At 43.9% G+C, this 224,976-nt stretch overlaps 6 protein-coding genes and 1 long non-coding RNA gene across 19 annotated transcripts; 4 read left to right on the plus strand and 3 right to left on the minus strand.

Annotated features, from left to right (window-relative positions):
* Positions 1 to 6,157: 6,157 nt before the first annotated feature.
* On the minus strand, positions 6,158 to 32,402 carry CRLF3 (cytokine receptor like factor 3). Its single transcript, XM_075014480.1, has 8 exons — positions 32,222 to 32,402; positions 24,144 to 24,351; positions 20,618 to 20,705; positions 19,925 to 20,102; positions 18,639 to 18,861; positions 17,519 to 17,651; positions 10,307 to 10,419; positions 6,158 to 9,093 (listed from the first exon to the last, which is right to left on the minus strand). Exons 1-8 carry the CDS (start codon positions 32,339 to 32,341, stop codon positions 8,840 to 8,842), a joined length of 1,317 nt encoding a protein of 438 aa, XP_074870581.1. The 5' UTR covers positions 32,342 to 32,402; the 3' UTR covers positions 6,158 to 8,839.
* A 3,317-nt stretch (positions 32,403 to 35,719) lies between these two features.
* On the plus strand, positions 35,720 to 72,308 carry ATAD5 (ATPase family AAA domain containing 5). Its single transcript, XM_075014809.1, has 23 exons — positions 35,720 to 35,798; positions 37,664 to 39,480; positions 40,550 to 40,637; positions 42,704 to 42,868; positions 43,652 to 43,796; positions 44,414 to 44,498; positions 45,815 to 45,996; positions 46,875 to 47,029; positions 47,346 to 47,499; positions 47,767 to 47,982; positions 49,810 to 49,906; positions 60,616 to 60,701; positions 60,901 to 61,046; positions 61,147 to 61,297; positions 62,116 to 62,286; positions 63,700 to 63,818; positions 65,028 to 65,121; positions 65,423 to 65,487; positions 66,590 to 66,770; positions 68,501 to 68,676; positions 69,680 to 70,512; positions 71,406 to 71,573; positions 71,773 to 72,308. Exons 1-23 carry the CDS (start codon positions 35,736 to 35,738, stop codon positions 71,849 to 71,851), a joined length of 5,436 nt encoding a protein of 1,811 aa, XP_074870910.1. The 5' UTR covers positions 35,720 to 35,735; the 3' UTR covers positions 71,852 to 72,308.
* Positions 72,309 to 73,762: 1,454 nt separating this feature from the next.
* Positions 73,763 to 79,815, minus strand: TEFM (transcription elongation factor, mitochondrial). 4 transcript variants are annotated; one of them, XM_075014808.1, is made up of 4 exons: positions 79,747 to 79,815; positions 77,220 to 77,686; positions 76,870 to 77,019; positions 73,763 to 74,189 (listed from the first exon to the last, which is right to left on the minus strand). In XM_075014808.1, exons 1-4 carry the CDS (start codon positions 79,781 to 79,783, stop codon positions 73,920 to 73,922), a joined length of 924 nt encoding a protein of 307 aa, XP_074870909.1. In that variant the 5' UTR covers positions 79,784 to 79,815; the 3' UTR covers positions 73,763 to 73,919. The 4 variants fall into 4 exon arrangements, with proteins under 4 accessions (XP_074870909.1, XP_074870907.1, XP_074870906.1 ...); XM_075014806.1 differs by lacking the exon at positions 73,763 to 74,189 and adding an exon at positions 74,220 to 75,585 and having other exon boundaries at positions 79,722 to 79,800; XM_075014805.1 differs by lacking the exon at positions 73,763 to 74,189 and adding an exon at positions 74,221 to 75,585.
* On the plus strand, positions 79,764 to 102,685 carry ADAP2 (ArfGAP with dual PH domains 2). 5 transcript variants are annotated; one of them, XM_075014801.1, is made up of 11 exons: positions 79,764 to 79,863; positions 80,895 to 81,095; positions 85,496 to 85,626; positions 86,305 to 86,396; positions 88,174 to 88,259; positions 91,022 to 91,131; positions 92,066 to 92,212; positions 93,346 to 93,429; positions 96,273 to 96,335; positions 97,990 to 98,067; positions 100,571 to 100,819. In XM_075014801.1, the coding sequence occupies exons 2-11, from the start codon at positions 81,005 to 81,007 to the stop codon at positions 100,817 to 100,819; spliced, it is 1,131 nt and encodes a 376-aa protein (XP_074870902.1). In that variant the 5' UTR covers positions 79,764 to 79,863; positions 80,895 to 81,004. The 5 variants fall into 5 exon arrangements, with proteins under 5 accessions (XP_074870902.1, XP_074870903.1, XP_074870904.1 ...); XM_075014802.1 differs by lacking the exon at positions 79,764 to 79,863 and adding an exon at positions 102,549 to 102,685 and having other exon boundaries at positions 79,962 to 81,095; positions 100,571 to 100,787; XM_075014803.1 differs by lacking the exon at positions 79,764 to 79,863 and adding an exon at positions 102,552 to 102,685 and having other exon boundaries at positions 79,962 to 81,095; positions 100,571 to 100,787.
* A 772-nt stretch (positions 102,686 to 103,457) lies between these two features.
* LOC142023647 (uncharacterized) lies at positions 103,458 to 107,372 on the minus strand. Of its 2 annotated transcripts, none has more exons than XR_012648275.1 (3): positions 107,313 to 107,372; positions 106,368 to 106,479; positions 103,458 to 103,591 (listed from the first exon to the last, which is right to left on the minus strand). It is a non-coding gene; the product is annotated as an uncharacterized LOC142023647 (long non-coding RNA). The 2 variants fall into 2 exon arrangements; XR_012648274.1 differs by having other exon boundaries at positions 103,463 to 103,591; positions 106,386 to 106,479.
* Positions 106,524 to 124,353, plus strand: RNF135 (ring finger protein 135). Its single transcript, XM_075014799.1, has 6 exons — positions 106,524 to 107,592; positions 113,602 to 113,691; positions 114,275 to 114,505; positions 119,279 to 119,435; positions 122,047 to 122,145; positions 122,928 to 124,353. Exons 1-6 carry the CDS (start codon positions 107,095 to 107,097, stop codon positions 123,458 to 123,460), a joined length of 1,608 nt encoding a protein of 535 aa, XP_074870900.1. The 5' UTR covers positions 106,524 to 107,094; the 3' UTR covers positions 123,461 to 124,353.
* A 3,995-nt stretch (positions 124,354 to 128,348) lies between these two features.
* On the plus strand, positions 128,349 to 191,972 carry RHOT1 (ras homolog family member T1). 5 transcript variants are annotated; one of them, XM_075014230.1, is made up of 21 exons: positions 128,349 to 128,524; positions 141,371 to 141,429; positions 152,303 to 152,384; positions 154,285 to 154,328; positions 155,643 to 155,696; positions 156,190 to 156,242; positions 158,472 to 158,580; positions 158,917 to 159,018; positions 161,982 to 162,080; positions 164,359 to 164,467; positions 166,266 to 166,386; positions 168,223 to 168,307; positions 173,134 to 173,279; positions 175,132 to 175,232; positions 176,362 to 176,492; positions 177,658 to 177,741; positions 178,970 to 179,089; positions 179,439 to 179,641; positions 181,578 to 181,700; positions 188,670 to 188,813; positions 191,016 to 191,972. In XM_075014230.1, exons 1-21 carry the CDS (start codon positions 128,488 to 128,490, stop codon positions 191,131 to 191,133), a joined length of 2,124 nt encoding a protein of 707 aa, XP_074870331.1. In that variant the 5' UTR covers positions 128,349 to 128,487; the 3' UTR covers positions 191,134 to 191,972. The 5 variants fall into 5 exon arrangements, with proteins under 5 accessions (XP_074870331.1, XP_074870332.1, XP_074870336.1 ...); XM_075014231.1 differs by lacking the exon at positions 188,670 to 188,813 and having other exon boundaries at positions 181,578 to 181,721; XM_075014233.1 differs by lacking the exon at positions 188,670 to 188,813 and having other exon boundaries at positions 128,350 to 128,524.
* Positions 191,973 to 224,976: the final 33,004 nt, after the last annotated feature.

A 224,976-nucleotide genomic window follows, 5' to 3' on the forward strand; every position in this document is an offset into this window, starting at 1 on the left:
GAGCTTGGGATGAGGAGGTGGGGTGAATGCAGGGGGCATGGGAGGTTGAGTGAAGGGAAAAGGTTGTGATCTGGGGCACGCGGCTTGGTTGCGGGAGAGGGGAGTTGCAGGGGTTTGGGTTGTGACCTAGGACAGTAGGGGGTTGTAACCTGGTTCAGGGGTTGGTGTGCAGGGCCTAGGAGAGGATACGAATGTGGAGGAAGGGGAGAGAGAGTTGGGAATGAGAGAGGCTGGAGTGCCAGAGGCAGTCTCTGATCAGGAGGCGCACATCTGGGTGGCTCCCTGCCATTAGGTTCCTCAACCAGGTTCCCTGCTTTCCATGCCCTATCCCCCCCAACAGCAAGCTGCTCAGAGCAGCTGACTGGGGCACTGTGCTGCTCTGAACACTAAATCTGAGGGGGGTGTTGGGAGGGGTACTTCACAAGCTGACTGTTCTTCAAACTCAAGCTCCCATTGTGCTGGAGGGTGGGGACAGCAGGCAAGTTCTCCTCCCTTCTCAAGCTTGCAGCTGCTTTTCTGAGCAGTGTGTGGTTGTGGGGCAGGCAGGAAGCCTGGCTGGGACTCCTGCTGGGCCATGGGCTGAATTCGACAGCTTCACGGGCCAGATATGGGTTGTATTTTGCCAGCCCCAATCTGCAGTCTCCATTGTGGTGTTAAAACTCTCCTGTCTACATTAGAGTTTTACTGTCACGCATCATTGTAGTACTTAAGTGCTTTCCCTGTGAAATCAGCAATGAAATCCCTAATGTACTTCACAGAATCTTTCTTTTGAAGGTTTTTTTTTTTTGTTTTTTTTTTTTTAAAAAAAAGGCTTGTTTACAAATTTTTAGTCATTTTTTTCAGGGTGGGTGTTTGGGGAGAAGGTGTCAGTGTTGTCTGATAAGGTGATGATGGTGATTTGAGACAAACTGACATCTGAGTCAGATACAATTGTTCAGTCATATCTGAAGCATATTGTTGTGTATTGATCTGTGTATTGTTAGTTGCCACGTTCCAGTTCTGACCATATTACATACTGACTTCTGGTCCTTAGTTATGACTTAGCTCTTCCTTTGTCTGAAAACAGTGTTTACATGGAGTGAGCTCTATGAGACTGAAGTATTTTGGTTGCACCTGAACTAAAACGATTGGAATTAGGACTGTAAATGTACCTTAACTCCCCCCAGGAAGCGTGTACATAATAGACTTATTGTTTCTGAAAACCAGTTTGGCTGCCTGTTTTAATGGACAGAATGCTGGAGTTGAACTGTGCTTATTGAAATGGACATAAGGCTCATCAGTCTAATGCAGTGGTTCCCAACCTTTTTGAGACAGGGACCCATTTTGGCAATTCAGGAAGCCTTTGTAACCCAAGGGAATTCAAAACGGGTGGGGTGGGGGGGGCCAGAGGAGGTTCTCCTCTTGTAAAAATGCACCGCCACTCTCTGGCTTAAATCCTTGTCAGTCCCCATCAATCCACTGGTTTATACCCCTCAGCTAGCGTTGCCAGAGTTTTGGAAAACTTATGAGGGACAGGAAGCCCCACCCACAGAATCCCCATCAAGGGCTGCCTGTCCCTCATAAGATTTCCAAAAACCTGGGCAGGGACCCTGGCAGCCCTATGGCTGGCTCTGAACCCCACCCTGTCCTCTGCCCTTCTTCCCCAGGCTTAAACCCTTCTCAGCACCCTCCCACCTGCTGCTGATCCCCCACTGCTCCTTTGCTGGGCTGCTGCCACTGCCTTTGCCTGGTTTCCCCCAGCCCTCCTACTCTCTTCCCCCACCTGTAGCAGAGCAGTTCCCTGCCCTGCCATGTGAAATGTGACTCAATTTAATTGGTTTAAGGGCAGGAGCCCTCCTGCCTGCTGCTAAATCAAGTACATTGAGTTCCATTTCAGCATGGCAGGGAAAGGACAGAGCCAGAGGAGGAGGCAGCAGGCAGCAGCATCAGGAGCGGCAAATGGCTCTTCTAACAGCCACATGTGGCTCAGAGCCACCCAGCTGGAGACCCTAATCAAATCAAATCATGACCTACGTTAGGGTTGTGACCCATAGGTTGGGAATCCCTGGTCTAATGGTTGTTGAAAGTGAACAATGAGAAGAATAACCCGTTCTTCCCATTCAGAATAATTGAGATGAAACATGTTAACACTTTTTGGGTTGGCTTAGACTTAAGCATCTGGTTTAAGAGAGACTGTAGAACCATAATTTCTTATTGGAGTTGTCATATGTCCATTTAGTTTAATAAGAATGCACTTAAACTGCCCTTGTTCTGTATGTGTGGGTTTGAAAGATGCTAATGAGGCACTGCAATGAATGTTAGCTGTGGTGATTTGAAAGTGTGGCTTTTTGAATTGCGCACCACCTGTGGAGACGGAACCTTACAAAAGGACACACACACCCCTGGTTTTCGACAGCCCTTCCTCCTATCTGATGATGGGAAGAAGGGCTTTTGAAAACTGCAGGGGCCGGGGGTGTCCTTTCGGAAGGTCCCATCTCCACAGGCAGCGCATGATTTGAAAAGCCGCACTTTTGAAGCACCGCGGCTGCCATTATGCTAATAAGGTGCTGCATATTCATATTAGCATCTTTCGAACTGTTCATTAACACGCCACTTTTGAAAGGAAGGGGCACATGTAGACATGGTGTATGTATTAGATCTCAGAGTCCTAGGATTAGGGATTGGCACTTGATGGACATCTCCTGCCCTGAGGATGTCATTGTCGAGGACTACCACAATCCCAAGATACCATCACTACATTCATGTATGTGTGTCTGGAAGTTTTCTTTGAGTCCATGCATTGAGGAGATGTTAGAAATTCTCCCCTCAAAATTGAACATGAAGTTGTACTAATCATCTATGTGCTTTTGTCTAAATTAGGAGTAAATTTCTTCTGGGAGTTATTGGTCAGTGCTCCAAATCTTGTTCCAATAGTAGCGATGATGGAAATGCACAGGCTGGTGCAACAGGATATCTTATTGTAGATATTGTTTGGTTAAGAAAGGTCATTTGTGGTGTTTTGATAGTGGAAGTAAACCTGCCATTGTGTCCATTAATGTAATAAACAGCTTGCTTACACCAGTGGACTACATTACTACGAGTGAAATCAGGATCTCAGGATGTAAGTGTCTAAAGGCTGCCTGCAGGAGTCTTATGTACTTCTAGCTCATTTGCATTTGAATTACCAATCCCATATTAACATGTCATAAAGCCGCCTGCTTTTTCAGGAGCACACCAAGTTTAGAAGGCTCCAGCTGTACAGTGGTGGTGGTGGAGAGGTATCCTTAGTGCGTGACCTTTACAGGTTTGGGACAAGCAAACATTTATTTTGGGGAGTTTCTACCAGAAACTGAGTGACCTAGCATTGGAACTTCCTCTTGGCACTGGTGGAACAAGAGAAGAAAACATTTCAATCTGGTTTGAAAACGTGTGTCCGTGTAGATGGCAGTCAGAAGGTAATTGGTTTTGTCCTGATGACTGAGTGTTTTCTTTGAGGAGTTTGTTTACAGTCTTCCCCAGCCTTACAAGGGTGATTCGTTCCTGAAAAAACCCTCTTAAGGCGAATTCTCGTAAGTTGAAAATGTAATTACCATTAATTTCAATGGGAAAAAATTTGATGCATTCCTGAGCCCCAAAATGTACACCCATTTATGCTGAAAGGCCAAATCCCATTAAAGCCGGTGCAAGGGGCAGGCAGGGCAGAGCAGGGCATGGAGAGGCAGCCCGGCCTGAGCGCAGCTTAGGTTAAGTGGGGAGGCGGCGCTGCCAGGGCTGGCTGCGTGGGGAGCTAGGCAGGCACAGGGGACCCCCAGCTGGTGAGAGCTGATACCTCTCTCATGTGGGGCTGTGTAGTGCAGAGGCCCCACCGGCGGCAGTGGTGGGCAAGCCAGGGGCTAAATGGGAGGGAGTGTCACAAATGGCGAGCAGTGCCCAAGGCACAGCTTTGCAGGGCGGGCAGTGGTGGCCCCCTAGCGGTCTGGGGGGTGAGCGGCAGCAACGGGGCTGGGATGGGCTGCATGCCCAGCATCCACGTCTTGAAGGGTGGTGTGATCTACTGCCGGGACTCGGACGAGTCTACCTCCCCGCACCAGACTGCTGCCCTCTTGCCGGGCGCCATCACCCCCCTGCCCAGCCTCTTCATCAAGACCAATGCAGCTGACACCATCCCCTCCGTGCTTGCCTATGAGAGCCACCAGCCTCCAAATTGGTCCTTGTAAATGTGGAGAAATGCCTCATCAGCTGAAGTAGGGGTATTAAATGAAACTCCTCGTAAAGTCGAATTCTTGTAACTCGAATGGGTGTATCTCAGGGTATGACTATTTCAGATAGAGGCTGGATGTGGTGTGAGGCCTGGACACAGTCCTGGGCATGTAATGTGATATAGTACCAAACAGCAAGAATGCTTGACAGACTAGATTTGCCTCCCATTCTTAAGACTGTTGACAAATGGCTGAGTTAAGGAAAGGGCAGTGTGAGGAGCCCTAAGGCTAATGTAGGCAACCAAATTTGAGGGAAACATTCAGAATATTTTCCAACTTAGTGCTGGTTGGATGATATGGTGTAGTCCACTCTTTAATCTTCAGTGACTCCTGTTTAGCAACTAGTGATTATCAGATCAGCAAGTATACTTGGGGTGACTGCTGTAGGGAAGGCTTTCAAGAAAGGGTTGTATTCTTCTATAGAAGATGTGGAAACTGTCTCTAAAAGAATTATGAAGGGGGCATAAGTGGAAAAACAGACTGCAAAAAAATTGTTACTCCATAATAAGGCAGTGAAGAAAGGATGCATGTTAATCAACATGCCATCAAAGAGAGTTGGACTTGTATTCCTAAATTAAGCAAAGCCACTTAACAGCTGGAGTAGGCATGTAACAGTAATGTCCAGATGGAGTCAATCTGAAAGGAGTTTTCAGAAGAGATGAGGCAGATGCTGCAGGGAAGGCTTGGTGCTTCACTAACAGTGATTTTGTGGGAAGGAAGAGTTTGATAGTGATAGGCAACCTCAAGTGGTGAGTGGGTGGTGTGAATGGCCTGCCTTCACCTCAGTGGGCCACAGCAGCCCACAGCCACTGCAGCTCCATCTGAAATCCCACGCACCTCTAGCGCACCAGGTCACTGGAGCCCAGCACTTACCTGCTCCCAATACTTTTATCACCTGATTCACACACCATCCCTGCTCCTCCACCACCTCCTCAGAGCTGGAACAGTCACAAACCTGATTTAGTCTGCAGGCTGCATGTGGAGCCCCTCAGGCCGAAAGCTGCCCATGAGAGTTTGCCACCACTGGCTTATGGGCAACAGTAGGTGAACAAAAGGCATGAGTGTAGTGAGGCAATGTCCAAAATAGGTTGCATTAAGTGTACAGAATGCTTAAATGAACAGAAAGGAAGGGGGAGCCAGTGCAGCTGTAAACATATATTCTCACACTTTATGAAAGGAAGCGCCAGCATATCCTAATCTGAGTGGGACGCAATAGGGAGGAGTAAGCGAGAGTAAATTATGTCACAGGTATGTTACCAAGGTACATGAATAATTACGGTGGTTGTAGCAAGGTTTGCAGACCTTTATCATGAAGAAAGCAAGTTTCAAGTATATCACCACCTTTTGGTCTAATGGCAAATAAACTAGAAGGATAAATGGTGCTTGACTTGTTATTCACAACGGTAGCACTTACAAAGTTAGAAGGCAGAATGGCCAAAAATGTCAAAGTACACTTTCAATAGCAAGTCCTGTGAACCTAAGTAGTGAAGAACAAAGATGAGCTCATTTAACTCCATACAGAAAAGAGAAGAATAAAGCTACGATTGGTCTGAGTGGACATGCTTATACTCAGGTATCCTGGTCATCTGTTCTACAAATTTACTACTTCGGGGCTTATCTCTCTCAGCAGTCACTCGATAATATGTCACCCTCCTGTTTGTGTGTTAATCATTGATCAACCCAATTATGGAGCTGCAGGTCTTGTCTTATCATAGAAGGGGCAGGTATTGGTAGCTGTTGCAGGGCCATTGAGCAGTGTTTGCCACTCTTCTCTGCCTCTCCTTGTCTGCGCTGTGGCTGGACCTCTCAAACTGTGCCATCCCCTCACAGATTAATGGCTCATCTATACCGAGTTTGGACATGCCAAGGTATATTTGGGAAAGCAGTGCTAATAATTACTAGACATGCAGAGTTCAGGGATCAACTTTTATTTTTAAAAAATTTCACAAGACAAACATTTGTCATTGAGGTAAGTGAGTATTATGGCTTCAGAGAACATAATTTCAGAGTTCATAAGCAGTTTTATATTTATAACAAGCTGTTCGCATGGCTCTAGTACTTAGATGAGGAACATGTGTTGAAGCAGTTTCAAGTGTCAAATCTTCAATCCATTGAAACTCCTGCTACAAAAAGATTCTTTAGAAATAATACAGGTGAGCACTTTGTTCAAAAGTACCTGTTGTAGTAGTTGTAGTTCATGCTGCTAGTCTTTGTCAATGCTTACAACAAATTTGTCTTTACACACAGCTGGAAGCTGACATTTTGGATAATGGCAAAAGAAGGGCTTTAACTTAAGTGACTTATCTGCTTTGTGATGTAAGGTAAGACTGACTTGATCCAAGAGCTAGAGAGTGAGTGCTTGCAGTAGTGCAGGGGCTATTTATCATGTCAGGACTTTCTCAAATGTAGAAACGCACCAGCCCTTACTACAGATGAAAATTTTAAGCTGGTACGCAGTATACACTGGATAAGCTGACAGAACAACCTCGTGCAGGAGTATACTCAACTGTGTGAACAAAGTCCTGTATAAAGTATCTCCACTTGTTTCGATACCTCTTCTTATGAGTCCATTCACAAAGTGGGAGGCATGCATTTGCCTCTCAGTATCATTTTTTCTATGTTTGCTTGAAGTAAAGTTCTATGAAAGTTAATCATCCATACCTAGTACCTAACATCTGGATGCACAGGGAAAGGGGTCAGTAATACCCAGTGGATAAAGCATGGGCTTATAAAAAGAGACTTGTTCTGCTGCCAGCTTCAATGCTGACTTGACTATTGGCAAGTTGTATTCCCTGTTCTACCGTAAATAGGGATGCTCCTGGAATACTCTGCAAAAACATCTTTCTACATATAGATGAACGATAACTGTTAAAAAAATAATTGCATCACTTCAGTGATCCATCTAATCAGTACACAAAATGTCTATCAGATGCTTCAAAGAAATAATCCTTCACCTGTTAAGTTTCCTTCTAATCACCAGTGAACATTTTGTACAACGAAGCTTGATGTTCCAAAAGTATTGTTACCTACAGCTAATCATATTCTTAGTTTCACAGTAAATCTTACTTTGGTTTCTAAGGACATACCTTATCTACTTGAAATGTCTACTTTTCACTTTAAATAGATGTCTTGTGTAACAAGAAGGGGAATGAATAAAAGTTTTCTTTAATTTCTTCCCAATTTTAACAAGTTCTCTAAGGCTACATCTACACAACACCCTAAACTTGAAATAAGATACGCAAATTGCATATCTTATTTCAAATGTATTTCGGAATAGGCTATTTTGAAGTCTCTCTTACTCCTCCAACGAGGACTACAGGGATTCTGAAATAGCATGCCTGTTATTTCAAAAAATATTTTGAAAACAGGCACATTTCATAGATATGGAGTAGCTATTTCAGGACATGGAATAGCTCTGTCATGTAGACATACCCTAAATGAATAATCCCTCCACTCTGAATTTTTTCCATGCCCCTTATTGTTACTGGTCTTAAAATGTCTTGCTTTTCTTGTATCCTTTTGGGTGAAGACAAGAAAAGTGCACACAGTCCCAAAGAGTAACTTAATTTGACGTATCTGTAACTACCACAGCCATAGGTCTATTTAAAGGGACATAACAGAGCAAGGTCTTATGAATGTATGGTCTATTAATAAAAAAAACCAAATCCACCAAATATTGCCTTTTAAAAAACAATTTTTATATATACAATACTTGCTTTTGAGGTAAGCAAAGTTTTTTTTTATATGTGCATGGTATGGAATTTAAACACTTTGTGTTGGTGTGCTCATGTAAACCAAGTAACACTTCTAGTCTCTGTACTAGCAATAGGTTTACTTTAATACTAGTACCCAGTCATTTTGAGCTACCCTGTGCAAATGCATAGTAAATCTCTATGCTACTCTTTATTATAATAGAGCAAGAAAATTTACTGTTCTTTGCTTTATGATTTCACTTAAGCTTCATAGTTCATGGTACTACAGTGGGATCTTAAACATAGTCCATGTGATTATCAAATGTATGCCAAAAGACAAAGTAACTATTCAGTATTTGAAGGTAAAGCACTAAAGAAATGAGATACTTAACGGCCTGACTGTACATTTCAAGATATTAGGCTCAGACAGCCTTGGTTTTGGGGAATGATGACAAACCGTACCACTCCTTGAAGAAAATGTATTAGGCAGAATCACAACCATTCTGACTTTTACATATTTAAGTTGTAGCATTCTGTAATTGTCTTTGAAATTCACAACTACAGTAGTTTGTTCTTCTTGTGGGTGGAATAGAAAACTTTGGGCCATAAACCTTAAGCCAAACATGCTACAGGCTTGTTTCGCAGAACTGCAGCAGTAAGCAAAGTTCATTTCATTCAGTACATCTACCCTGAGCTTTTTCCAGTTTTTATTCCAAAGGTGTATGAAATTCATTGCTGATTGAGCTTCGTACAGAGTAACAGATAATGGAAAACAGCATTTTGAAATGAATGTAAGTACAACATAGGAGATGTTCAAGTGGGTGTTAAGGTAAGTTTTGTTAAACCATAATTAGATACCAAATCTGGAAAAATTACTTCAATTTTAATATGTACACCCAACGAGAGAGGCTAGAACACTAACACCTTCCAGCCTGGGTAAGAGAACGAACATCCAAAATACAAAGATCCACAGGAGTGATCAAGTACCCAATCAAACACAACTTCCCTGTTGTTAGAACTGATGGTTACTCTGAGCTTGCAGTTTCCTCCCTCCTTGTTGTTGGGACCTAAATGCACAACTTCCATATCAAAGGTCACAGTTGATCCACAAGTAACGGCAGGCAACTGGTTTGTCATCTCTTTGCCATTTACAAATACTGCCCCTGAAACAATCAAGGTATGTAAATGTTATTTCTTACAGTACATAATGATTAAGAGCAGAAGTGGGCTGCAGCACTGCTGAATCCCCTTATTGCACAAAAACATTATCTTGCCTGACTTGTTTACTAGTTAAATGCCCAGGAAACAGACAGGCAAAATCATGCTGAAACTTTGTAAAAGCTGTACTAATTCTTTACAACTTTTAGTTCTTCTGAAAAACAGAATAGATGGCATTGACAAAACATTTTAACCTGTTCCTATGATACTCTATAGTGGCAAATACAATAAGCTAATGTCCTAGCGGAAGGTTAAGAGCATTAGAGCGCCACTATTACATTCCTTTTACACATCATTGAGGAAACAGTCAACTTAAAACATTTTTCAGATACCCATTAACTTTTCAGAGCTAAAATAGGAACTAAGCTTCAAAACAACTCTTAAACATTCTATTTAAGTTAAAAACAGAATTACACAAGGATTAATTACCAAAGTAGGAAATATACTGACCCGCTATTAAAAAAAAATTAAGGCTATGAGGACTACCAATAAAGCACAGATCCCTTTCCCTGGCTCAAGTGCATTTGCTTATAATGGACTGACAGACACAATGTAGGAATTTTGTCAGTACCATTAATGTTTTCATTCTACATGTCTCAAGGCAGGGACTCTTTAAATGTCTCAATGGTGCTCAGCAAGCTTTTGGGCACTTGGTGAATAACTGTTCTTTAATCAACGTCAGGTTAAAAAAAGTACAAATGATTTTTACTTTGGAACACAAGAACGGTCATAGTGCTTCTGACAATGATCCACTGAGCCTAGTATTCTGTCTTCTACGAGTGGCCGTTGCCAGCTGCTTCAAAGGGAATGAACAGAACAAGGCCAGTTATTGAATGACCCCTCCCTTGTCACCTAGTCCCAGCTTCTGGTAGCCACAGGTTTAGGAACACTCAGAACATGGGGTTGCCCTCTTGGATAATAGGCATTGATGGATCTATCCTCCATTAACTTATCTAATACGAGACATGGCAGGCTTCAGTTGTAACAGTCATTCAGGAAAGCCAAGCTCCAACTACAGTCTCCTGAACAGACACAAGTCTCGGGAATTTAAATTTTTGTTTTTGAAGTTTAAGAACAACACATACAAATTATTTTAGCATACTCTATATTGAGCAACCTTGTGAAGGTTGAAGATGTGCCATTAATAAATATGCTCACCATTTGTACTAATGCATACTGCTTTATCTCGCTGTAGAGAATCATAGCCATTCTGCTGTTCCACACAGACTCCAATACTGTCTCGTTTGTCTGGCTGACCAACCGTTTCGATTCTATGAAGAAAGCTGAAGTAAAAAAATGTACTGCAGCTCATCCGTACTCAGCACTACCCTGTCCTAAAAGACCTCTTTACAAGGCCCTCAAGCCGTCCTTCACAATTTCATCTACACCTTCATTAATTGATTGTATAGATCCTTAAGCTTCACCACTTCCCTGAGCAGCAGATATACACTTGTACCTTTTCATAAAATACTAAAATTTTAACTCTAAGTAAAATGTTCCCCCTCATGGTGTAGCTTGTGACCCATTGCTTTCAACAGCTGTGGGACACGGCCTTCAATCAGCTGTCCTCACCTATTAGCATGTGTACCAATCGAGGCAGAATTAGATTAGCTTCCAAATTGTCATCCTCCCATTTTCAGGACAAAATGCTCCACCTCTGGAGCTACAGAAAGCTCCTTGTGCCACAGAAATTCATTAAAATGGACTCAGACCGGAACCCTCATTTCAATTGCTAATAGTGGAGGTGAAACTGGGTGTAATGCAAATTAATCCATGACAAAATGAGGAAGAAATCATTCAGGAGAACAAAATGCAATCTCTATCAGATTAACATTAACAGGTACCATTTATCTGTTTGAATGGAAAAGTAGCATCAGTGGTGCAAGTCAACTGTAAAAGGGTTAGGTCACTGAAGAGAGGTAAGAATAAAATTGGTTAATATGAATACTCATATTTGATATTTGTAAGTTTCCATTGTGTAATGAAAATAAACTGTTTATGGGTAGCAAGGTGCTCAGAGACAGCCCCCTGCTGCTACATGATTTTGGAGTTTGCATGGTTACACTTTTCTATTCAACTCTTTCACTAAGGAACTGATAGTGTTTTTAAGACTAACCTATGGAAGACCAACATTGGATCATGGATAGATTCCTGTGGGTGAGAAGGTACTGACAGTTGCAGGCTGTTTCTCTACCTTTTACTAGAGCAATTAGCAGGCGTCTTTAACAAGCATGGGACCCTAAGCCCTAACACAGTCTGCTCACTTTCTTTGACGAGAGGGACCAGGCATTTGACAGGGAAACTGGGAGAACAAGTAACTGAAGAAAAGTGATTTACAAGCCTGACTTCTACCAAGATGGATTTATGATTCTGATGCAGAACTGACTTGTCCCATAAACAACCCAACAGATTTGCATGTACAGACTAACCATTGAAATTTAATGCCCATAATCGGGCCTATAATGAGGAGGGAAACCACATAATCCACATATTTAAAGATACTATTATCCATTGGTCTGGGGTTTTTTTCTGCCCTGTGAATTATGCATTTACCTCGGACTACTGTTGCTTAAAGATACTGGGTAAAGTTTTCAAGAAAACCCAAGTGGTTTAGAATACTACATTATGTTAACTTTCCAAAAAACTGACTATGCCCTTTAAAAACAATTGGATTTACAATCATAATCCCTAAGCACTCTTGAAAACATAACGTGTCCTGTTTTGATGGTGATTAGTTTTCACTGCAGCTGAGTCAGCTAATAATTTATATCAAGGTGGCATAACGCCCACTTTGCTTGAATCTTCATTAAAATGTTTAAAAGGTGACCAGATATATATCTCAGCTAATATTAACACTAAGAGGAAAGGAATACAAACCAAAATGGAGTAAGAATAGGTTAAATAAAAAGGACCTGAGGAATTATAGACCAGTCAGTCTAACTTTGACACCTGAAAAGATACAAATTGATTAATAATCTGTTGCAGTAAGCACCAGCAGGATAATAAGGTTATAAGGAATAGCCATCAGAGATTTTCCAAGAACTAATCAAGCCAAACCAACCTAATTTAATCCTTTGACAGGTTTATTTCCTTATTGGAGGGTGGGAAAGAGACATGTAAAATCTTAGTAAAGCTTGTGACACAATCCCACTTTACATTCTCAAAAGCAAACTAGAAATAATGTGGTGTAAATGCTTGGAGAATATAATAGAGAACGTGCATATAAAATCTGCAGATGACAATCTGGGTGGCATGACAAGCAATTTGGAGAACAAGATTAGAATTCAAAGGAAGCAAGACCAACAAGATGAAAGACAAGAGCAAAGTACTACATTTAAGAAAAATCAAATCCACATCTACAAAATGGTTAATATCTAGATATACCTGGGGCTTTCAACCTTTTTTCCATTTGCAGACCACTAAAAATTTCCAAATAGATGGGTGGACCTCTTTGGAAATGATAGGCATAATCTGTTGACACCACACTTCAAAATGTGGAAAAGCTAGTGGGAATCCAGAGAAGAGCAATAACACAGATAAAAGTTTAGAAAATTTGATCTAAGAGGAAAGAAAAAAAAAACCCTGGATGATCAGTCTCAAAAAAAAAAACAAAAAAACAAAAACAAAAGAAAACACCACAACAACAACCTGAAGAGGGGCTGTGGGACTCATGGGCTTCGTTGTCCGTGTCCCCTGAAGGCAGGGCAAGAAGAGAAGATTCAGGTTAAATACTAGGAAAACTTTCTAATTATAAGGGTAGTTAAGTACTGCAACAGGCTTTGAAAAGAGGTCATAGAATCCCCATTGCTGGTTCTTGGACAAACACCTCTCAGGGATGGTCTAACTATACTTGATCTTTTTTCAACGTAGCAAGCTTCGTTCGATAATCTCTTGAGATCCCTTCCAGACTTACATGTCTATGATCTGTCAAACTTTACAAAGATAAAATAGCAGCTTCAAAACTGGAAATTAAGTTAATAAATCCCTTTTCCGCTATGTTTGATGACTGACAGTCATCTATCAAATTCCTTCAAGATGTACAGAACTCCAAATTGAAAACACTCATACCCCAGAGAACTGAAAATCCTGCTGGAAAACATGACTGAGATAGCAGAATGCTACGTTATAAAGCAAACAAACAAGCGTTTTGAACTGAGAACTGTTTGTACAAAAGAACCTTAGATACAGTTTACGATTCTCACCTGCCACATTTTTAATTTTTGTTATATCTAGCCATTACTGTTTTAGAAGTACTAACTTAGAAATGTTCAGGTATCATTAGTGTCTTCGTTCATCAGAGAACAGCAAATCTAGACCCTTCCACTTAGTGCGGCAGCTCTTGATTTTATTTATTTATTTATTTTTGCAGGAGGTGGAAGTGGGGGTGAAGTGGAAATATATATGTCTTCACAACACAAAGCTGATCAAGTACAGGTTGAACCTCTCTAGGCTGGCACCTTTGGGACCTGCTAAGTGGCAAATAAGAGACTTTGCTGGACCACAGGAGTAGTCAATCAATATTGTCTAGTGGCATTAACAACTCTTCCACTCTTACTGCGCTCTCAAAAGACATTTAGGGAAAATTAGAGCTAAATAACAGCATAGAACAGAGACCCAGGACTGGAGGCTGTAAACAAACTTTATGGAGCCGTGGGAGACTTGGCCACACCCATGATAAGTGATTTTCTGGCTAACTAAAATTGTGCTGAATTATGGGTGTTGCCAGATGAGAGAGTGACAGGCTAATGTGCAGACTGAACCTCTCTAGTCTATCTGTAAATTTAAAACCCATTTTCATTGGTGCAGGTGACTGAACAGGTCACAAGTTAGATTAGTAGTTTCGAAGGAAGAGACAGACATAGCTCAATTACCAAGATAGAACAACTGGATTCAAGGGTAACAGTGAGGAAGTCCTTTAAAAACATAATATTCCAACACACACAGAGTCAGGCATGCCACTATAGTGGTAGGCTTAAATTAACAAGCCCATAGGTTTGGTGCAGAACACCATTTCTTAGCTCATATTTTTGACAGTTCTAGCTACAAACCTCTACAGGAAGTCCAACCCTACCTGGGAAGAGTCACGTGTAAGGGAACTTTTAGAAAGAAACAACTAGAATGAATCAGTATTTAGGATGATCTTTCTTCGCAGTTTTCGAGAACTTGTGACCTGCAGTTGTTAAGAATATGCAGTAGAAATCCTATTCATGGGACAATGTTTTAAATCCTATATCATCACTTTGTTGGAAGGCGTCATACAGTCCACAGATGTCCCACCTCTGTAACTGCAGGCAGCAGACAGATATACAAGATCAACCGTAGGATTTTGTGGTTAGTGAAATCAAACATTTCACAGTTTCCATTAATCTCAAAGCAGAGAGATGTACGAGACACTATCCGCCATATGCACTTATTTATGAATTAACCATATGTAGGTGAGGCTAAGCCTGCCTGAATCAGCCTGGCACACAGCCTCCTTTATTCTGTTGTATCATTTCAAATTGTTAGCACAGCTGGGTTGAGCAAGTACAAACAACCACAATCTGAAGAGCTGAGAGCGGCCACCCTGGAGAATCTCTCACCACCCTTCCAGGCATAGCTCCATGGGGTGGCAGCAGAGAACTGGGAATAATATTGGCCTTGGCCAGTTATATCATACTCCCAATTATAGCCTCATTTAAATGTCTTGATTAGAGCATCACCCACTAGAGGGTTCTATTTCTGACAAGGGGACAAACAAAATACTATTTTCATTATGATTTTACTAGTCACAGAAGAGGCTATTATGCCTCCCGAATATATGACATGATTACAAATCTGCCTCACAATTATCTGTAACATGAGTCTTTCCCATTTCTACCCAGGAGGCTGGTTTTCCCTTTGTGAATGCACTGTTGAAACAGATGGGAAAAGCCAACTGCTAAGGATAGCATCTCATAAATTAGCAGAATCTAATATATGGTTTTAAATGGGATGCTCTTATGGGGATTGGGTAAAGTAGCATGACATTTTCCAGTTCTGAGACTCTCTTTAACACACGTGTTCAAGCATATCTCTTAAGCTGCGTCTACACGTGCACGCTACTTCGAAGTAGCGGCACCAACTTCGAAATAGCGCCCGTCGTGTCTACACGCGTCGGGCGCTATTTCGAAGTTAACTTCGACGTTAGGCGGCGAGACGTCGAAGTCACTAACCTCATGAGGAGATAGGAATAGCGCCCTACTTCAACATTCAACGTCGAAGTAGGGACCGTGTAGACGATCCGCGTCCCGCAACGTCGAAATTGCCGGGTCCTCCATGGCGGCCATCAGCTGGGGGGTTGAGAGATGCTCTCTCTCCAGCCCCTGCGGGGCTCTATGGTCACCGTGGGCAGCAGCCCTTAGCCCAGGGCTTCTGGCTGCTTCTGCGGCAGCTGGGGATCCATGCTGCAGGCACAGGGTCTGCAACCAGTTGTCAGCTCTGTGTATCTTGTGTTGTTTAGTGCAACTGTGTCTGGGAGGGGCCCTTTAAGGGAGCGGCTGGCTGTTGAGTCCGCCCTGTGACCCTGTCTGCAGCTGTGCCTGGCATCCCTATTTCGATGTGTGCTACTTTGACGTGTAGACGTTCCCTCGCTGCGCCTATTTCGATGTTGGGCTGAGCAACGTTGAAGTTGAACATCGACCTTGCCGGCCCTGGAGGACGTGTAGACGTTATTCATCGAAATAGACTATTTCGATGTCGCAACATCGAAATAAGCTATTTCGATGTTGGCTGCACGTGTAGACGTAGCCTTAGAGACACGTGGGCTAGTGTTCTCTGATACAGAAAGATGATCTTTTCTCAGATGCAAGGAGCAAAACCCACACTACCTAGAAGCTGCTCATCAAAAGGATTTTCACATCTTTTACCAATATGAACAGGTAAGAAAGACACTAGTTTGAAATGGAACCTGTGGGAGTCTCAAAGCGCTGCATTTAATAACTCAGATGCCTCTGTGCCCACCAATAAAGTCCAAGTGTTTCATTTGAGATGGTAGCTGTGGCGCGGTTTATATCCACGGCAGACAATGGACAGTTGACTATGCTCTTGCTCCATGACCATCCAAAGCCAACAGAATCCAAGTTTCAGGAAAGGGAAAATGTAACATCACGTAAATGGCCACATGGGAAAACACCGTGATCATACCCACTAAACCATCAGTGGAATTGCAGCAGGATTGTCAAGCCTGTTCCAAAAAACTGTTCTTCTGAGTAATCAGAGAAAACTGAGGAAAAGCTATGGCTGTCTCTCTTTGACCTACGGAATCACAGCTGATGCCACCTGGCAGATGAGACATCTCTCCTCTTCCGCCAACAGCCTCATCTCCAGAGATGGGCTCAACATTGCCAAGGTTTCTAAACTTACAGTTGTGCCAAATTAGAAGCTTAACCCTGAAAGTGAGTTTCCCAAGCTACTTTGTGCCCTTAGGAGTTTCTACAGATGGCAACCAACATTCATCTAACCAGAGCTATAATTAAAGAGAAGGTGGTGCCTGTCTGAGAACTTACTCTACTGCCAATCAGCCATTCTTACACTGTCACATGAAAAACAAAGCCTCAGCAGTCCCAGAGGAATTGGGAGGTGGTGAGGAGGAAAGAAACTACTGTTTAGGGAGCTGAATCCAAAGCCTACTGGAGTCTGCAGCAGAATACAAACAGGCTTTAGATGAGGCCCTGTTGATGAGATGTACCACAAAAATGTTCTAAACATCCCCAGGTCCACTCAGTCTAGACTAACTTGGGAACTTCACTAAGGAAGGAACAGAGCACTTCAGCTCCTATTCTAGGTTAGGATGGATCCTACAAGAATATCTTGGGCTTTGTCTGGAAGAACTAGTAAGTAGAAGCAAAAAAGGTTCAGGCTTCACACACAAATGGGACTGCGTGCAGGTAGAACCTCTCTAACCGAGCACTAAGGACCTGACCGATGCTGAACCAGAGAATTTGCCGGACTATTGTCTAGCTGCATTACCAACATTTCCATTGCTTACTGGGCTTTTAGAAGACAGTTAGAGGTAAATTACAGACAGATAACAGCACAGAACACTGAGAGTCAGGACTGGTGGCTGTAAACAAACTTGATGGGACTGCGGGAAACTTGGCCACACCCTGAAGTGGCTGTCCAGCTAATTAAAATAATTCTGGATTACAGATTTTGCCAACGAGAGCTATCTGGATCAGAGAGATTCAACCTGTACTACGTACACACCACTAGGTTCGATTTCGGAGTTTATGGCTCCGATACACAGTGAGGCTTGAGTTCCCTGTACACCATAGAGATAGCAAAAAGAGACAAACAGGAAATTCCCTTTGCGCAAGTGCTTAATGCAATGGCAATACAGCAGGTACTTGCCTGAACGTTAACGTCTGCCCACAGAAGTAAGTAGGAGCTTTGGAGTAGAGCACGCCACATGACTGAGAATCATTTCGAAGTGCTATGTTTCTTCGACTGCTCAGGCTGTAACCCTCCAAACCTGCCGTCCACTCTTCAACAAAAACAAAACCATGAATGACTTAAATGGCTATCAGGTGGGCAAAAAGCTTCACTCGACTGCTTCCAGTCTTTTTACTTCATGTGCCAGCAAGAATCGTGTTGCTGATGCTCTGGGTCTAACCTCTCCTTGATATGCAAAAGGCGTGAGAGAGAAATGAGGCCTTTTTTGCAATATCATGATTGTTGCCAAAAAGATTAACTTGCATTTGACTCTTGACTATGATTACTTACACATAAGTAACAAAAATGTATATTACACAGTTTCCTTATGAAATTAATTGGGACTAACGATAAACTGCTGTCGCTCTCATTTTTCAGCCAGTTTTAGAGCTAGCTTTATAGACATTCAGAAACAGAAGTAAATCTTCCAGAATGAGAAAAAAATAGGAAATATTTTTGCCATCCAGTGACTGGCTAACCCCTCAGCTACTGTCTAAACAACATTACAATGGGATAGGAGCTAATTTCTCAATGCCAAGTCTAACCTTCCTCCCTCAAAGAAAGCAAAGCTCCTCACTATTACAGAAACCAGAAATCCCTGAGGAAAGCCAGAACAATAGTTAATGCTCCATTTTTCTTTATGACTAATACAAAAGGGAAGTAGTGAAAAACCCCTGCAAACAGTCTCTGACATAGCAGCAACAGGCATAACAGACGGGAATTTCGAATTCTTCAGGAAACATAGAACAGAATTCCACACAAGCATTTTCCAAGGGCAGGCACTGTTCCAGCCACGCATAAAGTTAATAGCTACCATGTGCGCTACAGAACTAGCTGCCGTTAAAATTAAGCAAGGAATCCAGCTGTAGAAAGGTATTTATCTAATTACCCTGTAGTGGACACACACTTAATTACATACATTGCAAGGCAGGGAACTCCATTCTCTTCAGAGAGCAAACAGCTCCGCAAAACCTAGAGCACGCTATGGTTTTTGCATACACACTATAAGGTTCAGAAGACTAACAACAACAGTTTATACCATGAGGAACTAATGTAGAACGGCCAGTTTGCGGAATACTCCAGGGACTCCATTCCTGCCGTCCATCCCCTCGGGCACAGACTCTGAACTGGTAATCAACATTGGGGTCGATATGTAGAACTATGAATTCCATCTCGGAGCCAACGTACACATCTTCAAAGTGACTGGCAGTACTCTTGCGATACTGAAGCCTGTAGTCTTGAGGTAAAAAGTCATCATCCACCTAAAGACATTTATTCCATTAACAAGGGATCACGACCCTGGATTTCTTTGAACTACAATGTATCTGAGCAGCACTGCAAGTTAGCCAACCGTTGGTCTTTACCAAAAAGGCTCCAGAACACACAGCTTTCTTGTGTTCATACTTCTGGGAAGGAATGGCAAGGAAGATAGAGCCATCCAGCAGCAACTTAAATACATATGGTCCTAGCAACCATACCTTTGATTTATTGACAAAAAAAAGGAATACCTTTGGAATACTGAAGATAGCAATTAGTCGAGTGTCTGATACAAAATCTGAGGTTCTTTACTCACCCACTGTGCCCACTAGAGTACCCAAATATTTAACAGCCCATCAGTTTAATGGGGTAGGGACTGCTAAGCCTTATGAGTGAAATCCTGGCCCCACTGAAATCAATGGGAGTTTTGTTCTGATTTGTTCACCACCTGGCACAATGCTTCCCGACCTGCAATTATCTACTGTAATGCATATCACCCTCAAGTATGAATTTTACAAGATGTTCACTTCTATGTCAATTTGTTCTGACAAATGCATGGCCCTAAGACTTCTTTCTGCACTGGCTAGTTATGTTCTACTTTCACAGAATTAATATTTCTGTATCACTCATCTCAATAGTGGGAAGTGCTGTGGGCTGGTTTTGGTTTACTGAGGAGAGGGCTGGGTGTAATTAACTCCTGCCTCTTCTATTTCTGAAAGTTTGCCCAAGAAGGGAGGAGGAGTGGACAATTTTTTCAACTACAGATCTGGAAAAATGCTTGGAAACAGCAGGTGCTGTCAAGCAGTGAACAGGAAACCCACTGCCAGACTGAGCAGACTAAGGGCTGGTTTCTCCTGTGAAAGTCTTCCACCACACACGTGTCTCCAAGTCTACTATTATGTGCACCTGGATTGAACCGTACCATTAAATTTTTTCCAACAAGTTTCTCTTGACAGAGGAAGAAATATAGAGGGAAACTGACCATCAGCCATTTGAGAAAGTACCTTCTTTTTCTGGAACAGGCTCTAAGAGAATCTGAGCTACATTGAGTCAAGAGATTTTACTCACCTTACACCATCGGACGAGGATGCCGCCGGGCTTCTCAGTAAGTTCATCTATCTGTACAGGCGGCCGAGATGCTACAGTCCCATGGTTGAAGATCTGATTTTTCACTATAGTCAGAAGACAGTCATCCAGCTGGGCAGATAAACAAGGCACATCAACCAAGGCAGGCACTTCTGGCAAGCTAAGGAAAGAGAAATTGCTAACATGTAAGGGAGCAGCTTGTACACAATTCTATTTCAGCCACAGACTCAAAAGACAACATGTGGTTTTGATTATTTTTTTAACTCTACACTTCAAGGGACTGGCTTTAAAAGCAAGAACATTAAAGGAATTCCAGATTTCAGACTTAAAAGACCTTAGAAAGTAGCTACTATTTTAGGCCTAATGCTGTCCATGTCTCAGTAATCTCCTCTCTTTCATCAGGATTGGTGAAAATAATTGCAAACAGACTGTTTATATTTCCAAGAGGGACTGTCAGAGCACTGAACACTACTTGAATTATCAAACCCAATCCCCCACCAGAATCTATGGCAAAGTCTAAAATAAACCTTTGAAATAAAACCCCCTAATTCCATTTCCTTAAATGGGGAAAAAGAACCCTGTGTAGAGACACACGAATCAAGATTCTTATTTCATCCTCAAATTCCACCCCTCCTTCCGCCCCCCCCCACGCCCTTCAAGATCAATGGCTCTTACCTATCCAGCTGAATGTGCAAAGCCTTTTTTGTAAAACTGCACAGTTTTTCATTCTGCTCCTCCATGGCCCCATGGATGACACTCTCTCCTGGAATGAAAGAGTGAAAAAAAGGTTCCTAATATGAAAAATGCCCAAGAAAAGCATTCTTCACACCCAAGTTAACTTTTTTTTCTTTCAGTGCTCTCAATGCAGCACGGCACTTAGAATTTCAACACTTGTAAGTTCTAGCTCAATGGCTCTCAACCTGGGGTCCGTGGACCCCTGGAAGTCCATGAGGGCATTGCAGGGGGTCCGTGAAAAACAAAAGATAAATAAAAATGATCATAGAAAATAAACTTTAAATAAATTGCTAAGTTACAATCAATTGTTATTTTTAAAATAAATCTCTTCCAATAATATTATAAATGGCTGTCTGAAAAATTTATGCTGTGGTCTCCTTTTTCATTTAATGAAGTGTGCATAGTGGCTAGAATTGGCTCTGGTGGGGTCTATGAATGTTTTTTTTGGGGTGGTGGTTGAGGGTCAGCAAATGGTTTGGGGCGTGACTAGGGCTCCACAGCATCGAAAAGGTTGGGAATGATTATTCTTGCTAATAGTTAATTAAATATGTCTGTACATTCTTCTCTGATGACAAGTTCAGATAGCTTTGTGGGAACTCCAATGAGAAAGTTAGGTATTTGACCAAGGTCTCTGAGGCTATGTCTACATGGCACCTGAAACCCGAAAAAAGTACGCATAAGCAAATCGCGTATCTTATTTCAAGTTTATTTCAAAATAGGCTATTTTGACATTTGGCGCTGTCTAAACAGTGCCTAATGTCAAAATAATGCTATTTCAAAGCATCCCTTATTCCTCCTGCAATGAGAGGCACAGGGATTAGCGTGTTATTTCTAAATAACGGGTATGTCTCAAAGACTCAAAGTAGCTATTTTGGGATACTGACGTATCTGGAAATAGATCTGCCGAGCAGTCATAGCCTGACAGAACAGAACTGGGGCCAGATTACAGAAATCAAGTCTCCTAATCCCTCTGGCTCCACCTACTTGTCAGCCCAATTACTTTAAGAGGGGAAACACCATCAGAGAAAGTGCATGGCACCTTTACCAATTAGAACCTCAAAAAGCTAAAACTGGCAAAGAAATTAGAACTGATTTAAAAATGCATAGAATCAGGGCCCTGCTCCTCATCAGTCACGGAATCCAATTTCCCACCCTTCCAACCCTCCCCAAAAAAGTCTGTGATGTTCAGCGGCGTGTATGCTACGAATACATGAAAAAAAAGCTTTTCAAACACACCAGCTCTGTTCCCCCTACACTTACGTACCCCACCCCTGAAATTGTAGCAAGATCTACAGACACTTCTGTTTAAATCCAGCTTGGATTCTTCTCTGTTTATCATCTGATGGCTGTATGGAGATACATGAGCTTAGTCCAATTCCAAGTGGACAGGTGCCAACATTTTTAAAAGAAAAGAAAAATGCACACCATGTTTGGCAGCAAAAGGCTTAATGTGCATGAAGAATGAATTCCCTTCTTGCTCAGAGGTGGCCCCTCTAGTTCAGGATCGATCCACTGTATAGCAAAATTTTTACTGACACTGTCCATATCGGGTGCTGGGGTCAGTGGAATAGGAGCCAGAAATCCAGGAGCTCTGATATTAGGTCCTTTCAGACTTAAGCCATGTCTATAATTACCGGGGATAAACACTACTGCAATGAATGCAGTGGGGGTCAATTTTGTGGGCCTAATGAAGACCCATTAAATCAAATTGCAGCATGATCTCCAGTCGATTCTGGTATGCCACCAGAACAGAAGGAGTATGGTAAATTGACAAAACAGTACCTCTCATTGACACAGCATGGTGTAGGCTGCGCAGCAAACCAACCTAAGCTGTGGTGATTTTGCTAACTTAGGTCAACTTATCCTAGTAATATAGACTGAGGCCTTAGGCAAGTTATGTCACCTTCTCTGATCAAATGGAGATGATGATATACCAGTTTCGCTGGAGTAGGTGAAACTATTTGGATAGTGAGAACATACTACTAAATTATGACCATTCTGGTGGTACAGGACTTCATTCACACAAGCAAGCAAGCAATTTCCTTAAGCATAAAACTCACATCCTACTGCAAGTAGCTGACTGTGCGACACACTGAGATTTTCAAACCATAGAGCACAGTGGTACAAAGTTAAAGTTGAGACAGACAAAACAATCCAATGAAAGTATCAGCACATGCCACAGACTAAGTTCTCAAGGGCAGGGATGTAGTCAATAGAGACATTCCTTTGCGACTAAATATTTGGTAATGATATGGACTAGTTCGCCCTTAATGGTACACTTCCACACTTTTATTGTTTTCTGTCCCAGTCACAAATCTTCTGGAGAAAAGCATGACCCTCCCTTCCTTGCATCCAATCTGTATCAGCAAGAATAGGTCAGTAATAGGCAATATAATCCTTGAACTTCTGTACAGTATATTTTTACTCCACAAACTCAAAATAACTTCCTTTCTGTCCCATATGCTGGAGCAAACATTCCCTCTAGTTTGGCAGGAACTCATTTTCCAATTTAAAATAAACTCAAATCCAAAAAATTGTTTTCTCCTGAAACAAAACCAATTCAACCACACTAGACGAAATTTACCCCCTATGCAAAGGACCAGCATAAGACCTATGCACCACTGAAGTTCCACTTAGTCTATGTCTACACTAGCCTAAAACTTCGACATGGCCATGCAAATGGCCATGTCGAAGTTTACTAACGAAATACAGATTCAGTGCCTCATTAGCATGCCGGCAGCCACGGCACTTCAAAATTGCCGCAGCTCACCGCCATGTGGCTCGTCCAGACGGGGCTACTTTTTGAAAGGACCACAGCAACTTCGAAATCCCCTTATTCCTATCTGCTGTTAGGAATAAGGGGATTTTGAAGTTGCTGGGGTCCTTTTGAAAAGGAGCCCTGTCTGGAAGAGCCGCATGGCAGCGAGCCGCGTCAATTTCAAAGTGCCGCGGCTGCCAGCATTCTAATGAGGTGCTGAATCTGTATTTCATTAGTAAACTTCAAAATGGCCATTTGCATGGCCATTTCAAAGTTTTGAGCTAGTGCAGACACGGCCTTAGAGTTAAAACAAACTACCAACATTACCAAACCCAACACACATTTTGTTATTTATCAGGGCATTTGAGATGCATTTTATTTTAAGAGGACAAATACAATCCCTGGCTTCTACTTTTGGTGGCCTGGAAGTTTGTCTTCAGAGGTACCTATTACCACAAAGTAGGTACTGTCACCCTTTAACATTCCAGACTTCAGCCCATTTATACTTAATGTTAGAGTTCTATAAAGAGATGCTAAAATGTGGCTTCTCCCAACACCACCCCCAGTTCTGCAAAGAGATTTATAAACTGTTACTAGTGTTGGTTTAGGATCGGCCTATTTCAGCCAAAATATGCTATTTGTCACTTGCACTAACATTAATCTTTAAGAGACGACTTGTAGGCAAATATATTTTAAATAGCCTCCTACCTTCCTGGAGGAGGTCATCAGCAGTACTGACTCCATGTTCTATTAGTTTCTGGCATTCATCCAATGGCTTGATGCTCTCTTGTTCTATGGCATCCACTTCCTGCAGCAATAACACCAGCCGTTCATCCAGTAGTTTCCTCAGGGTCCCTTTTAAATCATTAAAATGCTGCTCAAGTACATCCCTTGTGAGAGCTGCACTCTCTTTGATCTGACTCAGAACAACAGAAAAGAGAAGGATTCAGGGTAAGCAGCTGAAAAGAAATATTGCTTTTATCATTGTAAATTACATTGCCTGCATTGGGTAGCACCAAGCTCTATGCTAGGTCAATTTTTACAAGGGCTCTCAGACATTAACAAACCTACTAGGGTGCTGTCATTGTAGGATACTCATTTCAGTAAGGGTACAAAGCAGGAGAGGGAAGGAGGAGTGAGGCTACCCAAGCAAAAAGACAAGTGAGGAAAGCAGAGCAAGACTTGTAATCTTTGCAGAGGACTATAAATAATGAGGAAAGTCACTGAAAGTGGAAGAGAGGAGAGTGCAGGCTCGCAGCCGGTCGGGGGCAAACATTAAATTTCTCATTTAAAAATAATAGTTAAAATTAAATCTCATCATAAACCAGCTATGCCTACACTTACTGTCTCATCAAAATGAATTAATGGCTCTAGTCCACAAAGCCTAGCTATTAGCTCTTTTTTCTTGAAAGTTTTGGGCATTCAATTTCTGTTTCTCAGCAGACTAAAAAGGAACATGGGCGAAGAAAGACAAAAGCTGGACAGGACTGTTTTTGTTCTGTGCTTAGGTGGTGGGAAACCTGTGCCAAGCACAGCAGAGAAGTTAGTTAAGGCTGTCTTAAAGACAGAGTCACAAGATATAGGAAAGAACGGAGACAACATAGAAAGGAACAGTGGAATGGACTGGAAAGGACAAGAGATGACATTCAGCACACACAGCTTCCTTTTCTCTCCACCTCCCCGCCCCCGCTGAAAAACTGTCATAGCTGCTGGGTGCAAGAGAGACCTCAGCTGAGAATATTTTTGAAGGAATTTGCTCCCTGGGTGAAAAAGGAAAATGTGTCAAGTGCAAGCAGCGCAAGAAGATGATTCGGGGCCTAGTTGCAAGAATGAGTCATCATAAGAAAAAACAACGAGAAGCCCTGTAGCACCTTATAGACTAACAGATATATTGGAACATAAGGTTTCATGGACAAAGACGAAGTGGGTCTTTGCCCATGAAAGCTTATGCTCCAATAAATCTGTTAGTCTATAAGATGCCACAGGACTCCTTATTGTTTTTCCAGATACAGATTAAACACTGCTACCCTTCTGGTACTTTTTGTAAGGAAAACTGCTTCTTTGGAGAAAATGATGTGGATGAAGATGTGAATATGGCCAAGTGCATCAACTGGTTAGTAATTTAAACAATTCACTTTGAAATGCATCACTCTTCAAGACTCCCTCTCTCTGCCTTTTGGTGTAAGTGTGATTTGAGAAGCAAATTCCCAAACTATCTTCTGTGCTGGATGTTGCTAGGAAAAAAAGTTTAGCTTAGCTAATGCTTATGTCTTTTTTAATTAGTTAAACAGTGTGACCGCCCTCCACAATGCTTTATGGAAAACGGGTTATGAATATAAATATGAATCTCAGAGATGCTTTGGACAAAATGTCTCTTGTAACAGCAATACTTGATTGACAAAAGGCCTTAATGAATGCCAAGCCACATCTGAAGAACTTATACATTCAGATCTGCAAAGAGGCAATGGCGGATTGTCACATGAGCAAGTCACCTGTCCATGTCCTTATTAGGTAGTCTCCATCTTGGAGTATACTTTTACATAAAGAGAAGGCATTCTCTTTATCCCCATAGTACAGCTGAGGAACTGAGACACAGGAAGGCTAAGTGACATTCCTGACATAACAGAGGAAGTTTGTAGTACAGCGTGGACTTGAACCCACATCTCACACGTCCTTGGCTAGTGGCCTGACTACCAGACAACCCTTCTTTTACTTTAGTCAACGGATTTCCTTTCCAGTATCTATAAACTATTTAAGTCTCCTGAAGAAAGGAAATACATTTGCAGCTTATTTGTTCTCCAGTTGGGGAAATATCTCCCCTCAGCAGAATTTGTGCTCTTCCTCAGTAAGAGCACCCAGAGGCAGTGCTGTAATTTACACATCGCTCCTTAGAGCTGCAAGTTGTAAACAGGCACATTAGCAAAGGAGAGTAGATTCACAAGAAGTCTTAGAATGGAGTTACAACCAATGATATTACGGCTGTATATTGAAAGTTATGGAGAGTGTCTTATGATGCATCTACTCTATGATATAAATTTGATTTTTCTTACATTCGATTTTATAACACTGGGTTTATAAATTTGAATTTGAGTATCCTCACCTCCCCACCAGATCCCCACAAAGTCAAGTTAGTGCTACCACACTAAATCACCAAACATCAACTGTTGCAGCAGTGCATTGTGGGAATCTATACTGCAGTCCCCTCAGCCCCATAGCATTCTGGGGTTTTTCTGCTGGTGCAGAATGGGAAAAAAGACAGACAGTCCTTTTTGTGGAGAGAGAGAGAGACCTTTCCCCGGCAACAGCCAGCCCCCAAAAATCCTTCCCAGCTTTGGAGCCTTCACTGCACACAAGCCAGGACATGGTGTTTTCTGGCAGCATGGTCTGCACCACACCGCAGACCCGTGCTTTTATTGGGTTGGAGGCTAGTCACATGATGTGGTTGGGTTGGGGATAGACCCCAAGTGCATGGCACCTGTGGGTGGGGGGAGGGTTGTCCCTGTACAAATATGAACCACAGAAAAGAAGTTTCTCAGACTCTCATACAAGCATGACCTCCACAGCCTAACCATCACATGGCACAGTGGGTTGGGGGCTGGTGCCCCCAGCACCAACAAAAAAACATCTCAGCCTTTCCTGCCATATCCTGTGTAGGGAACAAGTTACCATCCCATGCTGGGGCTATTATTTCATAGGTAGAGGTGATCACCACATTGATAATAAAGAATGCATTAAAAATGGGCCCAGATAGGTTTCAATTTCCCGGGCTTCTTGGTGCCGAAATTAAATTTGTGGGCTTCCTGTTCCCTACTTCCTGTGCACCTAGAGAGGGAAGCAGCCAGAGAGGACATCCGTGGGGCATTGTGGAATACATACGGGACACCTCTGGAGGCCAACAAAATCAATGTAAATTCAGGCCATTTCCACACTAGCATTAATCTGACCTTTTAAATTTGAACTTGGCACTACCCCAACTCACTTTGGCTGCGTCTACACTTGCATTCCTCTTTCAAAGGAGGCATGCAAAATAGGGAAATCAAAAATGCAAATGAGATACAGATTTACGTATCTGGTGACTCATTTGCATATGCTTTCAGAAGAGCTTCTTTCGAAAGAAGAAAAGCAGTGTAGATACTGCTCTTTCGACAGTAAACCCCATCTTCGAGAGAATCCTTCTTCCCATAAAAAAAGGAAAGAAGTGTTTTTTTGAAGATGGGGTTTACTTTTGAAAGAGCAGTGTCTACACTGCTTTTCTTCTTTCGAAAGAATATGGAAATGAAGTGCCAGATATGTAAATTTGCACCTCATTTGCATTTTCAATTTCCATCATTTGCATGTCTCTTTCAAAAGAGGAATGCAAGTGTAACACAGCCTTGATGGGAGTAATAATATCGACCTTGATGCTCCCTAAAATCAACCTAATGGCGTTCATAGTGAAGACAGTGACATTGTGAAATCAAGCTAACTGCCTTAAAATCGACTTTATGATGTAGTGTAGCAAAGCTTTAGGCAACTGCACAGGTCCAGTCACATCACTAACACATCAAGCAGCAGTGCGATATTCCTCATCCAGCCAGCCAGTATTTGGAGACACCTACAACAATTCAGCTCCACAGAGTGGAAGGAGAATGGTTTCAGTTTTTACTGTCATGTCTGTACTTCTGTGTACTTGAGTCACTAACCTGAACAGGCAATTTGTCAGTTGCAAAATAGACTATCGCCTAGTTTCAAATCAGATCAGGCAAGAATCCTGTCATGGTCAGTACCTGATGCTCCAGAAGACAGTAAAAGACCCTACATTCAGTAGTAACAAAATATGCTACCCCACTGAAACATCTCTTCTCTCCTTCTATATCGAGAAGCTTAACCCACAAAGCACACTAGTTTGAAACTCTTCCAAAACTATTCTTTTTTTTGTATTTATTATTACAACTCTGAATAATCATCCACATAAGTGATCATCGGGGAGCTGACAGTCACTGTGGGCTGCAGGGGCAGGAGGGTGGGGGGCCAGTGTCGTGCCCCAGAAGGGGCATGGCCTAGAGCAGAAGGGGTAGGGTCAAGGGCATTCAGCTCTAAGTGCTGCTCAGACCATGGCTCTGCTTCCCCTCTCCCCTCACCTTAGCCATGTGCAATGGCACAGTAGCGCTGCCGGGGCATTTCAAAGGGGCCCGGAGCTCCAGTTGCCGCCACTGCCAAAGTAGCAGCAGCCAAAGCTCCAGGCCCCTTTGAAACACCAGGCCCAAGGGCAACTAACCCTTCCCCCGCACTCCATCACCAGGTCTGGGGACAATCAATCATTTGCTTGAATCTTACCAATTTCCCCCCCTCAGTCTTGGTGCAAGAAGTTCCATAGGTCAACTGCACACTGTGTGAAAGAGTCTTGTTTTTAAACCAGCTGGAAATGGGTCACCTTTCAGTTTCATTGACTGTTTTCCTTGTTCTTTTATTAGGAATCAGGGTGAATAGTAAATATGCCACCATATCCATTCTGTGGATATTGTAAGAGTCTTTATTACGAAAAAGTTGCTTATTACAAAAGGCTTCATTCACAGTCTGTTGAGAACTCCCAGCATCTGACTTTTTCGGAAGGAAAGACCTGAATACATGAAAAATTAATCACAAGGTAAAAGTCAGAGTTAAACACTCCTTGCTGCAGTGCTCTTATGATTTACGCACACAAGGAAATGCTGCAATATAAGCCAAGCCCGAGATGTAATTTCTAGATCTTTAAAGTACTGACAACCTACACAGGAAGCTCTTTGGTTAGGTAAAATAAATTTCCTCTTCAAGTAATCTTCATGAGCCTCTGCGGCTGCCACATAGCTTGGCTTCCCCTCACTTGTTATTTCAGAAAAAAAAAAAAAAAAAAGGAAGTGTTTGGCAGCAAGTATACGATGCAGGAGTGGAGGATGACAGAAGAGAATGGTTATTCCCCCAAACCCATTACTATTTCGGATCTCTATAAGAGCCAAAGCACAATGCTATACCTAGCGTAGTGCAAACAGAAGAGAGGGCGAAAATAGCAGAAAGCAAAAATACACACAGGCTTGAGAATGGATTTGAATACGGTAGTAAAATCATCTAAAAATGGAAGCTGATGTCACATTGCTAAGTGATCCATAGAGCTTATGTTTCCTGCTAGATGCAGCAAAGTCTATGACTCTTGAGACTTCCAAAGGTGATTGTCCCCATGTGCACCCTGCCTAGTTGTCATGCCCTCCTTTGTCAGATATCTCTTTAATGTGAACTTAATTGTGACCGACTCAGCAGGTGAACGACCTGACCCCACAGTGGGAAAGTGGGTCCAAGGGAACGGAAACAAATGCATATAAGTACAGAGCCATACAGAAAAGAGATTGACTGAAGATGCAGGAGCAAGGAAAGATTCAGTATTAATGAATGCAAAGTCCTGCACCCAGGGAGAGGAAACAAACAGCACAAATAAAAGTGAAGGTAACAAAGCAGTTGCACCCAAGGAATGGAGCAGTTATATTCACTATGCAAACACAAACTTACTGCCATTTGTCCCATGATATTTGTCAGTAAGCAGAACTACCATTGCTGCGGAGATGACAAAGTTTGATTGAGACTAGTGGCCCCCAAACTTTTCAGAGTCACACCTCCTTATCTTGTCTGTCCCCAACGTCCAAACCAAGGCCAAGCGTGAGGATGTGGATCTGCGGTGGGGATGGGATGCAAACAGGGGTAAGGTGGTTAATGCCACAGCTGGGAGCAGGCATGGGGCTGGGAGCTGGGGCCCAAGGACAAGAACGGAACTAATGGAGCGGATCCCAAGTGCAGGGCTGGCAGTCAGGGACACAAGCACAGAGCAAGGAGGAGCAAAGCAGTGTTACCTGTAAGCTGAGTGCTTGGGCAGCCACCCAGGAGAGAATCAGACACCACCCAGCTGATTAGCAGCGCGCTCACAGTGGGCAGCCTGTGTTTCTCCTGGTGGTGCACATCCACACATGCCTTGATGCACATAAAATTTATTTTGACCATGGATGGAAAAAAAAATAGAAGGAACCCTGAAGCAGAGCTGAGTGATTCCGTCCTCACCCCCTGGGGGGAGCTGGCCCTGGCTCCAGTTGCACGTTTAGTCCTCTGTGCCTCACTTGCAGGGGGTGGAGGGCAGGAGGAACACTTCAGTTTGTGGACCTTTGGACTAGAGTTTACAACAATTTTGAAAAACTCTGTAATTAACTAACACTAATCCTCCACTTGGTCCAAACACCTGCACATATGCTTATAAGAGATTTCTGTAGTGATGGGAATCAGTTTCAAGGAAATTATCTGATTACAACAGAAAAATTCATTAAGACTTAAAATAAACAAAAGATCACTTCACAAAATGAACTAACGCCAAAGGTGTATCTCACATTTACAAAAAGCAAAGACATTCAGGGTATGTCTACACTGAAGAATTGACTCAGATAAATGGGTACCTGACTCTAAATGCATGGGTATGGAGTCAGGCAATTATATGAGAATTTCAGCTTTGATTTTTTTCTTTTTTGTCTTAAAAGCAGGGCTTTGTCTACGCTAGCCCCAGAACTTTGAAAGGGGCATGATAATGAACCTCATCAAAAGATGCTAATGAGGTGCTCCATGACTATGCAGCACCTCATTAGCATAATGGTGGCTGCAGCACTTTGAAAGTGCCGCTTTCGATGGCACATGGCTTGTCTGCACAGGGTCCTTTTCGAAAGGACCCTGCACACTTCGAAATCCTCTTGTTCCTATAAGCAAACATTCATGGCAGCGCCTCACTAGCATCTTTCAATTAGATTCATTATCATGCCACTTTCAAAGTTCTGGGACTAGTGTAGACATAGCCCAGATGTTTAGCTTTCAAGGTTGTGGAGGAAGAATTTTGAAAGGGGATCCTGAAAAGCCCCCAAACTGAAAGGTTAATTAAAATCTCCAAAAATTTAACATCTCATTATTTTTCAGACAGACAATCTCATGATGAAAGCTGGCAAATTCTGGGAGCTGGCAAAACAGCAGAAGTCTTCATGCATCTGAGGAAGTGAGTTGCAACTCACAAAAGTTTATGTCAGAATACATTTGTTAGTCCTTGAGGTGCCATCAGATGCTTTGCTGTTATTGCTGAAACCGACCAACACTGTTACCTCACTGAACCATCTCAGAGCTCCGCATTCTCTCAGAAAGGCAACTACCTGCATCAGTTACATTCAGGTCATGTTCAGATGACTTTTTCGGCCCCCAAAAGTGCAAGAGGCATCTTGTTTCAATGGAAACCACATAATCTGAATCCACAAAAGGGGAATGGTATGTTTTAGCCCATGGCCTAGTTTAGTGGTTCCCAAAATTTTCACTAATGTATTTGCCCAATCACCTCCCCAAAGAGTTTTCAGGCCCCCATCAAAACCAATTCTAGCAACTACATACACTTCATTAAATGAAAATGGAAACCATAACATAGAGATTTTCCGCCAGCAATTAACAACATTAGTGGAAGATATTTAATTTCAACTAACGGTTGTAACTTTGCAATTTATTTAAAACTTATTTTCTGCGATCATTTGGATTTATCATTTTTTCCACGAAGCCTGCTGCAATGCCCTAGTGGAACCCCAGGGGTCTGCAGAGCCCAGGTTGGGATCTACTGACCTGGATGTTTCCCTGCCTTCCCGCTCCACTTCCAGCGTCACCACAACCCCTCTCCCAGCGCAGGCCCACCCCCACCAGCACAGCTCTGCGCCCACCTCCCCTTGCTCTCGTGCCCCGCCCCGGTCCCAGCCGAAGCCCCCGTGCCCCACCTGCTTGCGCGCCTGCTGCAGCCCCCGCAGCCTCTGCAGCAGCTCCCGCCGGTAGCTCCGCGCCGCCTCGATGCTCTCCCGAGCCTCTTGCAGCAGCAGCGCCTCACCCTCCGGATCCATCCCACTCCCCGCCCGGGCTGTGGGGAGCCGCTGCTGGCAACAGCCGCCCGGGCTGGCCTCACACGCGGAAGCGACCCAGATCCGGGCAATGAGCCAACCAGGGGGCGGGGCAGAAGTCTGCTTGGGCTTTTGGCTGCTTTTTTAATCAAGAAAAACTTTATTGATACCCCAAAAACGTACATTTAATTGGCACACAAGCTAGCACTCTAGGAAAGGACAGTCACCAAACTCAAGCCCTGATTGCCAAAAGCCCATTCACAATTCAAGGCTCTCTTTTATATTCATTCACACCCATCATCACTGCGAGTAAAGCCGTATATGACAGTGCTTGTATGTGCAGTGAACTACCAGTGACTTTATTGCTGAATTTTACATGTATACACCTTAATAATAAACGAATAATTCATTAGAGCAACCAAAATACAGTCATCACCATACAACACTTTTGTAATTTCAAATGTAAAAAGTCACTCTGCAACACAGCAGAAAGGATGAGCTACCAACGTTAGAATGCTAGTCAGGGGCTTGGGAGAACTATGTTGTTTCCTGAAGGGCCTCAGACAAGTAAGTCAACAGTGTGATGCTGTTGCAAAAAAAGCAAACATGATTCTGGGATGCATTAACAGGTGTGTTGTGAACAAGATGTGAAAGGTCATTCTTCCGCTCTACTCTGTGCTGGTTAGGCCTCAGCTGGAGTATTGTGTCCAGTTCTGGGCACCGCAGTTCAAGAAAGATGTGGAGAAATCAGAGAGGGTTCAGAAAAAAGCAACAAGGACGATTAAAGGTCTAGAGAATGTGACCTATGAAGAACGGCTGAAAGAAGTGGGCTTGTTTAGTTTGGAAAAGAGAAGATTGAGGGGCGTACATGATAGTAGTTTTCAGGTACCTAAAATGTTGTCAAAAGGAGGAGGGAGAAAACTTGTTCTTTTTGGCCTCTGAGGACAGAACAAGAGGCAATGGACTTAAACTGCAGCAAGGGAGGTGTAGGTTGGACATTAGGAAAAAGTTTCTAACTGTCAGGGTGGTCAAACAGTGGAATAAATTACCAAGGGAGGTTGTGGAATCTCCATTGCTGGAGATATTTAAGAACAGGTTAGATAGATGTCTGTCAGGGATGGTTTAGATAGTACTTGGTCCTGCCATTAGGGCAGGGGGCTGTACTTGATGGCCTCTTGAGGTCCCTTCCAGTCCTAGTATTCTGTGATTCTATGATTTAGCTTTCAGGGAGACCTCTCTGTTACTAGTTTTCAGGGGAAGTTTAAACCCTAACTACCTTTGTGGATTAGCTGCCCTGTGCCTCACATCCCCAACTACAAAATGGAGATGATGCTCACACAAAAGACTGTGAAGCACTACAAATGCTAAAGTAATGGGTAATAGATACACCATATATGTATTCTGGGTACCTGCCCTTGCAAAAATCAACATGTACAAACATTAAGGACAAGCAAATTTTTTCGTATGTGCTTAATCCAGGATACTGCAAGTAACTCCATTTGCACCTCTACACTCTTACAGAGCCAGGCCCTACCATACTGTATTATCGTAAGTTCCATTATACTAGTCTATGTAAAAATACATAATAAAAGGCAGGCATTGTTTCTATGAAATTGCATTCTAACTGAAAAAGCTAACAAAGCATGGGACAAAGTGAGGCACAGAAAGGTGAACTGATTTGCCCAGTGTCACAAAGCAGGTTAGTGGCAGACTAGAGAACAGAACAAGGCCTCCCAAATCTCAGTCCAGTGCATTAGCCACTAATTCATGCTACCTTTATTCTCACATGTAATTTAGGATCCACTCTTGCAAACTTATGCATGCTTGATTTTAAATGCACAAAGAGTAGTCCACTGAAGTCTCACACTACATTAAGCAAACACATATGTCTTTGCAGAATAACAGTCTCACATTGCAGTAATCTCAGAGGGATAGTTGTGTTAGTAGCTTCGCAAAAAACAAACAAGAAATAAAACAAAACAAAACAAACAAGCTGTCCTGCAGCACCTTAACTACTACTTAATACATTTGTTAATGAGCTTTTGTGGGTAAGATCCATTCTTACCCATGAAAGCTCATTACCTAACAAATAAATGTGTTAGTCTTTAGAGTGCTACAGGCCTGCTTGTTTTTTTTTTTAAATATTGCAATAGTGGCAGTGCCCTAAAGCACTAATCAGAACTGAGGCCTTACAGTCTCAAGCAGATGACAAACTGCTTCAAAGGCCACAGCTAATCAAAAGGTTCAAAGCATATTTTAAAGTTTATTAAATGCAGTTCATGACTTTGGAAAGACAGCAGGCACATGGCACTAATGGAAACTCTTACCAGGCACACCTCTTCCTCCCCAGTCTTTTGTGACCTCATCTTGCGCTCAGCTGTTAACTCTCCTAGACTTCAGTAAGTCCCTTGTCAGCTTTTATTATTGATCCCTGCCTCTTAAATCTCTGGGCTGCAGGGCAGAGACTCCATCCTACCTCCTCTTTCTTTCCTGGTGTCTTTTTCAACATATTTAACTCAGCCACTGGCCCTTTCCTGGCAGCCTAGCCAGCCTCTCCCTCTTGAACAGAGGATGCACTCTTAGGTTGCCACTCAGAGGTTGCCACTCATACCACAGGCCTGGCTCTCGGACAAGGGCTCTTCCAGCATGTCACCTAGACACCCTTAATTACTGTCCCTCAACCTGGCACAGGTGAGCCAACCCAGCCCTCACCTGCCCAGCTGGCTATGACACTGATGGCAGGGGGCACCCCATGGTGATTTCAGGGCCCAAGAGGCAGCCATAGCACAGTGCATGTCCCAGCCAGGGCAGCTTGGCTACCTCACTTTCAGATAAAACTGCCTCCTCTGTGACCCCCACTGATAACAACACAAACTCAGCCCCACCGCTGAGGCAGCTTTACATTTACACAAAGTTTGTCCTCCCTTGCCTCCCGTTGCTACCTCTCTTGTTACGTCAGGACGCTGCAGCGGCCCCGCCCCTTTTATTTTCCCGCGGAGGAAGTGCGAAAATCCAACTGACAGCGACAGGTCGCTGCCATCCGCGATACCACGTGACCCCCGAAGGGCGGAGGCGCGAGCAGGTTAGCCTTGGAATCACGTGACTTCAGAGAGGCCGGTTGCCTGGGAAGGCGGGACGGCTCGCGCCGTGCTAGCATCACGTGATGGTGGAGCCTCTGGATGTGTGCCGTTTCGCTTGGGTCACGTGGGCCTATAGGCTTTGCTCCCTAGCGCGCCGGGCTCCGAACGTGTCTTGCGCGCGCTTTTCTGCTTGGCTGCTTCCGTTGCACGTTAAGTCCTGTCAGGCGGCTCCGGCCGGGCCGGGCGCTCTCGCCCAATGGCTCTGGGGCAAGAGTCTCCCTGGGCCTGAGGGACCCTGCTCCCCCGGACAGGGGGAGATGGGGGGGAGAGTGACTATGGCGGCGGCTACTTCTGCCCTGGGGAAGGACAACGACGCCCCGGTGAGACGCGCCCCTCCCGCACCCCAGGACTCGGAACTGGGGCCATGCTGTGGGGCTGAGCCCTGGCGTCGAAATCCGGGGGGGCGAGAGGGCTCTGGGGTCGGGGGTTTGGTCCATTGGTGAGGTCCGTTTTTAGGTCAGGGACGGGGGGCTCATCCCGGGCTTGTGGGACATGAGACTGGAGTTGGGGTGCAGCGAGCTGAGGGCCGTCTGACGCAGGGGGGTAATGTGGTGGAACAAAGCACTGATAGGCTTGGTACAGGAATCGGGCCCCTGGGCTCTCTGGTAAGACTCGTGCTGATAAGCGATGGCTTGGTGCACTATTGGGTCAGGGGCCCTGATGGGGAGAGGTGGAGCCGCTTCATGGTGCAACTCTGTGTGTTTCCCGTGGTATGCTGCTGCCCTGGTTTTGTGGGATGTACGTTTCAGGGTGGTGGTGTATTAGCAACTTGGGGTTGTTTGTTTGTTTGTTGTTGTGTGTAAAACATCACCTAATGCAGAATGTTGTTATTGAGCTAACATATGAACACGTAACAGAAATATTGCCCTGTTGTATCCCACTAAGCCAACATCTCCATGTTGAATGTAAAAACAAATGTTAACATTGATTTTATACACCACTAATGCTACCAAAGTTATGGCTCAGTGTCATTTTAATCATAACGTTTTTGCATTCCGCCAAAGCAAACAAAGGAGTCACGCAGTATGTGTCTTACAACAAAAACTATAGCATAGTAGAGTCTGTTGGTGATGGTCAATGTCTGGTCTACATACAATGTTTTTACTGGTTTTAGCTGTTTTGGTTATGGGTGTGTTTGATATTTCTTACTGAAATAGATAATTTGTACTCTGAAACAGTTATACTGCTATAAAGATGGTTCTTTACTCTAGTATAGCTTATTCCTCTAATTTTATGATGATAATCTGTACCAGCGTAAAGACCTTTACGACTGCATTCACTGTAAGGGGCTGTACAGCTTTAATTATACTGGATTAGAAACCAGCATGGTTAAAGTAGTACAAAAACTTTGTATAGTTCAGTCTATTTGACTTACAGGCAAAAGCATTACAAAAAAATGACATTTGTACATTGTGAAGTTAGTTCAGTGGTAGTATGAAGAATAAGTAGTTGCTGTTCATATATTGAAAAAAGAAGTAACGGATTCCAAATTTTTTCAAGAAGTAGAAAATAATGTTTCTCTTTTTGTATTGATATTTTAATATCAATATTTACATTTCAATAGTGCATTTAGGAGCCAGTCAATATCATGGTTAGGGATGTTAAAGGTTAACCAGTATGGACTAAAGCAGCCCACCATGGGCAGGGTATTGCTCTCGCCCTGCAGGGTTCACCATGGGCAGCTGAGCCCCATCTACATTGGCCCCGAGAAGTAGGGTGGATGGTTGGAGAGGCTGCTCCTCCCTCCCTTCCCCCAGCTTTCTGCAATAGTGTAAATTTAGCCTCAGTCATTGATAATATGTCCTGAAGATAGATTTCCTTAACTTAGCTCTGAAAGGATTCTGGACTACCTATTTTAGGCTCTGATCCTGCAAAGTTCATGCAGGCAGACCTGTGAAGTCATTGTGGCTTTGCAGAGGTTCAAGGGCCTACCCTACAGAGTGAATTTTAGCGTGAGTTCCCCTACTCAGGTTGCTGGACAGCTTTAGCTAAAGTTGAAACATCTGTTGGAAAGAGGGTGGTAATGTTGACGTGCACCACCATATGAGTTTTTCTTAGCTAAAGGCTTGACTTTTTCATTCATCCTGTCAAATAGTTTGTCAATGCACTGTTCATTGTTGCCCCCTTACATACCTCATTAGTCTAACTAGTCATTGTTAAAATAAGTTTTAAATTTTTCTTGTAGCCATGCAAGAAACGAAGAGAGGAAGATTCCCCTATAGAAACAATTACAAAATATTTTTCACCATTAGCAAGAACAGTGGATAAAGTGTTGTCACCACCAAAATCTAACAATATCCTGGATTATTTTAAAAAAACTTCTGCAAATGAGAAGACCACTTTACCAATTGGAGTTGGAGAAAATAAAATAAACCAGTCTTGCCACTTATGTGTTGATGATGGCAAAGATTGCAAATCACCTTTGAGACCTTCTTCAACATCCTTTTCAAAGCTGAAAAGGAGAGGGAAGAGAGTTAATTTAAATAATGAATTGAGAGAGATTAAAACGCTTGAGAATGAATATGTGATAGACATTAACAGCGATGATAGTACAGATATGATTAAATCAAAGGAAGAGTGTTTAAATACTAGTTTTATTAATGACAGTGCATCTGCTTTACTTGCACAAAAATGTGTGGAGGAATTAGCAGTAGATAATCAACACAGCCAAAACACTTCAAACGCTGTCACCTGCAGAAAAGAGACTAAGAAAACTGGATCAGCACTAAATGTATCAATAAATTGTCCAAAAAAATCAAGGAAGAGGAAGCACAAAGATGATACTAATTTGTCTGAAAGCTCCTCATCAGAAAACCAGCTGAATGAAAAGGAGCTGAAAGGTAAAAAACAAATATCTGCTAAAATAATTGAAAGTAAGAGTACTGTAAGCAATTCAAGTTTTGACATTGATGTGGATAAGACATCACAGTTAAATGATAGCACAGTCACAGTGTCATTTGAGGACTTTTTGAAAAGTCAAGGAGAAAATAAAGTGGAACAAATTCCAGAACCTAGAATGCCAACACCAAAAAATTTTATTATAGAAAATGAAGTGGACAAAAGTGATAGTATCAGTGACCCTGAAAATGACAACGAGTCTCAGCAACTACCACTTAGGACAGTAACTGTTCTTGCACAGATTCATCCCATTCCCCCAAAATCGCCCTCTCTACTAAAGGAGCAAAAGGTCACTAGAAGAATAGCTGCTATCTTTTTGAAACAAAAAGAATATGAAATAGAAAGAGAAAGCAGTACATCTCTTTTAGAGATTGAACAGACTGAACAAATGACTCAAAAAAGAAAATCTAATGTAGTTATAGAAGAGGAAGAATTGGAATTAGCTGTACTAGAAGCTATAGGCCCTGAAGCTGTGAAACCAAAATGTACTGTAGAAGAAAGACATCAGTTTATGAAAGCTTTTAGACAGCCAGCATCTGATACAGTAAAAAGTGGAATTAAAAAAGTATCTGGAAAACTGAAGGAAGTCAGTGAAAAACCTTCAAAACAAAATGAGGGAATGAAAGAAGGTGAAGCAGCTTCAAATATAACACACAAAAGTGAAATATTAAAGGATTATATTGATGACCATTCACCTGGTAATATCAAAACAAATCGTACTACTAAGCAGAGAACTGCTGTGTTTAAAAAGAAAGGAAAGAAGATTTTGGAGACTAAAGAAACAAATGTTCCAGATAGGAGTGAAAATAATGAAAATACCAGGGCTAATGCTCATACCAAGGAAAAAACCTTAAATGATATAAAAATCCTATCGTATCCAAAACAGAATGAATTAAGGAGGAGCCTAAGGCAAAAGAAAATGGAAAACTTCAAAAATGTTACACCTGAAAAAATTAGGATTAATAATACATTTTCAGAAAATGCACTGGGAGATTGTCCCCTGCATGCTTCTACACCAAAATCAAGTAATAGATCCTTGAAGAAAAATATCCTGTATAAGTCTGAGGTGATTATGGTACCTTTTGATGCAAAGAGCCCAATAAGGTAAAAGTTTGGATTTTTAGAATATTTATAATTCTTGGATATTTTGCTTTGATTTAAAAAAAAAAAAAGCACCCATTCTAGTTGGGGAAAATTTTATAAATTTCAGCATTAAAGGCAGGGGATATTAGATGGTGAATGGATTGAGAACCAGGATTCATGGAGTTGAATAGTAAAGAGGAAGAACTGAGCTTTTGATTGGCCTTAAAACTAATAGAACCCTGTGTTGCAGCTGCTGTTGATAGCTAGAACTTTTCAGCATAAGGGCCTTATTTCAAGACTGAAGATGGCAGGCTGAACCTCTCTGATCTGGAACTCTTTCATATGGCAGTATTCATAATCTGGCATGATTTTAGGTAGCCAGATGATGACTTGTCATGGGTGTGGCCAAGTTTCCAGTGGTTCCACAAAGTTTGTTTACAGCCACCAATCCTGGTTCTCAGTGTTCTGTGTGCTGCTATTTAGCTGTAATTTACCCCTAAATGTCTTCTGAGAGCCCAGTAAGCAGTGGAAGTGTTGGTAACATGCTAGACAATATTGACCTCCTGTGGTCCAACAAATTCTCTTGTTTGGCACCAATCAGGTCCTGAGGATGCCAGATGACAGAGGTTCAGTCTGTAGTTTCTTGCATGAAAAAAGAATATTTATTACATTGTGTAGCATGTTTGCAGTTATGTGGCTTCTGCTACGCATATCACAGTAACGGGGAGGGAAATGGTATGTAAGTTAAGTATCTTCAGACAGCTAAGAATTCTTTCCTATCTTTACTCAAGTCAAAATTCTGAATATTTTTCAGGTTTTGTTTTAATATCACTGGAATGGGTTACAGAAGCAAAAGTTTATATTCTATGTGTGAGAGTTTTAAAATAAGTGAACTACAGCAACTTGACAGATTCAGAAATATTCCCTCTAATATTAACAGTATCATTTGTGTTTAGGAAAAATACGCTTTGCTCCTATATTCATTAGGATTTTTATATTTGTTGACAGCATTCTTAAATTCTAAAGAATCTGACAGGAACACTTAAATTCTCCTTTAAAAATTAATTTCCTCATATTTTTCTTTGTTCAGAATGAGGTTTACTCGAATTAATGCATCTAAAAGACCTGACAAAGCTGAAGGAACGGAAAATGAAGAATTTACCCCAAGAAATAAAAAGGTAGTTTTAATCAAATGTTAAGTATTTGTGCTTCAGAAGTCACTTGTAGAATATTAGTCATTTAGTGCAGTACCTTTTTGTTCCCAGTTGTGTATGGTGTAAAGTTAACCAGCTAAGATTTGAAAAATCCATTCACCTGAGGTGCATTGGTAAATGAGGGGATCTCCATTTTGAATTATTACAGAACTTAAGAGGATGAGTGTAATCGGAAGCAATGTCTGTTGGCAGCAAGGTGGGTCCAGTGACATTAACTTTACTAAGGTACACCTGAGTGAAATGGGACTTCCCAGTTTTGCTGCTGTTACTTAGGTACTGTGGGCAGCAGTAAAACTCAGTGTCAGTTTCCTGCTATAGCTTGGGAAGGTCATTAAGCAGAAGCTGAGGTATGGGTTGAAAGTTGTAATTAGAAGAAAGACCTAGATACCAGAGACTTTCTGGAGGAGGGAAGGATAGAGTTGTTGATATCTCTATCTGGTAGACAGCACTCAGGAAGTCATGCAGGGATGTCAAAGGCAGAGAATTCCTTCTCTATCTGCTCTGAGGAAGCAAGTGAAACTTCAGTTATAAGAAGCACTTCGGCCAGAGGCTGTTGCAAAATACAGAGTCTCTGATCAGACTCCCAGTGACGGTATCCTGTTAAAAACTCAGCCTCTTGTTCCAAAAGGCACAGCTGGGCATTTTGTCACCAACCAGACCTTGCTGGTGGAGTCTCCCAGGCTCATTCATCTCTATTTTGAGTCATAGGTTTCCACCTCCAGCATGGGTGCGCTTAATCTAGTTTCAGATGGACAGTTTGAATTACAATTGTGATAATACAGTACATTAGTCTTAAACATATTTCAGTAGGTATGAAGCTGAGAAATCTTCAACTTGAGAAATCTTCATCATGGTGATGTTGTAGTACAGTTATATGGCAGAAACAAGCCACCATAGGCCTTGTTTACACTACATGGTGGATGGATGCTGCAGCAATCGATCCGCTGGCTGTTGATTTTATTGCATCTGCTGTAGACATGCTAAATTGATCTCCAAGCTTGCTCCAGTTGACACTGGTACTGCACCAAGATGAGAAGAGTAGCCGGTGTTGATGGGAGAGCAGCCCCCCGTCTAGCTTACTGCACATGAGATGCTGTGGTATGTGGATATCAGCTATGCTGTTTGCATACACTGAAGTAGATCGATGGTGCCAGTAAATGTAGACAAGGCTTCAGATTTGGCACTACCTGCATTGTAGTTGGCATTTGTAGGAGAAAAGATTGTTCATAGAGACCTAAGTGCCTGCAGAATCAGGCTGATCATATTAGGAGCAGTACAAGAAAGCTTAAATTATCACTGCCTGTGCACCACTTGTTTGTTTCATTGATTAAATTATAAAATTTTTTTGGAGGGCCATTAGGCACCTTTTAGTGGTGGTATATTATTTTTAATTGAATGTTTATTTCTTGTCTGCTCCACAGTCTCTGCTGATGCTGTACATTTAATTTTCTCTTTCTTAAAAAAAAAAAATCTTGTGTGGGAGTCTCTTCTCTTCTGCCCTAATAATTTGTGCAGTGTCTTTGTGAAAGTGGTATCCAGTAGTAGCAATAAATTTGTAAAAGTGATGATCCTGATGATGATTGTAGTATAGCCAATTTTCTCTATTTTGGGGACATCCTGTAATTCAAAAGGTCAGATTAGAGTATAACAGTGCTCCTTTCTGGCACGGAAATTTATTAATTTCCTGATTGTGTGCTTCTGTAAAATGACACCAAGTAAGATTTCACCTTAGAATAAACTGAATACCACAGCCATTTTATTTCCTTTTAAACTGTATGCAGTGTGTGTTAGGATGGTGTAATTTATGTAGACTGATTTTAATTTTAGCCTGGAATATATGGCTGTTAATGGTCAGGCGAGATTGGAGAGACTGAGGTGCCACGCAGCTGATTAGCAGACTGCCCACAGCCACTCACAGTGGGCAGCACACATGCCTTAGTGTGCATAACAAAATTCATTCTGTCTATGGATAGAAAAAATTAGAGGGAATGCTGGTCAGGCATTTTCAATGTTTTTTACTTTCTTTATAGATGAGCTCTACTTCTAAAAATATATCCAAAGCTAAACAATTGATTGAAAAAGCAAAGACCGTACAACATAATAGATCAAAGGTTAATGAAGATATCCCAATGCCTATAAGACGCTCTTCTCGACAGCAAGCTCTTGCTGAAAAGAAAAAATTACAAGAAAATGAAGTAAGTGTGCAGATTTTGATTAGTGTAGAATCCATATTTCTTTTAGCATCTTTAAATCAATAATTTGGTTTTCATTTCTTACCCTATGTACATATTTCTGCTATGAGATCATGTGACATGACTGGGGATGATATGGTAGCATAGTTTTGATTTTACGTTGTTAATGAGTGTGAGTTGGGTTTGAAGATTGAGATCATTTCTGCAACCATTTGGACTGCAGAACCAGACTCTAACAGGTTATATAGGGCTTGTCTACACTACCTCCTTCCTTTGAAGGAAGGTGGTAGTGTAAACACAGCCATTGTGTTTGGATTGAGGTTTTTACATTAAGTAAAAATGTCAGTTTAACAGGAAGCTGGTCCTTGACCCAGAAGAGACAAGATCTTGGGTTTTTTAATGTCTCTGATAGTTCAAATCAAAAGGGATAGGGCTTATGTGACCTATAAGCCTATCTGTTCCTGAACAGAATGATATTTCATGGACCATTTTTTTGAAGTTATAAAATCAGATCAACTTTTCCATATTCCTTCCTTTTTGTACAAAAAGGCTCACTCATTTGTATTTGCTGCTTTAGCAGATTTCTTCCATGTATCTTACTCAGTATATACCTTTTTGGAAACACAGAACTATTAGAGCAATTTTTGAGTTATTGCAACAATGTCTAATTTGAGCTCCATCGGGATCTATAATTAATTGGTAGTGTACGCAATTGGAAACAGTGTTTGGTGAAGGATGATGTTGCATTTCATTTTTAACTAATTTTTTTTTAAATTTCTTGTCCAGGATTCAGTGATAATTTTAGACTCAAGCCCAAGGAGTACCACGGTTTCTGCACAGAATTTGGAGAAAAAGCAAAAGAAACTTCGAAGTTTAAATGAAGTATTAGGGAAAAAGTCTAGAAATTTGAAGGTTATGAAGAGCTCATGTGGTAATTGGATTTAAATAAACACACAATTTTTATTTCAATATATAAATGTACCAGTATTGAACACCAAAACCTGCTTTGATTTTTAATTAGTGTGCTACACTAATATCTAATTTTGTTCTTGTTATACGTTTTCGCAAAAGGAAACTATATGTACATGCTGTCTTGACGCTGTCCTTTAAATAGAATAGAATCATTTGGAAATCTGACTGATTCTATTATTTAAAATAACAAAATAACAAATTTCTGGCATTCTGCCATTTTTCTTGGTCCTGATTATTTAGATGTCTTATAACCACACTCTTATATGCTTGTGGAGAAGCTGGCTATGCAGAGTACTGTCTGAGTGCAAGATAAAAGTGAAATGACAGAAAAATATTTAACTATATTAAGTAAAATACTTTTAGACATTTTCACGTTGACAGTGTCTGTAGGGTAAGAAAGCTTTAAAGAGATTACATTATAAATTAAGCCTTTCATGAATTAAAGTATACTAAATTTTATGAATATTGCTCAATATAACAAGAAAAATCTAATAAGGAGATGAAATTAGGATGAAAACATAACTGTAACAATTATTTGGATGTTCATGCTAATCAAGATCTGCTTTCTTTTTGAAGGAAAAGTGAGAGTCCTGCCTTTATTTATGGGCAAAAAAGCTCAAAATGTTGCAGATGAACCAATTATAATTTTTGATGAAAGCAGGTCAGTCTAGTACAAATTATGTATAGTTTATAAGGAATTCATTGAATTTGCTCATGATCATGTTGCAATATCCAGGTTTCTTTGTGCTCCAGTCATTTTACATAATATTTAAAGTACATCTCAAACTGCAATATCAGTGGTTGGTGTAGCAGTATCAGTGTGTTACGTTTTAATATTAATTGGTATGTAAAATGTTAGATTGAACTTTTTATTTTTTTTTGGTACTGTTGATGGGTCCTTTTTATGTTGCTCAAAATCTAAACCTGCATTTAGTTCATAATGACTGTAATGGGAAATATCTCTTTAAAAATATGCTTTAGAGTGTACGTTCCATCTTCAGGTTCCTTACTCTTAAATAAACCTCAGTGTTCAGCAAATATGGTAATATCTAAATTGTGGCACTGTTCAAGGCAGTTATCCCTCTATTTGCCCTCAGAGGACTACCACTCTTGAGGGTTTTGGCTCCCTTGTCTGCTTAGTTCCTTGGGAGGAGAAATGCATGCTTCTCTGCCATCAACATGAACACACCCCTCTCAGAACAGTTTCCTGCATTCAGTGTATTATTCCCAGCAATAGACAGTTTGTCGTAGAACTGTTTTGTCTTCTTTTCAGAGACTAACAACATTGTAATTGCCCACAGTTAAGTCACCTCATAGGTTCTTACTAGCAAATATGTTTTATTCTTAAGGTAAAAGCAGGGTATAGAAAATATATATTAAATAATAATAAGCATGCTAATAAGCTTACCAGAGTTCAACCCACCCTAGGAGTTCTCTTTATCGCATTTCTGTTTCTCCCCAGAACAAGCACCCAGTCTTAGGGGCTGGATCTCATCAGGCCAAAATCTTTTCAACCTGTCCCTGAGGACTGAGGGTCATGTTCTTTAGTTGCAGCTGAACAAATGCCTTAAGTCAGTTGATCAAATTTATTTATGCGTATGCCCTTTCTTTGCTGGTCTCTGGAGAATGTACATTAAACCTTTGAAGAGATCAGGAATTGGGTACTAGCCAGATAATGGGTCCTCTCATTGGGGCAAAGCTTCAAAGATTTGATAACTGGAAGAATCATGTGAGCATAGCCCCTTCTCCTTGGAAAGTTGTATACAATTTCACAATAACACAAACAATTCCCGTTTTAATACAAGGGACCCCACAGGTATTAAAATTAATTTAGTAAATTTCATCTAGAATTGTGTATCTGTCACAGTCTGAAATGAGTCAACTTACTGGTAGGGATAGATAAACTTTATTCATATTAAATACTTTTATGAACTCTAGATGCTTGATTGCCTTTGTTGTCACTTATTTTATGTAAAGCCAAGATGCGTCTGAAAATTCTCAAGATGATGAGCAGTTCAAGGCAAAACGTGAATTTTTGATGAGTGGTTTGCCAGAGTCCTTAAAAAGACACATTGCAAAGAAAGCAGCAGTATTAGAAGCATATTCTGTGGCAAGTTGCTGTTTTCAGACAGTTGTCCATGTACAGCAGAAGGATGATCGTAAGTTTTTATTTGTCCTGAGCCTGAATTGGAAATTAAAGTAACTCTTTAGGAGATTTATGTTGAAAATTAAAGGTTTAAAGACAAAGCATCATAGTATTTGCAGCTCCTACTTTTTCTTTGGAATATGGTAACAAATCTAAGTGTATTGGCATAAAAATAGTCTTGTCAAAAATTTTAAAACAATTCAGATATTTCAGTAATATGTAATAATATACATTCATAAATAGACAAATAGCACATTTAAAAATAGAACTGGAAAAAACTGCTTATTTGGGGAGAGTAAAAATCTTGGATCGGCCAGGTAGGGCATGGAAGCAGCTGATTGCTTACTCAAAAGGAAGGGGATAAGGAAAACCAGAACAGCCCAGATGCTGTTGCTACTTTAACATTAAAAGAAACTTGGAGCATTGTGAATCCCAGAGCTTCATGCTCTTTCCTCAAGAGATGAGGAATTGTGCTCCTATGCTTTTTCTTTTTAAGAGGATGAGTAGGGAAGCAAGATAGCTGCTGCTTGTCTTGAAGGGGAAGGAGTGTGATTGAATTGCTTGTAGAGGTACTAGGATTGGGGCATTGATGGATTGACAATCCTGCAAAGAGCTAAAGGAGGCCAAAATTTAATAACAGGAGTGGGGAAAGCCTATGATCACTAGGTGGAGAAGGGTATAGGGAAGGGTGTGCAGAATTCTTTAGTTTGTAGGTGGGGGAGGGTGGAGTTGATAGGAATGTGAAGATGTTGCAATATAAATTATATAGATTTGATTTTGAGGGCATACCCAGGCTGGGGATTGCAGAGCAGTTGTTTTTTCACTTAATCTAGGAGACTGAGTTTATGGATTAAGTACTTTTTTCTTATCTCTATGTCTATTCTTATATAGGTTGTATGATGTGGAGGTTGATGTCACCATCGTGTCCTTTTCTATCCAAAATGAGAGAACCGAACACTGAAATAACTGATGTCACGCAATTCAGTATTTCACTTGGTGAATTCTCAGTTATAAATTCTAAACCTAGTGGCAACAATTCAATTGTGGTTAGTATTTTTAGTCTTTTATTGCTAAAATAAATAAGGGTCAATCAAAAATGGGTTACATTTTTCAGGACTTTTATTTCACAAAATCCTGTGGCCTTAATTAAGACGTGTTGCAACTTCAGTTCAGAGTTGGTTAATGTAGCTTGCTCTTTCCTGTTACAGCACGTCAAAGGGTATGTAGCTTCAGATACTTCATAGTGGTGGTTGTGCTTAACAAACTATTTAAATAATTCTGCACTTAATAGGTGAATTTCTCCATATGGATTTATTTGGAGTCGTGTTTTGGGTATTTTGAATGGCTTTTTATATATTTCAGTTGTCTGGACAGAGACCAGTTATTTCCAAAGTACTAAGGAAGTACTTGCTGGAAGAGATCAGATCTTCTAACTTGCAGTTTCCTGTGAGAAAAGTTTTTAACCAATTTCTGAAAAAACAAACGGAACATATACTTTCCAAAAATAAAAATCAAGGTTAGTAATGTATATAATTAAAACTGCTGATAACATAGAAACAGTAAATTTTGGACTATTTAAATGTTTAAACATTTTAAAAATAGAAACACTATGTTTTGAATAAAACTGCAGTAATCTTATTTTGTGTCATTGTTACTGAAGAATTTCTAAAATTTTAGAAAACAAATGTACTGTCAGTACATTTGAAATTTTGATATGTAATGCATTTTATTCTTTGCTGACTAGTATGCATGAACGAATGTGAAATTATAAATTCTGAACTAGATCACATAAGTTCTGAAAATCAGAAAGAAATCAAGAAGAAAAGAAAAACTGAAGACTGCAAATCAAAAAGAAGGAAACAAATGGATAATGCAGAGACTGAGCTAAAATCCAAAACTCCCAAGAGCACAGACACCCAAGTAGCCTGCATAAAGCAAGCAGAGGCAGAAAACGTAATACACATGGAAACAAAGAAACCACAAGAATCTGATGTTTCTGGTAACTTTTTACATTTGCTACTTAAATTTTTAGAACATTCTTTCATTCTATTAAGTGAATGGACCTAGATGGGGCTCATGGATTCCCTGCAGTGTGCTGTAGAGCACAGTTTCAAATGGCCTCTTTGGCAGATCTACAGTGGGGAATGGAATAGAGTTGGGCGTGTTGTCAAATGGGTAAGCAATTCTGGAAATAGTGGCTGAACCCCAGAATGTAGCAATTTAAATCAAGGCAATATAAACCATGATTTAAATTACTTGCTTTATTTGTTAAATATTGACTTCCATCCAGATGAGATTTTATATAAACTAACTTGAAAACTTGAACTATTGCAGTGTTAAATCAAAAATTGTAATAAATGAAACTATTAAAGAATGAACAAACAGGATTTATAACTGCTACTACTGGTAGTGTGTCCTACTTGAATTTTACAAAACTGCTAGGCTATGACTAGTAGTAGTAGGCATCCTTCAGTCTGCATAGACTATGGATCACAGCCTTTAAAGTTTCAACTGAGGACTACATTTACAGCGTGTGTTGCGACTATGAAGACCCACACGAGAGTGACAGTCCTTGCTGCATCTCTTGCAGATGTAGTGGGTGTCTGGCAAGTCTATGGCAAGGCTATGACTACAAAAGAGGCTTTTCCTGGCAAAATGGGACTTGAATTGGGAAAGTTTGTGGAGCGTCTGCATGCAAAGGAGCTTTGTCAACAGTTTGTCGGCACATCCATCAGTAGCATTATATCTCTGCCCATTCAGATATAATGCCCTCTTGACAGTGTTCTGTTGACAGAACAGCCATGGAGACCTCCAGGGGCACTACTGTTGACTGACAGGGCTTCTGGTTCACTGGTCATCCCTGTTTGCAGAGCTTCCCGTCAGCCATTCTGTCGAGAGAGAGCTGAGTAGTCTGGCTGCTCTCTGTTGACAGAGCAGATTGCTCTTACAATCTGCTTTTATGTGTAGATGCAATCTGTTGCCAGAAGTTTTGCCGGGAAATCCCTTCTGACTGTGACTTCTGTTGTCAGAGGCTTCTCATGTAGATGTAGCCCTACAGTCAAAAACGAAACTGCTGAAAATTAAGACCCTCATCCTGCAAATAGGTTTTTAACTTTACTCACATGAATAGTCCCATTTAACTTACTTGCAAACTGTAATGGAGTTGTTGTCTTTATATGTGGAAGTTCATTATGTCAAAAGATGCTGTTGGTTGCAGATGTAGCAGAAGCTATTTGCTTATCAATTTTGTGTTAATTTTGGCTGTTACCACAGCATAGGTGTTAATGAGGTCCTAAGTGTGTTTTGTTTGGTTTTTTTGCTTTTTTTAAACTACTTTCATCTTGCTTAACCCCATATGTAAGGTACAACTTATTAGGCCAAATATAGAAACAAGTAGGTGTAATTTAATGGTTTGTGATGTAGTGGAAGTTAGACCAATGTCCCTTCTGTGCTTAAACTCTAATTCTGTGCCCAGAGTCTGTCGTGAACTTGGATGTGTCTGTGTGACCCTCTAGCAGGGTGAATTGTGCTTTTTCTTTGCCTTTAACCCCTTCCAACCCACTCCCTATCCCCCAGCTTTCATGTAGTTCCCTTCACACAGCCAACTTATTCAGGCTGTGGCAATGACCAGGGTTTGGCTCTAAGCACTTGAGAGCTATCTTTCCTCTTTGTGTGAGTTGATCCATTTTCCCCTTCTTATTCTCTTAATTTCAGTGTTCCTCCAAAAAGTCTGCTATAAAACAATCATAATGTTTGCACAACTTGCTCAGCTTTTTCAATGCAGAAATGTTTAAAATGGACAATTTCTATTTTTTCTTTGCTGTAGATGGTGAAAAGGAAGATGTGCTCTGGACAGAGAAATATCAGCCTCAGGATTCCAGTGAACTTATAGGGAACTCAACAGAAATAAAAAAGTTACACAAGTAAGATACGAGACATTTACAATAGAATACAATTTATCATTGATTTTAATAAGGATTTTTGATACTGCCCTATATGGGATTCATAGAGTCATAGGGCTGGAAGGGACCTCAGGAGGTCACCTAGTCCAGCCCTCTGCTTCAAGCAGGTTCAACCCCATCTAAGTCTTCCCAGCCAGGACCTTGTCAAGCCAGGACTTGAAAACCTCTAGGGATGGAGGATCCACCACCTTTCTAGGTAACGCATTCCATTGCTTCACCACCTTCCTTGTGAAGCTGTTTTTCCTAAATAGCCAACCTACTCCTCTCATTCTGTAATTTCAGACCATTGTTCCTTGTTCTTTTATCTCTCACCACTGAGAACAATTTTTCTCTATCCTCTTTAGAGCTCCCCTTCAGGAAATTGAAAGCTGCTATTAAATCACTCCTCAGTCTTCTCTTCTGTAAACCAAACAAGCCCAAATCCCTCAGCCTCTCCTATAGGTCATGTGCTCCAGTCCCTTAATCATTTTCGTTACCCTCCGCTGAGCCTGCTCCAGCACATCTGCATCCTTTTTATACTTGGCGGGGGGGGTCCAAAACTGGACACAGTATTCCAGATGTGGGCTCACTGTGCCGAATAGAGGAGAATAACCACTTCGCTAGATCTGCTTGCAGTGCTCCTCCTAATGCACCCTAATATGCCGTTAGCCTTCTTGGCTACAAGGGCGCACTGTTTTCTCATACCCAGGCTTTCTTCCACCATAATCCCTACATCCCTTTCTGCTATACTGCTGCTTAGGCAGTCAGTCCCCAGCCTATAACAGTGCTTGGGATTCTTCTGTCCCAGGTGTAGGACTCTACACTTCTCCTTGTTGAACCGCATCAGATTTCTTTTGGCCCAATCCTCGAATCTATCCAGGTCACTCTGGATCCTATCTCTACCCTCCAATATATCTTGTAAGCAAGCTAGGGAAATATGGCCTATAGTAAATTACTTTTTAAAATGGTTGCAAAACTAGTTGAAAAACCATACTCAGAGTAATTATCCATGGTCTACTGTCATACTCTACTGGAGTGGGGTCAAATAGTAATTCAGGGATCACCATACTTGTGATTGTGTTCCTTCTGTATTTGCCACAGTCCTTCTCCCTACTCTAAACAAATGCCTCCCCCTCCCCCCAGCCCTTTTCCTCCTCCTGCACCCTGCTTTAAATAAATCCCTCACCCAGAGCCAGGCACTCCCATCCCACCTCCCCACGCAAACTAAATCCCCTTCCCTGAGCCAGACTCCCCCCTGCTGAATGCTGGAGACTTGCCGGAGCTGTGCCAGGGCCGCCACTGCTGCCACGCACTTGTCCCACTAAGCAGCAGGGTGCCTGCATGGAGCTGGTGGACGGCACTCCATGTGTGCAGCACTGAGGAGCTGCATTTGAAGGCTCGAGGAGTGGCATGCAGCTCCAGAGCCTGGAATTGCCACACCGCAGTGCCCTGTTTGCACATATGGCAAATGTATTGGACACCGCAGCTCTAGTGGCATCCCACAAGGGTATGTCCTGGGTCCAGTACAATTCAATCTTTTCGTTAAGGGTTTATTACATCACTCAAGGATGTGGAAAAATGCACAACTTTGAGTGACTTTATTATATCCGCCTAACCACTTTCACCCTCCTTTAAGATAGTTCTATGTGGACAGGAGAGAGTCTCCCTTTGACATAGGTACTTCTTCTCAGGGAGGTGGATATATTATTCTTACAGAAGCCCTTCTGATGGCACAATAATGTCTTCACTGAAACAGTGTAGCTGCATTGCTGTAGTGCTGTACATGAGGACAGGCTTCGAGTCAACAATGCCGATGCAGGTGCAAAAAAATGCTCTTATTCTTTTGTATGTTAGCAGGAGTGTTCCATGTAAGACACAGTGGATGATTGTTCTTCTCTGTTGGGTGCTAGTAAGGCTTCAGCTAGAGTCTGTGTTCAGTTTTGAGCTTCATTTAAGAAAGATCTGGACAGTTTGGAGGGAGTGCAGAGGACAGCAAGAAAAATGGTAAAAGGTTTAGAGAAGGCGATTTTAGATTACATTTTAGGGAAAGATTTCTTAACTACATTAGTCCCTCAAGTTATGCGAGGGTTGCTTCCCCACGCACTCTCGCACAACTCCCAATTTTGCATAAGTGGGGGTGGGGGCAGCTTTCTTCACCCATGGAATATCTGGGGTTAGGCAGGGGCAGTTGGGGAGAGTTAAGCCTGGGGTGAGTTAGGGCTGCAGGGGGAGCGGGAGGGGTGGAGTTGAGCCAGAGCCACTGGGGGGTGAGGAGGGTTGAACTGGGGACATGTGGGGCCAAGGGGGTTGAGCCAGGGCCGGGGAGCAGGATTTTGAGTTGCGCTTAACTCACATTAATGCAAGTTAAATGCAGCTCGAAATTGTGCATTTCGAGGGATTACACTCATCCTTCATTAGACAAGTACTTTACTTATGAGTACTCGCTTAAACAAGGGACACGCATACTTACCTTTGTTCACTAGACGAGTGAACTCCCTGCACTAATATGAGCTTTACCCCCTCCCTGTGGCTCCAACTCACCAGTCTGACCCCCTGCTGGCTCCATGGCCCCAACCCGCCGCAGCCTGAACCTCCCGCCAGCCCGCAGCCCGCCCCCCCCCCCAACCGCACAACCTGGCCCACTCCCAACACCCACCCGGTCCAGTGCCCTAGCCCACCCACCCTAGGTAAGTTAAGGACTGACTTAGTGCTGATGCAGCCTGGAGGAGCCACCAGTACCTCTAGCTGTGCACGTCAAAGCGGCTCTTACCGCGTGCCCGCAGCCATGCAGTTAGGTGCCTCCAGCCAAGCTCCGTAGCTCCTCCCACATCCTCCAGCTTGGCTCGGCCAGCTCTCAACACCCTCCTCCTGGGTCGCAGCTCCCCATGCATCCTCCTGCCCAGCCCAGACCACTCCCAATGCTCCCCCCACACCTTCCATCCCTCTCCCAGCGCTCCCCCGGCCTGCAGCATAGCCTGGCCCAGCCCAGTCCCTGAACTTCTGGCCAGCCACACACACGCCCTGCCCCGCCCCGCCCCGCCCCGCCCCGCCAGGTAACACTGTTGCAGCCCCAAGGAACAAGCCACCACTTCCTCCACCAGAGCTGCCACCAGGGTTTAAACTCTTCCTCCCACTCATGGCCCCAAACTGACCCCCAGGCTTTAACTCTCCCCAGCCTCTGCCTCCCCAGCCCCAAACCCAAGGTTCATTCTACCTTTCAAAAGTAGCACCACATGCTGCCACTCCTTTGCTGAGTTAGGAGCACTAGGAACCAATCAGAGACTTGAGTATGTATTTACTGGTAATTTAGTGTCCCTCTTACAAATTTTCACCTACAAGCAGAAAATTGGGAACCCATTGTGCTCATACAGCAAGGGATGAGTATACTGTATACAAATAGTTAAACACTGGAATAGGCTTCCAATTATTAATTATTATTAATAATTCCCATTATTGGATTTTTTTAACAAGTTAGATAAATGGCTTAAGTATACTGTGTGCAGCCTCAGTGCAGGTGGCTGGACTGGTTGATCTCCTGAGTCCCTTTCCAGCCCTATATTACTATATGTTGTCTCAACAAATAACACTGAACATCACAATTCTCAGAATTTTTTTAAGGTCTGCAGTATTTGGTATTGTGTTGCAATAAGATTTTTCCAGTACTGTGGAAACAAGTTTATTGCCAATTAGAAACTGGGGATAGAAGATCCTTTTATATTATAGTAGTGTATTGGAGTCTCAGTCAGGATTGGGGCCCTCTGGCTCTAAATATAATTATAACAGATACTGAATTTCTACATCTGATTCTGGGATGAGTAAAATGTTTTCAGTATTCAACTTTGCTAGTGTTTTTAATAAACTTGATTTTTGTCAGATTTGTAGAAGTGGAAATAGAAATATTTTATTTATATACAATGGGCATAACATGCAACAGGAGCCAGAGCTTTCCCATTGTTTTCTACATATAAATCTCAGCCTGATAGATTATAAAATGGAAATTATTTTCAGGATGGAGAATAGTTTAGTCCTTTTTTGAAACTGCCTTGATGGGTGCTAATTATTGTGGTGGCTCTTCTGATAGAGACACCTAATTTTTTTGGTTCTACCTATCAATATATGGGTTGAACCTCTCTCATCCAGAAATGTCTGTAATCAGGCATGATTTTAGTCAGCTGGGCAACCATTTACCGTGGGTATGGCCAAGTTTCCTGTGGTCACATCAAGTTTGTTTACAGCCACCAGTCCTGGCTCTCAGTGTTCTGTGCTGGTGTTTAGCTGTAACTTTATCCCTAAATGTCTTGTAAGAGCCCGAATAAATCATTTTGTTAGTCTTTAAAGTGCTACATTTCTGCTGCTTTGTTTTGTTGGAGTGCAGACTAACACGGCTCCCTCTCTGTTACCTTGTAAGAGCCCAATAAGCAGTGGGTTTTAGACATACACTCAGGGATATACTATCCCTCTACTCTCTATTCCTCCAGCATCCCTCTTCAGGGACCCCTCCCACGAAACCTTATTCGAAGTACAACACCTCTTTCAAATTGGAGCCATAGAACAAGTTCCGAAACAAAATCAAGAGAGAGGATTTTTTTCACACTACTTCCTAATAGAGGAGAAAACAGGATGTTGGAGACCCATCCTAGACCAAGGCCATTGACCAATTATATTCACAAGTAGCGTTTCAAAATGACTACACTATCTTCTATAATCCCTATACTGGACAAAGGGAACTGATTCGCAGCCCTCAACCTTCAAGATACCATTCTCCCTGCTCACAGGCATTTCCTATACTTTGTCCTGATGTCGAAGCAGCATCAATAGAGAGTCCTCTCCTTTGGGCTTTCAGCTGACCCCAGGGTATTCACCAAGGTTCTGGCACCAGCGGCTGCGCATCTCAGATGGGAAGCTAGCACCATATTCCCGTATCTCGATGACTGTCTCCTTAAAGACCCTTCCTAAGACTCCATAGGAACCATGGTTCAATCCACGAGACAGCTCCTACAGTCTCTAAATTTCCTCATCAATGTTGCCAAATCAACCCTAGAATCATAGAATGCTAAGACTGGAAGGGACCTTGAGCGGTCATTGAGTCTAGCCCCCTGCCCTCATGGCAGGACCATGTACTGTCTAGACCATTCCTAATAGACATTTATCTAACCTGTTCTTAAATATCTCCAGAGATGGAGATTCCACAACCTCTCTAGGCAATTTATTCCACTGTTTGATCACCCTGACAGTTAGGAACTTTTTCCTAATATCCAACCTAAACCTCCCTTGCTGCAGTTTAAGCCTATTGCTTCTTGCTCTATCCTCAGAGGCCAAGAAGAACAAGTTTTTCTCCCTCCTCCTTATGACACCCTTTTAGATACTTGAAAACCGCTATCACGTCCACCCCACACCCCCCCAATCTTCTTTTTTCCAAACTAAACAAGCCCAGTTCTTTCAGCTGTTCTTCACAGGTCATGTTCTCTAGACCTTTGATCATTCTTGTTGCTCTTTTCTGGATCCTTTCCAATTTCTCCATCTTTCTTGAAATACGGCACCCAGAACTGGACACAATACTCCAACTGAGGCCTAACCAGCACAGAGTAGAGAGGAAGAATGACTTCTCGTGTCTTGTTCACAACACACCTGTTAATGCATCCCAGAATCGTGTTTTGCTTTTTTTGCAATAGCATCACACTGTTGACTCGTGTAAATAGTGGTCCATTTATAACCCCTAGATCCCTTTCTGCCGTACTCCTTTCTAGACAGCCGCTTCCCATTCTGTATGTGTGAAACTGGTTGTTTCTTCCTAAGTGGAGCACTTTGCATTTGTCTTTATTAAACTTCATCCCATTTACTTCAGACCATTTCTCCCATTTGTCCAGATCATTTTGAATTTTGACGCTATCCTCCAAAGCAATTGCAACCCCTCCCAGCTTGGTATCATCTGCAAACTTAATAAGCGTACTGTCTATGCCAATATCTAAATCGTTGATGAAGATATTGAACAGAACCGGTCCCAATACAGACCCCTGCAAAACTCCACTTGTTATACCTTTCAAGCAGGATTGAGAACCATTAAGAACTACTCTCTGAGTGTGGTTATCCAGCCAGTTTTACACTCACCTTATAGTAGCCCCATCTAAGTTGTATTTGCGTAGTTTATTGATAAGAATATCATGCGAGGCCATATCAAATGCCTTACTAAAATCTAGGTATACCACATCCGCCACTTCTCCCTTATCCACAATGCTTGTTATCCTATCAAAGAAAGCTATCAGATTGGTTTGACATGATTTGTTCTTTGCAAATCCATGCTGACTGTTTCCTATCAGCTTACCACCTTCCAAGTGTTTGCAGATGATTTCCTTAATTACTTGTTCCATTATCTTTCCTGGCACAGAAGTTAAACTGACTGGTCTGTAGTTTCCTGCGTTGTTCTCATTCCCTTTTTTAATAGGTGGGCACTATATTTGCCCTTTTCCGGTCTTCTGGAATCTCTCCTGTCTCCCATGATTTTCCAAAGATGATAGCTAATGGCTCAGATACCACCTCCATCAGCTCCTTGAAGTATTCTAGGATGCATTTCATCAGGTCCTGGTGACTTGCAGACATCTAACTTTCCTAAGTGATTTTTGACTTGTTCCTTTTTTATTTTATCTTCTAAGCCTACCCCTTTCCCACTAGCGTTCACTATGTTAGGCATTCCTTCTTCAGACTTCTCAGTGAAGACTGAAACAAAGAAGTCATTAAGCATCTCTGCCATTTCCAAGTTTCCCGTTACTGTTTCTCCCTCCTCACTGAGCAATGGGCCTACCCTATCCTTGGTCTTCCCCTTGCTTTTAATGTATTTATAAAAAGTCTTCGTTTCCCTTTATGCCCGTAGCTAATTTGAGCTCATTTTGTAACTTTGCCTTTCTAATCTTGCCCCTGCATTCCTGTGTTGTTTGCCTATATTGATCCTTCGTAATTTGTCTTAGTTTCCATTTTTTGTATGATTCCTTTTTTATTTTGAGATCATGCAAGATCTCCTGGTTAAGCCAAGGCAGTCTTTTGCCATATTTTCTATATTTCCTAAGCAGAGGAATAGCTTGCTTTTCGGACCTTAATGTCCCTTTGAAAAACTGCCAACCTCTCCTCCATTGTTTTTCCCCTCAGTCTTGCTTCCCATGGGACCCTACCTACCAGCTCTCTGAGTTTACCAAAATCCGCCTTCCTGAAATCCATTGTTTCTATTTTGTTGCTCTACCTTCTATCCTTCCTTAAAATTGTGAACTCTGATTTCATGATCGCTTTCACCCAAGCTGCCTTCCACTTTCAGGTTCACAATCAGTTCCTCTATTTGTTAAAATCAAATCTAGGACAGCTTTCCCCCAGTAGGTTTTTCAACCTTCTGAAATAAAAAGTTGTCTCCAATGCAGTCCAGGAACTTACTGGATAGTCTGTGTGTCACCGTGTTAGTTTCCCAGCATACATCCAGATAGTTGAAGTCCACCATCATCACCAAATCCGGGGCCCTGGATGATTTTGTTAATGGCTTAAAAAAAGCCTCATCCACCTTTTTTCCATCTGGGTAGGTGGCCTGTAGTAGGCTCCTAGCAGGACATCACCCTTGTTTTTTACCCCTTTTAGCTTAATCCAGAGGCTCTCAACACATCTGTTTCCTATGTCCATCTCCACCTCAGTCCCAGTGAATACATTTTTAATATACAAGGCAACACCTCCTCCCTTTTCCCCCGTCCATCCTTCCTGAGCAAGTTGTACCCTTCCATACCAACATGCCAGTCGTGTATTATCCCACCAAGTTTCTGTGATGCCAACAATGTCATAGTTGTATATTTATTAGCACTTCCAGTTCTTTCTGCTTATTACCCACACTTCTTGCATTTGTATGTGGGCATCTAAGATATTGATTTGATCTTGTCTTCCAGTTTTGCCCTGACCCTCCTTTCTTCTCTGCTATTATAGCCTGTGCTCCCTCCCATCTCCAGGTCTCCATCATCTCTACTTACCTGTAGGCTTTGCTCCCCTGTTCCCGTCGAACCTAGTTTAAAGCTCTCCTCACTAAGTTAGCCAGCCTGTCCAAATAGGGCCTTCCCTCTCCTCGAAAGGTGAACGCCATCTCTACCTAGCAGTCCTTCGTGGAATAGCATCCTGTGGTCACGGAAGCCAAAGCCCTCCTGGTGACACCATTTACACAGCCAGGCATTCACCTCTAGGATGCACCTGTCTCTGCCTATCATGCAGAGGAGCTTGACTTGACTCCACAACCCACGAACTGCATATTCTGGTAGGGGTTCTGTTTTGCCATTCTCAACCAGCTCACCAAATTACAACAGAAGGGCTGCCACTTGGCTAGGGTGTGCATTGCCAACAATATCATATCCAAGGTCTATGGACCAAGGACAAACAGAGACTACACACAAATCTTCTCGAGCTACATGCTGTCTTCAATGCCTGCAAGCACTTTCTTCTGCATATCCAAGACAAGACTGTCCAAATCCTTATGGACAATACCATGACGATGTTTTATATCAATCACCAGGGAGGGGCCCAGTCACAATCACTTTATGCAGAGGCCATAAAATTATGGAATGGTGTATTCCGCACGACATTGTCCTCATGGGATCATAGCTGCCAGGCATGAACAATACACTTTCAGACTCCCTCAGTCGCCATCTCTCCCTAGACCACGAATGGGAGCTTCATCATGAAGTGACCCAACACCTCTTGCAGATAGGGGGTCACCCAGATATAGATCTCTTCACAACACCAGAAAGCTCCAAATGCAGTCAGTATTGTTCGAGAGCAGGCAGAGGCCACAGATCTCAAGGGGGTGCCGTTCTCCGCTCTTGGAATACTTCCCTCCTGTATGCCTTTCCATCCATTCCTCTGATGCCCAAGTCCTCAGGAAAATCCAGACAGTTGGAGCATGAATTATCCTCACTGCTCCAGCGTGGCCCAGACAGATCTGGTTTCCTTTACTTTCTCACCTATCTCATCGTCCAGACCTGGTCTCCTAGAACAATGGCTCCATGTTTCACCCAAGGCCACATACCCTTCATCTGATGGCTTGGTTCCTCTGTGGATTCCAGAGCACGCTTGCTAGTACACCCAGCAAGGGAGAGTTGTGCTCCTGCAGAGCAGACGAGAAACAACTTGAAAACTGCTTCGCATCCTGGTGCTCTGAAAGAGGCATACAACCCACAAAAGCCCTGCCGCATATGATCCTCAACTACATCCTTTACCTAAAAGATGCTCATCTATCTCTGTCTTCTCTCCGAATCCACCTTTTGGCAATCACCACCTTCCATCCCCCTGCAGAAGGCTTCTTGGCATTTGCTCTCCTGATTGTAAAGAGGGTCTGGAAAGGCCTGCAAAACATCATGCCTCCTCACAGACCTACACACCCAGCTTTAGACTTCGAACTAGTCCTTCATTCACTCATCGAACCACCATTCCAGTCAATGGCCACATGTTCTCTGGTCATGTTAACAGTAAAAACTTTGTTTCTAGAGGCGACAACATCAGCTCAAAAGGAGAGCAAGATAGCAGCCCTGATTGAGTCTCCACCAGATACAACATTCCACAAAAAGAAAGTAATGTTATGGCCACATCCAGCATTTCTTCTGAAAGTGTGCTCCCAATTCCATATTAATGAACCTGTAATCCTACCCACCTTCTGCCCTAAACTGTATGCTTCCAATGTGGAGGGTGGGAGGATTGGCCTGCTATACCCAGGGTTGTGAGCTCAATCCTTGAGAAGGCCATTTAGGGTCTGGGGCAATTAGATTTAAAAAAAAAACAACACTGTCCAGGATGGTGCTCTGTCCTGCCAAGGGGACAGGGGACTGGACTCAATGACCACTTGCGGTCCTTTCCAGTTCTATGAGATATGTATCTCCATATATTTAAACTGCACATTCTGGATATCCAAAGGACCTTATTCTTCTACATAGATAGAACATGATCATTCACGAAATCAAAGATTTATTCTTATCCGTTGCCAAAATATCAATGAGATTGCCTCTGTCAGCTCAACACATGTTGAGATGTGCATACTGCACTGCTATTCTTTCCAAAACAAACCATTGCCAGCTTTTCTGTTGGCACATTCCATGAGATTGGTAGCAACATCCACGGCCTTTCTAAAGGGAGTGGCCTTACAAGACATTTGTCGTGTAGCCATGTGGTCCTCTAAACACAGGTTCATGACACACTGCTCTTTACAGTCCCATACGAGAGAGAGAGAGAGAACAGTAGGTCAGGTAGTACTGCATATAGATGCACCAAATCAAAACCCATCATCCAACTACAGTCACCATGGGGCACCCACGGGAACAGCACTCGAAGAAAGGGAAGTTACTGACCTCGTGCAATAATGATGGTTCTTCAAGATGTGTTCCCGTGTGGGTGTTCCACACCCCGCCCACTTCCCCTCTACTCGCTACAACAGACAGAGTGTCAATAAAGCAACTAAGGAGAGAGCAGGGCTGCGTGCCCTCTCCCTGGTGGTATGGACAGCATGCACTGCATTAGGACATGTGCAGCCCCACTCAATACTGCTCAGAAAAAGCCTCCATGCTGCGGTGCTGGGCAAGCCCAATACCTACCATAGGGCATCCACAGGGGGACATATCTCGAAGAACCATCGTTACTGCACAAGTTCAGTAACTTCTCAATCTCTTTTTTTGTATTTTTTTCTACAGTTGGCTGAAAGAATGGAAAAAAAGAGCTGATTGGGAAGAAAAAAGAAATCAGAAGAATGAAAAAGATGATAGAGACAATAAGCAAGGTGCTGGAATTATTTCTATATTTTGCAAAATAATGACTTTAAAAACAAACTTTTTTGTTTTGAAAAAATATTTCAAATTACTATTTTTTCTAAATATGAAAAGTATTCTTTGTTTACGTTGCCATGCATCCCTCTGTGAAATGGCTAGAATTGATAATGGTTAAAATGATTGTTTCCTTTGGCTGAAATAATTGTATAGATTCTATGGACTTCATGGATTTTAAAGATGACAAATCTGAGAGTGAAGAAGAGAATACACTCTGCAATACTGTGCTGATTACTGGCCCATCAGGCGTGGGAAAGACTGCTGCAGTGTATGCTTGTGCTCAGGAGCTTGGTTTTAAGGTTCGTTTTAGGCTGCTTTTCTAATTTGCAAATAACAGTATAAAAATAATGTTTTGAATACCAAGCATCTGAACTTCCTTTTCATAAATCATTCTTGCAGATATTTGAAGTTAATGCTTCTTGCCAGCGAAGCGGTAGACAGATTCTAACTCAGCTAAAGGAGGCTACTCAGTCTCATCAAGTGGACAAACAAAGTGTAAATGCACATAAGCCTTGCTTTTTCAATAGTTGTAGCAGCTCTAAGTCCCCAAGTAAGTGTGGCATTTATTTCATCTCTTCCATTGAGAGGCCAGCAGAAGGAAGCTAAAAGACATTAACATAAAAAGTAATAAATTCAGTTTGTCATATTCTGAATGGATTTTTTTCAATTTTAAAGGGGAAAAAATAACACGTTTATTGGGTGTCCTTGTTTTTAGAGTGACTTTCAATTTGATTATCCCTAATAATTATTTCTGCATAGTAGAAGAAGTTTTGCCGCACTTTTATGGGATATTAACCATAGGTGAAAACAAAGAGAAAAGTAACTATGCATGCTCCTGCTTTTGTTAGACTATATGGTATTTCAGGTTCCTCCTCCCTGGTCTAGCATAGTCAGGACCAGACTTCTCGCAAATGAGAAAATTTGAGGGAACAGGGGAGGTTCCCTGCCGTAGGCCCTCAAGCATCTGCTTTGGCTCCCCACTCCCACTTCCTTGCCCCCTGTTGTGTCCTCAGTGGCTAATGCCTACTGTGGGGCTCCCTGCTGTCCCAGTCCATGCTACCACAGGGCTCTGGCCCTGTGTTGCTGGAGGGTCTCCAGTCCTGGCCTCAGGGCTGTAGCAGGCTCCTTGCTGCTGTGAGCTGTCCTAGCCCCAGGCTGCCCACCTCCTTGTAGTTGGCAGCCTGCCCTTCTGCTCCTGACCTCTCTGGTTCAGGAGCATCTGTGGTCATGTTGGAATGGAGTGTACTGATTTTCAGGGGTGCAACCTATGCGTACAAAACAGATGAATTAATCCCTATTGTCAGTTGACCTGAGAAGTGTTTGAAAATACATTCCAAACTGAAGGCTAATATAAACCTTGTCTTTCAGAAAAAATAAATTCTCCCAGGAAATCTGTTTCACCAAGAAAACCTCCACTTTCACCCAAAGGAACAGGATTAAGACAAAGTTTTTCTCCTAAAACATTAGCAAATTATTTCAAACTATCTTCTAAGACTGAGAGTAATGAAGAAATAGTGAAATGTCAAGAAAAAAACAAAGGTAAGCATTACTATTTTATAATGGGGTTATTCTTTTGGGGGTTGGAAAAATAAATTCTTTTAAGAGATGCCAGGGTACAAAACGAATTATCTGGGGGGAAATGTATCATCTGTGGTGTTATACAGGAGGCCAGATGAAAGGATCACAGTGGTCCCATCTCTCCTTGGAATTGATGAATCATACTGTTTAAACAACTTCAGAAGCAGTATAGTGCAAAAGAGCATAAGCAAATAGGTATCTATGTATTAAACTGGGTAGGCCTTCTAATATCCCAACTGTAGGCTAGCATCAATGGAAATAGGTTTCATAAAATACTGAGGAATAATAATCAGCTACAACAGACCAACAAAGCATTAGAAAATACACTCTTTGTATTACTTTAGTTCCTAGCACCCACATCCAAAACTGGGGCTTCTTTTTGTTAGGTGCTGTGTAAGGCACAACAGGAAAGGGTCCTTTCCCTGGAAATGACCAGTTACTCCAAACACAGAGTATGGTTACACTAGAGAGTTTACAGGGGCACAGCAGTATCAATGCATCTGTGCTGCTGTAAGCACACTAATCTAGCCACTCTAAAGCTGCGTCTACACGTGCACGCTACTTCGAAGTAGCGGCACCAACTTCGACGTTAGGCGGCGAGACGTCGAAGTCGCTAACCTCATGAGGAGATAGGAATAGCGCCCTACTTCGATGTTCAACGTCGAAGTAGGGACCGTGTAGACGATCCGCGTCCCGCAACGTCGAAATTGCCGGGTCCTCCATGGCGGCCATCAGCTGGGGGGTTGAGAGATGCTCTCTCTCCAGCCCCTGCGGGGCTCTATGGTCACCGTGGGCAGCAGCCCTTAGCCCAGGGCTTCTGGCTGCTTCTGCGGCAGCTGGGGATCTATGCTGCAGGCACAGGGTCTGCAACCAGTTGTCAGCTCTGTGTATCTTGTGGTGTTTAGTGCAACTGTGTCTGGGAGGGGCCCTTTAAGGGAGCGGCTTGCTGTTGAGTCTGCCCTGTGACCCTGTCTGCAGCTGTGCCTGGCATCCCTATTTCGATGTGTGCTACTTTGACGTGTAGACGTTCCCTCGCTGCGCCTATTTCGATGTTGGGCTGAGCAACATCGAAGTTGAACATCGACGTTGCTGGCCCTGGAGGACATGTAGACGTTATTCATCGAAATAGACTATTTCGATGTTGGCTGCACGTGTAGACGTAGCCTAAGAGAGAGCAGAAGCTCTCCTGCTGACATAGCACTGTCCACACTAGTGCTTACGTTGATATAATTTGTGATGCTCAGAGAGCCAGGTGGATTGATTTTTAAATCAAGGTGGTTTTAACTAATGCATTGTACAATTGCTTGTTAAACTGCTTGAATTATCTTTTAACTTTACATTAATCTTAATGGCCTGTTCTTTGTCTATATACAGCAGATACTCAGAATTCATCTAAAGAAAAAGTGGATCTTCAGAATAAGTTATCAAACAAGGAAGTGGGAGGAGAGGAACCCAACAGAAAAAATGCAACATCTCTTATACTCTTTGAAGAGGTAGAACTTAAATGTGTCACTGATGTGAAAAATTAATATTTTGTTTATAAATATTTAAGTACTAAAAGAGTTTCCATGCGTTGCTTTGGTCCTTAACTCAATTTTTGTTTTTCTTGATTTAAATGTTCCCTATGGGAGGGGGCTGTGGAAGAGGGGTTCAGTATGCAGGCTATCCCACGGAGAAGAGACTACCTCAGCCCTCTCTCAGTGCAGTAGCTTTGGGTCAGGTGAGAAGTACCTCTCCATGGGAGCTGCAGCTGGCACAGCCAGGGAGGGGGTGCATGCTTCCTGGCTTGAGGACAGACACACAATCAGACAAAATCTCAGATATATTGTAGAGAGCTGTCTTTCTCTACCCTTATGCCCTGCTGCCCCAGTGGGTTTATACCTGTCTCTGTCCCCCATCTTTGGCTCCTTGCTGCTCCCCTGGAGCCTTACAGTGTAACTCTTCCTGTTTTTCATCCCGTATCTCGGCAGCAGGGCATAAGGGTAGAGAAAGAGACAGCTCTATCTTTATACACTCCTCCTGCTAACTTATTCATCTAATAGTCATATCACCCAAGTTGGTATTTCTGACCAATACTTGCATAAATGATCCCAGAGGAAAAATCTGTTTGTTTTCTATCATCATGATGAGCCAAGTAAATTGCCCACCCATCAAAAAGTTACTCAGAGTATACAAATTGACAAATAAAATTTTGCTGGACAGTTCTAAACTAAATCTCTTTTTCTGGCAAAGGTATTAGTTTCTTATTTAGGATTGTGTAAAGGCCATATTTGAAGTTTTTAAGTGTTTTAAATTATCCAAGTACCCAAAAATATTTTAAAACATTTTGAAGTAGGCATTAAGATTTCCCTTTTTTTCCACTCTTTAACATAAATAGCTGAATGGCTTGCATGACACCTCCTCCCCCCTAATAAAAATAAAAATGCATTTTGGTTTAGATAGAGCCTAAAATGAAATTTAGAGAAGGTGCTATTTTGCCCTTAACAAGAACATTGGTTAATATTGCCAAACTTGAACATATAAGACTTTGTCTTAAAAGCTAGTGGGCTTTATTTTGTGGCAAGAATATTTTCTTAGCTTCTCTGTGTTTAGGTGAAAATTACATTAATGGTAAAAGCTGAACACTGTAGTTAAAATAGACTATATGATTTTCTATAATGAAACTGTTACTTCATTTTACACTTCATTTGTACTTTCTGTAGGTTGATATAATATTTGATGAAGATTCTGGGTTTCTGAATGCAATAAAGACATTCATGGCTACTGCAAAGAGGCCTGTAATTCTTACTACGAATGGTGAGTAATGCTTGTTTCAGTAATGGGACTATGTAGATGTAAGGGTCCATCTGGAAAAATATGATTACAGTGTCATCGCCAGAGAGAATAGGATACAACACATTAATGCAAAGTTAACATATCTTTCATTTGCTCTTTAAGCAGCAGGTGTCTATATTTACAAAGGATTGTTTTAAAAATGGTATATTTGAATATCAAGATTAAGATACTGCAGTTTTTTGATGGCACCTTTAGGAAATAAGGAAGAAAATAATTCTGAATACAAAATTTCACAAGGTTTTATTTTGTATCTTTTGTGTAGATCCAACTTTTAGTTTAATGTTTGATGGTTATTTTGAAGAAATCAACTTTAGAACACCTTCTTTGGTAAGTCCCTCCCGCCATGCTCCCACCAACACTGCTCAGTAGGGTGCCTTCACCTGCCCCTTTGGATGGCCCTCCCTGCACTCTTCCTGCCATAAGTACCGGTCACCACTGTCTGCCCCTCCTGCCACAGGCACCATTTGCCCCTGCTCCTGCAGGCCGTGTCAGGCAACGGGTGGGCAGCCAGTCAGCTCCCGGCTTTGTAATGTGGTAAGTCTGGTCCCCACAGTGCGCTAGCAGCAGAGGGATCTCCCTGGAGGTAGGGGGAAAACTAGCACTGAGTGCATGGGCTGGGCAAAACTTACCTGGGGTGGCTCTGTGGGCAGGCACAGAGTGAGTGCTGCAGTGGGCTGGGCACCATTACCACTGGTCACCATGCTCTCTTGGCAACAGTGGCAGTGGAGGGCATGGTAGGGGAGCAACAGAGGCTGTGAGTGGGAGGCTGGGGGAACCAGCGTAGGCCACAGAGATGGCAGCGGAAGCTGGCGGGGTGGGGGCGTGATTACATTCTGGACTCTTCCAGAACATATTCATGACTACAGTCGGATGGATGGACCTCCTTCTATAATAGTATATATAGAAGCCCCATATGATTATATGGTATATTGGCAAATAGTTAAGGTTGAATATAAATTAAAAATGTACTTAGAAAAAATCAGACCTGAAGCTAATTTTTAAGAATAAAATATTTTTGTGTTTTCCCTTCACTTTCCAGTTTTTGGATTTTAAATCTGCTGATTAAGGTTAATGGAGAAAAAAATCCTCTAGGGCAAACGTTGCTCTGTAAATATTGCTGATCATGGGACCTTCCATTGTCATGAAAGGTCACAGTATGGGTTTGAGGGAATTCAGGAAGAAGGATTTATACTCCCATTTAAAGCTCAGTATGGTGATGTTTCCTTTTGTGTACACAGAGTAGGAATTATACGTGGGTTTGGGGAATCCCCATTCCAGCATTTTAGTCATCTTTGCTAGAGAAAACACTAATTTCTTGGCGTGCTACAGTATGCAAAAGTAATTTTTGCTTCTTTTGAGTGACTAGCCATGGTCTGAATAGATAATTGTATTTTCTTTCAACGTGTTTTTCTCATATGTTTTCTTCTAGGTAAACGTTGCATGCTATTTACAAGTGCTCTGTTTGGCCGAGAATCTACGAATGGATTTAAAAGACTTTGCCACTTTGTTAAACACAAATAACTGTGACATCAGACAAAGTGTTCTTTACCTACAGTTTTGGGCTAGGAGTGGAGGTGGATACTTGAAAGAAAAAAGTTTAGCACTTCATGGTAAATTGATTTGATTTTAAAGAATAGACATCATACAACAAATTTATTCTTCTAAGATGAAGAATCTTCTGTTTTTATGAAAAAGTTCATAAATACCATTGAATTACGTGATTAGATTTCTGTCAAAAATTTACAATATAACCTTAGGCTTTTTCCTAACAATATACAGGCTGAACCCCTCTAATCTGGCATACACTCATCCAGCAACCTCCATAATCTGACATGACTTTAGTTAGCAGGATGACCACTTATCATGGATATGGGCAAGTTTCCCGTGACCCCATGAAGTTTATTTACAGCCACCAGACCTGGTTCCCAGTATTCTGTGCTATTATTTAGATGTAATTTACCCTGCCTTCTAAGAGCCATGTAAGCAGTAAAAGTGTTGGTAATGCTTCTAGACCAGCAGTCAGCAACCAAAATGGCAATAAGAGCCATTTTTTTCAAATTCGGTTTAAAAAAAAAAAACTCAATTCAAGAGTGACAATGCATGTAAATGCGAGATAGTTCTCAATAAATAACATCAAACCATACTTTTTGTAATCCCTATTTTAAGAACAGTGTGTACACAATGATTTGTAATGTGATACACCAGTACTGCAGGACTTTCACAAACTTTTTTCATAGTCTGTTCCCTCACACTTTATGGGCATGTTTGTACCACTGTCTTCCTGACTTTCCCTCCTGAGCCAACTTTAATTTCGCCAATTTTACTTCATGTTTAATTTGTGTTTTCTTAAAATGCTTGTTGCCCTTCACAGCAGGAATGCCACAATCTTCCTTTTCAAAATTCAGACTTTTCTCAGCAACATGATCAAAACACAGACACAGTATCATCTGCAATGCACCGCATATAGTGAAGGGGGAGTTATCCAATGTTTTGAGATCACATCGTTTGCTATTTAGCTATGAGTTGTTCATTATTGGGCTTTTAGATGTTCACTGTTTGTTGAAAATAATCAGGAGGGTTTTTGTTTACTTTGCAAGTATAGCGTTGGGAGCCACAAAGAAGTCCTTAAAGAGTCGCATGTTGTAGACCCCCTGTGTTGGACAACGTTGACCTCCCAATATCCAGCAAATTCTCTCATTCAGCACCTGTCAGGTCCCACGGATGCTGGATTAGAGAGATTCATCCTCTGTTTACGATAAGGGACTGGAAGTTTGACTTCCACTTTGACTGCACTGTTTTTTGTCCTTCACCACTTTGTCTCAGATCAAGGCTTTTCATGGTTGTTGCCCCTTCTCATGTTTCTTAGAGCAAAAAGAATGGGCAGAGTAGAGAGCCAATTTAGTTCTCCTTCAGCATAGGGAGCTACAAAGCCATGATTCTAAGCACCTCAGTCTGCAGTTAGCTGAGCACACAAATGCTGCTTGGGCTGTTTGAGTTTGAAAGCAGAACTGAAGGAGGAGGGAAGAAAAAATTAAGGATGTGATCTGGAGAGGTAAGTAAGGATAACATACTGGGAGAAGGCAGAGATTGTTTGATCGCTACCTCTCCATTGTAAGTAAACAGAAGGGAGATATTTGGAAGAGTGAATAAACATGGGTAAGTTAACATTGGTAATTGGAAAATCACTATTATTCAGAATTACAGTAAAGTCAAGATAAGAACAGGATTTATTTTTAGCATGCAAAAGAATGACTTGAGATAACAAAGGGATAATTCAAGGATTAGATTTTCATGCACAACTTGTTTATTTTATGAGTAAAACCTAATATCTTTTGTGTAGTAGGAGAAGAGGAACCAGAAAGAACAGATCAGATAACTTGCACTGAAAATACTTGTTCTGAAAATGATCTTGCTCAAACTGAGGTGGCACTTCCAAAATGTGATACTGGTTTCACTGAGACTTTGCTTGGCCTTAAGAACATTTTGCCTTCCGAAGATTTGCTTTCATTTCTTAAGGTATCTTCATTAGCTCCAGTTAAGATTCATTCAAAATATTATCTGAAATATAAGTGGGTTTGCTATCTCATTATTAAGCCTCTGATTTAATCACAAGTATCTTTAGTAAAAGTCATAGGTCACAGCCAGGGACCATGGCTGCTCTGGTCACCCATCTGGGAACTATAGTTACTGGGGATTGTGGCCCAGGGCCCTTGGTAAAATGGATGATGTGACTGTCCAAGGGCCACTTAAACAGCTGGCCCTGGGGTCAGCTGCACTGCCCCCTGCAGAAGTCAGAAGTCCCAGCTTCCTTGACTGAAACACAGAGCTGCACTCTTTACATGTTCTTATAATCTTTTGTAGCATGTATAGTAAACACAATTATTTTACAGAAATATTTAGCCACAAACTTTAAGAGGTCTGTTTCAGGGATTAAGTAAAACCCAAATTGGGAAATCTTCAAACCCTATAATACACAATCCCTTGTTGACTACTGAGGTGTACCTGAATAGGCAGCTCTGTGTAATAATGGCTACGTCTACACTAGCCCCAAACTTCGAAATGGCCACACAAATGGCCATTTCGAAGTTTACTAATGAAGCGCTGAAATGCATATTCAGCGCTTTATTAGCATGCAGGCGGCCGCGGCGCTTTGAAATTGATGCGGCTCGCTGCCGCGCGGCTCATCCCAACGGGGCTCCTTTTCGAAAGGACCCCTCCTACTTTGAAGTCCCCTCATGGGAATAAGAGGACTTTGAAGTAGGCGGGGTCCTTTCGAAAAGGAGCCCCGTTGGGACGAGCCGCGTGGCAGTGAGCCGCATCAATTTCAAAGCGCCACGGCCGCCTGCATGCTAATGAAGCGCTGAATATGCATTTCAACGCTTCATTAGTAAACTTCGAAATGGCCATTTGTGTGGCCATTTCGAAGTTTGGGGCTAGTGTAGACACGGCCAATATGATACAGATCCTATTTCCTGTATTAAAACAGTTATGGTAATTAATACATTTGTTTGTTTTACAGCATAAAATCACAACATTAGAAGAATGGAGTAAACTAATACAGCTCCTCACAGAATTCCAGATGAAGAATGTGGATTTTATATATAGTAACCTTGAATTTCTTCTACCTTTGCCAATTCATGTTCTTCCAGAGCTAACACAGAATTCTAATCCTCCTTTTAAAAGGACTACAGCAAATTCTTCAAATGACATACCTCTGGATAGTGATTTCTCTGAAATAGCTACCCCTGTCAAAAAGCCTAAAAGGATGAAGCAACAGAAAAAGATTGCTTTGTTGGATGATAGTGATTTATTTGATACTGAATTGAACTACTCTGCTGGATTTATAACTTTGCCATCAGACGCTCCTGAATCATGCTTGGAAGAAAACAAAGATGAATTAAAATTTATGATGAATGAAAAGGAAAAACAATTGAACAGTGAAATCTTGGCAAGAAAAAAAAGCTCTGTTCTTGCTTCCTATTGTCTAAATTCATTAACTGAATTTGTAGAGAGTATGTCTTTCTTAGATTGCTGCCTAAACTCTAATGTAATGAAACCCAAAGAGTTTTGTGGAAATGAAGGGTTTAATTGGACAAATGGCAAGATTAAAAATGGTCTTTCTGATGAATTTAGTACAGAAGACTTTGATTGGTGGAGTTGTCAAAAGTATAGTGAAGTAAAGGCAGCTGTAGAAGCACTCAGTTTTAATAAGTGCGTTGCTAGTATTTCACAAAGTATGGAGACCTCTTTGAATTCCTGTAAAACACTAAGAAGAGATCAAATTGAGGAAATTACTCTGCATATTTCAAAAGACAAAAATGACGTATTCTTTAGTCAATCAGCTGATTTAAGGTAAGACTAAAATCTCCCTAAGATACACTACAATGCAGTACAAATATCAGATGAGGAAGGGAAGGATTCACAAACCTTCAGCCACTTTTTTAGCCAGGGGAAAAAATTCTTAAATATTCCCAGATAGGGTGTCTCTCTTGCACCCAGAACCTAGGACAATTTTCCTCTGGCAAATGTATGGGGAAATACTGGAAGCTGTATGTGTGCTGAATGTCTTCCTTTTTTTCTTTCTAGTCCACTCCATTATTCCTTTCTGTGCTGCCTCTGTCCTTTCTTATATATTGTGTCTGTCTTTAATCACCTATTATACCAACTCCTCTCACAATGGCAAAGAATACTTCACTAACTACTGTGAAAATAGATATGCAGAATACATCTTCTAGCTGCAATTCCAAATTGTTTTAAAACAAGTCACTGCCAAATCTTAGATGATATCAAAATGACCTAGAGGCCTAAAATAGGCACAAACTGTGACATGAAAAATGTGTGTGATAGAGCATGAAGATTGTGTTCTAGCTAGCCCCAAACACAGGGCACTTCGCTGCCAAGAACAGATATATTGGAGTGTGATCTGTGTGCTAAATACTTAAAGAACACACCTAGAAAGGCCTCTGTCACAGCTGAACTTGGAGAATCTGCAGAGCAAACAGCCTCTGTCTTGTGGTCCCTCTCTGGCTGTAGCTTTTTTGGGCATCTGCATACAACATACAAGTCAGATTTTGGTCCTAAGATTCCTGGAGTCATACAATGATTTAGTACTGTATAATAGTCATAGTTTGGTGTATTTGGGGATAGTTGCACCTTCTGTGGAGTTTTAAATCAGTGGTTTTGATCTGCAAGGAGTTACATTGTGTTCTTGAATAAGAAAGCAAGGATTAATTCTCCTTTTTCAGCATTCACAGAAAAGGACAGAAGAGGTTGGAAATCATCAAAACTGTATTTTCCACGAGAACTCCTTTAAGCCTGGTTAACAAGCAAGCTAGCATAACTGAATACCTGCCCACTCTCCGCAATATTTGTAGATCAGAGAAACGTAAAGAACAAGGGAAGACTAAAAGAAGGTAGGTTTAATTTACCCTAATATCTGCTACATTTCAGCATGAGATAGCGTTTAGTAAATTTCAGGAGCATTTATCAACTAACTTCATCAAACGAATTCATAAACAGTTTTAGTCTTATGTGCTGGTTTCAAAATCATTGCCTAATTATTGAAAATGGACATTATCAATCCTTTTCTGTTCACTTTGATTCTTTTCACAGGTTTATGCATTATCTTGAAGGAATTCATCTTGAAATTCCCAAGGAAACTGTTTACAGTCTGGCAGCTGACTTCCCTTAAAATACTTTATACCAGTAGCGTCTTGTACAGATCAGTCTATGTGGTACTTTGTTTTTTCCCCTGATCATTTAGTTTTTATTTTATGCTCAAGAGCCATTTGTATATTAGAGTATTTAAAAATGCAAACTGTATATTTCTGCTGTGAAAATCTTTTTTTCCACAACCCCAGGTGGGGGGGGGGGTTCTTTTGGTGCTTATATCTACTCCAAATTAGTTCAAAAACATATAGTATTATCTGCATCTCTCAGGACCACTTTATAATTCTTCTGATTTCTGCCCTAAAGGTACACTTTCCATTATGGAGAATTAATCCATATATTGGGTAGCAAATGGTGCTTGAGTAATGAAGTATTGCCATAATTTCCACCCAAAACAAAGTTTTTCCATTAGAAGACCACTTCATTGCTGTAGGCAGTAGTTCTACTTCAAACGAGTTGCCAGATAATCTGCCTGATTCAAGACTTTTTGGAAAAAAATGTAAGCCCCTAAATCTCAATAATAAAAGTACCATTCCTCATAATGTACATTTATATATATGTGTTCATTATATTCCATGCATTTTATTTACATTTGTTAGGCCACTATGTTATCTTAAATGGGGAGAAAATGTTTACTGTAGTCCTAGATGGGCCCAAACAGATCAGACAAAATTTGTAAATAACACTTATATTTTTATTGCTTCTGAATTATCTAATAACATGGAACTTCTGGTAATTTTGTATATTGTGTTCTACTTTTTATATTGTATTTTATATTTGAATGACGTCATCCCAGTTTTATTTTATATGTGAAAGGATATTTGTAAGTGAGACCTTGATACAACTGTTAATATTGTGGCAGTATGAAAGATAAGATTTTAAAATTTGATGATCTAAATCCTCTGCCTTTTATTGCATGAAAATCTTTTTTCCTAAATGACACATTTATTTAAATACACTGTCTTTTCAAAACCAATATCACCTTTGGACTGTTGCTCTAAAGACTAACATTTAAGGTTTAGTATATGAACACAAAATTGCACATCAATTCATTAGACATTGCTGTAATTTGAGACCAGTTGTTTTAACACACTTTATAACTGCTTTCTCACCCTACATTTCCCTGGTTTCATTCCATTATATCTTACTCCTAAACATGCTTATGATAAAGTAAATTGTTACCTTCAGGTGGCTGCGTGTGGCTCAGTCTTCATTAATGGAGGATTTCAAGGAATAGATGTAGTGTTTATTTATTAAATGGTATTGAAACAAATCTTAATGAGTTGTATCAAGGGTCTAAGTGCACTAGCTATTTTATGTATTGATTCTGTACAGTTTTTTGTAAAGAATAAAATACTTGCTATTTGTAATTGTGTACTTATCTTCAGTGTCTACTGTATACAGTTCTTTATGTAGCTATGACTTATTTGAAGTCTTTAACACTGCACCAATCCTAACCTAGATTTTTTTTTGGGGGGGGGGGGTGTTAGGAAATACGATTATTTTTCCTAACATGAACAAAGCCAGAAAAAGCCTGAGAATGCCAGCCTGCCAAAACTATCTGGTGCTATAGCTCTGGATGCACATTTTAGCCACTTTAGCACATTTTTTACTCAAGGGAATCCTGTACATGTGCATAATTCATACCCAGTGCAGAATTTTTTCCACTGAAAATAGGTTCTCCTTCCACCCAGAAGGGCAACCTCCCCCGCCACACACATGCATATTGATGGTGCACATAATGCTCCCGGGGGAATTCTGTGCCACTGCACAATGTAGAATTTTGTAGAAAATAACCGTGTGCATGTGCAGAATTTTCCTTTTGCCCTACAGAAATGGGTTGCAGTGCTGTACTAGGGGCCACAGACTCAGTGGAGCCCAGCTTGCACATAGAGGGCACTGCTGAAGAAGTAGTGAAAGCAGTGGTTCTTAAACTTTGTGGAACACGGGTGTGCTGTGAACAACTCGCAGTTCTGCTGTGAGCATTTTAAAAAATACATATTTTGTTGTTGAAAACCAGATAGTTAGTTCACTAGTATGATACCTGATTAAATTACTTCGTTTTTGTTTTGTGTATGTTGCTTGTTTAGTTATTTTTGGCTTGACAATTTTTTAAAGAAAATTTTCATAGGTGTTTTTAAAAAAGTTTGTTCTATGGTCTCAAAATTAAGAAACACTGCGGTGGGAATTGCAGCTGCCAGGAATTCTCTAGCTTGCCCTGAGGGAATGAAAGGGTGTTGTACAGGTAACTCACCACAAGCCTGGGACTGAGCATCAGCTGTTTCCACGCTGAGGGAAGGGAACAGTTGTTTGAGCAATGATGGGCCCTGTAGCTGGTGTCTGTGGATGGAGGGGAGTATCTGCAGGTAGGGAAAAGAGCAGAGGAGGAGGAGCTGCATTGTCACAGGGGTCTCTTAACTTTCTGCGCCCAGAGGAATTTGTGTGTCTATTGTTAGATGTATTAGCTACAAGGCATTTTGAAATACATTATATACATATAATTAAAACTGATGTGATCATGTAGTGGCATTTTGACAACTTGCAGAATTTTAAAATAGCATGCAGAATATTTAATTTTTTTTCCAAAGAATGCCCCCAGAAGCAACAAAGTTGAAATATGCTCGCTTGATGAGGTGCACTAGCCGGTGGCTGCTCAGTGTTGATGTGTGGCCTGCTTGGGTGCATTATTCCTCAGCTACTCCAGAAGCATGTTCTTTGGAACATGTCACTCAAGTACACAGCATTCATGAGTCCCAGTAGAGCAGTACTCATCAAAAGGGGAAAAAAAGCAGTAGCTAGAGGACAAGTAGAGTCAAGGGTGGGTTTAAGGCAGGAGAGGCTAAAACATGTTTGTATCCTGGCAGGAAAGAGTCAGAGGTTGAGAGAGAGAGAGGAGTGGGCACAAAGGCAATGGGATGGAATGACTGGGGTAAGTGAGGTGAGAGACAAAGTTAAATGGATATTTCTGCAGCAATAACTAGAGGGACGGGGAAGGTTACCTTATTTTACAGTCATACAGCCTGCTGTCTTCCAGTATCTCACTTGATTGTACAAAACTAATCCAAAACAACTGTGTGTGGAAAGTGACAATCAGCAGCTGTTCAGCTGGAGACTGAGCTGCCCCAGCTGAGATTATACAACCCTGTGACATACATAGCAAAGATATTTTGAATGCACAAGAATCAGAGTTTGAGATTGCCTGTATGGCACTGAACAGCACGTCTAAACTCGGTTTCTGCTCATCAGCAAAACATTTAATGTATTAATCAAATCTAATGGTTTGAACAAAAGTTTTTGGTTCTGTTAATTATAGCAAACGGCTTTAGTTTTATTCCGTATTAGAAGTTCATAGAAGGCTAGAGCCTGTAGTAATGAATCACACAGCTCCTCAGATCTGTTTTGAGTAACTGAAGAAAACAGGTTTCTGTAGCGTACCACCTTGTCCTGGGGAAAAGACAATCGAGGCTGTTCTTGGGTAACAGACTGTAAGAGAAACTGCTTCACAAGCTCCATTCCACTAGTCCGAGAGTCTCCTACCATCAATCCAAAGTGTTTTCCTACAGTGCTTCGGCCCATGCTTAGTACTTTGTGCTGGCCATCTTGTATAAATGTCTTTTGTAATAGGGTGTACAGCATGGCTTCCACAGTGCGAAAATGTAATGTTACAGGAAAGAGATTGGCATTTTGAACAGAGAGTCCATTTTTTTCCAGAATATAAAAATCAGCTTCAGGAATTTTAGAAACTACTGAAGAAATCTAGGAGAGGTAAACAAATAAGCATGAATGTGAACACCAAGAATTCATTTAAAGCAGATTTTATAGCTACTCTCTCAAATCTGAAGGTGCTTTCTATTGGAAGGGTCAGCAGCCTTTCCAAGGCAGAGTGCCAAAATTTGACCTAATAGTCCTACTTACAACAGTTTCATTAATAAAGATGCAGAGCTTTACCAGTTAGGTGGTGGTTGGTAACATTAGCTGGTCTCTTGCTAATGCACAGGCAGCATGGCTTTGAGCAAGCTCCCAGATGCATGTGGGAGGAGGAGAAGGGCTGAGCTCCCACCTTGCATGCCAATGAAAAATCAGCTCAGGTGCCACTCCTGGCACCCATTCTGGGCATTGTTGACCCTTGTTCAGTTAGGTGGTTATTATAAGATGCGATGTAGTTACTGTATGGTTGAAAGTGAAATGCAGTCTTCACGAGAACTTTACAGAAATGCTAGTGAGAAGTCTCCAAACTACATTTGACAAGCTCTGCTCCGGTACTACTTTGAAGAGCATTTGTCTAATTAAAGAAATTGCAATTACAGTGACTATGGGGAAAAAGCAATTAACCCTCAACCAGTTTTGATGCACAAATTGTACTAGGAAGATGTATGAGATTGTAACCGTCATTCTGCCTCAATATTTATAAACAGCTCAGCCTCGGTGTCTGTTAACTACTTTAAGGGTATGTCTACAATGCAGTTAAAAACCCATGTCTGGCTCATGCGGTTAGAATTGCACATCTATTTAATTGCCTACACTCTAGGACCCTGTGGGGTAGGAGGCTCCCAAAGCTGGGGCTGCACCCTGACCAAGAATATCTGTACTACAATTAAATAGCCCTACAAACCCAAGTCAGCTGGCATAGGCCAGCCACAGATAGCTAACTGAAATGGGGGAGTGGATGCATCTCTCCTTCAGAACCACCTATGTGCAGATATCCAAAAAGAGAAACCAGCTTTCCCATTTCTTTCTGTCACTCAAGTCCTACATACACTAGATTGATTTAATTCTTTATCAAATGTGACTGAAGTAATTATAGTTGTATTTTACCATTATTATAGAAGTCCCTTTCAACTCTGAAAAACTTCTAGATCCAGATCAAAGAGCAAAATAAATAATTTAGAAGAATTGCTAAAAAGAAAGCCCTGCCTTGGAAAATTAAGTCCATTTTAATGTACTGTATTATGACAGCACTAAGAATAAGCAATTTAAGATGAACTGAAATACAAGGGAAGGAATTGAAGTGTATTTAAGTCTTAAGTACATACTACTTACTTCTTCCAAATACACTGCTGGCAGATATGTTCCTTTCATGAATCTAACACACTCTTCTTGTTGCCAGTCACGAACTGTTAGATTTCTATCAACATGAGCCCATGCAATTTTACGGGTGCCAATAACGAAAGACACAATGCTATCTAAAGTCTGGAAAGGGGAAAAAAATAATTATTTTGCATTCTGAAGGTATAACATTTAGTAGTAGTTGATGGTAAAAAAATAGTGCTTCTTTACAATAAATGTATTACACTCTAAAGAATTATTAAATGTTTAATTGAGTTATAGGAGTAACAGAAGTTTATGGTGAAAATAAGTTTCTTGTTAAAATAAAATTTAAGATGTTATACCTCCAATCTGTCCCGCTCTATTTCGGGTTTAACCAACTTCAGTGGAGACCTGCTGTCTTGTGTTTTTCTCTCTTTTCGCTCTAGTTTCTCGGATGGATTGAGGATAAAGTTACATACTTTAATAACAGTTTTATATTGAAAGAGAGGGACTTTTAATAAATTATGCAAGTTCCGAAATGGTCCATATTTTTCCCTATGCTGAATTATATTGACAGACTTTCTTCCTCTCAACAGTTTAATGGCAGAAAGCTCGTTCTCGGATGCTGTGTTAAGCACTTGTAGGATAGCAGATTGTTGTTCAGGGGAGTACAAATTATAAAGTGCATCATCTGATGTGGAGTTTTGATTCATTGTTGAGGAATTGACACCATTGTGTTGTACATAAGATGTTGATTTTTTCTCACGTGAGGAATAGTGCAGGGCCTGAAGCTGACGTGAACCCAACGGGACATGAAAGAAATACCTTCCTGAAGAAAAATAAGTTGAAAGACTATTCGTTAACTTACTGAGCAGATACATTCATATCACAGTGTGAAGTACTCCTTTCATAAATCCACTTTCATGCCATATAAAGGGGAAAAAAATGTTTGCTAACTTTTTAATGCCCTTTAATTAAAATTGGGATCACATATGTAAAATTTTAAGCAGGGTATAGAACAACTGAGACGAAAGAGGCCACCCATCATTTTAAACATTCTCTGCTATTTGTGTTTTAAATGAAATTGGTTGCCACCCATTCACAGGCAAGTATTCTATGACACATTCTCAAGTCTAGTGCTTGTAATTACCCAAACCCATTGGCTTAGAGCAGGGGGTCAGCAACCAAAAGAGCAAGAGCCATTTTTTCCAAATCTGGTAAAAAACTGAATAATTCAAGATGCCATGCATGTGACTATGAGACAGTCCTCAATAACATCAAACCATATTTTATAACCCCTATTTTAAGGAGAGTACACACACATATCCCACATTGCACATATTAAGTTATCCAATGTTTCGAGATCACATCATTTGCTATTTACATACAAGTTGTTCATTGCTTGGCTTTTAAACATGGATAGTCAGGAGAGGTTTTGTTTTTCCTTTTTTTTTTTTTTTTTTTTGCTTTGCAGTGGGAGCCACAGGTTGCAGACTCCAGGGTTTGAGGTTCAGTGACCTGTGAAATGAGTTGATTGTTCCAATCTGTTTCTGAGAGGGAAGGTAGTACTTTCACAAAAAACACCACTATCACATTCACAACTGCTACTAGCTGTTCCCCAGATAACAAAAGAGCAGTCCCCTAGCACTTTACAGACTAACAAAATAATTTATGTGATAATTTGTTAGTCTTTAAAGTGCTACAAGACTGCTCTTTTGTTTTGTGAAGATACAGACTAACATGGCTACCTCTTTGTGACTCTTCCCCAGATGCTAGCTTCAGCAGAGGCAAAAGAGCACAGAAATTTAATTACCCTCTCAGCCAGAGGTTGCTCCTCTGAACCAAGGTTGGTCACAGGCCCGTTGGTGAAAAAGTGGGGGTTGTACTGCCAATACCCAAGCCACGTAAAGGGAACCCTTTGGTTGCCAAAGTAAATCATCAAGGTATAATAAGAGCAACAGAAGGGCAGTGCCTTGAAGGGCAAATTCCCTACCAATCACAGAGGCCTCCTTTAGCCTAGAAAGTTGCCCATTAATTAGCTAAGGCAGTGGGGAGGGGCAAGGAAGGTTTAACTATGTGTGTTAGTTTTATTGTTGGACTGGGTCTTGAAAGATCACCAGAAGGTGTTTGAAGTGTAGTTGTAACCTGCTGGTCCCAGGCTTTCAGCGGCACACGGTGAGAGAGGCAGTAGCTGGTACCCAGCTGAAAGAGATGAGCTCCCAGCTAAAAGCTCGGCCTTTGGGCCCAGAGAGCTTGTCTCATCAACCCACTCTGAGCCCCAAACCGACGCCGCGCTTTGACGGGCTGCGAAAACGGAGTCGGGGGCGCTGGGCACAGGGCAGCCCAGGGTACAAAGGCGGCTCCGGGCAACTCCCAAGCAGCGGGTTTCTGCTGCGGCCGCTGCCCCCGCCCGCCAAACAAGGCACACGCCGCTCAGCACAGGGGGGCAAGAGACTCCTTCCCAGCGACACCTCCCTCAGGAGCCGTCCACCGAGTCCCTCCCTCCACCCACCGGACAAACCGACCCCCCAATCCCTTCCTCCACCCCCGGACGGACAGACCGACCCCCCAATCCCTCCTTCCACCCACCGGACAGACCGACCCCCCAATCCTTCCCTCCACCCCCGGACGGACAGACCGACCCCCCAATCCCTCCCTCCACCCACCGGACAGACCGACCCCCCAATCCCTCCCTCCACCCCCGGACGGACAGACCGACCCCCAATCCCTCCCTCCACCCACCGGACAGACCGACCCCCCAATCCTTCCCTCCACCCCCGGACGGACAGACCGACCCCCCAATCCCTCCCTCCATCCACCGGACAGACCGACCCCCCACTCCCTCCCTCCACCCCTGGACGGACCGACTCCCCTCCCCCACATCGGTACCGCTCCGGAGGAGGCTCGGGAGCCCTCGGAAGCTCATCCTGCCCTCCCCGGGGGGGCTGCCCTTCTCCGTGCGCAGGTGATCGGGCCGAAAGAGGCCCCCCCCTACCCGCAGGGCTGGTAAGAAACGTTCCGACCTCCGATTGGGCCGGGCCGCAGGGCGGTTGCGCCTGGCTCCGCATAGCGGCCTTCCGCTGGAACTTCCGGCCAAGCGCGGCGCTGCTCTGTGCGTGAGACACCCCGAGCGCCTAACGCCCTTCGGCTGGGTAGTGTGAGCCACAGCTCCCAACGCCCCTCGGCTGTGCAGTGTGAACCACAGCTCCCACGAGCTCCCAATGCCCCTGGGCGGTGTAGTGTCAGATACGGCCCCCCTGAGCTCCCAATTCCCCTCGGCTGTGCAGTGTCAGCCAGAGCCTTCTCGAGTTCCTAATGCCCCTATGTTGTGTAGTGTCAGCCAGAGCCCCCGCCCCCGAGCTCCCAACGCTCCTCGGCTGTGTAGTGTCAGCCACAGCCCCCACAAGCTCCTAACGCCCACTGGTTGTGTACTGTCAGACAGAGCCTCCCCGAGCTCCTAACGCCCCTATGCTGTGTAGTGTCAGCCACAGCCTCCCCGAGTTCCCAACACCCCTAGGCTGTGTTGTGTCAGCCACAATTCCCAGTGCCCCCAATAGCTCTAAGCTGTATAAGTGTGAGCTACAGCCCTAGAGCTCCCAACCCCCGTGGGGTCTGATCTGCGTGAGCCACAGCCCCACAGGTCCCAGTACCACGAGGTTTTCTCTGCCATGGCTGCCCGCAGTACTGCCCCGATCCTAGAGCTCTCCTCTGGCTGGGCATTGCCATGAGGAGGAGGAATGATCGAGGTTCTATTCTTCACCTGCAGTAACCAGGAGGGCAGGACAAAGCTGGCAGGCCAGGTGGCATCTGTTCTTCCCCCCAGATAATTTGCCCTGGCAAGCCTTGCTCCTCCACCACCACAAGGATTTTCCTGCACTGGCTGGGGGGGCTCCCTTGTGGGTCCCTGCACTTAGAAACCTGGTCATTTGCTATCTGGAGGACTGAGCTGGTGGCAGGGGGCAGTTCCCTGATGGCAGTGACGGAGCCTCCGATTCTCCCATGGGGCTGGAAGAGGAGTCTCGTTTCCTCATTTCTAGGCTAGCGCAGCTGAACTGCAACAGGCAGAGCGGGTGCAGGGCTAGGCTGGAGAATTGCCACCAGCAGTCCCGTGGGACCTTCGCCAGGTGGAGCAGCCAGGAGCAGGATAATGGCTCAAGACCACAACAAGACTCTGCTGCTGGAGCTGCTGACAGCAGCCGGGACTGGGAACTCCCAGTGTGCAGACTGCGGGGCACCTGGTAAGAGCAAATGTTCCTGTGGCAGATTTCGCCCTACTGCTACCGCTACGACCTCTCCCTCCTGCCTCTGACCTTCTCCCCATCCCTCCCCATGTGTATCAATCCCACCCCCTGAATCTCCCTGCCCAGGACTCCTTTTCTCCCCAGATCTATTATCCACCCCCGCCAGGACACCTCTCCCTCCCTTGCCCATATCCTTATCCTCTGCTCTGGACTTCTCTCTCCAGCCCCTGTACCTCTCTCTCATCCTGAATGGTTTCTAGTCCCTAGTCCTTTTTCATCTCTGGCCCTTCTTAAACTCTCTAACTCTCCCTCTCCAGTGGGTCACGCCGAAAAGGGGCCTGCAGCCCCCAACTCCACTTTCTCTCTTGCTATTCCAGGCAGCATCCAAGCACTACGTTTGATTTGAATCAAAAGCCAGAGTCTCAGCTGCCCTTAAACAGTAGATCCTCCTTACTCTGAGCTGTGAAAAATGTCCTCATGCCCTTAACACTGTGGGGTGGTCTCCCTAGCCCCTTCCCCAGGCAAGGGAAAGAATCACTATCTCTCAGAGCCACAGCTTTACTACAGCAGAAGAAATACCCCTTCTGGGCCGTGTCTACAGGTGCACGTTACTTCGAAGTAGCGGCGCCAACTTCGAAATAGCGCCCGTCATGGCTACACGTGTTGGGCGCTATTTCGAAGTTGAAATCGACGTTAGGCAGCGAGATGTCGAAGTCGCTAACCCCATGAGGGGATGGGAATAGTGCCCTACTTCAAAGTTGAACGTCGAAGTAGGGCACATGTAGCCGATCCGCGTCCCGCACCATCGAAATAGCGGGGTCCGCCATGGCAGCCATCAGCTGAGGGGTTGAGAGACGCTATCTCTCCAGCCCCTGCGGGGCTCTATGATCACCGTGTGCAGCAGCCCTTAGCCCAGGGCTTCTGGCTGCTGCTGCTGCAGCTGGGGATCCATGCTGCATGCACAGGGTCTGCAACCAGTTGTTGGCTCTGTGGATCTTGTGTTGTTTAATGCAACTGTGTCTGGGAGGGGCCCTTTAAGGGCGCGGCTTGCTGTTGAGTCCGCCCTGTGACCCTGTCTGCAGCTGTGCCTGGCACCCTTATGTTGATGTGTGCTACTTTGGCGTGTAGACGTTCCCTCGCAGCGCCTATTTCGATGTGGTGCTGCCCAACGTCGATGTTGAACATCGACGGCACCAGCCCTGGAGGACGTGTAGACGTTATTCATCGAAATAGACTATTTCGATGTAACGTGCACGTGTAGACGTAGCCCTAGTGATGCAAGTGGCACAACTGCAGCAGCTCTAGTATAAATAAGCTCAGAGTGTGACCTAGGGAGCCCACTGAGCTCCAGTCTGCCTCTTTGTGACAAGTTTAGAGAGCTCCACCTCCAACCCCAGAGCTCTGTGCCCACCTAGGGTTTGATCTGTCCCACCAATCCAACCCACCCTTGTGTTTCTGCTGCCGCTTAATATCAGAATCTTATCCTCCAGTCACAGTTAGCTGGTTCCTTCCCCTGGCTAACCTTGCTTCACAAAGTTCCTGGAACCATGCTGAGATCAGCAGAGGCTGCCTTTCACTTCTTTTATTAAAAGCATATTAAAACGAGCAAAGTACAAGTCCACTGGTGGCATTTAAAGGGACAGTGTCCATTTAAATAGCCAGTCAATGCTACCTCTGTCCCTTAGTCACCGGGCCCCTGGTGTGATTTTGCATTCACCATTTTTAATCGTTTTCAACATTTTCTGTCTTCTGCTGCGGTGTGAAAGAACCATGCAGACAACAGAGAGGGACCAAAGGAACTGCTAAAAGCTGTCAAAACAGAAGGGGAGCACCTTTGCCACCCCAGTCTCTGATTGTAACTATTAGTGTGACTTGAAACAAAGGTCAGTGAAATCAAATCCAATGGAGGGAGATTTTTGAGGTGATGGATGGTGGCCCTTTAAACTAACGTTTCTGTTTCAGTCCTCAAACTGCTATCGAATAATAATAGTACTAATGATAATACTTCACTTTTTTGTAGGGCTCTTGACCCATAGACCTCAGAATCTTTACTAAATCTCAGTAAAACTCATAACCCCTAGTTTACACCTGGGAAAACTGAGGTCCAGATGCTGAGTCCAACAGTTGCTTCAGTGACCACTATTCAGTGTTTCAGTTTTGGGTGCCCCATTAAAGCTCCTGTAGGCCAGATTGACACAGAGACAGGGTGAGCAGCACCACGCCAAACTGTGCAGAGCTTAGAGGAACACTGTGATCCACAAAGCCTGCCTTTGCGGCCTGCACTCCCAAGGCAATGAACAGGGAGGAATCGCCTCAAAGGGGTAGCCGTGTTGGCCTGGGGCTTCACAAAAAGCAAGCAGTCCTGTAACACCTTAAAGACTCACACATTCTTGCAATTTGGAAAAGATAATACAAATCCAGGGCTTATACAGCGGGGGTGGGTGGGGGAGGAAAGAGGAAGAGAAGAAATACAAAGAGGGGTGGGGGAGTCACCTGTGACTAATAGGACTTATGAAAGAAGTAAATTGAGTTAAGTGGGATGGGGGCCATTCCTGTGAATATCGACAGTAGGGAAATTACCCTTGTAATGCGTAGGATAACAGAGATCTCTGTTAAGCACAAGAAATAAGTCCATTAGAATGGGAGTCACAAAAGCCAGGATACTAGGCGGCTCCCTGCCTAAACTAGGCAATGGGAGAGGCCAAGGCCCAGCTTACGTCCTAAGCCGCACCCCACTGAGGGAACGAGATCTAAATGTGGATTGTGGGGAAGCACCTTCCTCTGCCTGAGATTATTAGCTGCAAACCCTCTTTTGGGGTTAGGCACCTGTGCTGCTTTTGGAAGGAGCCAGAAGCTCCGTCCATACTTTTAGCCCAATAGTGAGGATGTTCACCTGGATGGGACATGGGAGAGCCCCAAGTTCAGGTCTTCCTCAGCCTGCAAGGAGAAGGGATTTGATACCTCTAAGTGGAGTGCCTAACCATTGGGATAGGGGGTTATGTCAGGTAGTCCTATTGAAACTCTTACCTGTGAATCAAGAGTGAAAGTAGCAGAGGGCCAGCCAAAGGGACAGTGACTCTGTACCCTTGGTAGCTGGAACACTCATCTGGGAGACTAAGGGGTCAGTCCAGTCTCCCAACTCCAATGACTAAAAATTTATCCAGAGCAGGACAGCTTCAGTGGTACTGTCTGATGGGGCCTCTTGTCAGCCTATCTCTGGGTATGCCAGGGTTGATCGTCCGGACTTCGATTTGCATGTCTGGTAAAGATGCACAAAATCAATCTCTCTGGGGTCAGCAGTCGACCCGGTACTATCGCACAGAGTAAGGGAAGTTGATGAGAGAGTACTAGAGGCTCAGTCTATACTAGGGAAATAAGTCAATTTCCAATACATTGATTCTAGCTATGCAAATACCCTAACTAGAACTGCATCTCTGAAATTGACTTATTTCCCTAGTATAGGGATAGCGTCTGAGTTGGGCAACTTGGGCATCTCCTGAGAGGCATTAGATCCCTAGTCAAATTCTTTCCTCCTCTTCCAGCGGGACTTGAACCCAGGCTCACTTACAGCTAGCTTGGTAACCTCTGAGCTAACAGTTACAAGGGAGGGCTGCCTCTTCTGTCATATTGGGTAAGCTCACTGGTAGGGCATGGCTCTGATAGGCCAGCTCTGAGCCTGGGTGAACTAAGCAGAGGAACACCTATCATCCCCTAGGTTGATGACTTGCTCTGGGGTTAGGGTTTGGATGCCTGGTGCTTGTCTGCAGGCCTGTGTGCAGAGAAATGTAGGGGCAGGACCTAGGGAACTTTTACTGCAAACATATAGGTCCTGAGCAAGTACAGGCACCCACAGGGTTAGGCATCACCCCCACAGAGAGTATGTGAATGCCAGTGGGGCCTTATTTTGGGATTTAGATATTTAAAGCATCAATTAGACCCCTAAGTTATATCGCATCTCTTGCCTGGAGTGTCTAAATCACTTTTGGAAATTGGATTTGGGTTCCTACGTCACTGAGATGTTTTTCACAATTGGACCCAAAGGGGCTAATTTCCAGGGGATGCAGAGCATACGCAACTTGGTGCAAGTGGCATTACAGTAACACTAGTGGTCAAGAGGAGTCTCCTGTGCTGAACCAATAATGAGCCCAGCTTTCACTCTGCTTTTGCCCCGTCCGTACAGACCAGTTTCCTCTCTCGCTTGTCATCCATGTTAAGATGTTTGATGGCAAAACTGCAGCATAAAGGGATGACAAGCAAGAGAGGAAATGGAGCCAGTTCTATATGATAGAGCTTCTGATGTGGATTTGATTAGCTGTACCCCTTATATTGTCCCCCTCCCAGCGTTTGGCTACACGCGGTTATATATTGCCCAATGGCCTTTTTGCATTTGTGTTTAGATCCTGAGTGGGCCTCTTGCAAGCTTGGAATATTCATTTGTTTGAATTGCTCTGGAATTCATCGCAACCTTCCTGAAATCAGCCGGGTCAAATCCCTCCACCTGGACTTCTGGGAGAATGATTTAGTAGAGGTACAGCTGGAGAAAACAAAAATTCACATCCAATCTGCTGCATTTCAGCTTATGCTTTTCTGTTCCTTGTGTAAAATATCCTGGATGGATTAACACAAACCACATGGAGCCAAATTCCTGTAATCCCTGCTGGTGATTCTGCGGATGCCTCTGACCCAAAAGCCAAATCAAAGCACAGTGAATAGGAGGTTGTAGCTCTAAAGGACTGTGATGTACTATTTTTATAGCCCCAGAAGTGTGCATTATGTTTTATAAGCATATAGTGATTTTCACATAAATAGTATCTGTTCATCCCAGTGGTTTACGTCTTATTCTCCCCATTTTACATCTGGGGGATAGAGATACAGAGGTTATAGAGGAATTGTATTCCTCTGTTTCTCCTGTCCTGTGTTTTAAATTAATCAACAAGTCCCAGTTTCTCAGCACTGATAGTCTAACTTAGATCCGTACATAGGCTGAAAGAAAGATCACACAGACAAATGGGTGCAAGTGTCATACCCCGGAGGAGATTTTAAATGACTAAAGACAAACACACTCTGGTGTGCGGAGGCTGGGAAAAGGCACAATCTGAGTAGAGCATGGGGCCGCAGTTGATCCTAGTTTCTTTCATTCCATGTGCATGTCAACATACTGATTTTTCTGGTTGCCCATCAGCTGACTGAAACTCTTGTTTTGCAGTTTATGAAGACTCATGGGAATCTCTGTGCCAAGGCTAAATATGAGGCAAAAGTCCCTCCTTTCTATTACATCCCGCGCACCAAGGACTGTCTGTAAGCTGTTATCTTATTCAGTGCCACAAACCTTTACCAGTCAGTTACCGCTGCTTCCTTGGACAGGTGTCTTTGCTAACAATTTCCAGTAGCATGTTGCTTAATCTGAATGAATGTCAGGTCACTGTGGGTGGCAGAGGAAAGGGACATGTGTCTTGGCCATAACTTGCGTGTCATTCAGTGACATTTGTTTTTATATTCTTCTTTCCAATAGCAGGTTAGTCATGAATTCAGTTTGAGGGCAGTAGCTGGTTTAATAGATTAAAACATGGGGATTTCCGGCATCTAGAAGCCTAACAACCACAGCTTCAAATCACATTAGTGTCAGTTTGTACCTTTAAGGTTGTTGAACCGCTGTAGTAGTTCCACGCATTTGGGTGAGGGACATTTAATAGAGAGGGGAGCAGTGCTGGAGGTTGGATGTTAACAGGAAAGTTATATGTTTTGGGGATACGGTTTGGCTCTTGCAATAGAGGCGTGTCCAAGGCTGTGAATTCTAGACCTGGAGCTGAAAATCTGGAGGGTCAGATGTGATGTTCCCATCTTTAGGATTATGTCTGTTCTAAATATTATGGATTATCTCCACCACTGTGTAAAAGTGTGATTAAGTTTACGTGTGCATGCTGTTAGCTTGGGACCTGGATCTGTGACACAGGCCCTAAAATGCATCGTTCACAAACAATCAAGCCCCAGCCCCCGAGATGGGAACAAGCCATTCAGCTTTAGGTTGCAAGGTGAAGGCAGGCAGCCCTGAGCCCTATCAGGAGCAGTGGTTTCTGACTGGGATCTGAATGCTCCCCGAACTCTATTTCTCAGCAGCTCTCTGGTGTATCCAAGAGTTAAGCTGATTCTTTGGGTTTATTTCATTTCCTCTCCTGTTCACTGTTTATATTTCCCCCTTATGGAATCACACATGCTAATTACTCTGGCCTTCCGGCTGCAGGAGTCTTCTTCAAGCTTGCATGGAAATGGTAGCCAAAGAATCACAGACTCATAGGGCTGAAAGAGACCTCAGCAGGTCATCAAATCCAACCTCCTGCTCAAAGCAGGACCAATCCCAACTAAATCATCCCAGTTAGGGCTTTGTCAATCCAGGATTTAAAAACCTCTTGGGATGGAGATTCCACCGCCCCTCTAGGTTATGCTTTCCTGTACTTCACCACCTTCCTGGTGAAATAGTTCTTCCTAATATCCGATGTCGACCTCTCCCAGTGCAACTTGAGACCATTGCTCCTTGTTCTGCCATCTGTCACCACTGAGAACAGCCTGTCTCTGTCCTCTTTGTAGTTCCCCTTCAGGTAGTTGAAGGCTGCTATCAAATCCCCCCCTCACTCTTCTCTTCTGCAGACTGAGTAAACCTGAATCCCTCAGCCTCTCCTCATAAGTCACATGTTTAGGGCTCCTTAATCATTTTTGTTGCCCTCTGTTGGACTTTCTCCAGTGTGTCCACATCCTTTTTGTAATGGGAGCCCCAGAAGTAACATGAGATGCTCCAGCTGTAAGTTTATATAAGTGTGATTCTAGCTCTGCTGCCAGCAAATACCCATTCATGCCAGCCTGTGTTACCCAGGCAGGCAGTCACTAAATGTTTTGCCCTCTTCCCCAGCACTATTTTCTTCTTGTCCTCAATTGCCGTCCTTGGAATAAGTGTGAGTTTGCACCACTCAGAGGCTAATTCTGTGTGTCGGGTTGGTTGGTCTCCTAGTAAGAAAGGGCTGTGGAATGTCAGCGAAAGGAAACCAAAGCAGCTCCAACTAATCTGTATTCATCTCTTCAGGGTTTTAAAAGAACAATGGATCAGAGCTAAGTACGAGCGGGAAGAGTTTGTTGCCAACAGTGTCTGCCATGAAGCAGGTTCCTCAGGTGATTGTCTGTGGTGGGTTTTTAGCCTGGTGAGGCAAAAGTCCCAAAGAACTGGAATTCCACAGATGTCAGCCTGAGGCTGCAGGGCAGCCGGAATGACTTTGTGTTCAGTTAGCTGCCAAACTCTCAGCCTGTTTGATCAGGCCGAGTGGCCAGCCGAAATCCTCTCCCCAGGAGGTCCAGCATCTGAGCTAGTGTTCCCTATAAGCTGAGCACCTGGGGCTCAGGTGCTGCCCAGCTGATTAGCAGGGCACCCACTGCCAGAGAGTTGTGTTTCTATTAGCGGTGCACATCCACACATGCCTTGGTGCACACAACAAAATTTTTTCACCCACAACTGGAAAAATTGAGAATCAGTGCTGATCTGAGGGTGGGCAGCTGGCTAAGAAATCACGTACTGGGACTTTTTTTTGCCTTAAATTCTTAGTTAGCACCCAGGTGCTCAGTTTGGAGAGGCACCACAGAGAGTTGCTGGAGCAGTAGAGCTGGAGACCAGGGTTCTGTTCTGAGCTCTAGAGCTGACTTTATGACAGTGGACAAGCCATTAGAGGTTACATCTACACTGCAATTAAACACCCGTGGGCGGCCCAGCACCACTGATTTGGGCTTGTGAGGCTTGGACTGCAAAACTGTAATGTAAACAGTCTGAAGCTTGAGCTCTGGGGCCCTGTGAGGGAGAAGCGTCTCAGAGCCCAGGCTCCAACAAAAGCCCAAATGCCTCTTCCTCAGTTTTACAGCCCAGGTGGTCTGATAGAGGCTACCTGGGGTGTTTAACAGCACTCTAGCCATGCCCTTCAAGCCTGCTCTTTGGAGGAGCTGAGCTAGGGTCAGCACATGTGACCTTTCCAAAACAAAGGACACCCCTGTTAGGGACCATATCCGTATCAGTGTCTACCAAGTCACATTGTATTAACGTATTATCTTTAATAACACATTCGTACAGCATGAGATGGTAGATACTGGTCCAGATCCACTCCCTCTCAGGGGTGTCCTCTCTTCATATAGTATCCCTAGCTTAGCCCCTGCAGGTACCATTATCTTCAACTGGAGTTGTAGTTGTCAGTGCTGATCACATATGAGCTACCGGGATTTGTTTGAGAGTTATCCTCATAATGGGAAGAGCGAACAGCAGTGCTGGGGCTAGAAGGAAGCACTCCATAGGGTTTCCCAAACATTCAGGCTGTGTCTCCACTCATGCTTGCTCACCACAGTTGTGTTGCTTGTGGGTTCTTAACTCCCTTTCCCCAGTGAGCAAAGGAGCACTCTTCTGCCAACAAAGCGAAACCCACTCATTGGGGTGAAGTATTTTGTTGACAAAAGTCCCAAGAAATGGCATCTCACACACTGACTTTCAGCCTCAGAGCAGTGTCAGCATGGCCTTGTCACTAAAAGCTGCATAATGTAGACACACCCAAAGTCACTCCTCACAACACACACACACACTCTCAGGCTGTGGCCGTTTCTACACAGGCCACTTTCTTCGAAAGTGACATGGTAATAAGCGGCCCAAAATATGCTAATGAGGCATGGATGCAAATTCCCTGCACCTCATTAGCATAACGTCACGTGATTTGAAGTCTGGAAGACCGTTCTTCCAGACTCCAAAATGCCATGTAGAAGCGCAGCCCCGAGGGAGCTTCTGGAACAAGGACTTCTGGAAGCTGCCTCAGGGCCACGCTTCTACACGGCGTTTTGGAGTCCGGAAGAACGGTCTTCCAGACTCCAAATCACGTGACGTTATGCTAATGAGGCATAGGGAATTTGCATCTGTGCCTCATTAGCATATTTCGGGCCGCTTATTACCATGCCACTTTCGAAGAAAGTGGCCTGTGTAGAAACGACCTGTGTCTGCACTGCATTCCTCTTTTGAAAGAGGCGTGCAAATGAGGGAAAGTGAAAATGCAAATGAGGTGCAGATTTACATATCTGGTGCTTTGCATATTCTGTCAAAAGAAGCTCTTTTACAGAATAATATGCAAATGAGGGCCCAGATATGTAAATCTGCACCTTATTTGCATTTTTATTTCTCTCCTTTGCATGCGTCTTTCGAAAGAGGAATGCAAGTGTAGACACAGCCTCTGTGAGGTGTCCAGATTCCCTGCTGCACGGGTGGGCAGACTGAGGCCCAGAGCGATTCAATTCACTGACCTAGATCCCACAATAAGTAACAGGAATAAGATGGATGAGGGGATTTTCAGCCCAAGTCTGCGCTCTAACTATTCTGCTCCAGTGTCTTGTAGTCCTCCTATTAAAAGGGGATTTTCATTCTGGCTAGGGCCATGGGGAGGGCTGTGAGGAGAGGACGTTCCAATAATGGAAGCATGTCATTAGTGTGAGTTAAGTTGCAAGGGTGCCCAAAATGTGCGAGGCTCAGCTTGGACCAGAGGAACTTGAACTGACCTCCTGTGTCCTGCAGGATTGGGACCTCAGTGCCAAAGTGAATGGAAGGTGATTGCTCTTCACCAGGCCCGACCAGTTTGTGGGGCCTAAGGCAGCATGTTAACAGCGGGGCCCGGCTGTTGGGCAGGGCGCAAGGTGTCACACTGGCAGCGGATGGGAGCGTGGGGCCCTGAAGGTGTGGGTCCCAAGGCAGCTGCCTTGCTTGCCTGGCCCTAAAACCAGGCCTGTCTCCACCACTCCGTAGTGCCATCCAAGGGGAAAGCAGCCTGAGTGGGAAATAGAACCATGCAGACAGACTGCCCAACTCGTGTGCTGCTCTGGCCACCGCACTGAGATGCCCTCGCTCTTGGCACTGTCTGCAGGCAGCCGTGAAGGGTTCCTGTGGAAGCGCGGGCGGCACAGCAAGCAGTTCCTGAGGCGGCGGTTCCTCCTGTCAGCGCACGAAGGTGTGCTGAGGTACTACACCAAAGAGGTGAGTGTCCAGCCAGGCCTGGCCTTGGACAAACCAGTCAGTGTCCGGTCTGACCAGTGCACACTCGCTGCCCCGAAAGGCATGGGCGCTGAACATTCTGTTGCCTCGTAAATGGTGCCTCCAGGCCCATGCCTGCATTGGAACGGGGGTTGGGCTCCTGTGGCAGGTAACACCTGTGATTTCTGATTCAGCTCCCTTCCTACCTGGGGAGCACCCAGCCCTTCCTTGCATCTCCTCTGGCACCTTCACCCCCGTCTCTTGGGTGAACCAGGGAGAAGGGACTTGGGCAGTTGAGCAGGTTTTACCAGGAGTGCTCTCTCGAGGCACATGCATAGGAGCCTGCGTTACATCCAGGTCCAGCTTTAACATCCACCACTCATTGCCCAGGCCCTGCTGGTCTGGCTCTGACTCCCTCTCTTCCCTCCCCCATCAAGCATGGCTTCCAGCTATGGCACCTTCTCTCTTCTGGTTCTCTCAGTCAGACTGGAGTGGCCCAGCGTTGCTTCTCCAGGGAAGAGCCATTGGTTAGGGTGAAATATGGCTTATATGTGACACAGGTAATAAGGGCAATAGGCTTCTGCAGCAGGTCCTGGGCAAGCACTTTGTCAGCTTCACATTTCCAGAAGCAGGTCTGCAGCTCACTAGTCGCTATCGGGATTTTAAGCGGTTATCTGGTAAGCATGAGGCTTACCGGTGAACCAGCCCTGGTCAGTGAGCGCCAGTGGCTGTCAGCCAGGTGGGGATGGAGCTGCCTCAGATGCGGAGAGGCAGGGGGCCAGGTGGCAGGACCACACAGGTTAATACAGTTCACCTGTTAAGCACAATCATTTACCAATTAATTATTTTAACATCCCTAATTGATTATTTGTCTCCATAATTCTTGTTTAACCTCTGTAAGGTCTCTGCTGACGTGCTGTCATTTTCCATTCCCCAGTCTAAAGGACCAAAAGCTGTGATTGGCATCCGGGATCTGAATGCAATGTTCCAGCCAGAGAAAATCAGAAACCTGCATGGGCTGCAGATCACATACAGCAAAGAATGTCAGACAAGGAACCTTTTTGTCTATCATGAAAGCGGAAAGGTAAGTGCCAGGCTGATTTTGTAAGTAATGAGGTAACTCTTGAGCATTGGGTCTGTAACATGGAAGCTGTCCCTGCAGCTTTCCCTTTCAATCTCAGCTAAAATCCCAAGGATTTACAGACTGTAATTACAGACTTCTGCAGTACAATTAGCTTCAGGTGCCCATTAATATCTCTGCTGTTGCTCTATAAGGGCCTGATCCTGCAAAGATTTTCATATGCAAACTACATGTGCTGTGATCAGGCTCTGTGGATCTACTTACAGTCCAGAAAGTTCAGCATGTGCATGAGTTTTCACAGGATAAGGACCTAACTTTGCTTTAGTCTGATTTTCTCAGAAGCATGGTTGTTCCCCAGACCAGTGCCCACATGTCATGTATTCCCAACCAAAATGCATCCAAGTGTAAAGGTTTTCAGCAATTGCTCATTGAATCAATTATAAATCATTCCCCCAGTCTCTGTGAGGTAGTCTGATCCATATCCCAATAGGATTATGGCCACTGTCCCAAGGACATTTCCTAAATTATCCTCCATGTTTGTTTAGTAATATCTGGGGTGTCTTGGAAACACATAAAGCACAAGCCACAACGCCTGATCCCAGTACAGGTGTTGCTGTAACAGTGAATAAATAGTACTGTTTCAGATTTATTATTATAAATACCTGCCCGGGATGATCTAGCCCTGCCCCAGTGTTGTAGGAACTAGACTAGATGACTTACAAAGGCTCCTGCCAGTCCTATGTTTCTAGGGTTATGAATAGTGATCATTAATATGTGTATTTGCAATGTGTCTATGTGGTTCATCCCAAACATGAACCACAGGCAATATGTGCTACTACCCAGTAATGTCAGTCCACCTTTCTCGCACAGCTTGTCTTTCCTAGGAATGCTGTCTGATGGTTGGAGTAAAAACCTGCAAGGCACGATTCCTGGGCTCTCTTCTCATCTCTGCCACTGCTAGGGCGAGTCACCTTCTCTGCACCTCTGTGTTCCCAAAGCACTGGTGGAAGAAACAATTCATATTTGCAAAATAGCCTGTGGATCCTTTGGGTGACAGGCACTAGAGAGAGGCACATTTTTATCCCCCCCTCCAGCATTAGTTCTGTTTTTACATCTGTATTTACTGTCTCCCCTAGGAAATTGTTGACTGGTTCAACGCCATTCGGGAAGCACGTTTCCAGTACCTTAAAGCGGTCTCCCCCACTGCTCCTGTGGCTGAGGTGAGAACTGAAGGTGCTGTAAGCATGAAAAAACATCCTCACCCTTTCTGTGTATGGGCCCTTTTCATGAGGGCTGGAGCACAGTGTTGGGAATTCCTCCTGTGTGCCTTTTCCCTTCTTTTGGGGCAGTGAAACCACAACTATGGGCTTCAAGAGAGACACACAAGGACCCTAACTTCTAGCTCACATTAGCCTCACCCCTAAACTTCTGCCTACAAGATCTGCAGGTGGAAGCAGTGTCATGAGGGAAGCTGGCATTGATGCTTGCAGAAGGGTCCTCAGCTCTCTAATTACTCGCTGGGCATGGGCAAAAATTCATCTGTGTGGGCAACTCTAACTTTTGTGTATAAACAATTGCCCACCATAGACACACAGACACCATTTTGGAGAGTGCAGTGCTAGAGACCATCCATCTGTTTTGTTCTCTGGCTCTGCACATTTCTAGGATCATTCTGGGCTTATGGGGCCGCATGAAGCTGCCTGGAGAAAAGTTACACCCCCTTTGCACGCTCTCTGTTACTTACACATCCGCTCTTTCTTTCACGCACACACCCTTTTTGCTGGTTCCTCGAAATACAAAGCCTGCTTTCGCGTCTTTCAGGAAATATATGACTTGACTTTTTAAATTTATTGGATATTAAACATTGAAGCTCAACTCCTTTGGCTCAACACCTGTATCACTTTTTGGGAGATTCATCCACTTTAAGCATATTTGAATTCAGTAAATAGGCCAGGGGTGGGCAATAATTTTTGACAGGGGCCACTCCAAGAATTTGGAAAGTGGTGGAGAGCTGCACTCTGCCAGGATATTAATGGAGGAGGTGCAGGGTCTGGTATGGAGGGTGGGTGCAGAAGGAGCTTGGAGTAAGGGCTTGGGGTGCAGGCAGGGGTGTGGGGTTTGGGAGGGACTTTGGGTGAAGGAGGCAGTTGTAACTGGGGTAGGGGATTGGGATGCAGGACAGGGTATAGGGGATTGGGTTGTGACCTAGGGCAGGGGTTGGGGTGCAGGGTCTGAGAGGGGGTATAGGTGCAGGAGGCGGGGCAGAGGGATTGGGTTATGTGGGTGGGGAGAAGGAATAGGGGGACAGTGGTTTGAGGGGAGGGAGAGTCTGGAGTGCCAGAGGCTGGTTCTGGCCAGGGACTTAACTGAGCCACTCCTAGCCAACAACGCTGCAAGGCCCTGAGGCGGGCTCTCTGCCTGCTGCAGCCTCAGACTGCTCAAAACTTCAGCTCCTTCATGAGGCTCTCTGCTCCAGATGCCAGAGGGGAAGAGGAGACTTCATGGGCTGCCCCCACCATCCAGCAAAAATCTCTCTGCTTCTATTGGCTGGAAACTGTAAACTGACCAATGGGAGTTGAGATGTTTTGCACAGGGGCAGGAGCAGTGTGTGAAGCCTCTCTCTTCCTCCTGGCACCTGGAGTGGACAGCTGCATGGATCAGGAGCTCCTTAAAGCAGTGGCTGGCTGCTTTGTGCCTGAGTGACCTGTGGGCTGAATGTGGCCCGTGGGCCATATGCTACCAACCCCTGAAACGGGGAAATCAGGCTGGATGGCAGGCTCGAGGGGCTGGAAGCCAGGCCTCCTGAGTTCTGTTTGTAGCTTTGCTGCTTACTCCCATGCCCCAGTTTCCCCATCTAGGAATAATGACCAACCTTGAAGGGGTCTTGTGCAGCATTTCTGGAAAGCAGCTTTCAGACACTGAATAAGGGCAAAGTACCATCCTTTCTTGAGCTGAACTGATGTTTCTTTCCAAGCTTCTCCAGCACATAATGGAGAATGCTCGGCTTGGCTGAATTTTCTGATATCCAGTAGCCAATCCGTTTCCCATGACCCTCATGCTCCATGTTGTATTTGTCAGCCATTTGCAATCTTACTTTCCATGCACACTCTTCGTCCAATGCGGCCAGTGACTCTTGGCTATCATCTGGTCCTCAGGCAAGAATCCGTTAATCCCTTTCACTCCCCTGTTGATGACAGCACAGGTCCTTTCCCGGTGGAATAGTCCATTGCCAGCTGTACACTGGGGTGTAATATAGGTCGAACCTCTCTAGTCTGACACTCCTGGGATCTGATCGTGAGAATTTGCTGGACCACAGAAGGTCAATATTGTTTAGCAGCATTACCAACACTTCCACCACTTACTGGTCTCTTAGAAGACCTTTAGGGGTAAATTACAGCTAAATAACAGCACAGAACACTGAGAGCCGGGACTTGTGGCTGTAAACAAACTTTATGGGATCACGGGAAACTTGGCCACACCCACGAGAAGTGGTCATCTGGCTAACTAAAATCATGCTGGACCACAGATGTTACCAGACCAGAGAGAGCCAGACTAGAGAGGTTCAAACAGTATTGAATGCTACTTTGATAAGCAGAAAGACACCTGTGAAGTCTGCCAGTCAATCAGGCAGCTTCCAGGTTATTTCTGGGTTTTAGTTTTCTCCTTTCCATTGAGATGACAGAGCTTTTCTCTCATTTTATTTGTGAGTGTGTATTTTTTTTTCTTTTGTCCCCAGCTTGCTACTTAGCTTAATCAAGCATGGATAAGGTTAACTTTTCCACATTCTGTATAACCAGACAACAGCTGTTTTAGCAAGTTAAGTTTTGATAGGCAGTGCTCAGTACGATGTAGAAAGGGGGAACATGCTATGTAGATGCAGTATGCAAAAGGAGCTCTACCTAGGGAGCTAAAATATGGTATCCATGGAAAATGTGGCCCTTAACAGAATGTCCCTCTATCAAGTAATCAGACAAATAAATAAGCCAAACCTCACTGATTGTTGGCTTTGATGAATTAGAACAGAACGTTGACCAGTAACTAATGTCTGTCTGTGTTCTTCTAGCTCATACCCAAGATCACAAGGAATTATCTCAAAGAAGGCTATATGGAGAAAACAGGCCCAAAGGTAGTTCCTCTCCAGTTTCATACCTTGTTAAGCACCACTTTAATACTAGCCAAACATGACTTTTCCCCTGAAGCAGTGTGTTTGCTAATCTGCCAGGATCATAACGCAGGCGTTTTCTAGGAGTCATGTTTAAGTGTGCCCCAGTTAAATGGAACAGGCTGCCTTTCAGTCGATATAGCATTTTGGGATCTTGTTTCATTTCTCCATAAAAAATAACTTTGAGGATTCCTTGCACCTTGCGACAAACTACAAGTGTAATAGAGTAATTGGGGCACTGCTTCTGGAGTTACCGAGTTATATGATGTAGCCCAAGGAGGTGGCAAAGGTAGGTGTATCTTTTGTTAATGTCAGATCTATATCACTGTGTAACATCCAGAAGCATTACAAGGATCAGCATAATGCAAACCTCTGCCCTCATCTGGTCTCCTCTTGTTTCTAGTATCTAGTTAAGGCTACGATTTAGTCATGGGTGTTTTTAGTAAAAGTCAGGGACTGTTGAGGCAATAGACAAACATTCTTCACAGCCTGTGATCGCTCCATGATCATGGCTCATGTGGCAGAGGGCCTGAAGTGGCACTGCTGCTCCCAAATCATTGCTCTAGGGCAGCCTGGGACCAGCTGGGGAAGGGCTGGTTTGGCTGGCCCTGGGGCTAGCAACAAGCTGGCACCCAGCTGCTTGGGCAGCCCTGAGGTCAGTTGCACTGGCAGGTGCAGATGTCTCAGAGGTCCCAGAAAATCAGAGGACCTGTAATCTTTGTGAAAAACTCACAGCTGTATGCATAGTCACAGATCGCTGGCTCAGTAAGTGGAGTGGGGGAAACAGGCTCGGTTGTGCCTGTGAGGTTCTGTAGCTCCGCCCACACACTCAGGCTCCTCCCCCCATTGAGTCAGTGCTGCTGCTTAAAGGCTGGGCAGTGACACACATAAGGCTGGTATGGAAACAGCTTGTGTCATGGCATTTCAGGTAAACAGGCAGCATCTGGTTCCTCACCTTTGGAAGAGCCCCAACCAAAAGGGCTAGAGCATGGGTCTCCAACTCCTGACCCCTCGGCAGCCCCCAGCAAGGACAGTCGTGCAATTCAAATACCTCCCAGCTGATTAGCACAGCACCTAGAGCTAGGTTTTCTTCTTATTGGCAGTGCACAGTCACACATGCTGTGGTGCACATAAAAAAACTTATTCCCCATATGGATTGAAAAGATTTGGGGAAACATTGGGCTCGACTTCTGGTGCCACCCTGCAGCAGGCCTCCATGGTAATCCCCGAAATTGCATTCTCTGAGGATGAGGTGCCATGAGGGGAGAAGTCAAGTCAGTAGCAGGAAGGGGAGGGGCTTGGGGATGGGAATGAACAGCCCTACTCCCCACAGCCTGCCTGTACTCCCAGGCTGGATTGCACAGCTGCTCTGACGAAGGCTGGCCTGCAGGCTGGGAGTTTGAGACCCCTGGGTTAGAGATGCTTGTGGTATTTTTAATTGAATTCTGTATTCTTTGGAAGCTGCAGCAAGCCCCAGAGAAGGGCCTAGCTCAACACAGAGGAGAGAGCATGTCACTTCCATTTCTGCTTCCCGTGGATGATGTGTTGGTAAAGAAGTCACACGTGTCACTTGTGTCATCGTGGAGGGGAAAGGGAGGTGACGCTTTTCTCTCTGTAGCACAAGGAGGCCTTTAGGAAGCGCTGGTTCAGCCTGGATGCCCAGGAGAGGAACCTGCTCTACTTCAAAGACCCATTGGTAAGAAGCACGCTCATTCTGTAAGCAGACCCCCTCCCCAGTGGGCAGGGTTGCAGGGGCTTCCAGCCCACACTCACTAGGGATTGCACAAGCCATGAAGAACTGAGCCCCCCTTTGGGTCCACCAGGCTTTTGCAGCACTTGCAGATCAGGCCAGGATCTCTTTGGAAAGTTTGTCTGCCTCCACTTCCCTGCTCCTGGGTAGCACCTGTGTAGTGATCCTAGGGTGAGCTGCACAATAAGGAAGTAAAACAAAAAAGTAGTCTTGTAGCACTGTGAAAACCAAGAAAATGATTTATTAGGTCATGAGCTTTCATGGGACAGACCCACTTCTGCTTTGGAAAGTCTGTTAAAAGGAAACTGGCACAATGAGGTAGGTAAAAAAGGCTGAAAAAAATTAAATGAAAACTGACAAATCAACACACAGGACAGAAGAAGGCAGGGCTGAAAGGGAAGGTGGGGAAGCAAATTACTTACTGCAAGTGTCTATTAAGTTAAGTGAGTTGCCTGAGGTCACTACGAACATCAAAGACGAGGAAAATGTCCTTGTAATATGCCAGGTAATTGCCATCTTTATTGAGGCCAAGCCAAAAAGTGCTGAACTTAAGGATAAATTCCAAGTCTCCCTTTGCAGTCCAGAATTAAAGTCTCTTTGTTTTAGGATGCAGATTTTCAGGTCTTGGACGCTATGGCCTGCTCCACTGAAATGCTCACTTACCAATTTATGCATATTCCAATGCCTAATGTCTGATTTGTGTCCATTCATTCTGTGGCAAAGTGATTGTCCAGGCTGTCCAATATACATAGCAGAGGGGCATTGCTGGCACATGATGGCATATGTCACAGTAGCGGAGGAATAGCAATATGAGCCCCAGTCATGAAATTGACATGGTTAGGTCCAGTGATGGTGTCTCCAGAGTAAATATATGGACAAACCTGGCAACAGGTTTTGTTGCACAGGAAAGTTCCAGGGTTAGTATTACTGTGCTGAGGCGTGTGGTTGCTAGTGAGAATTTTCCTGAGGTTGGGTGGTTGTCTGTAGGAGAGCACAGGCATCATGTTCCAGTGTAGTTTGTAGAACAACAAGAAGTCTTGTGGCACCTTATAGACTAACAGATATTTTGGAGCATAAGCTTTTGTGGCCAAAGACCCGCTTCATCAGATGCATGGGGGGGGTGGTTTCAGAGGGGTATTTAAATAATGGGGTCCCAGGAAAAGGAAGGGCCAGAGCTGACAAGGTCTATTCAGCAAGTGGAAATAGCCCATTATCAATAGTAGGTATCAAAAGAGGAAAAAACATAGTTTGTAGGTTGTTAATAATGCACTGGAGGGGTTTGAGCTGGGGGCTATGGTAATGACAAGAGCTGTTCTGTTATTGACTGTCTTGGACCTGTCTAGAAGTAGCTGGTTTCTGGGTATTTGTCTGGCCTTATCAGTGTGGTTTTTTTTTATTTCTTCTAGTGGGTAATTAAGTTTTACAAATGCCTGGTGGAGATCTTGAAGTTTTTGATCTCTGTCAGCAGGACTGGAGCAGATGTGATTGTATCTAAGGCCTTGACTATAAACTATGGATTGTGTAATGTGTCCCAGATGGAAGCTGGAGGCATGTAGGTAAGTGTAGCGGTCAGTGGGTTTCCAGTAGAGAGAGGCATTGATCTGGCCATCAGTGATTTGAACTGTGGTGTCCAGGAAATGGATCTCTCGTGTGGAATGGTCAAGGCTGAGATTGATGGTAGGATGCAGGTTGTTAAAATCTCTGTGGAATTCTTCAAGAGTCTCTTTACCATGGGTTCAGTATAAAGATACCATCTATGTAGCATAAGTAAAGGAGGGATAATAGGGGATGGGAGCAGAGTAAACGTTGTTCTAAGCTGGCCATAAAAATAGTAGCATCCTGTGGGGCCATGCGGGTTCCCAGAGCAGTGCCACTGATCTGGAGGTATTAATTGTTCCCAAATCAGAAACAGTTGTGCATGAGGACAAAGTTACGTAGCTCAGCCATCAGATTTGCCATGGTAATGTAATGTCTGGGATAGTGTTCCTAATCGCTTGTAGTCCAGCCAGAGGTGGGTCTGTCCCACAAAAGCTCCTCACCTTATTTTGTTAGTCTTTAAAGTGCTACAGGACTGCTGGTTTGTTTTGTGAAGATATGGACTAACATGGCGACTTCGTTGTGAATAAGGAAATAGCAGTGCCTGCAGAAGACCCCAGTGCTGTAATTAAAACACAGGACATCCTCTTTGTGGGTTTGGTATGACCAAGCACACTCCCGCCAGGTCCAAAATCCACAGCTCTACAGTTCCCTATTTGGAAAAAGCCTTTGGGTTTATAAACCTCAAGGACTTTCCTTGACTCCCACCTACACTGGGCCAGGGCAGTGTCCCCTCCGTCTGGACCCTGTTGCTCTTAGCTTTTAGACGACAGCACAGTGCCCCCCAACCACCTCTGAACAGCAAAGAGTCCCTGTAAAATGGTCTGTGATTGCTCTGCTTTCTCCTCCCCAGGATGCCTTTGAACAGGGCCGAGTGTTCATCGGGAGCAAGGAGCAAGGCTACGAGGTCCAGGCTGGTTTGCCCCGAGGCACCAGCAGGAAGAGGTGCCAAATTGGGTTCGCCATCATCACGCCACACCGCAAGTTTGTGTTTGTGTGCGAAAACGACCGGGAGCAGAAGGAGTGGGTGGCGGCTTTGAATGAAGTCATCTCCCAACCTAGGACTAGTGGTGAGTCCCAGCAAACTGGACTTGCTGCTTAAGTGTGGCCTTTTTATGCCAGCTAGGCTGGAGCTGGGGCCCCCTTCGCAAATATCCCTGGTGGGACGGCACTTTCCCAAGAGCGGCAGCCCTGGGCACAAGGGGCAGGACAAAGTGTGGGTGGGATGGGGCATGTCCACGATGGACCTGTGCCCCAGCAGAACTCCACTGGGGTGTCTGCAGCAACTTAGCACTGCTCTAGACTGAACTGGGCCTGCACTGACCCCAGATCTTCTGCATGGAGGGGGCACAACTGCCTGTATTGAGCTTGTGACAGTGCAGAGATCAGACAGTGTGACAGTGCACAATGTCAGCTTAAAAACTGGAACCAAACACAGGATTTACTCTTTGCCAGAGCCTCTGAGAGCTTCCCAGGCACCACTGAGTCCTGGCCTCTGAGGCTGGCCCAGCCACCAGTGCAGGCAGCATTCCTGTTTCTTGGAAGCCATGTGGAGTTTCAGTTTGATGGCTCACACCATCATCGCTTCAAGCGGCAGAGAAGCACTGTACTGAGGGGGAAAGGGGAGAGGGAGTTGTAGCCAGCTGAGTTCAACATGGTCAGCTGGGCTCAGTGCTCAGAGCTCCCTGGCTGCGTGTAGGAGATGTTCCAAAGGAGGCATTGGCTGTAACAGGGCTTTCCAGGCATGGCTGAACATAGCTATAAAACAGACAGTCAGAATCAGCAGAGGAGTGAACACCAGGAGGCCAAAGGAGAATTCACAGATCTGACATCCTGAGGAAAAGCCGCCTACTCTGAATACAGACTCAAGCCAGCCCCTAAATCCCACGTGCTTGCTGTGTGGTCTCAGGGTCCAGTGCTTCTGGCTGGCCAAGCTCTGCTCAGCTCGGCATCTGGCGTGGGGAGGAGGGGACGAGGCATAGGCTTGGGGGTTGCCAGCCCTAGCCTGCTTTGCAGTTCCTCAGCAGCAGAGCAGGCTGGGGGTCACTCTACATTACCCTTGGCTGCCCCCCATTTTGGGAGTCAGGAATAACAGGAGCCCGGAGGCTCCCTAGTTGTGCCCCCTTTTGCTCAGTGCGGTAGTGAAGGCACTGCCCTGGAGGTTGCCTGGAGCAGGCTTGCTGAGTGAGCCAATGACCGACACCCAGCACAGGAAAGGAACCGCACGCAGCTGGCTCCCTGTAAGAGAGCTGAGATAGGCCTGGGCGGGGAAGGTAAGCATAGGCATGGCCTGACTTACTCATGCTGAAAAGCTGCAAGAGCATCAGCTTGTCAAGGCATCTGCCAGCTGAGAAGAGAGTCTGTGCCAAGGACCCCTTTTTGCTTGCTCAGGATCTAAGGCTGTGGCATGGGACAGATTTTTGGGACTCTGAGTGATGAGGGAATTTCCCAGTTCCCCTCCCCCAAAAAGGAGTCCAACTGGACAGTGCATTGAAGAGACAAACTTTGTTTAAAGTTTCTTGGACTCCTTTTAAAGGAAACAACATTCCCTAGAGCCTTCTGGTGGGGGAACTAGTGTGGGATGGGATGGGGAACATGGGACAGGCCCCCCCCCTTCTGTTCCTACATCCAGCCAGTCCTCCTCCACTGGGGGCTTTGAGGGGCAGTGGCACAGAACAAGCTACACTGCCCAGTGGCCTCCCAGGCCAGGGAATCCTCAGATGGCCATTAAGCTGGCTTTGCAGGCATGGGGCTGGCCCTTGCTGTCACCCCTATCTGGTCATTACTAGTTCTGGGTACCATTACCTGGCTCTGTGTTGTTCACATTTCAGCAGAGGCCACTCTTGGGCCACACTGACCACCAGACCAGATGACGTGGGCATATGGGTTGAGGCGAGAAGATACACTCAGAGACACTTTACCTGCCGACATCTGTATTTGCCTTTGTTTTCTGTTGCGGGAAGAGGAGAGCAAGGTATTGCATTTCCTGGGCTCATTGCGGTCCAGGCAACGGCGCCATGGTGACTGGTGGGATGTGGCCACCTTAGCAGGAGGAAGCAGACCAAGATAACCACACTCCATTCCTGGGACCGTCATCTGCTCTTAGGTTCAAAAAGTCCTTTGGCTTCTCCTGACAGACAGTACAGGAGCCAGTGACCAGGGGAAGAAAGCACCGCGTCCCAGTGTCAGGGCCTCTGGGGAGGATTGTCAAAAGGCCTTAAGGCAGGTCTCAAACATGGGCCTGTAAGGGTCACAGGTGCAGCCACACACCAGTCCTCCACTCAACAGCCTGCTGGTAGTAGGTTACCTGAGACCCACATATCAGGCTCCTCCCCTAACTTCCAAATGGTACAGTCCCAGGGCAACTGATTGGTCCATTGGCCCTACTTAAGCCAGCAGCAGGAACCGGAAGCTGTCTGAACAACTGGGCTCTACCCTGCTCTGGACTGCATGCCTTGTGCTCACATCAGACTCAAGGTTCCTGATATGCCGGTTTGTCTCTTCCCTCTGATCCATGGATATCCTGACCCAGTCTGACTCCAGTTCCTGACTTGTGGTTTGCTTCTGACCTCCTGAATCCCAGCTCATGGCTGTGGCCTTTGGATCTGTATGGTCTGGCTGCCCATGACCTGGCTGTGACACAGTGGGAGTCTTCCCTTTGATTCTTATAGGAACAGCGTTATGTCAGTGCTGAACACCCAGCCTATGGGCAAATCCTAAGGCAGGTTGTGCATCCCTGTCTCCAGTTGGCTTCAGCAGGTTCTCAGAACCTCCCAGGAGACGTCCCATGGGTTGGAAGGAGAAGCTCGCCTGTCCTTGTTATAAGTTGCTCTCAGTCCCTTTGCTGTCTTGTACATCTGGATGTCAAAGTCCCCTAATTATGAAAAAATAAGACAGTTTTGACTTGTTCTGACTCCCTATGAAATAAAACTAGTAAGGAATCCCTGTGCAGCTCCCTTCATTTCAGGATTTCATCTCTGACCCCTATGGCAGATGGGAAATCTGGCAGGGAGGGAGGGAAAGGTCAAGTTTTGTCAAAAGTCAGGACAGAACTTGAGCATCCCATGGGCTCGATACTCCGAGGTACAAACCACTCACCAGCCAGATGAGTTCTGTTGCGACTGCAGGCTGAGACTTGACAATTAGGCCTAAGTTGGGCACACCAAAGCGGGTGCCATTTCTGACTTGCCTTCAAGCCCATAGTGACTGAGTGCCAGAACTGGGGGCAGGACTCAGGAGTCAGGACTTGCAGACCCCAATTCACCATCACCTTGCACTGTGTACTGTCACTTCCATCAATGCAAAGGGAAGCAGATACCCAATGTAATCAGTTGTAGTGTTTTATACCATCTCTGCACCCATGTCAATAAATATTGGGCAACAGCAAATTCGGCCTCTTGGCCCCTCCTTAACCACTGAGGATCATTCTTTCCTCTCCTGGCTAGGGATGGATGTGCCAGCTCAGACAAGCAGCCAGACATTTGGATGTTTCTCTTTGTTTCTGGACTGTTTTACTCTGCAGATCAGGCTGCTGATCTTTCAAGCAAAATGTATGGGTGGCTGTCTAAGCTTCCTGATATGGGCCGGCCTGTCTGAAACACACCAAGCAGCTCGCTCTTCTTACTGAAACAAGGAAGTGCCTGTGTGTTGGAGGGGGATGGGTGAATTATTTCAATTAAACTTTGCTGAATCTCTGAAAAAAGTCTCAGAGAGGAAGCCATCTTAGTGTGTAACTTGCAAAACAACAAGCAGTCCTGTGGTGCCATAGAGGCTATCACATATACCAGGTCATGAGCTGGCATGGGTAAAACCCACTTCCTCAGCCAGGTTGGAGTGGAATTACAGAATCCAGGGTGTATGTATAGCCAAAAAAAAAAAAGGAAGTTCCTTATTAGCTGGACCAGTTAATGAAGCAAATTAAAGTTGGGGAAATTGCCCTTGTAATGCATTAGCCAGGTAAGATCTTTCAAGCCTAAGTAAATGGTGTTAAATCTGTAAATGAATTAGATTTGGATTGGAAACTCATTTTACTTATCCTAATGAGGTCATCAGCATCCAGCCCCAAGCAATCTGCTTCTCTAGCTCTAGCTTGACCTGTCTATAAACCCCTCATCTTGCCAATGGAGCTGTGTTGGAATCTGCAGGAGACCTGATGAATCATGCTGGTTTCATGCAGTTCACCCTTTTATTCAAAAATGTTTTAGCAAGCTAATCCTGTGTCCAGGGACATCAGCTTCAGGTTGACTTGAATGGTATTATTTCAGACCCTGCATCATGTTTGAACCCCATTGTTTTATGTCCTTTGATTTTTGCTCTGACTTTATCCAGACTAAAGACTGAGGGATATTCATATCTTGTAGAGCGGGAAGGGACCTTGAGGGGTCATTGAGTCAGGTCCCTGGCCCTCTGTGCAGGACCAAGCATCCCCCTTGCAGGATTTTTTTTTAAACTCTGTTTGCCCCAGACCCCTAAATGGCTGCCTCAGGAATTGAGCTCACAGGCCTGGGTTTATAGGGCCCATGCGTAAACCACTAAGCTATACTTCCCCCCACATTTGTAGAAGAAGGGTCTTCTGGAAGGGGGATTTCTTTCAGAAGGACACCCCACCCACTGGTTTCCTGCTGAAAGAGCCCCATCTACATGGCAGCTTTACTTCTGGAAGGGGATCTTCTGGAAGTGAGGTCTCACAGCAATATGCTAATGAGGCACAAGATATGTTAATACATGCCTTATTTGCATCTTCCGCTCATTACCACGCCCTTTCTAGAAGGAGGGAGCTGGTGTAGACAAGGCCAAAGTGACAAACCTGGCCAGAGCTATTAGCAGGACATTGAACCTGTGAAAGCCAGTGAAGTGGTAATGAAGCCATTTAATAGACATTTACCTACCCCAGGGATATACTCAGTTTCTGAACGTACTGACAAGTATCAGAGAGGGAGCCATGTTAGTCTGTGACTTTGAGAACAACAGGATGTCCTGTGGCACCTTATAGACTAAGAGAGATTTTGGATCGTAAGCTTTTGTGGGCAAAGACGTGCTTCGCCAGACGCATGAGTGCATTGAATGTACTGAGTTAGTTGACAGGACCTGAGTTTAAATTTGGCTTAAAATATTTTATTAGTGTGTTGCTGCAGATTATAAAATCACACCTCTAAAAAATAACACACGTATACACACACACAGAGCTGCCATCAGGCACAGGGACACCAGTTTAGCAGCTCTGTGTAAGGCCCCATAAATTCTAAGGACAGCCCTGCCTCTCTGACTCAAATCATGCTTGGTGATTCACTGCAACAGGACAAGCTTACTGGGCCATGCTTGGTCTATGTGCTTCCTCTCCCAAGATGCTGATACTTACTAATGTTGAGTGGCACCGAGCTCCATAAGTGGTCCCATTGGACAATCTTTCAGAGCTGCTTCAGTGTGTGCAGCAGCCCAGAAGCCTCAAGTCATGACACCAACCCAGGCCCAGCCTGACTTCTGTGGTCCTCTGGGTCACTTGTGGGGTAGTTCCCATGAGGGTGAGCAAGGGGTCAGAATCTGGCCCCATCTATTTTTATGCCCAGAGCTTGATTACCATTCACCAGTTTGTTTGCTTTTGTTTGTTTGTTGTATCCAGCTTGTCTTTTTGAGTGCAGTTAAAATATTACCTGCTCTTTTCAACCTGCCTTTAACAAGAACATTAGAGGATTCCCTTCTGCCGCAGGGTTTGATGCTGACTTTCACTGAGGTTCAGCTACTTTCAGAATCAGGTGGCTTGGCCTGTGAAATGAAATGACCACAAGAGAGCAGCAGAGGAGAGGAACAGAGGGCTCTGCCTCTTGAGCGAGCTGAAAACAACATACTTTAAGGAGACATTTTTTCCTGCGCTGTCCTATTTTGGTTCACTTCCCTTTGAAGAAGCTTTTTGTATAATGAGACCGAGCATTTCTTTGCACCCAAGGATTCATTTCAGCCAGCTCTCCAGGTGCTAATGCAGTCCTGAGCCAGCAAGCTTTCTGTGTTTAGCAGTAGGGTGACACTGAGCCACATACGCAAAAGTAACTCAGAAGGAGGAAGAAGTCTCCTGGAAAAGCATTTTTCCAGCCTAAACTCAATCTCAGATCTGTACAGCCCCAAACAGAGGTCTGAGGTCTTGATCTGCTTCTTGGACTGTAGCTGACCTCTATGGACAAATCCCAACGAATATCATTATAGAGCTAATGATTTAAATTACACAGAGGCAAATAGTAACAGAGAGGTAGCCATGTTAGTCTGCATTCTGACAAAACAAAGCAGCAATCAAGGAGCACTTTGAAGACTAACAAGAGGATTAAAAATGGGGCAGATGTTTGCCAATGCAGAATTCTGACGCGGGGTTGGACTCCTACATAACAGATGAGCGGAAAGGGAACAGAAGGCTCCCCCCACTCTGAGCTCACTGTTGAACAATCTTTCATCACAATAAAAGAAACTGAAACTTCACCTTGTTTCTCTCTCCCGGAAGCCATGGCGGCAGCTGCTAATCCTGTCAAAAACCTCCAGGAAGAAATTACTTGTTCTCTTTGCCTGGAGTATTTTAAAGACCCCCTCCTGATAACAAAATGTGCCCATACCTTCTGCCGGGCTTGTATCACCCAGCACTGCAAGGACGTGGGACCCCAAGTCCGCTGTCCTCACTGCAGGGAGAGGTTTCATCTGGAAGACTTAATCACAAACAGGCACCTGGCCAACGTGGTGGAAATAGTCCAGAGACTCAAGAGAACTGCTGAAAAAGAAGGAGAGGAGAGCCAGGCGGAGAAACTCTTTTGTGAAGATGGTCAAGAAACCAGGGAACCCCGGACTCAGAATTCTCAAGCTGGGCTTCCCCCAGACAAGGCAGCGTGGAAGAACAGGGTATGTACCGTGTGCTACGTATTTAGTTTGACTACTTACATAAATAATAATAACAACAATTAAATAATGCCTAGCACTTGTAAGAGATATTTATTTTGAATAGTACCAAATTCACACTCCATTTTGGACAGTGTTGTGATTATAGGGGTCCTGGTCCGGACCAACGTTCCTTGTAAGCTGAGTGCTTGGATGGCCAGGAGAGATTCAGGTGCCGCCCAGCTGATTGGCAGAGCGCCCCCCCCCCAGTGGGCAATATGTGTTTCTATTGGGAGTGGACATTTATTCTGCCAGCGGATGGAAAAAACTAGAGAGAACCCTAGTTCTGCCCCAAGAAGTAGTTGTGGGAGGGTCACAAGGTTATTGTAATGGTACTGTACACATAGATCTGCATGGCTGCTGGCAGCCGCCCTGTCTTCGGAGCTGGGCAGCTAGAGGGAGGTGGCTGATGGCAGGGAGATAGTTTGGTATTGCCACTCTTCCATCTGCTCTGCTGCCTTCAGCATTGGTCCCTTGGTCAGCAGGCACCACTCCCCAGCCCCCACGTCTGAAGGCAGCACAGATGTAAGCATGACCCCCCATGAATATCTTTGTGGCCCCCCCAGAACTCCCTTTCGGTTCAGAGCCCCCTATTTGAGAAACACTGCTCTCCCCCCACCCCCATGAAATCTGTGTAGGACAGGATAAAAGCCCACCAAATACCACTTTCCATGGTGAGAGATCCGATTTTATTGTCCGTGATGCGTTTTTTATGGCCGTGAATTTGGCAGGGCCCTACTGTGGCCACAATGGCTTAGATCCTACTCTCAGTTGGGAGTTGACTCAGTACCTTGTGGGCCTGGGACATAGTTCAGGATATCTCCCTCTGGGATGGTAAGAAGACAGTTTGATTGGGTTTTTGCCAACTGGTTAATATTCGTCTCCAAACATTCCATTTGCATTTTGTGACTACGTGTTGAACCTCTCTTGTCCAGCAACATCCATAATCTGGCATGATTTTAGTTAGCTGGATGTGGGTGTGGGTGTGGGTGTGGGTGTGGCCAAGTTTCTTGTGCTCCCATAAAGCGTGTTTGCAGCCATCAGTCCTGTCTCTCAGTGTTCTGTGCTGTTATTTAGCTGTAATTTGCTCCTAAATGTCTTCTAAGAGTCTGGAAAGCAGGGGAAGTGTTGGTAAAGCTGCCAGACAATGCTGACCTGCCATGGATTGGCAAATTTGTTCAGTGCTGGTCAGGTCCCAAGAGTGCCAAACTGGAGAGGTGCAACCAGTACTTTGTGTTCACTTTCTCACAACATCACAAGGCAAATGTCAATAGCAAATGTAAGGGAAACAGGAGGCCAGATTCCTCTTCCTAAAGCAGCACCTGGTGGGCCTGATCCAAAGCCCACTGAAGTCAATAGAAAGACAACGGGGGTGCCCAGGTGTCATTGAGGGGCACTGTACATATCAAGGTGCAACCACTGAACTTGTACTACTTGACTAATTGGCACCTGGAGATCACCGCAGCGGTGAAAGTAAGCGGATGAGCCCTGGTGCACAGCTCCGGCAAGAGCTGGCTGAGCTGCAGCAAAAACCAGTAGGAGCAGTTAAAAGAGCTGGCAGGGACCTGGGTTGCAATAGGACATCACTGTAAAAAACAGTGTTACTTTTACCCCCATATCACAGTGCTGGGCACACAGAAGGCCCAGTTCAGCTCTCACTGAAGTCAGTAAGTGTCATTTCATGACAGAGACATCTGAGGAAGCGGGTCTTTGTCCACGAAGCTTATGCTCCAAAATATCTTTTAGTCTATAAGGTGCCTCAGGACTTCTTGTTGTTCTCGAAGATACAGATTAACACGGCCACATCTCTGATACATTTCATGACAGCTCACGGCAGCAGTTCTCAACCAGCCACAAGTTTCCAGGGCTAAGCAGTGCCACCCTGTGACTCACAGAAAGCCAAAGTCCTCAAGCCCCACTCAGGGCTGTAACCAAAGCCTCAGCCCCTTAGCTCCATGGAGCCCCTGTGCTACGGTGCCTCAGGGCATATGTCCTGCTCGCTGTCCGTTCATGCCAGCCTATGCAGAAAAACAGTCATGGCACTGATGGGCCATGTAGTTTTTATAGTCTGTTCAGGGCCTTTAGAGACAAAGGTTGGGAATCCTGCTGTAGAGAATCAAAACCACTGCACAGATATGCAAAGGGTGAGAGGAGCTAATGTGACCTTGAGAACCTTCACGTGGCATTTCCTGCTCCTCTTGTCTTTCAGTTTTCAGCCTTAAAGTTGCCTGAAGGTCATTGTCTAGTTCTTTGCAATTTATTTCTTTAAAAAAATATTACTGCTCACTGTCGCAGTGGCCCCTCAAGGCCTGCACCAGAATCAGGGCCCCTTGCGCTAGGTCTGGGGTCAGCAACCCCCTGCACCTTTATTTATTTATTAATGAAGCTGTTGCAAGTAGAACTATTAGTGACTTTAAAAAGTGTCACCGGCACTGGGATTATAACAGAGGTCAAAAGGTCAAATTATAGCCTTCCGCCTGGGAAGGGTTGCTGACCCCTGCACTAGGCTGTGTAGAGACACACACTGCTCTTTCCCAGACAACCAACAGTCCGGCTAAAATAGCAATGCGACAAAAAATACCTTAATCCCTCCAGGACCCATACGCTGATTAAATACTCAGTGTAACTCAGGCAGTTTTGTCCAGCATCATTAACAATGGGCCTATTGTATTTTTGCATCAATTTCTTAATTGTTTTAAATTATTAATTATCTTGTGAGGCCAAACAACAGCAATTCAGGGGCACCACACACTAAGTAACTAACTTGTTAATAACATTCCCTCTAACTTCTTCCATCCGTGTGTGGAATGAATGATGCGCCTTGAGGCATGTGCAAATGTGCACCGCCTGCAGAAACAAAAGAAACCCTCTGCTAATCAGCTGAGCAGTGTTTGCAGCTCTTCCTGAGTGCACAGCCTCCAGAGAACACTGGCTCCAGTGACTTCCTGGCGTGAATCGCACCCATGTTCATTCTGCAGCTCGGACAAGTTAGTTTGAGCTGAAAACCAGGCAGTTTGGAGAGATCGTGCAGCATCAAGAAGGCATTAGGACCCACCCAGAACAAGATGGCACCTCTGAAATCCAAATATGGTGATGTCGTCACTGACAAAGCCAACAGATGGAGCACTGGGTCGAGCACTACTCCGAGGTGTACTCACGCGAGAACATTGTGGTTGATACAGCCCTCAATGCTGTCGAGCTCCTACCAGTAATGGACGAACTGGATCAGGATGCAACTGTGGACGAACTGAAGAAAGCCATCGACAGCATTGCAGTCGGAAAGGCCCCAGGCCAGGATGGTGTACCACCAGAGGTAATCAAGTGTGCCACGGACACCCTCCTGGAACCCCTACATGACCTACTGTGCCTGTGCTGGAGAGAGGGAGAGGTTCCACAGGAAATGCGCGACACTAACATCGTAACCTTGTATAAGAACAAAGGAGACAGAAGCGACTGCAACAATTACCGTGGAATCTCCCGACTAAGCATCACTGGTAAACTGTTTGCCCGCGTCATCCTCAGCAGACGCCAGAAGATTGATGAGAGGGTGTATCCCGAATCACAGTGCGGATTCCGTGCAGAGAGATCTACCATTGACATGGTCTTCTCTCTGAGGCAGCTGCCGGAGAAATGCAGGGGGCAGAGGAAGCCACTCTACATTGCCTTCATCGACCTAACCAAGGCCTTCGACTTGGTCAGCAGGGATGGACTGTTCAAACTGCTGCACAAGATAGGCTGTCCACCATGGTTATTCAAGATGATCCAGTCTTTCCACGAAGACATGAGAGGAACTGTTTAATATGATGGCACATTATCGGATGTTTTCAGCATCAGGAGCGGCGTCAAACAAGGATGCATCCTTGCTCCGACATTGTTCGGGATCTTCTTCGCACTCCTCCTTAAACACGCCTTTGGATCTTCAACAGAGGGCATCTTTTTGCACACAAGATCTGATGGGAAACTGTTTAATCTTGCAAGGCTGAAAGCTAAATCCAAGGTGCGGGAAGTCCTCATCAGAGAGATGCTGTTCGCAGATGACACTGCTGTAGTGTCACACACAGAAGACCAGCTTCAGAAACTGCTTTATCAGTTCTCCAAAGCATGCAAGGACTTCGGGCTTTCCATCCACCTAAAGAAGACAAACGTACTTGGTCAGGATGTTGCTGAACCTCTATCAATCAGCATTGACAACTATACCTTAAAGGTCATCCACGAGTTCGTTTACCTCGGGTCCCCCATCACTGACACCCTGTCCTTGGAGACTGAGCTGAATAGGAGGATTGGAAAAGCAGCCACAACTCTAGCCAGACTCAGCAAGAGAGTGTGGAATAACATCAGGTTGTACACCCACACCAAAATGCAAGTCTACAGAGCCTGCATGCTCTGCACCCTCCTTTATGGCAGCGAGTCTTGGACCTTGTATGCCCTCCAGGAAAAGAGGCTGAACGTCTTCCACTTGCACTGCCTCAGGCACATCCTTGGAATATCATGGAAGGACAGAGTGTCCAACACCGCCGTCCTTGAGCAAGCTGGAATCCCAGCCATGCACACCCTCCTCAGGCAGCGGCAGCTCCGCTGGCTTGGCCACATCCACAGGATGAATGATGGAAGGATCCCAAAAGACATCCTGTATGGTGAGCTAGCCTCTGGCAAAAGACCTCCCAGACCCCCCCAATTGTGCTACAAAGATGTTTGCAAGAGGGACCTCAGGGAGGTAGACATCGAGCCGGACAGCTGGGAGGAGCTGGTAGACGATCGCAGCAGATGGAGACAGGAACTACACAAGGGCCTTCAGAAGGGTGAGATGGGGATCAGACAGCTAGCAGAGGAGAAGCGAGCCCACAAAAAGCACAGTAAGGACCTGCCAGACACCCATTACACATGCAACAGATGCAGCAAGGACTGTCACTCTCGTGTGGGCCTTCACAGTCACAGTCGATGCTGCAAATGATGATTCCAAATGGAACTACGAAGGGTGCGATCCATAGTCTATGTAGACTGAAGGATGCCTACTACTACATGAGGCACAGGTATTCTGGAGAGGTGGATTTTCTGGGCTTGCCTCTCATGCATACAGTAGTGGTGCAGGGTGACCTTCACCTGATCAAACCTCAGCCACCTTGGAAAAGCCATTCTTGCTTGGTTTCCCATTAGGGAAGGAGGGGGTGTTTCTAATCCTTGTCTTACTCTAGTCCCATGGTTGTTTCTCCTTTGTTCCCAGGTGGGTCAGGGTTAGAGGGGCATGTGTGTTGGGGGATGTCTTTGCAGCCCCTGGACAAGGACCTGGGGTCTCAGGTGTGAGAGAATCCCCAAGGGGAGAGTGTGGGGTGGGGATGCAGCCCCTCCAGGGTGGAGCTGGGAGGGAGCCTTGCAGCTCCTGCAGAGTGGGTAGATCCCACCTGGCTGGGGAAGTGCAGATGTCTGCCACTCCCAACGCAGAATCCCCTCCCCGCCCTAGGCGGGGCCCTGTGGATGGAAAGGCCGCCTCAGCCTGGCTGCAGAGCCTGCCCCAGAAGAACGTGGGTGGAGTGGGTCTCCCATCTCCTTCCCTCCCCAGGCCTGGTGGCGCCTGGGTCGCTGGAGCGACAGGACCTGAGCTGCTCCATTTACCTGGAGCTGCTGCAGAGCCCGGCCACAGCTGCTGCCTGCAGTGTGTTGAACTGTGGCAGTGGCCACCACACCAAGTGCCAGCATCCCCTCCCCTGAAGCTGCTGGCTCCTGGATGCTGTGCTGGAGCACTGCTGCGGGGTGCTGCCACTGCCCGCTGGGGACCCTGGCCCCAGCCCACAGCCTGTGCAGGTGGGGCAGCTGCTATAGCCAGGGCCCTGTGCCTGCTGCTTTCACCCAGCTTCTTCCTCCCAGGCTCAGCTGTGCCTCCTTCGCACTGGGGTATTTTCCCCATCCTGTCTCCTAACCCTATTGCGTTCTCCACAAGGGGCCTGTACATAAACATTCGTATGTTCCTCTTTAAAGGAGACGTTGGAAATAAGTGAGGTCTCCAAGCAAATTGAGGTGATCCAGGAGGCGATCAGCAGCAGCAAGCGGGCCAGCACTGAAATGAATGTACGTATGTACCTGCATTAGTCCCTCTTCATTTACACTCTCACCCATCCCAGAGAGATTCATCATCCCCTTGATGGAGGATGCCATGGAGTGAGGGGTCTGCCCAGGATCATCCACCTGAGTCCCTTGTTACTCGCACCCCGCTGGCAGTTTCTTCTGAGGGGTGGTGGTAGCTGGTACAATCATGATTATGAACCAGAGCTGGTTAGAGTGGTTGCCTAACTGTATGGAGGACGTTTGCCTCCCTCCAAAGCATTGAGTGTGATGCATCCACGCCTCTCCCAGCCCAGTGCACAAGGGACTAAACTAGAATCTCTGTCTCTGTCTCACGACTTTAGCTGAGCACTGCTGGTCTGAGGGTTACAGGAGCCCAATGCTGTGTTCCTAGCACAACCAAAACTCCCATTGCAGCCAATGGACGATTGTGCCAAGTACATTCAAAGCAGTGTCTTCCTCTAAATGCAAATAATTGTGCTGCTATGAAATGGTCACTTGCCAGAGGGGGTTAGGTAAGGCTTTAGAGATGGCTGTTCTTTACCTTTTTCATGCTAATGGAACTCACACCCCACCTGGTGCCCTTCAGGAATATGTGTTTCAGATCAGAGACTTGATCACTGAAGACTTCCGTGCCATGAAGCAGTACCTTGAAACACAAGAGAGAGCCACACTGATGGTCATTGAACAAGAGCAACGTGCGACTCAACAGAAAATAGAGGAAATGATTGGCCAGCTTACCATGAGAGCAAATGAGCTCACAGAAATCAAAACCCAGCTGGAAAAAGGGCTGCAAAATAATGCAATGCAGCAGCTGAGTGTGAGTAGAAATATATGGGGCCAAACCCTGTGACGTGCTGAGCATGCACTGAGCATATTCAACTTTCACTAGTACTCTTCAGATTTCCCAGTGTTGTGGTCTCACTGGGGTAGCACAATCAGGATAGCGTGGGAGCAGAAGTGTAGAAATGGGAGCAGAAGTGTAGGGTGGGTGTATTCTTTGTCTGGAAATGTGGGCCACAATTTTTTTTAAATACAAAAGAGTTCAAAATAGTTGTGCAATGAGTGTGCAGAAGAGAGGTTAGTGAAAAATTTGAGAGGAAACAGGAATTGGTAGAGCGATTTTGTTATAATGTAACCCTTCTGTTAACGCCAGATGCCTGCCAGAAGGGCTGGGTTCAACTCTTGTGGGGTTTTCCTATCAAGGATACAACCAACCGGCTCGAGCCCCCACCCAGGGGCCCGGGACAATTTCACCCCCGTGCTGGGTGCCTGTAAGGCGTAGTTCTCCCTCTCCCCTCGCAAGCACAGAGTCTGAGATAGAAATGGCTTGTTTAATGACCATAACCTACCCCAAGGTTACGGCGACAGATGCAGTATATCTCAGCACAGAAGAGACAAACCCCTTTTACCCAGATACCATCCCCATATGCAGTAGAACCCAGTCTCTTGCTGGGGCTCTTGGCCCTTTTCCACACACACACACACACACATAGTTACAGGGTGTACCCTCTGTGGTGCAGTCCCAAGCTCAAAGCCCAGAGATACATCACCAGGGCAATACTAGCTGTCCACTTGTCTGTAGCCTCCCCTTGCTGTCACCAGCCGTCTGCCAGTCGCTGTCGTCTACTGCTGCCACCGCTCCTACCAGCCGCCTGCTGGTCCTGCTGTTGTTCACCAGTCCTAACCCCACTGCTTGGGACTGCCCTAAGGCAGAACACAGTGATTTCAGCTCTGTGTGGCCTCAGCTGCCACTCTGTGATTTCAGCTCTTGGTATCTCTAGTGGGGGGTTTCACAAACACCCTAGTATCCAGCTCTCTCTTTTAACAGGTGGGGAGGGTTAGTCAAGCCAGGCTTATAGCTATATAGCTAAGGCACAGGCAGAACCAAGGCACTCAGCAAGCTGGCTCAACCAGTGCCCCTCCCCTCTCTCTCACAATGCTGTAAACCAGGGAGCCCTGTGTAATCAATGTCTTACACGGCTAAGGCGACTGCCCTGTCCCCCACAACAACCCAGAGCATTGGTGAGATCTCACAACTCCCGCATTAAGTGTCAGCTTAAATTGTGATTTTACAACTACATGTTTACAATAGACCAAATCTCATGGCTTACTTGCTACCCATTAGGCTTTGCCTGAAAAGGTATCACACATGCACACCTTTTGCATTCTCATGCAGATGACCTCTGGGAGACTCATTCCTCCCAGCCTTCAGCAGCACTGCATTCCTTCTGCCACATTCCCTACAATAACATACTAAAATTTATACGGTAATAAAGGTTTTATAGAAATAACCTTCTGGGATCTTGCTGTAATATCATAAATGAAAAACAATCCTTCATCTGTCTCTGTTTCCTGTTGCTGGTGGCCAAGGGCATGCTGGGAAATGTAGTCCCATCCCTACTTCAGGGCCAGCTCTCCAGACAGGGAGCTCATCAAAGAACTACATCTCCCACAGTACTTTGGGTTCCCCCATCGTGTCCTGCAGGCTCCTCTGCATAGCATAGGAAGGGAGAGAAACTGCACCCTTTGCAAACCCTCTGCATATGGGCTTGAGATAGGATGGTGCCATTATAACCACTATCCTAGTTTGACCTGTTGTGAGCAGAGTTAGACTGGTCTCAGCTGGGGCTCCCACCATTTTTGCTACTGACAGAGTGGCACCAGGGAGATCTGACAGATGAGGAGTTTGAACAAATATTTTATTAAAACAAAGAAACAGTCAAGTAGCACTTTAAAGACTAACAAAATAATTTATTAGGTGAGCTTTTGTGGGACAGACCCACTTCTTCAATCCCACTAAATCCCTCTTCTATCCCACGAAAGCTCACCTAATAAATTATTTTGTTAGTGTTTAAAGTGCTACTTGACTGCTTTTTTGTTTTGATAGTATATGGACTAGCGTGGCTCCCTCTCTGTTACTATTAAAATATTTTATTGTTGACCCACCACAAGCTTGTTTGTATGGTGGCTTCATGCACAAGTGTTTCATCTCTGGAGATTGGTGTTAAAATCCAGCTCTCACTCAACTCCAAAGCAAAGATAAAAGCCAATTATTTGGTTATATTTCTCTTTTACAGAGGAAGGGCATGTTTACATATAAAAGGAAAAGAGTATTATAAAATCATTGAATATATATTAAATGTGCTTTTGAAAACTGCACATCCAGCTCTCTTAACAGGGCCTATTTCAAAACTTTTTTGATGCTGCTTTTACAGATAATTTTTGGGGTGCAGCAGGAGGAAGGCATAACCGTGTTGAGTATCCAGACCTTGGGACTGGGCATTACCATTAGATTCACTGGGAGATGGAACTCAACACTGGATTCTGCACCTGGATCCAGATGTACAAAAAGCCACAATCTGACATTCAAGGATGAAAGCTGTGTTATTAAAAAAAAATCTGATTCAGAGGAGAAATGAAGGCAGCTGTAAAAGAATAATATATAAAAAATGGAAGAATGGGGAATATAAATCAGAAGAGATAGGAACTGTAGAAAAATGATAAGGGAAGAGAAGGCATGAAAGAGGAAATATGTGGCTGGCAGAGTCAAGGACAATAAAGGGTTTTTAAAGTATATTGGGAAGAAAAAAGGATCACAATGATGGTATTGGTTCATTAGTAGCTGCAAATTGTTGAATTATTAATAATAATGCAGAAAAGGCAGAGGTGTTAAATAAATATTTCTGTTTTGTGTTTGGGTATTAGAAACGTATGATAACCCTCATTCCATTCCACTGGTATCTCAGGAGGATCTTAAACAACAGCTACTAAAGTTAGATATTTTAAAATCAGAAGGTCTAGATAACTTTCATCAAAGAGTTCTAAAAGAGCAGGCTGAAGGTTTTCAGTAAATCTTGGAACACTGGAGGGAGCATGTTCTATACCATAAGAAAGCTAATATGTCAATATTTTAAAAGGGTAAAAGAAGGTGGCCCAGGGAATTATAGGCACATAGATGTGATGTTGATCTGGGAGAAGACAGAGTGGATGATACAGGACTCAAGTAATAAAGAACTAGTGGAGGGTGATTAAGTATTGGAGAAAAAATAGATTCTGATGAACTAACTGGACTTTTTTTAGTGAAATTACAAATTGGTTAATAAAAGTAATAATGGGGATGCCACAGACTTCTGTGAGCCATTTTACATGGGTCCACACAATGTATTGTTTAAAAAAATTGGAATGATATAAAATTACCATGGCACACAATGAATGGATTTAAGACTGGCTAACTGATAGGTATCAAAATGTAATCAACACTGAGTGGATGTGTTTCTTATGGGATTTTGCAGGGCTCGGTTCTTGGCCCTATGCTGTTTCATGTACCTGCAGCCAAAGGGGTTAATGTAATCCTTGGATGCATAAACATGGGAATTGGAAGTAGGAGTAGGGAAGTTCTGTTACTTCTGTGTTTGCTACTGGAGCAACTGCTACTCGAATCCTGTGCTCAGTTCCGGTGTCCACAATTCAAGAAGAATGTTGAAAAATTGGAGAGGATTCGGAGAAGGGCCACAAGGGTGATTAAAGGATTAGAACACAAGCCTTAGAGTGAAAGGCTCAGGCAGCTCAATCTATTTAGTTTCACACAGAGGAGGTGAAGCGGTGACTTGATTACAATTTAGAATGACCTAGGTGGGAAACAGATACTTGATAACAGGCTCTTCAGTTTAGCAAAGAAAGGTGTAACAAGATCTAATGGCTGGAGCTGAAATAGATGCATTCAGAATGGAAATAAAGGTGGTTAACCACTGAACTAAATACGAAGGGTTGTCATGAATTCTCTTTCACTACCAGTTTGTGTGGGTCTAAAATTTGGAAGAGTTTTCTAAAAGATACGTGCTAGTCATTTTTTTAGGGAAGTTCTTTGGAATGTGGCATATAGGAAGTGTTACTAGATCAGTGGTGGGCAACCTGTGACCCCCGGGGGCTCCACCTGCAGCCTGTGAACCCCCTGGCTGCCCTCCTCCCTCATGCACCTCTTGTGCACTGGGGTACTGGAGCCCCACACTTCCTCCTCCTCTCCCTCTCTCTCAGCATTTTTGGAGGAGCTGTGAATCACCTGATTTGTGCTTTATCCCCCTCCTTCTCAGAGCTGGAATGCCATGAATCAGCTGTTTGCAGAGTTCCAGCTCTGGAATGGAGCGGGAGAAGTGGGGACAGAGAACAAATCAGGCAATTCATGGGCTCTGAAAGTGCTGGGAGGGAGAGAGAGGAGCAGATAAGTGTGGGGCTTTGGTTCTCCAGGGAGTGAGAGGCAGGTGGGATGGGGAAGATGGGTTGTGAGGCTGCAGGTGGAACAACTCTGATCTGCTAACAGAGAAAAATCCTGTGTACAAGGTCTGTGGGGAAAATAAGTTATTTTCATTTTTATGAGGAACCTGTCTTTCCATATTTTCAGTGGCGTTTCAGGTTTTTCTCTTCTGATGATATTATAATAAAGAAAATTCTCTATGTAAAGTATAAGGTTTCTGGAGCGCTTGCTGGTCCTTTCCTCTCTCTAATTTATGAAGTCACCAGAAATTCTTAATGGAGTTATTGCCATTTGTTTAGCTCAAGCTGCATGTGCATTCATCTCTTCTGTCCTTGCTAGGACACCAAAGGAGAAGTTTACACACGCTCTCCAATGATATTGAATAAAATTACACTTGATGGTAAGAAGATTAGTGTTGTCACAAGTGCTGTAGAAGAGCTCAAGAAGCAATTAGAAATTTTAATATTGAAGAAATACCCTACACAGCTGCCAAAAGGTACATTTCCTTTATCAGTGTCTTTTGTCCTTTTTTTTTTGGGTGGAGAAAATGTTACAGTACTCATTCCTACAAGGCAGTGGTGACTATCTCCTGGAGATTCTGCACACTGTCACCTCCATTGATAATAACAGAGAGGTAGCCGTATTAGGCTGTATTCTAACAAAACAAACCAGCAGTCATGTAGCACTTTCAAGACTAACAAAATCATTTATTTAGTGATGAGCTTTCGTGGGACAGACTCCCATCTTCATATCTGGAGAAGTCAGATCCATTGAAACATGTCAGCACTTTGTTCGGTATCTTGCTTGCAGTACTTTATTACTTACGGAGACACTGTGAAAAGTTTGGGCTCAAACTGTATGATTTGTTTTTAAAAAGTGTTGTGGAAAGTAACAGAAATAGGTGTTTGTAGCATTTTATAAAATTTGCACCTTTTTCTGAAGGGAAAATTACCTTGCAATTTGTTCCAAATTATCTTGCAATTTTGAAGACCCAAATAATTGTGTGCTATTCCATGGATTATGGGAACCAGAAAGTGAAAATGACTAGAAAATGACTAGAAAGAATTTGCAAACAGATCAGTGATGTTTTGTTCTGTTTACTTTTTAGATACAAATATAAACAATTTTCCTAGAAGAAATGTTGTCCAGAAGCAGAGTACAGTAAATCCTTGAAATGTGCAATTTTGAGTTGTACCTAACTCACATTAATGTGAGCTAAACACAACTCAAAATCCTGCTCCCCCACCAGCCTTGGCTCAACTCCCAAGCAGCCCTGCTCACCACCCGCGCACAGGTCTCGCTCACCTCCCCCACAGGGGGGTAGCTCCTCGCAGCTGCAACCAAACCGCAGGGAAGTAGCAGCTGCGGGTGCTCCCAGCCCCAGTTCAAACTCTCCACGTGCGGCTCCAGTTCAACCCCCTCTGGCCCAGTTCAACTTCCCATGTGCAGCTCCGGTTCAACCTCCCCCCATCCCCCTACAGCCCTAACCCTAACCTCAGGCTTAACCCCATGCCCCCTCCACAGCTCCAGCCCACAGCCAGGCTTAACCCTCCCCAACTGTCCCCCCCAACCTCAGAACTTACCATTCAAAAAGGAGCTCCAGGTGCTCCTGTTGCTTCCCCAGCTGCAGAATGTACGTTCCGCTGGGGGAAGAGCTGCCCGATTTACGCAAAATTCATGTTATGCGAGAGTGTATGAGAACAGAACCCTCACATAAATCGAGGGACGACTGTATTTACTAAAAATAAGCCAAATTCCCAGTTCTTGCTCACAGAGAGTTGTACCTTAGCAAGGACTTTGAGATTTGGTTCAAAATATTTGCTCATATCCGTAGCACAGTTCTTATGCTTAAGAAGGGGGCCTGTCTTCTCAGCAGATAATCTCAGGACCACAGGCCTACAGTAGAAATGATTACTTATAATGTACAGTGCTAAGTGCTGTACAAACAGAAATAAAGACAAGGTTCCTACCCTAAAAGCTTTTCAACAGCAATAAGAAACAGAACCAGAGACTCATTGCTTGGTTCTAGGAACTTCCCCATTAATGAGAAAGCACCAGAATAACGCCACCAAGGCCATGTCTACATTACCCAGAAGATCGACCCACTCAGGGTCAATCTCACAGGGTTTGATTTCGTGTACCTAGTAGAGGCACGTGAAATTGACCTATCAGAGGTCGGCAGTCGACCCCCGTACTCCTCACTAGGAGGAGTAAGGGAAGTCAGTGGGAGAAACTGTCCTGTCAATCTTCCTCAGTGACGACGGCCAGGTAAGTTGATTGCAGATAAGTCAAGTCTAGCTACTTACCTGCTTAGTGTAGCCCAAGCCCAAGAGGCATTAGTTGTGAGCAGATCCTCCCTAGCAAATCTTTCCAATAAATAGTCTCTCTGCTTTTTGTTCCTCTCCTATCAGGTATGGTCTTTACACTGTAGAGACTTCGGTATTAATTCTGCAAGCACGTTCACCTGCTTAACTTCAAGCATGCATGTAAGTGTTTGCAGGATCAGGGCCCTGTGCAGCAGGCAGCAATAGAAGTTTAAAGTGTGAACACAAAAGCAGAGTTGTTTCCAAAAGACTAGTGCCAAAAAACCTTTCACCAGAACTGTGCAGATTAAAGCTGACTGACTCAGATGTACAAAGCAAGTTCCCAGGGGCAGTCATTACAATGTTACTGCACATCCTTTCCAAGAGTAGAGGTTATTTCTTTTAGAAATACATGGGCCATTGCCCATACCACAATGATGAAGACAAACAATATAAGAACCTGCATAGAACAGACAGTTATTTTTCACAATATCATGCCCAACTGGTCTGTTACGCATCTAATTAGTCATTTGTAAGTATGCAGCTGCACACAAAATGTTTTGATAATTGTGGTTGCAAAGTATATATGCCAACTGCACAGATATCACTGTGTAATAGCATACACATTCATTTAGAAATTTAGGGCAGAGAGCATTATGAAAATCCCTGCTACTATTTTTTTCCAGTTGGACATATACTGTGACCATTAGCCACTGCAAATTTTGTTTTGTTTTGTTTTGTTTTGTTTTGTTTTGTTCAAAGAAACCCCCTAACAGAGAGACTTTTTCCTCCCTCATTTATCAGAACCTGTAGATTTACCTCAGGAGACAAGTGTCTGTTCCACATCTGTCATGTCTGCATCTGACAATTCAGAACCGGTTTCCTCGAGTAAATTTTCTCAGTGTAAGTATGTAAACTAGTGTGAGCACTGGATAGCAACTTGAACATGAAGGATATTAGAATGTTCACTCCCAGGGCCAGATCTTCAGCTGCTCTGATTTGATGTAGCTTCATTGACATAAGAGGAGCAATGTTTTTTTACACCGGCTAAGGGTTTGGCTGTTCATTTTTCAATACATTATTTATTCTAAAGGAAGAAATGTTTATAACACAATTCAAAGTACTGAAGCTGGAGTTTAACCACTATTCAAACTTCCCAGACTCAAAACCACATGGTGACTTGTTCAAATGAACTGGTGGTTACATAGATTCTGCTGGGTGTGACAAATTTTCTGTTGATATTGGTCATGGGTTCATTGTATTGTAAGACTGTGATTGGGGACAGTGTTGAAGTAGTAGGTACCCTCAGTTGCTGCTGGAGTTTGTGAGCCAAATCCAGAGTCTTTACGGAGCTCATACTCAGGACTGGCACTCAGTCAGTGCAGTTTGCTTGAGTAAGGACAGGGCCTTACATTTGTCCCTTGGAGTTCAGTGGGAATTAATGGTTCCCAGCAATTTAACAGATCAGGCAGTTTATGAATGAATTCTTATTGCTAATATTTTAGTCAGTTAAGTGTCAGTGTTTGATCACTGCTAGAAAGTCAGCATTTGAACTACTGCAATGGGGTACATACCCAATGGCATGCAGAGCAACGCTTGGCTGTGTTTCACCGTTGCTGAAAACATCTTATTGCCCAGTCTACTTGGTGCCATCAGATTAGGAAATTTTCCATTATCTATTTTAGGGGCAGTGAATGTGACCTTTGATCGAGAAAGTGCCCATCCTAAACTGGAGATCACCTCTGAGAATAAGAAAGTGACTGTCTCCCGTTTTCCACTTCATGAACCAACTGCCAAGAGATTCTGCTGCAGCCAAGTCATGTGTTCCCAGAGTTTCTCTGACGCATGCCACTACTGGGAAGTGAGTACCAAGAACAGCAGCGGATGGGCAGTTGGAGTTGCTGATGGACATATCGGTAGACGAGAAGAACTGGGGAGAACAGAACTGTCCTGGTGTGTGGAATGGACTGGGAAGAATAAACAGTTGTCAGCATGGCATAAGAACCAGGAAACACAGTTAAGCGTAGAAAGACCTCTGAAAGTTGGAGTTTTGCTGGATCTTGCAAACAAGCGCCTGTCCTTTTACTCACTTATTGATAAAGAAATTCTCTTGCATACATTTGAAATCAATATCCTCCATCCTGTTTACCCTGCTTTCTGGCTGTATGGTTTGGATGAAGACGGCTCCTTAACTATAAATCATATCAATAGGGATTAATCTGGAGTTCTTATGGCAATTGAAGACTTAAGCTGCGATTTGCAGGGTTGCAAGAATAGAGCTTTTATGGAGCGTCAGGTCTTAAATGTGAGGCTTTTATATCCTGATGCAAGCCTACCATATTCAGCCTTAAACAACAGCTGATGTGTTTTGTTCCTCTGATTTTCTTTGTTGTCTCTCTCTCCTTTTTAAAAATCATGCCTATTCCACCCTGTCTTTGTTAAAGCAACTCCATTAAATGGCAATAATGAGAAGTAGGTACCCTAAGTCAGTGGTTTTCAAACTTTTTTTCCTGGCCTTAAAAGTAAAATTTTGCTCTTAGATGTTTATGGAGGATCTAGGCGCTAATATTTGTGCATTTCCAGCAGTGAAGATTTAAGGAAAGCAGAACATTGATGGTTAAGGCCTTGATCTTGCAAATATTTACAAATATGCTTAACTTTAAGCAGAAGTCTTCCCATTGACTGAGGTCATTAGGACTTGTACTTAAAGGCAAGTACATTCATAAGTTTCTGGCGGATTCTAGGCATGTAGGCCTGTTTTGTGGATCTAAGACATGATGGATGTGGGATGACATGTAAGCAAATGGGCCCGGGCAAATGATAACACTGATACTTGTTTCCCTGATTCTGCTTGGCAAATAGAAAGAGAGCGGTAACAAACTTAGGAGGATACTGAATGGGATTTGAGTGCTTCCCATTTCCCAAATGTAGGCTGATCATGGCAGCTCCGAGACTGCAATTTGTCATTGTTCATAAAATAATCTCTGACCTAATCTGAAAATGGGCATTTGATGTCAATTTTAGTACTTCATGCATATCGTCTGCGTGTCCCATTTGCTGTCTTTCACCTGGTCATTGTTGCAAATTATATTTTTAATACAATACATGAAAATCTGACTGTGGCTTTCATTACTGAAACCTAAATTGCAATCCCCTTGAAACCAATGCAAAATTCCATATGACTTTGATGGAAATAAGATTTAGCCCTTAAGACCTAAGTGTGAGTGGGGGGGGGCCTGCGGCAGGGGAGAACCTATAATGCACGGGCCAGATACAGCTTACAGCTTGCCTTGATCTGGCTTGTGAGGCTGGAGGTAGCCAGACATGGAGCCAACTTTGTATAGGTTTTGGTGGTGACCAAAGTGGGTCCAAGCAGAACTGTCCCATTCATAGGGTGGACCAGGGCAAGTGCCCTGGACCCTGTGCTTTGGGGGCCCCATGCTTTGGGGGACATGGAGAAACAGGCAGCTTGGAGGGTTAGCAGGGGGCCTGGTGCCAGCAGCAGTGAGTAACTTGGGCTCACCCCTCTTCATCCTAGTGTCGCTTGGCGTAGGGGTGGAAGCCGGCAAGAGGCAGGATGGGGTTTTGTGATAAGGGGCTGTCATGGCTCCTTCCCCACTCTAGCAAAACAAATGCAGAAGTGGGGGCCAGCAAAAGTACCCTCAAAACCTCATCTACCAGGTTTTGGTATAAACTTCCCCCTCAAAAGCCTAAAAAAACCTTAGATTTTGGGGATAAAATTAGCTGCCACCACCCAAGTAATAATAAGGAAACCAGGGAGAGAGAGACTACTTGGGAAATCTCAGCCCCAAAAGTAAAATCCAGGACACAAACATTAACCAATACCAGGTTAATAAAAAGAAAAAGAGAGAACTTTTATTTTTACAACAATATTCATGTTGCAAGCCTCATGACTAGATGGAAGAGTCCCAAAGTAAAACACATGGGGAGTCTCCACCATGGGCCTCTAAGAACTTAGTTACAAGGAGAGTAAAAGAACATTTCTAAAAAGTGCACAGACATCAGATCCCACTTCCCAAACCATAAAACAATAAAGCCTAATGGATTTATATAAACTTTACCCCACTTACAGAAGATTGGAGGGCCTGTTCTTGGAGGGTGTTATTCAACATCTTTATTAATGACCTGGATGAGGGACTGGGTTGCACCTTCAGCAAGTTTGCAGATGACACAAAACTAGGGGGAGAGGTAGATACATTGGAGGGTAGAGAGAGAATCCCGAGGGACCTGGATAAATTGGAGGACTGGGCCAAAAGAAATCTGATGTGGTTCAATAAGGAAAATTGTAGAGTCCTGCACCTGGGGTGGCAGAATCCTAAACATTGTTACAGGCTGGGGACCGACTGGCTCAGCAGCAGTACAATGGAAAGGGACCTAGGGGTTATGGTGGATGAAAGGCTGGATATGAGTAAACAGTGTGCCCTTGTAGCCAAGAAAGCTAACGGCATACTGGGGTGCATTAGGAGGAGCATTTTGAGCAGATCTAGGGAAGTAGTTATTCCTCTTTATTCGGCACTGGTGAGGCCACATCTGGAATACTGTGTCCAGTTTTGGGCCCCCCCAGTATAAAAAGGATGTGGATTTGCTAGAGCAGGTTCAGTGAAGGGCAACAAAAATGATTAAGGGTCTGGAGCACAAGACCTATGAGGATAGGCTGAGGATTTTGGGCTTGTTTAGTTTACAGAAGAGAAGACTTAGAGGTGATTTAATAGCAGCCTTCAACTTCCTGAAGGGGAGCTCTAAAGAGGAGGGTGAGAAACTGTTCTCAGTGGTGTCAGATGGCAGAACAAGGAGTAATGGTCAAAAGTTGAAGAGGGAAAGGTGTAGGTTAGATATTAGGAAAAACTACTTCACCAGGCGGGTGGTGAAGCATTGGAATGTGTTGCCTAGAGAGGTGCTGGATTCTCCATCCCTTGAGGTTTTTAAGTCCCAGCTGGACAAGGTCCTGGATGGGATGACTTTGTAGGGATTGATCCTGCTTGAAGCAGGGGGCTGGACTAGATGACCTCCTGAGGTCCCTTCCAGCCCTATGATTCTGTGATTTTGTGAGGGAGATACTCTGTGTCTGTCTCCCTCATGGCTGGAAAGAAGAAGAAAGGCCAGAGGACAGAAAAGGGAGGAGCCAAAAAATTCCTTTGTCCCAATATGAAATTCTTACCTACATCCCTATAGGCCAACCCCACCTGGCTAAGGAGGTTAACCCTTTTACTCCCAGGCTGCTGGCTAACCCTCATGATCATGACGGGCAGAATGAGGGTGGAGCAGGAGCTCTGAAGGAGTGGAGGTAGAATGGGGTGGAGCAGGGGTGGGAGGAGACAGGACGGGCAGGGGCTGGAGGGAAGGACTGTAGTGTGAGCAGGATGGAGCTGGATGGGTTGGGTCTGGGTCACATGCTGCTGCTGGTCAAAACCCACCTTTGACCCTGGGTCCCTCAGAAGTGTCAGCCCCCCGCAAAGTGCAGGGCCTGGGGCAGTCACCTCCGTCTGTCTTGTGGCCAGGATGGCTCTGAAAATATAAGTGCAAGTACTGATGGAGCTGGGCCTGTGTTCCTGAATATTGGTGGAATGTGGGTACCATGCACCCATATAACTCTCTGCCTATGATGCCTCTACATGAATGGACATAAAAATCAACAACCCTGACATGCAGAGACACACACAATGCAGACAGACAGACCTCAAACCCCACCACGGAGAGACCAGCATGGACAGACAGGCCTCCCCCCAACACAGACAGACCCCATTCCAACACAGATCCAATATGGACACACAGACTACCCCAACCCCCAATAAGGATAAATCTGGCAATGACAGACAGACCGCCCCAACACAGACAGATCCGGAATGGATAGACAGAGCCCCTTCCAACACAGAGTCAACATGGACACACAGACTGTCGCCCCCCCCCCCCACCCAACTAGGACAGATCTGGTAAAGACAGACAGACCACCCCAACACAGACTGGTCCAGAATGGACAGGCAGACCTCCCCTCAATGCAGATCTGGACAGGCCTCCAGCACAGATAGGTGCCACGTGGACAGAGAGACGGACTCCCCCTCTCAACAAAGATTTGGCATAGATAGACCCCTCAAAATAAGCAGATCCAGACAGACCCCCCCCCAGCACAGATCTGGCATGGACAGACACACCTGCCCTCAACATGGACAGATCCGGACAGATGCCTCCCAACACAGGTCCGGCATGGACAGACAGACCCGCCCCCACCATGGACAGATCTGGACAGACCCCCCCCAGCACAGGTCCGGCATGGACAGACAGACCTGCCCCCAACACAGATGGATCCGGACAGACCCCCCCCCCCCAGCACAGGTCCGGCATGGACAGGCAGACCTGCCCCCAACATGGACAGATCCGCACAGACCCCGCCCCCCAGCACAGGTCCGGCATGGACAGACAGACCCGCCCCCAACACAGACGGATCCGGACAGACCCCCCCCCAGCACAGGTCCGGCATGGACAGGCAGACCTGCTCCCAAAATGGACAGATCCGGACAGACCCCGCCCCCCAGCACAGGTCCGGCATGGACAGACAGACCCGCCCCCAACACAGACGGATCCGGACAGACCCCCCCCCAGCACAGGTCCAGCATGGACAGACAGACCCGCCCCCAACACAGACGGATCCGGACAGACCCCCCCCCCCAGCACAGGTCCGGCAAGGACAGACAGACCCGCCCCCAACACGGACAGATCAGGACAGACCCCCCCCCCAGCACAGGTCCGGCATGGACAGACAGACCCGCCCCCAACACAGACGGATCCGGACAGACCGCCCCCCAGCACAGGTCCGGCAAGGACAGACAGACCCGCCCCCAACACGGACGGATCCGGACAGATCCCGCCCCCCCGCAGCACGGACAGGCAGATGCAGTCTGGACAGGCAGTCTGTGCGGGGCTAGACACAGTCACTCCTTCGCCACGCAGATGCGCTCAGCGCAGGCCACCCCGCTGCCCCTCCCGTCCTCCCCGACGCCGGGCCCGGCCCAGCCCGGCCCACAGAGCCCCGCGCCGCCAGGGGGCGCGCTCGTTCTCGCGCGCTCAAGCTCTTCCCTCGCGCCATCGTGTCCCCCTCGCGTTGCCGTAGCGGGGCCGAGGGAGGCTGGGCTGGAGCCGGTTGAGGGGTCCAGAGCAAAGGCCAGGCCGCAGCCTCCCGCCACCCCTGATGTGAACGGGACCCGGAGCCCGGGCCCAGGGAGCGGAGCGATGAAGAAGGACGTGAGGATCCTGCTGGTGGGAGAACGTGAGTCGCGGGGGGAGGGGACAGACAGGAGTGCCGGAGGCTGGGGGGGTTAGAGGGGTGGGGGCCGGGGGTTGGGGAGGAGGAGGAGGGCGGGCGATGCTGTTGCTGCTCCTCGTTGGTTCGATAGTGCCTCGATGGGTGGGGAGGCGAGGGGGAGTCGCTCCCTTCCCAGGGCTCCCCTGGCTTGGAGGTGCGGGTTCATCTCAAGGCAGCCGTCAGGGGCTGGTGGCCAGGAGCTCTGCTACGTCTGTGTGTGGCCGAGACCATTGTTAGGTGTAACATCGTCCACCCCGCTCCCCCTGTCCTGCAGACTGCCCCGCCCGCTGCCGGCAGGTCGCTCCCCTCGCTGGGAGTGGGTGGGAGAGCAGACAGCGCGCTGAGTGCCACCGGCCTGGCTGGGGTGTGCAAGTTAAACGGTTTAATTAAAACCACTCCAGGAATCAAATAAGCAGAGCGGGAAGCTGTGCGCATCTAATTCGTTTGCAGTTGTCGGCTTGGATTCTTGCAGCTTTGTTAGGCACATACCCAGCTCTTAGCTACACATCCCACTTTGCACGCGCAGTCTGCATGCTTCTGAGCTCTCTCCCCCAGAATTCTTCGCCCTGGCCTATATTTGGGGGCGGCACGGCCCGCGATTGAAAGGGCAGTAAGGCGGTTTCTAATACTCTGCATTTGGAAATTGCAAACGCTGCTTTAAATGCCCGGATCAGATGAGTACTGTCGTTTGGTTAGAAGAGGGAATTGGGAGTCCAGATGCCGAGTTTGTGCTGGTGATTCAGCGTGTGACCTTGGAGAGAGAGCCAAAAATTTCAGAAAATAGGTGCCTAAAGTTAGCTCCCATGGTCCCTATTTCACCCTCTGATGTGCTGGACACCCAGCATGTTCTACTGAAATTAGTTGTAAAGCACTTTAAAGTCCTTGGAACCAGAAGTAGTATGTAAGTGACAAATGTTTAATATACATAATTACATTAAAATATAAATTTTGCTTGAAAGGCTCTGCTAACATAATTTTTCTGGAAAGTGTAAGCATCACGTAGTTTGTAGTCTGTTTTGTAAAATTATTCTTTAGCGTTTTAAGTCCTGTCTGCATTGTGTGGGGAAACTTTTAGATCCTTTCTAGAGAACAGCGTTGCAGTATGATTTTCTAGAACAATATTAATATGCTTTAAAATCTCAATGTAGATAAAAGCAGTATAGGGCCAGATTTTAAAACAACAAGTTTATTTGGCTTTGAATATTGTCTTTATTCATTTTAATATACAGCTGAATTCTTCCTGTGGATGGCTTTTTTCAGAATTTGCCCGTAACCTAATTTCTGTGTGGCTAACTTCTGTGACACAGTTCAGAGGTACTCCTGCCTGCCAAGCTGACTTGCCAATTTACAGACAGTACAGAATTTAAAATTGGGTTGCGTCTGGGTGAAGCTCACGTGTGTATTGAAAAAGACAGCAAGTTTTAAATTGCACAACCTTTCGTATATTGTCATTCCATGAAATTATCAAAAATCTTCATAGTTAGGTAGAAAATATGTTGGATAAAGTCATACTTATGATTACAAGATATTAATTGCTATACAATATTAGATTAAATGTTATAACTTGTAGAAGACATGTTTTTAATGTTAGAAACGATGACTCTTGCGGTTAGTGTATTTTTAGTAGAAAAACAGCCAGATTAGTCCAGCGTCACAGATCTACAGTAATGAAAAGTTTAGTATTTTGGTCTCTTTCTGCTACAGCTGGGATTCCAAACCTATGGGTCCTGATTAGATTTGTTAAGGGGTTGCCAGCAGCTCAGAGCTGTATGTGGCTCTCAAAGAAGCCATTTGCAGCTCCTTAACGCTGTCACATCCAGCAACTATCGCTATCAATAGAGAAGAAATTATGCATTACAAAGACAGCTTCTCCACCTTTGATATTCATAGCCATCCCAGGCAAGCCACTTAATAGGCACTTACCTTAAGTAATTTTCACCTCCCGTCCACCCTTTTGCTCCCCCTTCTGTGTAGCTGATTTGTCAGTTTTCACTTTTTGTTTGTGACTCCCTCAGCCCTTGAGTATGAAACCCCAGCCCCTCAACTCTACCCTCTGAGTGTGACTCCCCCCAGCCCCTCCAACCTCTGAGAGTGGGGTTTAGGCTGGGGGACTGAGGGAGGGAGTGGCTTGGGGATGAGGGTCTTTTCCCCCACCACAAATCAGATTAAGTATAATAATAAAATAACAACTAACTATAATAAACATAGTGTTATTGTTTTAGTAATGTATTTTCCCTTTTTCTGTGAAATAACTACTATGAATATATAAACATGAGGGGGCACAATATTATATTCTTGCCTCAGGCATAAAATTAGCTAGTTACCACACTGCTTTTCCCCTGGCTCCCCTGGTTTTTGAATTGCCTTGGGTCACCAAATTGCTTGAATTGTCAAAATGGGTCCCTGTCTGAAAAGGTTTGGGAACTGCTTTGCTACAGTGATTTTCGTACAGATGCAACATAAGGCTCAATTCATATCTGAGCATAGATCATGTTTTGGGCATAGATATCTGGGCATAGATCATGCTTTGTAGGTGATATTTGTTCTGCAATTCAAAGATCAGCATAGATTGAAGCTCTTTAATACAGAACGCTCTCATCTAGCATCATCCGTAATCCAGTGTGATTTTAATTAGGCAGACAACCACTTATCGTGGGTGTGGCCAAGTCTCCCACAGTTCCATAAAGTTTATTTGCAGCCACCAATCCCCTCTTTCAGTGTTCTGTGCTGTTATTTAGCTCTGGTTTACTTCTAAACGTTTTCTAAGAGCTCACTACACAGGGGAAGTATTGGTAATGTGCTAGACAATATTGACCTCCCATAGTCTGGCAAATTCTCTCGTCCGGCACTGGTCAGGTTGCAAGGGTGCTAGAAGAGAGAGGCTCAACCTGTAGTGAGGTTAAATCTACACTGGCACTTTACAACATTTTAACTTTGTAGCTCAGACGTGTCTGAGCCCTTTTTCCCCTCTACCCACCCAAACACAGCAAGTTACAGCCCTGTAAAGCACCAGCACTGTTAGCTGCTTCCCTCATGTAGGTGGTTTACTTGGAGTGCTGGGAGATTTCTTGCCCAGCACTTGTGCTGTGGCTACACTTCCTGTTTATAGCTCTGCTGTGCACTTAACTTTTAGACAAAGCCCCTCTGAAAACACAGATATAGTTTGACTTCTGTATTTGGGGTGGCAGGTCCAGTCCAACCAGTGGGACTGCGTGTGGGGGGCAAATTCCACCCTTGCCCGAGGGTTGAAGTTTGGGGGCAGGCAATGGTTGCGCAGCCCTCCTTCCAAAACCATGCCTGTGGCTGTAAATGTATTGGGTTTTTAAGAGCTGCCAAATTGACAGAATTGGGAGTTGTAGCGTATCTGTAACAACGTATACATACAGCATGAATTGTTCAAAATTCTCTACCAATATTCTTCAACTGTTTATTTTTAGGGACTGTTTCTGATAGAGGCAAAAACTTAGTTCAATATAAATGCTTATTTGAGTATTGGCTTGTCAGTGGAAACTGCCAGTTATATAGACAGTGGTGGGATTTTTTTGTTTGGGATATGGACACTTCAATTGGAGTGGAACCACAGTTCACGTCACCTGCTTCAAGAAAGAGCCAATGGATGGAGCCAGTCTGTCTAATTGAAATTGTGGCATAAGGTGTGAAAACCCTTGTAGTGTTATCCTAGTGTTTCCTAGAGGAAGTCTTAGTGTTTCCCTCATTCAGTCAGCCCCATTGCCTGTGTTTGCTTGAGGCTGCCATTAATTTGCAGAAAAGCTCCGGGTTTAACTTTACTATGAGAAGGTTAACTGATATTCCCAGACAAGAAAAAAAAATCCATGTTAAACACTTCTCCGTACCACACAACTTTATGTTGTAAGGTGACGTCTACATGAGACATAGCAGACAACTGCTGATACACAATTTTAGTATCATCAGTTGCGTAGCTAAAATTGACTTATTGGCAGTTGACTGTTAAGGTTGTCCTCATGGAAGAATGTCGACGGGAGTGTTTCTCCCCTCGACCTTCCTTAATCCTTGCTGTTTGTGAGGAATTCTGGGGTCGATGTAGACCCTGGGAAAAATCAATAAATAAAACAGAAGTTCGACCCTTAGTGGATCAATCTTCCATGGCAGTATAGACTTAGGCTAAGTCTAATTAACAGCTAAGCTGTTATCATTAAGACTAAGTAAACAATAACACTAAATTGTAAAGATAAATGTTCAACCAGTGTTTAAGCAGAATAAACTTAGTTTCCTGCACCTCAAGCAATGGAACTTCAGAGCACCAAGACCATAGGGATTTCACCAAATTAAATACTCAGGCAAATTTTAATGTGACAGAGGTTTTCCTGAGCTATTATTTAAAAAAAAAAAAGCAAAAAAACAAACCACAACAAAACCCACATACACCCCTCAAAAGGCAACCGGGCCAGGAATGTTACAAATAAAACCAGTGTGGCATTCTGGATCCCTAGAGTCATATGAGGGAGACTTTTAATATTGATTTTGCAGCTGTTCTGTAGCCATTTTCTTTAAAATTACGTAAGATCTTATCAACTAAACAATCTGTTAAAGAATTGTAGCAGTTTAATTTGTCTTTTTTTCTAAAGTAGTTGCATTTCTACTCACTTATCGAAAGAATAGTTTTTTCTTTGCCTGGAATTAACCCAGCTAATACCAAGAACTGCGGCTCCTAGGTACTATGGTAATGCAAATTATTAGTAGTAGTAAGCCAGAGATCATCACACCTTCATTCTAGGGAGATCCCTTGACCTTATTACAGTTATGGTTCCCTCTTTCTCTAGAAGGGTGTGTGTGTATCCTCCTAGGCCAGGGGTCGGCAACCTTTCTGAGGTGGAGTGCTGAAATTTGACCTTTTGACCTCTGAGTTCTGAGTTCCAGTCATACTTTTTAAAGTCACTAATAGTCCTACTTACTACAGCTTCATTAATAAATAAATGAAGATGCAGAGCTTTGCCATTTAGATGGTGGTTGGTAGCATTGGCTGGTCTTCTGTTAATCCACAGGCAGCATGGCTTTGAGCAAGCTCCTGGCTACATAGGGCAGAAAGGTGGGGCTGAGCTCCTGCCTTGTGTGCCAGTGAAACATTTGCTGTTCTAGGCCAGTGTAAAATTGGTCTGTGAATTAGCTGTTAGATGCCCCATTGTAGCAAGAGGTTGCTCTCTCCTGTTTCGTTCCCTCAGCTGCTTTAAGAGCCGGCAAGCTGAAGACCTCAGATCGCTATTATGCATAAGCTTTTCATGATTACAGTACTCAGTGGTTACACAAAGCAACAGGCCTGCTTACAATAGACTCTTAAATGAAGGAACATTGAGATTAAATTATCAATTAAATTAATTGAAGGAACATTGGGAGTAAAATTATCAATATAGTAGGGTTGCAACTTTCGCAAGGGTTCCATGTTGAGAACCTGTGTGAATGTTGAATTTTGGGAATGTGGTGAAGTGGCAGCTGCTGGCGATCCCTGTCTGAAGCCCCGGCTGTTGGTGCTCCCCACCTCAAGCCCCAGCAAGGCAGCAGGTGCTGGCGTTCCCTGCCCTGGGGCCCTTGGGAAGTGGCGGCCACCAGTGCTCCCCACCCTGGAGCCCACAAAGCAGCCACTTGCTATTAACTGAATTTGCAAACATTAAGTCTGTGAATATGGGGACCTTGCAGTATTCTGTAAATAGCAAAGTAATTTATAATCACACATATGTCATTGAAATAAAAATATAGATTTCTTCTATGAAGAATCTGGAACAATTTGGTGGTTATCAAGCGAAATAGCTGAGAGCTACTTGGGGCTAAGATAGTGGGGTGGTGGTGGTTGTTGTTTTGTTTGTTTTATTTAGTTTAGTTACCATTTCTTTTTCACTAGAGAGATGAGTTTGAAGAAATTACCTGACATTTAGTACTGGATGTTGCAAAGACACATAAGCTACGTCTACACGTGAATGCTACATCGAAATAAGCTATTTCGATGAATAACGTCTACACGTCCTCCAGGGCTGGTGCCGTCGACGTTTTAAACGTCGACGTTGGGCAGCACTACATCGAAGTAGGCACTGCAGGGGAGCGTCTACACACCAAAGCGGCCCACATCGAAATAAGGGTGCCAGGAACAGCTGCAGACAGGGTCACAGGGTGGACTCAACAGCAAGCCGCTCCCTTAAAGGGCCCCTCCCAGACACACTTGCACAAAACAGCACAAGATCCACAGAGCTGACAACTGGTTGCAGACCCTGTGCATGCAGCATGGATCCCCAGCTGCAGCAGCAGCAGCCAGAAGCCCTGGGCTAAGGGCTGCTGCACACAATGACCATAGAGCCCTGCAGGGGCTGGAGAGAGCGTCTCTCAACCCCTCAGCTGATGGCCGCCATGGCGGACCCCGCTATTTCGATGTTGCGGGACACGGATCGTCTACATGTGCCCTACTTCGACGTTCAACGTTGAAGTAGGGCGCTAGTCCCATCTCCTCGTGAGGATAGCGACTTCAAAGTCTCGCTGCCTTATGTCGATTTCAACTTCGAAATAGCACTCACCACGTGTAGACATGGCGGGCGCTATTTCGAAGTTGGCGTGGCTACTTCGAAGTAGCCAGCATGTGTAAACGCGGCTATAGTGACTGATTGCCAGAGCTTGAAACATTTGCTAAATATCTACTAGCTCGCAGTAGAAAATAGCAAATAGATTTGCCACCCCAGCTGTTGGAAAAGGATGAGCTTTCTTCTAGAGTCCTGTCTATGGTTTGCCGCTTGGGAGTGTTTGCTAGCCTAACCTCATACAAAATATAAAGTTTGATAAATGTGAAACTTCTTGCTGCAGAAGAAGGAGCAATCTCTCTCTACAAAAGTAGGAAGATGGGTCCTCCACTTCTGCTCCTTTTTCAAGCTGCCGAAGAATTTTCCAACAGTATACCTCTCATTCAGCCTTCAGGTTTTGTGCCCTCTTGCCTTGTGAGTAATTCCGTTGCCTGAATTTGTTACTGCAAAGAACTTTCCCAAGCAGGACTGGTATTATAATGTGAAACAGACCAGAATCCTGTTAATTTACTACTTTGCGTGCTTGGCAAAGTAATGCAAAAAAGTGGAGGCACTGATGCAGTCTGTCCTCAGACTCAGGAGGAGGACATTCTTGCAGTTTGTGCGTGATTCAGGTATGCCAGGTTTATGTCAGAAGGCTATCTGTGCAATAAAAAAGAACAACACTTTTTTTAAAAAGCATGGCAGTACAAAGCCTGCAGATACCAAATGATTCGGTTTCACCCACTTGCCAGAGTGAATGCCTTGCTCAGTCATTGAATGTCTTGCAAATTGGTGACAATATGAAGATTGGGTGACAACACTGGGAGTGCAGGTAGGGAACAGAATAGTTCTTTTCTGTTTGGTTTCATGTATCCTGGTCATCACCATGGTATCTGTGTATTCTCCAAAGATAAAACTAATATAATGACTAACACTCCTCCGGTGGTTTCTCACTACCACTTCTCCAGGGAGAAAATTGTTAGTTCATATTTCCAATGGTAGTATAAATAACATGTAATCCAGAATTAAGTGTTGGTGTTAGGTGCACTGAACTGGATTAGTACAGGTTGAACCTCTCTTATCTGGTACCCTGGGGACCTGACCAGTGCCGAATGAGAGAATTTGATGGGCTATGGGAGGTCAATATTGTCCAGCACATTAACAGCACTTCAGCTACTCACTGGGCTCTTAGAAGATATTTAGGGGTCAATCACAGCTAAACAACAGCACAGAACACTAAGAGCCAGGACTGGTGGCTGTAAACCAACTTTACTGGACTGTGGGAAACTTGGCCACACTGACTATACGTGATTGTCTGGCTAACTAAAAGCATGCGGGATTAAAACTATTGCTGGATGAGAGAGTTCCAGATTAGCGTTTCAACCTGTAATAGTAATATGTTGCTCTAGATAGATAAAAGGATGACATTTTCTTTATTTTTCAGTTTTTTGTGAGAAAGCTGTAAATTGTCAGCTTTCAAACTCAGCCAGTTATGGGGTTCACAAGGGATAGTGCCATTCTTTTTTTCCTGGAGCTCTGTCAGAGATGCAATTTCATGTTCAAATTATTCAAATTGTAATGACTTCTTACTGTAGCCATCATGCTGCTTGGTTCCACTGTGCTGAAGCAGCATTTCTGAAAACAGCAGGTTTCTTCTGAAAATAGTACATCAAAGGGCAGGTGGTCCAATGACAATGGAAAGATTTCTGAATATACTTGTTCAGTAGGATCATTAAAATGGCCTCACCGTATTCACACAAGTGGCCCTAGTGGTCTCATTGGGGTTACACTCATGAGTAAGGACTATTCTTATGTGGGTATGGTATTGGTAAGGGTATTAATTAATTAATAATTTTTTAACATTATTTTATTTCTCAAAAGTGTATGAAAAGCTCTTTAATAGTCAAAGTATATTTTGTAACTACACATACAGATAAGCTTTTTAAGTGATTTAACTGTAACTGGCCTATGGTAGCCTTTCAGATAAATCAAGAAAAGTAGTAGATGCTCATCTTTATATACTATGATTATGCCAATAATATTTCGTTTGCCTGGCAGAAAAAAATAGTTAGCCCAGGAGAGGGAGCAGGTACAATTTAGTACCTCTGGCTTATGTCATAGTTAGTGATGTCAGAATAAAACATGAGTGTGTTCAGAACAGTACGCAGCTCAAGGAAACAGCAAGTAATAATTGGCTCAGAAAAGTATCTCTCAGCAAAACACAGTAGCATCTCTGGATTAAGAGACTTACATAATAGCTACCCTATTACTGAGGTAACTGGCTCTGTGGACATGGGGAAATCAATGGATGTGATATACCTTGATTTTAGCAAAGCTTTTGATACAGTCTCCCACAACATTCTTGCCCGTAAGGTAAGGAAGTATGGATTTATCCATGGACTGTAAGATGGATGGAAAATTGGCTTGATGGATGGGCCCAACAGGTAGGGTCACTGACTTGGTATCTGGTTGGCAGTTGGTTTCAAGTGAAGTGCCCCAAGGATTGGTTCTAGTGCCAGTACTGTTCAACATCTTTATTAATGCCCTGGATGAAAGGATGGATTGCACACTTAGTAAATTTGCAGGTGACACTAATGTCAGGCAGATACATTGGTGTGCAGGGATAGGATCCAGAGTGACCTAGGCAAATTGGAGGATTGGGCCAAAAAATCTGGTGAGGTTCAACGAGGACAGGTGCAGAGTCCTGCACTTGGGATGGAAGAAACCCAAACACTGTTACAGGCTGAGGACTGACTGGCTAGGTAGCAGTGCAGCAGAAAAGGACCTAGGGGTTAAAGTGGATGAGAGGCTGGATATGAGTCAACAGTGTGCTCTTGTAGCCAAGAATGCTAATGGCATTTTGGGATGCATTAGGAGAAACATTACCAGCAGATCTAGAGAAGGCATTATTATTCACGTCTGCTCGGCGCTGGTGAGGCCACATCTGGAGTATTGCATCCAGTTCTGGGCCCCACAGTATAGGGATGCATTGGAGAGGGTTCAGCAGAGGGCAACAAAAATGATTAGGGAGCTGGAACACATGACCTGTGAGGAGAGGCTGAAGGGTTTGGGCTTATTTAGTTTGCAGAAGAGAAGACTGAGGGGCAATTTGATAGCAGTCTTCAGCTTCCTTAAAGGGGGCTCTAAAGAGGATGGAGCGAGACTGTTCTCCATGGTGACAGATGGCAGAACAAGGAACAATGGTCTGAAGTTACAGAGGGAGAGGTGTTTGCTGGATATTAGGAAAAACTATTTCTCCAGGAGGGTGGTGAAGAACTGGAATGTGTCACCAAGAGAGGTGGTAGAATCTCTGTCCCAAGAGGTTTTTAAATCCCAGCTTGACATAGTCATGGCTATGATGATTTAGTTGGGGTTGATCCTGCTTTGGGCAACAGGCTGGACTAGATGACTTTCTGAGGTCCCTCCAGCTTTAGAATTCTATGATTTTTAATACTTCCCAAAGTGAAATCCAAATGGCAGTACGGAAAAGACCTGCAGCTGTTCCTTGTGTGCATGATAGCCTCCCTTTCCAACATATATTTCTTTGTTTTTCTTAATTTTTTTTTTAAATAAACTGCAGTACTCTTTTGGTGAGGATAGTGAGGAAAGGAGACTCCCATGGACTGCGAAATATCTGTGTTGCTATACCGAAAAGGGACTGGAAAAGTTGTTAGACTAAACTTGCCTTGCTTCTCATTTTAGTACACACACATTTTCTGCACTGTCTAAAATAACCAAACATAATCTGTCTCTGTGTAGTTGTTTCCTGCACTGGTATTACCATGTGCAATTAAGGAGATCAGCTCAATACAAATACAACTGACACCAGCCCTAAAAGACTGAAATTAAGGTGATCAAAGTGATACATAAAATACGGGTTTAACAGAAATGCTATTCTCATCCTTGAATGGTGTTAGGGAGATGAGCATGTGACATTGTGCCTAGTAAGCACAGATACAAGGAAGAATACTATATGAATGAGATAAATGTAAGTCTATCTAGTTAAATTTTAGTAAAACTGAAAGACATATTTTTGGCTCAAGTGTAATAAATTAGACTCCTTCGTTAAAGTTTTGGCAAAAATATCACATAATTGCCTCAAAAATGAAAGTTCAAAGAGGAAATGCTTTAAAAAGATAATTTCATAACTGCAGTCAGAGCAGCATAACTTTTCACAGTTGCAAACTGAGCAGCAAGTTAGTGTGCAGTGTTGTTGTGGTCGTGTTCTTCTGGATATCACTCATTTATCTCACAAAGTTAGTGGCACTTGAAGACTCTCAGACAAAGAAGTAATCCCAGAAATGTTGTATGCTCCCTCCAAATTAAATTCAGGTGTGCCAAGTTAATAATGTAGGCATCCCAGATAATGAGACACTGCCCAGTTTATTTATCATAGAGTAGAAATTGGGATTAAGACTGATGTTTTCATTTGTTACTCTGGTTGCAAAATTCATCAATGTTTATCAGTTTCAGAACAATTTATTTTTATAATAGACAAGAACTTCTTCACATCGAGGCAGTTTGCTGTATTTTGTAATGTCAAAGTAGACACATTACAGCTTGTGAAGATTCAGGGTATGTCTGCATTAGAAGCAGTACAGCACCAGAGCTGCAGCCATGCATCTGTAGCTCAGACACAACCTGATGGAGGGGTTTTTATGTTTCTTAAGTTATTTATTTATTCCCCACCCAGCAAGAGAAAGAGGAATTCTTCTGTCACACTAGCTACTGTTTCCTCAGTATGTCTGAAGTAGGGTTAGGTTGGCCAAACTACATCATACTGAACATGAAAATATTCACAGTCCTGAGTGATGTAGCTAAGTTGACCAAGTTTTAGGCAGGGACCAGGTCTGAGTCCATTCCCCTTAGTCCAGCAAGGGCCCTGACATTTATTTCAAGGACAGTAAGGGGTCTGGGGCTGAGGTGGAATCATCATGTCAAGAATAACTATAGTATAAAAGTAGGGTGGCATACGTAACAGTCTTAAACTCTGATCAGTGAAGGGCTGGCTTGTCAGAGTTATTACTTGTCTCATTTCCAAATGCTAAATTTAATTACAAGAAAATAAAATTATATTTGTGTTTTCATAATATTTATTGTCCATATAAGTAATCCACTCTGAAAAAGTTTGGGGTTCCTTGGTATCTAATTATGCAACATCATTGATAATTTTCTTTGGAGGATTATGCCAGATCCTTTCAATAGCAGCCCTCATAAAGCTCTGTTATTGTAGTTCAGAGAGAGTTTCTGCTTTTTAAAAGAAGACATTAAAACCAGCAAGTACTATACACTGCTGCAGGGCAAACCAGAGCTGACCCTGAGATTACAGATTAGATTCTGTGTTGTTTTTTCAATCAACTAGGTTACTGTTCTACCATGTTCTAAAGAAATTTGTGACGAACGATTCAGTAATTTCTGTATAAAGATAGAGCAAAGGACAGCTGATTTGTACCAAGTAACCTCACTTCTTTTGGATGAGTTAAGACTAATGATCATATACTTGCGTCTATTTGGCATTTTCCTTGTCATGAAGCTAGTCATGTGAAACTACCAGCATCTTCTCGTACAAGAACATTTGATGAAAAAGCATCAGAAAAGCACAAAATCATCTAGAGTTAACTCTTCTCACCAGTGTAGGTTTTTTTTTTTAATCCATCAAAAGTAGGTTTAGCGTTTTGGCAAACGTAGTTAAAAGTAAAGTCCTATCTTCAGGGAGTTTACAATCCAAACTAGGTGCAGAAAGTGCTGCCCATAAATGATTGCTCTCTGTAGTATAGTCTTCGCTGACCAGTCTGGTTTCAATGAGGAAAACCCTGTCTCTTCATCTTTTATTATGCATGTCACTTTCTTTCTACATTAATTCTTTTCATCCCTCTCCTTCCTGAGTTCTTGTGTTAATGTCAATATTCCTTGTGCATTACTAGATAGTTGCGGAGGTGCTTCATGTTGTCGTAATCTGAGACTAAATCCTGCTCATCTTAATTATGTAAATCTGGACCTGGCAAACAAGATTTGAAATTTTGTTTCTCTAGCTGAAAAGTTTAGGCATGTATTCGATAACACATAGAAATCTAAGTCCCATTTCTTTACCAGAAAAGTCCTTAAAGTGACCCTGTGAAGGAGCTGAGGACCCAGGTTTAGATTTTATAAAAATACGTTGTTAAATATTTAATATTGAACGTTATAAAATGTTTAAAAATTTTCCTATCTTAAGATAGACCTGTGCTACACTGGATAGTTAAAAAGATGAAACAACTATTCTAATTACATTTTTTTTTCCCCTTCACAGCCAGAGTTGGAAAGACATCACTTATTATGTCTCTTGTCAGTGAAGAATTTCCAGAAGAGGTAGGACATCCCTATTTGTCCCTAAATTGTGCTTTTCTGCAAGAAGAGCTACTTACCATGCACAAAAATGTGCATGTAAGTTAAACTTAGTGGTTTTGTAGTTTTAAATCTATCCATGGAAATCTTTGTTTAAATATATGGAGTTGATCATTAAAGTATTTTAAATGGTGATAAAATGTGTTGGCTTCTCCTTGATGAGTCACTTAAAGCTTAGAGCCTAAGCTTTCATGGGTCAAGACCCGCTTCATTAGATACATGAGAGATGCATGCATCTGACGAAGTGGTTCTTGACCCATGAAAGCTTATGCTCCAAAATATCTGTTAGTCTATAAGGTGCAACAGGACTTCTGCTTCTTGAAGATACAGACTAACACTGCTACCTATCTGATACTTAAAGCTTATGAACTGGAGTAATTAAAGTTACCTTTTTTGCCAATTATTTTCATGTGCTTAATTGAGCTCACACTTGTGCTTCTTGATCCATGTATTCCTGATGTGTTGGTCCTTTAAAAACTGTCAGAAAATAACATAGATCAACAGAAGGGAATAATAGGGGACAAATTGTTTTAGAAGGAGGAGGCAGAGGTTGATCTCTTTGTAAGAAGGCATTTACTTGTAAAAATGTGAGCATCTAATTAGTAGGCATCCATCAGTCTGCATAGACTATGGATCGCGCCCTTTATAGTTTCAATTGAGGACTTCATTTACAGCGTCTACTGTGACTATGAAGGCCCACACGAGAGTGACAGTCCTTGCTGCATCTCTTGCAGATGTGGTGGGTGTCTGGCAAGTCCTTAGTGTGCTTTCTGTGTGCTCACTTCTCCTCTGCTAGCTGTCTGATCTTCATCTCGCCCTTCTGAAGGCCCCTGTGTAACCCCTGCCTCCATCTGCTGCGGTCGTCTGCTAGTTCTTCCCAGTTGTCCAGCTCGATGTCTACCTCTCTGAGGTCTCTCTTGCAGACATCTTTGTAGCGCAACTGGGGGCATCCAGGAGGTCTTTTGCCAGAGGCTAGCTCACCATACAGGATGTCTTTTGGGATCCTTCCATCATTCATCCTGTGGAAGTGGCCAAGCCAGCGGAGCCGACGCTGCCTGAGGAGGGTGTGCATGGTTGGGATTCCAGCTTGCTCAAGGACGGCGGTGTTGGTCACTCTGTCCTTCCATGATATTCCAAGGATGCGCCTGAGGCAGTGCAAGTGGAAGACATTCAGCCTCTTTTCCTGGCGGGCATACAGGGTCCAAGTCTCGCTGCCATAAAGGAGGGTGCTGAGCATGCAGGCTCTGTAGACTTGCATTTTGGTGTGAGTGTACAGCTTCTTGTTATTCCACACTGTCTTACTGAGTCTGGACAGAGTTGTGGCCGCTTTTCCAATCCTCCTATTTAGCTCAGTGTGCAACGACAGGGTGTCAGTGATGGTGGACCCGAGGTAAACGAACTCGTGGACGACCTCTAACGTATAGTTGTCAATGCTAATTGATGGGGATCCAGCAACATCCTGACCGAGTACATTTGTCTTCTTTAGGCTGATGGTAAGCCCGAAGTCCTTGCACGCTTTGGAGAACTGATGCAGCAGTTTTTGAAGCTGATCTTCTGTGTGAGACACTACAGCAGCATCGTCTGCGAACAGCATGTCTCTGATGAGGACTTCCCGCACCTTAGACTTAGCTTTCAGCCTTGCAAGGTTAAACAGTTTCCCATCAGATCTTGTGTGCAGCAAGATGCCCTCTGTTGAAGATCCAAAGGCATGCTTCAGGAGGAGTGCGAAGAAGATCCCGAACAATGTCGGAGCGAGCACTCATCCTTGTTTGACGCTGCTCCTGAATCTGAAAGCATCTGATAATGCGCCGTCATATTGGATGGTTCCTCTCATGTCTTCTTGGAACAACTGGATCATCTTGAGTAACCGTGGAGGACAGCCTATCTTGTGGAGCAGTTTGAACAGTCCATCTCTGCTGACCAAGTCAAAGGCCTTGGTCAGGTCGATGAAGGCTATGTAGAGTAGCTTCCTCTGCTCCCTGCACTTCTCCTGCAGCTGCCTTAGAGAGAAGACCATGTCAACGGTAGACCTCTCTGAGCGGAATCCGCACTGTGATTCGGGGTACACCCTCTCAGCAATCTTCTGGAGTCTGCCAAGGATGACGCGAGCGAACAGTTTACCAGTGACGCTTCTGTCTCCTTTGTTCTTATACAACGTTACAATGTTAGCATCGCGCATATCCTGTGGAACCTCACCCTCTTTCCAGCACAGGCACAGTAGCTCATGTAGGGATTCCAGGAGTGTGTCAGTGGCACACTTGATTACCTCTCGTGGTATACCATCCTGGCCAGGGGCCCTTCCTACTGCAATGCTGTCGATGGCTCTCTTCAGTTCATCCACAGTCAGTTCTTGATCCAGTTCGTCCATTACTGGTAGGAGCTCTACGGCATGAAGGGCTGCGTCAACCACAACGTTCTCGTGTGAGTACAGCTTGGAGTAGTGCTCAACCCAGCGCTCCATCTGTTTGACTTTGTGAGCGATGACTTCACCAGATTTGGATTTGAGATGTGCCATCTTGTTCTGGGTGGGTCCCTAATGCCTTCTTCATACCCTCGTACGTTCCTCTGAGATTACCAAAGTCAGCACAGGTCTGGATGCTGCTGGATAGCTGGAGCCAGTGGTTGATGGCACAGCGCCTGGCTGTCTCCTGTACTGTTCTTCTGGCTGCTCCAAGTGCTTGCTGGGTGTTCTGGCTCGGTGAGCGTTTGTACTCCAGGAGTGCAGCGCGCTTCTTTTCAATGACTGGAATCATCTCATCGGAGTTAGCTTTGAACCAGTTGTTCATGTTTCTAGCTCTTCTTCCAAACACCGACAAGGCCATGTTGTAAACTGTATCCCTCAGATGTTGCCATTTGGATGTCGCATCAGCGCCCCCAGGGCCGCTGCGCAGATTTTCCTGGAGGGTCTCTCTCAACTTTTCAGCTTTCTCCGAGTTTGCCGTCTTTCTGGCGTCAATGCGGGGCCTTCCAGCAGGTTTAGAGCGGTACAGCTTCTTGGGTCTCAGCTTGAGCTTGGAGCAAACTAGCGAGTGATCTGTATCATAAATAAAAATGAAGTTTTCAAAACTTGTCGAGCTAAATAGTCTTTGTAGCAGTAGTCAGTATCTGTAATGAAGAATGAGTTTGCAAGGTGTTATTTTTTTGAAACATGCTTACATAGCCTGGTCAATATAAATAATTGTCTAAATCTTTTTCAGATAAATGTGGAAATGGTTTGGTTTTATTTAGTTGCTTGTGGATTGGATTATACTAAATATTTGTTGTCTGACTATTCCTTTGAGAAAGGCAGTAGACAATAAAACTTAGGTTTTTTTTTAGCACTTACTGGATTCCTTTTCTTGACACGCTATTAGGGGAAAGAATTTATCATCTTCTTAAGTGAATGTTTGAATTATTGAATGTGTGACTTGCGGCTGGCCTTATGTAATCTAAGCCTTCACTTTTTCAAACTGCAGTGTCATTTCCTAAGGTAAAGCAGTATGTGTCTGAAGCACAAGACCAAGGCTGTAAAAGTTTTAAAATACTTCTGCGGCTCCTTGCCATTGTTACCCTCTGAATGAGTTGCAGCACTTCAAAACTTCATTTTTATACAGTAGAGTATAATTTATACAGTAGATTTCACTTCAAGTACCTTTTCAGTCTGCTGAAAAAAACAGATAATTTCAGACTTAGTTGTATCGTGTATAGCTCTTCAGAAGGACTTGCTGGAACTTGCATGTGTTTAGTATGCAGATCAGAACTGCCATTATTCTTGGTAGATCTGTGACTGCATTCTGCAGCTTTACACAAAGCCATTCTTTGAGTAGTCAGGCTTATTAAAAGAACATAAAGATATGGTCAAGCAAAAGGGGCAGATTGATGAATTTCTGTAGACTAAAGATTGATGTTTCATAGTTAGGAAGGAGGCGTGGTTAGTGGATAGAGCACTGGGCTGGGCCTTAGGAGACCTGGATTATACTCCCAGTTCTGCCAGTGGCCTTCCGGGTGACCTTTGACAATACAAGGAATTTACCGTAGTCCCTCAGGATACGTGAGGGTTGAGTTCCACACAGCCCTTGCATATCCCAAATTTTGGGTAAGTTTGAGTGGCGGGGTTGGGCAGCGGGTTGGCTGCGAGGGGTTAAGCCTGGGATGGGTTAGGGCTGCAGTGGGGGCGGGAGGGTGAAGCTGAGCCAGGGTGTGCAGGGTTTGGAGCTGGGTCTGCAGAGGTTGGAGCAGGGTCCCTGGGGGTGGTGGGCAGGATGCTGGAGCCCGAGCCCCATGCAGGGCTTTAGTGTGTCGGGGGCTGGGAGCCTCCTGTGTGAGCTAGGGCTGCAGCCGGAGTCGGGGGCCTAAAACCCTTCTCCCTACCTTCCCAGAGCAGGGACGCTCTCAGCTTGACAGCAGTGCTGCTCTGGGAAGGGGGTTTTAGCCTGCCTGGCTGCCCACAGCGGTAGGCAGCTAGGTGAGCTAAAAGCCTTTCCCCCTACCTTCCCAGAGCAGTGCCTGTCGCTGCTGTGGGAAGGCAGGGGTAGGGCAACCATATATCCCTGTCCCAAATACGGGACAGGGATATATCGGGGGAGGGATGGCTCCTCCTGGCTGCACCAAGCCCCAGGGAGCTGCCTCCCCCCACCCCCACCCACTCCAGGGAAGCAGTGGCCACAGGGGCTCCCGGCCTTGGAGCCCTGGGGAAGCAGTGGCCGCAGTCACTCCCCACCCGGAGCCCTGGAGAAGTGGCAGTTGAGGGTGCTTCCGCCCACAGCCCCCAAGGGCGTAAGTAAGGGACAGTTCATCCCTTTTAAAAAATAAGTAGGGGCGCCTTTTTGGCATCCCAAATACGGGACTGTTCTGCCCAATACAGGACGGTTGGTCACCTTGGGCAGGGGGAAGGGGCTCTTAGCCTACCTAGCTGCCGGCAACTGTTGGAAGCTAGGCAGGCTGACAGCCACATGTCTTCAAGTTGTGTGAAACTCTCATGTTAAAGCAAGTTTTGTGCAACCTGAAGACATGTAAAGTGAAGGTTTACTGTATTGCTTGTTATAGCTGATGTACACAATTTTTTCAAAGCACTAATTTTCATGAGTAGCCTTTCTGAGTTTCCTGTAGACTTCTGTAGATATAATATTTATCAGAATCTATAAAAGAAAAGAGCCTACTGTGTGTTGACTTTTTGGAGAGAGGACTGTATATGCTGCATGTGATCACTATTAAAAAAGCTTCCCATTCCTTTGAGAAAATTAGTTGTTTTCATGGGCCCAGTCTGCTTCATTCAAATCAGCGGGAGTTTTGCCATTTCAGCTGGAGCTGGATTAGGCCTCATAGGTCAGTCATTTGTGCAAAATGAACGGAAAAATGTGAATGTGATTTTTGGCAGTGCTTTCGGTCTGGCGTGTCCACACAGCCAAACAAACTGACCCAGGCTGCATTTACACTACGAGATAAATTCAGTATATAATAAATTTGAATACTTAACCACAATATTATGAATTCGAATAAAGTGTCCAAAAAACTTGTTGAAAGTCGACCCACCTTTTTTCCATGTCACATCTTCACATCCCCATTGACCTGTGCAAGTTCAACAGCGTGAGCACTGCATTGTGGGCATCTATCCCACAGTGCCTTAGCCCCTGTTGCTTGTGGGTGTTTCATGTTGGAACCCCAGAATTCTAAGCACTGTCCCAGAATTCACTGCATCACTATCCTTGCGAAAAAAGAACTGTAGATTTGCACCATTTCTGCTGCAGCACTCCAGTGCAAGCACGGATCCACGAATGCTCCAACTCATAGCACAGATCATTTCAGAAACCACTGCGATTTGTCCTTCAATACCAAAAGTTCAGTGACGCTTGACTATCTTACTTGTGGTGCTGCTGCTGCTGCTGACGAGGATGGTGGTTTGGAACAGCAATTGTGCCAACTGCGGTCCAAGAACTCAGAGCTGGTGGCTGCCATGACTGCACTGCTGACAGTGGAGCGGCGGTTTGGGACTCAAGAGACCAACACAAACTGGTGGGATCACATCATTTTGGAGTCCTGGGATGACCAGCAGTGGGTGCAGAACTTTTGCATGCGCAAGTCCACCCCTTTGGAACTTTGTGGTGTGCTTGTGCCCACCCTGAAGCACAGCAACACGAAAATGAGTCAGGCTTTAATGGCTCAGAAGCGAGTGGCAATTGCACTGTGGAAGTTTGCAACCCCTCACAGTTACTGGTCAGTGGCAAATCATTTTGGAGTGGGCAGCTCCACAGCGGGGTCTGTGGTGATGGAGGTGGCCCATGCAATCTGTCGGTGTCTCCTCCTGAAGACTCTGACCCTGGGAGATGTACAGGCCATAGCGGATGGCTTTCCTGCCCAGGTTTTTCCTAACTGGTGGGGCAATAGAGGGCATGCACATCCCCATCGTGGTCCTGGTCCACCTGGCTTCTGAGTATATTAACTGAAAGGGGTACTTCTCCATGGTCATTCAGGGGTTAGTAGACCACAGAGGTCATTTTACCAATGTCAATGTTGGCTGGTCTGGGAGGGTTCATGATGCGCGCATATTCTGAAATTCTAGACTGTACCGAAAGCTCCTGGATGGGACTTCTTTTTTCTGATCGGAAAATGAAGATTGGCGACGTAGAAATGTCCGTTGTTATATTGGGTGACCCTGCTTACCCTCTGCTTCCCTGCCTGAAGAAACCCTACACAGGACCCCTGGGCCCCAGCAATGAAAACTTTAATCTCCAACTGAGCAGGTGCAGGATGATCGTTGTATGTGCCTTTGGATGCTTGAAAGCAAGGTTCAGTTTTTATTGACCCATTTGGATGTTTCTGAAGCTAATGTCCCCACCATTATTACAGCATGCACTATTTTGCACAGCATATGTGAATCAAGGTGGGAGACTTTCCTGTCTATTTGGAATTCTGAAGCGGAGGCAATAGACAGGGCTTACTTGCAGCCGTCTACACAGCCATCCACCAGTAGCCACGTTCATGCTGCAGCAATATTGGAACACCTTAAAATTCATGACTGATCTGTAGTGCATGTGCTACCTATGTATGTCTCTGCCATAATGCTAGTAAATCATACCATGCCATAATGAACGAATGTTTACACCTGGTGGGAAGGGGTTAGGTTGCAGTAAATAGAATGCAAGTGACGGACAGCTGTGCCTTCAGCCCCCCACTCCTCCAGCCTGCTCGGTTCCCTCAGCTGCGCGTCTGCTGCTGACAGGGGACTCTCACTGACCACCTGTGCCTTCAGCAATGCTCCTCTTCTCCCCACCTGCCTGGTTTGATTTGTTCCCTGCCGCCTCCCCACCCCCCTGGACAAGAAATCACGCCGAGCTCAAAGGAATGATTTATTTTGGGAGGAGGAGAGGTTTAAGTGGCTGGGAAAAGAAGCTGTCTCAAGGGTGCTTGAAGAGCCTATTTCAGTGTCCCTTGGGCTGGAGCGACAGGGAAGCCTTCCCTCCCTCCCTGCGTGTGGGGACATTGACTACAGGGAGTGGGTGACCTCTCCTTAGGGGACTTATCACGGGACCTTGACAGCAGGTTGGGCACCCGTTCCTCAGCGGGTATCAGCCGATTCCCTTCTAGGTTGGGAACCCCTCTGCAGTTGCTGCAGGGAGCCCAGGACCTCCATCTGCTCAGTAACAGCCTTTGCAGCTTTGCCACAACCTCATTCTGCTTTGCCGTGGCCTCATTCATTTTTGACCGCTGTTGCTGCTGCAGGTCAAGCATTTTCTTGTTGAAGTTTGCTTGACTGATGCCACTCAGCTGTACTGTGACACCACTAAGCAGCATCCTTTGGAAGGTTCTTGTGTTTTGCCTCAGTGTTTTTCGTGTGCTGCAGGATCAGATCTTGTTTGCATTTCTTGCATCTTCTGGTTTCTCTGCAATGCTGGGCACTGGGTCTGGAAAATGGAGGTCAAAATTAAGATACAATTCACATAATATGCGTTGAAGTGCAACAAATGGGTCTTTCTGTGTACTATCACTGAAAGTATACTTCTGAAGGATACATTGGTTATTAAGGATGGGACCGTAGGTAGGTATTCTGAAATGCACCGCTTGCCATCACTTCTCCAGCACATTTCTTTGTGGACATGGTAAGTTATAAGCAATTGTCCTCTTTTGGTAGGAATTGAAAGGTTTGCAAAGCCAGGGGCGGTCACCAGGTGTCCTAGGCATGTGTCCTGTGGCAGTGAAAAATGGATGGCTGCATGTGGGGCTTTGATGCACAATAAAAATAATGTAAAGAAAAACATATCCAAAGAGAGGCTGGATGTAAAGAGACATGAGAAGGGAAAAACACAGCAAAGGAATCCTCTGCATGGCACAGGGGGATTCCTGAGAAGTGAAAACAAATGGTGCTTGGAAAGGGAAGATGGGAGGGGAAATGCGCGACAGCCACGTAGCACTGGAGAGTCCTGGAAAATCCAAAGAAACGCTGGCGGAAGAGGGATTGGGAGGGGAAGTGCCCAACAGAGCCTGGCAGCTGGGGGGGGGGGTGCCGTGGGGGCCCAGGAAAATGCAAAGAAATGCTGGGGGAAAGGGACATGGCATGAGAAAAGCCCAGCAGAGATGGGCAGCTGCATGGTGCCAGGGAGTCCTGAAATGCTGGGGGATGGGGAAATGGGATGGAAAAAGCCCAGCAGAGTCAGGCAGCAGTGTGGCTTGGGGGAATCATGAAAAATTAAAAGAAATTATGATTGGAAAGGGACATGGAGGGGCACTCCCCATTGAGCCTGCAAATTGTGTTGTGGGGTGGGGAACAGAGTACCTGCTCGCTGCTGCAGGCCAGTGTAAAGGGGCAAGAAGCATGTTTTTTAAAGCAAATTCCCCTACTTCTGCAGGTTGCCAAAGGAGACATCACTCTCCTAAAACTAACAGATATGGAGAAAGAACAGCTCCTACTGCTGAATAGTAACAGAGAGGAAGCCGTGCTAGTCTATATACTATCAAAACCAAAGAGCAGTCAAGGAGCACTTTAAAGACTAACAAAGTAATTTGTTAGGTGAGCTTTTGTGGGACAGACCCACTTCTTCAGACCATCCGGCTGTGTGACCAAAGGCCTGGAAAAGTTGCTAAAATGCTGTGTGGTGCCATGACACCAGATCACTCTCAAGTTGCTTGGTGTGGCAAAGTGTGCTACTGTGGAAGCTACAACAAGTCAGACTTGCCCAAGAACCTCGTGGAAAAAAAAAAAAGAGTGCCTGGATGAGGCCTTTGAGGAGATCTCCGAAAAGGAGAACTGCTCCATCCTGAGAAACATAAACGTGCTGTTCTGAGAGGCACAGAACCATAGCTAGCAAACTTGTACCCATACCCACCCCCCAGCCTGCTTCTAGCATGCAGAATGAATACTCATCTGAACCGCTTACTCCAGAGGGCTAAGGGACCAATGGAGGGGACTGCCGTGGAAGGTCCTGGTATGGAGGGGAATGCTGTGGAGGGGACCGGTTCCAGGTCAATGGTGAAGAACTCTGAGCTGTCTGGAGCAACTTCCTCTGTCCACTGCTCATTGCTCCTTTCCTTCTCTCCGTTGTCCTCTTCCTCTGAGCCACTCTGCTCCTCCAGGCTCACCCCAAACTCCATACCAGGGCCTCCACAAGTATCGTGATTCAGTCCGGGGTCCTCCATGGCAGTGGTGGGGTTGCTTCCCATAAGCATGTGGAGCTGTTGATAATAGCGGCAGGCCCGTGGAGCTGCCTCTGACCGCTTGCTGGCTTCACAGACATTGTGATAGGCCTGCTGGAGTTCTTTAACCTTCATCTGGCATTGCATAGAGTCCCAGGAGTAACCTTGGGGGGCTGTCTCGCATGCCATCTGATCATAGATAGCCGCATTTATCTTGGCCACCCGAAGTCTCTTCACCACCGATTGGTCTCCCCAAATGGCAGTGAGATCAAGATGGGGCTCTCTCGCGAGCCTGAGAAGTACTAGTCAGACCACTACCCTGAGTGCTCATGATTGCAGTACAGGGTGCACCAATGCAGCGCAATGTCTGCCGATGTGTTGCGCTGTGATGGGCAAAGGGATTTTTTCATAATGGCCACCCTTTTTCTTTTCAGGGCTGGGCTGCCAATTCCAATTCAAATTTTAATTGAAATTCAAATTCAATCCGAACTTTGTGGGCTTACTTTGACCTTCTTCCTGCACACCTGACAGCAGCACACAATGTAGCGGCCATACTCGGAGGGTCACCACGGAGCATTGTGGGATACGTATGGGACACTTCTGGAGGCTAACAAATTTGAATTAAGGACACGGTGCTTCCACAGTAGCCTTGATTCGAGATTTTAAATTCAAAATAGATGCTATACCCATCCCGTAATATGGCTGTTTTGTAATTGGTGTTACGACTCAGTTAATCAAGTTAACAGTATTACGTATGACAACACCTCGTAGTGTAGACGCAGCCTCAGGCTTGCAGAACTTGCGCTGTGGGGCTGAAAAGAACAGCGTACAGGTTGGGCTTTGCATCTCAGCAAGAGGAGTCTCCACAAGAGAGCATTAGCCCTGCAAACCCAAGTCAGTTGATGTGGGTTCTGAGACTTGTGGCACAGGTCACTTTTTGATGTGTGGTAGTATGCTCAGGTTATGTCTGTATTACAGTAAAATGCCCACTGCTGGTTCTGAGATTCCTTGCATAGCAAACACTGTATAATAAAATGACAGAAGTTTTAAGAACATAAAAGAATAAATTTTGTTGAAAATATCTAACAAAATGAATAATCATTTCTATTTAAAGCTTTCTGATCAGTGGAGAAATGTATTTATGCTCTTTTTGTACAGCGTTTGGTCATTTTTCTGCTTTGACAGTTTTTATAGAGACTTTTCTTTTTTCACTCTTTGTTTACAAATCAAGGTTCCTCCACGTGCAGAAGAAATCACCATCCCTGCTGATGTCACCCCTGAAAGGGTGCCGACGCACATCGTGGATTATTCAGGTAGTGGTTCTATAGTACACAAGGCTATATGACTTATTCTTGTCTAGGGTTGGTTTCCTGCTTCAGCAGCCTTCTCAAGGTTTCTGCCAGGAAATGAAAATGAAATTTAACATTATTTTAATGTAGGTTTTTTGAGGGTCATTGGTGAGGTAAATTGACCTAGGCTGATCCTGTAAACTCCACTGAACCTAGTGCTGTTATGGGTAGTCCCACTGATGTCAACAGCAGAAATGTTCTGTTAGGGTGAGGTGGGTGGTGTGATCATGTTGGTAAGTGTTTGCAGGATCAGGCTCAAGGTGACTGAATTCAGAGAGATCCAAAAGTGCTCTCATCGCATTTAGTGAAGGAGTCACTGACAAGGTAGGCAACTTTTATGTGTTCTGTGTACTGTGCTATCTTGGCACAACAGGATGAGCTGACAACATAGTTTAAACTTCTGTGAATATCTTAACTCTTTTCATTTTTTAAAATGTTCCCATCTCACCTGGTTCTTGCTAAATCACTATCAGTAGGCTGAATATGGAAATTGAATAGAAAGCATAAATCTGTCCTACCAGTGTGTAGCAGGAAGAAACTCAACCTAGCAGTTAAGTTTTATGGCATGCCTGAAAAAATCATCAAACTCAGACTCTGTCATAACAAGATAAAAGGCAATTTCAAAGTCAAGAGCCCAATGAATACACCATTCAAAGGTGGGGACTGAGAGATTTTTCAGGTGATGTAACTGCACTTTTTTGTCAATTTGTGTGTCAGTGTTAATTTTGATGTCCTGTATCCACTGGTGTTGGTTCCTAGCTAGGTTCACATGGTTTAAAAATCAGAGTAAGTTTAAACACTGGAGTATTTTCCCTTTTAGTCCTAATTATTTGGGAATGCTTGAGGTAAATCTGCATTGATCCCACTCAATTCCTATGATAAATGTGATTTTAAATTACTAGATTAACTAAATACCTTATTACCACCCTCTTTCAGGTATGTCTTGTCATATGAACAGAAGTGGCACTACAGTTAAGATTTTCCCCTATTTGAATACAGCCCTACTTTTCTCTCAGTAGCAAATGCTTCTTTGGTGTTTTGAAAAAGAGATCACTTTCTTGTAATTATCCCAAACTCTGACCACAACACGTGAAGAATGCTTCTTTGTGATAGTCTATACAAACTTTATTTCTGTCTCTAGTGATGCTGTGATCAGTTATTTCCTACTTTAGTCCAAAGTACTTTGTGATGCCTTCCCCAAGGTTGGTTATACACACGCCACTTTCTCCAAAAGTGGCATGCTAATAAGCAGCCCGAAATATGCTAATGAGGCACATATGTAAAGACCGTCTTCTGGACTCCAAATCACATGACCTTATGCTAATGAGGTGTTTGGAATTTACATACATGCCTCATTAGCGTATTTTGGGCTGTTTCTTAGTGGAATGTGTGGAAACACACCACGTGTTTAGGATTAAATATCACACAGCCAGGGATTTTCTGTGTTTTACAAAATCTCTGAGGTAATAAAAGCTCTGATTTCTTAGGAATGCACTGTAGTCCTTGTAGAATAACAGCATCAGATTCGCACCCCAAGAAGAGGATGGCAGAAAATTTAGTGGACCCAAACCCTGATGTATTCTGGAGGGATCTTAGTCTTACCCATGCAGTTATTCAGCTTTAAAGTTCATATTGGATATCGGTGTGCAAATGCCAGTTTCAGCCTGGTGGCAAGGGCATCTATGTCACTGCCTTTCCATTAGAAGCATATTTTTAGTCAATATACTTTGCTAAAAGTGATTAACAATCAAATGGGCCATTCCCAGAGTGTCTGCACCCTGAACGAACAATGTAAAATATTCTTTGGTTTGGACATGAAGATACTCACTATCAGTGGTGGGTTTTTTTTTCCTGTTGCATGCAGAAGCAGAGCAAAGTGATGAGCAGCTTCACCATGAAATATCACAGGTAAGCAACAATTTGGGATTAGCTAGAATCTAATTAGGCAGCTTCTACTCCTTAATTTTCTTGTCTGTTAATAACAAACTTTTAAAATAGTTTATTTGCTTTAGAGGGCTTCTGGCTTGAATTATGGGAAGAGAGCCCTCCCATTCTTCCTTAATACTTCTCTCACCTTCATGTTAAAGGCCTTTGTCACAGCAAAAGTTCCTCTGCTTGAGGAAGATTGAGTGCTCTCTCTGTGTGTGTGTGTGTGTGTGTGTGTGTGTGTGTGTGTTTAAGGAATTGCATCAGAGCAGTTATCGCTGTTAATGAAAAGGGATTGCGTTGTGGTAATTCAGTCAGCTCCTTGGAGGGCTGAGCACTTTGCCTCTGCTGTTCTCCTCCTTGTTGGAGTGAGAGGCTAGCTTGTGTCCTGGCAATGTTAGAATGTGGTATTGGCAAGTCCAGGCTGATCACAGAGGAAATATAGGTGGGATGGTGAACCTGAATCCATCTCAAACTCTCTTAACCTCTGAACATGGGACAAAAAGCCGTGCCCACACAGCACCACCTCTCCTGGTTCCCATTTGTAAGGTTTGTCATAGCTAGCCTGAAACACAGTTACACAGGATTTTGTGCTTCCTGTGCTAGTTACTGCAAATGATCAGCTTTGGCTTTCTCACCAGAGAAGATAGTAGCTCTCAATGCAGTGCTTCTGCCTTTTTGCAAATCGGGTGAAAATGGAGAAACCAATTTTCTTTTAGGCAGTAAACCAAAGGACTGGCCATGTTTGCAGCAAAATTATCCTAATGCCTGAAAAGTCCAGCTAACGCTTTTATGTCAACCTGTAGCAGTACCCTCAAGAGCAAATTGCTGCAATGGGATGTTTGTGGAATTACTAGAATCCTTCATTTCCTGCCCTTTCTGCTATCTAAGCATCTTCAACACACCATTGTATGTTCTGCATATAGGCAGTTTCTTCATGTCTTCTTTGTTGCGTGGCCAAATCAAGAACTGCTGCTCTGGGAACAAGGGAAAAATAGATAATCTGTGACAACTCAAACACAGATTACTTAGTAGTATGTGCTACCATTGCCCTGGACTTTACCTTGTCAGACAACTGATTTGAATATTTCTTAGTATCCTTTCATTTTTTGGCCCTCTCCAGGTCGTCAGTTAGGCTCTACATTTTATGTTCAAGTTAGGGCCACGAACACTGGCCACCAGTGCAGCATGCTTTATTCTTTTGTTGTGATGTTACTAGGTATGCTTTTTAACTGTTTACTGTTCTTGGAAGTGCACACGTTCAGTATTCAGTGGCTTTTCATTTTCTCATTTTAGGCTAATGTAATTTGCATAGTGTATGCTGTTAACAACAAGAATTCTATTGACAAGGTATGATGAAAACATCTTTTATGATATCTAGCCCTGTTTAAGATGCTGCCTGTGAAAGGGTACCTGACAGCACAGTGAAAAACTGGTTCTTGAATTTCTAAAGTGCATAAAATTTCACTGGAAATATTACATGGTATATAATCTACCAATAGTATTGTTTTTGGTGGTCCCCATGAATCATTGGTTTTCCTTGTTTAACCCATCAGGGTGTTTTGTTGGACATACCTTCCTCACAAACGAGGAGCACTGGATAAAATTCTCTTCTGAGCCTGCTAATGCCATGCAGCAGTTAGCTAGGACAATTGTTTTCAATCAGCTTGTACTTTTCTTTTGTTCCTTCCTACTCCCTTGTGGTCACATGCAATGCTCCTTCTTACTCATGATAAGCACAGAAAGCAAAAAACCATGACCAGCCATTCCCAAGTTTACTGTATGCATGTCAGTCACATTAGCCTAAGTTTGTTTCTTGATGAGTGCTAATTTGCTGCTTTAGGTAACAAGCAGATGGATTCCTCTCATCAATGAAAGAACAGACAAAGATAGCAGGTATGTACTGAGAGAAAGAAAGAAATATCAAACACACCTGAATCTCGGTGTGATGGGGGGCAATTGAATAACATTGAGGGTCTTGAACATACAGAAAAGACAGATGTGAATCTAGGTTGAAGTAGCCAAGCTGCCTAAATTTTTTACAGATTATTGTCAACTAGCAAATAACTTTTTACACATCAAATATGCTATTTTAAAAATGTCATTGATGACTTGTACCATATATGTGAATGCCATCCTACTTCTTCTACTGTAATAGCCTGCATGAGTTTTCTGATGAAGTAGGGTTAAGACAATGTTTCTCAAACTCTTTTTTGTAAAGAGTACCTACAAACTTCTCTCACATACCTCTGGGGGGATGCATACCACTGGTTAAATAACATGGTCCTAAGGTAATCTGAGGACTTGCAACAAGTGCCATTCAACTGTTCCAGATCACTGCACCCTTTTTAGAAATCACATTTATTTTGCATGACCACCAAATTACACCCCACTTAGAAACTACTTACAAAAACATGCAAAAATATCACTGAAGCCTGCTAATGAATTGGAATAGAATATTGTACTTACTTTTCAGTATAAGGCATATGAAGGTGTTGAAACAAGTCATTGTCTGAGTGAACTTTTAGATTATACTGACTTTACTAATGTTTTTGTTTTTTTTTTATGTAGCCTGTTTGTGAAGCTAGGCAAATATGTAGGTGATAGTCTCTGAAAGATTTTGGTGTACCTCCAAGGGTACATGTACCTCCGGTTGAGAAACACTGGGTTGAGAGAAAGTCCATGGTCTCATCACAGTGCTGCCTCCATGGTCAGCTTCTGATTTCTTCAAGCTTCAGATATTTTCAATTTTGCACAGATCTATGAAATGTTGGAAACTGAGAAGTTAAAAGAGAGCTTTTCAGGAAGTTCTGCAACAGGCTAAAAATAGGAGAGATGGTTTGTATTTTGAACTTCTTGCCTTTGGTTGGCTTAAGCTGGACCCCCATTTCTCTGTGTGAATTTTTGAGTTAGCTATTTTCAAAACAAAACACAGAGAAAAAAAATATTTTGTGGTAGTGTTGTCCATGTCTACTTTTTTTGAGTAATCTTGAGCTACTTGGGGATCTCTCAAAGTGCAGAGTATGAAATGATTATTTTTACCCACTGGCTCAGTTTCCATATCTTTACAAGTGGCAGACAGTGTACAGGTGCAGTAGGAATGCCTACAGAAAACGTACATGTTACATTAGCTGTGTCTACACGTGCACGCTACTTCGAAGTAGTGGCACTAACTTCGAAATAGCGCCCGTCACGGCTACACGCGTCAGGCGCTATTTTGAAGTTAACTTCGACGTTAGGCGGCGAGACGTCGAAGTCGCTAACTTCATGAGGGGATCGGAATAGCGCCCTACTTCGACGTTGAACGTCGAAGTAGGGACCGTGTAGACGATCCACGTCCCGCAACGTCGAAATTATGGGGTCCTCCATGGCAGCCATCAGCTGGGGGGTTGAGAGATGCTGTCTCTCCAGCCCCTGCAGGGCTCTATGGTCACCGTGTGCAGCAGCCCTTAGCCCAGGGCTTCTGACTGCTGCTGCTGCAGCGGGGGATTCATGCTGCATGCACAGGGTCTGCAACTCGTTGTCGGCTCTGTGTATCTTGTGCTGTTTAGTGCAAGTGTGTCTGGGAGGGGCCCTTTAAGGGAGCGGCTGGCTATTGAGTCCGCCCTGTGACCCTGTCTGCAGCTGTGCCTGGCACCCTTATTTCGATGTGTGCTACTGTGGCGTGTAGACGTTCCCTCGCAGCGCCTATTTCGATGTGGTGCTGCGCAACGTCGATGTTGAACATCGACGTTGCCAGCCCTGGAGGACGTGTAGACGTTATTCATCGAAATAGCCTATTTCGACGTCGCCACATCGAAATAGGCTACTTCGATGTAGGCTTCACGTGTAGACGTAGCCGTTGTGTGTTACTGTAGATAATGGAAGCTTTATAAGTAACCACACTTTAATTTTTCAAAAAAAAGTAAAACAATTAGAGCACTGTGTAAGTTAAGTCCTTGTCCTATTAATTTGTTTGACACCATCATGAAATAAATCTGTTTTTGTCCTGCTTTTTACTCTTGGATTTTAGTTATTCATGGAAACAACATAAAAGCAATTTGTTTACTTCTTCTGGAGTAATGTGAGTTACCAAATAAACCTGATATTTTTTCCTCCCTCTCATTGTAAATGTTATGTTTTCAGGCTTCCTCTTATATTGGTTGGAAACAAATCTGATCTAGTGGAATATAGCAGTATGGAGACCATCCTTCCCATTATGAACCAATACACAGATATAGAAACTTGCGTAGAGGTATGCTTCCAAACGTTGGAATCCATTCTGCATGCACAATAGGTATCACACTGCTGCCAAAGTTATACTTATATTTTCAGATTATAGTAGTGATAAATGAACTCAAAATTACTACATCGTTTGTATCACAGTAGTGTTAAGAGGCTGCAACTGATGTGAGGATCCCATTGAACTTATCTTTGCAAACACTTAGGCCTTGATTTTTTTTTCCCCCCAGAGGAGCACAGTATCCACTATTAAGAATCAAATTTCCAAGAATTCAGCTTGCATTTTAGACCCTCAGAGGAATGGTGAAATATTCCAAAGAGCTGACTAATTTAAAGGCTTCTCTTTCAGTGTTCAGCCAAAAACTTGAAGAATATATCTGAGCTATTCTATTATGCACAGAAAGCTGTTTTACATCCAACAGGGCCTCTCTATTGTCCAGAAGAAAAAGAGGTACTTTTTGTTTTTAAATCAGTACATGTGTGTAGTAGTAATAACATAGTTTTGCTAAACCTTTTTCAGGAGACAGTTGCATTAGAATAGTAAAATATTTGTTTCACTTCTTGCTTGAATATTTTTCTTGTTTGACTATTTCTGTGTAAGGCTGTGTCTGGATTGCCGAGAACAGTTGGTGAAAGATATGCAAATTGTGCACCTCATTTGTGTATCTCATGCTGACACTTCTGTCGAGAGAGGCTTTCCCAATATTTGGACTGTACAGACAGGGCTAAATGTTGGGGAAAAAACCTTCTGCCAAGATGTTCCCTCTTCCATGGAATGATGAAGACAGGTATGTTGGCAGAAGGCCCCCAACGCAGCAGACTTCTGCTGAGAGACCTTCGATCTCCCAACAGAAGCCTGCAGTCTAGACAGCCTAAGTGTGGTCGTCATGTACCTGCTTCATTATGCCTGTAGTCTCTGACATTGAGCAGAGGTGTGACTTTTATAAGATCCTGGTGGGAGAATGTTGTGGGATATCATCTTTTTTACTTCCCAATTAATTATGGTGCAAGCAATTGCAAATTGAGTTTTCAGTTTTGATTTGGTCATGATTACACAATTACATCAAATGTAATCTGATATTATCTGTTTCCAAATTCTTTCACCATTAACACAGATGTAAATTCAAAGTAATGCTATTTACTGTGGGGTAGTTAGTCCATATTTACTGCAGTGGAACAGAAAGTAGAATTCTTTCAGAGCACGCTTTGGACAAAGAGTTTCAGAAAGGATGTGTGCATGGGTGTTTTAACGTGCTACGGACAGCCGTAGTTAGTTTCTTAGTTATCAAGGCAACTAGTTCTATGGATTATCTGGTTACATGTGGGATTTTATGATGATGATAATAATAATAATATAGGTAGCTATTAATAGGGACACTCAGTTTGTCACTTATTGTGGATTGGCACTTCATCTTGAACATTGCGTATTAGCCACAAATAATCGCAGCCTTACTTTGCACACCCTGATTTTGCTTGGTGGTGGTATGTGCAGACCTTGTATCACCACAGTGCAATGAGTGTCTTCCTTTTCTTTTTCCCTCATGCCTTGCTGTTTTCCAGCTGGTAGCTGAACAGGAGCTTTTCTTTTTGGTTTTCCCCCTCCCCATCTGATGGGGAGAGAATTCTGTCTCCTTTTCTCTCTTGCTTGGGTACAGACTCATCAGCTTTTCCTTTTGCTTGCTCTTGGTCCTTATATACAGTGCTTTGTATGTAAATGAGCGTATGGTTAAAATTGTTGTGATTGGCCTGATAGCTGTTCCTGAAACCTTACTTAAACCGGTTTAACATATATCAGGTGCCTGTTCAGTAATGCTTTGCTGTAGCTCTAGAGCAGCAGCGTTCAATAAGAATTCAAAGATCACCACACTTGCGTTTGTCGTCTTTCCACATTCACCACATTACGTTATACAGAACTTTGTAGAGCCACACACTCCCAGCCCCCAGCTCCAAATGAGTGTCCTCCCCATCCCTCAGAGCCAGGCAGCCCCAGTCTCTTCCTTCCCTGACTCTAACCGAATGCCCTCCCCCAGAGGCCAGGCACCTCCAGCCCCCAATTCTAATTCAGTGCTGGTGACTCACCAGAGCCTCCAGGGCCACAGCTGCCACGCGCTTCTCTCACCGATTTACATAAATATTCTTAAGTATTAGAAGTAGAATCACAAAAATACAGGGCTGGAGGAGACCTTAAGTGGTCATCTAGTCCATCCTACTGTGCTGAGGCAGGATTAAGTATACCTAAACCATCCATGATACATGTGTGTGGGTGTTTTAGCGTGGTCTTAAAAACCTTCAGTGACAGGGATTCCTCAACCTCGCTTAGGAGTCTCATCCAGTTGTTAGCTATCCTTATAATTAGAAAGCTTTTTCCAACATCCGTCCTAAACCTCTGTTGCTGCAGATTTACCAATTATTTCTTGTATCTTCAGTGGACACGGAGAAACATTGATCACTAATCTTTTCATAACAGCCTTTAACATATTTGAAGACCATCATCAGGTTTCTCCCTAGTCATCTTTGCTCAAGACTAAACTTGCCCATTTCTTTCAACCCTTCCTCATAGGTCATATTTTCTAAACCTCTAATTTTTGTTGCTCTGTTCTGGATTAATGTGTTATCTTAAAAGGCAGATATTTTAAAAGGACATAGTAGTCTAATGCCATGATTTTATACTTTTTTTCATTTGTGGACCCCTGAAAAATTTCAGATGGAGGTACAGACCACTTTGAAAATCATAGACATGGTCTATAGTAACAAAGAGGAAGCCATGCTAGTCTATACACTGTCAAAACAAAAAGCAGTCAAGTAGCACTTTAAAGACTAGCAAAATGGTTTATTAGGTGAGCTTTCGTGGGACAGACCCAAGCTCACCTAATAAACCATTTTGCTAGTCTTTAAAGTGCTACTTGACTGCTTTTTGTTTTGATAGACATGGTCTGTGTATTGCGGGTTGAAAACCTTTTTGCGATGGTAACAAGAACATTTCACTGACCTCTTAGACCTAGTCTGCAGACCATATATAATTCACCTCAATGTGTATTAGGAAAGTCTAGGAGAATTGTTTTCTTCACATTTCTGACAATGAACTAGTTTTTTAAACTTTTTATATTACAATAAGGCAGCAGATAGAGAACTATTTTTGAGTATTTGAATTTTCCAGCCTCTAAGGATAGAGTCAGGGTTTTATATATTAGAATTTAAAGAAATTTAGTATAAAAATTGACTGTTTAATTTTTTCTGTGTGTAAGATTTTAATGGTGCTAGGTTTGTTCTTTATATGTGTTAAATTTTACATGCCCCTTTTGAAAATGTAAAACAGCAGTGCTCTCTTTTGGTGTTAGTGTGATTATTTTCATGTTCAAAACAAAACAAAAACATCCTGTGAAAGAGGCTCCTAATTTCTCTCTCGATCTGTAGCTGAAACCTGCCTGTATAAAAGCTCTCACTCGGATCTTCAGAATCTCTGATCAGGATAATGATGGTACACTCAGTGATGCAGAGCTCAACTTTTTTCAGGTATGTCCATATGGTAGACATCCCCCACCTCTTTTGCGTGGACTCAACGTACACATTTATATACCTAGATAAGATATCCTGGCACTGGAAGAGGTTCAAAAAGGGGCAACTAAAATGATTAGGGGCTTGGAACAGGTCCCGTATGAGGAGAGGCTAAAAAGATTGGGACTTTTCACTTTAGAAAAGAGGAGACTGAGGGGGGACATGATGGAAGTATAGAAAATTATGACAGGTGTGGAGAGGGTGAATAAGGAGAAGTTATTCACTTGTGCCCATCATACAAGAAACTAGAGGACACCGAATAAAGTTAATGGGTAGCAGATTTAAAACTAATAAAAGAATGTTCTTCTTCACTCAGCGCATCGTTAACGTGTGGAACTCCTTGCCAGAGGAGACTGTGAAGGCTAGGACTATAACAGAATTTAAGAAAGAGCTAGATAAATTCGTGGAGGTTAGGTCCATAAAAGGCTATTAGTCAAGGTTAGGAATGGTGTCCATGGCCTCTGATTGTCAGAGGCTGGAGATGGATGGCAGGAGACAAATCGCTTGATCATTGTCTTCGTTCCACTCCCTCTAGGACATCTGGCATTGGCCACTGTTGGCAGACAGGCCACTGGGCTGGATGGACCTTTGGTCTGACCCAGTATGGCCGTTCTTATATTAATGCAAGTACTTTCTTTTACCCCGCTTTGCTGCTTACCCCCCACTGTGCTGGCTGGCCCAAGGGCTCCTTAGGAAGCAGCTCCTGCCTTACCGCTTCCTGGCACTGAAACACTGGGGGCGGAGAGGGGCAAGCATGACTGGAGCTGCCCAGGGCCAAGCCATGCCGTGGCTGGAGCTGCTGCCACCCAAACAACCCTGGGGCTAAGCTGCAGCTGGGGGGTGACAGGGGTGCCATGGCCTCTCCGCATGGCCAGCTGCTGAAGCAGGAGGTGCCCCACCCGCCCACAGGGGAAGCTGGAGCCGCTGGCTGGAGAAGAGGTTCCAGCTGCCCACTTCCCCCAGCCAGGGGAATTCCGGGGATCTCCCCAAATCCCAACCCCCTGAATTTACATGAAATTTGATTTAGGTGGAGGGTGCTCAGGACACAACCTCTGTGCAAATCGAGTGTTTACTGTACTGTTCTTTTATTACCCCTTGCCTTTGAGTAGCTGTGCTCTAAAATACTATCAAAAGCAGAAAAATGACTGGTAACCTTCAGATATCAGTTTTTAATTATTAAACTGTTTCCAGGCTAGATTGTACATTTTAAGGAATTGCCCTGTGCTTTGGGACTGGAGGGGGCTGCTGACCTGGCCAAAATTTCTCCTTCTATTCCAGAGGAGCCAGTACATCGGGTACTATATGGCATAGCTATTCTTCTTGTTGATGTGGATTTAGGGAAAGGGCCAGAGCTCATGTTCCCTTGGGATTCCATTACGTTCTTCAATGTCTCCACTGGGATTTTGGTTTTAGTCCTGGTAAGGGGGTGGCAGAAGTCTTTTCACACACACCCTTTGGGTAGTGCAAAAATCTTGCCATTAATGTTGATACCCATAAGAGATATTGGGCCTCATTCTTCTTGAATACTAGTGTAAAATCAGGAGTTACTCCACTGATGCCAATGAAAAGAGGTAGGTCTTTCCCACAAAAGCTCATTACCTGATAAATAAAATTGTCAGTCTTTAAGGTGCTACAAGACTGCTTGGATTTTTATAAACTTAACACAGCTACCTTTGGAATGAAATGAGTGAGATGAAATCAGTGTAACATTTCTGATAGGGAATTACATTTAAACTTAAGTTTTAGAGCTAAGAAATGAAATGCAGAGTTAAAGCTTCTTAAACATGAATTCATGTTACTGTGGCTGGCTGTTACTAAGATGGTAATTCAAATGAATAGCTTAGGTTTGTCGTATGCAATTTGTAACACTTTCATTGAAAAACTAAAAAGGATTTTTCTACATACCCATCTCTGTGCAAGTTTAAATACAGTCCTGAGAGTCTCCAGTTTTTCATTTCAGTTTCTTTAAATACCTGTTCTTAAGGGGTTTACTCTGAGTCTTTAACAATCTTGAAAACTGAAGGAAGTAATATTTACCCTGGCCTGTTCTGCTTTTATGTGAGAATTATCCCAGTTAGCAAGAAACTATCCTTCCTGCTCTGCCTTAATTTAGAATTTGCTTGGATTCTCCATACCATTAAATTAATATAGCTTTTAGGGGTGCACTTTGAGCACAACATGCCATATGATTGACTTAGTATCGGTGTTTCTAATGTGTGTTTTCCTTGTTTGTTAGAGAATTTGTTTTAATACACCACTAGCACCACAAGCATTAGAAGATGTAAAGAACGTAGTCAGAAAAAATCTAAGTGATGGAGTTGCTGAAAATGGATTGACGTTAAAAGGTAGGTATTATTCAACCAGAGATATTTAAAGTTGATATAAAAGAAGAAAAGTCTATGAATAATCTGTTAAAGAACGAAAAAGTGTTTGAAATATGATTTTGGTTTTTTGCTCCCTTGGCCACAAGAGCTGATCATAACTTGTCTGTGGCTTGGTTTCTGAGGATGATACACTGAAGAATAACGGGGGAGAAGAAATTGAGTTCATGTGGAGAATGTGTAAGGGACAAAAATGTCTGAATTAAGTGTGCTGATTAAAGAAATTCTGTCTTGGGCAAATTGTAGAGTTTCCATTTAGAGTAGGCTGTTTGATTGATTTTACTAGAGGGAGCAATAGTGTAGATAAAGCATTAGTTCTCACCATTATTTCAATGACTACTGTGTAGACCTGTTTCAGGACTGCCTCCCCACTCTGACATTCCAAGTGCAGAAAGTGGGATCCTGCAAAAAACGTAAAAATACCTTGTCTCTTCAGGCTCTGCTGAAAAAAAAAAAACAAAAAAAACCCAAGGTCACAGATTTCCTGACCCTGGGGGGCAGTCGCCACCACCACTCAAGTGAGAGAAGCTCCCTTTAACCTTGAAAGACACACTTGGGACATCTCCTTCTGGCATAAACCTCAAGCTCTTAACCCTCCCTTAGAAGAGAGCGTGGAAACAAAGAGTTATGTTCTGATAGTTGACCTTTCAGTCGAAGGCATGGATATACACACACCCTTCTCTGGGACACAGGGATCAAATCATTACCCTTAAAAAAAAAAAACACAACCAAAACAAAAGAAAAGTAATTTATTCATGAGAAAAAACAGCTCAAACATTTTGGTTGCAGGAAGAGAACTACTTCCTGGGGATTCAGCTTAGAAATTACAGAGTACGGGGGGAAAAAAAAATCAAAATACTGACCAGAGAACCTGAAAAAGTCCACACCAATTTCAAAATAACCATAACCTGATCACGTTTAACCAAAATTTCCCCTCTACTTAGATATTTATGGCTGATTTTGAGATGGCCAGGAGATTTACTGCATTGAGTCAAGCATTTTGGTCTTTCTGCTCCCAATTGCAGACCTAGACAGAGAGTCCCTCAGACTGCACTAGTTCTCAGTTTAAAAGAATTTCTTTTCCTCCCATTGTCTTATTTCACCACCCTCTGCAGAGAGTTGCATCTGTAAGGGTTAGCCCTTTCTCTGCATTCATTCGTGGCAACCTGTTTGGAAGAAGCAGTAAAAATTAAAGGCAATATATTTTCTATTTCTGTGGAAGAAATAGAAAACTGTGACAGCTGCAATTGTGACAGCAAAAGTGAAAAACCGTAGGGGAGAAACCTGATTCTAGACCCAGCCTTAATAAATCATGTGTGGATAGAACTGGAAGAATAATCTCAGTTTTTGGTAATACGTAGAAAGTACTTAAGCAATTACCCTAGATGGCATAGCAAAACTAATACATGCTTCTGTGAAATTACATACGAAGGTTGTCATTCTTTATATGTTTAATGGAGGCTGTATAAAAACTTTCTTCATGAAAGAAATTTAAAACCAACCCTATGATGAAAATGCTGGTGCTTACACTCGAGAAACAAGACAATTTTAGTAATCCAATTTTAAAAGCATTATACTTGTACAAATTGAAGGTACAGAAAATGTCATGTATTCATTCAGATTTTATGTATTCTGCACAGTGCTTTTGTATTTGTGTGGGGTTTTTTTTTGCATTCATTCAATTAAAAAATCAAAAACCCTCAGTGTAAACATTAAATGTTCGAAAACCTTCAGAGTCTTAAAAGTTATCATTTAATTTCAGGTTTTCTTTTTCTACACACGCTTTTTATTCAGCGAGGAAGACATGAAACAACTTGGACAGTTTTACGCCGCTTTGGATATGATGATGACCTAGAGCTCACACTGGAGTATTTGTTTCCTCCGTACGTTTCAGTTGTTTAATTTTCACGTTAACTCTAAGAGGAAAGGTTATTTCATACCTTGAGATTGCTAAATCGACTACTTACTAACAGTGACAGAGAGGTTGTGTTAGTCTGTACTCCAGGAAAACTAAGCAGCAGAAATGTATAACTTTAAAGACTAACAAAATGATTTATTTGGTGATGAGCTTTCTTGGGAAGTGGGTCTGTCCCACAAAAGCTCATCACCAAATAAATCGTTTTGTTAGTCTTCAAAGTGCTACATTTCTGCTGCTTTGTTTTACTTACTAACAGATCTCCCAGCATTGTCAGAAATATTTGTTTACATAAACACATTCTGGGGTATATAGTATAAAATAATCTTTGGATTTGTGTGTCACTTTGATTATGTGCGTGCATTAAGGGCCTAAGCCAACAGCGACAGAAGTCAATGCAACTTCTTTCCAATTCCTTCCTTGGGTGTTGGATTACACAAACATACTTGTATCTAGATAGAGTGGAAGGATAAAGGAATTCCACTTGTAGGGTGCGCCTACACCTGCATTCCTCTTTCAAAAAAGGTATGCAAATGAGGTAAATTGAAAATGCAAGTGAGGCATAAATTGGCATATTTGATACCTCATTTGCATGCTATAATTTTGAAAGAGCTTCTTTTGAAAGAAGAAAGCCAGTGTAGCAGCTGCTCTTTTGAAAGTAAACCCCATCTTCAAAAGAATCCTTCTTCCCGTTAAATAAAGAGAAGGATTCTTTCGAAGATGGGTTTACTTTCGAAGGAGCAGCATCTACACTGGCTCTCTTCTTTCGAAATTAGAATATGCAAATGAAGTGCCAAAGATGCAAATGTATACTTTATTTGCATTTTTGATTTACCTCTTTCCAAAGAGGAATGCAAGTGTAGACGCACCTGTAGTGTTTTAGGGGAAATGTCTAAACTTGTATTTTATAGTGTCATCTAGTTTTCACTGTGAGCTGCATATGCAGAGCAGGGGTACATAGGATTTGCAGTAGCAGATCAGACACGCTTCATTGTACTCCAGAATACTATCCCTGGCAGAAGACCATACCTCACTCTTGAGAAGAAAGCAAACATTTGGCTTTGATAATGCAAGTTGCACGATCGGAATCAGATGAGTGAAGGAAATTCCTCCCCTCAACATTACAATCGGTGTGTGATCGAACACAGAACTTAATTATCCTTTGTCCAGCTATACTGGAACAAGGACAGAACACGCTGGATGTGGCTTAATTAGGCCATTGCTTATATCTAACTGGCAGGCAGCACTAGCCTGAGAAGCGTGCAAGGCTGGTAATTCCTTCACCATTTACATGTACCTGGGGGAGAGGGAAGATGCTGTCTGCCTTCACCCATCCTAATCCGCAGCCAGCCTGCTCCTTGGACCTCAGCCCCTTCCTCAACCCCCAGCTGCCTATGAATGAGTGTTAAAGGAGACTGTTAAGGAGGGGAAAGGCTGCTTGTCATACCAGTCATAGCAGCCCCAAGTCCCCATTTCCCACCCATTTACAGAATACCCCCCTTTTAAATCCTTTACCAAACCATTTTATCATAAGGGAATTAGCTGTCATATTTGCTTGTTTTCTTTTTACTTATCCCTTCCCTGGCTTTGTCAGGGAAGCTGCTGATATTCCTGTTATATCTGAAAGTTCTTTATATTACAGATGATTTTAGAACAACTAGTAAATAGTGCTTGCTGTGTTCTCAGGGAAACAGAAGAGGAACTGGATGCAAAGCCAAAATCTTGAAATATTTCTTTTGTATTTGTCGGAAGACTGACATTAATTATTATTTGACTAGTTCTTTGGTTCTTTTTTAAATAACAGATTGAAAATTCTTTCTGACTGCACAACAGAATTGAATCACCATGCGTATTTGTTTCTCCAAAGCATTTTCGATAAGCATGATTTGGTAAGCTTTTAGTCTGACGTAAGTGGTGTTTGTTGTTCTCTAAATCTTAACTTCCATTTTTGTCTTGATCTGTACAATTGGATATTTATTAACAAGATCCACTCCTAATGTCCAGGAATTTCAATGTCCAGGAATCTCCTTTTCCTTCTATTAGGATTGGACTGAAGTTTATGAAGATACTTGATTTTATTTTTCAAACTCAAAGAAAGAATGATGCGCCAATATTAATCTTTAATGTGGAACAGGAGACTAAATCAATACTTTATATTGATCTAGCCATCTTCTTTATGTTTAAATTGTTCTGTGAGCAGGTAACATTAGTACCCCACTCCATCTAAAGTCTACATATTTTGTCAATTTATCTCCTCCTTGGGGCTATGCTTTGTTAGGCTGATTTTTTATTCTGTTGTTACTTGAGCTAAGGTTTCCTGCTGAAGCCTAGCAAATCCTAGGGTTTCCTGTAGGGCTTCTGTATTTCTTCTCCTGGTTTTCTTGGACGGAGGATTTCTTCTCCCTCTGTTCTTTGATTTGAATGACCAGCACCAGGAACAACATGGCAACAGTTGTGTGAGGGTTCTGATTCTTGACAGGTTGAGTCAACAGAACAGTTCTTTCCTATGCAGAATCAGATTCTTTTACTCTTTTAACGATTGCATTTATCAGTGATATTCCTAAATCAGGGAAAAAAATTCTTACTGTATTATGGAATTGTATTTAAAATATTTATTTTACACATACAGTCAAGAAGGTCAGAAACAGCAAATGCTTCTGTAGGAATAAAGTTTGAATAAGGCTTTAACAAAAGATCCAATATTTTGAGGGTTTGGGTTTATTATACATTTTATGTGTTCAGATTTTTAATTTAAAGGAACAGTTGTGACCCTTTCCTGTGTGCTGAGACCTGTTCTACATTAGAAACTTTATGTAGGGTGCAATTTTTCTTTTAAACCATATGTTTGTACCGGAAGAGCCATTAAAGAATTATAGCACCCAGGAAACCAACCCCCAAAAGGGACCAAAACCCCAGATAAATCCATATTAGTTCGTGTAAAAGTTTTACACAGGGAAAGTGTATGTGGTTGGCCCTCTTTATCAGTGAAAGAGAGAGATGTACATCGGTTGCTTCCTGGCAGGTATCAGTTACTTATACTTGGCTTAATAATAAACAAAAGTGCTTTTATTAAGTATAAAAAGTAGGATTTAAGTGAATGCAATTGAAAACAGACAGATCAAAGTAAGATATTAAAGGCTTGTCTGCACTGCCACGAAGTTCAACGGGGTCAATCTTCTGGACTTCGATTTCACTTCTGGTAAAGATGCACAAAATCAATCCATCTGAGGTTGGCAGTTGACCCCTGTACTTCTCTCTATCACGAGGTGTAAATGAAGATAGTCACATAAGTCGATTTCTGATAAGTCGATTCTAGCTATGCAGTTGCCATAGCTAGAATTATGTATCTGAAATCTTTTCAGGTCTAGTGTAGACCTGACCTAAGACAAAATAAACAGAACACACCAGCTAATTCCCATCCACTAAGAAGCTTGTGACATGCAAATTTTTACCCTAACAGTTGTTCTTATCTCATGCTCAGTCTTTTTCTGACCTGGGCCTAGCAGCTTTGCCTTCATCCTTTTGTTACAGATCTTTGTTCCCAGATTTCTTCATGTGCATCCTCCTAGGATGGGAGGGCAATTTCAAAAGCCAGCTTAAGACAGATTTGATTGCTTTCCATGACTTCAATAGTCTTCCCCAAGGATGGGAACCCTGGGTAAAAGGAAGAACAGCAAAATAAAGACAATGGATTTCAAGAAGCTAGATTTTAGCAAATTTAGGGAGCTGGTAGGTAGGGTCCCATGGGAATCATAAATAAGAGGAAAAACAAATGAAGACAGCTGGCAGTTTTTCAAAGGGACCTTATTAAGAGTGCAAAAAAGCATACTATTTCACTGCATAGAAAAGACAGGCAGCATGACAGGTTACTTCTTTGGCTTAATCAGGAGATCCTGAATAATCTGAAAATCAAAAAGGAGTCCTACAAAAAGTAGAAAACAGGTCAGATCAAAAAAATGAATATAAACAACACAAATTTGTAGGGGCAAAATTAGAAAGGTTCAGGCACTAAACTAGCTCAGTCTACCTAGCCTTATAAAGGGTAACAAGAAAATAGTCCACAACTATTTTAAAAGAGAGAGAGAGAGAGAGATCAAGGACAGGGGTATGCCCTTTACACAAAAAGAGGAAAAAATAACTGAAAATGTGGAAAAGGGAGAGATGCTTAATGACTTTTAGTGAAAACTGAAACCAGTAAGGTTGGTGGTGATTGGATGCCTAGCACAGTGAATGCTGGAAAAAGGAGGTAGATTCAGAATTTAAAATAGGGGGGAAAAAGCAACAAAAAGTTGAAATTACTTAGAAAAGTTAGATGTCTTCAAGTCACCAGATCCTGATGAAATGTGTTCTAGAATACTCTAGGAGCTGATTGAGGAGATGCCAGAGATATTATATATCATCTTTGAAAAGTCATGAAAGACAGGCTAGTTTCTAGAAGACAGGAAAAGGGCAAATATAGTGTTCATCTATGAAAAGGGAAATAAGGGCAACACAGGAAATTATAGACTTAACTTCTGTACCAGGAAAGAAAATGGAACAAATAATTACAAAATCCATTTGCAAACATCTGGAAGATAAGTAGCAATGACTGTGAATTTATAGGGAACAAATCACGTCAAATCGACCTGGTAGCTTTAGTTGGTAGGATAACAAGCCTCGTGAATAAGGGGGTAGGTTTGGTGTACCTTGACTGTAATAAAGCATTTGATACAATCTTGTATGACCTTCTTTTAAATGAACTAGGGAAATGCAATCTAGATGGGGCTACGTTAAAGTGTGTTCACAACTTGTTGGATAATGGTTCTCAGAGAATCGTTATGAGTGGTTCACAGTCATGCTGGAAGGGCATAACAAGTGAGGTTCTGCAGGCATCAATTTGGGGGCCAGTTTTGTTCAATATCTTCATCAACAAATTAGTTAATGGCGCAGATGTTATGCTTATAATGTTTGTAGATTATACCAAGATGGGAGGGATTATAATTATAGAATCCTATGGCTCAGAGGGACCTTAGGAGGTGATCTAGTACAGCTCCCAAGTGCTTTGGAGGGTAGGATTAAAATTCAGATTGATCTGGACAAACTGGTGAAATGATTAGAAATAAATAAGATGAAACTCAGTAAGAACAAATGCAAATTACTCCACTTAGGAACAATCAGTTTCACGCATATGAAATTGGAGGTGACTGTCTAGGAAGGAGTATTGCAGAAAAGGATCTAGGGGTCATAGTGCACCGCAGGCTAAATATGAGCCAACAGTGTGATATTCTTGCAAGACCAAACATTTTTGGATGTGTAGTAAGAAAGACACAAGAAGTAATTCATCTGCTCTGCTCTGCTCTGTGCTGATGAGGTCTCAAAGGGAATATTGTGTGTAGTTATGGGCACCACATTACAGGAAAGATGTGGAGAAATCGGAGAAGGTCCAGAGAAGAGTAACAAAAAATTATTAAAGATCTAGAAAACATGACCAATGAGAGAGATTGAAAGAGTAACATTTATTTAGTCTGGAAAAGAGAAGACTTAAGAGGAGAGGATATGAAAACAGCTTTCAAATAGGGGAAAGAGTGTTACGAGGAAGACAGAGAGAAATTATTCTCCTCAAGTTCTGGTGATAGGATAAGAAGCAATGGACTTTAAGCACTGGAATAAATTGCCTAGGGAGATTGTGGAATCTTCTTCATTGGAGATTTTTTAAGAGCAGGTTGGACAAACATCTGTCAGGGATGATCTAGATCAGTGGTGTCGAATAGGAATTCAAAGATCGCCACACTTGTTGTTGTCATCTTTCCATATTCACCATGTTATATTATTAAATAAATAAATGACCTCCCCCCCGCCCCCCGAGCCACTTGCAGCCTGAGCCGCGGGTTGACCACCCATATATTCACCACAGTGAAGTGTCCTATTCATCACCAGTGAAGGGTCCTGTGGCACCTTATAGACTAACAGAAAAGTTTTGAGCCTGAGCTTTCGTGAGCACAGACTCACTTCATCAGATGCTGGTCTTGGAAATCAAGTAGTGAACATTTTGGACACCACAGATCTAGATTGTTCTTGGTCTTACCATGGGTGCAGAGGACTGGATTTGATGGTCCCTTCCAGTTCTAATATTCTGTAATTGTGTCTTTCTAGAACCAACCATACTTTGGGCTTACAGGAAAAATAAATCATTCACAGGTCATTGGTTTGATTACTGGTCCCCTGTGTTCCTAAAGTATCACTAGTGGCCCGCATTAGCACATATAGATTTAAAACCAGATTATACTTCATATTGCTAACTTCACATACAAGAGTGATACTTGCACAAAAAAGATATGTAGATTCAGCAGCTTGTAATGTAAAATTGTTGTGACCTGTTTTGTATCACGCATCTTCAAGTTTTTCATATGCATAAGTTAATTTTTGTAAAGCATGGTGGGGCACTTAAACTGGCAAAAAATGCTTTTGTTTATGTAGCTTAATTTTGTTCAGGAGCAAGAATAAATTATCTGAGCAGATGCATTGGTATGCCAGTATAAACTGCTGGATTATTTATCCTTTCTAGTATATACAAGTCCTTTAAAATTTGATTACCCACCTGTTGAAAGTAAATACTTAATGTGTTTTTTATGGAGCATATGTTGCATTGGCCACTCAAATCCCATGCAAGAAACACTTAAGTACACTTTTAAGAGACTCTTATTTGTATCTGATATATAACTGTGCATATCTCCAGGATAGAGATTGTGCTTTGTCCCCTGAAGAACTCAAAGATTTATTCAAAGTCTTCCCGTATATGCCTTGGGGACTTGATGTCAACAATACTGTTTGTACAAATGAAAGAGGATGGATAACATACCAGGGGTTTCTTTCTCAGTGGACGTAAGTATGGTCATTTGTGTTGCTGTTGCTTGGAGACTTATATTAGAAGCTTATGTTAGGATTTCATGTGGTGTAATAATGTATTTTGTTGCGCATTTATCTGCATGGTTCTAAACGTCCTAGGCAAATCTTTTGTTTAAATAACTAATAGTAAATCTAGTGTGATAACTGAAAAACATCGATCTAGAGTTTGAACTTTTTTGGTGAAAGTTGTTTGATCTGCTTCATTGAATACTTTAAAATATCTATGCTAATTAAGATGTCACAGTTTTACACTGTGAATTAATTTTAAGGTTTAATGTAGATCTAATTAACTGTATAGCATGGAGTGCTGCTGTTTAAAAGATTATAGCAAAAGTGGTGCCAAAAGTCTAAGGAGCTACTTAATAGATGAGTTCCTGAGACCACTGTAAGTGCATTCAGAGAACTGCTAATAATTCTCAGTGTCAGACACACAGCCCTTTTTTTAAAGGGAATGAGGAAAAAATATTGCTTTAGAGACTGTAGAAGTAAATTACTTGCTCAGTAAAACATTCTTTTCCATTTGTGGAACCATGCTTTATTTGGACCCATAAGATCTCCCTACACTATATTAATGCCGTTTCAGTTTTGTCTTAATAGGGTTTAGTCTGCATTATAATGTTGCACATGTTTGACATAGGTACCTGTGTTCCCAAGGGAGGCAAACTGACTCAACGTGAATGGAGGCAGAATTACCTTGTTTTCTGGAGAGAACAGTTCCTCAATAAGTTGGATGGCATTCTCTAGTAGGACTTTTGGCAAAGTTCACTTTACTCATTTTGGCTGAATCCTTTTTTGTTTGTCAATTTGGAAACTTGCAATACAATTTCCAAAACTTCAATGTCTAACATGTTTATGTATCTGACTTGTAGAGAAATTCATTTAAAAATCTGTCACTGATTTTGTTCATGTTAAATCTAGTTTGTTTTATTTGGTGCTCTGTTAGCTCAGTAGCAGACTGGTATCTCTGACCAGAGCCAGGTGTTGTATGGAAAACATGCGCAAGCTTCTCCATACTGGCCAGCCAATGTAAATCAAACCTGATTATACCAGTCTTGATCCTTCCATCCTTATAGCCCGCCTTTGCCAATGTGCCTCCAGCCTTCTGGATCCTGTCACTTGCTTATTCAGTCTTGGGCCTCTTTTATCCGAACATTACCAGTCATATTAAATTATGTGGTGTGGTTTTTATATCAGCCTCCATACTTGAATGGAGTAATCTGAAATTACTAAATTTATTCCTACATGATGTACTTAAGATTCAAATTGCCCAAATTACAGAACAGCCTATAGTTCTCAGCGGCAGGGCAAACAGTGGCTCAGAAATGGGGGTAGGGTATCTACGGACCACGGCTTGCCTGGATCGGGTCCACAAGGCTTGGGACTTCCCTCCCATGTACAAGAACAAGCCAAAATTTGAAAATGTTCATGAAGTAATATGATCATTAACAGTCATTAATTGCCCTGCTCTCAATAGTTAGTCTATATTTTTTTTTCTACATACCTCCTGTGAACATTAAAGATTTACTCTCTTGGGAACATAAATGGGGAGAAAGGACGTGTATTTTGTGGTGGTCATTTTGTAGGATGTCAGCATGAGTGATTAGATCTTAGCAAGGACTTCCTACATAGTTTCATGGGTTCATTATATTAATAAAGCTAGGGCCGTTTAACTTTCAGACACTTGTGTTCTCATTGCCATATGGCACCAGAAGAGCACTTAGCTTCTTCCAAATGTGAGTACTTGTATCCTGCAAATACTTTTAATAGAAATCTGGAACAGTGGATATTGGCAATTAGGAATGATTATTTTGGGACTTTTTTTCCTTAGATTAACTACATACTTAGATGTACAGCGCTGCCTGGAGTACTTGGGCTACTTAGGCTATTCAATACTGACAGAACAAGAGTCTCAAGCATCAGCAATTACAGGTAATTGTCTGAAATGTTAACTAAGTTTGGGAATTTACTTAAGAAGATCAGTTTCACCCACCCAATTGCCAAGCGCTAAATTGATTTACAATGAAATGTCCTGTGTGTGTTTTTTCCTCCTTTGTGCTTAGAATGCAAACATATTTTGAAAAGGAGTATCTTGGAGAGTATTCCAGTTTGTTAATGAAAGTAAAAGTATACATGTAAAAGGTGATGGCTTAAAAGATACCACCATATGAAAAGATTGTCTTCATTCCTCTTGTTAGTTTGCATTTTATTCATCTGAACTTTTTTAAAAGTATGTGCCATTGCAGTGTTTAAAGATTTTAATTGCAGACATTTCAACTATTTAAGTAATTAAACTATTCCTACTATAGAAATTTTAATATAGATGTGTTAGGATGTTAGGAATTATTAAAAAAGGGATAGATAATAAGACAAAAGATATCATACTTCCCCTATATAAAACTATGGTACGCCCACATCTTGAGTACTGTGTGCAGATGTGGTCTCCTCACCTCAAAAAAGATATATTGGCATTAGAAAAGGTTCAGAAAAGGGCGACTAAGATGATTAGGGGTTTGGAAGGGCCCCATATGGGGAGAGGCTAGAGAAACTGGGACTTTTCAGTCTGGAAAAAGGCGATTGAGGGGCGATATGATAGAGGTGTATAAAATCCTGAATGGTGTGGAGAAAGTGAATATAGAAAAATTATTTACCTTTTCCCATAATACAAGAACTAGGGGACACCAAATGAAATTGATGGGTAGTAGGTTCAAAACTAATAAAAGGAAATTTTTCTTCACACAGCGCACAGTCAACCTGTGGAACTCCTTGCCGGAGGAGGCTGTAAAGGCCAGGACTCTATTAGGGTTTAAAAAAGAGCTTGATAAATTTTTGCAGGTTAGGTCCATAAATGGCTATTAGCCAGGGGTAAAGTATGGTGCCCTAGCCTTCAGTACAAGGGCAGGAGATGGATGGCAGGAGATAAATCACTTGATCATTGTCTTCTGTTCTCCTTCTCTGGGGCACCTGGCATTGGCCACTGTCGGCAGACGGGATACTGGGCTGGATGGACCTTTGGTCTGACCCAGTATGGCCATTCTTATGTTCTTCTGTTTTTTTAAAGTAACAAGAGATAAAAAGATAGACCTCCAGAAAAAGCAGACTCAAAGGAATGTGTTCAGATGCAATGTTGTTGGGATGAAAGGCTGTGGGAAAAGTGGTGTTCTCCAGGCACTTCTTGGAAGAAACCTAAGGGTAAGAAATGTTTTCCTTTTAATGAGGGTTGTTATATTGAATAATATTGAGACTTAAGTTTAGACAACACAGTTCCGTTAGTAGCATGTAGCTGCTATAGACCTTTACTTGTTAGGCTAAAATTTGGGAGACCCATCATGGATTACAAAATTTTACAAATTTTCAAGTAAGTGAACAGATATGACAATCGAGAGTACTGCAAAAATGTACTTTGTTCATTTCCTGTTACATTAATAGTTTTATTACACTCTTTGATACTTCATCACTGTGACAAAAATGTTCTACCACTACGTGTTTATTAGCGCTCTGAAGTCTTCATAGTATAAGACTTCACCATAGTGTTCTGATATTAAGCAGGTGCAATTATGTAGGGACCTGAAAAAATATTTAAATACACTTTTTATGGGGAGGATGTTGCTGTTGATTATTTTCTAAACCAGGGTGGGCAATAATTTTTGAGGCGGAGCGACACTCCAAAAATTAGGTGAGTGGTCAGGGGCCACACTTCTCTATGATATTAATGGAGGAGATTCATGGGGTCTGGGATGGAGGTTGGGGGCAGAAAGGAATTTGGGATAGGTGATTGGGGTGCTGGAGGAGGTCTGGGAGTGAGTTGGGACAGGGACAGGGGTGCAGAGGGTTTTGGTTGTGAATTGGGGCAGAGAGTTGATGTGCAGGACAGAACGGGGTGTTAGGTGCAGAATCTGCTCGGGAGGCGCTTACCCAGGCAGCTCCCAGCCAGTGGGACTCTTAGCGGGCTCCCTGCCTGTCACACCCTCACATACCACTCAAAGTGATGAACTGCTGGAGACAGCCTGTACGTCTCTGTGCCGCACGCTATGGGTGGGGGGTGCCGCCGTGAGTTGCCAATGCCCACAAGCATGGCCCAGGCAGCTCGCATTGATCAGTTTCTGGCGTATGGGACCTGTGCAGATTAGGTTGGGGGCAGCCCATGGTGTCCCTCCACCCCCTTAAGGGGCATGCCCCATGCAGAGGCATATGTGCTGGCCCCAGCAGCTGGCCACCTCAAGTGGCCTATGGGGCACAGCAGGTAGAGAGCATCCCCACAGGTTCCACTGAGCCATGGGACGTTGGCAGGCAGGATGTGGCCTGCAGATGGTGTTTTGCCCACCCCGATTAACCTTTACATTCTGTATGTTTTCAGAGACAGAGGCAAATTCGTGCAGAGCACAAATCTTACTATGCGATGAATACAGTCTACGTGTATGGACAAGAAAAATATTTGCTGGTAAGACTGTCATGATTGTGCTATAAAAGGATAAATTTTAAAATAAGTTGTATTGTTTGGCTGCTTGCAAGACTAAGCTTGTATAGCCCTGTAAATTATTGATTGTGAAATATTTCATTTTTGGCAGCTTCACTTAAAATATACCAACAACGCTTTACAATAATAATTGCACTTACTCAGTTGGACTCTCTTTTTTTTTTTTTTTTTTAAATAAGGTTTCTGTTCTGTTGTTACATCATAATTATCACAACACCTAATTCTGAAACCATATTCAACTTCTCAAATCTAATGCACGTGTCAAATAAAAATCTTCCTATTCTGCTGACGTTTTAATGTAAAAGTTCAGTCATATTCTGTTAGTTTGCAGACTAACAGATTGCAACAATTTTTAATTACCATTTAGTGTCAGTTACCTAATCTCTCCTATCGTTGTAAGTATTATTAATATGGGAGAGGCTACCTTCAGACTAATTCTTACAATTGAAGGGTCAATACAAGGGAGGAAGAGGCAATGCTTATTAGCTCCATAAGAGGTATGCTCTGATTTTTAGGAAAATGAGATTTGATCCTCATAGCCCGATAACCAATAATATTTATTTTCTCTACTTCTATACATTCTCTGTAGTTGATGCAGTGTTACGAGACTTTGCAGGACAGAGGCTGTAGAAAATGTACCTGCACATTTCTAAGATATATACTTGTCTTTTCTTTGGGCCTGTTTGCATATTCAGAGAGATTCTAGCATAAGACATAATAGAAGGGGAGAGGATATATACGTATTAGATGGATAATGGTTAAATTAGCTCTTGAAACACCGTCATGGGTACATTGCTGACAAATTAATGCTTGGAATGAATTAATCGTCAGTCAGTGAAGACTGGAAATACACTTTAACCTTTGTTTTAATGTAGTTCATTTATCTTAATTAAAATGCTCCCTTTGTTTTACAAGTTCTTCTAGTGAAGAACTCAGTGATTTTGGCTCTGGGGAATGAGAACCAGATTGAATGGGCATATAAGGCATTATGTGGTGTAAGCAAGTATTTCTTTATGCTGAGAGTGTTTTTGTTGCCTGTAGATGTGGTGATACCAAGTCATGTGCTAGCTTTATGTTTGCTGTATTTTGATCTTGAATAAACCTAATAGGAAATTAAAATAAAAAAATCAACACAGAATAGAAAGTTATACAATTAATTTAACAATGTCAAAGGTTTTTCCTCTTTTTTCAGCTCCATGATGTTAGTGAGTCTGAGTTTTTAACTGATGCTGAGACCATATGTGATGCTGTTTGCTTGGTGTATGATGTCAGTAATCCTAAATCCTTCGAGTACTGTGCTAGGATTTTTAAGGTTTGGATTTTTTATATGTATCTTATTACAGTGGTTAACCAAGGGGGGAGGGGAAGGTTTGCATTCAATTATCAGCATTGCTAACTGTCTTAGGTGGGTGCCAGAAGAGCATACGCCTCCTGCCTGATTGCTGGTTAAATGCAGCTGATGCATTTGAAAATGCAGTAGGTGGTTTGGGTGGGCTTTTGTATTTATCTCCCTGTGCAGAGTACTCTGCTTCTAGAGTTGCATTTGGCGAAGCCTTTTAATGCTTGATGTGGCCACAAGAAACAATTATAATAGGCTCTTCTAAGTTTTTTGAACACATGAAATCCTACTTGTCTCAATATTTTTTTCTTTAAATTTGCAGCAACATTTTGTGGACAGCAGAATACCTTGCTTAGTAGTAGCAGCAAAGTCAGACCTGCATGAAGTTAAACAAGAATATGCCATTTCCCCTCCTGATTTCTGTAAAAAACACAAAATGCCTCCACCACAAGCCTTTACTTGTAACACTGTTGATACACCGAGTAAGGATATCTTTGTTAAACTGACAACCATGGCCATGTATCCGTAAGTAGTCAAACCTCATAGTTTACATACTGCATGGATCATGACAACACTGCATGCCATTCTTAGCTGAGGATGGAACTCTGCCTCGTTTAAGTTGTTTAGCAACAGAAAGAGATGTTGGTGATATCAGCGATTTAGAATGTTCCATTCACCCAGTTGACACAGAGTTCTGTTCTCTCCATGTGTGCATACATAACTCATTGCTCTTAATCATTGTCAGCAGGGAGCTGTGAGCATATGCAGAAAGAGACTAGACTTCTATATGTCACAACTACTACCGTAGAGAGTTTAATATAATGCATAATACTAAAAAAGTCTTAACTGTAACCGGTGAGTGCCATTAACATATAATATTTTATATGCATATACATATCTGAGTTTCAAAGATACCAAGAACCCACAGTTCCCACTGACTTAAAACTGAATTGTGGGTGCTCAACACTTTGAAGTCCATGTTTAGATATAGAAACCTGGATGTGAAATGGTGACTTTTGGTGGTGTTATGATGTTACATTCCTGTTTTATTATATCCAGTAGATGCATGAGTCCAAAAGCAATAACGTAAGTTGTACCTTTCTAGGATATTAATTAAGATGTGAAGTCACTGAGACTACAGTACCATGAAAATAGGATTCTGACATCTGGTACTTTTTCTGTTTTTCTTATATTCCACATGGTAATCAATATTTGATGGACTGACGCAACATTGTCCAGTTTTTATAACACTTAGCAATGAGATCCAAATCCATGTTTTAATAGAATAGTAACATCATAGTACATTTGTAGCAATTAATTTAGGTATATATAGAACTGTGTCTTAAATATTTTCCTGATTAAACAGTCACAGTATGCCCTACTTGTTATTTAGAGTGACAAAAGTAGCCATTAAGATGAATGACCCAGTATTTTTGATGATAGTCATGTCAGTTATAAAATTGACTTTCCTGACAAATGTTGAAATTCAAATCCATAGACAATTAGTGTTAATTGTACTACATAATGTACAATAATTCCCTAGAAATGCACTGAGGTCTCATTGGTTAATGAGGCCTGTGTAGGACATGAAATTAACGATATTTGTGTCTTTGCTTCATAAATCTATCAGCTGTTACATATTTTATATTACTCAGACTCCAGATCTAATATACTTGATTACATTTTTTCTCACTAGACATCTCACTCTGTTGCTAAGCATACTTTACATCCTTCTTTATTTGATAGGTGGCGCTGTATGTCCAGTGGTAAACTAGATATATGTCATAAAAATAACAGATGGATTCTAGTATGACAGCTGGCATTGGCTTTAAAATTAGAGTAATCATACCATCTTCACCCACCAATCAAAATTTTAATAGGAATCTTGAATTAGATCGATAAAGATTGTTTTGTTTTTTAGTTTGGTTTATTTGGTAGTGCTGAAATATTAGGGCACTTAAAACTGTGTGACATTCAATCTTTGTTTGTCTTATAATATCCCTTATTCTTCTCTAGTTTTCAAGCATGTGTATATTGGTTTGGGGGGCAGTGTGTAAAAATTGGGTATCTGTGTCGCTTTATAAAGTAAAATGTGTTCTGTTGTTGTGTGATAGAAAATGTGGCTTCCTCAATTTTCCTTTCCCTTGATTGAGAAGAGGGCGTTGTCTATTGCTGTGCAGACACATTCCATTGTTCCTGAAGACAAACGTAACAAATATTTTTCATGTTTGTTTTCCAGTTTTTATCTATGTAAGAAGAGATGTTTGTCAGTGTCTCATCTAGACATAAAACATCTAACCCTGGAATTCTGCACAGCTTTAGTATAACTTTGCCTTGCCTGCCAACCTTTCTTTCAAATGTTTCTAATTTATTCCTAACTCTCTTGGTTTTGGCACAGCTCTAGTGTGTGCCAGTTTAATGAGCAAGATCTCAACTCGTGTCCTTCTGTGTGTTTTCGCAGCCATGCCCGATTACGCTGTATGTGCGCCTGCAACAGGTGTACATTTTGCATCTGTCAGAACTTCCTCAACTCAGACTTGCTGCAATCTGTAAAGAACAAACTCTTCACTGCAGTTCTTAACAGGTCCTTAACTTTATTTACTAGGTACCAGGCGTGCTTTTAAAATACATTTTTTAAAAAAAAGCAATTGGTAACCTTATCTGATGCAGATTTTCATTCCATATCCACCAGACAGATGCTTCTCTTAATATTGCGGTAAAATAGAGGTCATAAAACTTGACCTACCTTAAAATTATAGTTGATCAAGGAGGACTTAATCTGATGGTATTGAAGCATTGTCAGCTTAATGCTCAACTTAGCCATTTAGTTGATAGGTCTAATTCTTCTTTTTTGCACTCTTTGTTAGGTAAATAGTCCTGAGTGAAAAATTGTTAATTTTTAAAAATCTGTTCAGTACTTGAATAATAGCTAAAATATCTCTGTAGTTTGAATTAGGTCTGCATACCTTAGACCTGAATTTTAGAAATTCATTTTATTTAAGGTACTGTTGCAGGCAAAAGTGAGGTTTATGTAGAGTAGTGTAATTATGTTTATAATACAATTCACTGCACCTAGTGTTGTGGGAGATAATACAAAACACATTTGACTGATCTTTAGTTTGTACAGATTAGTGGATATGATGTGAATAAATCTGCAGCTTTAACAGCCAGCTCCTTTTGAACAAAACACAGCCTGCTTATACACTTTAAGAATATTAGCCACATTACAAAACTTTTAACCTCCCAAACATTCAAATATTTGGGTGGGAAAAATTGATAAATGAACATGAAAATGTTTTTCCTTAACATTTTCATAAGTGAAAACAGTGATGCGTCTTCTCACTTGTCCTGCAGGCTGTGTTTGTTAAACCCTGTTGTTGACACACACACAAATTACTAACAGCTGATATTCTGGCATCTTGGCCCAGCAAATGAATGGGAGTTCAAACCGAACAATAATTCTGTAGTGCAATGGCTCCATGTTCCATATCTTTCCTGGAGCGACAGATTGTTGTGATATGCATTTTGAAAGGTCAGGATTAGAATGCATTCTTGTATCTCCTGAAAGTCTTGTGTTGCATGTTTTGTGTGATATCTCTTGCTAGTGTCAGATCATTACAGGGCTGTCATACAGCTAGGCATCTTCTTTATATGCAGGCTGTACGTATGCAAAGGGTTTTTGATGGTATTTCTGGTGTGTGGGGTGGGGGGGTATGGAGCAAATTTTAGTGATATGGACCTTCTGGAATTCAAAGCACAACTGTAACAGTATAATCTGAATTTATAGAGGAGAAACATTTTAGCTCAGAAAACTCAAGATTGTCTTAGAAATGACAAGGAAGCATTTGACATTGCACTTTTATTAACATAAATTGCCTCCCAAACAAATCCCTGTGAAACTTGTCCATGCTTGTTTATTCAATCCCAACCACGCAGCCAGTTTAACACATGTGAAAATCCCAGAAAACAGCAACTCTGCAGACTCTTCAATAGGAAGGCTGTTGACCATCTTTCAAAATGGTCATGGGTAATTGTCATTGCTTCTTAGCTGCATGGTGCTTCTCCCTCTTGATGCTTTTCCATTTGAGAAGTCTCCATCATCTTCCTCACTCCACCAAGATAATAGAGAGAACTCTGGCTGATGCACTCTTCACTGTTGGCTAGCCTTGCAGTGCTGTCACCTCTAGCCCTTGACACTGTACAGTAGTGAGTCACAAAGCAGCAGAATACGCCACCTTCTCTGTGACGGGTTCGTCATTTAGAAGGCGAGCAATTCATGGGAGAGCTTCTGTCCTAAATAGGTTGGAACAAATGTGTTTGCTTGCTGTGATCTGTTGTATAGATCATTTTCTTAAAGTGAATTTTTGTTGTTGTGGGTGTCCAGCCCACCTGTAGGTTCTTCTGACCAGCTCCCCTGCTCTCTAGCACTTCCTTTTCCTCCCCTAGCATTTTCTTACCAAGCCTCTAGGGATCATGGGATATGTAGTTTGACGCAGTCTGTTGCCACACTTCAGTAGAGTGAACTGAGTAGTGTACATGTAAATAAATCTATTTTAAAGAAAAAGAGAGCTAAGATGTTTGTTCATTCCCATTAATATTGTTTCATAACATGAAAGCAGAAATTAACCTTTCATTACAAACAAATAAGAGCCACTTGAAGTGTTTTCCTGGTTTAACAGAATAGATTGATTTAAAGAACATACTTACAGGGGAAACAGGGTTTTTATAAAAAATAGATAATGTGGGTACATTATCTGATATCAGTTTAACATCGTTAAAACTCAATAGCCTCAATAGAAAATGCATTTTAATTATAAAGTTTTTAATATGCAGTTGTTATGCTTCGTGTGGTTTTCTCTGCTTGCTTCTACAGCTGCTTATCCCTACATCAGAAAATCAGGCAAAACCATAACAGGTTGAATTTCTCAGTCCGTAATCTCACGTGATTTTACTTAGCCAGATGACCACTTACCAGGGACGTGGCCAAGTTTCCTGTGGTCCCATAAAATTAGTTTACAGACAGCAATTCTGTCTCTCAGTGTTCTGTGCTATTATTTAGCCGTGACTTATCCCTAAATATCTTCTAAGAGCCCACTAAGCAGCTGAAGTATTGATAATGCTGCTGGACAATATTGACCTCCCTTCTTTTTTGGCACCGGTCAAGTCCTGAGGGTGCTGGACTAGAAAGGTTCAACCTGTACTTAACTAATAAGCAAGAAGGCTTGTCTGAATGGAGAAACTACTGTCATGAAATTAGCACCCATATTAACCCTTTAGATAGTAGAGGCTTTCATGATTAATATAAATGGAAATCTATTTAGAATTAACCCCTAATTGCTGCTGTTAGTGTTTATATATAATCTCGATAACAGACATACTACTTTGTCCTAATTTTAATATTCCAAGCCCAGCAATCTGGTAGCAGTGATAGTGTGCAAATGAAAAGTCCAATTTCCACTTACATTCAGCTTCATATGTGTCTGACCATCTTCACGGATTCTTTTGGGATTTCCTAGTTTAACAGAAAAACAAATTGAGGGAAATGTGGAAGTTTCTCTGTTTGCTGTATCTGTTATGGAGGATTGTTGGTTTGAACTACCCAGGATCTTGTTCATAGATTCCACTAGGAAGACATTCTAAGCACTGTAAATTGCACGTGTGAGATAAAGCATTTGTTCGTATGTTGTATTTTTATATTTTTAATTTGTTCTTTCCTTTAGGTGTTCATTTTCATTTGTCTGGCTGGCATTCACTCTCCTTTTACTACATTATTCCACCTCCTTTTAAAAACATTTTTTCTGTGTAATTCTAACCCTTTTTTAACCATCAACTTAGATTTTTGGTTTTGGCTATTGCATCTCTTTTGAATGCTCAATAAGGTTTATTTCTTTCTGCTTTGGTGGTTTTAAATTATTCGTCTTGTTTCTCTTATACAATAGCTGCATTTTAATCTGGCAGTTGAATTTATGGTTAAAAACAAAATATTTCTCTTGATTCTTAAGAGTGAGAATGATGATGGTTCTATCAGGGAGATTTTTTCAGTTACGTTGACTTCTTAGATTCTGAAATTTGGAATAGTGGAACTAAGATGGGGGTTTAACAATTTTTTTTAATTGCACATATTTGTACAGTTTTGGGATTTGTTCTTACAATTTCAGTTGCCTGTAAATCTCCTTCTGTGAAACCAATCAGGAAAAACATTATTTACTGGCTGTGACAGAGAAAGGAGTATTTCTCTGAATTGAGTATAGGATAGTGCACTTACATTTTTAGGCAATATGTTCATACAGCCTTCCAAAATAGTCATAAAAATCTGTTCAATTATACAGACAAAGAAAAAATGTATTCACCGATTATTTTGATTAAAATTAATCCTGTTACTCATTACTGGCTCTAGCTAAGCAAAATTTTGCAAAACTATGCTAATTACACTGTTTTACAAATGGAGTATCTTTAACTGGCTTTTTACATTGCCCCAGGCATTGTGTGTGTGCTAAGATGCACTTGTTGCTTTTCATATTTAGATGCCTAATGGGGGAAAAATTCTAATATCCAGAATGTGTGTACAACATAGAAAATTGTGTCTAAGTATAATATTTAAATTAAAGCTGCAGCAACTTGCATGTATGCTATGTTGCTTAGCAACTGGTGGTTGAAACTTTTTGTCAAAGTAAACTGCTGTTGCTTGTTGTTTGACTTTTTATTTATCATTTAGTGTGTGTCCATATAGCTGACCCATTTTTGTCATGACAAGGTGGTGTTGACCTCATTTAGTACTCTTGTTATAGTCTTTGCCAGTTAGAATGTGGATAAGTTTTGGAGTATTTTTTTAAAAGATCATTTTCCCAAATTTGGCATTCTTCTGCTACTAATGTTAATTAAAAAGCTTGTCTGTATTGGCTCAGCTCATTAATATGCATGCTCAGTTAATATCTTGCTCACTTTGTGAAACTTACTTCTGAAGAAGTGGGTCTGTCCCATGAAAGTTCATCACCTAATAAATTATTTTATTAGTCTTTTAAAGTGTTACAGGACTCCTGGTTTATTTTCTTGTGAGTTGTTAGTCTTTTATAAGAAACACTGTTCTAGATTGCGACATATTTTGTCACCAGAATAGCAGGTGATAAAACAGCTACTTGCCTCACTGTTTAAGGGCAATTTAAATCAAAGTTGTCTGGTTTTTCTTTCCAAATTTTTGTTAACAATGGTTCTGTTTCTAAATATAGAGTGGAACAAATGTGGTTAAGACAGAATTGTTATTCTGAAACCTTAATATAAGACAGGATATTAAATAGCATGATCTCATAAAAATCAGTTTCTAGTCCTAATTAGGGATAATTTTTATCTTCTTGTTTAAGATAGGGATCAAATTCTTCCCTCATTTGAAGTTAGAGTAAGTATCTGTTGGCTAACAGACACTGATATAGTAGCTTCTGATGTACTATTCATATTTTAGATATTTCTAAACACACGTGCATACACCATTTTACAATTGTGCAATTTTATTTTAATATATTTGGCTTGCCTACTCATTTGAGTTTAGCAGGAACTCCTAAAATGTGAAAGCTTTCTTTGATACTAATATGGAAGTTGTAGACTTGGGGACAAATTTAATGTAGTATAACCACATTCAATTGGGTGTATGCCTAACTGCCTTTGGGTCCCTTGGAAGAATGTCTACCATCAAGAACAGGGCATCATCCAGTGCCCAATGACATCAATAGAATGACTCCCATTGATTTCAATGGGCATGGGATTGTGCCTTTAGAGTTTAGTCAGGTTAATTTATGTAGAGGAGAAGCTGCTTTACCCTTAGCATGATATTAAATGGAGCGGGGAAAAAAGCCATGCTGTGAGTGAGTCATAAATTCTCTAATGCCGCTACCTAGGGATAGGATTTTGGCATGGTCATGAGAGTGCAGGCTGAATCTCTCTAATTCAGAATTCTTTTGTCCAGCAACATCTGTAATCCAGCATAATTTTAGTTAGCCCAACAACCACTTATCATGGATGTGGCCAAGTTTCCCCTGGTCCCATGAAGTTTGTTTACAGCCATCAGTCCTGGCTCTCTGTGTTCTGTACTGTTGTTTAGCTCTAATTTACCCCTAAATGTCTTCTAAGAGCCCTGTAAGCAGTGTAAGTATTGATAATGTGCTAGACAACATTGACCTCTTGTGGTCCAGTAAATTCGCTCACTCAGTACTGGTCAGTTCCCGCGAGTGCTGGACGAGAGAGGTTCAACCTGTACATTAATTGCCTCTAAAGGTACATGTTAACTTTTAACCATGCTCAATAACTCTTATTTAATGTTTGTTAAATGTTTGCCTGTGCAGAAATATTATAAAAGACCAGGTTATAGATTGGAAACAATATTTTAAATGCTAGATTGAGTTTCAGTGGGCAAGCTGAGATGCACCTATATTAAACAAGTGTAGATTAAATTATATAAAATATTCACCCTTCAAAGTTGTTTAAATACACATTATTCTGTATTTTAAGGAGTTTTTAATTGGGATTTTAGTGTGCATAGTCACTGCACAAAAACTTAAAGTTACGTTTCCTTAGAGTAGACTTGACACAACAATAGTAAAAGAGCTAGTACTCCTATATTAACATAGCCTGTTTTACTGAAGTACTGCAGTTGGAGCGTGTCTTCATTACAGACAAGGGTTCTTAACTTAGATTAGTTAATTTTGATTAGAATAGCAGTGAAGAACAGCAGCTTAGCTAATAAGAAAAGTGAGCAATTTAAATTCAATCCCAGGATCCCTTATAGGTTTAACTCAAGCCACTAACCTGAGTTAAAAGATGAGGGCTTGTGTCTTTTGTTGCTATTTTAGCTTGAGTTAGCCAACTTGAGTTAAGGACATACCTATTTGTGTGTGTGCAACTGTGTAGTAAAGACATACGTATGGTGTTTAGTGTGAGGTAAACTGCACTATCCTGGGGTAAAATAAAAGTCAAGAAGCACGGGTTTTCAGCTTTTTACAGCAGTTTTCTTCCTCTTGTTGGTTAATGCTACAACCTGCTAGGTCTTTAAGCATTTAGTTACCAAGATGGTCCTTGAACACATTCCGTTTTTTTTATATGTTAAGTTTTTAACAACTTCACAAAAACAAGGGAGTTAGGGGAAAGCCATTAGTACAGATTGAACCTCTCTGATCTGGAACTCCATAACCCAGAGTGATTTTAATTAACCGGATGGCCACTTATCATGGGTGTGGCCAAGTTTCCTGTGGTCCCATAAAGTTTGTTTACAGCCACCAGTCCTGGCTCTCAGTGTTCTGTGCTGTTATTTAGCTCTGATTTATCCCTAAATATTTTCTATGAGCACAGTAGTAGTGTACGTGTTGGTAATTTGCTAGAAAATATTGACCTCCCAGAGTTCTGCAAATTCTCTTGTTTGGCACCAGTCAGGTCCTAATGGTGCAGATGAGAAAGGTTCAACCTCTAGCTGAATGTAACTTGTGTGACATGTATCTGTGGCATACATTGTCACTTCCTGTTTTGAGATATGGTATGAACTGCAAACTGTGCATGTGTGTAAAAAAAGGTTAAGACTCCATGTAGATGAGTTGGGTGCCATGCTGTTAGCAGACGAGGAGAGCAGTATTATTCACCAGGTGCACGCCGTCAGCTCTGTAGAAGATTCCATCTTCATGGAGTCATCTCTTGATCCTCATTTACTTGAAGACAGGTAACAGTATCCTAACTGGTGTGATCTTGATATTTTTCCCCTTTGGAAAAAAAAACAAAACTACTTGACACTTAATTCTGAGCTATTTTGTAGCAATTAGTGGTGGGAACTAATGCTTGCAAGAATCCATGAGTTTGGTCTGCAAGACTGTAATCTTGCAGGGGACTTTTGGATGAGAACAGGAATTTGGAGATTTGAGTGGTTGTTCATATTGCTGCATTTCACTTCAGTAGAAACAGAATACATGCCTGTGCTGCAGCATGTGATACTATTACGCAAATTTATATGTACAAAAATATTTGTGTACATTATTACCATAAATGTCTGCTAAACAATATTTTAGACTGGTTTGTATGTTGTAACATTACACAATCAACATTTTACAAATCAGTGTGATAATTCTGTAATTCACATTGTATAGTCAGCTAACACTGTTTTGCACATGGCACATGCACAGAATATGTGTAGTCCAGGGATGTCCAACATGTGGCCCGTGGGGCAGAATCTAGCCCATGGAGCCTTTTCATATGGGCCACAGAGCTGGCAGTGGCGCCATTTTCTGAGCCGCATGTGGCTCTTTAAGGAGCCATTAGTGGTTCCTGCCACTCACTCACTCACTCTGGCTCCCCGCCCTGCTGCGTTGAAAGAGTAGAACTCAACTTAATTGGTTTAATGGCCAGCAGAAGGGATCCAGCAGTTAAACCAATTAAATTGAGTCCCATTATTTCAGTGCAGCTGTGCAGACAGGTGCATGCGCTGCACGTGGGGGAGGGAGTAGGAGGACTAGAGGGAGCCACACAGCCATGCTGAGGAGGAGATGGTGGCTTGGTGAAGGCACAGCTGGGGGAAGCAGCACTTGGAGCTCCTGTGTGACGTAAACTAATCCTGGGTTTGGGGCCGCGAGGGGTTTAAGCTTGGGGGGGCAGCAGTTTGAGTCTGCAAGGGGTTTAAGCTGGGGGGGCCAGTTTGGGGCTGCAAGGGGTGTAAGTCTGGGGGCAGGGAGACAGCAGTTTGGGGCTGTGAGGGGTGTAAGCTGGGGTGTCAGTTTGGGTCTGCAAGGGGTTAGGCCTGGGGACTGGGGCTGGGGACAGGTTTGGGGCTATTTTGCATTCAGCCCCAGAACATGTAAAAAATTACCATGTGGCCCCGATGAAAAAAGGTTGGACACCCCTGGTGTAGTCCTTGTGCTGTAACTGCTTTTCAAGCTTTCAATCAATAACCTATTATTTTCCATATAGTTATAAAAATGTATAAACTAAACTCAGCTGTATTATGCAGGCTGTCTTAAATCCTCTCCATAACAATCGGTTTGAAACTTGCTGTGCTTTAAATTAAGGTCATTGTAGTCACTTTTAACACTTTTATGTACTGCTTTATGGTAAGCTGTCATACTTGATACTATTTTGAAGATGGCTAGTGGTGTTTAACTGAGCATGCTCACAAACTTACTTGTGGTAACAGGGAAACTGGGTCATTGGCTGTCTCTATCCTGTCATGCATACTATGGCTTTTAATGTCATCCAGTCACTTTCAACCTATTATGTTACATTGTTTCTTTTTGTCTTGTCAGTGTCACAGCCTGATCCACTAGTTTTGTTAACAGTTTTCAATTTAGTATTTAACTTCTTGTTGCTTTTTTGTTGTTGTATATTGGGGAGAGATTTGCAAATTGTCATTGCTGTGGTTCTAGCTTTTGGAGAAGTATCTCTTGTCACTTGTCAATTAACTACTTGCAATACAGCACTTTAAATAATGTTGCTTGGAAAGTTTAATTGTGAAAAGCAGAAATATGTGAACTGAGGACTTTTAAAAATATCTTACTAGTATTTCACAGTGTTGAGAGATTTGCTCATTCTGGGCGTGGAATTATTTGCATCAGTTTTCTGTTATTGAATAGTTTTTGTTACTGTTTAAGAAGTCAGTTTGCCCTCCTTACATTTCCAGCTAACTAATGACTCAATCCAGCAGCCCTCTTTGATTTCAGTAGGACTCAATGTGATCAAGGGCTGCAGCATCATTTCCTAAGCCTTTAAGATAAGCACAGATGCTTTCACTGATTAAATCTTAATAACTCTAAAGGTGTGCTGCTTAAGTGTGACAAGTGTTAATAAATTTCCAAAAGCAGATTTTTATTTGTCATAACAAATTGCCTGATGTTCCTGTTGTGAAATTAATTTAATTCTTTATCTTTTTAAACTGCAGGCATGCGACACAAGCAGACCTCAAAAGCTCCACATTTTGGCTTCGAGCAAGTTTTGGTGCTACAATCTTTGCAGTATTGGGTTTTGCCATGTACAGAGCATTATTAAAGCAGCGATGATCTGAAAAGCAGTACGTGGCCCTTACCAAATAAAAAAAAGAACAAATTATATACATTCTGAATGCTTTAAATTCTGCTAGAAATATTTATATATGCAGAGTTACTTTATTAATATTTGTAATTCATGCATAAGATTATTTTAAATTAAAGCTATAACTACAGTATTGCATAATGTTTGGGGAAAATTACATTATAACAGCCAACTAAAATGGCCTAATTTGTGAGGCCAAAAGGGAATGTTGTAAATAATTTGTATATATTAAGGCAGTAAGGCATTACTTCCCAAAAAGTTGTTAGAAATACTGTTCTTAGATGTTTCAACATAGTGAGAGTGTATTATTGGAATTCATTTTCAATAGAGTAGGTTCAACTCAAGGATCATACATGCTCAAGGATTGCTTATTTATTTAATATGCATCTAAAGTTCTTTATTGGGACTACAAGCTATACAAGGCAGAATATATGGCTTTCTTTTTCTTCTTTTAACTGAAGAGCCAGCCAGTTTACCCACTGAACTGTATTTTAAGGAGTCACAGTGGCAGATGTGGCCTAACAATTTTTCTATGTTCCATGACCTTTGACATGTTTAACAATCTAAGAGATTCCTCTTTTAAAAGAAAAAAGTAAACTTTAAAACCTGCCAGACTTCATATGCTTTGTGTAATTCTGTGTTGCTTCACTTTCCACTGTTTTCTAGCCCTTTCAGATCAGATGGCAACAATTTCTACATTATAAATGTTTATAACTCAGAAAGTTGTTGTTTAATTCCTCACTGTAAATCATTCTTGTAAAAGCTGTGTCTGAGGTAGAATTAAAAGAGTACACAGTGCTTTACTCTACTTTTGTGTGTATTGGTTGCTTGGTTCACAGGGGGTGATAGCCCTGGTTGGAATTACCTTTAGAGAGCACCTTTTTGATGGCTCAAGTAATCTAATGAATATAGTATCCTCATAACAAACCTATTTTTTCCATTGCCAGCCTCTTCAAGTATTTCAATAAATAACAGCATACTGTGCCTTGTTCAGATATCTTTATTTTTTTAATTACAGGTATTCTTGATAGTAAAAACCTACCCTTCATCACAGAGAATACTGTAGCAGCCCTTTAAGCTGTCAGTATTTAAATGTCTTGGATGCATCAACTCTTCTGGGTTACACTGCCACTCTATTCACATCAGTGGAGTTATTTCTGATTTTTACCAGAGGAAGATAGGGTTGGGTACTAAGCTCCACTGAAACAAGAGAATACATTGTTAATTCAAGCTGTCTCCAGCACTAACCATATTCCAGTGGGGAAATTAAGAGGTTTTTTTTCCCAAGATTATCTACTCTAAGGTGAGAAATTGCAATCAAAATCTATTGTTGACCAAAAGTTATATTAAAAAGTTCCAGTTTATAGCTGGCTGGTTTTAGCAGGACCTACTATTGGCTGGCACTAGAAGTATGTGTTAATATGCTGGGCTGAGTGAAGAGAGAGATAGGTAGAAAAACAGGGAAGTACTTAGGCTTTTAGTTTCTTATTGTATTTCCTTGTGGTGTAAGCTGGGTTATGGGTTGGGTACAAACTTCATTCAAACTGGAGTGCGACCATGCCCTTTGCTTAAAATTGTGAGAAAGTCTTTAGGGCCACACTTAAAGCAAAGCCTGCTAGAATTTGCTAAGAAACTAGCCCCGGTGGGCGGGGAGGTCCCATTAGATATGGGGTTAGATGTGTGAAAGATGAGACAAACTGAGTGCAGATGAGAACAGATAAAGAGGCTTAGGCAGAGGCAAAAAGTAAGAAAGCCAAGCAGTAACCTATGAGCACAGCATACCCTGTAAAAGGCAAGAGGAATGCCTTTGGATCTGTTGGCCGAAGAAGCTTGAAAACTGCTGCTTTTGTTCCTCCTGTGTTCAGAGGAGCAGGGCTTTGTATATTCCTTGCAGGTAAACAAGACTACATCAAGGAAAATACTAGTCTCCATCAATTTCTCCTTCCAGCTGGAACATCCCTTACAGCCCTGACATTTGACTAGCCAGTTGGGTTGAAAAGAAGCAACACTGCTGTTAACAGTGGGATCTAGTTTCAAAGGAGAGAAGTTGTGAACTGTTACTCCTATTGACCCAAAATGAAGTAAGGGCTGATGAGTTCTGTAAGCATCAAAGGTGGACAAAATAATTTAAAACAAGACTTAGAAGACTCACCAAGGTGGCTATAGGAGCATGAGGAAGACTCCCAAGAAGGGTTGCAGACAGAGGTCAATCCCTGTTGAAGCTTGTGCCACAAAGTTGCTAGGCAGGCTGGGAAGCCCAATTGCAAAGTTTTGGAGCTGGAATGATAGGACAGAGGGAAGAAGTGACAGCATCGCAATGTCATAGAGCAGAAGTCTTTCACGTTAAATAGCGGAAGACAGGCAAGCTTTAGCCAGTTTGGAATTTGCTAACAGAAATGACCTGCTGAAGAGAAATCATGTATTTATGGGTAAAACATAGTGAGGAAGGAAGTGTTAACTTTATAAACCGAGTTAAATAATAGCCATCTGCTAAACTGTAACCAGGCCAGAGAAGAGAAGTGGTGGGGAGAGAAGATGGTGAAAAGTGAGAAAGTTTACTTGCGCCATTCAACGTCAGAAGAATGAAAAGCTCCTGCCCCAGTGGATGTTGTTATAATGGCTGTTGAAGCCGATTTGATTTTTGAAAGCTTCTTAAAGGAAAGAAAAGATAAAATGGCTAGTGCTTTTCTGGAATAAAAGCCTGGTTTGGCGTATAAAGGTAGTCACTGGAAATCTGGTAAAAAGCCTGTTTGGCCTGTAGTCCGAAAAAGGGAAATTAAAGAGAATGTTTTGTTCTAAATTTATGTGGTCATGCATTATAACCTTAGAAATTTCTTTGTGGCACATGTCGAAATTGCATATAAAAGGGTTGAAATGTCTTGGTATTTCATCATAGATATGTTAGAAAAGTAAAATGATTCTTTTGCCGCTTTAAAAGTTGTGTTGCCTTTTTTACTATGTGCTCCCTACTACATAGCCTGCATATTGCAAAAATATATAAAATTAAATATATATCTGGGGAATACATTTTAGTATTTGCTGCTAATACAAAGGACATCCATTTCTTCAGAAAATAGCTGAAGTTATTACTGCTGTCTCATTCTTTCAAGTATTTGCTGTTTCAATTTACACATCTGTTGAAATGTGTAGGATAGGAAGCTACCTTTTAAAAGTGCTGTCATTGCTTTAGTATAAATATTTAAGCAATGTACTTAGTGCATAGTGCCTCAATCTGTATGGAAATATTGGGTGCATAACTACAATGGATTTTAATTTCTTTATAACTTAATAGATTGACATTTTATCAAAATATTTGTAAACTGAGTAAAGAATGTATTGTTGACAAGAATGCCTAGAACAAAGTCTTTTATGTACGTTTTTAACTTCCCTTTTTACTCCAGCGGATTTAATCACAGCAGGAGTGGAAATATTTATCTTAGTTCTGAGAGCTTCTCTATTTTACTGTTAAAAAACTGATTGTGAGATCATGAAATCTAGAAAAAGTGAAACGGGATTCTTTTCTACAGTCTCATTCAGTTTAAGAAAGAAACATGGATTTGTATGACTACAATTCAGAATATATGTGAGCCTTTTGAATATGGCCTCAATTCAGTGCAATTAAGCACATGCTTAAAACCCACTGATGTTCAGTGTGGTAATGTACTAAGTATATGAAAGTTAAACACATGCTTAAGTAATTTGCTGAACAGGAATGGCTGTACGCACCTGCTAAATCTGTATCTATATTCCATATCAGCCTCTAATTCATATTCACTAGCTGCTCTTTTTATTATGTTTTTTAGGACAGCATAGCTGTCTCCTGTTTTGACTCTCCTACTCCTTCCAAAAAAGTCACAAGAGATCTGGTAAATGTTTTCTAATAGCTGCTAAATGGAACATGCTTCCATTTGTAATGTGTAAATACATTCCCAGGCTCCCATATTTAATTCTCAGATTGATTCTGTGAGAGAACCCATCAGTTCTACCCAAAGATAGTGGGAGATGATGCTTGACCCATTTTGAGTTATGGAACAGCATTCATGAGCTATTAGGAGCATGCAGTCTAATTCTTGGTAGCAGGGAGTGGAAATAGGGCTCAGTGGCTAGAATTTTGGAGTCTGGTCCTGGCTGGTCACTGACTTTGAATGACCACGGGCAAACATTTAATCTGTCGTAATCATCAACAACCAAGGCCTCAGCACCTGTTGGTGTCTGACACTGCCCTCACTGTTTCCTTCCATCTTTACCTGTCAGTGTGGAGTGACTTCTGTAGACTAGCTCCACACCAATTTACTATATCATCTGCCCATTCTCCATGGCTTTTGCCTCTCCTATTCAAGCCATCCATTATGCTGAACATCAGGGTCTTCTTGACTTTTCACTTGTAATTTATTCTGAAGATACAACCAAACAGCTGTAGATCCTGTTCTATAACCTTCTGCAGTAGGTTCTCTTTTGGCTTTATCTTTCTATATAATTCCTCATTGGTAACCTGCATCCATCCTATTCTCAGGATCTTTCTGTAACAACTCCTCACCAATGTCAGTATCCTTCTCTTCAAATCTTTCAGTATCACCCATGTCTCACATCCGTACAACATGCTGCTGAGTACACACATTTTCAAGATGCTCAGCTTCGTTCCTAAGCTACTCACTTCGCTTTTTCAGATCTTATCCATTGCCTTCAAGCTTCCTCTGGCTTTTGCTATTCTAGTCACTATTTCCTTCTTACAACAATCTAGATTACGGTTTCCCAAACTGGGGGGGCGTGAAGAAATTCCAGGGGCGGGGTCTGAGGTGACCCAGACCCTCAATATTTCCCCCCACCTGAAGGAGGAGCCAGACTTTGCTTCTGGCTCTCAGACTTTGCCATTTTACATGGGTGACTCAGTGCAACCTCTATAAAAAGCAGGCAGCTGGTGAAGACTCAGGTGGAGCTAGCTGCCTTCTGCAAACATGAGTGAGTGTAGGCTGGGGCAGGAGGAGGAGGAGGATGGGATTAGATGGGAGGCTGGGGGTGCCTGGCTCAGGCAAAGGGAATGGGGACAGGGTAAGAGTGGGGGGCTGGTGGTGCCTGGCTTTATGGGATGGGAGGGGCTCAGGCAGGCAGCAGCTCACAGGGCTTGCGAGGATTGGGTGGCTGGCTGAGTCTCAGTGCTTGGGCATCTGGCCCCAACATCTCAGGGTTCAGGTGGCTCAGGCTGGTGGCTGTCCCCAGCAGCACAGGGCTTGGGTGGCTCAGGCTGCCAGGTGGGTGCCAGGCCCCAGCAGCACAGGGCTTAGGTGGTTCAGGCTGCCGGGTGGGTAGCTGGCCCCATCAGCATGGGGCTCGGGTGGCTCAGGCTGGCAGGTGGGCAGCTGGCCCCAGTAGCGTGGGGCTCGGGCAGCTTAGGATGGTAGGAGGGCAGCTGTCCATGGCAGTGTGGGACTTGGGTGGGCAGCTTGGGCAGCTGGCCCACAACTGGGGCAGGGGAATGGTGGGCAGGCAGCCAGAGCTGGCAGTGCAGGTCTCAGGCAGGTGGCTGGCGGGCAGGTGGGTGGGTGGCAGGCCCTGGCAGTGCAGGGCTTGGGTGGGTGCCTCTGGCAGCGCAGGTCTCGTGCGGGCAGGTGGCTGTCACAGTCAGCTCCGGTAGCTGGCATGGGGCTCAGGCAGCTGGGGCTGGACCAGGCACCTGCAAGGGGCCAAGAAAAGTTATTTGTGCTTATTTTTAATTTTAAGTAACATTTTTATATCAAGTTTTTGTGTTTATTTTAAATTATGGATTTGAATTTTTTGTTAAAATGGGGGTTGGATGATGGTAAAAAAGTGGCGGGGGGGCGTGAGGTTTTCTCAAAAATCAAGAGGGGGATGTGACGCCGAAAAGTTTGGGAACCACTGATCTAGTTCGTACGTCATGTTGCTCCCCAGATATGTGAACTCTTCGTTCTCTAGTTCGATCCCATCTCTAGTTTGATCCCATCTACAGGCTTGGGACTGGCATGAAACCCCTAGAGGCTTCACGGCAGAGTTTTAATCTCTGTGCCTTAGTATAAATCTGTCTGAAATGCTGAGACTTAATCTTTGTAAGATGCTTAGAGATCTTCTCGTAGAGCATATGGATGTATGAGGTTTTTCTAAATTGAAATTCCACCAGAAGCAGATGAAAGGGGAGTGGTGATGGCCCAAAAGGTTCTAGATGTGTCAGTGGAGACTTAGAAAGTGCTCAGCATGCATGAGCTCCATGATTCTTATTGGGAGCTGTTGGAATGTAAGCACCCCAGAAAGTCTGCCCAGTCAGATAGTCTTATAACTCTGCACCATACTTACTGAGGCTAACATTTTCATTTGTAACTAGACCTGATTCCCACCTATTGTGACAGCCAATAAGTTTTGACTTTTGTGTTAAAGGAGTACGCAAAAGAAAAATCTGCCTCTGGGGGAGTCTGCTGATGTGTAGGAGAAATTAAATCATATTAGGGCAACCATATCTCCCTGTCCCAAATACGGGACAGGGAGCTATGTGGGGAGAGGCGGCTCCTCCCGGCTCTGTCAAGCCCTGGGGAGCCAGGAAGCAGGTGGCAGCCGCCAATACTCCCTGGGAGGTCTGGGGAAGCTACAGCCACCAGCCCTACCCCAGAGCCCTGGGGAAGCGGCAGCCCCTGGCACTCCCCATATTAGATGCAGGTGCCTGAACCAGCACATTCTCTGTCAAAAATTCAAGATGGTCAAGTTAGCCACTATTATCCCCCTTCTGCAAAGAGGGGACTGGCTGTCCACTCTCAACCTACAAGATGCATATGTCCATATATCCGTTCACCCAGCACAGAGGAAGTTCCTCAGATTCATCACAGCATATCAACATTACCAATACAGGGTGTTTCCTTTCAGCTTGCATGGGAACAGGGTGGTTGCTAACAGGAGGAAGTTTTGAGAGGGGCTCTCCTGGGGAAGGAGGAGGCAAACTACAGCACCTTTGGGTGAGTGGCTCTCTGGAGTGTGTGGGTTCCTGGGTTTGGGGGTTCTGCTCCTGGGTTTGTCTGTTTGTTTGGAGTGCTGTGCTGTCTGTTTGTTTGAAAGGCCACGTGCTCAGGCTGCGTGCCGATTGCCTGAGCGGTAGTCAGAGGGAGGGGCTCTCTCAGGTAGGCCAGAGCTCTAAAGCCCTGCTGGCAAGCGACCAGGGAGGATGTGACTGGGTGCATGCAAACAGGGTGGTTGCTAACAGCAGGGAGTTTTGAGAGGGGAGTTTAGAGGGGGAGCTTAGAGGGAGCTAGTTACTACTTCAGGTGTAAGAGGCAGCATCATCTCGAACTGCTGGCTGGAGCTGAGGGACCCGCTGCAGCATGAGGAGCAAGGGGGGGCGCGAGATCAAGGGATGTCAGTGGTGGGCAAGTGGTTTGGGGGTGTCTGGTATGGCTGTGAGGATGGCAGCACCCATGGAGGCTGCTTGCGGCGTGCTGGCCCAGATTGCATGGCTTCCAGGCCCAGTCTTGCGCTCCCTGCATGCACCCACCGCACCAGATCTGTGGGGCTCCAGGGACAGCCGTAGCCAGATGAAGAGTTGGTAGCTTTGGCTGGGACCCAGGGTGCGGCTGGGCTGCGAGATTGGCGACTTCCTGGAGGACATGGGGCTGCAGCAGCGTGTGGCCAGGTGCGGAGAGGCCAGGGGTAGGGGGACCTGGGGGAAATGAGAACTGATAGGGGGCAGTGTGGTGCAGTCGGGAGACATGGGAGTGGATGGGGGAAAAGGGGACAGGGAGGAAGGATCTGGGGGGTGATGGTAGCCGATGAGAGGCAGAGGGGTGGGGAGGGGGGTCCTGGGGAGGCGAGGTGGTCGTCACGGGGAGCTTTGGGGACATGTGGCACCAGGGAGGTGCAAGAGGTAGTGGGACCGTACCCACGTTCTCCATGCCCCACTGCCTTGTGGGTTATCCTGGAAAGGAGCAAGGCTAAGGGAGTAAACCCTGACAGAAAATCCGGAGGGGAGTCCTAAGGCGGTTCTGTGCCAACTTCTGGCATTGACCTGGCAACTCCTGCAGCTGAGCTGGTACCAGACGTAGAGGTTATCCTCTCCTTTGGACTATATCAGTAAAGCCGAGAGGGGAACACTGGTGTCTGGGCAGCCCAGGGTCCCAATCATCGCCCAAGCTCGCGCCTGGAGAGGTACTCCAGCATCGCTAACAGCGTTGAACCAACACGGGAGGTAACAGATACCGGTTATAAGCTCTTGCTCGAATGGCATAGAGAATGAGCGCCAGGGGTTGCCTCCGACGGTGGGAGAGATCCTCGAATCTCACTGGGCAGTCACTGCCTGCCTCAAGCTGGGCAGCCCCCAGCCAATAGGGTACTGTCCCGCCACAGTTCACCTGCCTCACTGGGTGCGTGAGGCTTAAGGTTCCCAAACCTGACAAGTGACCTGAAAGCTGAGCACCAGGCAAACCAATAAGAAAATCAACAAGAAAAGGAAACCATCAAAGTTTTAAGCTTGCTTGCTGGAATGTGCGGACCATGCTGACAGGTCTGACTGAAGATCTTCAGGACATCAGCGACACCCAAAAGACCGCTGTCATCAATGAGGAACTGAAGAGGCTCCAAGTTGACATTGCTGCTCTGCAAGAGACACGTCTTGCAGATTCGGGATCTCTAAAGGAAAAGCACTACACCTTTTTCTGGCAGGGTAAAGCCGAAGAAGAACCCAGGGAGCATGGTGTTGGCTTCGCCATCAGAAACACCCTTCTAGAAATGGTGGAATTAGTCATGGGTGGATCAGAAGGACTCCTTCAGGTCATACTTGAAACTCGCGCTGGTTCTGTCCACCTGATCAGCGCTTACGCCCCAACCCAGTATGCCGCACCAGAAGTAAAAGACAAGTTTTATGACGTGCTTACTGCTGCCATAACGCAAATACCTGCTCATGAACAACTGTACATTCTGGGTGACTTCAGTGCGAGAGTTGGACTTCTTGGCCTTCCTGCTTAGGCCATTTTGGTGTGGGAAAAATGAATGAAAATGGTCAGCGTCTTCTCGAACTCTGCATGTACCACAATCTGTGCATCACAAACACATTTTTCCAAACCAAGCTACAGCACAGTGTCATGGAGACAGCCACGCTCAAAACGCTGGCATCAACTAGATGTGGCTATTGCTAGATGTGATAACCTCAAAAATGTCCTTCTGACACGCAGCTATCATAGTGCTGACTGCGATACAGATCACTCGTTAGTTTGCTCCAAACTCAAGGTGATTCCCAAGAAGCTGCACCGCTCTAAACCAACTGGAAGGCCCCACATCGATGCCAGAAAGATGGCTAACTCAGAGAGAGCTGAAAAGTTTAGAGTGATCCTCGAGGAGAATGTGCGCAGCAACCCTGGGGGTGCCGATGTGACATCCAGATGGCAGCATCTGAGGGATACAATGTACAACACGGCCTTGTCGGTGTTTGGAAGAAGAGCTAGAAACACGAATGACTGGTTCGAAGCTAACTCCAAAGAGATGATTCCAGCCATTGAAAAAAAGCGCACTGCACTCCTGGAGTACAAACGTTCGCCAAGCCAGAATACCCTGCAAGCGCTCAGAGCAGCCAGAAAAACAGTACAGCAGACGGCCAGGCACTGTGCCAACAACTACTGGCTCGAGCTATGCAGCAGCATCCAGACCAGTGCTGACTTTGGTAACCTCAGGGGAATGTACGAGGGCATCAAGAAGGCATTAGGACCCACCCAGAACAAGATGGCACCTCTGAAATCCAAATCTGGTGAAGTCATCACTGACAAAGTCAAACATATGGAGCGCTGGGTCGAGCACTACTCCGAGCTGTACTCACGCGAGAACATTGTGGTCAACTCAGCCCTTGATGCCATCGAACTCTTACCAGTAATGGATGAACTGGACCAGGAACCAACTGTGGATGAACTGAAGAAAGCCATCGACAACATTGCAGTAGGAAAGGCCCCGGGGCCAGGATGGTATACCACCAGAGGTAATCAAGTGTGCCACGGACACTCTCGTGGAACCCCTACATGAGCTACTGTGCCTGTGCTGGAGAGGGGGAGAGGTTCCACAGGACATGCGCAACGCTAACATCGTAACCTTGTATAAGAACAAAGGAGACAGAAGCGACTGCAACAATTACCATGGAATCTCCCTCCTAAGTATCACTGGTAAACTGTTCGTTCGCATCATCCTCGGCAGACTCCAGAAGATTGCTGAGAGGGTGTATCCTGAATCACAGTGCGGATTCCATGCAGAGATATCTACCGTTGACATGGTCTTCTCTCTGAGGCAGCTGCAGGAGAAATGCAGGGAGCAGAGGAAGCCACTCTATATTGCCTTCATCGACCTAACCAAGGCCTTCGACTTGGTCAGCAGAGATGGACTGTTCAAACTGCTCCACAAGATAGGATGTCCGCCACGGTTACTCAAGATGATCCAGTCTTTCCACGAAGACATGAGAGGAACTGTCCAATACGATGGCACATTATCGGTTGCTTTCAGCATCAGGAGCGGCGTCAAACAAGGATGCATACTTGCTCCGACACTGTTTGGGATCTTCTTCGCACTCCTCCTTAAACCTTTGGATCTTCAACAGAGGGCATCTTTTTGCACACAAGATCTCATGGGAAACTGTTTAATCTTGCAAGGCTGAAAGCTAAATCTAAGGTGCGGGAAGTCCTCATCAGAGAGACGCTGTTCGCAGATGACGCTGCTGTCGTGTCATACACCGAAGACCAGCTTCAGAAGCTGCTAGATCGGTTCTCCAAAGCATGCAAGGACTTTGGGCTCTCCATCAGCCTAAAGAAGACAAATGTACTTGCTCAGGACGTTGCTGTTTCTCCATCAATCAGCATTGACAACTATACGTTAGAGGTCATCCACGAGTTCATTTACCTCAGGTCCACCATCACTGACACCCTGTCCTTGGAGACTGAGCTAAATAGGAGGATTGGTAAAGCAGCCACAACTCTGTCCAGACTCAACGAGAGAGTGTGGAATAACAACAAGCTGTACACTCACACCAAAATGCAAGTCTACAGAGCCTGCATCCTCAGCACCCTCCTTTACGGCAGCGAGACTTGGACCCTGTACGCCTGCCAGGAAATGAGGCTGAATGTCTTCCACTTGCGCTGCCTCAGGCGCATCCTTGGAATATCGTGGAAGGACAGAGTGTCCAACACCGCCGTCCTTGAGCAAGCTGGAATCCCAACTATGCACACCCTCCTCAGGCAGCGGCGGCTCCGCTGGCTTGGCCACGTCCACAGGATGAATGATGGAAGGATCCCAAAAGACATCCTGTATGGAGAGCTAGCCTCTGGCAAAAGACCTCCTGGACGCCCCCAGCTGCGCTACAAAGATGTTTGCAAGAGGGACCTCAGGGAAGTAGACATCGAGCCAGACAGTTGGGAGGAGCTGGCAGATGATTGCAGCAGACGGAGGCAGGAACTATACAAGGGCCTTCAGAAGGGTGAGTTGAGGATCACACGGCTAGCAAAGGAGAAGTGAGCCCACAGAAAGCACAGCAAGGACCTGCCAGACATCCATTACATATGCAAGAGATGCAGCAGGGACTGTCACTCTCATGTGGGTCTTCACAGTCACAGCTGACACTGCAAATGAGGATGCCAAACGGAACTATGAAGGGCGCGATCCATAGTCTACGTAGACTGAAGGATGCTGCTGCTGCTGCTACTACTACTACTACTACTACCACCACCACCACCTTTCGGCCTATGTACAGCACTGAGGGTCTTTTCGAAGGTGCTGGTGGTGGTCACTGCATTCCTGAGAGCAAAGGCAATGATCATCTTTCCTTATCTAGACAATTGCCTGATAAGGGGCCAATCCCGGGCACAGAACAAGCAAGCATTGTCATTTACCAGGACTCTCTTCTCCAGCCTTGGCCTGTGCATAAACCTTCAAAAGTGCACGCTTGCACCGAACCCAAGATACAAATTCATAGGGGCGCTCCTAGGCTGCCAGTGTGCTATAGCCTCTCTCCCACCACACTGGCTGAAGACAATACAAAACCTTGCCACGAGCCTGCAACTTTCACCAACCATACCAACCAGGCAGTGCCTATGCCATGTAGGTCACTTGGCAACAGCAGTATTAGTGGTACACACATTTGCGAATGAGACCCATGCAGGCACGGTTCAGAGTAGTAGCCAGGTCCCACTCACACCCGGTGAACAAGTCACTGAGCCTCCCAGCCAAGGTCAGGAGCTTCCTCACATGATGGATGCAAGCCAGCATTGTGTGTATAGGGGTGCCTTTCCAGAGACGTCCTCCTACTCTCATGATCACGTCAGATGCCTCCCTCTTGGGATAGGGTGCTCCATCTCAGAGACCAATTAGCCCAGGATACATGGTTCCCAAACGAGCAACTGCAACACATCAATCTCCTAGAGCTGAGAGCTGTTCAGTGTGTGTGCATGTAAGTCTCCACCCAGAGCTCCAACACTACAATACACGTACTAACAGACAATACAACAGCCGTGCAGTATATAAACAAACAGGGTGGTATGTTCAAAACACCTCTGCCAGAAAGTAATACTACTCTGGGAGTGGTGTATCCTGCGTCAGAGCCACATTGACGTGACTCACATGCCGGGCAAGAACAACATACTGGCAGACAAGCTCAGTCTCATTTTCTCAACAGACCATGAGTGGGAAATCAACAAGTTCTCTATCCACCACGTTTTCCACACTTGGGGCTTCCCAATGATGGGGAAGCTGTTTGCTACAGCTGCCAACATTCTCTGCCCCCTTTATTTTGCTCCAGACTTGGAATAGGCTGCAGTTCTCTAGGGGATGCATTCAACATCCACATCCACCTTTAATGTACGCGTTCCCACCGACACCCCTTATTCAGAGGGTGAGATAAGACAGGATGGAGCTCGGCTCTTCCTCCTAGCACACAGATGTCCCGGACAAACCTGGTTCCCTGACTTGCTGCTTCTGTCCAGGTGTCCTCCTCACTGCTTCCCTCCTGCTCCAACGCGCCTCACTCAACAGAACAGCTTGATTTGCCACCCAGCCATTGATCATCTGCACCTGCGTGCATGGTACCTGCATGGCTGATGGACCTGGAGCTCCTACGCCCACCACAGGTTCTCATGATCCTGGAAAACAGCAGAAGAACAAGAACAAGAAAGACTTATTCTCAGAAGTGGCAGCATTTTATATAATGGTGCCAATCACTATCATGTGACCCTGTGCAATCGGGTTCCACAAATACTCACTCACTTGGCCCATCTGCAACAAATGAACCTATCAGTAAGCACCATCAGGGTCCACATAGCTGCCATATCGGCATTCCACCTGCCAATTCGAGTGTTCAGTCTTTACTCACCCTTCAGTCAAACGATCCTGAGGGGCCTTCAAAACCTGTTTCCCCCGATTTAAGAACCCAACACTGGCATGGGACCTTTAATTTAAGTTTTTACATCTCTCTTGGGGAAACCCTTTGAACCATTGGCCACCTGCTCCCGGCTACATCTCTCTGTGAAGGTAGCTTTCCTTGAGGCAATAATATCAGCATGCAGGGTACCAGAGATCAGCGCTCTCATGTCAGAGCCTGCCTACACAACCTTTTACAAAGACGAAGTGCCACTATGTACATGCCCTAAGTTCCTCCTGAAAGTGCTCACCTTGTTCCACTGGAATGAAAGAGTCTACCTACCAGTATTCTTCCCCAAACACACACCAATGACAAGCACAGGCCCCTGCATACCCTGGACATTCACCCAACACTAGCCTTTTACCAGCAAGGAACATGAGGTTCCCATAAGACAACTCCACTGTTTGTCTTCATGGCCAACAGATCCTGTGACATTCCCATTTCCAAACAGAGACTCCCTGAACGGATTTCCAGCTGCTTAAGACTTGCTTATGCTAACACGGATAAACAGCCTCCTGCTAATCTTCGTGCACATTCCACGTGGGCAATGGCCGCATCTACCACCTTTCTCCAGGGCGTATCCACAGAAGACATATGCAGAGCGGCAATGTGGGCCTCTGCACATACTTTTACCCATCACAATGCCATACAATCCTACTCTGACTCTCAGACCAAGTTTGGCCACTCCATTCTATTATCAGCCGACCCATAAAATCTGAAGGTCCCACCTCTGAACCTCAGAACGGCTCTGTAGTCACCTAAGGTGGAGTACCCCAGGGACCCTCGAAGAAGGAGAGGTTACTTGTGTGATGAAGTGGGGAATACCTGTGTGTATGTGAGTGGCTCACAGAGGGTGTGGGGCTCCTGCTGAGGGTAACCTTGATGACCAGGTAACACCTTTGTACTGCAGACAAAGGAGGAGGTGGAGCCTGAGGGGTTTGAATTGGAGCTGGGATTTGGGAAGCAGTTAGTCTGGGCTGAGGGGGAGAGAGACAAAGGAGGGGGCCAGGCCCCAGCTCTGGGGGCCCCTCGGGGCCTCCTCTCCCCAACATGGATTGGACTGGCTGTCTCTGCCTGCTGTACTGACTCCTCTGTACGACGCTGTGTCCTGTCAGCTAATAAACCTGCTGTTTTCCTGCTGAGTGAGAGACTCTCCTGCCTGCGGACAGGGTGCAGAGCTTGGGGGACCCCAGAACTCCATCACACTGGTGTCAGGAGTGGGATGTTCTGCACCCCGAGGATGGAGCATCCAGCAGTAAGTGACCGGGGCCCCGGAAGGAGTGGGGCCTGCGAGACCCAGGTGTGCTGAAGGGCAGTGAGGTGCAGCTCCCCAAGGCGGAGGGGCCTGCGGCCGAACCCAAGCAACTGCGGTTGTGGTTCTCGAGAGGGGGTGCCACACCCGAGCAGGGGTTACTCCTGGGAATCTGTTGGAGTCGGTCCCAGAAGGTGGAGGGGCTGAGGGCCCAACCCCCAGAAAACAAGTGACCTACAAGGAGGCTGACGCTGAATGAGTTCTTCCCAAGACAGTGTGCTCATGGTCCTTGATAGTGGGTGTCACACTGAAGAAGGGGTTCCTCTGAGAGTCTGTTGGAGTCGGTCCCAGAGGGCAGAGGGGCCTACGGCCTAACCCCGGGGAGCTTGTGACCCGCAAGGAGCCTGGCACACTGAAGGGATTCTTCCAGGAATCGTGGGGTGCAGAGGGCATCAGCCTGAGAGCCTGCAACCACGCTGAGCAACTCCGCTGTGAAGTGGCAGCACCTGGAAACTGAATCGAGATTAAAGAAGCTGAACAAGGCAGCGTGGATGTGCAGTGGCGGAGCTGAGGGCTGGGGAGAATCCTGCAGAGGTGAGCCCGGATCGGGGCAGGGAACCCTGGACTGCATGGAGTTCTGAACCGAGTGGCCTGCCACAGCTCAAGGAGGGAAGGAGCAATTCCAACCCATCATCTAATAGTGGCCAAGACAGACCTGTGAAGAGTTTTCCAGGCCTGGGCCAAGGAAGGTCCCTGTGTGTCTGTGCAGGAAAGCAGCTGATCCACTGGGAATGGCAAGTTGTCTGTGAGAGAAGCTGCTTCACCTTCTGTGTGTGTGTGTGGAGACCAGCCGGGGAGCTGGGACAAAGGAGAGAGTGTCTCCCATTGTCTGTCTGTGTTGAACAGCAGCAGCAGCAGCCTGGGGAGAGAGCAGAGCCTGCGTTTGGAAAAGGTGCCAATGAGGAAACTAGCCCATTGTCTGAGGAAGATTCACCAGCCTGGGGTGGCTGGAGAAGGATCCACCAGAAAAGAGCATTCCAGGTGTGTCTCTGAATCCAGCCATGGGGGCTGGAGCAGAGGGAATGGCTCTGGGATGGGCAGTGGTGTCCCTGCTAAGGACACTGGTCCTTGGTGCAAGAAAAGTGCTTCTGTTTCTGGGGAAGTGAATCCTTTGCCTGATTCTGTGGGGGCTCAAGATGGAGCCAAGATCCCAGAGCTGGATCTGAGGGCAGCTGAAGCCCAGATGGGAAGTGGGCCTACCTCTGTGTCTCTCAGGGGGGATGATGCTTTAACTTGGTCTAATCCAGTTAGGATCATCAGGGAATCCCAGAGACCAGACGATTCTGGTACTTGTTCTTTGCCTGATGCTGAGGTGTTACTGGGAGGGGGTGAGAGGACTCTGTCCTACCAGAGTCACCCTCTCGCCAGGACACAAGAACAGATGGTCAATGGAGTTACGCTAACTGATGAAGATAAAGGAGCTGGTAGCAGAAGGGAGGAAAGGGATCCTAACATTCTGTCCGGTGGTACTGGCTGTCTGCCTGGAGGGGGATTACGTGGGAATCTGCCTAATGGGCCAGAAGTGATCCTGGGTGTAGTTGAAACCCAGGAGCTGGTTGTGGCTCAAGGGAGCAGTGCCCCCGTGGAGGCAGACAGGGGTGAGTTATTGTTTGGGGAAGCTCTTAAGGAAGAGAATTTCCCTGAAACTTTTCCTGACACATCTGTGGGGACTGCAGAAAATGGGAGTGAGGTGAAGGAGAGTGAACAGGAAAGGTGCATGTCTATAAGAGCCAGAGCAGCCCTTTGCCTGGGGAGAAGTTTGTCTCAGCTCCTGATGGCCAGGACCTGCCTGAGTGTGAAACCACTGGCTGTGCTCTGCAAGGGTCCAAAGCAGGCAGTGTAAAAGTTTCTCAGGAATTGGAAGTTGATGCAAGTAAAGTGAAAACTATCAGGGAGTGTGAGCAGCCCTGTGAGAACCAAGTAAAACAGCTGCACAGTCAGTCTCTGTAGGATGCAGGAGAGGGCCAGCAATTCCCCATCTCCAGATGGTGGAAACACATATTCTTATACTGGACTCCACTTCTGATTCCATGGGGAGGCAGTAGTTGGAGGGGGGAAGGACAAAGGAGCTGTGGGCCTGGTGGGCCAGTAAGGGATAAACAGGGATTCCTCCATGTGGATTCTGCGTCTGGGACTCACAAAACAACTCTCAGAAAGCAGTTTGGTTTGCAAATTTCCAGGCTGGCTGGGAGGGGGCCGTCTCCCTGAGATCATCAATGGCCCAGCTCTTGTTAGAAGGGAGGGCACAGCCAGAGAGATCAAATTTCCCCCCCCCAGGGGGCAAGAGAGAAGATTAGAACTTGATGGTGCTAAGAAAGGCCTCAGCCATTTATCCCCAAAATACCAGATTCTCAAGGAGGTTACACAAAAGTTGTGGTCTACCAAAGAGCAACGTAAATGTACAGTTGCAATGGGTTTGTTCTGTTACTCACGCTGACTGCTGTAACCAAGGGGTGCTGCTACCAAAAGCTGTAGAATTGTACCATGCGCTGAATGTTTGAAAAGAGCCATGTGACATGATGACATTGATGTAGAAGCATGAGTTGTGTGTTGAAGGAGTCTGTAACTCTGAAACGTCACCATTGTTCCCTGTAACTAGTCTTGCAACCTCTGACATGAGAAGGAACATTCCAAACCTATTGTGTGGCATGGAAGGGGAAACTGAGGCACACAGCCATTGTGGTGGTCTGGCTAAATGCCAAGGATGGAAGCATTTGTACCTTCTGTTACTGGACTGTAACTGAATTCCAGACATTGGCTGGAGCAGCTGTATGGACTGGTGGTCAGATGGGGCAGGACCCAGACCACAAAAGACCTGTTTGATCTGTTGGTGCTGCAGCATCTGTATGGGCTCTGCCCGCCCGACTTGAGAACGTGGCTGACGGACCGGGGCCGAAGCAGCGAGACCAACCAACCCAAGGGAACTAAAGGGACTTGCCCGGCTGCATCACATGAAAAGGGCCAAGACCAAGCTCCTGACTTGGAGCCTCCCCCAGCAGGACTATGATGTGGAGGTGGTGCACATCGAGGGGAGAACAGAGGGTACAGCCGATGCCCCGTCACAAGGGGACAGCCCCGAACTTCCCCAGGTCACCAGTTGAGTGACTCCACTCAGTTCAGTCTGGAAGGTGGGAGAGATGTGATGAAGTGGGGAATACCTGTGTGTATGTGAGTGGCTCACAGAGGGTGTGGGGCTCCTGCTGAGGGTAACCTTGATGACCAGGTAACACCTTTGTACTGCAGACAAAGGAGGAGGTGGAGCCTGAGGGGTTTGAATTGGAGCTGGGATTTGGGAAGCAGTTAGTCTGGGCTGAGGGGGAGAGAGACAAAGGAGGGGGCCAGGCCCCAGCTCTGGGGGCCCCTCGGGGCCTCCTCTCCCCAACATGGATTGGACTGGCTGTCTCTGCCTGCTGTACTGACTCCTCTGTACGACGCTGTGTCCTGTCAGCTAATAAACCTGCTGTTTTCCTGCTGAGTGAGAGACTCTCCTGCCTGCGGACAGGGTGCAGAGCTTGGGGGACCCCAGAACTCCATCACAACTTGTCCTGTGCAGTAACTGGAATTCTTTGAGATGGTTGTCCCCATTGGTGCTCCACCACCCACCCACCTCTCCTCTGCTTCGGATTTCTACCTAGGCATCCAGGTCAGAGAAGAACAGAGGTGACAGGCTGCCCACACAGGAGTAGTAGCTGCCTCAGGCATCTCAAGCCTGTGGTATGCATGCACGGGAAGCTGGCTGAGGGGCACTGCTATGAAAATCTTTGGACGGTGGGTGCAGCAGTGCTGACACACCTAAGGTGGAACGTCCCCGGGGACAACCATCTTGAAGAACTCCTGTTAATGCACAGCATGAGTAATGTCTTCCTCTCACACCATTCCTGAGAGAACCACCTGGGGTGTGAGCCATCATCTTCCTCCTCACCATCACCTTCCCCATCATTCTGGCACCTCCCAAGGACAATGAGTTCTTCTCCAACTGCCCCTCAGCTAAGATGTCACATTTATATGTTGCACTGATGTCATTGTGTTTCAAACATATTCAACAGGGGATGTTTCCTTTTCTCTTTATTTATATTGCCTCCCCTTAATGGTGAAGCACTTTTTCCCTATGGATCAACAGTGTATCATTGATCTCAACTTATCAGCTACCTCAATTTGTTACCATGGTTCTCTAATACATGTTATTTCTGTTCTAACTGATTATTTACTCTGATCTTAACCAGTTGTTTTGGTTTTTTTCTTTTTTTAAGTATGTGTCTAGATTACACAGAAGATCAACCTGGTCAGGGTCAATATTCCAGGGTTCGATTTCATGCACTTGGAAGAGATGTACAAAATCAAATTATCTGGGGTCAGCAGTCAGCCCCTGTACTTCTCAATATCGCAACAAGTCAGGAATGTCAATGGGAGAATTTCTCTCATCGACCTCCCTCGTTGAAGACAGCCGGATAAGTTGATTGTACCTATGAAGTTGTCATAGCTGGAACTGTGTATCAGCAATTGGTTTACCTGCGTAGTGTAGACCAAGCCTATGTAATGATGAGCCTGCTAAGTTTGAGGGTATTCTTGGAAGCCCCTATGCCACTGAAGGTTGCTTCATCTAGGTGAAAGGTCCTGAATATATGCACATTGAAGTTGTTATCTGGGTGAAAGATCCCCAAGGCATGAGCATGCTCACTTTGTCTTAGCTCCAACATAAAGGATGTTGCCTGTAAGTCCCATGTGTTACAGCCAAACTGTCAATATAAACCTAATGTAACTTATAGTAGACATGTAATTAAGACCATAAGGAAATAATACATCTATAGGCAAGTAAGCAGGTTAGCTCTATAGCTACAGTACTTAATGTTGATTCTCCTTTAGCTCAAGTACAAGTTGCACCTCTCTTGTCCGGCACTCTCAGGACCTGACTGGTGCCAAATGAGAGAATTGGCTGGACTATGGGAGGTCAATGTTGTTTAACACAGTACCAACACTTCCACTGCTTACTGTGCTTGTAGAAGATATTTAGAGGTAAATTAGAGTTAAATAACAGCGCAGAACACTGACAGTCAGGACTGGTGGCTGGAAACAAACTTCTTGGGTATACAGGAAATTTGGCCATACCCAAGCTAAATGGTTGTCTGGCTAACTAAAATTGTGCTGGACCACAGATGTTGCTGGATGAGAGAATGCTGGACTAGAGAGGTTCCACCTGTACTTCTGTTATGCAGAACAGGGTGGTCCATGTTTTGCTGTTAACAGCCCTGCCCCAGCAGAGGAACGAATTCATGCCCTGAACTCTTCAGAGGGTTCCACTGGTTGTTAAGAAAGGAAAATCTAATAATTTTAACCAAGCTGCTCACATCTGTCCTTGAAAATGTTCAAGACAAAGTCATCTTTATTTTTCCTAGCAGGTTTTGAATCTGTAATCATTGTTGCTCTTAAAAAAAGCTTTTCCCTGCTTGAGTTAATTTTTATTAGTTAAATATGCTTTGTACTGAATTTTTGTTTTTCCAACTTTAAAAGATAAAGTGCGTTTATTTCCATGGTAACATGTGAACGTAGTTTCTTGAAATATCTGACCCGCTTCTGGCTGTTGCAGATGGGAGCACACTGCCAGCAGTTACTTGTTGCTACTTGTGGGCAATATTATAGTTGGTGATGGGAGTAGATGAAAATAGACAAGTAATTACAAATGAAGACGTTGCTACAATGGATAACCATGACTCCCGGCATTGTGTGTACCAGCCTTCAAGTTCGGTTGAATGCTCTTTCAAACTATGTAGCACTCAGTTTTAGAGTAGCATGACAAGGACCGCATCCTCAGCTTGTGTAAATAGATGTCAGTCCACTGACATCCTCAGCTGGTGTAAAAAATTTTAATTGGAGAGACACCTCTCCTAGAACTGGAGGGGACCTTGGGAGATCATCTAGTCCAGTCCCCTGCTCTCTGGGCAGGATCAAGCACCATCCCTGACATCTATTTGCCCCAATCCCTAAACGGCCTCCTCAAGGATTGAGCTCACAACCCTGGGTTTAGCAGGCCCAGGCTCAAACCACTGAGCTATCCCTCCCTGCCAAACCAAACTGACAAACCTTAATGGACCTATGCCAATTTACACCAGTGGAGAGCGTCAAAGTTTGCCATGAATAGTGAACACAAAAAATAGCCAAGGTGAAGCTTTTTACCTGCTGTGGCCTAAGACCTGTCAACTTCTTGGAAGTTATTTTGAAGAAGCTAATGCCATGCTGTAGAGGTGGTGACATCCTGAACACTGCTCTTATCAGGTAGTTCAAGGCCAGCTAGCGAGTGGTCTGTCTGATCCAGGGGCAAAGGAAGCTTGTTTTCATGCCGCTCACATGGCTTGTTGCTAATGGCTGTTCTTTTGGAGGGGTTGGGGGAAATCCTCATTTTAAAATGGCAAATACCCCAGGAGAAAGGAGCAGTGGGAATTCTCCAGTTTATTAATTTCCCTCACAAATCGGGGGGTGGGAGGGGGTCAGGGCATGGGGCAACCGTCCCTGGTGACTCAGCCATGGGGCCCAAGGCAACCTCCCACTCCATGTGCCCTGGCCCTCCCCTACTTCTGGGCCCAGGGATTATTTGGGGCTGAGGGCCAGGCTGCCTCCACTGTACTCGGCCCCAGGTAACTGCCCATAGGTTGATTAATGTGGTTGCCACAGAGCCCCCAAAAGCACGGGGCCGGGGCAGCCGCCCCAGTTTTTCCTACGGATGGGACAGCTCTAGTGGTTGATGTGACACAGGCTTTCTTCTGAGGTGAGCAAGACCACGAATTCCTCTTGCTCAGGCCAGCAAACAGCCGTCAGATACGTCTCGTTTTTTTACAGGTGTTGGGAATAAATTAAACAGCCTTGTGCAAAACGGCTCTCCTGACTCTGTTAGCTGGAACTCACTTTTATCTGAGGGGATTCGTTGATGGTGAGAACATAAGGGGGATGCTAAGTGCTGCATTTATGGAATCTCCTAACCCTTTTTCTAGGCTGGAAACATGTCTGCATTCCTGAGAATGGATGAGCCTTGCGTAAAGAGGAAGACTGCCTTAATCCTGGCCTTGGTTCCAAGGGCCAGACTCTGATCTTTGCTCTGTGGATCTAAATCTGGAATGATTCGGTAGCTAAGATTAGCCTTTTTATCTTTCCAATGGGAGAATTATGAAGCCGCATCTGCTGAGGAGCTATGCTTGTTCCTTTATATGAGTTTGCTGCCACTTGAGGGCAGTGTGGTTTCAAGACCCATTTCCGTGAACCTACTTTCCACTGCAACCTTGATGCAATAACAGTACTTACCTGGCACACTGCAGTGTTTCCAGAGACTGATTTTAATGGCGTGCTCTTACTCAGAGTAATGGTGCCTGTTATTTTTTTAGTCTCCGCTTTCTCCTAGAACAGCTGGTCTCATTTCAAGGAGACCAGACGAACCTTAGAGAACAGAGGTACAAAGTCAGAGCAAGACAGGTGCATTGTTACCCCTGCACACAACCAATCTGTTCCTCGAACTTCCACATCTTAAGAAAAATGCTTCAACTCAGAACAGAACGCAGGGAACTAATGGTGCTTGTCTATGTTCAGTAATTACCCTGAAGCTTTGAGAGGGCAGGAGATGAAGGGGAGGATTTCCCAGACTCTGATAGGAGCTCTTCCTCCTCCTTTGCACCAGGGCCCATGCTTACATCTGGTGTTCAGGATTACTTCTAAAGAGTCCAGTTTTGCCTTATGAATGCAGGTCTGTTGCACCAAAAGGCACATGTGTGTGCCTGCACATACATGCACACCTCTGCTTGTGTCTATAAACACGCATTCAGTGTTGCCAGCTCTCACAATAGCTGCTGCTCTGTTCAAAGTCCCAGCTCCTGGAATCGTGTCATTTGGTGAGGATCTCAGCTGTGCTTTATCAAAAGTAGTAAGTTTCTAGCCCTTTTGATTGCAGGGAAAAGCTAGAAGACCATCTCCATGGGCAACCTAACGGTGCAGAAACCAAAAAGTTTAAAAGTTCATTGATTTTGGGGATAAGGGGCTTGACTCAGGATTTTTCAACAGCGGGAGTTAAATGTGCTCACAGCTCCATAGAAAATGCAAAGGCTTTTCCTGCATATACCCCTGTGCAAATGACTCTAATGCCCTGAGATGTAATGGATGCTTATCCGAACACTCAGAACAGGTATCTTGAAACTTCCAGGTTAGCAGTTCCACAGCAGAACTAATCTAGTCAGAGGCTGAACTTCTTCCTTTTCCCCACCTTTTTCTCCAGAGAGAACAAAATATTTTAGTGGAGCACCTGGAAACTTGACAATCCCCTTCTGGACTCTTGCCACTTCTCTAATTTACAGCCCATTCTGCTCTCTCACAAATTGCTGCTGATGGGAAGAAGTGTTGTACAATCGTGCTGAAGCATTACCCTGCTTCTCAACACCTATGCAAATCATGCCGATCAGTGGCTTAGCAGTACAAAGCAATGTTATGCATTTGATTTACCACCCTCCATCCTTTAGTACTGCAGTCCGGCCACAAGCACCAGAAATGTGTTCCAGCTCCTTGTAACTAGTATTTCAATTAATGGTCGCGCACGAAGGAAAACAAATACAATTTGAGTCTAAATTAAGGCACATAAGCAGGGGCTGAAGGAAGGAAGGTTTTATTTTCAATAACAGGATGCCCTTCATAGTGGAAAGGGACGTTGGCAACTCATCTCTTCCCTGTGCCTTGACTGCTCTCGTAGGAGTAACACTAGGTAGAGCTATTGGAGCTGTGCAAAAAAAAATGTACTGGCAACAGAAGTGTGAAAATTTGGACTTCAGCTGTCAGATTTTCAAACTCTCCTGCTTTCCATGCCAAACCTTTATCTTTGCATCCCTCACCGATGAGGCATCATAGAATCATAGAACACTAGGACTGGAAGGGACCTCAAAAGGCTATGGAGTCCAGCCCCCTGCCCCAATGGCAGGACCAAGTACTGTATAAACCATCCCTGATAGACATCTAGCTAATCTGTTCTTAAATATCTCCAGCGATGGAGATTCCACAACCTCCCTTGACAATTTATTCCACTGTTTGACCACCCTGACATCTAGGAACTTTTTCCTAATGTCCAACCTAAACCTCCCTTGCTGCAGTTTAAGCCCATTGCCTCTTCTTCTGTCCTCAGAGACCAAGAAGAACAAGTTTTCTCCCTCCTCATGACACCCTTTTGTATACATGAAAACCGCTATCATGACCCCCATCAATCTTCTCTTTTGCAAGCTAAACAAGCCCAATTCTTTCAGCCTTTCTTCACAGGTCACATTCTCTAGACCTTTAATCATTCTTGTCACTCTTTTCTGGACCCTCTCTAATTTCTCCACATCTTTCTTGAACTGCGGTGCCCAGAACTGGACACAATACTCCAGCTGAGGCCTAACCAGCACAGAGTAGAGCGGACGAATGACTTCTCGTGTCTTGTTCACAGCACACCTGTTAATGCATCCCAGAATCATGTTTGCTTTTTTTGCAACAGCATCACACTGTTGACTCATATTTAGCTTGTGGTCCATGATAACCCCTAGATCTCTTTCTGCTGTAGTCATTCCTAGACACTCTTTCCCCGTTCTGTATGCATCGTCAGCTTACCACCAACCAAGGGAGAATGGAAATGCAGAAGTGTGAACTCGAGCACAAAAAATATGCATGTGAAATAAAATGTTTTGTACACTAAGGCATGTGTAGATGTGCAGTGTGAATAGAAGCACATGTGGCCCATTGTGGATGGCTGGGGGTGCTCTGCTAACCAGCTGGGTGGCACCTGAATCCCTCCTGGGTGACTGCCCAAGCACTCAATTTACAGGGAGTGCTGGTCAGGTCTAAAATCATGCCAGAGCATCTCACACTAGCACAAGACCTAAATCTGTGCTATTATGTGTAGAAAACTGCCATTAACTTCATCAGAATCTTACTGCAATGAGTTTCCTGGTCAATATCCTTTCTGGTCTTAACAAAGATCAACTATAAAACAAAGACCTGCAAGAAAAAATGGAACATTTATAACTCTGGAAGTGTAAAAGATGAGAGGGGAGGATTCATTTTTTCTGCCCGTGGGTGGAACGAAAATAGAGGGAACACTGGACCTGACTTGGAACAACAGATGAGTAAAGAAAATGTATTGGATAAATATTGCTTTTGGCATATAATATTTAAAGGGGAAGGTTTGCTGTCTTGCAACATTCTGTTACGTACCATAAGACCAGCCATACTGGGTCAGACTAAAGGTTCATTTAATCCAGAATTCTGCCTTCTGACAGTGGCCAATGCCCTGTGCCGCAGAGGAATGAACAGAACAGGTGATCCTGTTGCCCATTCCTAGCTTCCAGCAAACAGAGACTAGGAACACCACTTCTGGCTACGTTGCTCATATTGTTGCTCGCTGACACTGATTCCTGTTTTATTTACAGTTCCTGTTTCTTTAATATCACTTCTGCCAAATGTTTGGTCTGATAGCTAGTGCTGAAAAACAAAAGAGGGGGCTCTTGGTTCCACTCTGGAGAAGAGATGCTACCATATGTAACCTTGATATTTAAAGAAGCCATTTTACAATTGTTTCTTACCCCCCCCCCAAAAAAAAAGATAGTGATGCCAGACTTGGGGGGGAAAAACAGGGGGGCAGAGTTCTCTGTCTGTAAATGTCAGACTAATCATAGTTTTCAAATACCTCATGCTTCAACGTTGGTCAGTCAGTGGAGTGTGTCAATTTAATTCCTCTGAACCTTTTTTGAGGCTTAATTTCTCATTTTCTATTGTCTTGATTCAGTACTTGCTAAGCAATAGCAAAGTTAGGGAGCTGGTTGGTAAGGTCCCATGAGACGCAAGACTAAGAGGGGAAGCAATGGAAGACAGTTGGCAATTTCTCAAAGGGACATGATTGAGGGTGCAAGCTCACACTACAGTAATCCCTCGTTAGGTGAGGGTTTTGCTCCCATGCACCCTTGTGTAACTCAAATTTGGCATAAGTCGGGGGGTGGCATTTTTCCATGGCAGAACACATGTTCTGCAGCGGGGGAAGCAGCAGGAGCCCCTGGAGCTCGTTTTGGAAGGTAAGCCCTCAGGTTGCAGAGGGGGTTAAGCCTCCTGGTGGATTGGGGCTATGGGGGTTAAGCTCCAGGAGCAGGCTGGTACTGCAGAGGGGTTGGAGGGGGGGAAGCCAGGGCCACGGAGGGTGGGGGTGAACTGGGGCCATGCAGGGCAGGGGGAGAGGGAGGGTGAGCCACAGGCAGGTATGGGGAGGGGTGAGCTGGAGCCACGTGGGGTGGGGCTGAACTGGGGCCCATAGGGTTTGGACCAGGGCAGGGTGTGTTGGCAAGCCAGAGCTGTGTACATGCATGCATGGGGGGACGACGAGAGGGGAGGTGAGCAAGCCAGAGCCACGTGGGGCTGGGGGGCTGAGCCAGGGCCGGCGGGGGGAATGGGATTTTGAGTTTCACGTATCTCGGGTTAAGGCCATTTAAGTGCAATTTGTGCATTTTGAGGGATTACTGTATTCAACTGCGCAGAAGGATAGGAAGTGCAGCAAGAAACCACCCAGGAGATCCTGAACGATCAAAAAGGAAACCAGAGTCTATAAAAAGTGGAAACTAGATCAAATTACAAAGGATGAGTATAAACAAATAACGTGAGTATATAGATAGAGAATTAGAAAGGTGAAGGCACAAGGCTGTTCCCCACTCTGTCGTTGAGTGTAGACGTCGGGGGGGGGGCCCAAAAGTCTTTAAAATACCTTGCATCAATAGGCTTCCACTTAAAAGCGTCACAAGGTTACAGATTCCTGACCGTGGGAGGTAGCTGCTACCACCCAGCTGAGGAAAACCCCTCTTCAGAACTCAGGGAGACACATTTGGGATGTCTCCCTGTAGAGTAACCCCGAGTTCTTAAAGAGAGCTTGAAAACAAAGAAGAAATTAAATAGATGACTTTTCAGTCTTAGGCATGCATCTACACAGACCCTTCTCTAGGACACAGGAATCAAATCATTGCCTTAAAAAATGTGATTTGTTAACAAAACAAAAAGGTATATGTGCTAAAGTATACTTGGTTGCTAAGTGTTACAGAACAGCTAAAAACAGGTAGATTAAATTGGTGTGCCATGTCACACTAGTGTGCCGCAAAGTGACACTCAGCGTGCCTCAGAGCTGTGCTCTGGGAGTACCGTCGGCTGCTCTGCACACACCACCCTCTGGATAGCGGGAGAAGTGCCTGGTGGCAGCTCTGGTGAATTGCCAGTATCAAGTTAGAGTAGGGGGTGCCTGGTTCTGGAGGAGGGGAGTGGGATAGTGTCATAGTGAGCATCTGGGGGTGCCTGGCTCTGGGAGTTGGGGTTGGGTTATAAATATAATGGATGTGCCATGAAATTACAAGGATGCTGAAGTGTGCCACAAAGTGGTAAAGGTTGCAAGCACTGGATAAAATCACAGAGAATTACTTCCCTGAGATTGTTTAAAAGTTACAGTGTACAGGGGGTATATAAGGCAGCCGGAGAAGTCCCGCACCAACCCAAAGAAAACCTGATCATATCTGACTAAACATTTCCTTTCTACTGGTGCTTCTGTATGCCCAGATTTCTTTTGCAGCCTGGATATTCACTTTTTCAGGCTTAAACCATCCCCATCTCTCTCTCTGCTGGCCACACAAAAGAGAGCCTCTCTCAGCAAGCAACTGCTTCAATTCAAAGCCCCCCCTCTCTCTTCCCACTGGCTCACCAGACTGCTTACCAACAAAGAACCCACAATCTCGGGGTTTAACCCTTTATGGGCATTCATTCATGACGAGAACAACCCAGAAAATTACAGACCAGTCAGCTTAACCTCTGTAGCAGGAAAGATAATGGAGCAAATAATGAAGGAACTCGATTTGCAAACATCTGAAAGATAATAAGGTGAAGAGTAATGGTGAGGATGGACTTGCAGAGAGCAGATCATGTCAAATCAACCTGACAGCTTTGTTTGATAGGATAATGAGCCTTGTGGATAAAGGGGAAGCGGTAGATGTGATATACCTAGACTTTATTCAAGCATTTGATACCGTCTCCCAGTACCTTTTAAATAAGCCAGGGAAATACAATGTAGATGGAACTACTTAAGGTGGAGGCATCACTGATTGGGTAAGTGTTCTTGGATAGTATTTATCAAGCATTCACAGTCATGCTGGAAGGGCATAATAAGTGGGGTTTCACGGAGATCACTTCTGGGACCAGTTCTCTTCCATATCTTCGTAAATGATTTAGACAATAGCATAAAGAATATGCTTATAAAATTTGTGGGTAATACAAATCTGGGAGGGGTTGCAAGTGCTTTGGAGGACTGGGTTATAATTCTAAATGATTTGGACAAACTGAAGAACTGAACTGAGGTAAATAGGATGAAGTTCAATGAGGACAAATGCAAAGTAGTCCATTTAGGAAGGACCAGTTTTGTACATACAAGGGCTAATGCCAGCTTCCCAGTTGTTTGTAAAGAGCTTCAATATGCTTGGCCGATAGAGGAGGTGATCAGCATGTGACATTCAGTGAGTGAGTGAGGAAAGTGTTTAAAGCTGAAATAATGTGAGGTACAAAGGATTATTTGGGTAGCTGTAGGTTGGCTTGGAGAGGCTAGAGCCCAGTTGTATTCCATGTCAGATCACGGACTCCCGACAGCAGTGTCTTTGGTTCTCATTGGTCTTTGGCTGTACCAGACATATGACTTTTCCTCATGTTCATTATCATCTCTGAATTGCCTCTGTTAGGATTTAGTGTAAAGATTTGAATTCATCTTCCCTGGAGAACCATCCTGCATCTCCTAGTTTTGACCCTCCTATTTTAAAACCGGTCAGTTCAGATTTAATTATAAGCATGACTTTCTTTGAAAGTTAATTGCCAACATAAGGTATGAATTGGTCTCTGTTTCAGGCAGGTCTGTTACTTTTGAATGAGCCATATCAACTCAGGTTTGTGATTTTTCTCAGTTGGCAAAGCTAAAGAACTTGGTTGCAGAGGGGGTATAGTCACAAAATCGTAGAATACTAGAACTGGAAGGGACATTGAGAGGTCACTAAGTCCAGTTCCCAGCCCTCAAGGCAGGACCAGGCACAATCTAAATAAGGGGTAGGCAATAATGTTTGATGTGGGGGAGTCACTCCAAGATTTTGGTATGTGGACAAGGGCTGCACCTTTCTATGGAGGCGGTGCAGAGTCTGGGACAGGGTTGAGGTGCGGAAGGGAGCTTGGAGTAAGGGATTAAGGGGCAGGACAGGGTAATGAGGTCTGAGAGTGAGTTTGGTTGAAGGAGGGGGTTGTGACCTGGGGCAGGGTCTTAGGGTGCTGGTTCCAGGAGGGGAGTGGGTGCAGGAGAGGATTCCGACCTGGGGGAGGGATGTAGGAGCAGGTGAAAAGTCTGGGAGGGGGTTGGGGTGCAGTGCCAGAAGCAGTCTCTGGCCAGCGGGAGCAGAGAAATTATGGCGCACTGTCCCCCCTTCCCAGCAAAATCACTCAGCTCCTATTGGCCAGGAACCACTGGGAGCTGAGAAATTGTTCTGCACTGCCTTTGCTGCCAGTAAAATCTTTCAGCTTCCATTTGCTGCCTTCCAGCCAATAGGAGCTGAGAGATTTTTTGGAGTCGGGGCAGCACCCTAAGCTCTCCCTCCTCTGTAGCCTTAGGGGCTGCCTGCGGGCTGGATTTGTTCCCTCGGCTGGATCTTGCCCACTCCTGATCTAGATCATAGATGTTTATCTAACCGTCTCGTCATGCTGGTCCCAGGATATTAGAGAGACAAAGTAGGTGAATAATAACTTTTACTGGACCAAGCTCTGATTGAATTAGCTCAGATGTAACACTCCCATCTCTCTATCCCTGAAGGCTCGCTCTTTCTTTGTCTTTCCTTTCATGCATCTGATGAAGTGAGTTGCAACACACCAAAGCTTATGCCATAATAAAATTAAGTCTTTAAGGTGCCACCAGACTCCTGGTTGTTGTTGTTTTCCTGTAGGTACATAGAGCTCTTCTTCAGATCAAGAGCTGGTCCAGTAAATGATATTATCTCATCTACCTTGTCTCTCTAAAGTGAAATATGCTCAGTATTCGGACTGGAATTCTTTTGTAAACACCTACGCACTGTGAGTAGTTTGTGGTACCCATCCTGATTCAGTACAGAATGAACATCCATAGATGGTGCCATCTTAGAAGTAAAACCTAAGTCCTAATCACCTGTGGTCCTGCAGGTTCTGCTTCGGGGGACCAGACAGAAAGGGTGAAAAATAGGGATGGGATGTAGCAGTAAGATAAGGAAAAAAAAAACCTAACTATTGGGACTGTACATATAAAATTGGAACATCTGGTCATCCTAATTCTGCTGGGACTTCTCATGAGACTGCAAGAGATTAATCTCACTCCCCTGGCCCATTTATTTACCCAGGTTAGATCTAAATTCCTCCTGAAGTTTCATCTGGAAGTGGTGTTCCTCACTTCCTGTCCTAAACTTGTGTTTAATCCTAGATGCTACTGCATTTTAGCGTTGCATATGGAGTCTGGGACCTGATCCTTCAGCCAGATCTATGCAGATTTGAGCATTCACCTCCAATTGCAGGATTGGGGATGAGGTTTATAGAAGCACTTCGGGATTCAGTGAGCTGAAATAAGCATCATTAACAAGCTGTTTTTATTTGCTACCTCGGGTTTAGAAAATCTATGTCTGTCATAGATAGGTAGATCCCTACTCCTAGAGCTTCTTACGGCATAACCACTGACCTTTCCAGCTGCTTCGCATGTAGTGGACAGGACCAAGTACCATTTTGCTTAGAATATCAGACGTCACAAAGGCTGCAATACAAGGGAATGAAAAGCAAAGGCAGATCGTGCTTGATAATCTCAAGGCTTCTTTTATGGGTCTTGAAAATGTTCCTCTGAAGTACTAACAAACACTTTGCCCTCAGAAGCAACCCACAGTTCCACACAGCAATTATAATATTATCAGGCAAAGCTGCAAGGTTGCACAGTGTGGGAAATAGTTGTCTAAATTAAGAAGCTCTCTGACTTGTATAAAATAGCAAATTGCCTGTAACAAACCTCCTAATTATAACCTTGTTAATTTCCTGTCCAAGAGACGAACATAGTATAACTCTCTTGCATGCAAGATCTTTTTCTCTTTAAAAAAAGATGAATTTTATTGCATTTTTTAGTTGGTCAAAATGAGCCTCAGGAATGGGACAGGCTTCCAACTTTCCAGTAATTACCTTTCTAATTTAAGAGAAGTTTAGTGCCTGTGAAAGGTGTCAGATGGCTTGCCTGCCCTAATTAGAGAAGATAATAACAATACGAGCTTGTATGTTGAGTTTGTCAGCAGTACACCTCAAGAGCAATTCACATTCCTTTTATGGTATTTATCCTCACGGCACCCTGGTAAAGCATGGCAGTGTTGTTATCCCCATTGCACAGGCAGACAATTGAGGCACAGAGAAACTAAGTCACTAACCCAACGCCACACGGGAAGTCTGTGGCACAGCAGAGATTTGGTGACCAGTCTCTCAAGTTCTAGCATAATTTCATAACTACCAGACATCTATTCTTATGTGCCAGAAAGACCTTTGCAGTACAAAATCCCTATGCTGACTGGTCTCGATCCTCATATGAAAAGATTATGTTTAAACCTGAATGACTACTCCTCTTCACTGACTCAGATTTGGAGCTGGCAAGGATGATTATTTTTTGTTGATAATGATGTTTTGTTGATTATTTATTTATTCCTTAGAAGACAAGTGAACAGTCATTACATGAGGACTGAATTATCATGTGCTCTCCTTGGCTAGATTTGAACCCACAACTTAGAGTTGTAAAAGTTTCACAGCTTAGTATTGCCTTGAGGGCTATGATTTATCCCTCAAAGCTGCTTTACAATTGTACCACCAAAGCACCAGAAAGAAAATTCCCCACTGCTTTTGACTAAAGAGTTGATTTGTGGAGCTAGAGTCCCGTTTGTCAATAGAGGACTTTCTGCACTGGAATCTTAGACCACTAGAACTAGAGGGGACCTCAAGAGGTCATCAAGTCCAGTCCCCTGCCCTCATGGCAGGACCAAGCAGTCGGTCCCAGTAGTCTTCAAAACAATGGCTTGTGTTCCACTTTTTTCTTTTAGTTCAGGACGAATAGGTATGCAGGAATGACAGTGCTGCAATCAAGTCTCTTGTTCAGCCTCAAAGCAGCTAAAACAAGACAGTGCAAGCTTCCTCCTACAGCCCGGTCAGGAGATCTCAAATGTATTATGGGGGAACCCCTTCTGGGAAGCCAAAGAACAGCAACTGGGATCTGATGGAGCCTGCTGCCACTGACTGCAGGCCTCCCCTTCTCCTGGCTGGGTGGTGGGCTGTGACCATTTTAGTGAGGCAGGCAGCAATTTACTTCACATGGTCCAGAGTGACATCTTTGATGTAGCATGACTTTGCACATAATGTGCTGGTGAGGTCATGCAATATGGACATTTATTATGGCCCCTTAGGGCCAGAAATGCACAGGGGCCAGGACTGTACCGCATGTCATGTATACACTAAGTCCTAGATCTCTCCTGTGTGCCTTGTGTGGGTGGGGTTTGGTGCTGAGGCCTCCCATCTACTACTGGCCAGTTGGATGCCTCTTTAGTTTCCACAAGAAGTTCTGTGGCACCTTATAGACTAACACATATTTTGCAGCATAAACTTTTGTGGGCAAAGACCTGCTTTGTCAGATGCATGAGTGAGCAACATAGCTCCTGAATGGCAAAGCTCTTTTAGCTTCTGCAAACAAGGTCTGGGTAAAAACAGGTTCCCATTCTTAGAGCTGAGTGAAAAATGAAGTTCTAGGTCAGGAGTCAGCAACCTCCAGCACGGGAGCCAAGAGTGTGATGTGAGCTGATTTTCATTGGCACACAAGGTGGGAGCTCAGCTCTGCTCCTCTGCCCCCATGCAGCCGGGAGCTTGCTCAAAGCCAGGCTGCCTGTGGATTAGCAAAAGACAACTAATGCTCCCAACCACCACGTCAATGGCAAAGCTCTGCATCTTCGTTTATCTATTAATGAAGCTGTTGTAAGTAGGACAATTAAAAAGAATCACCAGTACTTGGACTGTATATTGAGGTCAAAAGGTCAAAGTTCAGCATTCTGCGTGGGACAGGTTGCTGACCCCATTAGCAGCTCCTGGGCCATCCTGTCCTTCCTTGTTTTCAAAGAGTGATACTTGCCACGTTCCCTTCTGGCTACTCCTGGTCTGTTGGGCTTTCCGGGCAGGCTCTGGAGTTTCGACTCTCCATTTCATTTGGCTTTGGCTCAGGCTCCACCTGCAGTAAGCCGCTAGGACATTGTCACCGGGGGCTCAGTTGTGCTGTATTCTGTAGTCTTTAAGCACGGGCTAGTTCTATGTTTTGATTTGAATACACCAAACTTGCTGCCTTTCTCTTCCAATCAAGGGTTTCCTGAAGTTTCTAATCCAAGCTCCAGATGGCCGAGGTTTTCATCTCCATAGCGGCGAGATCGGGCCACATTCTTACAGTGTAGGATTAAAAACAATCTTTGGAGAATTACAAAATTCACCAGTTTGCCTAGGGCGGGAGCCTTGATTAATAATAATTAATAAAACCCCTTAACTGCAGCTTGCTGCCTGCTTCCCAGTGCTCAGCAAAGGGAGGGGAAATAAGGAAAAGGGGATTAATATTAAAACTCCTTCAGCATCTGAAGGGTGAGAAAAGGGAGCAGGGGCTGCTCCCAGACTCTCAGACTGGCTCCCCTTAGAGAGGGGTAAGGATTGGTGGGGCTCAGACCAGGGATCCCAGGGGCTGGTGGCTGGCAGTACAGCTGGCAAGGCCCCAAAGAAGAGGTGGTTTTGAGGTGGGGCAAAGGAAGACGCTTGCAGACTTAGTGAGTGGGACGGGGCCAGGAATGCCTCCTACAGCGTGGTTTGAATGTGCTGTCTGGGCCTGGGGAGCCAGGCTGGGGCCCTTCTCCTCCTTGTGCAAACCCCAAGGAGCGGTTCCGCCACCACGGAGCCCAGCGACCTCCATCCACTTGGCCTGTCCTGGAGGTGCTGGATGCAGGGCTGCGGCCACAGCCTGGTGCTGCCCCCAGCAGAACTAAAGGCCTGGGCGGGGGCTCAGGCCCTTGCAGCTCTTGG

This window comes from Carettochelys insculpta, chromosome 20 (genome assembly GCF_033958435.1).
Source record: "Carettochelys insculpta isolate YL-2023 chromosome 20, ASM3395843v1, whole genome shotgun sequence".
NCBI classification, from domain to species: Eukaryota; Metazoa; Chordata; order Testudines; family Carettochelyidae; genus Carettochelys; species Carettochelys insculpta.

Coding starts and splice junctions, on each gene's coding strand:
- CRLF3 (XM_075014480.1), bottom strand. CDS start 32,341: ATGGATCCGGAGGGTGAGGCGCTGCTGCTGCAAGAGGCTCGGGAGAGC. Junction 17,652..18,638: donor TTCTACATTAGTTCCTCATG/GTATAAACTGTT, acceptor TTTTTGTTGAAG/AGTGGACGGCAGGTTTGGAG. Junction 9,094..10,306: donor AGTATGCATTAGTACAAATG/GTGAGCATATTT, acceptor TGATTGTTTCAG/GGGCAGTATTTGTAAATGGC.
- ATAD5 (XM_075014809.1), top strand. CDS start 35,736: ATGGGGGGGAGAGTGACTATGGCGGCGGCTACTTCTGCCCTGGGGAAG. Junction 63,819..65,027: donor CTCTTATACTCTTTGAAGAG/GTAGAACTTAAA, acceptor TACTTTCTGTAG/GTTGATATAATATTTGATGA. Junction 68,677..69,679: donor ATTTGCTTTCATTTCTTAAG/GTATCTTCATTA, acceptor TTTGTTTTACAG/CATAAAATCACAACATTAGA.
- TEFM (XM_075014805.1), bottom strand. CDS start 79,783: ATGAGCTTCCGAGGGCTCCCGAGCCTCCTCCGGAGCG. Junction 77,687..79,746: donor CCCGAGCCTCCTCCGGAGCG/GTACCGATGTGG, acceptor ATTTTTCTTCAG/GAAGGTATTTCTTTCATGTC. Junction 75,586..76,869: donor CAGCAGTGTATTTGGAAGAA/GTAAGTAGTATG, acceptor TACCTCTCCTAG/ATTTCTTCAGTAGTTTCTAA.
- ADAP2 (XM_075014801.1), top strand. CDS start 81,005: ATGGCTCAAGACCACAACAAGACTCTGCTGCTGGAGCTGCTGACAGCA. Junction 93,430..96,272: donor CCACTGCTCCTGTGGCTGAG/GTGAGAACTGAA, acceptor GTGTTCTTCTAG/CTCATACCCAAGATCACAAG. Junction 98,068..100,570: donor TCTACTTCAAAGACCCATTG/GTAAGAAGCACG, acceptor TCTCCTCCCCAG/GATGCCTTTGAACAGGGCCG.
- RNF135 (XM_075014799.1), top strand. CDS start 107,095: ATGAGCGGAAAGGGAACAGAAGGCTCCCCCCACTCTGAGCTCACTGTT. Junction 107,593..113,601: donor AGGCAGCGTGGAAGAACAGG/GTATGTACCGTG, acceptor TCCTCTTTAAAG/GAGACGTTGGAAATAAGTGA. Junction 119,436..122,046: donor CCCTACACAGCTGCCAAAAG/GTACATTTCCTT, acceptor CTCATTTATCAG/AACCTGTAGATTTACCTCAG.
- RHOT1 (XM_075014230.1), top strand. CDS start 128,488: ATGAAGAAGGACGTGAGGATCCTGCTGGTGGGAGAAC. Junction 128,525..141,370: donor GATCCTGCTGGTGGGAGAAC/GTGAGTCGCGGG, acceptor TCCCCTTCACAG/CCAGAGTTGGAAAGACATCA. Junction 173,280..175,131: donor GGGTTTCTTTCTCAGTGGAC/GTAAGTATGGTC, acceptor TTTTTTCCTTAG/ATTAACTACATACTTAGATG.